The sequence below is a fragment of the Pristis pectinata genome, chromosome 17, assembly GCF_009764475.1.
Source record: "Pristis pectinata isolate sPriPec2 chromosome 17, sPriPec2.1.pri, whole genome shotgun sequence".
Taxonomy (NCBI): domain Eukaryota; kingdom Metazoa; phylum Chordata; class Chondrichthyes; order Rhinopristiformes; family Pristidae; genus Pristis; species Pristis pectinata.
Window position 1 is genome coordinate 10,474,860 of NC_067421.1, and position 235,336 is coordinate 10,710,195.

General features: G+C 41.1%; 3 protein-coding genes and 1 long non-coding RNA gene across 7 annotated transcripts; 2 read left to right on the plus strand and 2 right to left on the minus strand.

Annotated features, from left to right (window-relative positions):
- Nucleotides 1-3,757: 3,757 nt before the first annotated feature.
- cdc45 (CDC45 cell division cycle 45 homolog (S. cerevisiae)) lies at nucleotides 3,758-46,152 on the plus strand. The gene is given in 24 exon segments (XM_052032377.1): nucleotides 3,758-3,897; nucleotides 9,181-9,240; nucleotides 9,752-9,844; nucleotides 11,760-11,897; nucleotides 17,659-17,805; nucleotides 19,506-19,564; nucleotides 21,792-21,840; nucleotides 26,706-26,744; nucleotides 26,746-26,768; nucleotides 26,895-26,945; nucleotides 30,569-30,590; nucleotides 30,592-30,689; nucleotides 31,593-31,615; nucleotides 31,618-31,723; nucleotides 33,114-33,172; nucleotides 33,175-33,211; nucleotides 35,334-35,492; nucleotides 36,786-36,924; nucleotides 39,264-39,347; nucleotides 40,876-40,994; nucleotides 44,651-44,711; nucleotides 44,713-44,728; nucleotides 46,089-46,121; nucleotides 46,124-46,152. Coding segments are annotated over 24 exon segments (1,695 nt in total). The 5' UTR covers nucleotides 3,758-3,846.
- On the minus strand, nucleotides 39,355-54,299 carry LOC127579533 (uncharacterized). Its single transcript, XR_007957694.1, has 4 exons — nucleotides 53,941-54,299; nucleotides 53,568-53,634; nucleotides 41,849-41,957; nucleotides 39,355-39,846 (listed from the first exon to the last, which is right to left on the minus strand). It is a non-coding gene; the product is annotated as an uncharacterized LOC127579533 (long non-coding RNA).
- An 8,450-nt stretch (nucleotides 54,300-62,749) lies between these two features.
- On the minus strand, nucleotides 62,750-93,860 carry cldn5a (claudin 5a). 3 transcript variants are annotated; one of them, XM_052032380.1, is made up of 2 exons: nucleotides 90,244-90,361; nucleotides 62,750-67,064 (listed from the first exon to the last, which is right to left on the minus strand). In XM_052032380.1, the coding sequence occupies exon 2, from the start codon at nucleotides 66,682-66,684 to the stop codon at nucleotides 66,034-66,036; it is 651 nt and encodes a 216-aa protein (XP_051888340.1). In that variant the 5' UTR covers nucleotides 66,685-67,064; nucleotides 90,244-90,361; the 3' UTR covers nucleotides 62,750-66,033. The 3 variants fall into 3 exon arrangements, 1 of the variants encoding a protein (XP_051888340.1); XR_007957693.1 differs by lacking the exons at nucleotides 62,750-67,064; nucleotides 90,244-90,361 and adding exons at nucleotides 81,131-81,495; nucleotides 93,820-93,860; XR_007957692.1 differs by lacking the exon at nucleotides 62,750-67,064 and adding an exon at nucleotides 81,131-81,495 and having other exon boundaries at nucleotides 90,244-90,427.
- A 38-nt stretch (nucleotides 93,861-93,898) lies between these two features.
- On the plus strand, nucleotides 93,899-210,698 carry zgc:63587 (uncharacterized protein LOC393431 homolog). Of its 2 annotated transcripts, XM_052032378.1 has the most exons (14): nucleotides 93,899-94,039; nucleotides 104,262-104,395; nucleotides 107,297-107,345; nucleotides 115,675-115,774; nucleotides 116,655-116,741; nucleotides 118,443-118,566; nucleotides 142,854-142,988; nucleotides 145,115-145,232; nucleotides 163,988-164,089; nucleotides 164,879-165,024; nucleotides 176,839-176,922; nucleotides 189,384-189,441; nucleotides 203,371-203,481; nucleotides 208,273-210,698. In XM_052032378.1, exons 3-13 carry the CDS (start codon nucleotides 107,325-107,327, stop codon nucleotides 203,449-203,451), a joined length of 1,056 nt encoding a protein of 351 aa, XP_051888338.1. In that variant the 5' UTR covers nucleotides 93,899-94,039; nucleotides 104,262-104,395; nucleotides 107,297-107,324; the 3' UTR covers nucleotides 203,452-203,481; nucleotides 208,273-210,698. The 2 variants fall into 2 exon arrangements, with proteins under 2 accessions (XP_051888338.1, XP_051888339.1); XM_052032379.1 differs by lacking the exon at nucleotides 104,262-104,395 and having other exon boundaries at nucleotides 93,941-94,039.
- The last annotated feature ends 24,638 nt before the right edge of the window (nucleotides 210,699-235,336 follow it).

Genomic DNA, 235,336 nt, shown 5'->3' on the forward strand with positions numbered 1-235,336 from the left:
GAACAAAGTCCTAGGGCCAAGCATCTTCAGTTTCTCTCATCAATAACCCTTTCACTAATGAAGTCAAAAGAGGGTATGCCCACTGGAGATTGTACAGTGTTCAGACCTATTTGCATCTCATTCAAACCAGATCTTGCTGCATGCATGCTTGGTCTACTTCATACATTTAAAAGATCTGACCTGAACCTGGCTGACAAGGCAAATAACACATGCAACACATGTTCCAGACTATCTCCAAAAAGAAAGAGTTTTACCACTTCCCTTTTCATTCAATTTTATTACCATTGTCAAATTTCCCACTATCAATATCTTGGCACCACTTGACCAACCACATATGAGCAGGTTGGGGGATGGGTATTTTGGATAAGTGACTCACCTTTTCAAACCCTTTCCACCATGAACCATTACAAACTAGGACGACATAGATTTCATGATCAGCACTGCACTTGCCCATCTTAAAAATTTATTTTCTCCATCTCTGGCATAGCCTAGCTATATTGTGTATCCCTATAAGATCCACTGCAGCAAATTAGCAAGGCTTCTTCGGACAGTTTCTTCAAGTCTGTGATGTCACCCACCTGGAAACATAAGGACATATTGGACCTTTTCTAAATCAGAAACTGTCGTGACTTGGAACTATTTCACCATTACTAAAATTCCCTGGCTAAAATATCTGTAAAGCACTGTAACCATATAGACTCCAGTGATTTAAGAATAACCACCAGTTTCGCAGGGACAGTTAGGGATGGGCAATAAATGCTGCCTTTCTAATGACAGCGAAATCCTGCAAAGGAAATAATGTCATAATTAAAAGGGGAATTGAATATTGGTGGAGAATGTCCAATATTTCTGTGCCATTGACAGTGATTGCTGAAGGTTGCAGTTGTGATTAACCAGAATAATATAAAGTAAAATGAATAAATCTCAAAATCTGATAATCAAAAACATGCTTTTTGGCTGTGGATATATCTTATAAACTAATTGTCTTGGTAGAAAGTGCAATTTTGTTTCTTAACATTGTAAGATATATTTCTCTTCATTTATTTATTAATGTGTTAGGAATTAGACATCACTGCCCAAGCCAGAATTTATTGTCCATACCTAATTGCTCTTGAGAAAGTAATGGTGAGCCTATTTCTTGAAATGCTATCATCCTTCTGGTGAAGATATGCCCCCAGTGCTTTCAGGTAGGGAATTCCAGGATTTACACCCAGCAATGATGAAAAAATGATGGTATATTTGCAAGTCAGGCTGCAAGTCTTCATGGTGGTAGAGTTCATGGGTTTGGGAGGTGCAGCCTGAGTAGCCTAGGCAAGAAATTGCAGTGCATTTTGTTAAAGGGACATGATGCAGCCATGGTGTGCCATTGGGTGGTGTAGGGAATGTTTAGGGCAGTGGTTGAAATACCTATCAAGTGGTCTGCTTTGTCCTGATGCTGTTGAGATTTTTGAATGTTACTGGAGCTCCAATCATCCAGGCAAGTGAAAAGAATGCTATCACCCTCTTCTGGAAGAGCTATCGCGTGTCAGGTTCTGTGTCATGCACCACAGAGTGGTCAGCCTCTGACATTGCTCTATTCTTTATATGGTTTGTCCAGTCGCATTTGTGGTCAGTGGTGACTCTGGACTATCGAAGCTGAGAAACTCTATTGTTGTCTGGCATATTTGTGGCTTGACTGTTACTTGTTGCATATCAGTCCATGCCTGTAAGTTGTGTGTATCTTGCCATATGCAGGACCAGACTGATTCATTTGCAAAAGCATTTGAGCATGCTGTAATCGTCAGCAAACTTAATAAAAGGAAGGTCCTTGATGAAGTACCTCTAGATGGTTGGCATTATGATTTTCCCCTGAGAAACTGCAGCTGTGATATCCTGAAGTTGCAATGCTTGACCTCCAACCATCACAACGATCTTCCCAGTGTGGTATGACTCCAACCATTGGAGTCTTTTTCCCTGGATACCTCAGTTTCACGAGTTGCTCCTTGATGCCATACGAGTAGCATGAGACAAATGCTGCCTTGATTTCAAGGGAAATCACCTCACTTCTGAAGTTCAAAGTCAAAGTCGTTTATTGCCATATGCACATGTACATGTATGCAGAGGTCCAATGAAGCAGCAACATCACAGGCACACAGCATCGTATAAGCAGCATTCACAAGAAAAACATTAATTAAACATAAAATATACAGTTTTTACAAGAAAGAACACAATTCGAACAAAAAAAACCAGTCCATTTTAGTGCAAAGTGATCAAAGTATTGTCCATATTTGGACTATGACAGCGATGAGATCTGGAGCCATGTGGTCATAGCATTGTCCATAACATCTTGCATCATTTTCCTGATGATTGAGGATAAACTGTTTAGGTGGTACTTAGCTGGATTGGATGTGACTTACTTCTTGTGAATAAGACATACTTTGTCAATTTTACAATATTGTCAGGTGGATGACAGTGTTGTTACTATACTAGAACAGCTTGGTTAGAGTTGTGGGTGGTTTTGGGGTGCATCTTTAGATCTAGTACTAAGAATGTATCTGAACCTTTAAGCCCTTGCCAGTTCTTGATGTTATGTGGAGTGAATAATATTAGCCAGAAACTGTTATCTGTGGTGGTGATCTCAGGAGAAAGCCAACATTGATCATCCATTGGCTAAAGATGATTGCTCGTGCTTCAGCCTTTTCTTTAGTAATCACATGCTGGGCTCCACCATTGTGGGGCCTAGCATGTGATGGGATATTTTAGAGCCCCTCCCCCCTCCTGTCAATCATTTAATTGTCCACCACCAGTCAGGGCTAAATATCACACAAGGGCATGCTGTGAACAGTACCAAGTGTACCTAAAATTAGGTGCCAACGTGCTGAGGTTGCAACACAGGATCATATTCATGCTAAACAGCAAACACAGCATGCCATGGACAGAGCTGAGCAATCCCTGCCTGAAACGTGTGGTCTTCCAATGCAAGGAAGTGTCACAATGGAATGTGCCAGTCTGCAACGTGCAGTGGCGCAGGAGTACTTGTTGAGGGGCACACTGAAGCTTGGTGCAGCTGCTGCTCTTTAAGGAAAGACCACTGTATAAGGACTTCCTGCCAGGGGACACTGAGGGATTGGGGCCCTGTGTAACCTCCTCTCAAAGTATCGTTTACAGAATGTTTGGCACAAAACAAAAATGATGACATGTTGACGTATTGTTAATTTTTCTAAATGAATGTTCAGTAAGAATATGCTCGGTACAGTGAATGAAAACCCTGCAATTTGCGGTGTATATTTTATAAATAACGTATATTTGCGGGGGGGGGGGGGGGTAAAATCCCAAAACCAACAGACCAGATCTAAACTTCCGAAGTTTAGCTTCTTAAACTTTGGTCTGATCTGTTGCTCTACAAAATGCTTGCAGGGTGTTGAAAAGATTCTTGTATGCAAGCAAAACAGCTGTCAGGCCCCGATAAAGCTCAAGCTTGCGCAAATGCAATCGCTTCTGCTTCACCGAGAATTGAATGACACTTCCCCTTATTCCCTCGCTCGAGGTTTAAACATTATTTGAGAGTTGGCCAATCAGATTGTTGTCTTTTGGGCATTTCATCCAATAAGAGAATGAATTCTCTGTCCAAATCGGAAGATCAACTCTGTGTGCTTTATGTCCAATCAGAGAATACCCTGTGGACTTTCCGTCCAAATAACCAATCAATTAAGCCGATTGCCTTCACGGACGTCTGCGCTTACATCCAATCAGCTCTTGGTTTAGTGTGTTCTTTTGGCGCCAACTTTGAGTCTGAGGGTTCACGGACGGGGGTTGTTGCTGTGAATTCGGCGGAAAGTACTGGTTAGAAGTTATCGGTTGCGAACTATGTTCGTGTCGGATATACGGAAAGAATTCTATGATGTGCTGTTAAACCAGGTAAGGACCAGGATCTGGGTCCACACGCGGACTGTGGCTGAAATACAGGCCCAACATTTCTTGAAGCCGGCTGTGAAGCTTCTCTGTAGCTTGGAGCTGCTTCTTCGGTGTCTGCACAGCTTCCTAATGATTGGGAGGTGGTGGAGTTTGCTGACTATTTATAACGATGAGTTGTCACCCTTGGAAATGTGTTTTAATATGCTGTAAATAAGTTACACACCGGGGAAATTTATGTGAGCAACTATCGTTATCTTTAGAAGTGGTGATCAAAATGTTTTCAATTAAAAAAAATAACAAATCAAACGTTTGTCTTTAATCTATACTTGCATCTTTGTCATATGCAAATTTCTTTGCACTTCTTTTCTTTAAATTCGTGGCTAGGATATGGATGTCCTGGCAAGATGTTAATTAATGATAATGATTTTGAATGTCCAGGGGAAGTGATGAGGTTTACCTGCTGGATATGATTATTGGATGGATATGTGGTGTGAATATTATGTGTCACCTTTTGGCTTAATCCTGGTAGGTTAATTTGCTATTGTAGATGAATCAAAGGGAAGTTCATGGCATGTAAGAGATGGTAGTAGACATGTTGAATACAGCAGTAAACTTGAGCAAAACAAGTGGGCTCGGTGATTTGCTCTGCATATGGAATTAGTGGGAATGTTGCTGAGACGTGAGCAATATTGGTGATGTCGTGGTTGAGAACACAAGAAAGAAATGGGATGATATAAGAGAAGAAGGTAACAATATTATTGCTTATGGTAGCACTGGAGGCACATGAGACGTTGATGAGTCTACTAGCACATGGACTACAGCTAAATTTATATTTATATATTTGCATTTGAAAGTAATTCATCTGTATAAGTTTATTCCCTATTTTTAAAGGGACGCAATGTAGTGTTGTATAAGAACTGAAGCTACTACTTGTATGACCTTGATACATTGTTAAGCAGACATTGCTGTTTAGTTGAGAACTATTGCCTTCAGTTAAGGTAATTCTGTTGACAGTTCTATTTCTGTTATTTGCTCATGGAAGAGCCTACAGGCATGACAGGTGATGAAGGTGTTCCCAAGTTGTGTTTACAAAGGGAGTTCAAGATGTTGGAACTATTGCTGAAGGAGTGGTATTGTCACATGTACAGAGATATGGTGAAAAGCTTTTGCTTGCGTGCCATCCAACAGATAGTTGCATACACAAGTATTAGTGAGATAGTATGAAAGAGAAAACAATCAACAGAAGGGAGAATATAGTGTTGTTCCAGTTACAGACAAAGTACAGGCGGACAATTAAGGTGCAAGGATCATTACGAGGGTAGACTGAGAGGTCAACAATTCATCTTCATTACTAAGAGGTCCGTTTAAAGAGTCTTATAACAGTGGAATGGAAGCTCTCCTTCAGCATGGTGGAGTGTGTTCTCAAGCATTTGTATCTTCTGCCCGGTGAAAGGGGGGAGAAGAGAGAGTGACTGGGGTGGGAGAGGTCTTTTATTATGTTGGCTCTCTCCTGAGGCAGCAGGAAGTGTAGACAGGGTCAATGGATGGGAGGCTGGTTTTTGTGATAGAATGTGCTGCCGTGCACAATTTGTTGCCATAGGATGCTTTTCTATGCTACATCTGTTTTGGAAAAAAAAAATTGGTGAGGTCATTGAGGGCATGCAGAATTTCCTTAGCCAAGGAGTAGAGGCCTTGGTGTGCTTTTGTTGCTGTAGTGTGATATTTACATCTAGGAACTTGAAGCTCTCAACCATCTCCATTCAGCACCATTAATACAGGTGGGTGTGTCAATGGCCAGCTCTTTTGTTTTGCTGACATTGATGGAAAGGTTATTGTATTGACAACCATGCCACTAGCCTCTTTATCTCCTTTCTGTAGTCCGTCTTATTGTTTGAGATCCAGCCCGCTACAGTGGTCATCATCTGCAAACTTGTAGATGGAGATAGAGTAGAATCTGGCCATACAGTTGTGAGTGTATAGGGAGTAAAGTGAGAGGCTGAGGACGCAGCCTTGCTGGGCACCAGTGTTGAGGATAATCGTGGCAGAGATGTTGCTTATTCTTGCTGAGCTATGGGTTTCCAAGTTAGGATAGCGTTTGACTTGGAGGGAAACTTGCAGTTGACATTTCTCTACCTGTGTTGCTCTTCTGCTACCAGATCTGGATAATAGGAGTTGTGAAGTTCAACAGAGGTTACAAGTTTGAGGCGCTGTCAAAAAAGCCTGGTGAGTGTTATGAAGCTTGCAGTGTGCTGATGGTGTGCTGAGTGCTAAGAGTCGTAGATGATCATGCATACAGTCATTGGCTGGCTTTATTTTGTTTAGTGTTGAGCTTTGAATATTGACGGATAGATGCTCGTTCAGGCATTCTTGATTTGCAAGGTTAGGATAAGGTGATCCTCTTTTTCTTAAAAGGGAAAAAGCTGAGGCATCGCCTCTGTCAGACCATTTAAACATTTTTTAAGCGTAGGTGCCAGTGGCAGAAGGCAAAGTTAGAAGCATTCATGAATGAAATTTAGGATTTTGGAAATGACATCTTTACCTAGAAGGGTGAGAATATGGAAGTTGCAGAGTAGACAGGATATTCATGTCTACAAAACAAACTAGCTTTGTGGAACACCTGCGTTTAGTCCACAAGTGCGAACTGATCTTCCTGTTGCCTGTCACTTTAATTCTTCCCACTCCCACTCTGACCTATTGGTTTGTAGCCTCTTGTACTGCTAGAATGAGGCCCAATGCAACCTGGAGGACCAGCACCTCCCCTTCCGCCAGGGCAGGTTGCAGCCTTCTGGACTTGATATTGAATTCTACAACTTAAAGTAACTTGATTTCTGTCTGTATCAGTTGGCCATCTGTAATATTAGATCAGCTTGTTTGCTTTTTTTCTTTTTCTTTTGCCCTTGGGAGTGGAGGACGTTCTCGGCCTGACTTGCTGGGCATGTCTTCCTGCTCTGCATTTCACAACTCCCACATTATTTTATCTATATTCTTTTGTCTATGTTCTCACTCTCTAACTGCTCCCATTCACTCATCAACTAGATAACCTTGTTTATAGCTTTTTCCTCATGGTCACACAGGTTTTACCTCCTTGGAGACATCTTCCATCCCCGTGCTACTAGCAGCTTAACAAGCTTTTATTATCTGCTTCCCAATTCCGATGAATGGTCTTCGACATGGAATGTTGGTTTTGTTTTTAATTCCCGCAGATGCAGGCTGACCTGCTGAGTATTTCCAGTATTTATTTGTTGTTATTTTAGATTTCCAACATCTGCAAGTTTTTGTTTTATTTTCACAAGGTTGTTGTTAAAACCAATGCCATTCAAGGGAGGAGTTTCCCACCCTAACCTGGTCTGGGCTATATGTTTGTCTCCTGATTCATATCATTGGTAAGGCTAGTGCTTACTCGTGATTGTTTTTGAGAAGGTAGTGGTGAATTACAGGTAATGTTGAATTGATGCCTGTGTTAGGGTGATACTCTCTTATTACTGTTAGTATTAAGTATGGAGCTCCAAGATTTTAACCAGGGGACAGTGAAGGAATGATCAATAATGAGGTGTAAAATAATATCTACCAGAGCCATTTGGGTGAGAAAGTAACTAGGTTGACCAGAATATGCTCCTTGATGTTTTGGACAATATTATGCCAGAGCTATAATTGAGGAGACTTTTTTTTAAACATAGTTTCTCTTGCCTGCAGTTGACTCCAGGAGTCAAAGAAAATGGTGGTGGAGATGGGAACTGTACATGCTGGAAATCTGAAATAAAAACCAACTGCTGGAACCATTCAGCAGTTTAGACAGCTTGTGTGGAAAGCTTATGTGCTTGTGTAGCATTTCAGGTCAGACCCTTGTCTTTCCCAATTCTGACAGAGTCTTGGACCTGCTTTGTGCTTCCAGCAGTTTCTGTTTTTATTTCTGGTAATATTCAGGTAGCTTGCCTTTCTGGAGTAAACATTTAAAAATAAAAAATTTTAATGGAAAGACCTATTAGAGCTGTTGTTCTACAGGAAATAATCAAAATTTATGCCTAATTTTTGATGTTTAAGGCCTTATTTTGTGAACCAAATGTCTTTTAATCAGGTTTGGTACAAGTATTGATGAACTAGGACTTAAAAAGCTTTCAGTTAAGTAACAACTGCTGCAGATTCAGAAATCTGCACTAGTTTGTTACTGTTGAATGCAAGAGCGAAGAATAGCTGGTAGCACATTTGAATTGGCTTTTGGCCTTTCATTTATGGGACCTGGATCAAATTCAATCCAGATGAAAGCCCTTGGAGATCCTTGCATGAATCTGCACCATTTTCATATTGTTTCTGATGGGCAAGGAGCATTGCTGCTAATTTATCATTAGACCATAATGCCTCTTAAATAAGGTGCAGGATAACTAATGTGGGAGGTTTGGAAAAATAATGTGTCGCTGGTGCTGAAGGGAGCGTCTTAAAATGTGGTCTTTTACTCTGTAGCACAGTCATCCTTCATTTTGAAGAGCACAAAAATTCCTTGTATAAACCACAAGGTGGAGTAGGAACATCAAAACATGATTTTTCTGCAGTTCCCTTCAAGGCTCTTCAGCCATTCATTGAAATTCTATTCTATTCTATTCTAATTTCAATCAAGTGTTTTGGCTTCCAGTCCCTTAATGCCTTTAACAGCAAAGATGTATCCATTTCTGATCCTGTTGTGGGAGAGAGCTCATTAATTCTACCACCCTTTGGGTGAAGGGATATTTACTAATTTCTCACTGGACTGTTACAGATCTTAAGATTATGTCCCCTTATCCAAGACTCCCCTGCCAGTAGGGAATCTTTCTCGAAATCTACCCTATCAATTCTTTGAAAACCAAAAAGCTTGATCAAACCTGCGACTCATCAAATACAACCTCAGTCATGTAGAACTTTGCTTGCGTGATATTTTTAAAGCCTCGCTAATACAAGGAGACAGTATAGATACATGTACAAAATCAAACCTGTCTCCAATTTAGATAATGCCTTGTGCTGTTGGGTAGTAGAACTTGTGTCATGGGTTTGAGCCCTAGCTAGCTGTGTGCCATGGATTTAGGTGGGACTTCTGCTAAGATAGGAACAAGAGTCATTGTGTGCCCTGTTATACATATTCAGCAGTGCAATGAAATGAGTGGGATATGGGTGCAATAAAAGAACTTCCAAACTGCAAGTTGTTGTTATTGGATCTGGGTGCCATTTAAATAAATCTGGAATTGTATTATAAGAACAACACAAGCACCTTTTATAAGCTGTAGGGGTTTGCTGAAACTTGTGTTTTTATTTTTTCAGAGGGTATTATTACTTGTTGCCTTGGATGTTGATGCACTTTGTGCCTGCAAAATCCTTCAGGTAAGTGGCATAGAATGTCACATTCATTAATTCCTGGCAGGTTATTAAGATTTTCTTTGTTCCCTCTAGTGGTTTAAATATGGAAGCTGGAGATGCTCACTCAACCAGATGCCAAGCTAGAGGGATTTGTTTTGTCAATCTGAGAGGAGAAATCAAAAGATGTTGTCCATTGGCTTGTCTTATTCTGCTGTTTGCAAGTTTGCTTTCATGTCCCGGACCACTTCCTTCCTATTTTCCTGTGGGTGCCATTTGCTTTGCATTGAGTGTCTGACTTTCTTCACAATAGATCAAGATGTGGTGGTGAATTTGTTGGACACTCAGGTTCAATTCAATTTCATGAATGGTACAAAACAAAATGGGAAATGGCTGTAAAAATATTGTTCCTGAGATGGTAAAGGGAAGCCAAGAAGGGAGCTCACAAAAGAGCAGTTAAGCTCCATGACCACCATTTGGCAAGAAGATCTGACGTCTGGAACGTAATACCTGACAGTGTTTATCTGGTTCCATTCAGTCCCTGTTCCAGTGTGACCACATACAGTATACATTGGTTCCTGTGGCAGGATGGCACGATCTGGAGACTGCATTCCTTGAGCACAAAGAACAGGTATGTGAAGTGCCCACTCAATGTCTCTCGGAGAATGTTAAGAGCTGGTATAGTATTACCTATGTTCAGACCCACGGTTAGTTAAATCTGTATGCAACACAAAGCTACAGTTGATGATTAAATTCCCACTAAATGCAGTAGATGTCCCCAGTATGAATATCATTAAGTCTGAAAACCTCTGAACTTTAGAAAGCAAGGAACTCTTCAAGAAATAAAAATGTTAACAAATCTCACAGATGAATGCTTCTAAAATGTTTTATATGGCTTCATTGTATTTATTTACTTTTGAAACATAATACAAGATTAAAATAACATTTAAAAATTGCATTAGGTACTCAAAAACACAGATCTATAATCTAAATTAATTCATGATCGAAATATATTTGGTCCAAAGTAATTTGAAATGGAGCTTTACTCCTGTATATCCTGTACATTGTTTACAATGTTAAGATTGGAAAGATTGTTAATGCAATGGAGGTGGTCCAACTTCAATACAATGTGGTCATCTGTCCAAAATCATTCTGAGTTTGTGACTGCTCTGTTGTCAATTTGATGTGTGAAAGGTGCACTTTTTTTTCTACACTAGCATTGCAGCCATTTGTAGTTGTATAGTGCTTCAGTGTTGAAAAGCTGAAAAACTCTGATATTTCTGATACTTTAAAGGCACTATATGAGTGTAAGTCAGTGGTGTATTATTGGTGTTTAGCTCAATTAAGCAAGAAAATGGCCAGTTGTGATTTGCAATGAGTTAGGCTTTGGTAAGTTGAAATTTGTGGTGAAAGAGATGCTGGCTGTGGGTCTATTTGGAATAGATAAATCTGAAAATGAGGAAATTGCCACCTTCAAAAATTGAAGTTTTTGGTCCTTGTGACAGGATATGATGTCAGTGGTTCAGCTTGCAGTCAAATAGTTCACATCCTTGCATTCTACCTGCTTCAAGCTGACTATAGCTGCATGGACAAAAATTTGTTGGGGTGATTTGCCTCCAAACTTTAAATTAAGATCTGCTTACTAATAAAGCCTGCTGAACTAGTTTGTCAGTTAATGCAGAACACAGGATCCAGTGTCATTCATAGCACAGAATCCCCCATTATTCCTGTCCTTGCCCAGGTCTTGAGAGCTCTTCTCTTGGTCTTGAGAACCTTTCTGCCTTATTTCATCTTTCCCTAAATTGATTTCAATGACAGCCTCGTGTTTTACTCATTGCAAGTCCATTCATGTTAGGAGTGGGCTCTTCATTTCCAGCCAGAGTGGGCTCTTCATTTCCTGCTCTTGCCTTTCCACTATTGGTGACAATATTTTCTTTCATTACCTTTTGTAATCTACTTTCCAATTCTCTCTGCCTTGTTTTTTCCACTTTGATTATTAAAAAGGAGTCTTAAAAACAAAATTTTCAACTGTAATTCTAACATTACTTACCTTTGGTATATGTTATCTTATGTAGCCATCATTCCTTCATGTGAAGAGTATAAAATAGATATGAGATAACTATATTTGAGCAACAATGACTTGCAGCACCTTTTAATGTGGAAGTACTTCATTTCACAGGACTTAATCAGATTATGACTAATGTAGGATAAAAGGCGATACTAGGACTTGTACATAAACTCTTGCTCGATGAGGTGGGTTCTGGGGGATATTTTTAAAGGAGGAGAGAGGCAAAGATATTTAATGGAAGAAATTTCAACGAGACCCAGAAGGCTGAAAGTATGACCTTCATTGGTAGAATGAAGGATACAAGGGGTGCACGTGAATCTGGAGTTGGAGGAATTTAAGAGCTCTCAGAGCAATTGGCAGGTTCATTAATTAGTCCTCCGTTAAAATAAATTTCTTTTGCAGGTAGGTGAGAGCTGGCAAAGTGAATAATCTGTGCAGTAGTTTATTTTGCTACTGACTGTATCTTTCCTATTTGCAGTTTAAGTATCATGTTCTAATCAATTGTGGTGCTAACCTGGACCTACTGGAGGCGTTGCAACCTGATGAGGACACTGTTTTCTATATCTGTGATACCCACAGACCTATTGATGTCATCAATGTTTATAATGATACACAGGTATGTTTGCCAGACATTGATGAAAGTTTGCTAAGCTTGTTATAACTGATATTTCTATATGTGAACTTTCGATATATTTTTATTTCCTGTACAATCATTCATGTACAACTTCCTTGGTCAATGAGCGTGCCTTCCAAAATAAAACTTATTATTTTGGGAAGTGGAATATTTTCCCATTGTTTACACTTGGCATGTTAGAATTTGTAGTGACGAATAGTTTGAACCAGACGTGGAGCTTTTCTCTGTTTCGCCTAGAAGTGTATTTTAACTCCAGTCATGGAAGGATGCCCCAACCATGTGGATGTTGTGTGATTTACACACTGACCTCTATTCACCTTTTGCAGTGAGACTACCAATAATTCTTTCCACCTACACGGTATAGGACTTTTACTTTGTGTTCTGGGAAAACATCAGGTGTGGGATACCACTTAATATGTCAGAAAAATGTCCAAACACCAGTAATCAATTCTTTTTATCCTTTTGTTCTTTTATGGCAAGCAAATGTAGCAACAAAAAAGAACAGGTAATTAGGCATCATTCGCTTAATTAGTTCAGCACAACATTGTGGGCTGAAGAGCCTGTTCCTGTGCTGTACTATTCTATGTTTTAAGTGTGGTGAGCAAATAAGGGGTCGGGCTTCAAATTGGAATTGAAAATTCAGCAAAATTTGAGCTATGGTTGTATGGTGTACCCATTCAATTTTATCTTGTAGTTATAATACTGCATCAATCCAAGAGTTGGATTAGCCGACTCATAATTGCCCTTTAAAGTGTGTATCACCTGAATGTGATTTACCTTGGGTACACATAATCTGTGTTTGTCTTCCATAGAGTACCAAAGAAATCTAAGAAATTCATCCATTATAGACACTGAGCACTCTGTGATTCCAAAGAATTGACCTTAACGGGGAACTTTCTGAGACTAGGTTATGCTAAATGGGTGCCAGCTTTGGTCACTTGGCACACAATATACCAAGTTCAGATCTGATTCTTTGTTGGTTTCCATTTATGTAAGAACCCAGATTGCTTTCAGTTAGTGCCCCCTAAACTCAGATATCCTGGGTCAGTCTTGTTAAAGCAACAACTAGGCTATCCTACAATCTGTTGAAGGAGAGACCAAAAGTGGGGTGTATCTTTGTATAGAAATTCTCTGAAGCAGCTTGGCTCTCAAAATCCAGCACTCCGGTATGGTGTGGTAATATAATTGGGAAAGTAGGTCTAAATACCAGTTAGTGGCCTGTTGCAGCTGTGACTCCATATTACCCTCAGCACAAGTGAATGTGTGCGTTTTGAGCAAGTGGTGCTTCATTTCCTTGTCACTGCGTAGTGATAGTTATATCTATAATGCTCTGCACTTGCTGGTCTGTGTGTGTGCAAGTGAATATCTAAGTTCTGGCTCTTCATTGGGCTAATCCACAGCACTGCTGTAAGTGTTTCTAGTATGTATGTAGAGATGGTGTCCAGGAAAGCACAGCTGGAGAAGAAGAGTACCTCCTGTTTCACACACATGGACAAAGAGGCAAGGGCGAGACATTGTAATCTGTTCTAGGACTGGGAAGCACTTTGAGGAAATTGGCATCTTTCCAACCACTAATGACCTGGCATGTGCCCTGTAGCCAGCCAACCCAGACTAGTGCTTTCCTTTGAATACAAGGATGTGCTATTCTCGTTGAAAAGTTTGTAAATGATATGAAACTCATGGTGGGCTGAAGGGCCTGTTTTGTGCTGTATGGTTCTATGGTTGTGCTGTATGGTTCTAAATACAGCAGTTCAATTAATTGTGAGAAGAATAGTTACAAATGTCAAAAGAATATAAATTTAAAGATAAAAATTAATGCAGTGAAGGATGAGATGATGCATTTTGGTAGGAGAAGTGAGATGCGACTTAAACTGAGTTGAAATGTGCTAAATCTTTAACCCACTGGATAGATGTTAGGTGGAACATTATGTCCAGTTCTGGAACCACAAGTTTGGAATGACGTCAAAGCCCTGGAGAGTAAGTGGGTGGGCCTCACTACAATGGTGCAAAGGACTAGAATTATCGTTTACCTGAGACTAGGGAAGCTCAGATTGTTCCCCTTACAGTATAAATGATTGGAGGAAATTTTATGAAGGGTTTTGCTAGAGAGCATGGAGAAGCTGTTTCCATTATAGGCAGGTCAGCAATAGGACCAAAAGGGAATAATGAGAAGCTTTGTTACGCAGTGGTTTGTACACTGTCAAGTAAGGTGGCAGAAGCAGGTTCAGCACTCATTTCCAGAAGGTTAACTACCTGAAAGAAAATTATGCACGGCTATGGAGTACAACTAGGGGAATTAGATTTGCTTGGTATCTTCCTCTTGAAGAGTTGGCATGGTAATATGGACCCAATGGCCTGTGTATACCAATCTTGATTCTACATCAGAGATCTCATCCATTCCTTGATGATAAAGCAATGGAAAATACCACAATCTAATGCCAAACCTTGTTTTCTCTTCCCAGCCACCCTCCGCCCAACATAGTTTTCCCCTATTGCAATACTGAAAAAGAAAGTAACAGATACTATTGGGATTCTCTGGTTTCTGAATAACTTAATCACCTTTTTGTAATTAGTAGCTACTTACATTTAACTAAACAAATGGATATCTTTGTTCAAAGATAACTTGCCTCTTAAGTGAAAGAAACTTGCAATGTTAATGGTCCCTGTGGACCCTGTTCTCCCATTTCTACCTACTGTATCATTGGAATCGAGTCATAGAATAATACAGCATGGAAACAGGCCCTTTGATCCAACTCATCCATGGTGCCCACCAAGCTAGTCCCATTTGCCAGAGTTTGGTCCATATCCCTCTAAACCCCTCCTATCCAGGCACTTATCCAAATGTCTTTTGAATGTCGTTATTACACCTGCCTCAACCACTTTCCCTGGCAGCTCATTCCATAGATGCACCATGCCTTTTAAATCTTCCACCTCTCACCTTAAACCTATGCCCTTTAGTTTTTAGTTCCTCTTCCCTGCGGGGGGGAAAGACTGTGTTCAGCTTTATCTATAGCCCTCAATATTTCATACACCTCTAAAAGCACACCCCTCAATCTTCCCTAGCCTGCCCAACCTCTCCCTGTATCTCAGGCCCTTGAATCCGGGCATTATCCTCGTAAATCTTCTCTGCACTCTTTCCAGTTTAATTATGTCTTTCCTGAAACAGAGTGACCAAAACTGTGCACAATACTCTAGGTGCAGTCTCACCAATGTCTTGTACAACTGCAACATAATGTCCCAACTCCCATACTCAATACCCTGACTGATGAAGGTGGCGTTTGGCATGCTGGCCTTCACCATATCTACACTACCTGTGATGCTGCTTTCAGTGAACTATGCATTTCTACTCCTCAATTCCTCTTTCCCATAACACTCCCCAGGACCTGATCATTCATTGTATGAGTCCTATCCCGGTTTCACTTTTCCAAATGCAACATTTCACACTTATCTGAATTGAAAGACATTTGCCAATCCTTGGCCCGCTTACCTAGCTGATCAAGATCCCCTGTAATTTTTAACAACCTTCTTCACTGTCTACAATAGCATCTATTTTGGTGTCATCTGCAAATGTACTAACCTGGCCTTGTACATCCATATCGCTTTTGTAAATAATGAACAGCAAAGGTCCCAGCAACAAGCAAGTGGCACACCACAAGTTCCAGGCCTCCAGTCTGAGAAACAACCTTCAACCATCATTCTGTTTCCTACTTCGAACCAATTGTGAATCCAATTACTGTCTCTCCCTGAATCCCATGTGATCTAACCTTCCAGACTAGCCTGCCATGTAGGACCTTGTCAAAGGCCTTGCTAAAGTCCATGTAGATGACATCCACTGCCCTACCCTCATCTATCCCCTTGGTTACCTCTTCAAAAAAAACTTAAGAGATTTGTTAAACTCTTTATTTCCCATGCACAAAGCAGTGCTGACTACCCCTAATTAGACCTTGCCTGGCCAACTGTTGATAGATCCTGTCCCTCAGAATCTCCTCCAGTAACTTGCCAACTACTGATGTCAGGTTCCTGGCCTGTAGTTCCCTGGCCTGTCTTTGCTGCTCTTCTTAAATAGTGGTACAACATTAGCCACCATCCAGTCTTCTGGAACTTCACTTGTGGCTGAAGGTGAAGCAAGTATCTCAGCAAGGGCCTCCGCAACTTCTTCCTTAGCTTCCAACGAGGTCTGAGAATGCACTCGGTCAGGCCCCAGGGATTTATTTACCTTAATGCGCATTAAGGCCGCCAGTACCTCCTCCCTGGTAATTCGTATGCGGTCCAAGACATCATCATTCGTTTCCTTCATTTCTTTAGCATCCATTATTTTCTCCACAGTGAAAACTGATGAGAAATATTCATTAAAAATCTTGCCCATCTCCTGTGGTTCCACACATAGATGGCCATGCTGACCTTTAAGGCAACCTATTCTCTCCTCAGCCACCTTTTTACTCTTAATATACCTATAGAATCTCTTGGGATTTTCCTTAACCCTTCCAGACCCATCTCATACCCTCTTTTTGCCCTCCCGACTTCCCTCTTAAGTGTGCTCCTACACTTCTAGTCATTGAGGGATTCATTTGTTCCTGATTGCCTAAACCCAATGTATGCCTCCTTTTTTCCTTTTCAATATCTCTCATCTTCCAGGTTCCTTAAAATTGCCAGCCTTGCTCTTCACCCTAGCAGGAACGTGCTGCCCCTGGACTTTTAAAAGCCTCCCACTTGCCAGATGTCCCTTTACCAGCAAACAGTCTCACCCAATTGGCCTCTGCAAGATTCCACCTAATGCCTCCAAGATTGGCCCTGCCCCAGTTTAGGACCTTAACCTGTGGACCAGTCCTATCTTTCTCCATAACTATTTTAAAACTAATAGAATTATGATCAATGGACCCAAAGTACTCCCCAACTGACCCTTCAGTCACTTGGCCTATCTTGTTCCCTCAGAGGAGGTCCAGTGTTGCACCGTCTCTAGTAGGGTCCTCTATATATTGATTAAGGAAACTTTCTTGGACACATTTAACAAATTCTGCCCTATCTAAGTCCTTGCACTATAGGTGGCACAGTCAACATTAGGGAAGTTTAAAATCTCCCACTAATACAACCCTATTATTCTTACAACCATCTGCAATCTCTACACGTCTGCTCCTCGAATTCTCGCTGACTACTGGTGGGCCTAAAAGGCATTCCCGTCAAAGTGACCATCCCCTTCTTGTTTCTAAGTTCTACCATATGGCCTTACTGAATGATCCCCAGAAGTATCCCTTCTAAGTACTGTTATTTCCTCCCACATCAAGAAGGCAACTCCCCCTCCTCTCTTACCTGTACCTCTATGCCTGTAGTATCTGTATCCTGGAACGTTGAGCTGCCGGTCTTGCCCTTCTATCAGTCATGTTTCTGTTATGGCAATAATATCCCAGTCCCCAGAATATTGAACTGGCTCTTTAAAAACTTGCATTTAAAAGGAGGACAAAAGCAAACATTGATCTTGTTAGGATTTTTCCTCTCTCAGATCTTGAGACTCCAACAATGGGTTTCTGTGTATATTCATCCTGATTCTATATTAAAGATCCCATCCATTCGTTGATAATAAAACAGTGGAAAATCCTACAAGCTAATGCCAAGGTTTCCTGAAAATAGTCTAGATATCGGCACTGGGTAACTACAAGACTTTTTAGAACATGTCTTAGAAATGTATATTTGCCTGACTTCAGAATTTTTAAAGCAGTTGGTGTGGTTAATATGTCCTGTCTTTTAGATTAAACTACTGATTAAACAGGATGACGATCTTGGTGTTCCTGCATATGATGATCTCTTCAGGGATGAAGAAGATGAGGATTCAGAGAATTCTGGAAATGAGAGTGAAGGGTCAGAACCCACAGGAAAGCGCAGGCGCTTGGATGAGGTGAGTGGTTGACCAGAATTGTGAACACGATGCAAAGATTGTGTTGAATGTATTCCTCCAAGTCCTCCGTGGGTTTCCTCCAGGTGCTCTGGTTTCCTCCCACATTCCAAAGACGTACGGGTTAGGAAGTTGTGGGCATGCTATGTCGGCACTGGAAGCGTGGTGACACTTGCGGGCTGCCACCAGAACACTCTGCGCAAAAGGTGCATTTCACTGTGTTTCAATGTACATGTGACTTTAAAGATATCTTATCTTACTCCTGAAGAAGGCAAGGGAGGTGAATGGGTTGGGTGACTTTGTGGTTGGGCAATTGTTGGGGCAATGAGCACCAGGGATGGGGGCTCGTGTCCTGAAACTTGACCAGTTAGCTATTGGGTGTAGAGCTGGGTCCTGGGACTTTAGCTCGTGTGTGGGTGGGGCTCAGGACCAGCTTTAGATCCCTGTTTGGCAATTTGCCAGCTTGACTTTACCCTGTATCCTTTGCCCCTCCCCCACCTCAACTGTTGGTCAGCAGATCGGGATGTTGGGGTCTGGGACTCAGATGGTTGTAGCATTGGGAGTGAGACCAGGGTGTGGTTGGTGGTGGTGCAGTGTTGGGGTGAGAGAGGAGGCAAATGACGCAGGGTAAACCCTGGTTGTTGATCTGCCTCGCAGAGGTCTTAACTCTAACGTTCACCTACGATGCTTTTGAGTACCGTTGTATGGGGAATGATGTTAATTCATTTGTTCCTGATGTGCAAATTGCCAAGAGTGACTGATGTCTGGAAATGCCTGGTCAGATTTCCAGAAAGTCGTGAAATAACCAGAAATTGAGTTTACTTCGGACACTAATAGTTTTCTGCTCCTGTCCATTGGCATAATTCTGAAAAGAATTCATAGAGTTGAATTTCTGGACAATAATATCCAAAGTTTGTTTATTTTTGAAATATGATCTTATCACTTTCCACATAGTTTGTGGGGAGAAGCACTTCACAATCTGGAACTGAATCATGTAGACCCATGGAATTCCAGACTTGGTTTATTGCCAGTTAACCAATCTGGTGGGTAAGTTTGTATTAGAGCAGTCTTATAGCATCACTTGGTGAGAGAGAAAGTAAATGAGCAAATGTTTTTGCCATTTGATGCTTTTTAATGACCATTGATAGAAACCACATGCCTGTGACTATTTGTGACAATCGTTTTGGCTCTCTTCTGATACCATTAACAGTTCAGTAGCTTCTTGACCCTTGCTATTGGGTCTGACCTACAAGGAATGATAATATGAGTGAGTTTCTGAATACTCAGTGCCTAACCAGAGTTATTGCACCTAGACAGTACTTTGAGGAGAAAGGAACATTTGAAAAAATGAACAACTGAAGTTGAAACTTTGTTTCACTTGCAGTTGTGTATGAAGATATTAGTTAGGGAAAAGTCCTGCTTCACAATTTCATTGTGTCCTGCACACAGTAGCATGAAGACCCTTGTTTTCATTCTACTTTGATTTTTTTTATTTGATAAACTTATGAGTCAAAGGGAGTTGAGCCTTTCTGGCTGATTTCATCTTATTTTTATTGCATCCATGCCCAGTGGAAAAGGTTACTATGGAGTGCAATACCAATTTCCATCAGTGTGGGTAATGGTTCATCATGTGCTCCAATTTATGTTTGAGTGGATTTTTTAATGGGTTTGTTATTACAATTTTTTAAAAAAATGTGTTCCAGGTAACCATGGAGAGGAGAATAGACCAACGACGTCAGCGACGGGAATGGGAGGACCGCAGGTACTGGTTACTGTAATTCACTTTCATAAATGTCAAACTTTGTTCTGTTCTAGCCATAAATTGTACATTTTAATAAAAGAATGATACATTCTGTTCAGTATAAGAAATATGTGCGTTAAGCACAGGACAGCTTGTTCTTTGTCTCTTCATGAATCAAGAGTGTTTGACACTTTTTATGCTTCACCTTTCATCCTGCACATACCACATCCCTCACCACCACCACAAACCTTCTCCCTCCACCACCAGCCGCCCCCCCCAATACCTGAAGTTGAGGTGCTTTCCAACCCAAGGTGAAAGCTGAGGACAATTGAGTCTGTTACTGCCACCCACGATCAGCGGTGACAGAGTCACAGACACAGCCATCCAGCACAGAAACAGTCCCTTTGGTTCACCACGTCCATGCCAACTGTTAAGTACCCATCTGTACTGTGTGGGGAAAGCTTCCTACTGTCTATGCCTGTCATAATTTTCTATATGTCTTTCAGGACCCCCATGCCAGCCTATCTAGTCTCTCCTTGTAACTGGAACAGTCCATCCTGCTAAATTTCCTCTGATTATGTATTCTTAACTGGAATTAGTGCTTTCTTTTGTTTTTAGCCCTTCAGTTTTATATTTGACTCAGCTTCATCTTCATGATGGTGAGTGCTGGTGTTGGTCATCATTATATTGCCTGATGTTGCATAGAGACGCAATCCTTTACACCACCAATGTGCTGAGGGTATCTATAATTCTCATCTCTTCTTTGGCAGCGTCTTCAGATGAACTTTTGCACAAGACTTATCAAATATTTTATTAAGTTCTCTGCACTTCGGTAAATAATACACATTTTAAAAATAGGACCTCCATATTTCAAACTAAAGTTAGTTGATGGAGACATGTGACCTGGTCTTTGCCCAAGCAGGTTTGGGATTATAGTTTTACTTTATGGCAATTCCCCCTTTTCCTCAACATCTATTCATTTTCCTGGTTGAAGCTACTGCTTGCCTTTAATAATGCAACAGACATTTATCTAGTGCCTTAAATATAAAACGTCCCAAAGTACCTAACAGTGCGGTATTAATTTAAAAAAAAACGCTTGGCGTAATGCAAAGGAGATGGCAAAACGAGAGAATGTCTACATCCACTTTCCTTGCATTGTCCAATTCACCTTAACTGACCTGAACTCGCTTCAACTGCTGAAATCCTCATCCATGCCTTTGATACATGTAGATTGACTATTCCAATGCACTCCTGATTGGCCTCCAGACTCTTAACTTTACATAAATGTGCTGATCTAAATGTTTGGTCAAAGATGTACATTGTAAGTAGAGTCTTAAAGGGGAGAGGCAACTGAAATGGTGGCCATCAGTATTGCAACAGAGGCCAGCACTGGAGGATCACAGAGACCTAAATGGCTTTCTGGGCTGGAAGATCTTCAAGATGGGAAGGGATAAGACTATGTGTAGGGATTTGCATGAGGATTTTAAAATCGGACTGTTACCTGACCAGGAGCTGGTGTAGTTCAGCCAGCTTGGGTGCGATGGGTAAGTGAGACTTGGAGTAAACTAAAGGCTAAGGGTGGCAGAATTGTGGAAGAATGTTTATGTAACTTGGAAAACGTAACCTAATCAGAAGTGCATTGGAATAGTCAATCTATGTGTATCATAGGCATGGATAACAGTTTTAGCAACCGAGTTGGTCAGGGTGAGCATCAGGTGATGCTATATTATGCAGGAGGAAGGGGACACTCTTGATGATGGAGTGGTTGTGGTCAGAGGCTCACATAGGGGTGTGAAAATGCAGATGCTTGCCAAGAGTGGAAGTGATACCTAACAAACTGAGCTCGTTACAGGAAGCAAACCTAAGGACCTCAGTCTTTGAATACTTAGTTGGGAGAGGACATGTTTTAGGATTGTGATAGGTCTGTCTGGGCAGCTACCCTCGGATGCTGCATGCATTTTGCAAACTAAGTGGCCAATAAAGTTTTATTTTTTCAGATTAGGGCAAGAGGAAATTGTGCCATGGGTAAATGGTTTTTCAACAAAGTTTCAAATTTTTGAAATATTTACTGTTGTGAATTGAAATCATAATTGGTGGGGACTGATTGGCACGGATATAAGAACAGATGCAATGGTGTACTGAACATGTGGTGTATGGAATGGCAAAGTTAAGTATTGAATATGCTGTTCTGGCTGGAATGAATGTTGGGTTGTAGCAGAGTACTGACCATCTATCTGTTCTTTTACAGGCGAGAGATTTTATTTGAATATGAGCAATATGAATACCATGGGACTTCAGTACGTATTTATAATCATTGAAAAAATAATGGTGCAGTTCATCTATATTTTTTTTGAAAAATATGATTTCTGTGAAAATGTATGCCATTTTGTGTCATTCTAGATTATTCAGTGCCTTCTAAGGGTGATGGAAATGGCATCAATCAATGCCCTCAGAAGGGAATTGGATATGCACTTGATAAAGTGCTTTACTGGATTGTGAGGAACAAGCTGGAGAATAGGACTGATGAAATTCCTCTTCTAGGACCCAGAATAGACCTGATGATCTAAAAGCTGCCTTGTGCCATGAAAATTCTCTGATTCTAGTTAATAGCGAACACTTATTTCGACAGAAAAGAATCCTTGTATCTGTCTTGCATTCTCATTGGGGGGGGGGAGGTGGTTGTTGTTGGATGTATAAGGTTTAAGTATTGAGCTAATAATCCAGAGGCACTGACAATTAATTTGGAGACATGGGTCAAATCTCATTATGATATTCAATTGTCACTAATGTATTTGCCTAATCTGGCTTGTGTATAATTCCAGACCCACATGTGATGTAGTTGTTATACTAACTCCACCAGCCTTAAAGTAACAGTTATATTTAACAGGTAATTTAACCAAAATACTTGCATCACATTATTTCCCCTTGAAAAGAAGAAGGAAAACAGTCCTATGAATATATTTACACTAAGAACTTGTACGCATTAGTAAGTTCACACCTATCAATCACAAACTTGTAAATAAAGTTGCATTCAAGAACTTGGATGCATAAATACATATAATAACATTAAGACAATGTGGATTTTGTAATCTTCTGAGAGCTTCTCATTGCATCTCCTTGCCCTGCATCTCAACTTCCTCTGATTCTACAGAGATCAGTCCCCTGGGATCTTCCATTTCTGACCACTGTCAAGTTCATAATCTACTGGTGGACACACTTATTCCTTTTGGTCCTTTCTGGAGAAACATGCACTGAATGCATGCCATACCTTCTTTCAGGAGTGTAGAATTCATTTGTACTTTTCTCACCAGATCTTCCTGTTCCTCTTCATGGTGTCAACTTGGAACCTTTTTATGAATTTTCATATCTGCTTCCCTTTTAGAGATCTCCTCTTTGATTTGTTTTTATCAAAACACCTCAAAATCAGTTCTACCATACCTGAGTTATTGTAAATGGAGAAAACACTACCAGTCAATATATCGATCTCTGTTTCTGTGAAGTGCTGTATCCTTTAATGTACACCCCAGTGCAGTTGCCATCGTGCTATGCATTCTCCTAACTTGTTCAACTCCATTTTAAAGTTTCATGATCAGCAGCACTTCAGTGGAAGTCAGACATTCTGAAGTAAGCAATTCTGAATGCTCTGATACACGTGCTTTTATTTATAGGTTGACGCTGATCCTGCCTTAAGTGTGCTGTATGACCAGAGTAAGCTTGATTGTGTACCTTGGACCACTCTAAATATTCTCAGCTTCTTTTAGCACATTGTGGCTGCTACATACATCATCTACAAAATTTACTGCAGCATTTTGTCAAAGCAAATTTGGCACTGGCCAAATCTGCAGTTTGTGCCACCTAGAAACACAAGAACAGCAGGCTGGTGGAGGTGTAACCATCTGCAGATTCTCCATTAGTTTGTACCATTCCTGATGTGGAAATTCCTCATTTGGTAGATTTAATTCCTGGAACTTCCTACCTGACAACACACTGGAAATGCCCTAACGCAGCCATTCAAAAAGGGGGGCTCACTTCATCTTTCCAATATATTTCTGTATGATGGTCATAAACTTTGGCTTGCTAGCAATGTGGTGGTCCTTTTTAAAATTTTTTTTAAAAATATGGAAACATTTCCTTCAGCATTTTCACTAATATCTTTATTCTCGTTCACTTTTCAGTTGATCATGGCAAAATTCTATTCTGTGTTATTAGAATTTTGGCAACAATCTTGCTTGCTTAGAGGGAATCAGATTTGTTTCCCTTCAGTGTTAGCAGAAGAATGTGCAGTCCACATCTTGCCAATTGTGGGACATAGCACTTTGATGTTGACCATCTATATGGGCATACTCTGAGAAGCAGAATCTTCTTCCATGGAGAAAATTATGACATACTTGTGTCATAATCCTGCCCTTTCCATCTGAAGCTGATATTTTGGGATCATTGGTGATCAAAATACTTTGGCCACTTAAGTATTTTAAATGTATTTAAAGGGTGTGCTGGTTGTTGGAAAGTTGAATATTCATCTTTATCCTTGCAAAATGACCTTGAGAAAATAGTGGTTCTTGAATTGTTGTATTCCATGTGGTATAGGCTCTACATGGTGCATTTGATCCTTTGTCCTCTGAGTGACATCTTTATTTGGAGATACAGATAAATTCTTGACCTGCAAATTTTAAATCATGTTATGCTTCGGAAATGCCTTTGTTTCCAAAGATAGGAGGACAAGCATATCTATACTTTTGTATCCATTTTCCATTCATGCCTCAGTTCTTGTCACAGTTTGTTCAGTCACTACAAGGAGTCCTTATCTGACTCTGTCATGCTAACCCAAGCGCAGGAATAAATTGTGCTTTACCCTTCACTGCTGACCTACAGCACGGACCATGAGTGAGCATCCATTGAGGGGGTACATTCTTTACAGCCAGACTTTCTGGAGAGTTGATCTTCAAATACTTGATGGGCATGGCTAACTATCCCTTGTACTTCGCTTTTCACGGCTACAAAACTGTCGACGTTTACTCAAGGTGTCTGGAAAAACTATTTCTTGAGGGAATAAAGAGCTGTTTTGATGAGGCTTGTATGTTATTCTTGATGTGCACTGCCCTTGACGTCTGAACAACCGGAGTGGTGGTCCACAGTAATTTCTCCGAATTGATGGCACACCAGTTAATTTTGAAATATCAACAAAGTAAATTATGAACTAGTGAATGCAGCTGACTCATTTCCAGTCTTGGCTTTCAAATAAATGTGATTCTTTAAACTAATTTTTCAAAGATTGTATAGAAAACTATACTGTAATCAAATTGGCTTATGGTCATTATTTCCTGTGCAATCTGACAATGAAGACTTAGTTTCCAGTCCATTGCAGACAGGAAACCATTTCCCTCTAAGCAAAACAATACATCCCTTGATCCTAGCACACTCAAATGGATTGTTTGCCTCAAGTTACTTTTTCTCATTACTTTGAGGCCCATTTGCTCTGAGGCATACACTTCTAATTCTCTGAAACATACCATTTAAAACACTTTCACTGTACCTTGTCTTCCCTTCTCCATGTTGTGGATCCTGAATGATCAACCTCATTTAGCTGCACTAATGTCTTCCAATATTAGTTTAATTGCAAACATAGTTTTCTAAGCCTTTGATCAAAATTGTGGGGTTCTCCATTGACATTCTAGCACAATGGTTTTCGTGTTCTTGCATCATCTCAAACTGATTTCAAAGTCTGTGAATAGTTTCTGAAGTGCAGTCATTGTTGCTACATAGACAATGGTAACAGGCAGTTTTGCACACAGCAACGTCACAAAGAGCAGTAGGATTGTGGTTAACAATTGAACACCAGCAGGGCACCTGGGAAGCTCTTGACATGACTTTCATGCCTCATCTGAAAGGTGATACCTCTGACAATACTGCTGTCCTACAGAATACCAAAATGTTGCCTTGAATTAAGTACTGAGTCTGGAATGGGGCCCACAACACACATGCTGAGCTTCATGGAAGAGTATAATTATTCAACCAGCCGATGTTCTTGATCATGCTGCATTGCTGGAAGTAGCAACCTTTTGAAAGTGATGTTAAACCAAGGTCTCATCTCTGTTCATTTGAGTACAAATATGCCCGTAATCTATTTGGAAAAGAACAGTGAGTCTGAGCATTGCTATCAACACCAATTAATGGCAAAATGACCACCATATGTTCCTACATAACTGTCACTCTACCTTAATAAAATTCTGCAAAGCTCATTTGTGATGCTTCAGGTAACAGGTGCTGAATAAATACAAGGTGGCCACTCTTTGTAATAGCATTGGGGCATGTTGCCAATTTTTTATCATTACTGTAGTGTTTTGGGTTTGATTGGTCCAGCAACTGTGACATCATCAAATGCACTGAGTAGCTACAAAAGTCATTATTTATCTGTGTTAATAGACTTTGCTTTCAATTGCTTTTATGTCTCTGACATTCAGTAAGAGCTTTGACAGAGGTCAAGATCTGCTCTCAGCTTTGTCTTGTATCAAATTCTGTTGTGTTAAATCCCGTTGTGCACTTCAGGCCAGGCATCTGCACATTACCCTGGCTGAGTTGCTGTTTGGGACCTCACCACTGGACTACAGTGTGGATGGCCAGCAAGTTAGGCCTTCCACATCCAGCCAACACAAGTGAGGGAACTATGGGTGGCAATGTATCTAAGACGGTCTGGTCAAACATGATCCAGAGCATTATATCTGGAAAGCTCTGTTACCTCCTTCATTGAAAATGTTAATCCTTTGTTGTATTTCACAGCAAAAATGGGTGTAATTTTTTTATTGGTGAGGAGTTCATGTTAAATCCTTGATTCTATGTTGATTGCACGTGAAGAGTGGCAGTACGTCCTGTGCAGGATTAGGGAATCAATGACTTCTGTTTCTGCATTTAACTGCATGTGTTGCCGACCGTTTTAACAGATAACGTCAGCAAGCAGTGACTTCCATGGTTAATATAACTGCAACTTCCAGGCCTTTGAATTTAAATTCCAAAACCAGTTGGGAAAATGATAACATGGGGATTTGATTGAAAAGCTTTATGAAACAAGTATATTGGGAAAAAGTTATAATACTGAACAGTGCATAGGTCCTCTAATCTAAATGACCAGAGCTAATCAATTAATAACCCTGTTGTTTATCTGCAGTCTGCCATGGTAATATTTGAGCTGGCCTGGATCATGTCGAAAGGACTCAAATGATATGTTGTGGTAAGTGATTCCTACATTGTAATAGAAAACTATCAGTCTTTATTTCCTGGTTTCTTGATTATTCATTTTTACGAAACATGCAATTTATCTTCCTTCTTGCAGTATATTTTGCCTACGTCTTTTCAGGTGGGCTGTTGTTGGTTTGACTGACCAATGGGTTCATGACAAAATCACACAGTAAGTGTTCTGAATGCTTCCGCGTTTTGTTTTGTGCTCAGGGTCAACAGGAAGGACTCCAGATGAAGCGTGTTCTTAATTAGATGCAAGGTATCACTCTCCAGCAATTTGTCTTGACTCAAAGCTGAGAAGAGAACATAAAATCCAGAAGTTTCCATTTCATCAATTTTAAACTAGTCTTGTGGCCTCAGTTGCATAACTAGTTGGCGTTGTTCCATTCTTAAGCAGGGTCCTTTCATCCATCAACTGTATGTCAGATCTAAAACAATTTACTGATACTTCTTCCCCTAACACTGTGATCCCATTCCTTTGATCAGTTTGGACTCATTAATATTTTCTATTTGGTCTTTGCAACAAATAAGGTATATTTAATTTAACTGAATTTAATGTTACAAACACTTGAGCCTGCTGCACAAAGGAAGTCTGACTAATGGTGTGTCTGTTTTGGGCTGATTGTATATTCTAACAGAAACACTTGGATTTTGGTTGGTTAGACTCAGCACTTTACCAAATGATTTTGTTTAGTAATACCACACGTTCTGTATTCTTGTTCAATGATTACCACGTGGTGTGTTATGTGTTTTTTTTTTCTGACTTCGTTGGTTGAATTGACGTGGAAATATAAATGCTCAGATCGGGTTTGGATTGGCTGTGGTCGGTTCAGATTATAATTTCATATCTGAGCAGCCTCTAATTTTCACAATAGTTCTGTAGTAATAATTACGGCAAATCCTTGCATTCAAGTATTTAACTGGGTAATTAATGTTGGCAGTCAAGAGTGCCATTATATTAACAGCTATTCCACAAGAAGATTAAGCACAGAAATCAAACGGTTATTGACAAGGTCCCTAAATCAGCAAAAATCTGTATGTGTAAATATATTTTTGAACTTTTAAAGGTTCACAATCTTGTAATTCTCACCATTTCATCCATAATTTTGTAACCTCGTGATCTGGCATATCCCTCGCTCTATGATTGCAGCTAAACCAGGGGATCACCTTGGTTCAATCAGGAGTGCAGGTAGCCTGCTGGAAACAGCATCATGCATACCTAAAGATGAGGCACTAACCCTGTGAAGCTGCAGTGCAGGACTATATTGTGCTAAAGTATGAAAACAGCATGCAGTAAACAGCTAACAATCTTGCAATCAGTGGATCGGAACAGAACTACCACACCTAGCTGTGAATGTGATGCGCAATTAAACAGCCCAAGGGAGGGGGAGGCTCCAAGAACAATGGTCGGGCCTAGTATGTGAGTGCATTTGCAAGCACGTTCAACCAAAACTGCAGAGTGGATGGTCAACCTCTGCTTCCTCCTTGAGGTCCTCACCATCCCAGAAGTGAGTGTTAAGCCAACTGGATTCTCTCTGCATGATATTAAAATCAGTTAAGAATACTGGATGCTGCAAAGGCTATGCAAATGGACAACATCCCTGCTGTGGTACTATAATCCAGAGCAAAAAAAACAGTGCTGGAGGAACTCAGCAGGTCAGGCAGCATTTATGGAGGGAAAAGGGGCAGTCATTGGACTGTCCATTTCCCTCCATAGATGTGGCCTGACCCACTGGGTTCCTCCAGCACTTTGTGTCTTGCTCCAGATTCCAGCATCTGTAGTCTCTTGTGTATAAAGTAATGCACAACCAGCTGTGCACCTAGCCAAGCTGTTCCAGTACAGTTCCAACACTGGCATCAAGCTGGCAATTTTCTACATTGTGAAGGCATTTCCTGTTCATAAAAAGCAGGACAATCCAATTTGGCTAATTACTGCTCAATCTGTCTACTCTCAATAATCAGCTAAATGAGCAAAGCTGTTACTGACAAGCACCGTTAAGCGTCACCTGCTCGCTCCAATAACCTATTCCTTAATGCTCACTTTGGGCATTTCCAGGACCATTCCAGACCTCATCTTAGCCTTTGTCAAAACTTAACTGAGCAGCATAAATTCTAGAGATGAGGGGAGATGAGGGGCAGCATTTGGCCAAATGAGGTATCAAGAAACCTGGTAAAAACTGAGTTAATGGGCATTAAGGGGAAAGTGCTACCATAGTTGGATTGGTAGCTTGCACAAAGAAAGCTGGTCATAGTTGTCGGAGGTCAATCATTCAGCTCGAGACACTTCTGCAGGAGTTCCTCAAGGATGCTAGTATCCCAGTTCACTGTGCAATATTCAATTCTATTCATTTATCTTTCAGTACACAAAGCAGTTCATACTGACATACAAGACCTTGCACCACAAAAATGCCATTTCCAAAAGGGGAGAGTCTAAGTATTTACTCTTTAAAGTCATTGCATTGCCATCACTGAATCTCCACCTATCAATAAGCTGGGGGTTACCATTGACCAGTCGATGCTTTGCAGATAGTGGAAAGGCTTTAGCGTGTATCCTACCGAATATTGAAAGGCCCGGATACAGTGGACGTGGAGAGTGTTCTATATTGTTTATAGTGTCACTATTGTTTCCAATAGTGGGAGAGTCCAGGACTAAACGGCACAGCCTCAGAATAAAAAGGTGTCCTTTAGAACTGAGATGAGGAGGAATCTCTTTAGCCAGAGGGTGGTGATTCTGTGGAGTTCATTGCCACAGACTGCTGTGGAGGCCAAGTCATAGGGTGTATTTAAAGCAGAGGTTGATATCTTCTTGACTAGGAAGAGCGTCAAAGGTTATAGGGAGAAAGGCAGGAGAATGGGGTTGAGAGGGAAAAATAAATCGGGCGTGATTGAATGGCAGAGCAGACTCGAATGGCCTACTTCTGCTCCTATGTCTTATGGTTGAGGTGAGTCATTGTGCTATGATACTCAGCCTCTGACCTGCTTGTAGCCAGAGTATTTATTATAGATCAAAGTCAAAGAGTCAAAGTCGAGTTTATTGTCTTATGCACAAGTACATGTATACATATAGTCGTAGAGCAAGGAAATTAGCCCTTTGGCTCAAGAGACCTCGCTGCCAGTCTACACTAATCCCATTTTATTCTCCCAAAATTCCTATCAGCCCCTCTAGATTCAACTGTTCACTTGCACACTAGGGGAAATTTAAAGGTCAATTAACTTAGCCAAGAGTTTCATTGAATTTTTTTTGTTTTGTTTAACTGCTTCAGTTTTAATACATTTTAAATACTTTGGGCACTTCTAGGAAAATCAAAGCCAGTTACATTTATCAAAAAAACCTCTTGTGCTTCGATGCAAGACGGCTCTGCCCTTTGCTTTTCTCTTGTCAGCGGTTGTTGGGCCAAACTGAAATGGGAGCTCAGCAGTCAGCTACCCAAGGTCTACTCACAACAGACTCTCTTCTCCTTAACCGTGATTATTGGGTACACATGTCCGTTTGATTGGCCTTCTGCATCCAGTCCAGAGGAATGCAGGCAGACTGGCAGCATAGATGATAGGCTGGATCCAGGACAATTTGGCCCATGTGGAGCTTAATATTCCCATTTTATTGCTAAAATCCTTCTGTTACTTCATCCCCTGCTGATCACTAATTCCGTACAGCTTTAAAGGCTTTCAAGAACTCTGCATTCTTTTGATTGTCGTCTTGCCCACTCCTTCAATGGAATTCACTCCCCCCCTCCCCCCCCAGTTTTGTTGATCACAGATGAAACTTAATTATATTTGTTATTTGTTCTGCAGTATGAAGTATGTGTCAGATGTTGGGCATTGTGCAACGACACGTCTCGAGGCACAACCATCGTAATGAAGATGAGGAGAACACTCTTTCTATTGATTGCATGAGAATCTCTTTTGACTTTGAGTATCCTTTAATCAAAGAATACAATAAAAGCAATTGGGCACAGATGACCAAGTGAATGTTAGTTCTGAAGCTGTAGATGAAATGTGTGTATTTCTAATCCAGCAGTTGTACTTTATTAAAATACCTATGCTCTGAATAACTAAGCTGAATGTTCATATCTGGAATTAATTCATGTTCAGTACAATTGAAATATAAATGATTTTGCTGAGCTTACAAATAGTAGCTCAACAGTTCTGACCTAGTGGTTATCTTAAGTCATGGCTGTGAAGGTTGACGGTATTTTTAAGCAAGTGAAAAGAAACATTATCTCTGTGTAGGTTAACTCTGAATTGACAGATTTCATTAGAAGTCTTCTTGATCACAGAAATTTAGGAGGGGCCAATTTGTAGGTTACCTTTCTCCCCTAGTCCGGATGGTGCCACAGAAGGTGCATTACAGCAAAAGGAGAATAAAATGCCCAAATGAGCGGAGAAAACAATAGCTCTATGTCTTATTCAGTGAAATGGAAGAAGAGGCTCTTTCAGTGTGGCTTCTTGCTTGTTGGCAATCATATTATAAATATCTAAATGAGAGATACTCCAGGTAGACCAGAAATGATCCAAGCTGTCACCAGTTAGTAGGCCCTTTACTGATCAATGGCTCCATTGTGAGCTTGGTGCTTGAAGATGGGGTAAGTTTGACTGACAATCATCAGGAAGACTGCTGACTTTGGATTTGCATTACAGAGTTTTGCAGTGATACTGCAGTAATAGCAAAAATGTATATTTTGTCTCCTTTACATGTTGGTTTGTACATTCTGTGTATTTCCACTTAGAATGAGTTTAGTATTTATCTCATTAGGTGCTGATTTTTTTTGTGTGAAATATGAACGCTTTTGTTTCTTTAACTGCAAGCCTTGTTCAGTCTACGCCTTGCTCTATACCACCACGGTCATTGTATGAGAGCATGTGTAACTCCAGCTATACCTATGCCAATCTCAAGCTGTGGTCCATACAGGGTTTGAAGAGACTTCAGGAATTCCTAGCAGAAATGGGGTATGTGAACCTTTCAAGTTCCACCTTCTACTAATGCAACGCATAATTTTCAAATGAACTACTGTTAAGTTTTGAAATACAATAAAACTTTGATAATCTGGCACCCTTGGAACTTTAATGTCAGACTAGCAGATTTTCTGGACTATTGATGTTACTCTAATAATACACATGAACACTCCAACTTCACTTGTTTTTATATGGTGAATTTAAAGGGAATGGGCAACATACTATCACTCAGGACCTGGCTGAGCTGCGAAACCCACCCATGTTCCTGACCTTCAATGTTCCGGACCTGGCCTTGGCCAAGCTCTGGCCCCACACCCTCTTACACTCTGGACCACTGGCCAGATGATGCTGAACCATTGCAATTTCTGAATAATCAGAGACCAGATGATCTAATTTTTGCTATGCAGGTTACAGAAATCTTACGGAAATCTGACTTTGAGCAAATTCTTCTGCCATAAATTTTTGGGGGAGAAGATTTTTCAAGATAATATTTTGTGGTATTCATTAACAACCAGATACAGTATATATTCCATTAGTTTAATTAGGAGTAGTGTTAGGGAGAACGTTTGATGAAATGAGAGAATTTTATAGCAAGTGTATGCAGAAACAATAGAATACGGGTGGCTATAGAAAATGATGTTTCTGACTTAAGGAAAATTTGGCTTACAGCTCTAAGGAACAAAACCCTTGTGTCACCTCGGACTGCCTGTGCTTGGGTGCAGACATATATTTAGCTGAGAGAGAGATCCTATAATGCAAATTGTAATAAAATGTGTCCAGAGTAATGTAAAAAAAATTCTTACTTAAAATCCTGAGTACTTTTCTGGTTTGACTGCTTAGGATATTTAATTTCTAGAACATTGTTTCTGAACTTCAGGGTTTTCACGGTGCTTTGTGTTATCAGTCTTATTAGCGAACTCCACCTTTGTTCTCCTCTTCCATCTCCAAGGAATAGCCAGCTTTATTTGTGAACTTTGGTGGTGTGCAAGGTTAAATCCTCTGGAATCCTATTTGAGCTCAACATTTGGACAATCGCCCTTTCTCCCTCGCCAGGATTCTGACTCTGTTGAAAGATCATTGAAGTGTTACCTTTGTTTCATTCTCTGCAGAAGCTGCCTGATCTGCAGAGTATTTCCAACATTTTCTGTTTTTACTTGTAATTTAGAGATCACGAGCAGGAATCCTGCTTATTTTTCCCCTCTGCTAACCTGGGTGATAGAAAGCCTAATATGTGTGAATCACACACTGCCTAGTTGATGTTACTCTATGGGACACTCAACAATGGGACACTGATGCCATGTAACCTTTGGATCTTGTGCCCCTTATGTAATTGATGGTGTTAGATCTTACAAAATAAATCCAACTGTTTTCCTGTTTGTTGCAGACTCCCGCTGAACCAAGTCAGGCAGAAGTTTAACTCCATGGACATCTCACTGAAGGATAATTACGAGAAATGATTGAGGAGTCTGCTAATAAATTTGGGTAAAAATCCAAAATCTCAAATTGCAGTCATATGGACGCCACAGTAACTCAAAACTGCTGAATTGTTCATGGGGCTTGTTCCATGTGTGAGTGAGGGAAGAGAATTATAGAATGCACATCCTTCGAAGTATATCTGACTCACTTTCAGAATGAAATGAGGGAAAAGGTAGAGCTGAAAGTTTTAGTAACAGTATTGGTGAGGAAGAGGGACTTCTGAAGTTTTACTGAACTACATGCATGATCAGAAGCAGAACCCCTCCATCATAATACCAGCTGAAGCATTAGTATGGTTCTTGAATTGCTTTTTCAAAAACCTCTTGTTTGGTCTTGTAGTCAGATTTGTTTTTATTTTTGGATTGTCCAATACTAATGTTATCTTTCAAATTCAATTCTTTTGGGTATGCATATAACAGGCAAAGCCTGCACTTGTTGACCTTAAGATGATGAAAGAGAGAATCTTCCTTGAGTCCCTGCATTGAGTTCATTGTCTGGTGAGGGTACTCCACAATGCTGAGGATTTCTAGGACTTACTTACTTGCAGACTATTTATGTACTGATCCAGTTGGCTTTCTGTTAATGTTGTGTGCTGTCCCTCTGCCCCCACCATCCCAGGAAGATGGTAATATTGTCTAACAACAAGGGTAGGTGATTAGGCTCTTACTGGGGAGGTCATCACTTGGTGCTTGTGGTGCAGGTGTTGTATGTCCAAATGATCTTGCTGCTTTGTTTTTGGAGTTGCGAATAGAATTGAATATTACGCAGTGATCGGCATAAGGAAAGTCATTGATGAGGCAGCTGAAGATATACACGCAGCCCTGAGGAACTCCTGCATCAGTGAAGCAATTGGTTTCTAAAAGTCACAACCATCTTTCCTTAGGCTAGTATTACTCTGGGCAATGAACATTTTTCCAAATATTCCTTTTTTTTTCCCTCTTCCATTTACTTCAGTTTTAACAGGGGCTCATTGGTACTGCTCCAGTGAGGACTGGAGGAAGTGGTTATAGATTAATTTACAGTACTTGATTCCGCTTTTAAAAGTGTGCACTGAAGTACCACAATGGACTTGAGTGTGTGTTCTAAACTGATAAGTACACTACCAAGGAGAGTTTTACATTCTGTCCTTGGGATGAAATGTAAATGAGAGATCTGCTTGGATAGATGTGTGTATGTATGTAGATATAAATTTTAAAAATTCCATGGCAAGATTAGAGAAAAGACAAAGTCCTGGCATTTTGCTCAACATTGCTCTTTAAATCATCTCCAGAAATAAAATAGATTATGCATTAAATAGCACAGTGGTGCGGCTAGGAGAGCCACTGCCTCAGAGTGCCGTAGGACCTGGGTTCATTCAGGACCTCGGGTGTTGTCTGTGTGGAGTTTGCATGTTTCTCCCTGTGATGCATGAATTTCTGGGTGTTCTGGTTTCCCCCACATCCCAAAGATGTATAGGTCAGTAAATTAATTGCCCAGTGTAAAATTGTCCCTTGTGTATGTGAGTGGTAGAGGGTGGGGTGGAGTGGGGGGGGGGGGGCATGAAATAAAGAAAAGATTAATGTAGGGTCAGTGTGAGCGGATGGTTAATGGTTGGCGCAGGACTTGTGAGCTGGAGCGCCTGCTTCCGTGTTGTATGACTCATTTGTTTATTGTCGTGAGATATTAGGTCATGCAAATTGGCCGTCATGTTTGTTGCATTATTGTCAGAAAAAATTACTCAGTAGACTATGAAGTGCTTTTGAATGTCCTGTGAATGAGTTATAATTCCATACATGCAAATTAGTTTGAGGATTGCTGTGGAATTATTAAGTATTGTTTGTATCCATCTATCCATGGGAGCTCAATTATAGAACATTTTATGCTGGATAAAAACTGATTCCCTCCTCATCTTCCCTTTTACAGAAACCTGTAGTGGAATTATAAACTGATTTCCTTCCCCCAACAATCACCTCTGCTCATGTTTCTTCCACCTCCCTCCTCCAGCACCCACCTTTCCAATTTGACTTCACCAACAGGGAGCATGTAGTAATTGGTAGCAAAGTCAGAATACAACATCTTTTTAGTGGCAGCGTTTACCCTGGTAGCAGTTAGTAATTACTGCTCTAAGAATTATTCTGTTTATTTTCAGAATGAAGGACATCCGAGTACAGACGTTCAGTGTGCACTTTGGGTTTAAAAACAAGTTTCTCGCCAGTGACGTTGTTTATTCAGTGGCTTCTCTGCTTGAGAACATTGAGATAGATGATGGAAACAAAAACTTTATTGAAGCTTTGGACAGTCTTTCCAGGTATTGCTTGCTTTTAAGCACTGCTTCGGGGATCTGAGCTATACTATACTGTGGGGTTTTCCATTTGCCATGGAGTGGTTTAACTAGAAAATATTAAAACGATGCAAAAATAAATTAAGCTTCTCTGCTGGTCTTTCTATTAAGTGTCATTGCTTGTTAGCAATGTGCAAAGTAGATTATGTTCCTGTACCACCTTAACATTGGAAGAAATCTGCTGATAGAGAGCAAATGTCACTAAGGTTACCCACTAAGTTTTCCCTTGCATTCAAATTATTGCGGTTAGTTCTTCTTCCAGTCTGTTTTATTCCCTTCATTTCAACTTTGATTTACTTGTGGCATTTCCTTGTGTTTGAATTATTTTTCTGTCTTGCAATAGAACTGAGGAAGGTGTGAGCTGCTTGATATTATGGTTTGGAATTGATCATGTAACTACCCTGTAATATCTAGAGTAGTTTGAGTTCACCAGTGGAGGAAATGTATTTAACAAACAAACCCTTTGTTTTTTTGCTGTAGAGGTATTTATTGTAGGCACTGACAGCAAATAACATGTAGAAAGAAATGTGCTGTACATTCCAATAATTAGGTTTCTGATTTCCATTGGAAAAGCTGAGTATGTGCAAAAATTGACAGCCCAATCTATTGAGTAGCTAAGCTCCTTCCCTCTGACCTCAGCCACTAAGCTATATAAACTTCCTGGAAGCTGCTTGCATGTTGCACATTCATGCCAGTAAGCAATAGATAATGATTTGCTCAAGCTACAGAAGTATTGTTTTCGGTAATAATTTCACCATTTCTACGACAAATCCTTTTAAGATAATTGAAACACAATTCAGCAGTTACGTCAGCTCTTGTTCTCGAAGGTCACTTTGTTGTTCCCCTTGAGTTCCCTTCAGATGAGCAGTTGCACCTTGTTGTTTCATTAATGGGTGCTATGATTTTGTTTGGCTCAACATCTCCAGTAGAGTGAAAAATGTAGCAGTGAATTGATTTTTTGTCTTGTAGTGCCATATTTTATCCACTAGATACTGTCCATGTACCTGTTCTTTTCCCTAAAAGCTGATGCAACATCCTTAACAGACCTGATCAGACTGCAGGGTAATTTTGCATGCTCATTTCTTGTACTTTCAAATAAAGTTAACAATTGCTATGAGTTCAGGATCCCAACTGTCTTCCTTACGAGTGCTTCTTGTTATCAGAATGCATAAAATATGTGCATGTGTTACTTAATAATGAAGGCGCTGACTGTGTGTTCTCTCTGCCTTTGCTGACTGTGTGTTCTCTGCTTTTCTGCAGAAGTAATCTAGATAAACTACATCGCGGTCTGGAACTGGCCAAGCAACAGCTCCGAGCAATTCACCAAACAGTTGCCAGCTGTATTTGTACCAATCTTATCATCTCACATGGGCCCTTTCTTTATTGTTATTTGCAAGAGGTGAGGATTGACCAAGGAAGAGTACTATAAGCCTTTTCGGGAATCAGAACAATATTAGAGGAACAAAGACTTCCTGGAATAAAAACAATAAAACTGGGGAGGTTATATCAATTATGCATGGGGACACAGTCCCACTATAAATACAGGCTCTGGAGAAGGGCAGTTCTACTTTACAAGAAACACTAATTTTTCCACATACACATTATTAATGTTTCAGTGGCACTTCCTGTGAAATGAGCACTCTCAAACAGACCAGGAAGTAAATGAGACTAACATTTTCATGAAGGCAACACTAGCAAGACATGGGGTGTTAGCCACCAAATTATTTGCTCTAAGTGGTTGTCTGACCATCTTTGTATTTTTCTTTCCTAATTTTTCTCTAATTTTCTGCATTTTCAATCTCAATACCCATTCCTTTCCGTCTCAACTTGGCTCTCAAACGCTCTGTTCCAATTTCGTGTGCGTCAGTGATTTCAGAGGTTTGTGACGTACACATCTGTTTGACTTCCATGGGCAGATCACAGAATGGTTCCTTAATTCAAATGCTTATTTTTGAAAAATAATGTAAGTAAGCCATTATCCCTTATCTTATTGAACGATAGAGCAGGCCCGAGTAGCTGCCTCCTCCTAATTTGTATGATTTGTATAAGGTAAAAATTGTTCAGGGTGCTAACATCTCCCATCAAATCTTGTGCACCAGTCCAAGCTTCCTTGGACATTAAAACTAAAATATTCAGCTGAAAAGGTGCAAACCAATGCATCTCTGAAATATGTACAACTAAAATCGCACTTCTTAAAAAGAAACAATTATTCATCTTGTTGAAAAATCAAGGTCCCCATCCTCAATCACAGAGTCATCCAGTACATGAACACTAGACAATTGAAGTGTTTGAAATTGCCTTCAGCTAATAGTGCTGATTATTCAATTGTACCTTATAAAGCTATCTCCTAGCAACCTCAGCATCCTGCATGTGTGTCTGCCAGCTTATGGTGAGTAGCTGAATACAGAGATCAAAGCAAAAGCCGGGGTCCTGACGCCACCCAGCTGCCGTGCTGAACTCTGCTGTGCCAAAGACTGTCCCTTCTCTAACAAATCTGTTCCAGGGCAGCTCCAATGCAAGTTTCATCCTATAATGTGTCAAAAACAGAAAATGCTGGAAACATTCAGCAGGTCAGGCTGCATAGGAGCCAATGTTGGAGACACTTTGTCAAAACTGAAGCTGTAGGGAGGACGAGGTGGGGTGGGGCATGGTGGATGCCCCTAATAGGGCAAAACCAGGGTAAACTGGGGTAACAATAAGCTGTAAACAAGGTGATTTGGTCAGTGAGTGAATGGGAGAGAACATAGACAAAAGAATGTGTTCGGCAAAGTGAGCATGTGTGTTTTGTTCCCCCAGTGTAGGGGAGAAGTACTATATCAGAAGTGCAAGTGAATGGCTGCTTCACCTGGAAAGACTGTTTAGGTCCCTGGATGCCATCAGTAATATTAGTTCAGCTTATTATTTTCCCACCTACCTTTTTTTTCCTCTCCTGGGGTGGAGGATATTCCTGGCCTGAGCTGACCAACAGGCTGGTCATCTTACTCTGCATCTCGCAACTCCCATCAATGTTCCCACTCTCTCCCTGCTCCCATTCACTCACTGACCAGATAACTTTGTTACAGCTTATCCCCATGGTCACCCCTGGTTTTGCCTGATCAGAGACATTTCACCCCCCACCTTGCCTGCAGCTTTACAAAATCTTCTTCTGTCTCCTTTTCAGTTCTGACGAAGGGTCTCCGACCTGAAACATTGACTCTATTCCTCTTCCCACAGATGCGGCCTGACCCGCTGAGTATTCCCAACATTTTCTGTTTTTGTTTTAGATTGCTAGTATCTGCAAACTTTTAGTTTTCACTATAATGTAGTACATTGTCCGTGTAAGCCTATGCATATAAAGGAATAGACTTAAGTCTACATTTAAAATTGCAACTAGATATGGGTAATAAACACATCTATTGCAAATGAGGAATATACTTTTCTTTTTCAGTTACAAGTGCAAGACAGAAGCAGTCATCAGGCCTCCTCAATAGAAACTAATCTAATTCACTAAAGATAAAATGCAAACACAATAGGAGAAGCTATAAACCACTCAACAGATCAGGCACCATCTGTGAGATGAACAAGTAAACTGTTTTTCAAATATTCAGAACTTCAGGAACTAACATCTTAAAATTGACACCTGTTTTAAATTCCAGCACTTTCTAGCAATGGTAACCTAGATGTTGGTTTGTGCAGTATATGTAATCCAGTACTTCTGTTGCTGTTTAGAGTGATTTGTGTATATAACTTTGTCTCTAGGGAACTCCAGATGTCAAGATCTATTCAAAACCCATTTGTATGAAACTTTTGTGCAAGCATCTGCTCAAGTGCTTTGTCCGCTCGGTATGTATGCTTCCAAGGTCATAGGATAATTTCACTGGATTCTGGGTCTTCTCTTGGTGCCAACATGATGTTTCTCTGAATTAATTTAGTCTCATTTATAATAGCTACTTTAATCCATCTTATTTATTAAAACAAGTGGTATCTCAACCATGCAGACCTGATTAGATTTGCAGTGTGTGTAAATAGTTGACTTCAGACAGATAGCTGCAGGGATACATTAATTGATCGCTGTGCCAATGAGCTTGGGCGAGGAATAGCAATCGGAGCCTATGATTCCTATTGCTGTCAAGTAAGCGTACTTAAAATTGCTATGTGGCTGTTTTGGATTGGATTTCATTGTGGTGTGCAACATCCAGTACTTGGGTACTTGCATGGTGTAACGGCTACTTGGGATAACATATTTGATACGTGAATCTGTGCACAGCTATGCAGAATATTAACTGGAGGACAATGTGTTGATAGTTGTCTTGAGATTCAAATTTATGCACTCCTTAAATATCTGGAACAAATATATACAAGAGATAAGATATCTTTATTAGTCACATGTACATCAAAACACACAGTGAAATGTCTTTGTGTAGAGTGTTCTGGGGGCAGCCCTCAAGTGTCGCCACGCTTCCGGCGCCAACATAGCATGCCCACAACTTCCTAACCCGTACGTCTTTGGAATGTGGGAGGAAACCAGAGCACCCGGAGGAAACCTGCACAGACACTGGGAGAACGTACAAACTCCTTACAGACAGCGGCCTGGATCGAACCTGGGTTGCTGGCGCTGTTATAGTGTTACGCTGACCGCTACACTACCATGCCTGCGGTTTCATTTGTCTGCAAGTATGTAAGGATGCAGCCCAATTTAGAATTTGTATCATAAAATTCACCAAGTGTGTCATATGTTAACTTTCTCATTCCACAGATGCTGCCTCAACTCCTGGGAGTTTATAGCATTTTTTTTCTGTTTTCATTTTGTATTTCCAGTATCTGCAGTCCTTTTGATTTCATAAAATTGTTGAAATTCTTATGCTGTTGGATCTCTTTTTTTTTCTCCCCCCACCACATTTTCTCTTTTTTTTCTCATTTTTCTCCTAAATTAAGTTAGCCTAGAAACAGCATTTGGCATTAGGTCACTATGCTGTACTCCGCAGGTGATTTGGTTCAGGTTTAGAAGTGTGCATGTGGGAAGAAATTGTTAGCACAAGAAATTTACGTATTACAACACAAAGCTGAGGTTAGCTGACTCAACCAAGACCAGTAAGTAATGTCTGAACCTTCATGTATGTACAATTTCATAACACTGTTACAGAATATCGAAACAAATGATTTAAACCTGTAAAAGCATGTCATGTTAAAAAGTAATTTTACAAAAATGTTACACCTCATTCAATTAATAATTCGGAGGTAAAATAAAAATATGTCTGCTCAAAGATTCACCAGACATTACTTGAGCTCAGTGTTGTGTTTGGTGTCAAATTAGAATATTTAATAAGAGATGTGCTCCCCATCTTCAAGCTCCATCTGTTCTATCTTTTAGACCAAGAACAAACGGTGCAAGGTGCTCCCACTGGTCATGGCAGCACCAATGGACCTGGAGAAGGGAACGGTGATAGTGATTGGAATCCCACCAGAAACTGAAAGCTCGGATAAAAAGAAGTATGTAACCAAGTGCCATTTTATGATTGTTTAAAAGAAAGATAATGTGCTTTCCCCCAGTGATGAGTGCAGCAACTGTGAGATGTTGAATCACGCTGACCAAGGAAGAGTGATCATTTGCTGTGCTGAGTTTGCTGGCTTCAGATGTAACATATAGCATAAATATAAGATTTGAATAACCGTAAGAGCATATGGGTTTCTCACAGGTACTACGGTCTCCTCCCATATCCCACAGGTGTGCAGGCTTGGTAGAATTAATTGGCCAGGATTGCTCTGTGAGGTGGCATTGACTCAATGGGCCTCCTGTGTCATTAGAAATATGAATCGAGAATTGGTTATCAGTCAGACAGAGTAGAAATAAGCAAATCCTTCTCGGGCTGGCAGGCTGTGACTTATTCAGTGGGGATCAGTGCTTGGGCCCCAGCTTTCACAATCGATATGAGTGATTGGGCTGAGGGGACGAAATGTCATATCTGCAAGTTTTGTTGGCCATACAAAACCAAGTGACTTTGGAAGTAGGGGGAAGGATGTAATTGTGCTTTCAAGGGGATATGGATGAGTGGAGTGAATGGGTGACAACGTGGCAAATGGGATGAAATGTGGGATGGAAAAAGTAGTGAGGTGATCCATGTTGGTGCACGTAAAAAAAGCAGAATATTTGTTAAATGGTGAGAATTCGGGTATTGTTGATATTCAATGGGACCTAGTTATCCTTATTAGTAAGTTGCTGAAGCCCAACATTAAGGGGGTAAATGATATGTTAGCCTTAATTATGAGAGGATTTGAATACAGGGGTAAGGATGTCTTGTATAAGGCTTTGGTGAGGTCACACCTGGAGTAGTTGGTCTTCTTACCTTATGAAGGATGTACTTGCCGTAAAGGAAACGAAGCAACGATTCCTTGGTTCCAGGACTGGCGGGTTTGCCATGTGAGGAGAGATTGAGCAGACTGGGGCTGCATTGTCTAGAGTTTAGAAAAATGAAAAGAGATCTCCTCAAAACATACAAAATTCTTAAAGAATATGTCGTATTAGATGCAGGGAAAGTATCTTCCCTGACTGAGTCTAGAACCAGGGAGCACAGAATTACGTTTACAAAAAGTGCTGCAGATGCTAGAAATCTGGAATAAAATGAGAATGCTGGGGAAAAGGAATGGAACTCGTGAGTAGCTCATTCACAGCTGGGACAGGAACCTGGCCGTCTCCTGTGCTGTACTATTCTACAACAGCTTTCTAACAAAATTGCGGACGTTGCAACTATGCGCAGCGTCCTTCATTTCAAGTCTAACCGTGTACCAGCCTAGCAGTAACCAATGAGAGAATCATGATAGAACTTGTTTTAACTGACTCACATACAGAAAATAAGCACTGAGGGAATGCAGGAGATAAACGGTTGGTGATTAGGTGCACAAAACAGTTCAGCGTGTTGATTTGCTTGATTCAGCAACATGGGAAATGTCACCTTGGGATTTGGAGTTTCCCCACTGTGTTATTGTTGGCATGTGGTGCGTTTTGCCAGGAAGTCGACGTGTAATGATCATCACTTATTACCATCCGTTAAAGTTCTGGCCCATTATGGTGCTTGTGGTGAAGGAGCTCCCATATTGGTGTTGGGTAAACAGCTGGGGCATTTTGATTCGGGGGCCACAGAAGATGGGTCATGTATTTCCAAGGTGAGCAATTTTGAAGCTAACGTTCATGTGTTGCAGAACCGGTTGCATTTGTGCTCATTGGCACATCCAGGAGCTCACCGAGGAGTGAGCAGTATCAGATTTGGGGTCCAGCTTTTCCTTCAGTAATACCAAGAGTCATCAGTGGATCCAATACAGTTGAAATATGATGGACGCAGCAAACTGGCTCAGTTGGAGATGGTGTAGAGCAGGTGTTCCCAGGACTGAACAGTTTGTGGCTTTGAGGAAAGATTGGATGAACTAGTTTGTTTCCTTTGGAGCAGAAGAGGCTAAGAGGAGGCTTAAAAGAGTACATAAGAACAACCTTTTTCCTCCCCTCAGCAGATGGTGAACTATCAGAGGGCAGAGATTTAAAGTAATTGGTAGAAGAATTGGAGAAGAGATAGGGGAAAAGCTTTCACCAAGAGGATGGTAGATGTCTAGAACTTTGTCTGAAAGGGTGGTATAGAGATAAAAGCCCTCTTTGCATTTAGACAGTACTTGATGTATGCTTTGGAGGTGCCACCTGCAGGGCTGTGAATCCAATGCTGTAGGGTGGGATTTGGTTGTGTAGTTCATGTATATATCCAGCACAGATGCAATGTACTGAGTGGAGGTCCCCGCATTTTCTTGACCTGCTATGATTTTTATTCCAGATCTTTTGGCAGTGATCTTGTTATTTGTACATTCAGAGAGTGATTGATTTGCCTGTTAGACAGCTTTGAACTTGTACTTGGAGTGCTTTGTACTATGAGTAATATCTAGCAGTCGCTCCCTCTACCATTGAAATGAAACTGCTTGCCCGTGCTGTCTGCACTTTGCTCATGGAGAAGGAGCTGAGTGCCCCTGTCCTTGAACAGAGAGCCTCCATGACATTGTGAAGGTGGTGGTAAGCTGCAAACTGTCTTCACAATGTCATCTTTTATCACTACCTGGAATGATCTGGCGGCTACAAATAGCAGGGTCACTGACTTAACCTACATTGACAGAACAGCCTTCGTGTGTGGTTGGAACTCTGCTTGTTGAGGGTGGTAGATCTTAGTGACTTGTATCTGGATACACAACTCCTTATAATGTATGGAGTAGGAGACAAGGCTTGCCACAGACTCTTGAAGGACTGTTTCCTGCTACAAGATTATCTTCCCCTCCTTTTTCTTCCTCAAAGTCTACCTCGCATGCTGTGGGATCACTGGGGCAACTATTAAAACAACAATGTTGTTCTGAAAAAACAAAAGCCTTCACCTCAGAAATGAGAGTAAAGCTCAGCAGTCACGGCCAGTGCCAAAGTTCAGCGTAGTTGCATATAACAAGCTCTTTATTTTAGTTCCCAGGAAATCTGTAAAATATTATGTTTTCTTTTAAACTATATCTTGCAGGTCTAATTTTCTATGTATAGTGCCTATAATATGCGTTAGGTGCATAAATGTGACCCAGGAAGGAAGTGGGATGGGGGTGTGGTGTCAAAGGAACCTTGGAAAGATTGACGCATCATTGCACACCTTTGTATACTTGAAGCATGCATGGTTTGTTTTACAAGCAGTGTATAGCATGATATAATGTTGTAATCGCAATTTGTGATCAAATTACACCCACATGGGGACCCATAATATAGAAACAGTGTCCACTCGATCAAATTCTGAGCCTGTGTCTCTGGTGCACCTTAGGCTTGCAGCCCCAGGATTGAAACATCGTTGAATGAGCTTTGTGGCATTTAATCACGGTACTTGATTTTTTTGAACACTGAATGCTGATAAAATGGAAAAGTAGAAAGTACTCAGTTTTAACTTTCACCATGAACAGCAAAACATTTGCACAATAAAACGAATTTAAGTGTGATTAAACCTGCAGTGTAACCCAGTCAGGTTGCCATTTGTCAACTGATTGCAGTTCTAAGCCAGTACTATGCTTTGGACTCTGAAGCAGAGTGTAAAATGGCTGTAATGCTGGTGCTGGAGATTCAATAAATAATTGTCACTCTCTTTTTCCAGTTTCTTTGGCAAAGCATTTGAAAAGGCAGCAGAAAGTACCAGCTCAAGGACTCTGCATGATCAATTTTGATAGCTCTAGTAAGTGACACTTCCGATCATCGTACTGCCATAAAGTCAAGTTTAGTAATAATGGCGTCAGTTTCTTTGGCAGCTTGAGGAAGTATCTTCTTCATTTCCTTGCATAATTGTAATTGATTGCAGGAGTATCCCTTTTTCAAGTGTTTGGGGAATATGTGTCAAAGATTTTGTGCCTCACTTCAAACAGGATTGTTTTCAGGACTTCCTTTAATAGAGTAGAGGGAAATCATTCTATACTTGAAGGTTACAGGATGGCATTTGTGTGCTAACAAGAAAAAACATGTTGAAGTAATTTTAGAAAGGCCAGATTTGAATATGAATGATATATATATATAGCAAGCTCTAGGTTTTGGCAGACTCTGTTAGATTAGGAATTTACTCTCCTGTCATATTAGAGGATCAAAAAAATCATGGTCTGATACAGTATTTCTGAAATTGTTTCGAGTGGGAAATCTCTACCACCATACCATGTGAAGAAGGTGTTTGGCACGTCGGCCTTCATCAGTCAGGGCACTGAGTATAGAGTAGGGACATTATGTTGCAGTTGTACAAGACATTGGTGAGACCATTATAGGAACGACGTCATTAAACTGGAAAGAGTGCGGAAAGATTTACAAGAATGCTGCAGGATTCGAGGGCCTGAGTTATAGGGGGAGGTTGGCGGGCTAGGACTTTATTCCTTGGAACCTTGGAGATTGAGGGTGACGTCATATAAGTGTATAAAATCATGAGGAGTGTAGATAGAGTGAATGCACATAGTCTTTCTCCCAGGGAGGAGGAACTAAAAACTAAAGGGCATAAGATTTAAGGTGGGAAGTGAAAGATTTAAAAAGGACTTGAGGGGCAGCAACTTCAAGCAGAGGGTGGTGTGTGAATGGAACGAGCTGCCAGAGAAGGTAGTTTAGGCAGGTACAATAACAACATTTCATAAGATAGTTGGACAAGTACAGGTATATGAGGAGTTTAGGGGGATGTGCGCCAAGTGCAGGCAAATAGGGGTTAACTTGATAAGCACCATGGTCCACGTGGACGAGTTGGACTAAAGGGGCTGTTTCCTGATACTATAATTTGTTCAGTAACATCTTGCAGCAAAAACTATGCAATTCTGGTACTGTGAACAAATTCTTCTACTCTCACTATTAAAACTTGTATTTCTCAACCATGCGTATGGATTATGTCCCATTCCAGACTGAATGGAACACAGATACAAATGTACTTCAATCAGTTGGTACTTGGTCAGACCAACACAATCAAATGCTTGTTATGTGAATATCGTCTGAAGTTAGCTTAGGATTATCACCAGCGTTAAATGGAGACCCTAGTGACAACTTTCCCACTAATTAGTAGTCCTTTCTTACAGTAATAGAACTGAAAACTGAGGATCGCAGCAAATTCTGGATGCACTTATCTCTTTACTGTCATAAAGGTGAGTACAACTTTACCTGACACATGAGCACTAGAGGTGTCTGGTGTAACAGGACTGCGTCTATTCAGAAAAGCATTACAAGTATAATTGTTTTTACAAATCACTGTTTCAATAGGTTTCTATATTTGGAACACTACAGGGGAAAATGGAAAAAGTAATGAGTAAAGATGGCCAAATGTACTGTAACAAGACGTTATAGTGATTGGGGTGGGATCAAAACGTAAACATTACTTAAGTATAAGCGGATGCTCCTGATTTGGTAACATGCAAGTAGCTAGGTAACTACGAAAGGCACATGAACCTGAACTGACAAATTGTGCTTCATACTTTTATTGCAGTTTATTGCAGTCTATTGTGGGTATTTATGTAAAGAAGACTATTTTCAAGCACATACATGTTGTCACTGGCTGTACGGTCCTGTTTATCCTATTACCATCTACTCAATTATCCATGGGTATTTTCTTGAATCTATTGTGATTGTTGTATTTTGATTGATATACAGCAGTTGTTCAAAAAGTTGTCGATGACTAAGTTTATTGTTCTCTTGTGCAGAAGTATTTTTTTTAAATTAACACTAAGATGAGATATCTAGAGGCTCAATCTTCGAATTTTACAAGGCTGAAATCGGACTTTTTCTTGCTGCCCAGTCAGATATAAACTTGAGTGTACTTGACTTCCTCTGTCTGGGGAGGTTCAACTAATTTCTTGTTTCTCGTTCCTTAGGACCATGCCTAGTGATGTTTTTGACTCCGAGGATTGGAGGTTCTCTTGTATTTAGTCTTGTGATGTGAAAAGAATATAAATTGTCTGACTGTCCTGGTGTCATGTTGTTTTACTGTCCCTTTTATATACATTGTAAATTATGTAATATTGTAGGTGTGCTGTTTTCCAGATTTTACTTTTGTAAATTTTAAATAAAATGAGTACCAATTTTATGTATTAGAATTGTTTTATGACTTCATCCCGTATATTTCTTATTTTTGGGAATATTTGCACAGTGCTATTGTTAACAAGCATGAAGAATCCTCTGTTTTGGCTGCTACTGGGACTGCAGCACTTTTTTTCCCTGTTTTTTTTCCCCCTAATTGGCAAAACCGGCATTAGATTAAAACAAATTGCCAACAAATGTGGGAGTTCAGAACAACTCGTAGTTTCTTGTATACGTGCTGATCATTTTCTTTTTTCTGTTCCGTCCCAACAGTTTAACTGTTGATTATTTTCACTACGGTTCCAAGAATACAGTAATATGGCCTTGTGACAGTGTGATAAAAGCTCACAAAATTTCTGGTTTAAAGAACCAGAACAAAGCTGTAATTCGTCTCGCATCATCATTGGTGAATACAACAAGAATTTTGAAACAGCATTGGTAACTGCCTGAAAGGCCTACTCCTGTTCCTATGACAGCAAACAACACACATTCTTCTCACAGCAAGACGCTCCACAAAAAGGGCATCTTCAACTATTTTTGGTCCCCCACACCTGTTGCCGTCTACACAACTTGTTGGGGAAATCTGATCTCTCATTAGTGGAAATAATTTCTTTTGGGGGGAAAAAAAAACTTCTGGCATTGCCTGAACACTGTTTGATTCATCTGCCCAGATTTTCTGCTCCTCTGCTTAAAAGGTGAGTCTGTAAGAAATCATTGCTTGCCAAATACAGAAGCAGAAAATCCCAGCACCTAGCTTTCTCTATTAGTCTTTGGAAACTAATTTGTGTTTCTTGATCTTTTGTGTGTTTTTATTTCTCTTTTTAAACAAAGTTCATGCACTTGGTCAATGGAATTGTTTCCTTTTTCATTTGCTCAGGCACGATTATTCTGCTTTTCCTACTACCTACTGGTAAATATGATCAGTAGAATGATCTTCCCCTAAATTTCTATGGCGATTTATTTTTGGATCACTAGCTTCCTATCAAGAAGGAAATTCCTCGTGGTACCATAGAACCAGAGAACAGTACAGCACAATACAGGCCCTTCGGCCCACAATGTTGTGCCGGCCTTTAAACCTCACCTAAGACTATCTAACCCCTTCCTCCCACATATCCCTCTATTTTAAATTCCTCCATATATTTATCTAGCAATCTCTTGAATTTGATCAATGTACCTGCCACCACCACCACCCCAGGCAGCTCATTCCATGCCCCAACCACTCTCTGGGTAAAAAACCTTCCTCTGATATCTCCCTTGAATTTCCCACCCATTACTCCATGCCCCCTTGTGTTGAGCATTGGTGCCCTGGGAAAGAGGCACTGGCTGTCCATCTATTCCTCTCAATATCATGTCTCTTCTCATCCTCCTCCTCTCCAAAGAGTAAAGCCCCAGCTCCCTTAGTCTCTCCTCATAGCTCATCATGCCTTTTTGAAATTGATCACCATTGCACTAGGTCCCAATTTGAAAATTTTCAGATGAGGTCCGTTGGCACTAAGGATGCAAATGAGGCTATTGCACCCAGAAACTGGCATTGCTCACCAGTTTCCTCGCGCAAGACTCTACTTAATGCCTTCGGTGCTTGACTTCGGGATAGAATGGTCTTCTAAGCTTGCACTTCCTTTAAAGTACACCGGAAATAATTAAAATCTGTTGAGTGAAAGGCAGGGGCAGGTTCTAAAAATACATTTTTGAGCAGTCAGCATTTGTCTTCCTTTCTCCCAGCTGTCTTCCTAGGATCCAATCCAATATGAAAGGTTCAGTGAAAATAAATCTAATAGCATTTAACAGTGTACACAGGGGGACATTTAAGTAATGACCAGAGGACAGATTTAACAAAGTCGTGGTGTTACTGGTGAAGAATGATTTTTTTTTTAAGCACACTGCATATTAATCAAGGAACTTTAAAAAGACAGTCAGATCTCCAGCTTAAAAATTAAAATATTAAGAGTAGTACAAGGACTAATTGAATAGCTATTTTAGACAGCCGACGCAAGTAAAATAAGACAAACGTTATATGTGCAATGCTGTATGTTTGTATGAAACTTGTGTTAAATTTAACTTTTTCTTGAATACTTTTGCACATGCATCTAGTTCAGGCACAGTAGTGTAGCGGTTAGCGTAACGTTTTACAGCGCCAGCGACCCGGGTTCAATTCTGGCCACTGTCTGTAAGGAGTTTGTACATTCTCCCGGTGTCTGCGTGGGTTTCCTCCGGGTGCTCCCATTTCCTCCCACATTCCAAAGATGTACGGGTTAGGAAGTTGTGGGCATGTTGGCGCTGGAAGCGTGGCGACACTTGTGGGCTGCCCCCAGAACGCTCTACACAAAAGATGCATTTCACTGTGTGTTTTGATGTACATGTGACTAATAAAGATATCTTATGTAACCAATTGCCTCTAGTAGATGTGAAGATTCCCAGGAATGGCTATTTTGTTCACTGAGATCCAATGAATGGCTTCTGTAACAGGCATGTCTATGGACTTGATTTTCTATTTGTGCTAAAGAAAGGTATCTTAGTCACTGGCAGCACCTTCAGGTTGCCTGTTTTAGAACCAGCATTTTTCCGTTTAATATGTTCTATTCATTTACAAAAATGTGTGACATAGAGAATTTGACTCAAGATTGAAATAGACACAAGTATATTGTTATTAATTGGAAGATGGGCCCTCAATCAGTTGGAAGACTAACAAATCCTAAAGTGCATGAGGCAGAGGTTCTAAGATTTTGGTAGATACAGGTTAACAACTGATGATGCACCAGTTGATATGATAAACCAATAGAAAATTAAGTGTAAACTATAAATTTGTACTGGTATCATCAGGATCTGGTAAAATATCATTGTTACTAGTTCAGTCATTGCCTTAAATCACTTGCACTTCTGCACCAAAGCAAAGACTCCATGTAACCTTTTTGTCCTCCATCTAACTTGCTGCCAGAAGTGATCTGTGGTGAAATCCACTATCAAAGACTAGATTTTTAAGAATGCGCAGGTAATAGAATAAGAAGTGGTCGACTAAAGAATGTAAATTCCTGGTGATTTGATTTAATTTCTATTGAAGAGTGTTGGAATGCCACGTCCTTCAGTTTCTATACATTTGGAGATTCTTCTTAAATTTTGGTTAAATTTGTGCTTTTATTATTTTACCAAAATCTGGTACTTCCAGTTCATTGTAATTATTGGAGATGTATTGACTTTCAGTCTCCATAGATTGTAACTAAATTGAAACGGGTGATAATATTTGTAGACCAGTTCAGGCTTTATTTTAAAGAATTCTTTGGTAAAAATCATGTTTGTTTTATGTCATCAGCCGCACCTTGTATTTTTCAATCTCTTTCCCTCACACTTTTACTCTTCTGGCCTTTCATCACCACCAGCACACTACTGACCAGCAAATCCTTCAACAAATGGGATTGGTCACTAAGTCCACATGAGCAATCTTAAAAATTTATTGCTGATTTTTGTCAGTGGGCAGAAAAAAATATTTTTCCAGGTATGTTTCTATATATTTTTATTATTGTTTAAAACCTTGAAAATTTCAAGCCCAATATTTTTATCAGATGATCTAGTGTGTGCCTGAACTGTAACAATGAGATTCTTATTGTAACAGATCTATAAAGATGTTTGAAAATTTCTTTTTTTTTTGCAATGCTCAGATTTTTAAAGTCTAAAACAGCAAAATGTCCCTCTTTCCCCCCCCCCCCCCTTCTCAAATCACCCAATTCACCTATTTATTCAGAAGGGAAGCAGCCATCCTTGATAGATGGTGCAATTTACATGTGCCAACATTTTCTTAAGGACTTCAAAGAAATGGGAGGATATTTAACAACATCAAGCAACATCAGGTTATGCAGCTGTTTCCTGATATCCGGCAGTAGAGTAAACGAATGTAATTCTATGCTTTACAGTTCACGTTCAGTGTGAAATGAATGTTGAGAAAAGCTGAATAGCATTTCTGCAGCTCATGCGCAGTCTCCACTGACCTGCAGACCCAAAAGAAACAGAGGAAACTAAACCCTTACAGCAGCCAACTCCTGATTGCAGTGCTTGTCCCAAATTGGTGTGCGTAAGGAAAGTTAGTAGATCAAATCAGTGACACTTTATTTCAGCAAGTAGAATGAAGTTCAAAGCAGCAAAACTAAGCCACCCATGGGACATGTTTGGCACAGCTTTGTGGGCCGAAGGGCCTGAATTGTGCTGTAGGTTTTCTATGTCTATGTCCTTTCTGGTTCATCTGTCACTTCAATACTCAACTACTGCCCCCCCCCCCCCCCCCCCCAAGCTGCAGCATCCTAGGTTTGATCCAGACCTCTGGTGCTGCCTGTGTGGAGTTTGCATATTCTCCATGAGACCACATAGGTTTCCTCTGGGTGCTCAATCACTGCTCCAGGACTGCAAGAAACTGCAGAAAATTGTGGGCACAGCCCAGTGTGTCACAAAAACCAGCCTCCCCTCCATGGACTCTTTACCTCTCACTGCCTTGGTGAAGCAGCCAGCATAATCATAGACCCCACCCATCTTGGCTCATTCTTTTTCTCTTCTCCCATCAGGCAGAAGGTACAGGAGCCTGAGGGCACGTACCACCAGGCTCAAGGACAGCTTCTACCCCACTGTGATAAGACTATTGAACAGTTCCCTTGCACGATGAAATGGACTCTTGACCTCACAATCTACCTTGTGACCTTGCACCTTATTGTCTACCTGGAATGCACTTCCTCTGTAGCTGTGGCACTTTGTACCGTTATTGTTTTTACCTGTACTACCTCAATGCACTCTGTACTAACTCAATGTAACTGCACTGTGTAATGAATTGACCTGTACGATCGGTATGCAAGACAAGTTTGTCACTGAACCTCGGTACAAGTGACAATAATAATCCAATACCAAAGACATGTAGGTTGGTGGGTTAATTGGACACTGCAAATTACTCCCATTGTGTTAGTGAGTGGTAGAATCTTGGGGGGTGGGTGGAGTTAATGGGAATGTGAGGAGAATATTCTGGTCAGCATTGATAGTGAGCTGAAGGGCCTGTTTTCATGCTGAATCTCTACAACTACATGAAGTTCCCGTGCAATAACTTTAAAATCCTCATCTGTAGCTTTACCTTCCCACGCTTTGCATCTGGTTTGAAACTACCCCTGCCTTTATGTGCCTACTCTCTCTTTACCCTATTCTCTGGATTACCCTGTTTAAACCTCCTGCTTCTCCACTTTTCAGATAGATAGACTCTTGGTCACCTTTACGAATTCAACCCATCAATTTGCCCACTATGATTTGACCTATGCCATTGATGTTCTCACTGAACAACCACTCTGTAAATTCCTGTTGTGGAAATAAAAACCAATAATGTCAGGCCACACCTGTGGAAAGAGAAAGCTGAGGTTTCAGGTCAGAGACCCTTTGTCAAAATCCCTGCTGTTATTTATTCTTTTGAAACTTGTTGGTTCCTCAAGATCAATTCCTTCGACTACCCCTTTACTAGTTTCCCAAGGTGTGTTTAAAGTGCTTGGGGAATCATAATACATTAAAGCTGCTCTGTAAATGGGTGTGTGGGAAAAGTAGAGAGGTTTCAAGAGTATCAAAATCTCTTTAAAATCCCCCAGGCTGGTGCATTGTGTATTGGAATGAATATCCTCAAGTTCAATGAATTATAAAATGTTCAAAGTATGAAGTTTGTAGTTGAGATAGGTAACAGCGTGGAGGCTGATTTCTAAAATGAATCAGTAGCCAAAGTAAACGTGAGGTAATGGCATCTGGCAGTGATGTGCTGCAGGTTAATAGAAACACGGTGTAACCTGACAATAGGGGACTTCAGATGGAGACGCTTGATTTTATCGGGGGAGAAAAAGTAAAGGATTGGGGAGGTGAACTAGCAGTGGCATTAAACAAATTGGACACCAATTTATCATAGACTCAGTTCAGGATTTCTGCTTTCTTATAGTTAAAGAATGAGTATAACTACCAGATTAGATCAATGTCTGTTAACCATTCTAACATGATCTGTTCATCTGAAACCTGGGGTGGCTGCAAGAGGCTTTATGTAATTGCATTGCAACTGTCTATCGTTTGGCACCTTAGACGTTCGATGAAGTGTGTGAGTCGAACAAGTGTAGTGTGTTTAACCTTTAATTGTTGTGGCGGTCCACAGACCTTGAGAATATAAATTAATTAATGGATATTTCTGATCCATTTTACTGAGACACTACTAGTATACGGCCCAAATACAAAGGACAAGTTCCTGTAGCTCCCTGATGGCTTCAAATGTGCTGAGTCCTACACATCAAGTAGACCTCTCATTTGAACCCTGTCGTGCGCTGAGAGTGATGGGAACTTCGTAGATATCACATTGTTACCTCTATAGATTGGGAAAAACGGAGCCAAGAATCTGACTAGTGTGCCAGAAATGTCCAGTGATCCCTGTCAGTAAGGACACGGGTGCATTCTCACCGAGGATGCAGTCAACCTTGGTTGAATGTTTGTCTACTTACACTCCCATTCCAAGCTTACACACGAAGAATGAGTTCTTGAGAGCATTCCCGAGAAACTGCACTTTCACTGCGAATAGTGGCCATCAGCAGAAGAAGGGGGAAGGGAGGAAAGAAGAGGGAAAATTAATGATTGAAAACTTCAGCAACCTGCTGTAAATCCCCATGAAAACTATTAATGAAATCTGCCTCTTCACAGTTGATGGCTTGGAAAACATACTGTTTCAAGCAAAATGCAGGCATAAGCTCCAGTTTCAGTTCAGGTCTTTGAGAGCAGATACTTGAAAAAGACACAACCTGGAAAGCAATACCATGAATCTTAATGCAGGTAAAACAAATGATAACTTGTCAACAGAATAACTTTCTGTTCTCTGACCTGGTATAATGATACTTGTGCAGCCACAGGCTGATGTGAAGGAATTTCTTTGTGCCTCTGACTTACAATTTCCTTTACCGATAAACTTTACTTTCTGTCCAGTAACTCCTGTTTCCTGTAAGTCCCCCGCTTAGCTTCATTTTCCACTCTTTGAATCCTTGGAATTCCCCTCTTATTCATTAAAACGCTTGCAGCAAGTCAGCAGAAAAGAAAGAAATCAAATGAATTCGACAGTGGGCTGGAATTCAACACACCGGGGGAGGATTGAAGTACTCTGGCCTGGAAAAGATTCCTTCCATCAGAAAGGTTTTTGCTGGGTCCTAAAGACTTCCTCGTATGGAAAGAGTCTGCAAAGTACGTGGCGCTCCTCTGTATTGGCACCCAGATAATAAAACGCATGCTGTTAGTATTGAGAACTTTGGTTGTGTGAACTATTTGCAGAGTAACCAAGCCTTGATGTTTTCCTACTGTCCAGCAAAAGCTCCATTCTTTTGTTCTTGTTGGAGATAGATAATTTTTTGAAAGGTTTGGGAACTGAGGATTATGGGGGACTGGCACAGAAGAGAAATTGAGGTCAGCATAAGTCAGTCATGATCGTACTGAAAGGAGGGGAAGCTTGAAGGGCCGAGAGGCCTACTCCTATTTTCTTGTGTTCTTGTGAATTTGTGCTTGCAAAACTGTCCCATGTATTGGAGGACCCACAAATTGTAGCTTCCTGCCCTTATCTGGATCTGGAAAGTTTCATCGCCCTGCTCTCGCGTGGTCCATTTCAGACCTTTCCCTTCCCTCACTGGACTTCTCCATCTCCACTTCACGCATTAGGCTTGTATCCCGGTGCATGCACTTCCTCAGCTCCCCTGACCACACTCTTGCTATGGAGAATCCATTCCATTCTCACCTCCTCTGTTCCAGCTCTAGACCAGGATAGACGACTCTTTGTCCTCACCTTCAACTTCACCAGCCACCACTGGATACGTGTCCTGTTTAAGCATTGAGAAGGGACATTGCCCTCCAGCATGTAGTGGCGATGGGAGAGTGAACCAGCGCTAGCCATTCCTTGCAACACTTCCCCATCCAACTGCAGTAAATGCAATACCTGCCTTCTGTCGTCCTCTCGTCTTACCCAAGTACCTTCTCCAGGTGAACCAGCGATTAGCTTGAATCATTTCCCATATTGTTCACTGCGATCGCTACAGGCTGATAGAATGCAGTGGGTTCCTGCAGTGCTCTGGGCAAATGCATTGCTTCTCATTGGTGTATCTCAATTCTTGAAATTAACTGTAGATGCCAAATGGGATTGGGATTGATCAGAATAGCAGACTGAAGGTGATGGCGGGCTACCCGAGACACAAAGGAAGTAGAGGGGCGGCCGAGAGAATCTGCTATAGCGTGTTGTAATTTGGATTGTTCGGGAGGTCAGGCAAAGAACATGACTCTTGGGCCAAACGCTCGGTTCTTTTAACCTGAGTGATGAAACGCTTTATCATCACACCACAAAGCCTTATGGATTTCAACCGGACCGAGAGATGCATTTATACCGCGAAATGGCTGTGTGTCAATTGATTAAAAACTGGTGAGAGTGCCACGGGGATGTAGAATTCCTCGGATTCTTTTCCGATTATACATGTGACGGACATGCCAGAGCAGAACCAGGGTTTTGTCCACAGTTTGTAAATGCTTTCTGTGTTACCGTTTATTTTTTTTACCCTTTTAAGCTTATACTTTTAAAGATTACATTTTAACTTTAATCTGGACGTCTAGTGGATATTTGCTATTCTTTTAGCTCTCTAACGTACACTTAATACGAGATAATACATAGAACTCCGCAAATGTGACCCATTTGTGACAAACGCAGAGCCAAATTCACCTCATCGCTGCCTCCCCTCAACACCCGGCCCAATGTAGTTAATTCCCCTCCAACAAGTCATTCACTTTTAATGAAATGTCTGCAAAGGTCAATCAACGGCGCCAAAGCAACCGCTTTTTCTGTTTAACCCTCTTCACGAGTTGATTTATAATAAAGAATTTGTATAGGTAGAAGAAGTAGTTCATAAATGTAATTATTGAAGTCGAAGACGGGGAGTCAGTTTGGAGTCTCTTCTGGTGTTCCTGCACTGAAGTCAGGACCTTCACGCACAGCCGAGAAAGACGACGTTCCCTTTTCATTTCAATGTCTCCAATAAACACTGTCAATCTACACTTGTTTGTTGGGAGTGGGAGTTGACCCACGTTGATCGGCGATAGCAAGTGCGCTGGGAGTGTGGTGTGAGCGCACAGCGCTGATGGGTGTGAATTCAGGACCCGTCACCCCACGTTGCTTCGCACTCCGGCTCACAGGCGGCGTGGCATCACCTGGGGCAACGGGTTTTGGTACTGGACACAAGAACACGCAACGAGGCAATGATAGCATCGCCATTAGAATATGGTTGAGGATACATCCGCCCATCGCTATTTTCAAGTTCCCTCCCCCCAACTTGTTTACAATCCAGTGGTCTGTTGGCCTTTGAGTGCCAGGTGTCTTTTTTAAAAACAAAACTCACCAAGCAAAGTCCTTGGATTCCCCTTCAGATGGAGTTTTCCTTAAAAGATAGTTGTTGGGTCCTGACTCTATGTATTGTCTGGTTACAGTGTGATAGAGAGAGAATAAAAAGAGTATTCATTCGTGGCCAGAACCAGTGGTGCATTTATCGTCAAATCACTCCCAGCAAATCTATAATCTGACTTTTCACCCGTTTGCGTTCTTCGTTGAGTTTTTGACGGGGACCCTGCACCTTTATACGTCGTCCCTCGTATTTCCCATTCCCTTGCCATAAAGGTCTCCACTCCATCACTGACATGGGAAACGGCCATTTATCACTGGCTTAACTACAGGAAAACACTCGGAAACTTCAGGGGCTTTGTCTGGACGGGCTGGGAGAGAGCGCTAAAGACCGTGCGTTAACGCGCACGGTCTGAGAACAGAGCATGGGATAGAACATAGAACAATTACAGCACAATTCAGGCCCTTCGGCCCACAAGGCTGTGCCGAACATGTCCCTACCCTAGAAATTACTAGGCTTTTTTAATGGGAAAGGGAGCAAGACAGAAATCCTGAATTGGATGGAGATTTGCTTTCGCTTTTTGCTCTTTTTGTGTGGGTGGGTGTCATTGTTGACTCTTTGCCTTCAGCACCGTCTTGTTGCCTTTCACGTGTTTGGCCCTTTCCGTTCCTGTTTTAACGTCTCTTTCTGGGCATCTCTCTTCCACCCCTATCTCCCTCCCTCCCATATCTATCTCCCTCCCTGTCCAGTCTCAGACAAACCGAGTTCCCTTTGTTCTAGTGAAGCCGCTTTAAACCTTTCAATGGGCCTCCACAAAGCCACGGGGCTGTGAACTGTTGCTGGCATCTCTCGTCGTTTTCACTGACCTTCTGTTTTTCTCTTCCCTCTTAATCTTTTCTAATTCAAAAATAAAATCGAAAAGGTTCACCGAACTGGTTGCTAACTAATGCCCCACTCCCGACTCCAGAAACGATTTCCCTGTTACCAGCAGCAACTGACATTTGGAGAATCTTTTATATAAAAAAATAACGAGCGCTCGGTATCCGAGCAACCAGGAAAGTATCTACTGTTGTCATGGCGTTTCTCTCTCTTTTGTTTGAAATGAAGGGTTCTTTATGAAATTGAAGGCTGAAAAGCTTTCAGGAATTGCAGGTTGCCTTCGCAACAAATCTGGACTAAACCTGAGAGAGCAGAACCGCCCTCCACCCCCCCCTCCACCCCCCCCCCCCCCCCCCCAACCCCAACCCCCATCTTTCCCTCCGGAGGCAACCCTCTTTTCCGAAGCCACTTCTTCCTCACCAACCTTCACCAGGGCGACTCTCCCCTCCCCGCGACCACTCTCGCCTCCCCTCACTAATTTGAAGTCTCTTCTGTTTCTCTGAAGCGTTCAGGCTGACCCCAGCTGGTTAAAGTAACAGTTTATTTTGGGAAGAAAAGCAAAGATCGTGGTATGCAAGCAAGTAGCTAAGCAGTAACTAACAAAGCGGAACAAGCTATTCTATTACCCAGTGTGATTTAGGTAGGAGTCATAGCTAAGAAAGTCTTGGTTGTTCCTTCTATGACCGTGTTCTTCACCCAGTGACCTACACTAACAAAAGCCTGTATTTATTGTATTTTATATATCCTAAAATCAGTATTCCATTTATGGTACCACAGACTAGTCTGGCTGTGAACTGTCCTTTAGAACCACTCTCCCATCCCAACCTTATCGTTGGTTATCCTCCACAAGCTCCGTTTCTCTATTTCTGAAGAGCTATTGTCTTCAAGGTCTAGTTGTAAATATTCTAGTTTCCACGTCATTTTCTCATTGGTTCTGTAGAAGTAAAACAATAGCTCAGCACAACAATACTATTCTTCGATCTAGCAAATTAAAATAGACCGAAAGCTAATGTAGGGAGTTGTATGTTAATTGTTCCCATCCTGAGAGTGACGAGCAGCTTGTACAATTCTTCCACATCACATTGATTGGTTTACACAGTCAGGCGTTTCGTTACACGCCTCAGCCAACACAGCGAGGTGATCAAGACCCATAAAACCACAATCTGGATGATTAGGGAGCCTGAGGCGCACTGGTATCATGGATGCTCGGGAGCATTTTGTACTCTTCCCCCACTAAAAGTGGCCTCTGAATGCAGATGACTCCTACTTAACGTCAGCAACGCATCATTTTATTTACATATACGTCTTTCAGCATTGGGGTTTTTAAACTTCGGAAATAGTCCAAGAAAATGGTTTACTGGTTCTCACTTTTAAACTTCAACACCCTTGAGTAAGGCTCTCCCGTCAGTAGCATCACGTGTACATGTCTCAACCCCTTTGTTCCTCCAATGTGAGGCCTTGAAAGTTTCTCCTGCGGATTATTCTTGCCATTAATTATCACTGGCCCAGCACCAATGTCCCAACAACTCAGCCCAAATTCTTTGTAACAAATTGATGGTATTAGTAAATGTTACCTAGGTCATCTGTGTTATTCATTGTTACGTATCCATGGCTTTATCTAATCCTTTTGAATTGATAGCTATTTACTGATTACCACCAAAGAAATGTTTGCCTTTTTTTGCCTGAATTCACCAATCATCTCCTCTCACTTAATTTTAAACATGAGGATCGTTACTGTAAACATATTGTTATCATTAATCCTTGAAACATAGATTAAAGTTCCCAAATTAGTCCAAGTTATACAGTAAACACAGTTTGTTTATTTTACTTAACTGGAGACTGTTTGTGTTTCGAAATGATCCCAATTACAGAGGCCAATACTGATCGTGTTACAGAATGCGACAATGATGTACATTACTTTTTTATATATATATAAACTGGACCCTTAAAAATGACCATCCCTCTGTATCTTTATGACAAACGTTCCCATTTGTAAGTGTTTGAAACAGTAACTCGCATCAATGTCTCTCGTCATTCGATGTCCACATTCGATAGTTTTACAGAAGTTTGCAGTTACTTTTGACAGGGACTCCCCAACCCAACATCACATGAAACACTTTGGTTTGTAATATAATGAACGATCCTGATTGAGTAACGGCTGAACCGTTACCTCCATATCAACCCCATGTTGTGAGATTCGATATCTGGTAATATCAGATAAGATGTTGATTTCTTTAGTGACACAACCTGACTTGATTCCAGTCTGCACTGAGGTTGGGTCTATGGCAGACTCGTCAGTTAGAATTGTGGTTTACATGCTACAATGAATAGAATGAAGACAAATTACTGAGGGAGGTCAAATTTGAGAATGATTTGCCACGATCTCTCTCAGTCGATGGATTCAAACGCCTTCATAAGTCCAAGAAAAGAGGTATAGAGGTTGATGTTGCTCTCTGCATTTCTGCTCGTTATCCCATGGTGAAAATCATGTGCTTTGTGCCTCTGAAAAATCCATATTGATTTGGGGAGCAGCTCTTCAGCCACTGGGAGGAGACAGATGAGGAGAATCGTAGTGTTGACTTCCCCTGAGGCAAAAAGCATGGGGACCCCTCTTAATCAGATTTGTCCGTCTTGAAGATGGACATCATTCCAGCCTCCCCACGGTCCCCCATGAAGTCCTCCTCTTCCCTGGTGTGGGAGATGAGGCTGTGAGTTTACATCAGTGGTCCTTCTATCCTAAGTTTTAAACCTTCAGAAATCTGAAATTAAAACAAAGAATGTTGAAGCCAGTCGGGCACCTTTCAAGGGGGTTCAACCTGAAGTGTAAACTCTTTCCACACATATTGCCTGACCTGCTGAGTACATTCAGCACTTTCTCTTTTATTGATGGGTAAGAGGGAGCTGCTCCACTAATACAGGCTTCATTTGAATTGGGCTGGGAGCAGTGTTCCAACCAATTGAATAATCAATACTGTAGATAAGGTTTGAAACTAACTAATTAGGAGATGGTGGTGTTCTGCTGAGGAAAATTTAGAAAGGACAGGGCGATAGTGCAAGGTAACGAGTATGTGTCAGGAAGAGAGAAGGTAATTGACACCTTCGGTTAGCGGCTGAGCAGGGACGAGTAGCAAGAATTGAAGGTTCCTTATTTGAATCCATATGGTAAATGAACTAGAAATGTTTTTTTTCCACAAGGGTCTTCGATCTGAGACGCTGTTTCTCTTTCCAAAGACGTTGCCTGAGCTGCTGAATGTTTGCAGCATTTTTTGTCCAAAACTGGGTAATGAAGAAAGTTTGTAGATGATTCTTGTAATTGACGGGCTTTTATGGAAGAGTGATCATAATATGATAGTTTGTACAAATACTGTTAGAGGTTTAGATCAATTTGAAACCTATGTTTTATATCTGTGAAAATAAACTACTGAGGCATGAGGTGCCATAGAATCAGAGAGAGAAGCGGCACAGAAACGTGTTCCAAAATTCCACGGGGCTGGGTGGCGGCGCGGCTGCTCAGTGCGGAGATGCTGAGTTTAGGGCGACATAGACTCATGGAGCTACACAGCGCAAAAACAGGCCCTTTGGTCCAACTCATCCATGCCGACCAAGTTGCCTACCTAAACTCTTCTCATTGGCACATATCCCTCTAACCCCTCCCTTTCCAAATACCTATCCAAGTGTCGTTTAAGCATTGTAATTGTACCCGCCTCTACTACCTCCTTCCCTATACCCACCACCGCCGTGTGGAAAAAAGTTGCCCCTCAGGTCTCCTTTAAATCGTTCCCCTCCCACCTTAAATCTTGGCCAGTACGATGGTGAGTGAAACCATTACTGAGGACTGGTAGCACCCGCTCTCTGTTGAAAATTTGCCTGCAGTCTCACTCATGACTTCTTGTTGGATTATTGAAGCTGCTGTCTGCTCCTCTCTGTGTTTGTCTGCCCAGCTCTCTCTATAATTGGAGCCTTGATGTTAGATTTGTTTGCCTTGGAGAGGACACTAAAATCTGTATTTATGCTGCTGTGTATTGGGAAGATTTTATGGCGACGGTGTTACGTCTCCGATGCTTTGGTATACGTATACAGGAGATCCGATTTCACTACCTCCCCACAGACCACAAGCCTGGTATCGGGTTTGAGGTCTAGATCTTGAAAAACCTTTTTTCCTCGGGTTAAAGCTGTACCGGACCACGGGAAGCGGTGATAAATTTCATCATCCATGTCTGCCTTTTCTGTGAGGTGGCTCCCTAGAAATGGACTGCATTCCATGTTTTCCGGGGTCTTTTTCTAGACCTTTATTGTCAAATTTGGGGTTGCAGTGTTGTGTGTGGCCTGGGAGGGTGGTGCTTTGTGAATGTTTAATGCAAAACCCGACTCTCTCATAAGTTTTAGTGAAAGGATCAGTGGTGACATAAGAACTCAGCCTCTTAATCTGCGTGTGCCTTCCCAAAATTCTGGAGAAGCAAATACAAAATGAATGAACTACAACCCCCCGTGCCCTTAAATCTAATTCCACTGAATACCATTCACTCGCCACTTCTGCGCTCTCTAAACCACGTAGACTGAAATTTAGATTTATCATCCCCGTTTCCAACCCCCTGCCTGGCTCTCTCTAATTCCTGCAACCGCCTGGACCATCTGCTCCTGGTCTGACCTCTTGCTCATCCCCGAACATTGGCGAGCCAGCCTGTGTTCTAAATTCTGGAGTCCCCTCCCTAAGTCTCTCTGCGCTTTCAGTCTAGCTTCTTTCACCAAACTTTGGCCTTCCGCTCCGTTGTCCAGCTCCAGCGGCGTGCGGAGGAATTTAAATGTGATGGACCACGTGAAGAACAACGCGCGAATCCAACCCACACCCCTCCCAACTCTCCCCGCTGGCCCTTGAATAGTTTCCTGGGGCTTCTGTGAACATACTGTCCTCATTTGGTCAGGACTGCGTTACAAACCTCTCGGGTGTAGCTGGAACCTACAATCATCCTGTCCGCGAGCCAAACATTTCAGTAAGTGCGGACCGAGCACTAATCTCAATGCATGGATTTGAAAATGGAGATTGCCCAGCCTGATAAAGCAAATCAACGCTGGATTTTGTAGATGAGGCGGGGAACTTTGGTCATTTTATGTGGTACAGGAAGGGAAAATCTGTCGTCCTCCATAAAAAACAAGTGTAGAAGTTATTTGCAAGTTGAACACTTAATGAACAGAAATTATTGACGTCGGACAAATAAATTAACAGAGCACAAGCCTCCCGTTGGCAGAGTAATAACCAAGCTAATCATAGTGGAGTCAGAAAATGCAGCAACCCCCTCTCTCGAAGTGCCTATTTTAAAATCGCTTCACATCTCAACCAAGGTCAGAAGTGACGGCTGGATTAATTGAGCTCAGCAAATTAACCAGGGAGGTTAAGAAATTGTTCTTTTTAATATAGATAAATGTGAGATGATACACAGTAGCATCGAAAACATCGAACCTGCATACAATGTTTCCATTAGCAGAGATGCAGAGCAATGTAGTTATTGACCATTCGCTACAAGTATCCAGTCATGCTTCTTCTCATTGGGGTTAGTTAAGCACTGCGATGCATCTCACGCGTGCAAGTTCTTTTAATTAAATGCATAAACAGTCACACCGTTCTGTACAATGTTGGAACCCTATCTTCAAAGCGACATATGTAGGACCTGGATGAAGGACATTCTTTGGTTGGGGGTGACGGGATGGGAAGGGTGTTTATAGCCCGCTTCCGATTCTCATTACGAAAATGTAGAAGCACAAGTACTTATCGAAAGTGTTGCCCAGTGGACACTCACTGTTATAACTTCTCCCCGTTTGGAAAAGACACCGTTGGGTGTTGGTACATGGATCCTCGAACAGCTCCATCTTTTAAATGGAGGGTCATACTCGCACACAAAATGGCAGCCCAGTCTTGAAACACGCACTGGAACAGGCTTCACTCTCCTGGCCGGGACTGTGTGGCTGAAACAATCTCCAGGAGCTTTGCTCGATTGTTCTTGCGGATAGCGGGCGATTTTCCTATTTAATTCTTGATTTGCCCCACTGTCGCGTATTGCATCTTCCTCGGGAAATTAAATGAAATGGAAAAAAAACACAGTACGCTTGATGGAAGGGAATTGGCCAACAAGGATAGATAATGCAAGAACATAACACAATTTAGGGTTATTTAACAGACCACGTTGAGAGCAGTTAACGGTTTAATTTAAATAATGTCCTGGGGTATATTGTTGGGATTGGAGACAGGTATTTCCGCCAAGCTGGGGCACGTAGCGTTCGGAGATCGTGAGACTGGTAATGGATGGTTTTAGGGATCTGGTACAGAAGAGGAGCTAAGGTATGGGGCAGATCAGCAGTGATCATATTGAATGGCGGGGTAGACTTGAGGGGTCGAGTGGCCTACTAAAGCTCCTATTTTCTTGTGTTCTGCACTTTGGAAGGTGGATCGGAGCAGAATACTGGGGCAACTTATGTGATATGGAAACCACGCTGCTGCTTCTGATATGGGCGATTCTAACCGCGGGAGGTAAATGTGCCGATCGTTGCGACTGTCCGCCCTGACTGATTTCAACTGAGATTAGTGGGCAGCTAATCTGATTCCCCTGGTTTTACTTTATTGCCCAAAGTTACGGCTACCGAGTGTGAATTAGAATCGTCCCTGTGTGTAACATTGCTTCCCTCTCATTTGGAAAAGCAAGGCTGGAGTTAGCACGTTGCCAAGGCTTTGTGCGTTGAGGGGTTGGGTTTCTGAGGGGGCGTTCAGCCAGGGCATGTGACGCGAGGCTTTGAGCGCCGAAGGACTCAGACTGGAGGGGGCCCAACAAAGAATGGCTGGTTTCCTGGCTACCAGCAGCATCTCCGGTAACCAGGGCGACAAGACGTCCTCTTACCAGCAATCCCGCGCAAGCCTTCCCCCACCCCATCCTGAAATTCACGTGACCGTCCGCATTGTGCATTTATTACATTCACATTCAAAGAGAAAATGCGAAATGCTGGGGTGGGGGGGGGGCGGTGTGAGCCGAGTCATGAGAACGGTTTGTTGGGGAGAGTTCTCACCACCAACTCACAGAAGGAATTCAAATGCTTCGCCGCCACTGCAGGGAGGGGTATCAGGAGTCAGCATTATCTGAACCAATCGGTGGGCCCTTCGGCAAATCAATGTTAAAAAAACGGTTTCTGCCTAGATCATTAACACTGATTCCATTATCAATATTCACCTCAGTCAGACCTCACCCTACGACCAATATACTGTCCCACAATGATACAATATTGTCTCCATTCTCACTGTCCAGACGCGATCCCTAACCTGAAAACAGAAAATGCTGCAAAAATTCAGCAACTCAGACAGCATCTGTGAGAAGAGAAGCAGTCAACGTTTCAGGCCTTTTGATTTCCATATTCACAGTCGCTTCCTTGACTGTATCCTGCTCCAGTAACTCTCCCATACTCCCTAAACGCAATATTGTATTCTGAATCGTCTATCTGCGCCTTCCAACTAATGTGGCGCGCATTAGTACCGCCTGCATTAATAAGGCCTGCATTAATACTGTCTGCATTAATACTGTCTTGGTAATTGCTTTCGCCACTAATACTCGCAATATCGCCGCCCTGCCCCACGCACTCTCAGGCGTCAATATCCATCGTTAATCTCACTATGTCCGGAGAGAGTTGCCCACTCCAGACACCGGGTTTCTAATGGGCCGAGAGGTGTCCGCCTTGATGAACCGTTGTTCGCACTGGGAGGGAGTGAAACGGCGCTCTGAAAAGGGAGTCCGCTGTTTTGTTCGACGTGAGACAAGCAACAGGTCGAAGCGACCAGCGCCTTTTTAGGAAGAGTGGGATCTCAGATCAGTCTGACGGGTTAGTGAACGATTCGCCGCGGACTCAAATCGCCACGAAGAGCTTTAACTGAACGAATGTGACAACAAACAGCCACAACAAAGTAGATCGTGAATCCACTCTCTGCCGGGATCCAAATTCTCATTCATAAAGCCAACTGCACCTAACGCACTAAATTTAGTCTCATTAAACTACGAACACGAGGGCAGAGCCGAGGAATAGTTAGGCACCATTAACTTCTGCGATAATCTACATTTATGATCAATGAAACAATCTGAAAAGTGATTTGGGCTAAAACAGTGAGTAAGCGCTGGGTTACTTCTGGCTGGTAACACGGAGTAAAAGAACTGCTCTGCTCCATCAACATTTCTAATGAATCAAGATTTCTAATTAATGCTACAAGGCTCAGTCTAAACTGACCACCTAACAATGCCTGGCGGAGCAGCTACAGAGAAAGCCTGGACGTGAGACCGAGAGAGGGGAGAGCTCCCCCCCCCCCCCCTTCCCCGCACTTTCACTAAGACACCTACGCTCACAGAAATGTCCATTGCAAATACAATCGATCAGTGTCCGAATGATTGTTCAGAAGTTCCTTTAGAATCGCTCGTGAAGTCACCTTCGGGGCGCGCATCCAGTTGTCGACCAGTTAACTCAAAGCTGTCAAACTGCTTTAGATACACAATGAACACTCCTGTTTTCGTTTACAATATAAATCCATTAAATAAAAAAAGGACTGCTTTGAATAAGCAGAATAGAAAGCTGGCGGGAGGTCAGGTTCCACGATTTCATTTTCCCCTGTGTCCAATTCTGGCCTCTTCGGATTGCCGGGGAGACCTGTTCACACGTAATTCCTCTTGTCGTAGTCCCCGTTGGCCGAAGCTCTCCTCGGGGCCGTGTACTTGACAGCGAAGGAAGACTGGTCTTGCTTCGGAGGGCAGGAGCAGCAGAGCAGGGAGCCCCCGATGAAGAGCAGCGCGCTGGCCGTCCAGCCTACGTACAGCGCCGCCCCCATCTCTCGCTTCTTCGAGACGGGAACCATGGGGTCGTAGAAGTCGCGGACGATGGTGTTTGCCATCCAGCACACGGGGATGAGGGCGAGCAAACCAGCCAGGATGAAGATGGCACCTCCGCTGATGACGATCCGGGCTTTGGTGCTCACCCCCTCGGTACAGTTGGTGCACTGAGCTCCCAGGATGGTAACCAGAAGCCCAATGAGTCCCATGATGGAGGCGATGACAGTCAGCGCCCGGGCTGCCTGTTTGTCCTGTCCCAGCGCCAGAAGGGAGTTGTAGACTTTGCATTGCATTTGCCCGGTGCTCTGCACCACGCAGTTCATCCACAGTCCTTCCCAGACCGTCTGAGCCACCACGATATTACTCTCGATGAAAGCCGATACTTTCCACATGGGCAGCCCGCAAGCTAGCATCACACCCACCCAACCTAGGACACACAGCCCCAACCCCACGATCTCCAGACCCGCCGACGGCATCCCGAAGGAGTTCGGTTTCGATTTCGGGCGAGGTTGATCAGCGAGAACGTCGGTCGGTAGCTCCGGTGCTCTGCTCGGTAACGTTGGGCATGGCTTTCTGCTCTCTCTCTCTCAGCCCGTTGGGTTCAAATTGAGAAACGGAGGCAACAGGCGAGCGGACAATAAAAGCCAGTGGCGGGCCGGCTGTCCAATCGCGGCGAACCCAGGCCGAAGCTGATTGCACTCAACCTATCCAAGGGAGAGCCAATGGGAAAGGAGCCATTCGGTCCTCACATCAAACAGTCTGGATGGAGAGGGGTGTGCGACTCCTGATAGGGGGATGCACTGTTCCCACTGACTCAACCCGAGCGTGCTGTTCAAAGCGTCGACTTCTGTCCGCGCTAAAGGAAGCAGAGAAGAGTTCAGAATATTTCCCTCTCACCTGCCGCCCATGCACTTAGAATTAAAGGACTGCTAACTTATTTCGACAAAAATAACTCAAAGTGTGTGTGGGGGTGGGGGGGGGGGGGGTGAGAGAGAGAGTTTCCCAGCTAGTTACATGCTCATACTGGACAATGAAGTGATCTAACGGGAATATACCTCCATGGAGAGGTGCAGTTGGAACAAAAGTGAAACTATTTTCGCGTGTATGTTCCAATTCTAGCATGCTGTCTAATATGCCACAATCTGGAGAGGCTGGAGAGCGGGCGCCAGCGTTCAGTAAACCGCAGGAGAGGGACAGCGCTGGGGAACAATTACATTTATACCATGCGCCAGCGGTGGAAAGGAACCCCGTGGCTCTTTACAGATGTGTGATCGGGCACAAATGGAGCCACGAAGGGTTATTCGGGGAGGGGTGGTTAACGGTTTGCAGATTGGGTTGTTAAGGGTCTGGGGGGGGGGGGGGGGGGTGGGGACGAGGGGAAGCCACGCTCTCTGCGCGGCCGAGTGCTCCCGGCGTTTTCTCCGCCTTCAAGATGTCATGTATTCGAGTGATTGGGGATCGGCGATAGAGGTGAACGGAGGACGGGGATCTGATGATAGTGTCACAGATGTACAGGCAAGGGCGGGGCTTGTTGCTCGGAAAATGGTTACATCTGAGGATAAGAAAAATGAGGAAGCAGAGGTGAATTAAAGGACAATTAATGGCGAGGATGCAGTCACAGAGACAGGTACAAGGTAAACAGGCGAGGCTTGCATTTAAATAGCGCCTTTCACAACCTCCCAGAATGTTTTACACTGTCGGCACAGGAAGCTCCCACAATGCGATAACAACCAGAGACACGGGAGACTGCAGGTGCTGGAATCTGGAGCAACACACAGAAACCGGGGGAAATCGGTGGATCCGAACCCTCGGCTGTCCTAATCCCTCCATAGATGCTGCCCAACCCACTGAGTTCCTCCGGCCTTTTGTGCGGTGATAACCAATCTGTTTTACTGATGCCGACTGTGGGATAAGTTTTCGCCTGAACCCAGGGAATGACCCTCCTGTGTTTTTTTCACTCTCTCAGTTGAATCCGGCGGCATTTTATTCCCTCCTAAGGAGCGGACTCGATTTAACATCTCATCCAAAAGACGGTGCAGCAATCCTTTCGTAATGCAGTAGAAAATAAGCCCAGACCTTTTAGACTTATCTTTCACGACTCACACTTACTGAAAGGGGTTGGGCAGCGAGAACTCGTACGAAGTCCCAGGGTTGAGGGGAAACGTGCAGCATTTTGGACGGGAGTTAATGACAATCATATAAACACACGGGGCGGCGGAGTTTGGGTTGGAAATGTAACCAGGAGAACTGTGCTAACAATGGAAATTCTACCCATTTCAAAAGTGTTGTCTACATATTGATTGAAAATCCCACATCTGACGTGAGGTTACCCCTGTGCGCTGTCTTCAGCACTGGGGATAAACGGGGCGCTTAAATTACTGTGTGCCCTATTTTAAAGCAGTTACCATCGCTGAGGGATAAACTAAAGCCACAGGAGTAACCCACGTGGGCGATGAGCAGTATCATAAGCTCCTATCTTTACGGCTGCGGCTACCAATGGTTAAAATTTGGAGTCGGGACCCGTCCCACAGTCTGATCTCCGAGAGTCTCCGCGACCCTCTCTCGTCTCCGTCAGTTTCAATTTGCAAAGGGCTCAATTGCATTTATTAGACGGACAGAGAGAAAAATGCAAGGAAGCAAACGATCCCCTGTTCCGGAGAACGAGGCCCAGAACAGAAGCTGGAAAGGAATCTAAACTTCCGGTGCAATAGCATTTGAAGTGAAGGAAATCCAAGGCCAGCGGACTGAGTTCAGCAAGCAGAACAGAAACACACAGGAAACGTACGCCGAGAGCGCAGGGAATATCCCCTCTTTGTCTGCCTCTTGGCTGCAGGCATCTCGTTGTGTTTCCGTGGTCACCTGCAATGAAGCCGAGCAGGAGGTAGAATGGATCCAGACTCCTGTCAACAGAACCGCGCCCCCCCCCCCCCCCCGAGTTTAACTGTCATCTTTCTATCTACGCGAGAAAGGGAGAATGATGTTATTCTGCCACGCTCCAGAGGTTTAGACGCCCACTGCAAGTGTGGGCGAGGACAAACCTCAGCCAGCGCTGCAGCGTGAAACTCAGCACGGACACACCAACTTGGAAGAGAAGGCCACTCGGCCCTTCCGCCTTTGCTGGTTTGATTGTAACCTGAAAACCACTAGTCACAGCGCTCCAGTCAGAATAACACCCCTCCACCACTACCCTCTGTCCTCTATGGCCAAGCTAATTTTGAATTCAATGTACCAAATTTCCATGGATCAGCTTACCATGAAGGACCTTGTTGAAAGTTGTACTAAAGTCCGTGTATACAACACCCGCCTCACCCCCGTGACCTTCCACTCCCCCTGGGTATCAAATATCCATCTGCCTCTGCCTTAAAAATATCCAAAGACTCCCCTTGCACCGCTCTTTGAGGACGAGAGTTCCAAAGACTCGTCACCTTCTGCGAGAGAAAAAAAAATCATTTCATCTCAGTCTTAATAAGGCCGGCCTTTTCTTTTCAAAAATCAATGAACCCTAGTTCTAAACCATAGAACTGTACAGCACAGGAACAGGCCCTTCCGGCCACGGCGTCTGTGCCGACCACGATGCCTGTTTAAATAATCCCGTTTGCCCGCATGTGGTCTGTATCCCTCCCATCCCTGTTTGTCCATGTGCCTGTCTCAATGCCTCTTAAATGTTGCTATTGTATCTGCTTCCACTACTTCCCCTGGCAGCATGTTCCAGGCACCTACCACTCTCTGTGTAAAAAAAAATGCTTGGGAAATCTCCTTTAAACTTCTCCCCTTGCACCTTAGAGCTATGTCGTCTTGTATTTGACACTTCCTCTCTGGGCAAAAGACTATGACCATTAACCCTGTTTATGCCTCTTATCATTTTATACACCTCTATCAGGTTGTACCTCAGCCTTCAACGCTCCAGAGAAAACAATTCAAGTTTGTCTAACCTTCCCTTATATCTGATATTCCCTAATCCAGGCAACATCCCGGTGAACGTCTTCTGCACTCTCTCCAAAGCCTCCACATCCTTCCTGTAATGGGGTGACTAGAACTGCACACAATACTCCAAATGTGGCCTGACCAAAGTTTTATACAGCTGCAACATGACATCCTGATTTTTATACTCAACATCCCAACTGATGAAGGCAAGTATGCCGTATGCCTTCTTTACCACCTTATCTGCTCGTGTTGCTGCTTTCAGGAAGCTATAGACTTGGACCCCAACGTCCCTCTGTACATCAATGCTCCAAATGGTCTTGCCATGCACTGTGTATTTTCTCCTTACATTTGATCTGCCAAAGTGCAACTCCTCAGACTTGTCCATATTAAACTCTGAAAGCAATCTCTCTGCCCACATTTCCAACTAGTCTATATCCTGCTGAATCCTTTGATGACCTTCTTCACTATCCACAACTCCACTGCTCTGCAAACTTACCAATCAGCCCACCTACATTTTCATCCACATTATTTACATACATCACAGCCTACGGAGGTCCCATCTGTGTTGAACACCATTAGTCAGAGCCCTCCAGTCAGAATAACACCGCTCCACTACTACCCTCTGTCTTCTATGGCCAAGCTAATTTTAAGTTCAGTCTATCAAATTTCCATGGATCAGCTTACCATGAAGAACCTTGTTGAAAGCGTCACCAAAGTCCATGTATACAACACCCACTGCCCACCCTCATCAATCATCTTTGTCACCTCCTCAAAAAACTCAATCGAGACATGACATCCCCTGCACGAAGCCATGCTAACTATTCCTATTAAGTCTATGCTTTTCCAGATGCAAGTAGATCCTATCCCTAAGCATCTTTTCCAGTAATTTCCCCTCCAGTGGGGTAAGGCTCATTGGCCTATAATTTCCTGGTTTGTTTCTACTGCCCCTTTTAAACAGAGCAACAATGCTGTCTATCCTCCATTTCTCTGGGACCTTGCCTGTGGCTAAAGAGGACACAAAGATCTCTGTCAAGGCCTCAGCAATCTCCTCTCTTGCCTCTCTCAATAACCTGGAAGAGATCCCATCAATCTCTGTGGACTTATCCACTTAAATGCTCTCAAGAAACCAAACACCTCCTCCTCCTTGATGTCATCATGTCCTAGAATATCAGTGTACCCCTGACCTTGCTATCCTCCATGTACTTTTCCTTGGGTGAACACCGATGTGAAGTATTTGTTCAGTACCTCACCCATTTCCTCCTTTGTCTTTACGTGGTCCTACCCTCTTGCTAGTGACCCTCTTATTTTTAATGTATGTATAAAATGCCTGGGGATTTAATCCTGCTCACCAAGGACACTTCATGGCCCCTTTTAGCCCTCCTGATTCCCTGTTTCTTCACTTCTGCTTTTATATTCCTCAAGGGCATTGTCCTATTTCTGCTTCCTAAACCTTACATATGCTTCCATTTACTTTTTAACCAAATTTGCAACATCTCTCATCATCCAAGGTTCCCGAACCTTGCCATCCTTGTCTTTCTTCCTCACAGGTACATGTTGGCCCTGAATTCTGACCAGCTGGCCTTTATATGACTCCCACATGTCAGATGTGGACTTACCCAATAACAGCTGCTCCCAATCTACTTTCCTCAGTTCCTGCCTAATACTGTTGTACTTAACCTTTCTCCAATGGTGCACTTTGCCCTGAGGTCCAGTCATATCCATATCCATAACTATCTGAACATTTATGGAGTTATGATCGCCATTCCCAAAATTCTCTCCCACTGAAACTCCAGTCACATGGCCAGGGTCACTAACCAAAACAAGATCTAGTATGGCCCCTTCCCTGGTTGGATTATCTACATACTGTACCAAGAAACCCTCCTGGATGCACCTTACAAATTCTGCCCCATCTAAGCCTCTGCCACTGAGGGAGACCCAGTCAACATTGGGGAAATTAAAAGTGACTCACTACAACTACCCTGTTGCTTTAGATCCTCCCACAGGAGGAAAGATTGTCTCCACACGCACCCTGTCAAGACACTTAAGGATTTTATCCTGCGTGGTGTTTACAGCATCAGCTGAATTCTTAATTCTCATCTTGCCATTCAAATTTCCCCATTGCTTTATGTCTCCCCTCTTTTTTCTGCACCCTCAGGAACTCTGTTCCTTCAGCTCTTTTCCCTTGAGCTAACTCCGTCCTCACCCTAAGCATTGGAATTCCCTTAGGAAAACTCTGCCTCACTTCACTGCTTTAAGAGGTTGTTTTAATTCTTTCTCTGTTGAAACATTTCTTTCTGTGGCAAAACATTTGTTCACCTGCGCTATCAGCCTCTTGTGAATTTGTGCCGTTTACATTCTTGTCAAGACCTTGGGAAGCTAAGTCAGCCATGTTGACATAACATGGCTGTTCACTGTGTGCATTTGTCCTCTCCAAATGTTGGAACCTTTTATGATATCAGAACACAGCACTAAATTCTACACTATTGCTTAATTTTATTGATGCTGTGATCATGAGGAAATAAAATGAAGGTACAGTAATTAGGGATGCAGGAAATAAACCCAGAAATTGCTGGAAATGCTCAGCAGGACAGGCAGCATCCTTGGAAAGAGAAACAGAAGATTCTTTGTCAGAACCGAGAAAACAAGTTAGTTTTAAGTTGCAAAGAGTGGGGGTGGGGGAGGGACGGATAGGACAAAGTGATTGTCTCAGATAGGGCAAGGCCACGGTGATGCTGATGTTTATGGAGCCATCTGGTTGATAGACTGATGAGGGCAGTTAGAGAGAGAGAGAAAACCAACAAAGAGACTTGTAAAAGCCAGTTAGGAGTTTTCCAGAGACCTGAACCCAACATGAGAACGCTGGTCAGTTCTAATACAAGGAGAAAAAACAAATCTGAAATGGGCGACTGTAAATAGCCCCCTAAGTAGAATTGGGTGGTGCAGGGGAGGGGTAGGGGAGTTGATGATGATGTGAGAGGAAAAATGGGATTAGTGTAGATGGGTGCTTGATGGCTGGTATGGGCATGGTGGACTGAAGGGCCTCTGTCCATGATGTATGATGCTATTACTCTCAGTGACTCATTGGTGAATTCAGTTTTGCCCAAATGAAGCAATGTACCCAGATGGAAGATGACATGCTGTCTCTCAACCTTGTTGGGTCTCATTGGAGACATGCAGGAGGCCACAGAGAGATGGATCAGAGTGGGAGTGGGATGGAGAATTGAAGTAATATTAACTCAGTCTCTCTGCGGACACTGCCTGAGGTGCCGGGGATTTCCAGCATTCTCCATTCTGTTTCAGGTCTTCAGCTGAGCCAGAGACCATGAGAGGATTATAAAACAACCAGTGACCAAGGGAGGTGAGTCCACAGCATGATGAGATATGGTGTAAGATAGAAAATACACAGCAGAGATTTGGAAGGTCACAAGTTACTGAAGGAGACTGGGAAGGAGTGTGTTCAACTGTCAGATTGAGAGGTAAGAAAAGACACCTGGTTGGTGGTTTCAGCAGCAGATTAGGTGACACTGAGCAGAATTGGGGATGTGATGGAGTTGGTCTTGGTGATGGCAGAGATACATAGACCAAAGATCATCTTGATGTCCAATATAACACCAAGGTTCTGAACTGGCTGGTTCACTCTCAGACTGTTGGCAGGGAGAGGAATGGAGTTGATGGCTTGGGAGCAATTCACAGTGACAATGACTTTGGTCATTTTATATTTAGTTGGATGGGACTGGTCCAGGATGAGAATGGAGAGGGAAATCATTCAAGGCGGCAGATAAAACTACTTGCTCCTAGATGCTTGGGTGAATAAGCCGTCAATGTCTGGGAGCTTGGCCTCTAAGCTTCATCTAAGAGTTGGAAATAAAAGAGAGACAAACGTTCTTCATTTTAAGTCATATAGTTTTATAAGAACTGAGGAAGATCAGAACTTATTCCTAATTTATATGCAAGTATTTGATACAGACTTCCATGAAAAGCAATTAGTCTCACTCCAGATAGAGAGTTGGATGGTTATTTAGTTAAGGATAAGCATAGATACAGGTGGCTAAACAACAATTTGGTGAGGACGTAAGGAGAGAAAATTGGAAGAAATTTTTTTAGAAAAAGAAATTAAACAAATGCATGGCCAGGCACAGCAGGATACGGCCCTAATGTGGGCAAATGGAGTTAGTGTAGCTGGGAGAGAAGGTCGGCATGGATATGGTGGGCTGAAGGGCCTATTGTTGCTCTGTACCACTCAATGTCTCAAATCTGCTAAATATACTTTGTATGGGATGTTCATCTTGTAAAAGAGTGAATATTTTAAAGTTCATGATGGAATTGTGGTAAGATCAGTCCCAGGACTGTTATGGGATATTGAACAGATTCTGATGTCCAATGCCTAAAAACCCCAGTCATAGTTCATTCATTTAAATAAGGAAACTATTATTGGGACAGTTGGTACAGTCTGAACAAAAACTAGGCTGCTAATAAAACTTTAGAATTGTGACTTCAAGTCCATAACTAAAAATATAATTTTCTGGTGATACACAGTTGCAATAAAAACACACTTCATGAACTGGTCTTCAGAAGTGATTCACATTACTAATCCTGCCCTCCCTACGATAAGGGTGTGCACTACCATCATTGCCCGAAATCTCCTTTTCTCACTGATTATTTGCTCAGTTTGATTTAGACTTTCTTTGTAGTAACATTTCTCATTTTTGGTATATACTAATAAACGGCCACTGTATTCTATTTACAACTCCAACATCCTTCCAATAGCGACATGCCCAGAAGAATGTGTGGAACTCTAGATAGGATGAATTGAATGTCTTGTGCAAATTCAACATCACGTCCTTGCTTTACTAATTAACAGGATCAAATTTAGATATTCATGATCTTTACTAATTGTACTCCCATCATTACCGACGCATGTATCTGCATTCCTCAATCTCTCTTTCATAGTCCCTTTTTTCTCAGAATGTACTACTTCACATTCCACCACATTCCCTTTATCTCCACACTCTGATTTCGTCAAAAGGTTCAATTAAATTAGTCAAGCTTGATTTGCCCTTTACAAATCTATGCTGACTCTCCCTAATTAACCCATGTCTTTCTAAGTGTTTGCTAATTTCATCATGTAAAACATACTCTGGAAATTTACCCACAAAGGGTGACATTCACTTGTCTACAATTTTCTGGCTCCTCTATTTAAACTGAAAAATTACTTGACACCATATTTTAATGTAACATTTCATCCATTACAACCTGTATCTTTCAAGAAATCAGTACTAGTTGGCTACTTTATTGTTAATGAAGACTCTGTATCTCTGGTCTCAAGCCTTTCTCTGTTGGATTCAGCACCAGTTTAGTGGCAACCAGTGTTCCCACAGTCATAGACTGGGGAATAATCAGATTTGGAAAGCAGGAAATGAGTAATACAAACACAGCAGCTCCACAGACCACTGAAAAATACACTGATATCTCTTAACTATGAAGTCAAGGAAGATATAAGTCTTGACGTCCATTGGAGGCATTTATATTGTGACTTTCTAAACCTCTGGATATCATGTTGTCGAGATTCATACAGACATACACCTCAGAAACACCCCTTTAGCCCACAGAGTCCACGCTGACCATCATGCAACCACTTACACTAATCCCATTTTACTCTGCCCACATTCCGTCAACTCCCCTAGATTCTACCACTCACCCACACCAGGAGCAATTTACAGCAGCCCATTAACCCGTCAGCTCACGTGTCTTTGGGATGTGGGAGGAAACCAGAGAAGTATGGATAGCGTAGACTGCAGGAAAATTTTCTCCGTATCAGAGGTAGATAAAGTAGAGGACACAGATATAGGGTAAAGGAAAAAAGAGTTAGAGGGGATCTGAGGGGACATTCTTTAGTCTGAGAGTGGTGAGTACTTGGAATGAACTGCCTGAGTGGTGGAAGCTGGGTCCCTGACAACATTTAAGAAGTGTCTGGATGAGCACTTGAATCACCTAGGCATGGAGGGCTATGGAGCAAGTGCTGGGACATGGGATTAATGTGGTAGGGTGCCCACTGGTTGGTATGGACAAATTGGGCTGAATGGCCTGCTTCCGTGCTGTACAATTTTATAACTCAATGAAACCTGGGGGAAACCTGCACAGTGACAAGGAGAATGTGCAAACTCCACACAGACAAGACCAGAGGTCAGGATTGAACACCGATCGCTTGAGTTGTTTGGCAGCGGCTCTTCTGGCTATGTCCCTGATTGTCTTCTGGCTCAAAAGGCATAACAGCTTCCTGCTCCTGTCTGTTAATTAGTGATGTATAGGATCAAATAATGAACCAGTTGGAAAACGACAATCATCCATAAACGGCAATCATTGTCATTGCAAGAAGGGTCATAAACAAGTGCAAAATTTAAAGTGCTGCCAAGATAAATGATGCACTATTCTGCCTGTAGAATACTTATCCCAGAAAATGCTTCATTACAGCTTGAAATGGCAAATTCTGTCACCCTAATGCTGATATTAGAATCCCCAAAAGCACTGTGATCTTCAATTGTGAGGTTCCCAATACAGCATCATCAGGATTCCTGTGCTACCATGCACTATGTGTGTCTCAGCAACACTAGTCCGTTGATTTTTTGCATGATCTTGCAGCTGCCAGTGCTTAGCCAAGCAGCTGCAACCTCAGCAACTAGCCCTTAAGGAGACATACCACAATATAAGTAGTATGCTTCTAATTGGCTGGGAGTGCTGATGCATAAGAAAGTAGAAGCTGCAATGATGGGAGAGGCACTGGAGAGGCTTCCTGGGATTCAAAAGGACCTTTATAGTCTGTGGAAGAATAAAATATGCAAGAGAAATATTATTTGTGCAAGGGACTCATGGTGATCCTCCAGGACAATGGCTAGGCATTCCTGATAGGATATTGCCCACTTCTGCTGGCTGAAGGAAAAGTGGATGGAGTTTCCAAGAAAAACATAAATTAAACATAAATTATACACAATTTTTACAAGAAAGAACACAATTAGGACAAAAACACCCCAAAGTCCATTGCAGTGCAAAGTGGTCATAGTGTTGCTATACTGAGGTAGGGATTAGGGTTGTGCAGGTTGGATCAAGAACTAAATGGTCAAAGGGAAGTAGCTGTTAAAGACATAGAGTTATACAGCACGGAAACAGGCCCTTCGGCCCAACTGGTCCATGGCAACAAAGATGCCCATCCAAGCTAGTCCCATTTGCCAGCAATTGGCCTGTAACCTTCTAAACCTTTCCTATCCGTGTACCTGTTCTTGAACCTGGTGGTGTGGGACTTCAGGCTTCTGAATCTCCTGCCTGATGGTAGCTATGAGAAGACGGCATGGCCCGGATGGTGAGGATCTTTGATGATGGATGTTGCCTTCTTGGGGCAGTGCCTCATGTAGATACTACCAATGGTGGGGAGGGATTTGCCTGTGATGTATTGGGCTGAGTCCACTATTCTCTGCAGCTTCTTGTGTTCCTGCGCATTCGAATTGCCGTACCAGACCATGATGCAACCAGTCGGGATACTTTCAACAGTACATCTGTAGAGGTTTGTTGGAGTGTTTAGTCACTGCCGAACCTCCTTAACCTTTTAAGAATCTAAAGATGCTGGCAAACCTTTCTCGTGATCGCATCTATGTACTGGGCTCAGGGCAGGTCATCCGATATGTTAATGCTCAGAAATGTAAAGCTGCTGACCCTTTGAACCTCAGGATGTACCAGAGTGCTTTACAGTAATAAAGTGCTTTTGCGGAGTAACTGTTACTTTGAGGTGGGAATCATGTCTGCCAGTTTGCATATATCTAAAACGTACAATGATCATTGTATGTACAATGATCACTTCCCTCTTAGTGATGTTGATTGAGCTGTGGATGTTGTGCAGGGCATCAGGAGAACTCCCCTTTGAGCAGTGCCGCAATGCAGACAGGGGCACTGTTTAACAGTTCATTCAGAACACAGAACCAGTGATGCAGCACTCCCTCAGAATGGCACTTAGTTACGTGACATACTCGGATCACTTCCATTGAAACAGAGAAAGCTAAAAGGAGATTATGAAGGATTGTGCTAAAATGAATAAGGAATGACTATTGTCTGTCATTGGGAAATCAAAGATGAAGGTTCATTAATTTAGCATGGTTACCAAGAGTTGCCAGAGTATGAGATGTCCTGGGCCCCCCTGTACTGTTCTCTGCTGTTACTGGCAGATTTGTGATAGATCAGAGCAGCAATCTCACGGGCTCTCATGATTCCACCATACAGATCAAGTTAGAACAGTGCTGTGTGCACAGTTGGATAATCCCAGCTGCAGCAGCATTGGATATGATCAAGCTACACTGGAGAGTGGGGAATCACTCAGGGCTGTTGCTTTTAATTCTAGTCCAGTGACCCTGTGCATGGAGGTCGGGTGCTGACAGGATCAGGCACAGCTTTGATGTCCCCCCTACTGTTGCCGTCAGGGCCTTGTCATTATCTTACAGAGCTGTCTTTATGATAAGTTCAAGTGAAAATCAGCCTGCTAAAGACCATGAAGGCAAATGAAGACTTGGCGAAGTGCAGCACTGTAGCTGTGTATAGATCCATAGTTCCAGTGTGGGTCAGCAGCTTGAGGGTAGGAAAGACATGGAAATAACTGAACAATTATATTCAGTTTATATTTTCAGTATCACCTTGCATCTGCAATATCACCTGGATCCAAATTTCAGTGTGATAGACACCAAAACTTGATATGATTCCTGTCTCTTTGGAAGCAGAGAACTTTATTAAGTATCACCATTCAAGACTACAGGATGCCCTAAGGCAAGGCACAACCATTCAAGTGGCTTTAAAGTGTAGTCAGAATCATGGAAACATAAGAGCACAGAAATGGGCCCTTTTGGCTCACCTTGTCCATGCCGACTGTGATGCCTGTCTATGGTAATCCCTTTAGTCTACATTAGTCCTGTATCCCTCTATGCCTTTCCTATCCAAGTACCTGCCCAAATGTCTTTAAATATTGTAATTGTGTCTGTCTCCACCACCTCCTCTGGCAGTTCATTTCAGATATTCACCACCCTCTGTGTGAAATACTTACCCCTCGTTGTTATGATGCAGGGAACATGATGCATATATTATAACTGTGCAAGATGCGTAGTGTTCAAAGGCTGAATGGATTGATTTAATCAGAACTCAGATTCATTTTGTGATATTTTATTCTGAGAGCATTTATCCTTTGAAATGAATGATTCCATAGACTGCAAATAGTTAGCTTCAATGATTAGCTCTCATGTTTTTATACCATATTAAGAGAACGTTCTTGTAGGCTGTTCCTCTTCAACTGAAAATACAACTCTGTCAGATCAAAAGATCTATAGTCTTTGGTGGTTAGAAGCCTGAGGGGTGATCTTATTGAAACTTATAAGATCTTTAGATGGCATGTCAGGATGTTTCCACCAATGGGAGAATCTCAAACATGGGAACACAGTTACGTGTCATTTAAAACTGAGGTGTGTGGGAACATTCTCACAGGGGATGGCAAATCTCTGGAATTCCCTCCCCAGAGAGTTGTGGAAGTGAGATTTCTCAAGGTATTTAAAGAGAAAATAAATTCATTTATGAAAGATCAGGGAATTGAGGGCTATGGAGAACTGGCACAGAAGAAGTATTGAGGCCTGAGGAAGATCAACCATGATCATATTGAATAGCTTGAAGGGCCGAGTGGCCTGTCCTGCTGCTATTTTCTTATGTGCTGATGTTATTATGTCAGGAGCTTGCTGTGTGAATATGGTAACACTGAATATTGTGGGGAGCAGTGAATCCAAAAGACACAAAATCACAACAAAATATCAATGTTCAAATTAAGGCCATCAGCCGACGAAATTCACATTGGAAGAGAAGGTCGAACTGCGACAGGACAGTGACAGACTGAGGAAAGTTACACAGAATTGAGAAGGGAGACTCCATTCTGAGGAAAGGAGGTTAAATGGGTGAAAAGGAAATGCTCAGAACTGAGGGAGGAGTGTAAACTGAAAAGGATATTCACAGTGAAGCCAAAACTGAGGGAAAACAAAAGCAGGGGGTGTGGAAAATCAGGGGAGGGGAAAGGAGAAACTACAAGAAAGCAGAATTGGGGAGTGTGAGTTTTGATTGAGAGACACTGTGAATCTGGGGTCGAGGTGGAGGGAGCAGATTTAGAGATCAGATCAGAGACCATTGGTTCAGACAGACTGCAAAGCAAAGGGGCTATTAAAATAAAGAAGCAAATATAACATTGGGGTAGAAGGCATGGAGAGAGCAATTTAGAACAAATTTAAAAAATCAGGTTGAGAAGGGTGCAGAACTGTAAGGTTAAAATTCTGTCTGGCACAAGCAAATTGGGGGCCAAGTCTTATCATGGGTAGACATCCATGATAAAATCTACCATCATCTTCAATGCACGAGGAAGAGGGTGTTTGGAGAACAAGACTTTAGATCTGGCACAAATCACGTGGTCTACCAGGCTGCAGTGTTCCCTGCTTTCCTATATGCTTCTAAGGCATGGACTACCTATAGCAGGCATCTCAAGGTGCTAGAAAGATATCACCACTGGTGCAAACCAATAATAATGTCCTCTCCCACGCCAACATCCCCAGGACTGAGGTCCCAATTACACTGTCAGTCCCACTGGGCAGGTCGTGTTGTTCACATGTCTGATGCCAGAACTTTCAAATCAGGCAGACAGAGGAAAATATTCAAGGATATGCTCAAAGTCTGAAAAAACTGCAATGTTTCACTGACTACTGGGAATCCCTAAGCTATGACCACTTAAAGTGGAGAAGGAGCATTTGGAAGGTAGTAATCAGAATCAAATTTATTATCACTGACATATGATGTGAAATTTATTGTTTTGCAGGAGCAGTACAGTGCAAAGACATAAAATTACGATAAATTAAATAAATAAATAAATAAATAAATAAATAGTGCAAAAAAATGGAATAATGAGGTAGTGTTCATGGGTTCATGGACTGTTCAGAAAGCTGATGGTGGAGGGGAAGATGCTGTTCCTAAATCACTGACTGTGGGTCTTCAGGCTCCTGCACCTCCTCCCCGATGGTAGTAATGAGAAGAGGGCATGTCCCGGATGGTGAGGGTCCTTAGTGATGGACGCCGCCTTCTTGAGGTGCCGCCTCTTGAAGATGTCCTCGATGGTGGGGAGGGTTGTGCCGGTGATGGAGCTAGCTGAGTCTACAACCCTCTGCAGCCTCTTGCGATCCTGTGCACTGGAGGCTCCATACCAGGCTGTGATGCAACCAGTCAGAATGCTCTCCACCGTACATCTGTAGAAATTTGCTAGAGTCTTTATTGACATATCAAATCTCCTCAAACTCCTAACGAAGTAGGACCTTGAGTCAGGAGCACACAGAAGCTTAGTGTTAGTGGCAGAAGGAGTAAACACTTCATAAACCACCTGCCTGCCTGTCCCACCAGGTATCAACTGCCCCCTCTGTTGTTCTACATTGGCCGCATCAGCCACCTCAGAATCTACAAAACTAAGTCATCCTCCATCCTGAGGGACTGCGTCAGAAGATAATTGAAAAGAACCAGACACCCAGGAAGTATAGTTCATGGACAGGCGCTGAAAAAATTTAAAATATCGGTTAACAAGGCACAAGGAAGGAGCCCTGTCCGTAGTCACATGGGTAAAGTACAGAAAGAAAAAACATTAAACATGGGAAAGAAAGACTGAAACTAGAATTGAAGAAGGGATTGTTCATTGGATAAGTGTTTCCTTCTATGCAGAGTTCCAAGTCATTCTGAATCTTGATTTTCTACTTCCCTTTCTAGTTTCAATCATGTTTCTGCGTGTGGGTAATTACTGAGGAAGCTCCCTGCTGTCTGGCACTAGGAAAGTCATTGCAAGAGTCCATCTCAGGTGCCTCCTTCAAGTGACTGAAGAACATCTTCCAAAGTCACCATGTGGATTGTACCCATCAGGAGGCACTGCTCCCATTGCCACACACAGTACAGGGAGCACCAGTAACAACCATACAGGACCATTACTGGCCTCTCAACTCTCAAAAGCCTTTAACTCTTGCCAACTAGGAGTGACTATGGAGGACCCTTCTCAAATTTGGTTGTCACAAAATTTAGTTACTATGCTGTCTGCTCTAGATGACACACAAGCCAAGATCTTCACCAATAGATCCACCACAGACACAACTCCAGAACTGATGGGAGGAGATGTAAAGATAAGTCATTGCACCAACCCTCTTCTCAACCTTCTTCGCACCTGTACTTCACCTCACTTCCAAGAAGAAGCTTCCCATTGGAGAGAATTCATGGGATGTATTGTTCAATCTCTCTCACTTCCACTGCAGAATCAAGATCACTTGAACATTGTCTCTACACCTTCCCCTCTTTTCTTTATCCTGGCTATCTCCCCTCTACTCTTTCAGTCCAGATGAAGGGTCTCAACCTGAAACATCGACTGTCCATTTCCCTCCATAGATGCTGGCTGACCTGCTGAGTTCCTCCAGCATCCAGCATGTGCAGTCTCTTGTGCCTCCATTGTATTATAGTACACAGGCAAATCTTGTTCATATTCAAAGCTCTAAACCACTGTTGATTCCTTCAGTGAAACATTTAGGAGGATAGGTGGGAAACTAAGAAGATATTCTCCTTGACTAGCCTGGTCCCATGGAGCAACAGTGTTGCTTGGCAATCATGATCTATCACAAGATCCTGGTCAACTTGGGTCATTTATCATAACTTGGGAACTACCTGTCTGTGAGGGCAGGCATAGAAGATGGAATCCACCACCACCACTAATGCGGCAGCATAACCTTTGCCTAAATGTAAGAAAGAGTGTTTAACTATCATGACCTCGAATCTGACACCTAAGTTGTGGTCTACTGAGCTGTAGTGATCCCAGCTCTTCTGTATTTATCAGAGACATGGACTCCTATCAGCAGGCAACACAAAGTACTGGAGTAGCACTAGAATTGGAATTGGTTTATTATTGTCACATGTAAAATAAGATATCTTTATTAGTCACATGTACATCGAAACACACAGTGAAATGCATCTTTTGCAAAGAGTGTTCTGGGGACAGCCCGCTAGTGTTGCCACACTTCTGGTGCCAACATAGCATGCCCGCAACTTCCTAACCCGTACATCTTTGGAAGGTGGGAGGAAACCCGAGCACCTGGAGGAAACCCATGCAGACACAGGGAGAACGTACAAACTCCTTACAGCCAGCAGCAGGAATTGAACCCAGGTCACTGGCGCTGTAAAAGTGTTATGCTAACCACTACACTGCCATGCCAGTGAAAAATTCATCTTTTATTCTGTTCATACGGATCAGTTCATTACACAGTGCATTGAGGTAGTACAAGGTAAAACAATACAGAATGCAGAATAAAGTGTCACAGCTACAGAGAAAGTGCAGCACAGGTAGACAGTAAGGTGCAAGGTCTTAACAAGCTAGACTGTCCCACCAATGCTGTCTACACAAAATCCTCCTAATCTATTAGCAGGATAAAACTATATCAGGCACCTCTCTCAGGTTAACATCCCAACAGTGAGGAAGTAATCATTCTCGTCCACCTTTGATGGACGGGGCACATATGCCTGACACCAGACTCCCAAAGCAGGTACACTGCTCTGCACTGTCACAGCAAGTGTTTTCCAAAAGGACAGAGAAAATATTTAAAGGAGGTCTCCTTGAAACATCCTCACTGGGAATCCTGAGCTCAGGACGTCTTAACCTGGTGAAGAAGCATCTGGAAAGACTCCAGGCACCCTGAGTCTCCCACAGGGAACACAGACAGCAGAAGGAATGTGCAATAATCAATCAGCCCTCAGCCATCTATCACCCTGTTGAGCTCCAAATGTTCCACCTGCAACAGAGTCTGTGGATCCCACATAGGACCCCTTAGTCACACAGAACCCAGGGAACTGTCCTGGAAGAAAATCACCCTCAGGTCCAAGGGGCTGACTAAGGAGGTTCAGGGTTTCTGCTCCTGACTGTTTGAAGTAGTTTCAAAGGCTGTGCTGTATTCTTTTTCCATGATTGGCTTTAAATCAGCTGGACTTTTAAAAGGTTTTTGTCTTGGTGACAGCAGTGTAGCCACTACACCAAGTGGTACTTGCAATGAATTTTAAAAAGCAAACAAGCTGGCTTCCTTGTTGATGTCATTGCCAGAATACAGAATAGACTGTGTGAGAAGGAAACTTGATATGCAAGCAGGTCTCTTTTATTGTGTTAATGTAAGTGAACTATCAGCCCAGGGAAAGTCGATAGATTCATGAAGAGGAAATTTACCTATTGAATTTTGGAAGATATCGGGAAGTTAAATACAGGAAATAGTCAGAGTCTTCCTCCACTTGAAATGTGTGGAGGTTTTACCCTGGTGCATTTTCTTTTGGGAGATTCGAAGGGAGATGTGCTGAGAGATAGGAAGAACCTACCAGTAAAGTTGCTTTGTGAATTGGGAAACATGTCAGGCTTGAATCATGGAGTCATACAGCACAGAAACAGGCCCTTCGGCCCACCCCGTTCATGCCGACCATCAAGTACCCGTCTATACTAATCCCATTCACCAGCACCTGAGTGCTTGTCCAGACACTTCTCAACATTGGGCGAGTCTCTGCCTCCACCACCCAGTAAGGCAGAGCATTCCAGATTCCAACCCCCCTCTTGGTGAAAATCCTCCTTAAACTCTTACCCCTTACTCTAAGCCCTTGCCGTCTGAATTTAGACACCTCTGCTATGGGGAAAAACTTCCCACTATCTCTCCTATCATTGGAGATTCCACAGTTCAGGCGCACAGCATGTCCGACATTAAAAACTGTAACTTAAAATGGCTGACCAACATTGCCATCTTGGAAATGTGAAGGGCAAGAAAAGGCAACATAAAAGATTCTTCAATTTAAAAGCCAAGCTATTCAGATTAAATGTAAACATACTCTGTGATTTGTTCCGATAAATATTTGATATTAGAAATTTTAAATAAAGCATTATTTTAAATTTATTACGTCCACATAATTGTTTGAAAAGTTTATTAGGCTGCTTTTGAAATCAGAAAATTTGATTTTAACCTTCAAAAAGATGCCTGATAGAGTTATAAAATAAAATTAAGAAAAATCTGGAAACACCTAGTGGGTCAGGCAGCATCTGTGGAGAGAGGTACGGGGTGAATGTTTCAGGTTGAAGACCCTTATTCTGATAAATTTATATTGAAATAAGAAATTCCCATGGGTAGTGGAAAAACCAAAAGACAATCACTTCATGATATTTCAATTTTGGCACAAAATAGTGATCTTTTTCATTATTTTATGTTCTAGGAGCTGGCAAAAATAATTACCAGCATATAAATACACATTTATTGTTTGGGGAGGTCAGGGCAGGTAACCTGAGATGCAGCAGCTGAGGCTCCTCCTTGAACTGGTGTACTGTTTTCTACAACTGTGTGGCCTGTTAAACTGCTTCAGAAGAGATTGGCTGACAGCCATATCAAGGGCAGTAGGTTCTCTTCCCCAAAGGCATGTGTGAAAAAATCGGGTACTATAACACTGATAGATTCACTTCATTTCAGAATTTTCATTTTAAGTCAACTTCAGATTCTCAAACTGCCATCTAGAGGATTAGGTCTCTGGATTTCTAGTTCAATTACATTACCATTATGCAACTTTGCTGCTGCAATTTGGGATCAGTTGCAACTTTGGATCACTTTAGACCCTTCATGGTCTGTATTTTCAACACTGATTTTTGTCTTATTTCTTCATTTATAGAATGTGCATGTTGCTGACAATGCCAGGATTTATTGTCTCTCCATAATTTCTCCTCAGTAAAGAAAGCAGTTAAGAGCCAAACATATTAGAGGATCTGGAGTCACATGTAGGCCAGAACGTGTAAGGATAACAAACTTCATTCCTTGATGGACATGGTAGGGGTATCAAAAATAGTAGGGCATAATTTGAAGGTAAGAGGCAGGAGGGGATTTTAAGGGTCGCTTTCTTAACACAGAGAGCAGTTGATATCTGGAATGTGCTGCCAGAGGAGGTGGTGGAATCAGATACAATTACTACATTTAAGAGGAGTTTAGACAGACACTCAAGTCGGCAAGGAATAGAAGGATATGGTCCTAATGTGGGCAAGTAGCATTCGTGTACATGGGCAAAAAGGTTGGCATGAACATGGTGGGCTGAAGGGCCCGTTTCTGTGCTATACGACTCTATGACTCCATGACTCAATGACATTAGTGAACTAATTGGTTTCATGGTTCCTGTTACAGAGACTAGCTTTAAAAAAAATCCAAAGTTAAGAACATAAGAAATAGGAGCAGGAGGAGGCCATCTGGCCCGTCGAGCCTGCTCCGCCATTCAATAAGATCATGGCTGATCTGGCCATGGACTCCAACCCACTGACCTGCCTTTCCCCCATAACCCTTAATTCCCCTACTATGCAAAAATCTATCTGTGTCTTAAATATATTTAATGAGGTAGCCCCTACTGCTTCCCTGGGCAAAGAATTCCATAGATTCACAACTCTCTGGGAAAAGCAATTTCTCATCTCCATCCTAAATCTATTCCCTTGAACCTTGAGGCTGTGTCCCCTGGTTCTATTCTTACCTACCAGTGGAAACAACCTTCCTGCCTCTATCTTATCCATCCCCCTCATAACTTAATATGTTTCTACAAGATCCCCACTCATTCTTCTGAATTCCAGTGAGTATAGTCCCTGGTGACTCAATTTCTCCTTATAGGTCAACCCTCGCATCTCCGGAATCAACCTGGTGAACCTCCTCTGCACTGCCTCCAAAGCCAGTACATCCTTCCTCAAGTACAGAGACCAGAACAGCACGCAGTACTCCAGGTGCGGCCTCACTAGGACACTGTACAGTTTCAGCATAACCTCCCCGCTCTTAAATTCAATCCAACATTCCATTTGCCTTCTTGATAACCTGTTGCACCTGCAAACCAACCTTTTGCGATCCAGGCACAGACACTCCCAAGTCCCTCTGCACAACAGCATGCTGCAATCTTTCACCATTTAAATAATAATCTGATCTTCTATTTTTCCTTCCAAAGTGGATGACCTCGCATTTACCAAATTGTATTCCATCTGCCAGACCCTTGCTACTCACTTAATCTATCTATTTCTCGCTGCAGACTCTCCACATCCTCTGCACAATTTGCTTTTCCACTCAATTTAGTGTCATCAGCAAACTTTATATGCTACACTCAGTTCCCTCTTCCAAATCATTAATGTATATCATGAACAGTTACGGGCCCAGTACAGACCCCTGCGGCACCCTGCTCACCACTGATTTACTTGATTACTTGAATTTAAATTCATGTCTTTGATCAATAGCCTGGTAACTTAACGGCTAAACTTTGGATTTATAAAATGATACATTGAGAATGCCTTGTTTTATTCTTTGCCTATTTTTCGATGATTCAGTAATTCAAGTTAACATTAAAGAAACGTGTTTGGAAATTAAACAGAAGATAATGGTTAATAAACTTAATCCTGATCAAGAAGCAATAGTACGGTGTGGTAAGATCTTAATTCTTTGAATTATATCACAATATTGACAGAACTTACATAAATCAGGGACATCTTCTTATTACTTTCTTTTGCAAAGGCATGGGTGAAAAGTGAAGGTCAGTGCAAAAAGGGAGGTGCCTTTGCTGCTTCAGCAAATTCATAAAGTGTATGGGTGGTCTCAGCTTTGTTTCTCTGTTTGCGTTAAGTTAGCTAACCCAGGCAAAGATATGCTGGGTGGGGGGGAAGATAGAACTGGGCTCAGCATCCTTGGGTTATGAAGGATAAATCAGGCAGAATTAAAGGTCTAACGATTCTGCAGGAGTTAACTAGATTTTCTGTTTCAAGCTTAGCAGAAATCCTGGAGGAAATCTTCTGTTAAGCTGTATCTCGAGAAGATTCCATTGAACACCAAACAAAATTACAGCAACAGTTTGGGAGAACTCCTGCAGAATTTCAAGGCCATGGAATCACTATCTCACAACCATTATCAGAAATTCCTGTTGGAATGCTGATGAGAGCTAGTTTGATTTTATTTACATAATTTCCAGGTCACATAGTCTGGCATTCACTGAATAATGGTCACTTTAAGAATATGTGGAAGACAACTGTGTCTGTGGACCATATCTCAATGAGGGCTCTGCTCATTTGGAAATGGGTGAGAGAAAGGCATAGAAGGCTATGAACCATAGAACAATACAGCACAATACAGGCCCTTCGGCCCACCATGTTGTGCCAACCTTTAAACCATGCCTAAGACTATCTAACCCCTTCCTCCCACATATCCCTCTATCTTAAATTCCTCCATATGCTTATCTAACAATCTCTTCAACTTGACCAACGTATCAGCCTCCACCACTACCCCAGGCAGCGCATTCCATGCACCAACCACTCTCTGGGTAAAAAACCTCCCTTTGATATCTCCCTTGAACTTCCCACCCATTACCTTAAAGCCATGCCCTCTTGTATTGAGCATTGGTGCCCTGGGAAAGAGGCCCTGGCTGTCCACTCTATCTATTCCTCTTAATATTTTGTATACCTCTATCATGTCTCCCCTATGGACGAACTATGGTTAAATACAGATAACTGCAATGGTTGTCATGGACATGTTGGGGCATAGAGCCTATTTCTGACTTGGTAGAGACAAGTAAATACAAATCACAACAGAATTATTATAGAGATCCAATGTGCTTTCAAATCTTCAGTCCCTTCATAAAAATCCACTGTTGTCTCCTGCAGCAACCACCCATCTTTATCTTCTGTTCCTCTCTAGTCCTAAACAGGTTGTCTCTGTCCAATGCATGCCAAACTTCCCTGCAACTTTCTGTCTGTGCCTCCCCAATAGGATTTCCATACTGGCACAAGACTGAAATGGCCCTAATCTAAGATGCAAGTGACATCCCCTATGACTATAAATGTGGTGAACTATCCTTTCTTATGCTTCATGAATTTGGCATCACTACTCCTGCTGAAACTTTTACCTATACCTTTTTCCATTTTATCTGGCTGGGTTCCTCCTTCCATCCTCCACAAGTCTGAGCTCCTCCAAAACAATGTTGTTTCCTAACTAGCAGCAAGTCCTGCTTAGCCTTCTGCCCTGGACTTGTTGATTTATATTGGCCCACTTCACCAGTGGCTCAGATGTGAGATTCTTATTCAAATGCTGAAATCTCTCCATGTCCTTCTCTTCTACTTCCTGCATCCCTATTAGCTTCCCATTACTTTCTGCCAATCCTGATCTTCCTTTGTTAGTTGTTGATGACTGTCTAGGTCCTAAGCTCTGGAATTCCCTCTCCAACTTCTTTTTTGCCTCTCTTTAATTCATTGCTTATTAAATAACTAGTGCTCCTTAAAACCTACTTCTTTAACCATGCATTTGGTCACGTCAAGTGTGGTGTTAGAAAAGCTTACCAGAACTTTTACTATGTGATAGGTGCAAGTTATTGTTGATAAGGTAAAGTACAAAGCAATTAGAAGGTAATTTCAAGTTTGGGTTTTGAAAAATTTGTAAATTGCAAGTATAAAGGAGCAGTGAGGACGTGAAGAATTTAACTGTTCTTGGGAAAGAGTGAGTCAAATATGGTGTGATATGTCTTGTTCTAATATAATGAGATGCTAAATGTCCCAGATTCCATTGGACATTTCAGTTTCATCATTGAGAAATACCATTATCTTCCTTCTCTGCAATGATGAAATTCTGTTATTCATGCTCTTGTCCTTGTTCGAAATTTTTGGTGGTGAAAAGGCTTCACAAGTAGGTTCAGATTCCAAAATGTCTCTTAGTAGCTTTAATGCAGTGGAAACAAGGATGAACAGGAGATGGTAGGGAGGGTTTGAAGCCCTCCAGTTTGGAGGGATGAGGTCATGAAGTCAGTGGTTCAGTGCCACTGGAAACTATAAGGTTTGAAATCGTAATAGTAAGGAGTGGGCAAAATGCACAGTGGCTGTTCAAGTTGTAGTTTGAAAACAAGTTGCTCATTACTTTGTTTCCTTTTCTTAATCTCCTTTTCAGCTTGTTATTTTTCAGATTCTTCTTATCACTATTTCTTAACATTATTATTTTGCTTCCTGACCAAACCATGAAGTCTCAGTTGCTACTTACTTTCATTTGATTGTTTTCTTGATCCTTGTTTTGCTCCTTGCTCAGTCTGGCTTATGGAAAAGTTCTTCTGTTTTCTCTTCCCTCTTTTGTACCTTGTTGATCTTACACTCTCCACTCGGGGACTGAGTTCTGTACTGCTTGCTACTCACCAAAAAAAAAGAGATGCAGTGCACATTTTCTAAAACAAAAGATGGATTCTCATCATACAACGTGCAGAACTTCACTTGTGCTGGTGTACAGTTTCCCAACTGCTGGAAGTCTGCCAGGATCTACTTTAAATGCTAATCTCCATGCACAAGGCTAGGCAGGAAATATTGGCAGACTTGCGGGAAGGGAGAGAAGGTTCATAACAGCCAAGATGGATCCTTTCCCAATCAATCATATTTCAGGGTGATCAAGAGAAACATAGACTGATGTGCATTTTCCACTTAAGCATTGTTTCCAAGGCCATAACTATTGCCCAAAACACCACCAGATATTGGTTAATAATGATCCTATTTGACTTTAATTTGATATCAATCAAAAGTAAGGCTGAAATTAAAAACAGAAAATGCTGGAAACACTCAGCAGATTAGACAGCATCTGTGGAAGGAAGGAGAAGAAGTTAATGTTTCAGGTCAGAGACATTTCGTCAAAAGTGAGTAAAAGAGAAAACAAGTTAGCTTTAAGTTACAGAGAGGGTAGAGGGAGGGATGGATAGGACAAAGAGAATATCTCTGATAGGCTAAGGCTAGGGTTGCCGTGGTGATAAGCTGTTGATGAAGCCAAAAGAGTTGGATGCGCTTTATGATGAAAGGTCAATCACCTGAAGCCTTGCGCTGGATATCCAAATGGATGCCAACCGGTTTGCAGCCGCAATGTGCAATCTTTGGTAAGCCCCCTTCCAACTTCCAACAGAGCTCAGTGGGTCGGGCTTCTGGTGGACTCTGCACCACTCAAGAGTCATCGGAAGTGCTGGGGAACTGGGGGAGTTGCTGGTTGGACAAATAACCAGACCCCATACAAATTCATGGTGCATAATGCTCAGTCCTCCCAGGTGCTTGTCAAGAAAGTCCTTGGAGATGTTTACCAGTTGTGTCATTTTTTGGCATGGGGAGGAAACTCATATCCAAACACAAATGTAGTCACCATGTCTAAGACAGAAAGGATGAGAGAAAGGATGTATTTAAAAATATATACAAATTACTTTGCGGTCTGCTTTAGCCATTTTAAAATACATCAATATCCTTCCTACCATAAGATCAAAGATCTGTATTCCTTTCTGGCCCATGTCCCAGACTAAGAAAGAGACCCCCAATCCTTTCCAGGGTCTCACGCAGTCAAAGGTCTCTCACTGATCAATGATTTTGTGCATCAAGAAGTCTCAGTAAAGCATAGGTCCCTGACAGGGGAGGCTACTGGCTGAAGATCAGTCCAGCAGCTTAAGCTGCCAATGGTGTGGCAAGGAATTCTTTTCACTGGCTGGCCAACCTCAAGGTGGACCAATTTCTGTAGGAATTTGGCAATCTGGCCAAATTCCAACAGAGGAATAAAAGACGACCAGCTGCCAGATCAAATACTCATCACGTCAGGCAGCACCTGTGGTAAGAAACAGAACTTCTATGTCTCATGCTACTGACCTGCTGATCACTTCCAGCATTTCCGTGCAGGGAGGATGTTTCCTCTGGCTGAGGAGTCTTTAACAGAGATTGCAGTCTTGAAATAAGGAGTAGGACCATTAGGATTGAGATGGGAAATGTCTATGAGTAGGGTAGTGAATATTTGGAATTCCCTACCCTGGAGGGCTGTGAAGGTTCAGTCATTGATTTCAGTCAAGGCAGCTTTCTGGATATTGAGGGAATCAAGGAATATGGGGATAATGCAGGAAAATTGTGCAGATTGTGTAGAAGATTAGCCTTGATCTTGATGAATGGGGGAACAGGATTGAAGGGCCAAATGGCCTACTCTACTTCTATTTCTTAGGACCTGTTTTATTTCAGACTTCCAGTTTCTTTGTGCTTTCACATCAGTCATGTTGCAGTGATATTTGGTATTGCATCTCCAAGCTCCTCAGCTGTATTGCAGAGAAATTCCATTGTTCCAACAATCTCTACATGCTTCCAAAATATTGTAAATTCTTCTGATCAACTATAAACAATCTTACAAAAATTAAGCATTATGTGGGCAGGTATGGTAGTGTAGCAGTTAGTGTAACACTATTACAGCGCCAGCGACCCAGGTTCAATTCCAGCTGCTGGCTGTAAGGAGTTTGTACATTCTCCCTGTGTCTGCGTGGGTTTCCTCCAGGTGCTCTGGTTTCCTCCCACATTCCAAAGACATACATGTTAGGAAGTTGTGGGCATGCTGTGTTGGCACCGGAAGCGTGGCGACACTTGTGGGTTGCCCCCAGAACACTCTACGCAAAAGATGCATTTCACTGTGTATTTTGATATACATGTGACTAATAAAGATATCTTATCTGTATGCAAAATTATGAAGGGGATAGATAGGTTAGATAGTAAGAATCTTTTTCCCTTAGTGGGGGTGTCTAAAACAAGAGGACATAGGTATAAGTTGAGAGATAGGAGGTTTAGAGGGGATCTAAGGGGAAATTTATTAGTATTACAGAGTGTACTAGTAGCTGGAACAAACTGCCTAAGGAGGTGGTGGAGGCAGATCCTAGGCAAACCCAAGGTCTGTTTCTGTGGTGTGCGATGCTATGATTCTATTACACTTTGAAGTTACGACATTTCCTTTTGAATCACAACCCTGTTTCACTTTAAATTTATTCTTTATTCCCCCTGCATGGCACAATAACTTAGTTTTAGTGATAAGACATTTTGGTTACTTGAATAATATGACTGGAATGTCATCGGCCCCTATGTATCTCCAACAGTACAGATTATAAAACTGCCGACTCTCGTTAAATGTAATCCTGTGGGTTTCATCACATGACCTTTCACCTCTCTTGTCCACTGCCCCACCCAGTCAATACATGACCATCGAAAGAGCTCCAAAATGAGTAATGTACTCTGAATCTTTAAATTAAAACAGTATTTTGAATGTATTTTCATGGTGTGGCAAAGCTGAATTTTCAGGAAATTCAACTGTGCTTTAAGACGACAGTATATTCCAATCTTATTAAAAGTGAAGTTTATAGTTAAGGCGTATCTGTTACATGTCCTTCTTTTCCACAAGTTTTTCTGATTACTCTTTGCAGTAGTGAGAAATAATCAAATTGTATAAATGACTTGAATGAGAACGCAGGTGGTGTGATTAGTAAGGTTGCAAACGATATAAAAGTTGGTTGAGTCGTATATAACGAAGAAGGTTGTTTGAAGATACTGCGGGACATGGATCAGCTGGAAGGTTGGTCAGAGCACTGGCAGATGCCCCTTCTCTCCCTGATCACCCCTGGACAACTGACACAAGGGAACCAGCCCCCACCTGTAACACTGGTCCCTTGAGCAGGACAGGGACAACTCCAGGTCTCATTCCTTCAGCAGCAACCTTGTTGTACTTAAGGAAGCAGCCAGGGGAGAGTCATTCAGCTCAGATACAGAAGTAATAATATAACCAATCTAAATAAAAGTTAACCTGTAACGTGGAAAGACCACCCCTCCAATCGCGCGGGTTGCCGGGATTCTGGATGGATCCCGCGGTGGGGGTTGTCGGGATAGTGGAGGAGCTCTGGGCGCGCTGCCTGATGGGATACTGGTAGAGTGTCACCAGGCGGGCGGTAATGATTGAGTCGTGTAAGGCCTGAGGGAGCGGTTTACACAGAGGCAGAGAGTTGGAGACACAAGGTAGCTTTTGGGTAAGTAGTATGGAGTAGCGGCCCCAGGACAGTGGCAGCGGTTAGAAGCGGGGTTACCGGGTATCAGGGTATCCGGGACTCGGGCAGCCGAAGACTGGGATAAAAACCAATCCGCCTGAGAGAGGAATGTGGGAGGGATTGGAGGGGCGAGGGATGGGAGGGGGGAAGGGGTGGGGTTGGAGAGAGGGATTGGAAGTGAATGAGAGGGGAGAAAACAGTTTGATGGAGAGAAAGGCTTAAAACGAGGAAAGGACCAAAAAGAAACTGGTCTGGAAAGAAGGAAATTCCAATGAACATCTATTATCACCTCCCTCCTACAATCATCTCCAAAGTACTACTATCTGGTCCAAATTGGACCATTTCTATCAATTTCTCGTATTCTGCGAGGTCCGTGTGGTGTCCTTTTATGGTATTACTTGCATATGCAAAACAGCCAGGTCACCACAACTGTTGGGCTACTGGCTGATTGTTGGACATAAATTCCTGGAGCTTAGAGTGCAGCTAAACATCAGCAGATATAATTAACTGGTCTGGTTCTAAGCACTTCACCTTTAGTACTGATTCTAACATTCCTCCACTGTTAGTTCTGATTAAAGCCAACTCTGAATGATCAAAATGTCTTTGAATGTGAAAAGAGCTTCCTACCATTTAACAAGTCCATCAAAACAAAGCAAATTCTATTCATACGACACTTTTTACATGCCTAGGTGACCCAAATACATTTTTTACAGAGTGTAGCACTTGTAAGTGGAAAACTTGTGTACTCTCACCTCCAGGCACTCAAATGTTCATGCCCTCTACCTCACTTAAGAATGACCTTCATCCACACCTTTTTCACTTTAGGGAATAGTTTCTCCCTTGAAACCTGTCACCGCTTGCCAAGTGAAGAGTCCAGTTAACGTTCTGCAATCTAAACCCTGACTAATGCTCAGATTGCACATGACTGTGTGGACCTCCACTGCTTCTCAATTTTCACCACTTTAATTTCTGAATCATCATGCTTTGTTTTAAATACATTTGAGGCTTCCTCCATACTATTTCTTCCATTGTCCATTTCTGCATTCAACTATGTATTCATTTACTTTTGGTTAATTGTGCAGTTCCCATCCAAAGAAGAGTAAGACCTGGAGCTAATCCACCACTGACTTTTGGGACTTTCTCCTTAAACTTCAAACACTTTATCTCATCGATCCTCAAAAGATGAGTGCTTAAACTCTGCCAATTTCTATAGCATTGGTCAGACTCTCTGGTATTCACTATTGTTCAATAAACTGACTTGAGAGGTTTTGTGAAATGAAATATTTTGTTTAAATGTCAGTTGATATACCTAGAGATACAGAAGTATGGAGAAAAGGATGTGTAGATTCTTAAAATCCCAGTGTAATATAGTAGTGGGGTATATTTCCCTACTCTTCAGGAAATTAAACCATATGCCACTAAAGTGCTTTTAGATGTAATCAATCAAATATCATTTTTGCCAAGTTTTATTGGGAAAAGAATAAAATATTTTATCATCTGCAGACTTCACTGGACAAGTATTGTTAAAATTTAAATGTTTCACAATAGTTCAGACATGACTGGCCATAATTTGCTTAATGATTTTTATTTTTTTTCATACTGTAGTTTGAAATAAACTTTTACAAACACATTCTGAGAACCAAGAGGGGTAAACCACAGAATTTTTTTTTTGGTGTACCAGATATTTGTTGCTCTTGTGATAGGTCATATGTTTAGGCCTATAATTGTACATTTAATCCTCCTTCTTTGGTGGATGGCATGATGTGGTGTGGAAGCTAGCTGCTTCCTGATCAAGATAAAGAACCGAAAAGGAATGCTGTCTTATGGAAGATATGTAATCAGTGTAGAACAGTAACCAAGTTTGTGTCCTTCTCTTTTGTTTAAAAAAAGTGTTCTTTGTGTGTGACTTAATTTTATTTAGATTGCATGATCGATTTCAAACCAATGTTTGGAGAGAAAATAGCTGGATGTAATAGTATTGAGTAGATTATAGCATCCTTTGCATCCTATTTGATCACAACTGGGTTTTATTCGTTGTCATTTCCTTGAAATTTTGTTGTAGTTTTATCTTGACTATTGCTCTTGTCCTGTTCTGTGACTGTCTCTCCAGTACCCTGCCTCAGATGATTCCAGATGGAGTATACTCCTCCACGGTGAATGTCATAATTTAATGGGAAATGAGCTCTCATGAGATAATAGTTCATTGAAGAATTCTTCGTTTATCTTTCCCATGGTCCATCCAGTACACTGGAATGGCTATAACATCCAACTTCCATCCTGGCATCAAACCTGATGGCAAGTGTACACTCACTAGGTAGTGATTAGTAGAAGGATCCTGAGTCAATGGCATTGGAGCTAATATTAACATCGTCTAGTGCATCATTATTTGTACAGAGGAGTGTGCTGCTCTTATATTTATTAGATCACTCCCTGATCTTATCCCATTTGAGTTCAGTGAATCCAGATTTGTACAATAAATATTTAAATGATTAGTGGGTCATTTTGAATTATGTATGTACTTTTTTTTTCTTTAAACTTATCTTTGTGTTCTGTATTCACTTGCATGCTGTATAAAGACTGATAGTTTAGGGCTGTCCAAGTTTGTGGATTTGGTGTGTGTTGCTGGAATTTGTTGGAGCAGGAATTTCTGATGTCTTCTATGCACATTACTTTGATAGAGGCATTCCAGATAAGGCAAGTGGTTCACAAATACCAGACTTGTTAAACTCTGGTGTGAGGCTTAAAGCTGGAAATAAAGAATAGAAAACCCATTAGGAAACATTTTTATATTTAGACTAGAATCACTATATGTGGACCTGATAATAGGACTTTCAGATTGAAAGGTTTACTGTATATAAAGCATTTTCAAATCCAGGCTTAGCGTACAAGGAATGGTGAGTACATGGTGAATGAAATGCAGCATCAGAACAAGATCCTCATGAAGTATCTGTTCTATTTTAATTGTAAGGTTGGGGAGTACTCTTGTCTGAGAATATAACTCCTCTGTTCTCACTCCCATGTTTCTTCTTTATAAGGTATTGTCCATCTTGATGCCTTACTCCTTCCCTGTCCTTTGTGCATGCTCTGATATGCCGCAAGTTAAATCCAGTCTCTCTGATTTTTCATTGCTGCTCCATTTTTTCACACAAACATAATCTGTGTCCCACAGCAGAGCTGAGGACATGATCTTTCATTCATTTGTGCAGAACGTTTGAAGTACTGAACTTTTATTTTTGACAGATCAAAGCTACTTTTGTTGAATTGTTGTAACTGCTGCCCCTTTGTTAATTCAGTTTTAAAGGCGTCCTGCTAAATAGTGCATAGATGTATCCATTCCATGCATTATTTAACCATTAAAGAGACAAAATGTCATAAGGATAGCACAACATTTAGAAAGAACAGCTTTTAGAAAGAACAGTTGTGCTAGAAAATCCTCCTGCTGCAAAAAGAAGTAACATTGAAAGTAACTAGTTTTACCTTTGTGGAGGTTACTTGAAAGATCCATAGCATTGATTGAAATTAAGGTATGTTTAAAATAGTGTGGGTTAATTAGAGACTGTAGGCAAGAATTCATAACGTGCAAGTCATGTCCAACTAAACCAGATTTATTTCTTATGCATTGGCTATGCACTGACATCACTACTTGTGATTATACTGTGACATATGATTCACACAAGCCCAACAAAGAGTCAAGCTGAGCCCACTTTTGATTTAAGTCAGTTGTTAATGGATTCAAGCTTTGTTTCAGAATCAAACCTTTTCTCTATTTAGTTATGGAGTGTGGATGTTGCTGATAAACCAGAATTTATAGCGCATTCCTATTTGCCCTGGAGGAGGTTGTGGTGAGTAGCTTTATGGCACAGCTGCTTGTGGTTGAGATACTCCTATGATGCTATTGGGTAGACAGTTCCATGAATTAGACCAAGTGATGATGAAAGAATACTGATATATTTCCAAATCAGGATGGGCTGTAGCTTGGAGGGGAGCTGACTGGAGATGGTGTTCCCATGCACCTTCTGCCTTGTTTACCTTTTGTGGATTTGGTAGGTGTTGTCAGATTATCCTTGGAGAGAAACTGCAGTGTATTTTGCAGATGGTGCACACTGCAGTCATGGTGTGCTGCTGTTTGAGAGAGGGAATGTTTAAAAAGGAAGTTGAGGAGTCTGTTGTTGTTCCTCTTGAATGTTGTTGGAATTGCAGTCATTGAAGCTGTGGAGAGTATTGCATTCCCCTCCTGACATGTGGCTTGGAAATTCTGAAAATACTTTGGCAAGTTGGGGGTGAGTCACTTGCCAAACAATACTCAGCCTCTAGTCTTATTGTGGCATTGAGGTCTTGGTAAAGTCTCTCTTGTTGGGAATGACATTGGCTGGTGCTTGTGTGGCATGAACATTACTTGCCACTGATCAATTCCTGTCTGAATTTTGTTTACATGGAAACAGACCCTTTTGCCGAACTCCTCCATGCCAACCAAGATGCTTACCTGAGCTAGCACCAATTTGCCTGTGTTTGGCCCAAATCCTTCTAAACCTTTCCTATCTATGTACCTGTCTAAATATCTTTTGAAAGTTGTAATTGTATCTGCCTCGACCACTTCCTCTGTTAGCTCATTCCATATACCCACCACTCTCTATGTGTAAAACTTACCCCCCCCCCCCCCCCCCCCCCCCGCCAGGTTCCCTTTAAATCTTTTCCCTCTAACCTTAAACATCTGCTCTCAAGTTTTAGACTTCCCTACCCTGGGGAAAAAAAAACTGTGACCTTTCACCTTATCTATGCTCCTCATGATTTTGCATACCTCTATAAGGTCACCCTTCAGCCTCCTTTGCTCCGGGGAAAACTTTAACTCAAGTTTTCCAGTCCCTGCAACATCTTTGTGGATATTTCCTGCACTCTCTCTGGCTTAGTCACATCCTTCCTATAGCATGGCAACCAGAACTGCACGCAACCCTCCAAGTGTGGTCTCACCAACATCTAGTACAGCTGTATCATGAAGACCCAATTCTTGTACTCATTGCCCCAACTGATGAAGGCAAGCGTGCCATATGCCTTCATCACCATCCTATCTGTGTCATCACTTTCAGGAAAATGTGTACTTTAGCTCTCTCTCTCTCTCATTTCTACAACACTACCCAGGGCTCTACGATTCACTGGTTACGTCCTGCCCTGGTTTAACTTCACAAAATGCATCATTTCACACTTGTCTGAGTGAAATTCCATCTGTCATGCCTTTGCCCATTTTCCCAGCTGCTCTAGATCCTGTTGTAACCTTAGACAGCCTTCTTTACTGTCCCCCATATCACCAGTTTTGATGTTATCCTCAGACTTATTAATCATGCCACTTACATTCTCATTCAAATCTTTGAGTGGCAATCCGCAGGGGACCCAGCACCCTGCAGCAAACCACTGGTCACAGGCCTCCAATCTGATAAACAACCCCCCACCACCACTACCCTCTGACTCCTACCACCAAGCTAATTTTGTATTCAATTGTCTAGATCCAATGTGATCTAACCTTTTGGACAGGTTACCTTGTGGGGCCTTGTCAAATACCTTGCTAAAGTCCATGTGGACAATGTCTACTGCCCTGCCCTCATCAACATTTTACTCATCTCTTCAAAAAAACTTAAATCAAATTCATGAGATGAATTTTCCCACATGCAAAGCCATGCTGTCTATCCCTAATTAGTCCTTGGATTTGAATATTTTGCAATAGTCAGCAAACACAATTCCCTGCTACGATGACGGAGGTTATTGATGAAGCAGTAGAAGGTGGTTGGGCCCGTGATATTGCCCTGAGGAACTTCTGCAGTGATTGACTTCCAACCCAGAGGAAACCCATGCAGACATGGGGAGAACTTATAAACTCCTTGCAGGCAGCGGCTGGAATTGAACCCGGGTCGCTGGCGCTATAATAGCATTACGCTACCCACTACACTACCGTGCCTGCTTATTTATTCTATGTATGTCCCAAATGTGTGTTTTCCCATTGATGCTCACTAATTTCAATTTTACTAGGGCTCTTGATGCCACCCTTGGTTAAATTCAAGGATAGTCACTTTCACCTCGCCTCCAGAATTCAGCCCTTTTGTAATTGGGTCTGGAGTTAAGTGAGAAGTTATTGGTAAATGCTTGTTGGTTGTACTATTGACAACACCTTTTATCATTTGCTGCTGTTTGAGAATAGACTGATAATCACCTGGACTGGATCTGTCTTATGTTTGTGGACAAAATATCGGCAATTTTCCACAATGTTTAGCAGTATTAACATTATAATCAGTATTACGCACTAAAGCAGCTTGGTTAGAAGCACTGATGTTACTGGAGCACACATTTTCAGTGCAACAGTGGTGACTGTGTCTTGTCCTATAGCCTTTACTGCATCCATTGCTGTCAGGTGTTTCTGAATATAGTGTGGAACGAATCAAATTACCTGAAGACTGATTTTCGTGATGTGGAAGGACCATAGGAGGAAGTGAGGTGGATCATCCAATTGCCGCTTCTTGTGAAGGTGATTGCAAAAGTAATAGCCTCCACTTTAGCAATCTCAGTTCCACCGTCGCTGAGGATGTGGTTGCTCTCAGCTGCTTCTCCTGTTTCTGTTTTCTTGTATTTTATTGTCCACAATTGGATATGGCAGAACTGAAGAACTTTCATCTCATCCACTAGTTGTGTGATTGAATCACCTCTGTCTGTCGCATGCTGCTTTTGTTGTTCAGCATATGTTGTTTCCTTTTTCCCCCTTTGCCAAATTGGAACTTTGTTTTAGATATGACTTATGCTACTTCCAACGTGCCTTTTGTACATTCCATGTTGCATGACAATAACTTGTGGAGGACAATTCTGATGCTGCTGAAGGACTACGGCCCCTCTGACTGCCCTATTTGAGTTGTTGGAGCTTTTCCAAATCTGTCCTTTTTAGCACAAAGGTAGCACCATACGACACAATAGAGGCAGTCCTCAAAGTGAAGGTAGGACTTGGTCGCCATTAAGACTGTGGTCACTCTTACCACTACTATCATAGACAAACTCATCCATAGCAGGTAGATAGGTTAGATATGTGAGGTAGGTTTATTATTCATGTTGGTTCATTCTCTAATTGCTGTAGATCAAGTTTGGCAGGTATGATGGTGGAGCCTGAGACGGCGGTGATGGACGTTCGGGTACAGTAGTATAATCGATAGGTTACTGGACTACCAGCCAGAGCTCTTGACCATTGATCAAAATATATGAATTTTATAATGAAGCTGGGGAACCTAAATTCAATTAAAGAAATAAAAGAACAGTATTTTTAGATTTATCATGGTCCTGTTAATAGCAAACATGAAATGACTGGATTTTTATAAAAACCTATCGAGTTCGCTGATGTCCTCTCAGAGGGGAAATCTGCCATTGTTACCTGTTGTGCTCTAATGTGAGTCCAGATACACCAATATGGTTGATTAATGTTTGCTCAACTAATTGGCAAACCTGAAGGAGCAATAAAAATGCTAGCACTGTCAATCATGTCCAAGTTTTGTGAACAAATAGATAAAAGTAACTGCAGAGTACAGTCCATGTCCTTCCTGCTTTAAGTCTTGTTCAATGTGATGCACTGCTGATTTGTTAGCTGAGGAAGGATAGTAAATGATAATGTGCAGGTGGTTTTCTTGTCTATATTTAACCTAATATCATATAACCACAAGTGGTGTGGACTCGCAGGATCATTCCTTCTTGCTTGTATACCACTGTGCTGCCAGCTGTGGTAGGCCTGGCCCACTGGTGGAAAGGATATACTTTGTGTTTGTAGTGGAACAGTCATGATTGTATGCAGTGATTCAAGTAGTTCTGTGTCTACCTGGTATTTGACGATCTGGGGTCAGCTCTCCCAATTTAGGCAAAAGTTCCCAAATGTAGTGTACAGATCTGGTTTCCCTACTTGAGGACAAATGTATGAAGACTCACCATAGAGTGCATAAAATGAGGCTTCATCAGATTGATCCCTAGGAAAGGGGGGGGGGGAAGAAGGGGGTTGCCCTTTGAGAGTGGGCCTGGACTCTGTAAGTTTAGAAATGAGAGGTGAACTCTTTGAAATGTACTGCAATTTTTATGGGGCTTGATAATGTAGATGGGGATTGTTCCTTGACTCTGGTACTGGAAATGGTACTGGAAACAGAGATCATGGTCCCAAGATTGCGGTTGGCCTTTCAGGACAGTAAAAAGAAAAACTTCTTCACTCAGAGAGTAGTGAACCATTGAAACTTCCAAAAAAGGTGCTGTGGAAACTCAGATGCTGGTATTTTCAAGACAGATATGAGTAGATTTTTGGATATTAAGGGAATTGAGCTAAATGGGATTTGTGCAGGAAAGTGGGTTGAAGTGAAAGACCAAATGTGATCTTATTGAATGGCAGAATGGGTATGAAGGGCTGAATATCCGACTCCTATTTCTCGTGTTCTTATTTATGTTACGTTTGTAAGACAGATTTTGTGAGGGAGATTGAGGTGGGATCAACTTTGCCATATCAGGATCTATTGACTTGGTTGTGGTGGAATTTGAAATTTTGTTTCCAGTCAAGGCCTCTGAGTGATTCAACTGACCGCTCAGTGTGTCATACCATCTGTTGGAAAAGGTATTAAGCCCTTGTTCTATATTACCAAACTAAGCGATCCAAGGAACTATTTGAATGAGAATATGTGAATTTGATCAGTGTCCTGACCAACACTTATCCACAGTTGGTTATTGTGGCATGGAATGCTTTGTCACCAATTCCTGTTATCTGGTCATTAGCACCCTGCTGTTTGAAAGTATCGCAGTGCTCAAATTGGAGGATTTATTTCTCTGTTAGCATAGCAAAGATGCTTCCGAAATACTTTATTCACTTTGAATCATTTTTGAGTGATGAGGTTGTATAAGGTGTACATTTTTCTTTACTTGCCAGATGTAGTTCCGTTACAGGGTTCTGATATTTTTCCAAGTGATGGTGGATTGCCTAGAATGATGATGAAGTTCTGAAGAATACTAAATTAACTGGTATTTTTTTACCGGAACAGCAAATGTAAATTGACAAGGGTAACAATGACTTTCACATTTCTAAAAGATTTTATGAGAATAAATAATACAATCCTGTTTACAGTAAGTGGTGAATTAGTAACTGGGCAAAACTCAGTAATCAATTGAATAAAGTGGGTGTGTCAGAGGAAATGCTTTCACAGTTGGTTATTGTGGCATGGAATGCTTTGCCGCAAGCAACACTGGGCTGAGATTTAAAATTCATTCATGAGGTAATTGATTAAATATTTGAAAAGGTAGAACATTGAAGAACATGATGGAAAGGCAGGGAAATGGCATTACAATAGTGAACCAATTTGATTGAGGTGCAGCGTAGGTAGGCTGTAAGCCCTTTATGTGCTGTATTCTGTCCTTGAAGCTTGCAGTTCTTTCTAGGCTAACACTGGAAGTCAGTAAATTGCATCAGCTCATTTAGTGGTGTCATCCATGGATTCTTATTTTTTTTGGACATTGTTCTTATTGGCACCAGTATAGTTCATGGTGCCACTGGCTGCAGCCAGCAAAATGATTTGCCCCATTTCATTTTTAAAAATACCGGGGCATGGGAATTTTACATAATTTACAGCATATCTTAATACTTTGTAATTGATGCTGTGCCTCTTTGCTCTTTGAGTCTGAAATCTAGAATCTTGTGTAGTGCAATCATGTCACCCGGAGGAAGTGCATCTTTTTATCTTTCAGTGGAGGAAAGCAATCTTTGGTCCTTGGTAAATTGTTATTTTCCAAGACCATTCTGGCATTAAGATTGCAACATATTTGGACATGAATGCAAATTAAGTATCAAAGTACTCTGGACAGGTTGACCTTGTTGACTTAACAGTTGGTCTATAGTTGAAGGACCTGTTGCTCAGGCTACTAAATTTTCATGAAATGTTTCATATGTGAAAGATTAATTAAGAGACAGAACTTCTCCTTGGCAGGTGGGCCAAAGCAGGACTTGTCAAATTGATGATCTGTGTGATAGCTGAATTAACTATTGAGTGGATGTATAAAGTGTGGTCAGTTTGATAACTCCCAGTTTGTGCTACTGCTGAAGGTGAATTTCTCCCTGTATATCTGGTTACAATATTACCAGAATAGGAATATTACTTAGAGGGTTTTGTATTTGGTGGGGGTTAGGCTGGCTGATTATTCTGTTTTCTTTCTATTCCAGTGTCACTGATGTAAGCTGTGTCATTGGTGAACTGAGTAACAGAATTGGACCTAGGAGATCTGAACTTGGTTAACCACTGCAGAATCTTGTTGAACCAGCTGGGAGCCTTGAAGTGAGCATCAAATATACCAGAGGTAAAACCTTGTAAACATTGGACAGAAAATCATAATTAATAGCTGATATATTAAAAAATATTTCATCAACAAACACTTTCTGGTAATTTCCTGGTTATGAATTCTTTTGGCTACAGGTATGATTGTAATAGACTTTGTAAAGCCTGTTGTACTGTAATTATTTTGTCTTTGTCTTTCTCCTTCCCTCATCAGTGACCCCCATGGAGTTGCTGCAACCTGAGTCACTGCTAGAATGGTGTAGGTATCATGACATGTCTGCAGAGGCAGGTTTCAATTCTTAATATGGATGTAGGAATTTGTAATGGAAATTTAAGTGGGCATGGCTCTAAATGGAGCCTGAACCACCTTTCCTTTGTCCTCTAACCTCACTTCACCTTATAACTGCCATGACTACACATGGAGAAAATCTTCATCAATAACAACTACTAGTGCTGCTTCTAGTATTTCAATTTATATGCTTCTTCACAGGAGCATTTATCAAACAGTATTTCATGCCAAGTCATTGGGGCAGATGCCCAAAAGCTTAGCCAAAAAGAGAGGTTTAAGAGAGAAGAAAGAGGTAGAAGATAGGGAATGAAAATTAAAACAAAAACTTCCAGACTCTGGAAATCTAAAACAAAATCAAAAAATGCTAAAAAAAACACTCAGCAGGTCGGTCAGCAGCTGTGGAAGGAGAAACAGCATTAATGTTTCAGAAGGGTCTCTGACCTGAAACATTAGCTCTCTTTTTCTACAGATACTGCCTGATCTGCTGTGTTTACAGCATTTTTGTTTTTTCTTTGTTATAAGAAAGGCAGAGAGACATTCCAGTTTATTTTTATAGCCATGGTAGCTGAAGGCAAGTCACTCTAGTTAAAAGGTGTTGAATTTGGAGGTGGAAGTGTGTCAAACTGAAGGAAGGCTGCCTGAGTAATTGTGCTTTACCTCCTTTCAGCTGTGAAGGTGGTAAAGTGCCACCAATTAAAGTTCTGCTACAGAAATTTCTCCTTTGAAACCTCTATAACCAAGGGTCTTTACACAAAAATAATTTGTCAATTAAATGTGGTTATGCTGTGGAAAATAAAAGTAGTTTAAGGGATAATTTCTCTGTGAAATGATAAACCAACTGAGTCTGATAAGTGGATTTACCTTAATTAGATTGGAAATTGAACTGGGTTGGTACTGTTGTGCTATCTGTATGTATATTTGGTCTCAAAAATAACTGTATATAGATCATGGAATCTCAGCCAGAAGTTGCTGTTTTCTGTGCAGCTACCCTGTAATCTCATCCAGACTGCTTTTCTTAGGCTCTGAGCTGTTACCAGTATTTCTTTGAGATAAGTCTCATTAGTCTGGTGAGAAACTCAGGATCCAGATATTGTGGAGTTTTATCTATTGCACTGATTATGTGAGTGAGCCAATGGGATTTCAAATGAACTGAGCAGCTGTGTCAGGAATGAAGAAACCTTTAAGTGTTTGGAGCATGGAAATTCTGGGATGTTTGTGTCATTGAGTCAGGATGGAAATGGCTTTGTGTAGGTCAATAATTTTGAAAACTTCAGAATCCTATGTGCACTTTATAGCCCAAATGTGCCATGGATGCTTTCTGGTGCAGCCAATTGCTCAGTGTTAAGAACATAATTGGAAGCTTTCTGTTGCACCAGAAGACATAATCCATTAATATCAAGATGAATTGATTAATTTCAGTTTATATTAAGTTCATGTTAATTTCCCTTGTAATTCAGCTAAAAGTGGAAGGAAGCACCACGCTATTATCTTCACTAAAATGCCAAATGATCTGGAAAGGATAAATTGTCAAGCATTGGATGGTGATGAGACAGTGTAGAATACAAATGCCTTATGAACAAAAGGTGTAGGAGCAAGGACATACCCAAAGTAAAGAAGGGAGTATGGTGAAGAAAAAGACAAGGTGACTGACTTGTTACTGTACAAAGGTGCACGTGATGTAAACTGAAACAACTTTAAAGGTATCTCATGCTGAGCTAATCAGTATTGAGTGTAAGGAACAGATAAAGAAAACCCCAGGCTGCAGTTACTGTAGATCCCTGAAAGATTAATGAAAAGAGATTGCAGACCATTATGAAAATGGTAGGAAAAGCTTTTCCAGTCATGTAAAGAATTTTCAGACTATTTCAGGCCATTGAAGAATAGAACCTCATCATTGCATACTGATTTGCTGAATTCCTTGAATGTGAAGGCTGATTTTTTTACTTCATAGGAATGCACATCACCATACATAACTCAGGAATTTAGTGAACACCCAGGTTGGGTCAGAGAAAAATTTATTAGATTTTTGTTTTTCCTCATTATATTTTTGATCTTCACGCTTCCCTGAGAATATCACACGGTTTCTGATATGGTGAAAGTGAATATGTAGTGTTACGTAAGGTACTGCATTTGTGTGGTCAGACTGAATTAACCAGGGTGTTTTATTGTCAGGAATTGTTCATGTGTTTGAAGACATACTGGTTAAATACATCAACTACCAACATGTCGTCCAAAAACATATGTGCAATGGGTATTTAGTGAATGTAGTTAAGTCAAAAAACCAGATATGAACTCTGCTGGTAAATCTGTAGAGGAAAAAGTGGTTTTCTTATGACCTATTCTGGTACAGCCATGATATAACTTCTAGCTTTTGCACCCGTGTTAAGTGTTTGTTCTTGCTCTTGGAATGCATATTAATATTTTTGAGGTAAGTTTACTTTTCCAAAATTAGCATGTGATGACAATGTGGTTCTATTCATGACTCTAATCGGTTTTGGCTTTGGAGTGCATCTGCAACAGCATCTGGTGAATGGAATGGCTTTCAGCACCATTTCTTCAATTGTTTGTTCCATGCTGATAGTGTTGAGGTTCCTGATCTGTCTTGTTAATTGCATGTATGTATTTTTCCTTTAGGTTGTGAACTGAGAAGTTAAACACAAGCATGTCAACAGAAAAGGCAAAGGTGAGAATTTAATTGGGTAGCTATATGATTGCATTAGCTGGTCTGACAACTGAAATGGTTTAATAATGGCTTCTTCACTTACAAAATTAAATGCTTTTATTTATTTCAAGTATCTTTTGCTATAAACATTCCTGAAAGATACTGCTGTATAATGGCCATTGGTTTATACTGTGTGCTGTTGTGAGATTTTTGTAGAAGTGTGTGTGTGTGTGTTGCAACATCTGAGCTTTATTATATTCATTGATGTTAGCTTGTTTGAAGGGCGACACAGGTGGAACATTTTACAAAAATATAGTCCACGCTCTAACAATTGCATATAAACATGAGAAAGGATGTGTACATTTTCCCCTGGCTGAGGAGTCTACACTTTGGAGAGTGGGTTGGGGGCAGGGGAGTCAGCCATTTGGAACAGAAATGTGGAGAAAGTTTAAAACTAAGATTGATAGATTTCTGAATATTAGAGTTATCTGGGAATAATCCAAGAACGTGGTGCTGAGGTAGAAAGTCAGCCATGATCTTGTTGAATGATGGAACAGGCTGAATGATCTACTCTTATTCTTATGTATTGCTTCATATTGCTGTTAATAATCTCTTAGAGGCTCAATTATTGAACATTTGGTTTGAGGATATGGGAATATGTGTACCACTTCTGAGTTAATGGGAAAGTAACTAAAATTTAAAGCTACTAATTCAACAGCAATTAATTTGGCTGGGTGTGATGAATATTGAACTTTCAATTTCAGATCCATACAAGTCTTTTACAATTGACTGACTTTCCAGTCGACTGGTAGTAATAAATGATGCAAATAGCTTCAATCAACCATGTATGCTGGTTATAAATGAAAATTCTTTACTAGGGAAGGCCTTATTATAACTTTTAAGTTTTCATTGAGCTATCTGGAATTGATTTAATATTTGCCACTATTTATCACGTAGTACTAGAGGAGACCAGTTCATTAAGTGCAGTGATTGCTCAAACTTGGATCTAGTTTTCCTGTATATATGCAATTCTCTTTGCAATTTCTGTTTTCTCTGATAGATATTCTTTGCTATCTGTGCCCCACCTGAACAAAAACCTAACCTAGGAAATGTGAACAATACAAAAGACTGCAAAACAGTGATGAACCCAAGTTTGCCGAACTACTAAAGTAAAATATGCAAATAGAACAGAGAGGGATAAAGTGTGCCAAAACCAAAGCTTGTAACAGTACTTGGAGGAAGAGATGGGGGTGGTGGGGAGGCATGATTCGGAATACTCAGGTATTCTAGTGAGTGCACATGTGAGCTTGTTATAAACTGTCCACATGTCAGCACTAACTGTCAATGCCATTTCTGGAATCTGTTTGGGCTGAGCTGCCATCTTGTCCTCTATCAATTAGGATCATAGTGTTACATACATAGAGTTCAGTTTCAAATTTGAAAAGGAGAAGCTGATAGCAGGTGTATCTATATTTCGGTGGAGCGAAGGAAATTACAGTGGCATGAGAGAGGAACTGGCCCAAATTGATTGGAAAAGTAAGCTAGTTGGAGGGACGGCAGAACAGAAATGGATAGAATTTTTACAAGAAATAAGGAAAGTGCAGGATAGATATATTCCAAGAAAAAAGAAGGTTTTGAATGGAAAATGTGGATAACGAGACAGGTTAAGGCTAAAATTAGAGCAAAAGGAAGGGCATACAATGAAGTGAAAATTAGTGGGAAAACAGAAGACTGGGAAACTTTTAAAAACCTACAGAAAGAAACTAAGAAGGTCATTAGGAAAGAAAAGATGAATTATGAAAGGAAGTTGGCAGATAATATACAAAACAATACTAAGAGTTTTTTTAAATATATGAAGAGTAAAAGAGAGACACGGGTTGATATAGGACCAATTGAAAATGGTGCGGGAGAGATTATAATGGATGATAAAGAGATGGCAGAGGAACTAAATGAGTATTTTGCATCGGTCTTCGCTGTGGAAGACATCAGCAATATACTGGATAGTCAGGGGTCTCGGGGATAGAACTGAGTTCAGTTAAGATTACTAGAGAGAAGGCGCTAAGGAAGCTAAATGGACTAAAAGGCAGTTAAGTCTCCCAGACCAGATGAGGTGCATCCCCGGGTTCTGAAGGAGGTGGCTTTAGAGATTGCGGAGGCATTGGTGATAATTTTCCAGGAATCAATAGACTCCAGCGTGGTTCCAGAGGACTAGAGGGTCGCAAATGTAGTTCCGCTGTATAAGGAAGGTGGGAGGCAGCATAAAGGAAATTACAGACCTTTTAGTCTGACATCGGTGGTGGGAAAGATAGTGGAATTGATCCTCAAGGATGAGGTTATGGAATACCGAGAGGTGCAAGGCAAGATAGGTCCAAGCTGGCATGGTTTCGTGAAGGGAATATCCTGCCTGACCAACCTATTGGAGTTTTTTGAGGAAATCTCAGGTAGGGTGGATAAGGGAGAGGCTGTGGATGTTGTGTATTTAGACTTTCAAAAGGCCTTCGACAAGGTGCAGCACAAGAGGCTTATTAATAAGATGAAAGCTCATGGAATTACAGGTAGGATATTAGAATGGGTGGAGCATTGGCTGGTAGGCAGAAAGCAAAGGGTGGGAATAAAAGGATCCTATTCTGGTTGGCTACCGGTTACTAGTGGTGTGCCGCAGGGGGTCAGTGTTGGGGCCGCTTCTTTTTACCCTGTACGTTAATGGTTCGGATGATGGAGTAAATGGTTTGTGGCTAAGTTTGCAGACGACACCAAGATAGGTGGAGGAGTAGAGAGTATTGAAGAAACAGGAAGGTTACAGAGAGACCTAGATAGTTTAGGAGAATGGTCAAAGAAATGGCAGATGAGATTCAATGTTGAGAAATGTGCCGTTGTACACTTTGGAAAAAGAAATAAACGTGCAGCTTATTATCTAGATGGGGAGAAAATTCAAAGTACAGAAGTACAAAGGGACTTGGGGGTATGTGCAGGATACCCTATAGGTTAACCACTAGGTCGGATTGGTGGTAAAGAAGGCGAATGCTATGTTGGCATTCATTTCGAGAGGTATAGTGTATAAAAGTAGGGGAGTATTGATGAGGCTCTATGGAGCACTGGTGAGGCCTCATTTGGAATACTGTGTTTAGTTTTGGGCCGAATGGCCTACTTCTGCTCCTTTGTCTTGTGATACACAACATTTTTTGAAATTGCTCACAGTCGTCTATGGATTTAATGTTCTTGTACCTATTCTTTGCTGCAAACTCAAACTCAAGCAAAAACTTCTAGATAACCTCCAGCATTGGAGATTGCATTGCTGCTCATCTGATTACTTGAATCACAGAATGGCCTTCATAGATTAGCTTGCACTACATTCAGTGAGCTGCAGTGTGGGCAATTATACCCTTAAACCTTTCTGAGGTTTGTCCTTTTTCTCGTAACTTTTTTTTAATGTAGAAGATGCCTACTGGTTACCTGAATTGTTCAGGGATGAATAAACAAACCTTTTAGTTTTAAACAGAGTCTTGGTATCCATCCATTCTTTAGTTTGCATTCCCAAGAGATCTCTTAGATATGTTTATTTTTTACATTATGTAGTAGCAACTTTTGTTCCATATATTGTGCATGTGAGCATTACAATGAGGCATGCCTTTTCATTCTGTGGAGTGTTGATAGAAATTCTTTTTCTGAACAACAATGTGCTATTACTGAATCCTGGGAACAGAACTGTTTGCCATCCTTCACAGTTCCATTTTCCATCCTTTGATGAATTTTGCTTTGATATTGTTCCTTTTCATTTTGTCCATAGGGGTTGGTTTTGTTAATACGTTTAATATATGGTACTTTTCATTATGAAGCATCCATAAACACATTAGCTGCACCCTCTTGTCCATCTCATCAAAAAAAAATTCAGTCAAGTTAATCAGATAGGATTTGATCTTAACAAATCCATACTGCTTCTTTATTAGATTGTGCTGGTTCAAGTGTTTTATCAATTTTTTTCCCCAGTTAGTTTCCCAATCACCAACATTGATTAATATATAATTGCTAGGTTTATTCTTCTCCCTTTTTTTGTACAAAGTATGTATCGTTTGCAATCTTTAAGTTGTGCGGTGTCATACTCAGACTTGTGCCTTAACAATTCTATGTCCATAAACAAGTTCTGAATCATTTTCAAACTGGCTATGATAAAAGTGAAAGGTTATGTTAATCCCTTTTTAATTTTAAAAAAAAGCAAACCAGAAAATACCAGTGTACTACCTCTCAACCAATAACACATAACACACTAATGTTTCATACGATTTGGCCAATAATCTCCATATAAAGTTTATTAAGAGGATTTAAAGGAGCAAAATTAAAACATTAATGCTTCAATGCAAATGTCCTTTAAAGCAACAATGAAATCTTTAGTGGCTCTTCAAATCCATTTCATATCTTGGATTAGATGTTTTCAAAGAAGCTATCATATACACACACATATACATCAGCCCAGTGACATTTCTCAGTATAATGAGCCAGGGAACATAAAGTATTAGCATTGTTTAATATATTTTCTTCCTATTGATCAAGACTGGTACAAAAGAAAGGTAGCCAACAATGGCGAACACTTAAGCAAAAGACCAAGTTCAGCACAGTTATCCTGATAACAGAAGAGTACTTCATATACTTTTCAAACAAAAACACAATGGAACTTGCTTTACTGATGGGGCACTTGCAAATGCCTTGGGTGGTAGTATAACTGATTAAGTGTTGTTAAGTATTAATTGCTCTACCTCCTGACAACAGGAGAAGTCTTTCTAAAGTTTTTGTTTTACCCTGGCTCATTATACTGAGCTGCAGAGACGATAACTTCCCCTGGGGTAATGCTGGGAATCCATCTTGGGGGAAAGAGAGAATTTGGGACTGGAGTCATGGAGTTGTACAGCATAAAACAGGCCCTTCAGCCCACCTCTATGACCACTATCATGCTCATCTATACTAATCCTACTTGCCTGGATTAATTCTATATCCTTCTATGCTTTGATTATTCAAGTACCTGTCTAGTTAAAAAAAACATTTGAAAACACAATTTAATAATGCTTAATATAGTGATTGGTAAATTTGTACAACAGTAAAACTTTGCTAATCTGCTGTCTGATTGTTCTGAAATACCGGTGGTTTGGCATCAGGTCCCCATTTCTTGTGTTCTCTTTAAACACACAGTGTTCTGTTTCCCACGCTCTAAACTCAATGGGTTTTCTGAAAATATTATTATACTACTGTGTAACATCTAGAAGTGTGTTGGGGTGTTAATAGTTGTAATAACCAATAGTCTGGAAAATCTGCTTGTCTGGAATCACCAAAGCCCTGAAGGTGCTGGGTTATCAGAATTTCACTGTATATGTGACTGGGCATATGGTGAACGGGAAACCAGCTTGACCAAACCAGATGGATTTCTTCAAGAATTTGTGGCACTCTCTCCATAATAAGCTGAAGTTGTTGAAGTAGAGAAATGTGTCATGTTAATGATAGCAGTGTTTACATGGTGCAGTTTCATGGTAAACTATTATAAACTTAGAGGCAGTGCATGTTTACTATAGCTTTACAGTGGCTTGAGCAGAGGAATTTGGGTCATGCCCTAAACTGATAACCATCTCCTGTGTCCAGAAGGAATTACTCAGGAGTTGTGGGGATAGGGTTTGGAGCATTGGGGAGGGTGTCGTCCCGAAATTAATTTTCCCCTTCTGTCCGCTGTAAGTAACATAGTGCCACAAGGTCGATTCGAACAAATACCTTTATTAGCAGTGCTCCGCTAGGAGAATTCTCTTCAGCACTCACTAAGAGTCGCTTTCCGAGTTCTCCCTGCACAACGGGCAGACAGACATTTATACAGGAATTGTCACACACATCCCATGCATATGGCGCCGTGAGTTTCGGTCAAGCTATAGAGATCCCCAGACAGCTGTCACACCTCTTGTCTTAGTATAATTGAGTTATAATCAAGGCATTAAAAGGCAGGTATCACCCTTCATTATTTAGACCAAGCCTCCACCTCGATGTTAATTACACCCAGTATCGCCACAGTCTGACACAACGGAATGGTCCGTTACCCGAAACAAAGGCAGTTAACATACTTAACATTACAACTTAACTAGTGGGTCAGCAGCTTGCTAGTGCTTGCTAGAGAAATATAAATGCATATATATATTTTTTGTTTACCAGTTATAGGTATGGTTGCAATTCTTAACCCTTCACTTCCTCAAGGGGAGTGTGCAGTGAATTTCTGATACTCGGTGGACTACCTTTCTTCATGTGCAGCACTTCTGTAGTTTGCCTTCACTGCATAGATTTGGTTTATCTTTATATCTGTAACTTAGTAAATGGTTACATGGAGATCTTTACTTCAGTGACTGTTCTGCCCCTGTCTCTTTCTTATTACCTGCCCTGGCTGAGTTGACGGATGTGCCTCCCTACCTAACAGTGTATTTGTGTTATTTTAATCTAGGTGTGAGATTTATGATTTGACAAATGATACTGTTTAGTTCCGCGTTGCAGGGTTAACTATTCAGATTGCCGTGCATCAGTATAGCTTATTATAAATCAATGGTCAATTTGTTATAAATGGGTTTCATTTTGTCAGGCATTGCATTGTGGATTTTGCTAAGGCATCTTCTGTAAGTGTGATTATGGAGCTGCTTGCATATTTTGCCTTCTTGTGGAGGGAAGTGGAGGTGGGGGTTGCCAGTACAGCACAGCTGAAAATTAGTCACTTTATCTTTGCCAAAGAAGTTGCACAACCTATTCTAACATTTTCTTCATTGTTTTTTCAATATCTCTGATTATCATCTATGGAAAATTTGAATAAATAAAAATTCTCAGTCCTCCCGTATCACTAATTTTCTTAAAGGCATCCAGCATTGTTGGAGGCTTTTCTAAGCCTCATCTGCACATACTCTATTACAGTTGTATTGAGATAAACATAATGTTCTCATAGTCACAAGATTTCTTGTGGTCTTGGTAACTGCTAGGTGCAAGGTCATAGAGCAATGGGGGAGAGTGTGGGGTGGGGGATGAAGTCACTTTTCATAAATCTCTTCCTCTGCACTCTGTGAAAATTGTCTTTCAGTATTTAAGGCCCCCAATGTATTTTTACAAAGCTGTGTTCAGACCCAATTGAGAAAGAGGTAAAGCTTGCAGCAGAATCATAATTTTCTCCTGTCTGATTTATTTCCTAAAATTGTAAATGATGAGTATCATGACACGTACACAACACACAAAAAGGAAACTTTTTTTTTGTTGTAGAAAAATAAACCAGGAATCACTTTGTTGTTACGACTTGTCACTTTTTGTTCTATGGCTAATTGGTTGGTGTTTAACATTCTCTGTAGTCCCCAATAATGAAATTCTCAAAGGAGTCCAAACAATAGCCATCAGTGTTTTGAGGGAAAAAACCATTTTCAACAGGTTTAATTTATAGATGAAAGAAAATTAATCAAAGTTGTTCATGGAATCGGTTATTAATTTGCATATAATAGGACTGTTATTCTTGGTGGGGTGATTTCCTTTGTTAATTGACAAGAGGTCTATACTAAAAACTGAACCATTTGAGGTAAATAATTAGTCTTTATTTTTATAGGTTAAACATGTAAAAGATTGGTAATGGTGGTGCACAGCATTTTAAAGTGTGTTTTAAGGCCATACCCATAACAGCTTTAAAACAAGTTTATGTTCCAAACTGTTGGACATGTTATGACAAAGTTTGCTGGATCTCTGAAGAAATGATAGCTTGATATCTACTTTGAGAAGGACTTCACAGTTGCCAAAATTCACTACTGTAACAGCCTGTAATGCAGAAATACAGGACCCCAATAGGACCATAGTGATGACAGCTGAATTATTGCAATTTCTTTGTCCCTACCACAAATTGACATTGAATAAGTGCTGTCATTTGATATTCCTCTGTCTGTGGAGCCTAATGGGATTATGAAGTTATATTTACTAGACAAAAAGTGTAATGGGGAAAAATATTTCATTTCAAATGCCATCAGTGAAAATCTTTTGCACTGTTCTGTGTAGTTGATGGTATCCAATATGATGAGTGGAGTGTAAACTGGCTCCTTCTGCAGCACAGTCAAGTTGCTATGGCATGGTGGAACAGTAGGAAGGCATAATACATCTTAAAAGCAGTGATAGGAAATCTAGTTTGGGAAGGGAGAGTGAATGTGTTTGTGGCTTGTAGGTGGCTGACTGCATGTGATGTGTGTGTGAGAGTGACAAAGTTATGGAGGATGTGGGAAAGGAGAATTGCTTGTGCTGCAGTCCATCTTTCCCAAATTTCCTTCCCGTTTTCTTCAATAATTGCATAGACTGGAATCCTTTTCTCTCTCAACAGTTTCCAGATGTTGCTGGATATGTAGGATTTGCAAACCTGCCCAACCAGGTCCACAGGAAGTCTGTGAAGAAAGGATTTGAATTCACGTTGATGGTAGTTGGTAGGTTGTGCTGCCCATTTAGGCTATGAATAGATACAAACTGTTATAAAGCCTGTTAAGTAAATTTCATCCTGTGATATTCAGTTGAACAAGTTTCAAGATAGACATTGAAAATTAAATTTATTAATGATTACTTATTAGGAGAGGAGACTTGTTCTTTGATTTTTCACGTTTTTTTGCATCTGAAGTGCTGGCAGTTCTTAATCCTCTTACTGAAAAAACCTGTATTTGTGTTGTCCTGAATGGATGTAGTCTACAGCAAATGAAACCAATTTTAATTGATTACATATCTATAGTTTTCTCCAGATGCTATAATTGGTTACAATTTTTCTGAATGAATTTTATTCATAAATTCCTGACTCAATTACATTCAGTCATTGGTTGCAATATAATTACAGTTATTTTTATTAGGAGTGAATTAATTTGTGAACTGTCTTGATTATGTCATACTCTTGCATATTAAAAATTGTTTTTGCATCTCAAAGCAGCTTTTATATAAGACTGAATGAGTGATCTTTCTAGTAGCTGTTAGGCTGCTCTGCTCCAAGTGTCTGTTGTTTATTTGCTCATAACTTGGTTTGAGTACAAACTGAAAATGGCTGAGTGTAATTTGACAAATTTTTCAAAATATCATCAGAGTCATCAGAGTGATATCATTATTCCTGGCAGTGTTGTACACTCAGTAAAACATATCTATCAGGATAACATTTCCTGTCAATTGAAGTTTAAAAATAACAACATTGAATCATGGATATTGGTTCCTCCTAATTTGTTGGTTATTTTTTTGTCTGTTTGTTCGCTTTCAGTTTGTAAGTAATTCCCCTTGCCATGCATTTGATCACTCTTATGATTTCATTTTGCTCCATTCCTCCTTCCCCAGGTGAGTCTGGCCTTGGAAAGTCTACATTGATCAACAGCCTGTTCCTGACTGACCTCTACCCTGAACGCTACGTACCTGGGGCTGCAGGTGAATGAATTATTGGAGGATTTCTAACATTTAAATTATCCGTAACATAGACATGGCATCACATTTGCAATGAATGTTACACTGTTTACCACAACGGAGCAGTACTTAATTGCTGACCTGGTAAATTAACTAGTCTAAACTGGAGTAAAAGTTAAGATGGTTTAATTGGCCCTCTGGAGTAGCAAAGGAAGAAACAGCTGTGGGTTTTGTTCCTGATAAACACATTCCAAAATCCATCATATGATATTTATGTATTGATAAATACTTAGTGTGGGTCATAAGTTACACCCTCCTTGGCTGAGTGATCAATGCACTCCCAATAGTTTTTGAGTGACATTGGAGGTCTTTGAGCCCTAATGAAATTGCACCCAGTAACAGTTAACTGCTTCAGGGAAAGAAAAAGTGGAGAAGTGGACAGTGAGAGGAAAAAAAATTAAAACCTGCAGCTGCAGTACATTTGAAGCTGGTGTTTTATAGTTTTTCTGAAAATGTCTTTCTTTGTTTGGGTTTCAAGGTCAAGGCTCATGAGCTGTCCGTCATGCTGAAATCCTTTTGCTGAGTGCAATGTAATAGCTATAGTACTGGTTATCAAAACTACATGTGTTTGGAGTTAATGTGTTTTTTTCCAAAATATCATTGTTTTTCTCAGATAATTTGATAATACCCCACAGCAGAGGCGTAGCAAGGTGCTGTCAAGTTTAACCAAACATTTATGTTGGACTCCTTTTTTGCCTCTCTTTTAAATTCTACTTCCCCCCTCCAAAAAGTAATACAAATCTCTAATAGGTAGTAAATCATTAGAGTTAGATGAAAATAAAACGTGACCATCCATAGAAAAATGGTTTCTCTGTACGCAAATTGATGTACAATCCTGCCTTCGTTCTGATGAGTTGTGGCCCTAAGCTGGTCTTGTAGCTTCTTTCAAGGTTGCCCATTTGCAGGCCCTTAAACAGTCACATAAATTTTTTTCAGGTTGAAAATTTTCACATTTTGGGAGCTTTGTACTGGAAGGGACATGTCTTCAGATACGGCCAATGGTAAATACAGCTGTTGCAAGAGATTATATGGCCTCTCTCATTCATCTCACATGAAGTTAACCGCAGGGTTGATACTTTTCAGAAGAGAAGCTACTAATCTTGTTCAACCAATTCTTTTGTTGCACAGTAAACTGTGAGAGTTTGTCTGCAGTAGATAGATTTGTGGAGTTTGACCTAGTTCAGTATGACAAGCCATACTTTTGGGCAAATTGTAAGAGAATGTAATCAAATCAAGACTGTGGATTTTGTTAATACTTCTGATTGAACTAGGGCTTGAAGCCTGCTGCTAGTGACAAAAATGTATTCCTCTAGAATATGAACAGCAGGGAAAAAAACAGTCCTCAAGAATTGATAAATAGGGTCAGAAATGCTGTTGGCCACAAATAAAAGAGTGCGATTAAAAATCTGGAAATTTTGTTGTAGGAATTGTATGGTAGATCCCAGGAATATGACTAACACAGTGTACACTTACTGATATTGTATGTAACTTTTGAACCTTAAATTTCATTGTATAAAATTATGAACTAAGTTTCAAACCAATCCTGAAAGAACCATTGGCTACTTTCAAGGCTGTGTAATAATATCATTGTTCTTTTCTTGAGTTAAGTTGGAAGACATTGTAAACACATTGGTAAGCTTAATGTGTTACCTATTATTTTCACAGAAAAGATAGAGAGAACTGTACAGATTGAAGCCTCAACGGTGGAAATTGAGGAGCGAGGAGTCAAACTACGCCTAACAGTTGTGGACACCCCAGGATATGGCGATGCTATTAACAGTCAGGATTGGTAGGTTCCAAATTTTTCATGTAATGCTGTGTTAGTGAACAATTTAGTTGCAGTTCCTCAAATTTGGATGCTTCACTCTGTTGATTTTAATTAGTGCAGGGTTGGTGCCAGCTGCTGTGTACAGGAATTGCATTGTGGTATTCTAAACCAACGCCTACATTGTGGCTTAATTAAATTGTGTTGTGAATTAATTAGATAAGGGCGCTGTTATTTCTGTTTGAATGTACTTTTTTTGTTTGTTTTGAAACTATGGGCATCATGAGAGTTTGATGTGGAACCGCTTAAAATTTGATGTTTACTTTGCTAATAAAATGTTACTGGAGCTTGATTTAAAATCAATGTTAAGTTGATGTAAAATAAGCAAGACAGTGGGGAAGTAATGTTACAATTTTATTTTGTAACACTTTATGTTAGAAATTTCTAAAACTAGGATAGTGGTAATCACCACAGAGGTAAAATGTAAGGAAATTGGTATCAGTCCAGAGAAATGTACTTTTCATCTTTTGTGCAGCTTCCTTTAGGAAAATGAACCATGAGCAACGCTAAGTGTTGTTGCAATCCAATTGCTTGCAATCAGTGCATTTGTTATTAAGGAGTTGTCTGTCAGTGTTTAGCCTGTTTTTCTTACAGTAGGTTCAGCCTTGATTTTCTGCTTTTAGTGTGCTAATTGATATCTGTATGGTTGCTAAGGTAATCCTATGCTCATTACAGAAATGTTAAAGAGGAGAAGGGCATTTTAAAATCTCCCTGTTCTAATTTTGATCCCTTGTGTAATTTTTCAATCTTCTTTCAAAAAGAAAATCATGTTTGTTACTGTTTCATTATTCTCCCCCCCACCATTCCATCGTGTAATCGAAGGGAATGATTTTGTGAATCTTTGATTGCATCTTTTGTCTACTGAATTGTAGGAATCCTGCATCTGGAAATCCCGTTTGCAACCTTAAATGGGCACTGTCATTCGAGAACTGGGATATTGGCCAGTTTTGTAGGTGGAGATTTGCTCAAATGAAAAGTTTGACTGTCAGACATAACTGGGTGGGGGTGGGGGGGCGTGGAAGATGACTTGAGCATATTGGTATAAGTGCCAACACCGAGTATTTTTGGATCTTTTATTTGCTTATGGCTGGAATGGCTCTGTAACTGGGTGCTGATATGTAAAACATCAAATGCATATTTCTGCATTTTGTGCAAACAGAGCAAGCTTATAATTGGCTTCTGCAGCCCGGTGCAGAAACCAATTACTTGCCCTTGCACTTTTAGTCCTCGCAGGATGTCTCACTAAGCTTGCAGTGTCCACTGAGTATTGATGTGACCGCAGTATCATTCACACTGTCACCCTACAGTATTAAGCGCCTTTGTCCCTTGTCATGCTGATGGTTATCCTGGCTTAGCGAGAGTTTTGGCCCCTGTCAGTCACATAGCCATCTGGCTGTATGGAGGAATTTGAGTCTCTGATGGTCGTATAGCCATAGCCCCACTCTCCTGAGTGCCTGGACAAACCATTTCCCACATCAGTCATACATTGCTGTACAGAGTGAATCAACACTCCAATCAGTTATACTGTCAATCCTGTTGCATAATGTCCATTACTTCCAGTTAAGCACCTTGGCCACTTGTCAGTCACGCTGTCAAATGTAACACCCTGAAAAATTATCCAAATATTTCAACAATTCAGCTGTACAAAGAAATGGTTTCAGGTATTTCAACAGTGAATTCAGTTTAATATAATTTAAATCGTCCCTTAATGGATTTTCATTGCAGGCAAGTCATATTTCCAGCAATGTGCCTACGTTATTATCTCCTCAGCTGGGCTTCCAGTTCTCATTGTATTACCAGCCAGGCTTCTAAATCCTAGTTTACTCCCAATTTCCAGTGCGCTCCCCGGGCGGGGTCAGCAAGTTCTAAGAGGGTGATCGACAAACAAGAAACATCTCTGCCTCCTCACTCTAGGAGAGAACCAACCTCCAGCAGCCGGAGATCAGAGGAGTCGAGAGGGAAAGAAAAAGGCAAGGGGCAAAGAGGGCAGAGGGAGCTGAGAAAGATGAGGTGTGACTGAGCGGGGTAGTTTGTAGAAGGGGGAGGCATAGTGATAGAAAGACTGAGGGAAGGGTAGGTCGATTGATAAGGTGAGGGCAAAGTTGTGTGATTGTGTTTGAGTGGGGTGTGTGCAGCAGAGCCTCACCTCCAATCATTTCAGACCTCCTTGCCATGGGGACCAGGACTTTGTGGAAGCTGGTGTGCAGTGACCACTCCATGATGCAAGAATTCATGCACAGGCATCTTGCAGTTCTGAGAACAGGAGTGGAAGCAAGTCATCCTCAATCCTGAGGGATTGCCTGGGAGGAAGACAATTAGCTTAATTTGTACTAATCTAGTTTTGAGTTATACCCTGATCTTCTTTTCATTGAATTGAAATATTCATTTATGTGGCTTGTAGCTTTCCGTTGATTCAAACAAACTAAATGATCTGACTTGTGCCACCAATTTTCTGTGTAATGCAATCAAAAACTTTGTGGTGGTTTGTTATGCTGGGTCTTCCCCATCTGGATTCTTGCTTGCCCTTGTTAAACTGTTAACTTGACAGCTACTCTGCTGACCTATTTCTTAAAATCGTTCTGGACCAATGAAACTCCAACACACTTTCAACAATTATTCCAGTGTAAAAAAATTTTAGGAAGTGCTTATGCAAATATGCTTTTGTGATTTTCAGTAAAACGTGCACCTTTTCTTGTACCCTCGCTGTTATTGTAACTCTCCCCACCATTGTCATTAGCTATCTTAAATTGCCTGGACTATTTTCTTGGTGCAGGAACTTTGAATGGGGCAAAAGTTGTGCAGGTATTGTGGTATTGACAGGATTTATGATCTTCATCTGGAAGGCCAATAAAGTGGCCATTAGTTTCCTGCACAATAATACAACAGCAGTATACAGCATATGCTGGACATCCAAAATCAGGAAATGTTGGAATTATTCAACAGGTGAGGCAGAAGCAAAGTTGCTGTTTCTGGTCAGTGATCTTTCTTCATTTCTGACGAAAGGTCTTCATCCTCAAATGCTAACTCTCTCTCCATAGTTAATATTCAGCTCTTAAAAATTGTGGTGTCTCTTCATTTACTGATACCAAAACATTTTCTGTAAATTTTTGTTTCGAAGTAATTGGCTAGTGAGAATTTGTACAAATAGCTAAAAAGTAATCAACTACTTTCCCTTCATCTTTAATTGCACATTTGCATGCTCAAAAACTTGATTTCTTTCAAGTTTATGTTTCTACTCGGCAGGAGCTGGATAAGAAGCTGTAGGTACAGAACTCGTCTTCTGACAAGACAAATTATAGTTGTCTTGACTCCACGTTCAATTCAACAATTTTGGATTATCAGCATTTCCTGCGTATTTATTTCAGACTTCCAGCATTTGTTGTATTATCCTTTGGTAATTTCAGATAATGATTCTGCTTTTCCCATTCATCTCTCCTTCCTTAATTACTACTATGGCATGTTCTTTCAGCTTGCACTATCGTCCCATTTTATCATTTAATCTCTTCTGCCTTATGTCCTTTCACCTTCCCTTCAGTTTTTCTTTTTTTTTCGCTGCATGTTAAAACTTGTTTATCTCTAACTGTTCCTAGTTCTGATGAAAGGTTATCGACCTGAAACATAAATACTTTTTCTGTCTCCACAGATGCTGTCTGACCTGTGGAGGTCAGAATTTTCTGTTTTATATCAGATATCCAGATATGCAGCAGCTGGAGTGTTTTCCTTTGGAATGAAAATTAATTACTAACTTAAATATATTACAAATGCAAGTCCTTTATTTATCATTACCTAGGATGTCTTGGGTGCTGTACATTCCATAGATAAATGTAGTTAGCAATTTTTACATGGCAAGGATTTGTGAATAGTAAATGAGGTAACTCCCCAGTTTTGGTGGTATTGATAGAGGATAACATGTTGGCCAGGGTACTTGATCAGGGATTTAGGACCTTGGCTTGGTGTATCATCTCCAATATCTTAAACTCCCTTAAGATTGCAATCAAGTGTCAGTTTGGATTATGTGGTTTAAAATAAATGTACAGTGTTGCACTTTGGTTACAAATTTGATTGAAAGAACACAGAATTGGGGGAGAAAGGATCTAAAAGTAATGATAGTTTTGTCAGTTTCATTGCTGAGCAATATTGTCGATCAATTGAAAAGGCAAATTAATGCTGGCATCGTGTCAGAGAATACAGTACATGTCTCCAGCAGCAATGCAGAAACTTTGGGATGCAGCAGTCAGCCCACTATTGAAGTTTGGTTCCACTCTGCACATTGCAAAAGGGAGTTGAAAGTGGAGGATAAAGTAACAAGACTAGTTCAATTTAAAGTAGGGAAATGGCCAGGAAAGCTGATCAAATCTCCTCCACCTTGCAATTTAGCTGGAGCCCATTTTGGGGGACAAGGTATGTAAGCTTTCAGCACTCTTATGAAATAATCATTGTAACTCGTGGTGTGAACTCTGAAAAATTGTTCCACTAATTCAAACAATTCCAGTTCAGATTTTAGAAACAGCATGGGTTTAATTGCTGAACATCTGTACAAACAGTATTTTAATTGGCCATAGAATAATGAATGTGGTGTCCTTGCATGTGCAAAATAATAACTGCTGAATGTGAATTACAACCTTGTTTTCGTTCCTTTGTGATTAAAGATACAGAGTGCAATGTGTGTTCAGAACAGTTGCTCCCATTCAGTGAAATATGATGGGTATTTAATATGTTCAATGTAACTGTAAAAGATGGTGTGTGGTAGAGTTATGGATATTGGTCTTTTAAGCTTGAACTTCTCTGGGGAGAGCATTCTGAGCTGGGAACACCTGCACGAAATAGTGGTTACAGAACTGCCATTATTCAGTTATTATGGGAGCCTTTTGAGGTGATGAACTAAAGTATTATGCAAGTATATTCCTTTTTTTCCCCTTGCATAACTTGATACCAGTTCACTATTATTGTCAGTTATTCACAGGATCTGGACATTGTTGGCAAGGCCAACACTTATTACCCATCTTTCTTTTATTTCTTGATAAGATGGCGATGAATTCTTTCTTAAAACCTGCAATCTCTGTGGTATAGGAAGAAGAAAGTCCAAAGGACTTTGGATCCAGGCAAGGTGAAAGAATGGTGCCATATTTCCAAATCGGGATGGTGTGTGCTATTATATGTTAGCAATTTCCTGTTTGGAACTTTGGCAAGTGGCTGCTGTGCATCTTTAATATGGTATACTCTAGCCTTGGCAAGGTAATGAAGACCTAACTAAGGTGGTGTTTGGAATGCTAAATAAATTGAGTGCGAAGAAGGAAAGGGAGATTCTCCTGTTGGACGTGATCATTGCCTGGCACTTTCAACTTGTGAATGGATGGCTTCATCATTTGAAAGGTTGTGATTGGAACTGTCACTGGGTCAAAATCCTGGAACTCCCTCCCTAATAGCATTGTGGGTATACCCACATCTCAGAGAACTCCTGCACACAAATTCTTCAGACAAAGAAACAGTCCAATCCTTTATACAGCAAGATGGCTAGTAACATTCATATGCACAGTGTTAAGTGTTTACCATTTCCAACAAGAGAATCTAACTGCCTTGCCTTTGACATTCAATTGCATTACCAATGCCGAACCCCTAAACTGGGCCAAGTACATAATTATGGCGAGGAGAGATGATTTGCCACTCAGTGGCCATGGTCATCTTGCTTTGCATTATGCATGACTTAGCCAGTGGAGAGTTTTCCCTTTGATCAGCTTCAGTTTTGTGGAGATTCCTGAATGTGACACACTGTTAAATGTTGGCGGGGGTGGCACTTGCCTCTGGATTTTCACTAAACTGAATCAAAGCTATGAATGAGGCTTGGCGATAAATGGTCTTGGTAGGGCTGAAACTGAGTGTCATGGAACAGTTTATTTGGTAAATAAGTGCCTTAAGATAGCACTGTCCATGACACCTTTCATCATTTTGCTGATGACTGAGAGTAAACTGATGGTGTGGTCAGTGGCTGGAATGGATTTGTGCTGCCTTTTCTGGGCAGGTCTACCAGGGCAGTTGTCCACTTTGTTGTGCCCATGTCAATATTGTAACTGTACTGTAACAGCTTGGTTAGGGGTTGTATTGTGGAGGTCATGGCTGTCAAGTGACAGTACTGCCCCCTACCTGTCGAAAGGTACATCAGTGTCAATCAAGGTTTGGCTCCACCCCCACCCATTAGTGCACACCTAGGTATTGGACCTTTGTCCTTGACCTCAAGCCATTGGTCTGTTTGAACTACCTGGGCTGGACCCCCCCAGCCCTCCAGCACTATAAAGAGTGCCACACGTGCGTGGTTCTGCCTCTTTGACTGCTCCGAGGAATCATGGACCAACACTGCAGAGACCGCTGGTAAGGTGTGCACTTCCATAGGGTTAATAGCATCCCAGTTAGAATTCCCAGTTAGCGTAGAGCCGTGCCTGCACTGAATTGAGGGGTGGCAGGTATCTTATTGACTGTTCCTTGAGTGTATGTACTTTGTTAGGGGTGTGTGTGTGTGTGTGTGTGTGTGTGTATTTTACTCGTTGCGATTTCCCCATGCTTGCCATAAACTGTGTGTGTGTGTTATCCCCATTATCATTTTCCCTGGTTTGTCTTTGAGAATAGACAAATTGTCTTCATCGCCAGACTGTGTTTAGGGTCCTTTACTTTCGAGACCTCTGACTTGTTTCCTTTTCACTCATAACAGGGGTGTGGCACGCTCTGGAGCACACGTGTTCAGCAGTAAACTGTGATGTTGTTGGATCTCAAATCTTTGCTGAATCTAGTTTAGTCAGTTATTTTTTGATGTTATATGCAGTGAACCAAATCAGGTAAAGGGTGGCTTTTATGAAAGTGGAGATCCTTGCAGGAGACGGAAATGTATCATCTTTCAATGTTCCTGGCAAACATTTTTTGCAAACAGTTCAACTTTGTTTCCCCATTCGTCCACTGAGCTCCTGATAGAAAAGTTCAGTTGGTTGTTTAATTATCCACCAGCATTTGTGAATAGATGTGGCAGTTCTGTAGAGTTTTTTGATTCAATTTGTTATTTGTGAGATTGCTTAACTCAGACTCTAGCATGTTGGTTTCTTTGTTTAGCATGCTTTTTGTCCTGTTTTGTAACTTCATTATGCTAACAACTTATTTTAACGTATGCTGGGTGCTTTTCCAGACCTGCCCTTTACTCTTACCAGGGTCAGTCGCTGGCTGACAGTCATGGTGGAGTGAGGGGCCCTGACATTTGTGGAAGAATCAATTAATGCTGCTGTTGATGGCCCAAAGTTTCTAATGCACATGCAGTTTTGAGGTGTTACAGCTGTTTTATTTAACATGGTTGTGTCAGATCCGGTTATTTTTGAATCAGCAGGTTCTCTCAGGAGTCCAGGAATGAGTTGAAAACGACTTGGTGCTTCACAAAGTTTTATTGGAAAGTTTATAACAAAGAAACAGTCACAGAGCACATGGCACTGGCTTTACTACTGGGAGATGAGCTGAGACAAAAGGAACTAAAGATGAGCTAAGGGGCGGGGGGGGGGGGCGTGGGTGGAAGAGTGAGAGAGATAAGCAAGAGAGAGATTAACAAAAAACACTTTTTGTACCTGAGATAAGAGATACTCCTTAGCAAACAATAGTCAGTCAGGAAACCTGTTAGATACCTGTGGCCAAACCAACCAATGGGAAAACACCTGATGGACGAACCAGTAAGCTAGGAACAGGCCATTCCTTGTGCAGCCACTTGAGGTGTATTAAACACTATGCATGTTTAAAAAAAACTACTTCAAACAGTTGAATCCAACAGTTGTAATGTCACACACAATGAAGAGATTTTGGTTGAACACCAAACATTGTCTGTAAAGACCATGAGATGGTAACATATACCAATACAAGTGCACCCATCAATATTTTATGGAAAAAGTATGTTAGTTTTCTGCCATTTTGGTTCTATTTGTATGTCTTGTAGATGGATATAACTTCAAGAATATATCCTGTCCACTTACTGCTGGAGCACTCTTGGTGATGGACATTGAAGTCTTCTACACAGACATATTATGTGTCTTTGGTGCTATCAGTACTTTTCTGAGTAGTGTTCAGAATGGAAGAGCAATTGATTCATCAGATGAGAGTCTCGGCTAGGTGGTTCCAGCTGGAGGATACCAGGCCCTCTTTGATCCATTGCCTGGGGGCTGCAGAGGATCTGTTTTTAATGTTGGATAATTGTTCCTGGTAGTATACTACTTGTCCTGACACCTTGAGTGGGATCGGACCCAACCAGGGATGGTGATGAAAGACCTTTGGCCGTTGGCTGAAAGATATGATGCTTCAGTCAATGCTGGGTGGCCCTTTCAAAGTTATTCCTGTTATACTTTATCACAAAAGTTTTTTGACCTTCAGGGCCAGTTTGCCATGTTGCTGTGAACCAGGAGTCACAGAGCCCCAAATGAATAAGGATTGTTAGTGAAGCAAATGAAATGTAATAACTTTTTCATGCTTGCATCTCATTTTAAAATGATTTAATGCTGAATTTAAATTCCTTGGTGGTCAGACTTTGATTTATCTTCAGGTCTTTGGATTAGCAGTCCATAATCATCATGTTGCCATACCCTTGTTAAAACTCTGTAGATCGAATTGATTACAACAGCAAAAGTGGGTAAGTATATATTCAGGCAGCACTTCCTCATGGTGTCTTTAATACAATCAATATCATCAGGTGCATTCCTCCACATTACCAATAGGATTTCTACCAATTTAGTGATTTATGTGAAACTCAAATCCCATAGCACTACTTACATTTGAATAGAATGTTTTAATTATTAATGCTCCTCAGTTGGGTTATTCAACCAATAACAAATCAACAGGTCATCTATTTACTTGTGTGTAGGCTTTAATCATGCTTAAATTGCTGCCTTTGTGTTAATGCTATACAATTCATTGTACTTGAATCATTTGGGATGTTTGAGACAAGTGGACAATAATATGAATTTGTGTTTTCTTTTTAGTAAGGAATTTCTCTGTTTAACATTCTTCAATTTAATTCACATTTATCTTTTGTGAAAGTGCATTGAGTTTAAGTATAAGTCAGGCTGCTAACAGACTACCAAGCTACAATGATTTGGAATCTGCTATTCTGATGTATTGTCTTTTTAAGTTGGCTTTAAACATGAGAAATTTAACTTGACAGAAGGTTCTGCCACTGTTGAAATGAAAATTGGTGTTCTGGCCATGGAATTAATGAATCGTTCTGAGTATGGGTATAGAGGAGTAATGTTTAGACTTCCATTCATGGGAATTGTTTGTGACTACTTGATAAAGAGGACTTGGAAGATTCCATGCCAGTTAAAGTACAGGTAACCCCCATGTTGTGGAAGGGTTGCATTCCTAGAAAACCATCTGTATCATGTGAACCCCTCTTTCCCATTGAATCTCATGTTATAAGTGGTGATATATTCCTACAGAAACTTGTAGATTTTATTCTATGGTGTTAAATTCATCTCACAAGCATTTTAAGTCTGTAAAACATCCAGCTGATGAAAATTCCGTAAAATCCAAATGGAGCTCTTTATGGGTTGGAGATTTTTTTTTGTCCAAGTGTTACCATGAGGCTTAACTGAGACTTTTCAGGAACATTTACCCCAATACATGGACTGGCATCATTTACTTGCATCAAGTGGAGGGTGTCTGTTTGGACCTCAGACTAGGGCAGTAGCAAATCTGGTTGCCAACTCAATTTGCCAGTCACTGAGTACTGGACATGGAAAAGGGTAGTTCAGAATTTAATTCTTTAGCTTGCTATTGGGCTAGTTCAGGAGAATAATATGCCAATGATGTTGCTATGGAAATGGTAGTGGGTGGTGGCTGGGGAAGTTGAACTTCCCCATGTGAACATAGGTAAACTATGTTTAATTTATTCACCTATTACATATAAAATTTCCCAAATTTGATTGAGGTCAATTGCAAACCAAACCACCCTGTGGTATTTGGGATGAATACATGTAGAAGCATTTGGGGTTATGGAATCCAATGAGTAAGGACTAGAATCTGGAAGTGTGAGGTTTTGCACTTTGGGTGGTCAAATGTAACAGGAAAGTGTACAGTAAGTGGCAGGGCCCTTAGGAGCATTGATGCAGAGGGGGATCTTGGATGCAAGTCCATAGCTCCATGAAAGTGGCAATGCAAGTGGATAGGTTGCTTAAGAAGGCGTAAGGGATAAATACCTTCATCAGTCAAGGTGTTGAGTGTAAAACTCAGGAAGTCATGTTGCAGCTATATAAAACTTCGGTTAGGCCACATTTGGAGAATTGTGTACCATTCTGGTTGCCCCATTACAGGAAGGATTGGAGGATTTGGAGAGGTTGCAGAAGAGGTTTACCAGGATGTTGCCTGGATTAGAGAGTATTAGCTATAAGGAGAGGTTGGACAAACTTGGATTGTTTTCTCTGGAGTGTCAGAGGCTGAGGGGTGACCTGATTGAAGTGTATAAAATCATGAGAGGCGTAGATAGGGTATTTCCCTAAGGTGGAACTGTCAAATACCAGAGGGCATAGCTTTAAGATGAGAGGTGGAAAGTTTAAAGGAGATTTACGAGGCAGGTTTCTTTACACAGAGACTGGTAGGTGCCTGGAACATGCTGCCAGGGGAAGTGGAGGAAGCAGATACGATAACAACGTTTAAGAGGCATTTAGACAGGCACATGAATAGGCAGGGAATGGATGGATATAGACAATGTGCAGGCAGATTGGATTAGTTTAATTTGGCAGCGTGGTTGGTACAGACATTGTGGGCCTGAAGGGCCTGTTCCTGTACTGTAATGTTCTGTGTAATTGTTGTGACTCCTGGTCACATGGGTAGGTATTGAGCAGTGGAGGGTCACATTGTGACTGCTTAATAAGAGAGATTGAGACAAAGAATTTAGTGCATATTAGGGAATTGTAGGGATTATTTGCAGCTGAATTATTGTCCAGCTAAAACTAAAGCAAATAGCCACTTTCAAATGATAGTTCATTTGAAATGATAGTAGGCACAGTAGTGTAGCGGTTAGCATGACGCTATTACAGCGCCAGTGACCCGGGTTCAATTCTGGCCGCTGTCTGTAAGGAGTTTGTACGTTCTCCCCGTGTCTGCGTGGGTTTCCTCCGGGTACTCCGGTTTCCTCCCACATTCCAAAGACGTACGGGTTAGGAAGTTGTGGGTATGCTATTGTTGGCGCCGGGAGCGTGGTGACACTGCGGGCTGCCCCAGAACATTCTACGCAAAGATGCATTTCACTGTGTGTTTTGATGTACATGCGACCAATAAAGATATCTTAATCTGATCATTTATATCCCTTTACCCACTCAACATTTTGTGAGTGTTGTCTTTAAGTTTGATCTTTTTGCTATAGTTCTTCCTTTACTGGTTATCATACCCTACACGTGTTTTATTTTCTCAAACGATTAATTTCCTGATCTTTAACTCTGTTTTCCAGATTTCCATTAAAACTTAAAGGATCAAAGTCCAGGGAAGTGACCTATTCTGCTTTGTGTTCCTCCATATTCACATTAAATAAAACACTGATTTGCAAGAAATAAGTTTTTAAAATTTGCTTTTCCACAGAGACCAGTAAATTGGATCTTAATCCAGAGCAGCTGCAGTGACTTTGCTTCTTCACCCCCAGTTCATGAGGGAGGTTTCATCTAGGATCATCTGAAGCGTCAATCTGGAGCTGCCTATGCTGGAATTCTCCTAGCACTGAAGATGCACAGCTAATAATGTGTTTTGGGATTGGGCGTGTTTGAATTGGCTCCCAGTATGTTTTAAAAATGTGACCTCACTCCCACAAAAATGATCAAAGCTGCCTCAGGATGCAGGTGGCTCCTCCCCTTCATGTTTTTAGTGGCACTGGTCCAGTGCAACACAAAGTGGTGGGTCAATGTTAGCTCTGCAGATTTTATTTTTATTTTGAAATGGATTGTCCCTCTGCTGCACTCTTTCCTTAAAACACTGATTCTTGTTGAGATTTGGTTGCATAAATGCTGGAGATTCTCCAGTACATTCCTGAAGTGGCCAGAATTCATGGGTGAACTTTGGCAATACATGTGGTCTGGTTGATAAATGGGAAGAGCTTTACAATTGAACTTAAACTGTATTGCAAAATGCGCATTTTCATGTATGGGTCATGGAACGGTAAGATGGTCTGATGTCATCCATATGTATTTCAGGATGCTTTAAAAAGTTGAAAATGTATGAACATAGGAATTACAGCAGGAGTATACCACCTCATCACTTGAATCAGCTGTACCATTTAGTAGGATCATGGCTGCTCTGGTTGTAATTTGAACTCCAAATTCCCTTCTGTCTTCAGTAACCTTTCTTTTCAAGAAGCTATTCACCTCTGCCTTAAAAAAAATTCAATGCTTACCTGGCCTTCCAGGAGGAATCCCAACGACTTGCAACCCTCTATGATTTACAAAAACAGAATTGTCTTATCATTCTTTTAAATAAGTGACCCTCATTTTTAAATTGTGACCTCCGTTCATAGATTTTCCCACAAGGGGAAATGTCCTCTCCACATCCATCCTCCCAAGATCTTGTATGTTTGATTCATCTCCTTTCACTTTTCTAAACTCCAATAGATAAAAATGGAGCCTGTCCAACAATACCCAATAAGAAAGCCTGCCCATTTCAGATATTGATCTAACAAATCTTCTCTGAACTGCTTCCCGGCATCAACATCCTTCCAGAAATAAGGAAGCAAGACTGTAAAAAGTATTCCAGAGTGATCTCATCAATGCCCTGTATTTATACCTTAACCAAAGTGCACTTTTGCTGCTTGAAAATCTAGAAACTGGAGATGCAAGAAATCTGAAATAAAAACAGAAAATGCTGGAAAAACTCAGCAGGTCAGGCAGCATCTGTGGAAAGAAAAATGTTTCATGTCTGGGATCTTTCATCAGAACTAAGAAAAACTAGTTAATCTAGGTAGCAGTGAAGATAGGGTCACATATTTTTGCTGCCCTTTGTGGGTTGTGTAGTGTATTTATATGTGACTGGATTAAAATGTGACAACTGTTGCTGCATGATCATCTGGTGCATCAAGAGGATACCAAGCTGAAGTAAGGCAAGTTGTAGAGGTATGGTTATATTCAGAGAGCTTTGAAGATTGAGAAGTGATCTATTTAAATGATTGGAATTTAGAAGATGAACATTTTTAATGGAAGTGTAACAAGTGATAGAGAGAAGGTACTTAAGTGCGCTAGAAGTAGAAATCAATCATGATCTAATTTTTTTAATGTAGATTAATACAAATATTGTTCCTTTGCCTGAATTTTGATTTGTACCATTATTGTACAGTGAGGAACTAAATGTACTGTTTGAATTGTGTGAGATATATTTTGTTTCCCTTTTTTCCCTGTTTGTGAAGATCATATCTTGATTTTTGTTTTAAGATGTGAACTGGCATGAGACAATCATCTCATGTCAAATGCACCAGTGAAAATCTAGTGAACTATGATGAATGATTGAGATATGTCAAGCTTGCATATTGTTACAGTTGAATGTCATTCTGATCTCATTGGAGAAATGAGAAGATAGAAATGAATCCAAATCCTGTCATTAGGGGTTTGGCCATATAAACCCCATGTGCTTTAGAAATTACTAAGTGTTTGTTAGTTCAAGTGCAGTATGGCAAAATAGTGAGCATGTTTTCTGGTAGGTTTTGGGGGAATGAATTTGAGTCATGATTGACGATTTGGAAAAGTTACATTTTATAAGTGAAATAGATTTGATGTTCTCTGGCCTGCTGATGAGTAATCACCCATATAATATATAAGAAGGGAATTCTTTTATAAAGGGAATTCTTTTATTTTTAGGTGAAAACTCTGATATCTAACTTTGATTCTAGGTTCAAGCCTCAGGGCTTGAGCAACTAATTTAGGCTGATATTTTGGTGTAATTCTATAAGAATGCTGCATGTAAGAGGCGACTTTTGAGGTGTAATTTTTAAACCGTAGCTGCATTTTGGATGAATGCAAAGAATATCATGACAGTGTTCAAAATTACAGGAGAATTGGTCGTGTATCTTGGCCAACATGTGTCACTCTAACAGTCAAGATATTTCTATGTAGTTCCAGTCTCCAGAAACAAAGAGGATGTGGATGTGCCAGAGAAGATAAAAGATTTACAAGGATGATATTGCAGCTTGCAGTCCTATAAGCCTTTTCCTTAAATCCAATGCAATCCTTAAATTCTTTTGTTATCACGGTGGGATATTTCTCCTGCAGCATGTTTGCCTTTTTGTATTCATTGCAAATTATGAAATATTTCTTCAAAAGTCATTTACTACTTGTCCCCTTTTAATTTATTTTCCCAATCTACTTTTAACCAACTTGCTCTATTGTATATTGGCTAAGGTAGTTTAGGGAAAAATAAAAGGTATGAGTACTGGATGATATTTAAAGAAACAGTACTTAATTATCAGTGAATATAGAAAGACAAATGTACCACAGGAGAAATGATCCGTCCATGATGGTGAAGAAACTAAGGATATATTGGGTTAAAAGAAAAAAAACTTACAAAATTACAAGGACTAGCAGTAAGGCTGAGGATTGGGAGAAGCTTAGAAATCAGCAAAGGATGACTAAAAAATGATATGAAAAAGAGAGAGAACAATACTGTTAGATGGAAATTAAAAACAATGTAAGATCTTGTATAAATATATAATGAAGAGAGTAGCCCAAGTAAATGTTGGTCACTTAAAAGTTGTGACAGGAGAATTAGCAATGGGGAATAAAAAAAAACTGGCAGAGGTGTTAAATAGTATTTTGTATAGTAAACTACACTAGAAACATTCCAATTATAGTAGGTAACCAAGGAGCAAAGGATTGAGGATTAAGACAATTAATGACAACTGTGGAAAAAATACTAGGCTAGCTGGGACATTTCCTCTGGACCTGAAAGCCCATGTCCTCAGGTTCTGAAGTAAATGATTGCAGGAATAGCAGATATATCAGTTGTCATCTTGCAAAATTTCCTTGAGTCTGGAAAGATTTTAGCAAATTGAAAAACAGCAAATGTAACACATTCATTAAAGAAAGGAGGAAAAGGAGGGAGCTACAAGCTAATTAACCTAGCATCAGTTGATGGCAGAAAGGTGGAATCCATTATTAAAAAAGTGATAAGGGTACTTAAAACATAACGTAGTTAGGCAGAATGACATAACTTTATGAAAGGAAACTTTTAATTAACACATTTATAGTCATCTTTGAGGGCTTTACTAGCAAAGCAGATAAAGGGCAACCAATAGATATAGTCTATTTTGGATTTCAAAAAAGCATTTAAGGTACTCCATAAAAGGTTACTGCACAAGGTAGAGCACATGGGGTTAAAGGAAGAGTATTAGCATGGATAGAGGATTGTTTTGCAGACAGGAAACAAGGGAGGGATAAATGGGTCATGCTCAAGTTGGCAAACTAATCATTGGAGTGCTTTAGATCAATACTGTCTTGGCTGCTTACAGTCTATATTAGTGATTTGTATGAAAGGATAGAGTGTGACGTATCCAGGTTTTCTAACAAAGATAGATGGAAAAGTATGGTTGTGAGGAGGTTACATAGTCTGCAAAGGGATACAGATTGATTAAATGAGTGTGCAAAAAGGTCGTAGGTGGGAAATGGAAGTGATCTACAGCAGAAAGAGAAGAAAAACATTATTTAAATGATCTGAGCCTATCAGATTTTGGTGTTTGGAGAAACTTTGGTGTCTTTGTGCAAGAAAAAGTAAGTTAGAATGCAGATACAATAAATAATTACAAAGGTAAATGAAATGTTTGTCCTTTAGGGATGGAGAAGAAGAGTAGCGAGGCCTTGCTTACCAATGTACAAGGTTTTTATGAGACCACTCAGAATACTGCATTTATTTAAGGAAGGATGTATTTAGCTTTTGGGGTAGTACAGTGAAGGATCGCTTGTTTAATTCTAGGGATTAGGAAAGATTGAGAGAAATTGGTTTATGCTGCCTGGTGTTTAGAGGAAGGAAACGTGATCTCAATGAACCATAAGATTTGGGAGAGGGTTTGACAGTGGATTTTATTTTGTTTCCACACCAGGGGAAACATTCTCACTCTCTCAGAGGGTTGTGAATGTTTGGGATTCTTCACCATAGAGAGCTGTGGATGTTGATTATTCAAGGCTGAGCTGAATAGATTTTGGATTGCAGTGTTATGTGGATTGCACAGGAAAATGGTGTTAAGGCTAAAGATAAGATCAGCCATGATACTACTGGCAGACCAGGGGGCATATGACTTGCTCCTATTTCTAATGTATGTTCTTATCAGCAAAGACTGAGCTGTCTGGGGTTCTTTCTTGACCTGGACTAGAGAAACTGAGTGATCTAATAATAGTGTACTGTACAAAATTATGAAGTGATTTTTGCTTGGACACAGGAAGTTTGAGGAATACAGAGCCAAGGTTTGTAAATATAAGTCACTAACAAGTACAGCAGGGAGTTCAAGAGAAACTTTATTCTGCACAGCATGGTTAGAATAGGGATTTTGTTCCCATGTTTAGAGCTAGAGACAATTTCTATATTTGCATTCAAGGGTAAGCTAGATAAGAAGAAAGTGGAAGGTTTAGACGACATGCAGTGAGTGAAGGTTTATGCCTGACCAGTAGCACTGAATGGCTTGTTCCTGCCCTGTAAAATCTCTGCAGTTGGTCTTTTTTTCCTCTTTCTCTTTGTTTGGGGACTACTCTGTGGACAAATTAGTTGCTATACTTGCCTACATAACAATCGTGAATAGTAATTAATCAAACTGCTTGCCTTAATGTTGAAGTTGTCTGTTAGTATCTGCGGTTAGAAAATTTCAATGACACAGATATTCACATTATATAGAAACAGTGAATAGGATTTTCTGCAAATGCTACTGTATTAAAATCGCATAAATGTATCACAGACATGTGAAGCAGAAATCAGTTATTAGAACATTGTTGTCACCATGTTCTGACAATGAGGAGAATGTGGCTCCATAGGGAGCCACCCACCATTGTAATTCTGCTGCACTGTTTTCTGTTGAAGCTTCCTTTCATTGGCAGAATGCAGACACGTTTTGGCCAGCTACAGGATTTTTTTAAACGGATATGAAACTCAAAAAATGTTTACATTGTGAGTGCCCTGTTATTTGTGGTGATATTTTGTTTTACAGAGTCTGAGTAACTGTCATCTCTGGAGTAGTGAAGATTTTTCAGTGCATATTGTTTCAGGAAAATCCAAAATAATTGCTCATTTGGAGCTATGAAAATCACTGAACTACTTGTGAAAAATTAGCGTTGAAATTTCCATATAATTTAGTTTTATCTAGTAAAAGGCAGAAATACTTTTTGCAAATTTACTTATAAGTATTTAGATTTTGACATGGTCTCTTACAGTCACAGGAACAAATTGTTACCAGGTGCAGCCATGAGACAATCTTGATTGTGAGTGAAATAATACAGATTTGTATGCAGTAACTTGAGTACTTGTAACAGGGAACATGCATCATGCTTTGGAATCCATCTTGCCTGTCTGTCTTCTATGTGTTGTCTTAATGAGAGGAATTGTGAATCAACCTCCATTGCATAGTGTTGGGAGTGAGGGGCTGATCCTTCACATTTTATCATCCTGTATCCTGGGATATTTTGGCAAGCTCTGTAACTATTTGCTGTGCTATTTTCTAATATCCAGGCCATATAGACATTTTTTCTTCGACCCAATTGAATTTTGCCATGTGTTTCCTCCTATGGGAGCAGTTAGCTCAGCAGGTTGAGTAAGGCATTACAATGGCCTTTCTTCCTTTCATTTGTGCTGCCCTGTTGAAGTTTGCATCAATGGGTGTGTGTCATTTCATTTGGTATATACAGCACAAGACTGAGACATGATGAAGTCATTGTAGCTTTATCATTCACTCCATATGTTGGACTTTATCACGCATACTTGCAGTGTGAATGTTCAGTTGGTATTCATGAGATTGGAATGTTCTTTTTGTCTCATGTTGCTGAGTTGTATTTTCCCTTAATTCACCAAAGGGAAATGAAATTGGAAAGGGAGTATTTGCCATGAGAATGTTGGGTGGCTGTTCTTACATAGGGGGATTCTTAATTGGTTTTCCATCATCATGAAATGCAACAGCAGAGAAGGATTGAGGCCATATAGAATTTGGTAATCATTTTGGACCACTGCTCTTTCTCCATTGCTGTGCAATTTTCGTTTCATTCAAGTTTTTATTCAAGATTATATGAATTAAAAGTTGTGGGCTCCCAAGCTCCAATAGCTGGTTATTGGAAGGCTTGGGAGCCCAGAACCTGAAACCTAAAGACAAAAAACTGGCTCAAGGTGGAGTGTAGAAAGTAAGGCCAGGAGAAGGATCTGATATAAATTGAGGTGCTGTGTGGTGAAGCCGTAACTCATCTAGTGCATTCTGAACAGTAAAGTCAGCTTGCTGATGAAAAGAGCTAAGTAATCTCACAAGCAATGGATCTTATCAAAGCAGTGTTGATAGGAGATGGCTCCATGATCTTTTCCATCAACAAAGGCAGAGTTGAGAAATCAAAAGCAGAATATACTGGAAATACCCAGGAGGTCAGCACATGAGTACAAAAGACAGAGCTGAAACGTTGTCAGCCAGAGATGCTAAGTAGATGCTCCGGTTTGCTAGTCTTCAACTTGATCCATTCATTCCATGTGATATCAAAAAATAGCCAAATATAGTAGATGTAGTGACCATCATGGTACCGTGACATACCAGTTGCAGAGTTGAAAACCAGTCGAGAAGAGCTATGCAGCAGAATTTACTGCACCACAGGCCACATGGATCTAGCATTGCAACAACAACATTGGTGTTCAGGCCAGTGTGGAAGATTGCTGTGATATACCCTACCCGCAAAAACAAACAAGCGAATCCAATGTGGTTACTTACTGCCATTTCCATTCTTAATCATCAGCAAAATGATGGAAGGTGTCATTGTCAGTGCTATTTAGGGGCACTTAACATTTCACTAACTTGCTTGCCGATCCTTTTGTGATCTTCCAGTACCACTTGACTCCAAGCTTCATCACAGCCTCAATCTAAACGCTGAACGTAAAGAGGTAAATTCCAGAGATGATGTACATCTTCCTGGCTGCAACATCAAGGTGTTTTTCCGAGGTATTTTACCATACTGTCGCATCACAAGGCCCTAGGTGAGTATCCTGAGCCCAACGACCGTGAGCTGCTGTAATGGCCAGTCTTCCATCAGGAGGTCAAAAGGAAGGATATTTGCTGCTGATTATACAGTGTTCCATTCTGTTCATCAAGTAATGAAACAGTCAGTATGTGAATATGGCAAAATCTGGACAATATTCTGCTAAGGACTAGCAAGTGTTAAGTAATATAAAGTTAAACATATGGCAGACAATGACTTGCCAATGGATTCTAACTATTTCATCTTGATTGTCAGTGATATGAACTTCACTCCCCCATCATTAACATCCTGGTGGGGTATCACTGACTGAAAACATAGCTGGAATAGTTGCACAAGTCAGAAGACCAGGATAGTGGCTCGTCCCCTTGTTCCCTGAAATCTTTTCCTCACCTACAAAGCATTAATCAGAATTTTATGAATTACTCTACACAAGTCTGGAGGAGTGCAGCTTCAACAGTCCTCGAGAAGCTAAACACTTTAGAGTACAATGCAGTAAACTTAATTGGCATCATATGCATCACTCTAAATATTTAGTCCCTTTAACATCAGTGCCCTTACCCCTGCAGTGTGTACCATATGCACTGCAGCAACTCTTCATGGCTTCTTTGACAGCACATCCACACCCATGACCTCTTCCTAAAGGAACCAAGCGCTGCAAGCATGTGGGAATGCCATTATCTCCTAGTCACGCACCATTTTGACCCATAGTACAAAGTTCCTTCATCTTTGCCCTGTCAAAATCTTGAAGCTTTCTACTTGACAGTGGAGTCAGAAATTCTTTACCAGAGGACTACAGTGGTTGGTTGACAATTATCTTCACAGAGTGTGGGCAAAAATGCTAGTTTTGCCAGTGATGCCCATATTCTAGTGAATGATTAAAAGGAAAATGAGTTGTTGCAGGCATTGTAGCAGGATTTACAGAAGCCAGAAGTTGCAAAGGGATCAGGAAGAAGACAGGATGTGCATGCATGATGTCTTCTATTCTGCTTTCTGCAGTCCTGCAGGATGTCACTGAACTACAAGTTGTAAGGCCACTGGAAAAAGTCAACTGGATGCACCACCACTTCTCAAGATGCTGACTTTTGGGAACAATTCCAAGGGTGCCAACAACTTTCTCATAGCTCATCTAAGCAGCCATTATTCTTGTGTGAAATTGAATGTTATCAGCAAAGTTCTTTATTCATGGGGATGTTACAGCTGAGCCTAATTTGGTGTCGGTGCTTAAGGGTTTTTAAGGTTTTGTAACGGAGTGAGTAAGTTCGTGTCCTGCATGTTCCTAACATACCTGACTGAAGGTCTAATTGTAATATACCAGCTGCGGCCTCGGTTGAGACCAACTAGTTCTGCTCAAGATTTGTATCTGCGTTGTTCATTGAATTGGCAACTGATGGGAAACTGAACCATTCTGTTTGTGGCAAGATCATAATTCATTGTTAGTGCAGGGTCAATTTGAAATCCATTGTGGGCCGGCTTTAACATAATACTGGCAGGAAGGAGGTGACAGGTCAAATTATGTTATTGCATTGTGAATGAACACAAATTTTCATTGCCATAGTGCGAAGGCTATTGTGTATAGGACAATAGGTAGCTGGCAATTATATTGTACTGTTTCATTTGTTCAATTCTCATGACTTTTAAAAACAATCTGGAGACACAAGAGACTGCAGATGCTGGAATCTGGAGCAACAAACAAGGTACTGGAGGAACTTGGTGGGTCAGGCAGCATCTGTGGAGGGAAATGGAAAGATGAAAAGGGTCTTGACCTGAAATGTAACTGACCATTTCCCTCTATAGATGCTGCCTGACCCGCTGAGTTCCTTTAGCATCTTGGTAGTTGCTTTGAAAACAATCTGTTTGAATTTATGAAACCAGAATTTTGCGTTATTCTCTTAAGGGCTAATTTTTCAGACTTCCAGAGATCAGTTAAGAAGAGTCACTAATTTCAAGTTCTCAAAGTATTTTACTTTAATGGTGACTCGTACTTTTAATCGTTAATGAGCAAATATGATGAATCACCAGCAATAAAAGGCCATTACCTGTTAGTGCACCTGTAATTTCAATTCTGTGTTTGAGTTTGAGCAGTCCTTTTGAATCGAATAATTTGTTTCCATTCCATTTCTGTGAGTTCTGAGGTAAAATGGTAAATTGGTTTATTATTTTCACATGTACTGAGGTACATTGAAAAACTTGTCTTGCATACCATTCATACAGATTAATTCATTACAACAGTATATTGAAGTAGTGCAAGGTAAAACGATAATAGAGTGCAGAACAAAGTGTTACAGTTACAGAGTGCAATGCAAAAAGACAGTAAGGTGCTTTCTTGGCTGTGGTGTCAATGTGGTTGGACCAGCGCAGGCTGTTGGTGATGTTCACTCCTAGGAACTTGAAGCTCGCAACCCTCTCGACCTCAGCACTGTTGATGCAGACAGGAGCATGTGCACTGCCCCCCTTCCTGAAGTCAATAACCAGCTCTTTTGTTTTGCTGACATTGAGACAAAGGTTGTTGTCATGACACCATGTCATTAGGTTTTCTGTCTCCTTCCTGTACTCCAACATTGTTATTTGAGGTACAGCCCACTCTGGTGGTATCATCTGCATACTTGCAGGTGGAGTTAGAGCAGAATCTGGCCATGCAGTTGTGAGTGTCTAGGGAGTAGAGTCAGGGGCTGAGGACGTAGCCTTGTGGGGCACCAGTGTTGAGGATAATTAACTAATGAATCTTATACAGTATCCTTGAACTCTGCCATAGATGGGGCAAGTGAGGCTTGGTGGGTCAGGTGGGTTGATGGAATGTTGTGCACTCCTGTTTGCACATGTACTCCCATCCGTAAGCTTCTCTGCCAGTTCTTCGCCATGAATCAGTGAGGATGTTACATTTTCTAAGGTGACTTTGAGAACTGGAAGCATTTTTTATGTCCTCTTGGGAACTGCTTACCATGTTGGAAGTCGAAGTTGTGTGCTTGTTTGTGGAATCCAGTGACAGGCATGCAGGCAATTGGAAGTGATTGCATGTGATCAGAGTCTGCTGCTGGGAATGTTAGCCACAGGAGAGGACCCTAATTATTTGTTTGCCTGTTATGCCAATGAATTGAGTGTTCTGCAGAGGCACTGGTGATAATACTTCAGTGCTTAGATGCGTCTACTGTAGGTTGATCATGTCTCCAAAACATACAGGAGGGTGCACTCAATGCTAAATGTTGGGCTTGAGATCTTGGTCTTCAAACACTTTTTTTTCCTTTAGGTTGCTGAAGGCAATGTTGGTACATTGGGGGAGGTGGTGAGTTTTCTCATTGATGTTGAACAGGGTCACGTCTGGATGATAATTGTTAGAGCACAGTGTTGTGCAATGGGATCTTTGTCTTTCTGTTGTTTAATCTGAGACTCGTCTTCTTGCAAATCTTGAATGATTGAAATACGGTTTGGAGCTTGGCATCTGCGTGCACATATGCAAGCATCAACTGTGTTCTGTAACTCTGGCTAAGGTTAGAGTGATTTTGGTTCTGGAATGGAGGTGACAGAGGTTGGACAGTTTTCACTCAGAGACTAACTCCACTCAGAGATGAGGTATGTTATAGTAGAAAAGAGTATTGAGAAGATGGTGTTATAACACATCCTTGCTGGACCCCAGTGGAATTGAGTATGTGGTGGATTTGTTGGTAAGGATCATGGCATGCATGTCATTGTGGAGTACTTCCCCACCTTCTTCATAAACTTTCTCAGTAGATAGTGTTGAAGGCTTTTATGAAATCAAAAATGGCCATAACAGTGGTCGATGCTGCTCCCTATATTTTTCATGGATTTGTTGTATGGTGGATATAATTTCCATTGTGGCTCTGGCTGGGCAAAATCTGAATTGCAGCTCTATGGAGCTCTTTAGCCACTGAGGAGGATTCTTGTAGTGACTTTTCCTATAGCAGATGGCAAGGAGACTTGTAAATACCACAAACGGACTTGCTTCTTGAAGGCATTATTGCATTGCGATTATTGCTGTTATATCAGCCAGCAGGTTAAAGACGGGGCATAATTTGCAATAAATATGGTTTGCTTGCTTTGAAATAATACAGTTATCTAGTTACCATTCCGTTTAAGCAATGCATTTCAGATTTCAATCTGCAATGTCTATTTGAAGGATGCCACAAAACAACAAATTTGACAACATATAAATTGGTGATAATAAACCTGATTCTGACTTGTGAACTACAACAGCCAAGCCTATACCTGATGCTGCAGCAAGGTGTCACAATAAAAATATGTGAATTTCTTCAAATGTGATGAGAGAAGAATGGTATTTGTGGTAAAAATGAATCTGTCATTTTATGGCTATGTGGACTCCAAATGTGTTTGCAGGTGACCCTCTCACTCTGAGAAAAGAGTCTGTTTTGCAATTTTTCCATCACGTGAAGCTGCGTTTTCTGCGCACGCATCAAGAAAGGCGTGTTGAAAAAATGTTTTTGCTTTTACTTTTCATGAGTGAATTTTTATTCCGTACTGCAGATTTTTTTGGTAATGGTTTGTGAATTCCATAAGGGCACATTTCTGCCACTCGAACTGCCATGATGCGAGGGTCACATAGTGTGATTGGAGAATTAATCATTCACTTTGGGAGGTGTGGTGTCACTACATACAGTTGTTGTTATTTATAGATCATTGCCTGTGATCTGTCTAGTTCTTAAAAGTAAATGCATTTTGCAATATCGGTAATTAATTTGCTCTGAAGTACCCTTCGGACATCTTGCCAAAGTGCAAGACTCTTTTTCTTACAACATGTTTAGCTTGGTAAAATTCGTCTGGAAAATGTGGTGAACCATATTGGCAAGATCAAAAGGAGTATGCAATCACTTAATTAATCCTTCAGTAATATCTGGAAGATTACTTCCAAGACCTCCTTTGCATTGTAATAAAATTGATGGTGAAATGTCTGGTTCAATTTTACAGACACTCTCACAAATAATCTTCAGTGGGGAGTTAGCACATCTAGTACTCAGGTACCAAGGACTGAATTTTATAGTAGTATGACGATTAGCACCATCATTCTTGTACCTCATACTGTGTTTCTCTTTACAGCTTCAGACCTATCATTCAATACATTGACAATCAGTTTGAACGATATCTTCATGATGAGAGTGGCTTGAACAGACGCCATATCATAGACAATCGAGTACATTGCTGTTTCTACTTCATCTCTCCTTTTGGCCATGGGTAAGGAAAGATCCTGATTCTACAGAGATTTGGATCTTAAAATGTTTGTCTCTATTCCTACCTTAGTCTTTGCTGCAATGAAGCTTAGTTATGGAAGGATGCATGGTGATTATCAACTATAAGCGAGGAAGCTGATTTGTGTTTTGACCATTTAACCATAGGATATAAGAAAAAGTAGTCACTGAGTAAAGTGTGTTGCCACTCTTTGAAGCATGAGTAAAAACCAGTTGTATGAGTAGATGATTGAGGTAGGGGTCCCTTGGGGCCATAGTTTGTGCCATGAAAAACATCCATTTGTTCCATTAGGATCAATGCGGTTTTCGGCAACACCTGCAGCCTAATTCTACTGTCCTAACTTCCTGTACCCTTTTTTTTGTTTTAACCACTCATCTTAACTTCCTCTCATATTCCTCAAGAACTCAAAGACCTCTTTTTCCAAAACAAAACCTGTCAACTTTCTGCTGTCATCGTTTTCGATAGCTGAGATCGTTGTTTGGCCGTCTTTTTACCCAATGAAAACTGCTGCTTTCTGTTGGAAGAATTTGGTTCAGTTCATAGTCATACAGCGCTGAAACAGACCCTTCGGCCCAGCGTATCTATGCTGACCATCAATTACCCATCTGCAGTAACCCCATCTAACTAGCAATTGGTCTGTAGTCTTCTATCCCTAGGCAATAACGTGCTTGTTTAGGTACTTAAATGTTGTGAGGGAATCCACTTCCACCACCCACTCAGCTAGTGCGTTCCAAAATCAAAACACTCCTAAGGAGTTGTTCTTAATCCTTCAACCAGCAAATTTTTCTGGAACCATGTTCATTGTTGCAGAAAACAGAACCTATTTCTATGACTGTTGTACTCCATCACTTCCCTTTGATCAGAATGGTCTGCATTACCCAGTTGCTGTGCTCGGATTGCCAGAGTTTGTGTTTACTTCCCTACAGGCAGCAGATCCCTGGCAGAGATTATTTATGATCTTGAACTTGGATCCTTAATGTAATAACTAGTGTAGATAAAATAGAACACAGTATAAATTCAGGAGAATTGATTAAGGGATGAAATTACATATAGATAGTAGAAACTTCCAGAGAAACTAGCTGATTTAGGTATGTTAGCAGTTAAGCTGGCTTGAAATCTGTTGAGAAGGTTTGGAGTTTAAGATTTCTTGCATACACTGCCTTGTTGTCTTGCACTTTAATTTGACAATTAATCTGTAAAAAGGCTTGTCCATGTTACTCATCCTTTTGATCTTGGTGGAGCTGTCTGTTGTTGGCACAGTGTTTGGTATGTTTGGAGAGCCAAATCAGTGCAAGTTGAACTTCTGAACCTTTGCATGGGAGTTCAAGTATGCAGTATTGGGACTATTTTTTCTGTTCTTTACTTCTAATTTTGCTACTTTGTGTTTTTTCTTCACTATTTATGGATGCAATCAACAGTTTTTATTTTGTAAGAAAAAATCTTGTTTTTATCTGAATGCTGCTGATGTTATTGCTAATTTAATAAATCTATCTTGTAGTTTCCTCCTCTTCCACTCCCCACCACCCCCCCCCCAGCAGTTTTTGTACCTTCCTGGGTCATTGCTTCATAGATCACTGGCCCTTTGTTAAGGAGCCTTGTCCAAGAATTTGGGTGATTCACTCGGTCTTGGGGCAGATGAGAGCCAATTTGAATCGTGCTTGAATAAATGAACATATTGTAGCCATTAATGGGAGAGAGTGATGGGGTAAAAAAACTTGTCCAAATTGCATTTTTTTCCTTCTCTCTTGGTATAGATCATGACTCTAATTGGAACATTTTGTGGAACATCATTCAGTGCAGCACCTTGTGGTGAATTTTCGCCTCCACTGCAGTGCTGGTCTGTTTATTTTTAGATGTGTTTTATTTTAATGTGGCCTTGGTTCTCAGTACTGGAAATACTGTATTCTATAACTTTTGTAATTATGCAAGTTATCCTGGGAGCAAGACTCAGATTCTGCAGCAAGCCATAGCCAAGATTATGAAAGTAAGGCAGTACCTATGATTAAAAGATCCAAATGACAGGACTTTATTTCTGTAAGTTTTAAAATCTTTGGAGGGAATGGCAAGTTCTGCTTTTAATGTTGTATGTAACTATTTGCCATTTTGTACAGCCTGAAGCCTCTGGATGTGGAATTTATGAAGGCCATTCACAGCAAAGTAAACATTGTACCTGTGATTGCTAAGGCAGACACACTAACACTGAAGGAACGGGAACGACTGAAGCGAAGAGTAAGTAGTTATTGCTTCTGATCTTTACCAAGTTCAATGAGGGGGAAGATATGAAATCAATTAAAGTCTCAGATTTATTTACCATCTTCTGTTTTATCCATTTGTCTGCAATAAATTTCAATTATTTGCTGTTTTTATTGGAATCTGGCTGTAATTATATAAAAAGGTTTTGTGTTTTTAGAAATATTTTAGAAATTTAAATTTTTTTATATTGTATTTGATTACAATTTTCCGTGGAGTTAGGAGCCCCAAATCTCTGATTAATGATGTTCTTCCCAGTAATTTATGAGTGTTGGATTCCCTTGCACTGCCCTCACATGCAGAGCTACTTTGTATAGCCTGAGTCTTATTGATGTGAAGTTCATGATGACAATTCGTAGCCATATTATCCTGTAGACAGAAGAAACAGGAAATGCTGAAATCTGGAGCATCTGTGGAGGGAAGTAGACAGTCAACATTTTGGGTGGAGACCTTCATCTGGACAAAGATAGATGAGAGATAGCCAGTACAAAGAAATGAGAGGAAAGGGTAGAGCAAGAGATGGCAAGTGATAGGTGAATCCAGATGAGTAGGGGTGATAGGCAGAGTGGAAACAGTGACAGAAGTACAGACGACAAAGGACTGCAGATGGTGGAATCTGATAGGAAAGGTGGGGCATGGAATCAGATAAGGGAGGTGGGGTGGGCATATGGGAACAGTAGGGAGAGGGAACCCAGTGGGGGGAGTGTGTGGGTGATGGGCAGCTGGAGTAGGTGGAAGAGGGGAAGGAAACAGGGTGATGGGGGGGGGGGGGCTGGGGTGGGTGTGAGAGGAACTGGATAACTCGGGAGGAGAAAGAAAAGGGACGGGGGGAACAGTTTACCCGAAATTGGAGAATTCAGTGTTCATGCAGTCAGGTTGTAGACAAGCCAGGTGGAATATAAGGTGCTACTCCTCTAGTTAGTGTTTAACCTCCCCCTGGTCATATTATCTTGTGACCGCTAAGGTGGAAATACTGATCTTGAAGTAATGGGAGCAACTGAGGCAGAGCAAATTATTGTTGCTTTTGGTCTTTGTCAAGTCATAGTGGAGTAATGACAAATGCACAAGATCACAAAGTTCCTGCACAGTACCTTGTAGCCATTTCCAGGCTGTGCTACTGTTAAACTGGTGCTTAAATCCAGGATTAATTTACAGTACAGAGCTGCTTGGGTGGGTTCTTTCTAATTTGCTTGCCATTACTTGGACTTCGAGGTTGGAATGGGTTAACAAGTAAGAACACATTTGGTGGAGGCATTTGTTCTGCTAGAATTCTTTGTTTCAGCAGGCCTTGCAACTTGGTAGGTGGGCCACTTTGTGCATAAATTGTAGCTGTCTGTTGTAATAGGCACAAGGAAACATAAAAGTTTTTATCAGTAAACTAAGTTATTGCAGGAATTGTGGACCAAGCCATTTAAATGTCTCATTTATTGTTCTTGTGAACACAGAAATCAACACAAGTTATTACTGTAGAAAATCACAAGCTAGTGAAAAATGGCATTTATAACATGGCTTTAGGGGGGAAAAATAAAAGCTGGTATCCAGTATTGTTTCCTTGAAGGCTGATTTTGATTTTCTTTGCAAACTGCTCTTTTGAATCCTCCGAAATGTGAATCTATTTTTTGCTTGGGTCAAACCATGCAGCCAATTAAAGTTCTTCGGAAGAATTTTACCAAATGAGTTATTCTGCACCTGAACAGAAAAGTAAATAAAGAATCTTGTACTGAAAAGTAATCGATAATTGACAAAATTGTATCAAAAAAATTACATGCATAGCAGGAGAACATTCAACCCATTGTGTCATGCTGAGTAAGTATGAGGCACTCAATAACTTTCTCCACTTTTGGCATGTAACCTGGGTACACAAAATACTGGATTCTGAAATGGATTAACCTAGAATATGTTGCACTGAAGATAAATGATATTTGTTAACCACCAAGGTTAAAGCCTAACCTCAAGGCTTAAAAGGGGGAAAAAAATTTCTATTCTCAATTACAGAATGGTTACAGCAGGAAAGGAGGCCATTCATCCCTTTGGGAAAGCTTTCCTATTTTCATGAACTTAATTGCACTTCCCAACCTTTCTGCCAAAAGTATTACTGGAAAGAGCACAATTTTTCTTGGTTAAGGAAGAGAGAAAAAAATTACTTGCTCTCAGTCTTAAATTTGATCAGCAAAACCGACACCTGGCTCCCTTTCAAAAAGGGATTTTGAGACAAAATTTGGAGTTGTATGAAGTCTGTCACATCTACAGGGTATCCATGTTATTGAGTGCAACTTGTTAGCTGTGAAGTATTAACCAGTGTTAACCAATTTTCTGGAACAAAATTTCAGATAATGACATGCATAAACACTATTTAAAAAATAACTGCTGATATCCTGGGGATATCTTCTGATTGGAAAATTGGAAAGATTTCCTACTCTTTCGTATTCCAGGCAGATAGGGGCTCCTGATAATATCTCTCTTCCAAAAAACACATTACACAACACATTTGTCTCATTACTGTACTAAACTGTCAACATGGATTACAGGCTTGGCCTGTTGTGGACCTTAACTTCTGACTTGGAGTAAGAATGCTGTTAAAAGAACCTTTGGGTTTTAATGAGTAGTATTTATGTTCTAAATGTGGTAGGCATTCCCCACCTCCAGCAAGAAAAAGCCAAATAACTTCACCTAACTTTCAGTAGCACCAATATTGCTGAGTCCCCTATCATTCCTGAGGTCACCACTGATTAGTATCTTAACTGACCAGCAACTTTGGCTCTAAGAAATGAGCAGAGACTGGGTATCTTGTAATGAGTAACGCTTGCCCCTTCAAGATTCTTCATAATTGACATGGGAGTAGTTGCAACATAAAAGCTTAGCTCTTTGCAATCTTTTTGATCAGTGCCACTCCATTGAAATCAATATTCCCTCTCTTACCACTAGCAATGCTTATCTACAGGATAAATTACAAATTTACAGTTGAAATAATCTTATGTAAATTGTTCTCCCCGGCGCTGCTGGCTCTGCTGAGGGGGGTTATAGCAATAAGATGAAACTCCTTCCAGATCGGATGTAAGTTTGGGCAGAAGTTACCATATCTGAGGCAGGGTTCTAGAATTCCTTGCCCTGCACTCACCATCAACAAAGAGCTGCAGTGTTTAAAAAGGCCCATTGACTTCAAAAAGTAAGCTTAAGATATATAATAAGCATCAATTTGTCAATACTGCTTACATCCTAAGAATATATCAATTTTCCCACAGATGCTGTGGGAGTAATGTTTTTGTAGGCTACAGCTAAGTGCAATTGGGTTTTTCAAATTGATATTGGTGTGAACGTAGTGGGTTTGTCGGAAGGGGTTGCTTTATTTACCTAAAGGCTTTACATAGTTATAAGCTCTTAGATGGGGGTGGGGTAGGGGAGGGTAGAAAAGGGGGATGCAGTGGGAAACCTTAGACTGATACCATAACGAGGTTATTTGGTACAACTGTTCCAAATGTGGCTGTTGACTATAAATAGCTTGTTAATTTTGATCAACGTTGTGAATAGCATGACCAAAACTTGAAGACAATTTCTGAGCAGGCTCTTTTATCATTTGCCTTCCTGACAAACTTTCTGAAAGAGATCTCCCATGCTCCAGTCATCCCAACCCTCTATACCTGAGCTTCCCAATCTGTTTCTGTTATCAGTAAGGCTATACTCTGACTAATTTATGTTAAACTGTTACTGAGTTCATCAACTGTTTCTATTGATCCATTATTGGTGGTTGTGTATCCTATAGGTTTGGGTATAAATTCCTAATTCCTTCTCTAATCCTCTCTCTTTTTCCAAGCTCTTTAAAAGTTATCTCTTTGACCAAGCTTTTGATCACCTGACTTTTTGTGATGTGATGGCAGGTGATCGAAAGCTTGGTCAAAGAGGTAAGTTTTCTGTGAAAAGGGTTCTGACAATTGCTTTGGGACCTTCTATTAAGTTAATGGCACAAAAAGACTTTATTTCACTCTCTTCCTCATGTCCTCAGTTTCAAAATTAACAATCTCTTCTGAGCTCTGACTCTGGAGTTCTTTACCCCATCAGTCTACCAACAATCTTTACCATTAGGAAATCTCTGAGTTTACATAATCCAGTTTTCCTTAATTACCAAGTCGTCTAAATCTGTTAAATTTTGATCTTGTCCCTGTTGCAGGCGTGTGTGAAAGGAGCATTACTAAAATTTTATAATACTGTCAGAAAGTGGTAACTGAAATGCTTTATGTGGTGATGGAGACTTGGAACCTTGTGTTAAATAAACATAAAACAATGTACATTTTCAATTGAGTTGTCAACATTTTTTACAGCTCTTCTGCAAGGAAAGCTTGAGCTGGAAACCAATACTTGAGCAATTTGTTTCTCATGAGAAAGTTAATTGTAAGAAGCCCACCCTCTGGAAGAAATAGGGCTGAGTCAAACAGACTGTTTCGGAAAGAGAATGACAGGCTCTCTTGTATTATAAATGCACATTTCCACAGGAAAGCTGAAGGCAGATAGGGTGTAATAAATATTTCAGTGGTGCTAGCTGGGGCTTTCCCTTCATTGTTTACTTGGTGTTATCTGAAGAATCACTACTCAGCAGTGATTCAATGACTTTTCTTGGGCAGAGTTTATCAGATGCCTGCTGAACTGGGATAATGTAGTCTGAATGCTACAACTACTCAATACTTGGTGGGTGATATTTTAAGGAAGAAAAACATCTTAATTAGCACATTCCCCTTTGCTGTGTAATACTGGTGACCATGCAGTTATGGAAAAGGGGGATCTATACTGGAACAGGCTGACTTCATTTATTGTTAGGGACTTAATTATTTGAGCAATGATTTGGCCAACTTTAAGTGGAGTATTGCAAACGGGGGAAGTTAATTTTGGGGTAGAAAGTGGGAGTATTCAGCTAGTTACAATGTGGCTTCTATTACAGACTTCAACCATGTTGGCTTATCTTTCGCCACTGAACAGGAAAGTTGCATTTATGCTCAACTGAAGTGAACTAAACAAGTGTAATAGTATTGAGTCTGTTATTAGTAGCACATTGGAATGAGATTGCAATCTTGAATGCAGGATTTTATTCCCCGAGATTCTCGTATGGAATTTGTTTCATTTTGGCTGGCACTGCTGATATGAATAATAACTGATGAATTTATTATGTTTATTACTTGCCATTACTGTCTAGATTTGGATACACTTCATGAGCTAAGTATTTTGCACATGCAGTTGCAACAATATTTATGCTTTTTAGCTTTAAACATGTTAAGACTATGGTCAAACCTAGGGCATTCTTTTACCTCTTAATGATCCTTGTGGGAAGGGTTACTCCATTCATTTATAGTTTTCAGCTATTTTATTATCACTCTCTTAAATACATGGGCTCGTGTTTGATAAGTTAATGCTTCAAATCCTTTGTCATTGACTACTGGGCAGTATTGTTCTCCTTGTATTTTATGCTCCCAAATGCATTGCTGCAGAGTTCAGAACATACATAATTTTTAGCTTCTATTTGTTTTTATGGAAATGTAGAAGCATGGTTTCAAGATGTGATTTGGGACAACCATCACCAGCAGTGCTCACAGAAGTACTCTCTTGTACCTTCAAGATGAATGCTGCTGAAGTAATTAACATTGAACATTTCAGAGCTATGTTCTTGTGCTGAGCATGTTTCTACTAAACAGGACCCGTGTTCGATGTAGTCAGAATATTTTTTGGGCACTGAATCTATTTTGACTGATCTTAAAACCGGAACTACTTTAGTCTCAGAGATTAATTGTGTTCACAACCATCTTACTTTAAGAAATATTGTACTAACCTTCTGGCTTGATAAATTAAGGAAATGCCTAACCAAGGCTAGCAATTTCATAACTCTAGCTGCACGGTAGCGTAGCGGTTAGCGTGACGCTATTACAGCGCCACAGATCGGGGTTTGATTCCCGTCGCTGTCTGTAAGGAGTTTGTACGTTCTCCCCTGTCTGCATGGGTTTCCTCCGGGTGCTCCGTTTTCCTTGCAAAGACGTACGGGTAGGTTAATTTGGGTTTAAAATGGGTGGCGTGGACTCGTTGGGCCGGAAGGGCCTGTTACCACGCTGTAAATAAAATTTAAAAAAAATTTAAATTTACCTATTGGTACCAGTGTGACAGAGGTAATTGAATATAATAGATACACCACTCATGCAACATTCAGCATTATTTCTGCAATGATGATCTGCTACACATTCAATGTGCGTCCATAAGGTAATGATCTTTTCTCACCAATGTTAATGACATTTTTTTTTGAGGAAGTGATATTCCCCTTGTTCCCCAGCAATATACTTTGTCCTTACTTCAAAAAAGCGTTTGATAAAAGCCCTAGTATGAAAAGTTGTAGTAAACTTCAGAGTAGTAAAGGGTCCGGTTAAAATTTGGGATAGATTTAGGTCATAGTAGGGGTGATATTGAATGTAGTATCCATGATATTGGTGCTAGAAGGTGACCAGTTGCAGGAGAGCCTACTTGTAGTCAAAACACATTGAAAACGTGGACTTTATTACTTTCAAATGACTTGTATTTGCATACTTGATCACAATTTGTCACATTTGTAGTTGATGCCCAAATGGTTGAGGCAATTTATTCTTTAAAACAAAAAACTTGCTTCAGAACTGCAAAATGAATTGGACAGTTTCATAAAGAAGAACTTGGAACAAACATGGGTAATACTCTATGAATGGGTTTTGCAGTGCTCAGTGAAATACAATAGGCAGATGGCAGGTAACATGTCCAAGGTGCTACAAAGGAGCATTCAACAGATCAAGTGGAGTCTTGCACAGGAAACTGCCCAAAGTATACAGTGCTTTGGACTTGATATTGAGTTCATTAATTTTGGATGATCAGCAACTCCAGCTTTTGAATTTCACATTTTCACAATTCAGTTTTGTAGTTTTGGATGATTATTCTGCCTCTCCTACGTATGACTCTCAGAGCTCCCTGTTGTTATTCATTTATCTCTTTACCAACCTCTTAAACACCATACTGTCACCTTTTTGATATTTAACTTCCCATCTCCTATCCAATCTCAGGCCTTCCCTTGTTTTCTCCCCCATTCTCCCCCTCTCCATCTTTCCCTGCTTAGCTTTCCCCATTTCTGGCGAAAGCTCATTAACCTGAAATGTAAAGTCTTTCAACAGACTCTGACTTGCTCAGTTTTCCAGGACCTTGTTTTTTTTAAATTATCTTTTCAGATCCTTTCCTTTAGGGTTTTCAGTATGGTCTTCTCTCATGTAGCCCACATGGCAATCACCTATCGCATAAGGAGCATGAGCCAAATAAACTCCTGTTTGCAGCTATTTGTGTTTTGTCAGAAGGTATAATCATAAACCAAGCAATTTGTTGTTTTGTGCTAGGTGGTATCTATTCCAGCATGTTGTACAGGATAGGATTACATATTTATTTTCTGTGAATTTGAAATTCATTATTGTGCTTAATTCTTTTCATTTAGCAAGTTTAGTCCTCCCTTCAATCAGAAGAGTTCAATCAAAGAAAATGGTACAATTGCAATAATAGTTAGAGCTGAACTTAAACTGGACAAAACAGAAAAATATGAGCATGTGGCCGAACGCAACGCACTACTGAAGAAACACAGGGAGGCAGAGGGTGCTGAACTCAAGACTCTTTACTCCAAGAAGAGAAAAACACGTGCAACTCTCTACCCATGAGCAACTGCGACCCGCGGGGCGAACGTGACGTCCGACTGTTCCCGGAAGGTCCGCCCCGAATGGGTAGTTCAAAACTTGCTACTGCATGTCCGCCCGTGGCTCCTGATGGCGGTTCGAGTCCCGCATGTGCGGGCCGCCACGCCCCCCCCACCCCACCAAGAAACATCCATTGGGGGAGTGGAGCTCCCAGTCCACGTGGCTTGCTTGGGTGGCCAGCCACACCGGCGCGCGGTGCGGGTACCCTTACTGGTTTCTCAATGTCCAAGTGTGCCAGTTTGAGGCGGTCCACCGTAAAAGTCTCTTCCCGGCCACCCACCTCCATGACACATGTAGATCCGTTGTGCCGGATCACCTTGAAGGGTCCTTCATACAGCCGCTGGAGAGGTGACTTGTGCATGCCCCCGCAAATAAAAACATACTCACAGCCTCGGAGGTCTTTAGGGGTGAAGGATGGTGTGGGACCATGTCTGGTGGTTGGGTTACCTTGCCTACCATGGTAAAGATATACCTGGCGCCCTGGGAGACAGGCAGGGTGCCGATGATGTCCACGTGGATGTGTTGGAACCTCCCGTGCATCGGCTGGAACTGCTGGAGGGGAGCCTTCATGTGCTGCTGGACCTTGGCGGTCAGGGAGTGTACGCAGGTCCTGGCCCAGTGTCCGGCCTGTTTGCGCAAACCATGCCAGATGAATCTGTCCGCTACTAGCCTGACGGACACCCGGATGGACGGGTGGCCCAGGTCATGCAGCATGTCAAGCACCCGGCGCCTCCATGCTGCTGGTACCATGGGTCGGGGTCTGCCGGTAGACACGTCGCACAGGAGCCGAATCGCTGCCGGGCCGATGGGGACGCCCTCCAACCGGAGTCCCGAAACGGCGGTGCGGTGCCGGGATCTCGGTGTCCGACTGTTGTGCTTCCGCCAGTGCTGCGTAGTCTATTCCTGAAGACGATGTGCCTGCTGAGTGGAGGCAGGGGCGAAACAGTGTGTCGGCGACGATGTTGTTCTTCCTTGCGATGTGGCGGACGTCTGTGGTGAACTCTGAAATAAAAGACAGGTGCCTCTGCTGCTGAGCCGGCCATGGGTCCGATACCTTGGCCAGTGCGAAGGTGAGGGGCTTGTGGTCCGTATACCCGGTGAGCTCCCTTCCCTCGAGGAAATACTGGAAATGCCAGACAGCCTGCAACTCTCTGTCGAAAGTGCTGTACTTCACCTCTGGTGGCCGTAGGTGCCGGCTGAAGAAAGTGAGTGGTCGCCACTGGCCCTCGACGAGCTGCTCCAGGACTCCGCCGACCGCCGTGTTGGAAGCGTCGACTGTGAGTGATGTGGGTACATCGACTCTCAGGTGTACTAGGAGGGTCACCTTTGCCAGCGCCTCCTTGGTCTGCTCGAAGGCCTCCGTGGACTCCGCGTCCCATGCCACCTCTTTGGCCTTGCTGGCTGAACAAGGGTCTCATGATGCATGCCGCCGCCGGCATGAACCAGTGATAAAAGTTGACTATCCCTATGAACTCCTGCACACCCTTGACCGTGCTGGGCTTGGGGAACTGGCAGATGGCCTAGACATTGTCTGGTAGGGGCACTGCGCCATGTCGGTTGACTCTGTGGCCCAAGAAGTCGATCTCCGTCAGCCCGAACTGGCACTTCGCCGTGTTGATTGCCAGTCCATAGTCGCTCAGGCATTGGCAGAGCTGGCGCAAATGTGCCACGTGTTCTTGGTGTGAACTGCTGGCCACCAGGATATAGTCCAAGTAAATGAAAATGAAATCCAGGCCGCATCCCAACGAGTCCATGAGCCTTTGGAAAGTTTGGGCAGCATTCTTGAGACCAGAAAGGCATCCTCAGGAATTCGAACAAGCCGAAAGGGGTGATGAGGGCTGTCTTGGGCACGTCATCGGGGTGCACTGGGATCTGATGGTATCTCCTGACCAGGTTGATTTTCGAGAAGATGGTCGCTCTGTGCAGGTTCGCCGTGAAGTCCTGGATGTGGGGCACCAGGTATCGGTCGGCGGTTGTGCGTCGTTGAGCCTTTTGTAGTCTCCGCAGGGCCTCCACCCTCCTGCGGACTCGGGCACCATGTGCAGCGGGGATGCCCAGGGGCTGTCCGAGCGGCATACGATTCCCATCTCTTCCATCTTACGGAACTCCTCCTCGGCGAGGTGGAGCTTGTCGGGTGGGAGCCTGTGAGCTCGGGTGTGCAGCAGTGGTCCTTGCGTGGGGATGTGGTGCTGCACGCCGTGCTTGGGGTCGGCCGTGGAGAACTGCAGGGTGACTATGGAGGGGAATTCCGCCAACACCCTGGCGAATTCGTTACCCGAGAGCGTCACAGAATCCAGGTGGAGGGCCAGTAGCTGGGCTTCTCCGAGCTGAAAAGTCTGGAACGTCTCAGCATGGACCAAACACACAAGGACCAAACACTGGCCTTTTAGGTCGACCAGGAGGCAGTTGTGACACCACTGCCAATGTGAAAGTCCAAGTGAAACGGCTGGACCCGAAACACAGTGGGATAGTTTGTGAGCCGTACGTCCGAATACTGGTACCATTTGCAGCGGTGAGCTCGGGGCCTGGGACCGCGTTACGAGTGTCCATGTTCGAGGGGAGAAGTACACTGACTTCGGCTCCGGTGTCTACCAGGAAACGCCACCCGGAGTGTTGGTCCCAGTGGTACGGGAGGCTGTCTCGGTGGCCAGCTGTTGTAGCCATTAGTGACGGCTGGCCCCGGCGTTTTCCGGAAAAGCACATGGTGGACAGCAGAAGCGCATGTCTGAACCCCATCTTTGGTGATAGAAACACCATTGTTCCGAACTTTCATCCTTTTCCCCCCATGGGTCTCGACGGCTTCGGTTGCGGGGCCTGGGCTTTGGGCCGCACGGTCGTGGCTAGGCAGATGGAGGCTGCTCCACATTGTTTACTCTGCTAAAGGACGTCTGCTTTAGCCGCAACCCTGCGTGGGTTGCTGAAATCCTCACTCGCGAGGAGGAGGCGAATGTCCTCTGGCATTTGCTCGAGGATCAACTGCTCAGATAAAAGGCACGGCTCATGGCCGACCGTGAGCACCAGCATATCGTTCATGAGCTTGGATGGCGTGCGGTCGCCCAGACTGTCCATGTGTAGGAGCTTTGCGGCTCGTTCGTGGCGGGAGAGTCCAAAGGTACGGATCAGGAGTGCCTTAATCTTAGCGTACCTGTCCTCCGTTGGTGGCTGCTGAAGGAAGTTGATGATCCGGCCCGCCGTGTCCTGGTCGAGCGCGCTGACCACGTAGTAGTACCGCGTGGCATTGGCTGTAATTTCTCTGATACTGAACCAAACGTGGGGCTGAGTGGCCCAGAGAGTCGGGAGCTTCAGAGAGACTGCACTGTGTGAGTTGCTCGAACTCATGTCTGGTCGCTGAGTTGCCAGTTCCAGATGCTGTCTAGAACGTCGGGATCACCAATGTGGCCGAACGCAACGTGCTACTGAAGAAACACACGGAGGCAGAGGGTGCTGAACTCAAGACTCTACTCCAAGAAGAGAAAAACACGCGCAACTCTCTACCAATGAGCAACTGCAACCTGCGGGGTGGACGTGACGTCTGGCTGTTCCCGGAAGGTCCGCCCCGAATGGGTAGTTCGAAATGCACTACCGCGTGTCCGCCTGCGGCTCTCGATGGCGGTTCGAGTCCCGCATGTGCGGTCCGCCACAAACAAAAGATAAATTTGAGAGTAAGAGAAATTGGAAAAGGCAAACTTAGGGTTGATGTGAGAAAGTAATTCACAACAGGTGATTGATATAGACTCCCAGGTTCCATATCCTTGGAGCCTTTCTTTGAAAAAAGTAGATGTTGTAGTAGGGCAACCACTGGGTTTTCCCTGAATGGTTGAAGTAAGGTGAACCAAGTGGCTCTCCTTGTCATGAATCAAAGCCATGCCCATGAGCACCCAATAACACCACTATAAATTAAATCATTGCATTAAGTTACATACTGAACTACAGTGGCAGTTTGAATATTCCTTTAGCAGTGATTTTCTTTAACTGTTTGAATTGCACTGTTGCTTATGGCATTTAAATCAGGAAAAAAACTTTTACTTAAGGGTAGAAACCTCCATGTGTTACAGTAGTGGACCTTAAAGTACTCTTGTGTAAGAGAGGCTGTGTGTTCTGTTGTTTTCCTGTAATTTATGTTACAACTGTTCCACTGTGTCTATTGGCGCAGATTGGATTTCTTTTATTCCTATGCTTTAAAGCTGCTTTTGAGAAGAAGCTGGATGCCAAATTTTGCCCACAGATGCACGTATTTAAAATGGGGTCGGGGGGGAGGTGGTGGTGGTGGGAAATGAAAATGATACTGGTGCCAGTTCCTGTCTGCGCTGCCACCTTGTCCATACTCCTAGGAATAAGAGATTTAAATGTAAAAGTATTCAAGAATAATTTGTTTTCAGTCAAGAGGAAGAAATAGGAGGATAGATGGCTGACTGGAAAGTTGTAATTCAGTAGGAATCTATCAACCTAACAGTTTGTATTGATGCTTATTAAATTTATTGGCTTTCTGCTCATTGAGGCTGAGTTTCTGATCCTTACTGTTCTGAAGATGATTCTGGAGTAGAGATTTTCAAACATTGTCATAAGAGTGTTTGGTTTTACAATGAATAGGAGTACTTTGACATTTAAAATGAAGGACAGGACACTGCATTTTTATTTGGTAAAATTGGTCAGTACTGAACTTTGAAAGATGAAAAGAAGCAGTTTACTCTGTAAACTGAAGCTCATTTGTCAAAATTAACTGCTACAAATCTAAATGTTTCAAGGCCATGAGGTGGAATGGCAACAGTCTCTACATAGTGTCTATACAGAGCAATGTAGCAGGGAGTACTGAACCTAAGGAAAACAGAAAAAAGGTTGGTTTCACTCCAATTAGTAACAATGAATAAAGGGACATCTGGTCTTGCTAGGGTTGGGTGCCCTGGTTGTCCCTCGGTGGTGTCTTCAACAGGCATGTTAATTGTAAAATTAGGTGATTAGCAGAACTTGCAGTGTAGCTCGTGTGAGCTGTGCAGGAGCGTCATCTGCAACAAAGCAGGAGTCCGGTGTCCCAGTGCGTGCCTCACAGCATGTGTAAATTATGTAGTGTGGAAGATTAGCAAGATCCATAATTCGTAGAGGGAAAGATAAAGGGCAACAGGGAGCTCTGCAGCAGATTTATAATTCAAACACATCACTCTGAAGAGGAGAACATGTATTTATTGATAACTTGTGCCTTAATACAACCACTGATAACCTCCTGCTGCTTATGGTCTTTGACTTCATTTAATTTAGATTTGGGCTAGGAATTTGAATTTGCCAGTTGACTTCTAATAGATTTCACAGGCTGTCTCCTGTCTGAGTAGCTATGGTGTCCATCAGAACATTCATGTGCGTTCTATTAAGAGTTGAAAAGTTGACCATGTTACATGCTGTCGGATCATGGAGGTAAGCGGAAATGGGCATTTCTAGCAACTCATTGACTATAAGCTAGGTTTGTATGTACTGGCACTGTGTTCACATGCTGTATAAAAGGGAGTAGACCAAACTGACCCAGTCCATTTCCTGGCCGTTCTCTTCCCAGCACACCAGCACTCTGTTAGCAACAGCAACAATGTCACTAAGGTATGCGATCTATTCGACTGAGCAGGACAAGTACAAAATAAATTCATATTATTTCTGCAGGCTGAACTAACCTGATTTAACTTTTGAGTCAATTCATAGTGAGTGAGTTTTACCTTTCCTGTTAATGCTGAGATTTCAATGATGTGTTTAAGATTTTTGTAAGATGTACCAGATTCTTGAAGCTAGTAGAAAATTACTGCTTCTCCTGGACCAGTTTCGATCATAGAGTAGCATTTTCTTTAAATTTGAACGTTACCTTGCATTTTTTGTTTACTGCTATGACACCCCTAATAGTCTTCCCTGTATCGCTGAATGGGGAAATTGTGCTTGGCTGCAAGAAGGATGCAGTGTCATTTTTTTTTATTAACACATGGGTTTACTGATTAAAGTTGAGTGGGTGATTGGGAATCATTTGCCCACTGGGGATGGATTTTAATTGACTGATGGCGTTTAATTGACTGATGGAGTATAAATTACACTAGTTTAGACTTAAATGGCTTGTTTGTGCTGTGCATTGAATATTGTTTTATGCCCTTCCTCGATTGCGTTCTAAATTTCCAACCTGTCTCCATGAGTTAAATCGTATTGGCTCTTTAGAGGGAAGTTTAAGTTCAGATATGTTGGAACAGTACAGTGCAATTGGAGTAAAAATGAAATAAAATCAGAAAATGCTGAAGATGCCCAGCAAGTTAGGCAGCAGCTGTGAAAAGACGAGCAGAGTTACTACTTCAGGTCGAAGACCCTTTCTTAGAACTGAGAAAAAGAGAAAACAGGTTCATTTAAAGTTGTAAGGGTCACAGAGGAACAAATAGGATGAAAAAAATATCTCTGAAAGGGCAAGTCCTGGGTTGCCATGGTAACAAAGTGTTGCTAGGTTAATGAGAATATAAATGAAGGAACATATAAAAGCTGTAAAATGCAGGTCAGAGCTGACAAATGCCGAGCAGATCAGGCAATGTCAGTGAATGGAAAAATTGAGTTAATATTTTAAAAGACAGTTGGGCAGGTACATGGATTGGAAAGGTTTAGAAGGTTACTGGCCAAACACTGGTAAATGGGACTAACTTGGATGGGGCATCTTGGTTGGCATGGACCAGTTGGGTGGAAGGGCGTGTTTCTGTGCTGTATCACTCTGACTCTATTACAGATGGATAGCATACAGTAGAATCAACCATTCCTCATACAGATAAAGAAAGCAAATTACCTGAAACTTTTGAATTCCTTGTTAGTCTGGGTGGTAGCAAAGTGCCCAGACAAAAGAGGATGTGCTGTTCCTCCAGGTTGTGTTGGGCCTAATTGGAACAGTGCAGAAAATCAGACAGAGGTTGGAGTGGGATGGAGTATTACAGTGATAGGCAACTGGAAGCTCAGGTGCTTTTTAAAGTGGTCAGTCCTGCTGAAGGGTCTTGACCTGAAACGTTGACTGTTTATTTCCCTACATAAATGCTGCCTGACCTGCTGAGGTCCTCCCAGCTTTTTGTGTGTGGTGGTCAACCAAATTCTGTTTGATTTCTCCCATGTAGAGGAGACCACATTGTGCTCAACAAACAGAAGAAGTGCAAGTGAATCACTGCTCCATTTGAAAGGACTGTTTGGGTCCCTGGATGGTGGGAAGGGGAATAAGTAAAAGGGCAAGTGATGCCGCTCATGTGGTCACATGGGAAAGTGTCGTGGGAAGGAGAGTGGTTGGTGGAGTTGGAAGGGAGAACTACTGAGTCATGAAGAGAATGGACCCTCCAGAATGTTGCAAGGGCAGAAGAAATCTCATTTAAGGTGGCAAAAATTGCGAAGGATGATCTGTAGAATGTGGAGGCTGGTAGGGTGGAAAATGAGAGCCAGCAGAAATCTATCCATCTCATCTACTTCCCCATCTTCTAATATTAACTCAGTATTTTGCTCCCCATTGACGTTGCCTGATTTGCTGGGCATTTCCTACGTCCGTGACCTGCGTTCCATGGGTTTTACATATTCCTTTGTTTTCTCATACCGTAACTGTCCTCACTAACCTATCAACCAGCTGGCTTCATCAATAGCTAATGGCAACTCCAGTGTTGCCCATCCTTACCACAGCTTAAAAGTACAACCGACCCCTGCATTATGGAGGTTACGTTCCTAGAAAATGGTCTGTATCGTGGTTTTCTGTAACACAAAGCCGAGTTGTCTGTGCGTGCATCAAGAAATATAATTTGAAAGAAATAAATATTGTGTTTGTTTACTTGCATTATTCCACATAAATTCTATAAAAGCAAATTTTATTCTGTATCTCATGTAAGGGCGAATTTCCATAATCTGAATGGCTGTAATGTGGGGTTGAAGTTGTAATGAAGGGTCTTGGACCTAAAATATCAACTCTGTATCACTTTCCACAGAAGCTGCCTAAGCTCCTAAGATTCTAGCATTTTCTGTTTTTATTTCAGATTCTCAGCATCTGCAGTATTTTTTTTAATTTACAAAATAAAATGAATTTTGATATGCATGGCCATATGCCCACAATCATTGTGGAATGTTGACAGCTTTTCATGAGCTATCTTTAAAAAAAACTGTTTAAATGTGCTGCCTCACTACCCTAGTTGCAAAATACTCCATTAAACTAAAATGGAGGCCTTAATTTTGAGAATTGGTCCAAAACAAAAATTAAAGCTTCCATTTTAGCTTAATGGAGTAATCCCCTCTGTTCAGCTTTTCCACTTTCTGTTGATGAGTGTGCGCATGTGTTAGAACTGCACCCATATCTCTTCAGATGTTCCATCTTCTGTCTGTACTTTTCTGCTCAGATTATGACCACAGGAGACCCCCACTTTATGGACAATGGAAATTGGCCCTTATAGAATTCATAAATCACTACTCAAAAATTTGAGATATGGAATAAAATTTGCTCTCATTGTATTTATCTAGAAAAATAGTAAATACAAAACTTATTTTTTTTCAATTCATGTTTCTTGTCACATGAGCAGATGATGCAGCATTGCTTTATGGAAAACTGTGATACAGACTTTTTTAGGAATGCAACCACTCCCACCCCCTGCACATAACATGAGTGTCATCTGTATATCTTGTTTATGTATATCAGTTTAGCTTGATAGTAGTACTGTCATCTCTGAGTCAGAAGGTAATGGTTGCAACCTCTATGTCAGAATTTAATCTAGGCAAATATTCTGTTGTAATTTTAATCAAGTATGTGGTCACATGTCCGTCTCGTGACTGAGATGTTTAATTAAGGTTCTAGGTTGCGGCTCTTACGGTTCAGGTGGACATCAAAGAGTTTTTCAACAAGAGTTTATCCTGTGCCAAATTACCAAAAAAGATTAACTGGATAATCCCTTCACTGTTTGTGGGATCTTGCTGCCTATTGCTAGGCTGCTGGGTATGTTGTAACCACATCAAACAAATCGGCTGCTTTTGTCTATCTGTAGGATATATGAGTTTCCACATAAGGGGGATGTGCAAGTATCATTCGTTTTTGGTATTGTGTTACCAGAAATACCAGTATTCCTTTGGTTTATTGGAAATGTTACATCAACGTTTTAAAAGTTTATTATTGTCAGCGTGAAATTTTCCGCAGCTCACTATTTGTTTATATATTTAAAACTCAAACTATGGTGGCCTAGCATCTGCTATTGAGTCAGCTGTAGAGCAACTCTAGCCTGCAGAAATGTAGTTAGCCCATCTAGGTGCACTGCAGAATTGAGTAACTCCATGCTGAAGGCTTTCTGAACTGATTATAAATTAAAATGTTTACATTCTATTTTGTTTTTTGGTGACTAGAGTAAGAAGCACATTTAAAAAATGTTTCTTTTTTGGATTTTTTTTTAGCTTTTCTTTATATTTTCCATCTGCATACACCATGCTTGTTCCTGGGATAAGGAGATTATCTGCTTTGACACCTTACCTAAGGTGTTCTCCAGTCGGCCACTTCAAAGTGTTGATGTGCTGATTATGGTAATACAGGCCAAAACTAGATAGCTCATCTACAAGTTATAGACAACAAGGAATGATAAATGTTTAACTACGCAAGTCACTGGTTAGATCTCGTGGCCCCCATCTGATCATTGAACCATGTAGTTGAAGGATGGGGTAAAGTTGGACTCAAGCCCAGAGGTTTAACTTTCCTGAATGTGTGTGCTTCCTGAATCCCCCACAGCACTTTAACTCATCGGGTGCTTTTGTTAGTTGGCAAATACACCAAAAAAAAATCAATCTGATTGACAAGATATGCTGCCAATTGGACTGAGAAACCTGCAGTGTTTGTTTTTTAGTTGAGTTGAGAGCAAATGTGTCGAGCAGAGGGTTGCAAAGGATCATGGTAGATGGCAAGTGTGGGAAGAGTCAGGAAATCTGACGGAGGGAGGCTGAGAGTGTGTTGGAAAGTTCAGGACACGTTGAAGGGAATACAGAGATAGGCTTGTTGGCTATGGAGACAGTGTTTTGCTCTTAGTGCACAAGCTTCAAAGGCATTTATAATTTCAGCCTTTCTCTTGGTTCCTTTTACCTGGCAAGTTTCCCAAGGGCAGAAGAACTCGGCCAAGATGTTGTCAAAAATAAGTAATTGTATTAAAGTGAAATCACACTTCTGTTAAGTTATTTAAATCACCATCCGGCATTTTGGCATTGGTCACCCGCTCCTCATGCTGCCTCCGTTAAATTGGAAGTGGATGCCACCAGAAAGGTTTTGAGTTTTTTTAACTTGATGGCTTTTCATTTTACCCTTTATGGGGTTAAAAATCATCTGTTCACTCTCCTTGTGTGCCTGTGATGCTGCTGCAAGTAAGTTTTTCATTGCACTTGTGCATATGACAATAAACTTGATTTTGACTTTGCCATATTTTAAGAAAGTAATAGAAGTGGGTTTGATATGCGATCAGAGGGGTTTCAGTTTGGTGCAGAAATTTGAGAAACTGTCTCCTCAAGGCAGAGAATATAAAAGCGATGTGCAACTGAAGAGCAGTTGTTTTCACTGGGAGGAAGGCAGGTAACCAGAGGAGAGATTTGAAGCAAAAGGCAAAATAACCAGGCTGGTGGGTGGGGTTTTCAGAATCTTCACATGCAGCATGTTTTCTGTCAATTATCTTAAATACATATCTTGAAAGGCTGGGAGAAATGATGATAGTAATTATCAAAAGAAAGTTGATGCCTACTTGAAAGGGGAGACAAAACGCTCAGACCCATGTGGAATGAGCTGGAAGTGAGGTCTAATTGTACACCATTTTTAAGAATGGGCCAAATGGCTTCATTCTGTTGCATATTGTTCTCTGATTTGTGTTATCTTGCTACCCTACTTAGTGCCTGTCCTTTCCAGCTCAATAACAAATAATTCTATAGTTCAATTGCATTCTTTATTCTTTAACCAAAAAATATAAAATCCCCACAAAGTTTGCAATCTTGCATCCTGCTCTATAGGATCCCTAATTGTGGCTTTTTCCTTAGATACTGGATGAGATCACTGAGCATGGTATCAGAATCTACCAACTGCCAGATGCTGACTCTGATGAGGATGAGGAGTTTAAGGAGCAAACCATGATTCTGAAGGTGAGACATTAATGGGTTACAACTGATAACATCATGCTAAAATGAGCAGGTTCCAGTAAAGTGGCTATGAAATGCAGATAATTAAGTGGATAGAGGGGACTTCAACTAGATGTGGAGAATGCAATGCTTCAATAAAATTAAATGACTCACTTACGCATGGGTTAAAGATGAGACGTAGATTCCATGTGTTTGATTCTAAGGGGAAATTAGTCTTAATTGACTCTCAGAGTTATTTACATCTGCACAATGACCTTTGAAATTTGAAATTGACCTTTTGAAACTGTGCCCCAAACTGAACACAGTATACAAATTGGCCTATTCAGAGCTTTATTTTACAGGTGCATGAAGCTCTGAATAGGCCAATTTGTATACTGTGTTCAGTTTGGGGCACAGTTTCTAGGGAATGAAGTTTTGCCTTTGAATGTATACCAGATGATCAGCTTAATACAATCAAATTGTATGGCAAGTTTGCATCGACTAGGCATATATTCCAACAGGAATGTTTAAGATGGTTAAAGGAGTTGATAAAGGTAGAACAAATTTTCCCTGGCCAGGGAATCCAGAGCTGGAGGTAAGGTGTTATCACAAGACACTTTGATGCACCAAGGGTGATGGGAATCCACAGCTATTACTGATCAGAACTGAAGTTGTTCGGGTTTTGCTGGACAAAAGTAAAAGGGGGTTGTGGAGCAAAGGCTGGTTGGTGGAATTAAGATACAGGAACAAATCTGGCAGTTGAACTTTTCCCATTCTTGTGTCAATCAGATCCACATTTCCTTTTGCTCCTAGGCCAGTGTTCCCTTTGCTGTGATTGGCTCCAACCAACTGATTGAGGTGAAAGGCAAAAAAATCAGAGGTCGCCTCTACCCATGGGGCGTGGTCGAGGTGGAGAACCCAGAGCATAATGACTTTCTCAAACTACGCACAATGCTGGTGTAAGTATCCTTTGATGCAGCAAAGCACCGTAAGTGACATAAGACACTGTGCAAAACCAGTACTGTTAACAGAGCTTCCTTAAATTTGTACATATCAGCCACATTTGTATACCTAATTGAACATAAGATTCTGCTAGAGCAGGAAGGCCTTGCTGCACTGAAGCCTTGCTGTGTAGTCTTATGGGATCCTGGTTACTGCACTGTGATCATCTATGGACAGGACTCCAGAAGGTGCCTGTGAGTGATTCATTGGATTGTCTGTTGCAATTCAATGGACAAGACAACACCTGCATCCTGTTCCAGAATGAATGTTTATGATTAATTCGCAAAAACATCTTCTTGTTCACCTTAAATTATTTTAATGCAGTTGTATAATGGAGAGAGAAAGGAACAACATAAAGAACGTAATGATTCAGATATCTTGGCAATAAATTTCACTCCACTGGCTGCTGAATTCTCTGTGGTTCTTGTTTCAGTCTAATCACAGAATTAAGCCAAGCCCATTTCATTGGTTGCTATAAACCCAATGTGCCGCACTCAAAACTGTATGTATATGTTCAGAAATTTAATTAAACTGCCCCTGGAAAATCCTGAACTCTAACTCTGATTGTAATTGTGCAATTAAATGTAACTTGAGTGAGTTCTCCTGCTTACTTTTAAAGGTTAACTTGGTTTACATGGAAAAGCTCGACATGTTTTGTTAGGTTTGATTGGAATTTATACCTTGCACATCTTGTCCTTGCTTAGAAGGGATTGACTATATTGCTAAAGCTTTGGAATTTGGTAAGAGTAGAATTTTTCATCTTCAAAATCAACCCTTCCACTACCTCTGTGTAATTCAAATGTGTCTTGCACAAGCTGTGTTTGCTACCAATTAAGTTTAGGGGTGACTCAGAGCTGTCATGTTCTCACCAAACTTCCCATCTCAACTATCCCTCCAATCTCCATATTGATTGTTCTAGTGCTTGCCTGGGTGATCTTGCACCCTGCACACTCCTTGCACACTTCAGTTTAACCACATCTCTGCCATCTATATCCTAACATATTCCAAGTCCCACTTGCCCATTGTTTTGTCCTTGAAGACATACATTGGCTACTAGCCCCCATTGCATCAGTAGTAATATTCTCATCCATTTTACCTTCTACCCATCTTCCTCAGTCCCCTCCAGAGGCACTGTGGCACCACTTGCGAGCTGCTGCCCTACATCTCTAGCGACCCGAGTTCAGTCCTGACCCCTGGTGCTGCCTGTGTTCTACCTGTGAATGTGTGGGTTTCCTCCGGCTGTTCTGATTTCCTCCCACATCCCAAAGATATGTGGGTCGGTAGGCTAATTAACTCAGTGTAAATTACCTCTGCTGTGTAGGTGAGGTGGGGAGTGGGAGTGGGGGTGGAAGTTGATGGGAATGTGGGAGAATAAAAGATAGGATTAATTTAGGATGCTGCTGGTCAGCTTGGTCTTGAGCTGAAGGGGACTCTTTCTGGTGCTGAGCGACTCCATCTGTTCCTCTGGTTCTGGCCTCTTCTAAATCATGTCCTTATATTGGTGGGCTGCATGCTCAATAATTCTCTCCTCACAGCACCTCCCTCACTCTCTTTTAAAGCTCATCTCTTTGACCAAGATTTGTTCACTCTTTAATAACTCTTCATTATCAAGAGGTGTCTCTTTTCATCTCATGACTCTCAAGTGACAATAAAGATGTTAAGTATTTTTCATTACAGCTGGTTGTCATTCCTACTTTTCTACTTTAACACTGGTTGCTGTTTATTAGTTGGTGGTGGGGGGTTGGGTAACTTATCTGAACAATTATTGCCTCTCCTATATGTAGTGCCAAACAGCTAGTGATTCTGTGTTCTACGAAGTGAAGGATTTATCTATGTACTTCCAAATCAAGAGGTGGCAACTTCTGTAGAAGGATCACTGTCTCGACCCAACCATTTCACTATAGGGAAGGAGGGATTTTCAAATTGACACGCTAAGCATATTTTTAAAAAAGTTCAAACAAAAAGGCGTTAGGAATTGAGAGAGAAATTGTGCAATGGAGGCAAAAGGCATGAGTGGCTTCTTAGGTCACTTAAGAGGGGCAGTTTAGTTACATCTCATGAATCATGTCATTAAATGTCTTTCCATAATTGCTGTCCTTTTTGTTATCTGAATAATGTTCTATATCCAGTTAGTTTAGTTAAAGGCTTGTTTTGTAAGGTTCTCTTGACTACTTGCATTCATCACTTCAGTCTCTGTGCCAAATCTTTTCAAGTACCTCTCTCCCACTTGTTTTCTCACATCTTTAGATGTTACTGACTTGCACACATTAGGTTATCGATCCTGAGCCAATTTTTTTTTGTCCTTCTCGATGTTTGTTAAATAATTCAATATGTTTAAAAAGATAGATGACGTTCTCATTTATTGTCTCACTCTCATGTTCTATTTTACATGCACGTGATCAAATCACAATACTGCTCAGGTTAAAGGTTTCCAGCAAAAAGTCCTTTGCATCAATTCCAAACCTTTGCATGAAATTCTTCCTCAATGCTTCTTTTCATATAATTTCCTTTGCTGAAACTATATACTTTGCATCTTCCTGCCATATTTTAAAACTGCTGTATCTAGCCAAATTCTGAATGTAGCTCTTGTTTTCTTTCTAACATGACTGTTAGCAATATTTTGCTTTTGAGATTAATGATGTATTGGCCTCATTCTGTCCCCTTAATTTTGGATTTTGCAAAATCTCAACACTGAATTCCTGAACTATACAGGAGTTAAACCTGTATCAGTATCCCATTCCTTTTATGGCTGACAATTTAATTGCCAAATCTGGCATGACCACTTCCAAGCACCATCTGATTGTTCTCTGCAAATCTCCTCGCTGCTCCAGAAACATCCAAATGCAAAGAAAATCCTGACTACTTTTTTCACTACCAATGATATTCTCAAGTGTACACACAAGAGACTGCAGATACTGGAATCTGGAGCAACAAACGATCTGCTGGAAGAACTCAGCGGGTCAAGCAGCATCTCATCAGGTTGAGCGATGCTGCTCAACCCGCTTAGTTCTTCCAGCAAATTGTTTCTATATCCTTAACTGTATCTGCCCTGCCTTCTTTGTCTTTACATCTGAGGAGCACATGAACTTAGTACTAAGACATCAACAAACTGTTCAGCTGCCACATCAGTGTTGTGGGCCAGCAAACCAAACTTCAGTAACCACCTGTGCCCTAGTTCTGAAATTGTGCTATTCCCTGGTCTTGAGCATCCTTCATGCTAATCTTATCCATGAGATCTAACTCTGTTCTCTAAACTGTTTCCACCAACCTTGTGGCAATCCAACTTCCCATCTTGGCAAATATGCTAGTCTTCACTGTAAGCTGTTCCCTCCTCTGATCTGCAGTTGATTCTTCCAATTTTGTGATCATCACCTTAAACAATCTACCCATGATCCATCCTCCTTGCATCAGCATGAGAAGCCTATGGGCTGCTTCACTGGGGAAGAGATAGAGGTTTGAGGGGTGAGGCAAGGAAAAGAAAGCCAAGCATGAGGTGGGAAGGAGACTGAGGCAGCTGACAGCTAGAGTTGAGTGGTGTGCAGGCAAGGATTATAGAGAACAGTAAAGGCATTGGCAGAAGGTCCATAGAATGATATAGCATTACTGAAAAAGATAATTGGTTCCTCTGTTATCCTCAGCCACTAAGTATTTGTCCAATTCATTTTTTGAATGTAGTTATTGAATCTGCTTTTCTCTCCCATTTAGGCAGTATATTCTAGATCATCTCAGATTTTCTTCATGTTGCCTCTGGTTCTTTTGCCATTTACATTATATTTGCGTCCTTTGGTTTCAGGACTGCCAGTGGACAAAATTTCTCCTTATTTCATCCATCAAAATCTTTAATGATTTTGAACATATATCAAACTTCCCTTAAGCATCTCTGCTCTGCAAAGAGCAATTCCATTTCTTAACCTCTCCATTACACCGAAGCTCATACCCTTCCAGTAAATCTCCTCTTTCTCCTTGCCTAGAATTAGGCACAATACTCTTGTATTTTGTGTTTATAATGAAGTTTTTGTATCCTATGGATTCTGCCCTTGGGTATTCTCTTGTTAATCCTGGTTTCCATGCCTCCTCCTTGTGTTCAAGGAACTGCTTAAGACCTTTGTCTTTGATCAAACTGTTGGTTATTTCTCCCCAATATTTCTTACAATGCATGGGAGTCGATTATGGTCTGAGTATTCTCAAAGTTAAAAGCATATCATGAATGCAAGTTTCTTTTCTTTGTGTTTGCCCCAGTCTTTCTGTGAGAAGATAAGTTCCACCCTGCATCTTTAAAAATAGGATAACATATAAATATTCAGCAATTGGTTGCTTTGCAATTAGAAAATTGTATATAGTTATGTTTTGGGAAGGATATTAGGGACACGGAAGGGGTATGGTCAGTAAGGTGATAGCAGAGATAAGATCATCAACACAAGAAATAGGGGAAGAAAAAAGAGTTTTTGGCTACAAAAATATGCTCAGGCATGGAAGAGTCTGCCTGAAGTGATAGGAGAAGAGTAAATGTGGATCTCTATTGCTTAGTGGGGCCTGTTGCATACCACGTGTTGAAATTGTGACCTTAATGGCATTTGGAAAGGTAATCTTGCTGGGTAAGATACCCTGGAGCTGAGTGACATCAGTCCCTGGTACAACCCAATTGGGCCAAGTGGGTGGGCCAGAACAAGCTCCAACCACAGAATATTTCTGGAAAAAATTTTGACCAGCAACAAAACTGCCACACCACCAATTTTACATCCTATCAAAGGTGCTGAGGCTTTTCTTTTAAGCTTGTGGATGTCCCATTTAATTTTATTTTAATTTTTAAAGAAATTATTCAAAAGTACTTAAAACACTTTGAATAATATAACAAACATTTTTTTTAAAAATTGCCTTATTTTTATCTTCTTGCAGCTGTAAAATTTCCATTTAAATGAAAAGCCTTGCTGGTATTGCAGTTACGTTTTGTGCACTAAAAGCTCCAGATACAAAATTGAACCAGCTACAAGTCAGTAGCACAATGTTACATTTAAGCTTCAGTTGTTCACATTTAAGTTGTACTGTTAATGTGGAACGTTGACAAGTCAAAGCTAAACTATGACCTTCATGAACAATGAGAAAAATGGGGAAGATCACATCAGATAGGATGGCCTCAGTTAAGTAACCATCCATGCTAAGCCTGGCCAGCAGAACTATATTTGGCAACTAAAAAGGACTTACGCCATACAGAATTGGCAGACTGTTTCAGGCAAATCTACAATTATTTATCCTGTACTTACACGTTAAAAAAATGTTGATTTCAGCCAAGGATGAAACTTCAAACAGTTTGTGTCCCTAGTTCAGATCTTAAAGTAGGATTATCTTAGTTATTAAATGCTAATGACAACACTTAATAATTAAACTTGGTTGCTGAGTGTGATTTCATATTTAAGAAATGTTATTATTTAACTTCAATGGTTTTGCCATTCAGGGCTATAGTATGCAAAATCACTGAAACACAAATGCACCCACAAAAATGGATGGAACTATAAATGCTTAAACACTGGAAAATTACCACGTAGTGTATTTCAAGGTTGTTCCACATGTTGCAGATGAATGGCATATGCCTTATTCTTAGATTGTGGGATAAACTGACGCTCATTGTAACCTTGTGCACAATAGTCATTTTCTATCATGTGCAAAAGAAACTAAGTATCAGGTTATTGTTATGGTATTACTGTATAAATGCAGAAAAACTAGAATGTTGCAGCTACAACTTTATTGGGAATTGTGGTCTTATTATATATGGTATAATTGTATTGCTCTCTGGAGTTTTCTGATTACAACAATGGCAACTAACTATTCCAATGAATAACAGAATCATCAGACTGTCAGGTCCTTATTTCCTCTATGACTCCAATGAAAATATATACACAGAAACAAGCCCTTTGACCCACCAAGTCTGCACTGTCAGCCTCCCATTTGCATCAATCCTACATTAATCCCACTTTTTTTTATTCTCTCCACATTTTCATCAACTCCGAAATTCTACCACTCACCTTCAGACTTGGGGCTATTTACAGTGGCCAGTTAACCTACTGATATGTGTGTCTTTGGCATGTGGGAGGAAACCAGCGTACTCTAAGCAAATCCAAGTGGTCACAGAGAGAATGTGGCAAACTCGACACAGCTAGTGACAGGATTGAATCCCAGGTCTCTGGTGCTGTGAGGCAGTGGCTTTCCTAGCTGCGCTATTGTGCCAATCACTAACATGCCAGGTCAGCAGTTGCGCAAGGTAATTGATCACTTGTCTCCTTTGCACAGATATAGGAAAACACCTGATCCTGGATGCCATCCAGTGCCCTTGCTGTAAATGTGTGTGTGGATGTCACATGAATATAATATTGGGTTTGGATATGATGCCACCCATGGTAAAATAGCTTGGGTAAGGCTTTCTGTCAAAACAGAAGAATACAACCAATAGGTATGGAATAGGAACCAGCAAGGAGAGATGCAACGAGACAATGGACAAGGAAAATGAAAGCATGGTTTCCTACTTCCTTTACCATTGTTGGTAAAGAAATGTGTATTGGAACTTAATTTAAAGTATGAAAAATCTGGCTGGCATTTTGTATTACAGATCAATCTTGTTGTAGGTTTTCCACTTGGGGTGATTTTTGTGCTTTCAAATGCATGACAATTGGTGAACTAATATGCTCTGTTTCTAGTAGATGTAACTGGACTAGTGTTTGTTTCACTATTAGGGCTCACTTGCTTAGTGGGTGTCAGTTTCAGGGATGAACTGCACAGACATTTGGAGCCAATCACATCTACGTGTTTTTCTTCGAAGTATTTTCTTCCCAGTGGACAACAAGGCATGCATGGATAATTTGTCAGTTGCCTCAATAGGGGGAGGCTGGCGCAAGATCAGTGGCTGCCTTTGAATCCATGTTGACGTGCTTAGCTTCAGCAATCCTATTTTACTCTTTTGGGAGAAGTTTGGTGATCTTCTGTAGGACTCCTACATCCAATTAGAAACATTAAACCAACACCTGCCTTCTTTAATTAAAATGAATTCGTGTTCATCAGCAGGCTTGTGAAATTGCCACAAGGGTCAGTTTTCCTTCTCCAGGTTTTCAGTGAATTAATGGAATAGCAGGCCCCCCTAGTGGCCAAGAGGATTACAGTAAATCAGTCATGACTGCAAAACAATAGCGAGGTTAGTGGTGCACAATTTATTTCCATGAAGGACCAGATTAACTATCTGAAACACTTCGAAGGGCTACTTGTATAAGCACACTAGTTTTGAATGTCCTAAGTGATATTTGCAATTTTCATTCTGATCATGCTTCTCATGGTATTTAGTGGTTTTTGCTGTTTCCTTGCAGCAATGCTGAGAAATCTGACCACTGAACTTGCACTACACTGCCTTTTCCACTAGTGGGAGAGTTTTGAACAAGGGGATACAGGTACAAGTTCAGGGGGTGGTCACTTAAAACTGAGGTGTGTAGGAATTTCTTCTTACAGAGGAAGCCTTTACCCCAGAGGGTTGCAGAGGCCATATCACTGAAGGTACTCAAAGAGGAGTTAGACAAATTTTTGAAAAATTGTGGAACTGGCTAAGGGAAGACCAAGGGAAACTGGCACAGAAATGGAGATAAGACCTGGGGCAATCAGCCATGAGGTGGCACAGTGAGTGATACTACTGTTGCACAGCTCCAGCAACCCAGGTTCAATCTCAACCTCCAGTGTCTATTGGTAGGTTAGTTGACCACTGTAAATTGCCCACTGTGTTGGTGAGTGGTAGAAACTGGGAGGAGTTGATAGTAATGCAAGCAAAATAAAATGGGATTAGTGTAAATGGTTGGGACAGACTCTTGATAGGCTGAATGGCCTGTTTCTTTGAGGGGGGGGGGGTGGGGGGTGGTGATGTTGACTCTCTCTGACTCCATGTTGAATGGTGGGGCAGGCTACAGGAGCCAGGTGGTCTACACCTGCTAGTATTTTCTTGTGAACTTGCACCAGGTCTAACTTGGCACAGTTTTAGTGATTCATTCGATTCAGTGGAAACTCAATGGTTTGAGGAAAATTGAGAAGTTTCAGTTGATCTGTTTATTTTCAAATTAATTGAGTTAATTTAAATATTTAATTTTTTAGACAATTATTTTGGATCTTAGTTGTTGACATTTTTAATATTTTGTATTTTTGTTATGTTTGCAATTTTTTATGTCAGTGACATTCAGAGTCCTCCTGCAGCCAGTAACCTGGGAGCATTGCTTAGCCAGCTGTCAAAGCCATGCATGGCCTTGCTGATCAGGAGCTAGCTTTGGGAATCAAGTTGCCATTGCAAAGGATGGCCAGTCTGAGAACCAATAAATAATTGGCTTAAAGGCTCTTTATGAGTTTGGAGTTGTGGCAGAATGTAACCTGTAATCTGCATCTCTAGTCATTGTTTCGTGGTAGTACCTTCATGCTAAAGAGGATAGATTCAGAACAAATCTGGCAGCTCAGAACTGGACATCCATGAAGTGCTGTGGATCATCATTAGCAGCAGGAATGTGCACCATAATTTGTAACCTAATGGCTCGGTATATCCCTTACTCAGCCATTACCGTCAAACCAGGAGGATCAACCTTTGTCCAGTGAGGAGTGCGGAAGGGCATACTGGAAGCAGCTCCAGGCACACCTAAATATAAGGTGCCAGCCTGGCAAAGCTCCAGTGCAGCAGTACGTGCGCACCAAATGGTTACAAGACCATGCCTTTGATTGAGTTAAGCAATACATAATCAATGGATCAGAGCAAAGCTCTTCAGTTCTGCAGCACGTCATCATGAGTGGTGCTTACAGGGTTTTTGAAAATGTGCAGAGAATGAAGAAATATGGATATCGTGGAGGCAGAAGGAATTAGTTTGGTTCGGAGTTTAATCACTAGTTTATGTAGTTCGGCACAACATTACGGGGAGAAGGTGGGAGAATGGAGTTTAGAAAAATCAACCATGATTGAATGGCGGAGCAGACTCGATGGGCCAAGTGGCCTAATTAACATAGAACAATACACCATAGGAACAGGCCCTTTGGCCCATGATATCTGTGCCGAACATGATGCCAAACTAAAGTAAATCTCTTCTGCCTACATGTGATCCATATCCCTCCATCCCCTGCATATTTATGTGTCTATCTGAAAGCCTCTTAAACGCCACTATCGAATCTGCTTCCTCCACTCTGCTCCTGTCTCCTATCTCTTATGATCGTGTTCCTGTGTTGTACAGTTCTATGAATTCCAGAGCTGGCTGTGCCTCTAGCCAGGCTATTCTAGTACATCTACCTGAAAATTTGAAAAATTACTCAAGTGTGTCCTGTCCACAAAAAGTAGGACAAATCCAATCCATGTGATTACTACTTGATCAGTTTAGTCTCAATCATTAGCTCGCCACTCACCTGGACGAGCCAACTTTGCTCACAGACAATATGCTGGGCTATGATTGACATGCATTGGAATAATAAGACCAAAAAAGAGATCATCCACACACTACTTTTACCAATTGATCTCACTAAGCAGCTCCCTTTTAATTGTTGACCATTGCATCTGGGCACTCATCACTGAGATCTCACTTTAATGATATGTGAAAAGTTGAAGCTAGTTGAAGTTTGGACTGTGGCTGTGGTCAGTAAAACAAATCGGAAGGCACAGGGTAATATCTTGGAGAACTGCCTCGGGTAGCTGGCACACCTAATAAATGAAAAATCATTGACCTGAAACACCAACTTTTTTTTCCACCATGTCTGACTTGCTGAGTGGTTCAGGCATTTCCTGTTTCATTTAGATTATTAGCATATTGTAGTATTTTGGCTTTGAGTGAATGGTACACACCTAGCTTTAATTGATTCAGTGACGTTGGAGCAAGGAGGAGCTGGTGCGGAGAATTGAAATAAGATTAGAGTTGTGGGCCTCGATGGGGAAATAAGTGAGCAGAATGGTGGGGTGGGGGGAGCAGCAGAGAGGTAGGCAACACAACTGAGACTAGCGCACTCATGAGGAGACATCTGCTGCTTTGATAGTTTGCTGTTTTATTGTCACTAATTTTAAACAGGTAATTGTGTAGTACATGTCATAATTAAGTATCTTCAAAATAAGTTTTTGAACACAGAGCCATGAAAAATTGATTGATTGTGCCAATGCTCCTTTTTGTTAGAGCTAGGCAAATCTGATTCCACTGCTACTGCCTACTATGACATTATCTTCAAATAAATGTCTATTTAGAAGGTATAAAGGTCTAAACTTCGGCTTTCTCCCATATTCTAACAAATTCCTACCTGTTTCCTCCTAATCATGATGTTCAATTAATAATCCTATGATACTATTCCATAACCTCGCTAAAATTACTCTTGCCCTTTTCTGCCATCCATTAAATGGTTCTGTTATATTACAAGAGTAGAAACATCTTGCTCCAATTACATAGGCCCTGGTGAGACCAGGTCTGGATACTGTGAACCAGTCTGATCTCCCTAGCTAAGGAGTGCAGCAAAGTTCACCATATTGATGCCTGTGATAGCAGGTTTGTCCTAGAAGGTGGGATTGTGCAGACCAGGCTGATACTCTTTAATTTAGAATAGCAGGTGATCTCTTTGAAATGTATGAGATCCTTAGATGGCTTGACAGAGTAGATGCTGGAATGATCTTTCTCCAGATTGGGTGTCTACAACCAGGGGTCACTGTCTTAAAATAAGGGGTTGGCCATTCAGGACAAGTAAAAAGAAATTTATTTCCACAGAGCTTAGTGAATCTGTGGAATTCTGTACCCAGAGGACTGTGGAGGCTTCAAGTCACTGGTATATTCTTAGGTTGATAGAGTTTTGAATATCAAGGGAATCATGGCATGTGGGATTGGTGCAGGAGAATGGCAGAGGTAAATGATCAACCAAAGTCGTATTGAATAGTGTAGCAAGCATAAGGAGCTAATTGACCTCCACCTGCTTCTGTTCTGAAATCAAGTAGACTGGAAGAACTGCAAATAACAACAGTTTTTCTTTCAAAGTTAGTGAATCTATTGCACACTCTTTAAGTTTATCATTGAGCTTCCCACTACAGCTGTGGGTTAACCATAGCTTTGAACAAATTTATCGATCTCCCATGCGTTGTAAGCTCCATCTGCAACACCACAGTCCTTAAGTGTGTGAAAAGGTAGATGAGTAAAAGCCTAGATCCAACCAGAACAAAGAACCAAATGTAAACAAAATTAATGTTTTTCTGAAATACTAGGAATGCTCGTGGTGCAGTAGTTTTTACCATACTGCCTCAGAAGATCCTAGTTTGTGCCCAACTTCCACTGATTTGTTTGCTTTCCTTCCATGCGACAGTACAACTGGCCTTGGGCAACCTATCAAAAAGCCAAAAACTGTAGATGCTTGAGATCTGAAATAAAACACAAAATGCTAGAAATCATCAGCTTTTCCAATGTAAGGTCATCCACCTGAAATGTTGACTTGATTTATCTACCCACAGATGCTGCTTGACTTGCTTTTCTGTTTTTATCATTGCACCTAAACTGGAGAAGAGAAGAATTGGTCAGAATTATTTTTGATTGCTATCCGTTCACTCCTGGAAAGAGTGAAAGGATGGGCGTTGTTGATATCTCTATAGCTGAGTGATCTGCTTATGATTTGCAGGTTGACTTCCTGAAGAGGGACACCACATTCAGCTCTCCACCGGATGCCCACACTTGTAGGAAGGATTGTTGAAAATGGCTTAGAAGCAGGAAAAGACGCTGGGTTGACTTAAATTTCATATTTAAATCCTTATTGTTTTCCAGCACACACATGCAGGATCTGCAGGAAGTCACCCAGGATCTACACTACGAGAATTTCCGTTCGGAGCGGCTAAAGCGTGTTGGCAGGTTGGTTGCTGTATTTCTCTCTGCCGTGCTAATTTGCTTTTGGGTTCTGTCGGAAAAGTTCTACTAAATGTTCACCTTTTGATCATCTGGTGTGAATTTAAAATTGTTCTTAATGTGTTAGCAATTTAAATTCAAAGATCGTGGAATCCTTATGGTTTATTAGGCTGCTTGAAAGGAAATATGCCGAGTCATTGAAATTGCAGCTTTTATCCCAATCTGTGTTGAATTAATTAATCTCAACTAGAACAATGGATTGTTCGGCATTGGCTTGTGCAGCTTTTGGCATAAGTAACAAAACAGAACTTGTTTCCTTGTCTTGACCAGAGTTTAAATTCCCCTAATGTGTATGCTGTAAATAATAATAAAAAAATGACCTCTTGGGTGAGGCAGTGGAGAGCAGCTGTTGGAATTTCTTGCAACATGTGGCTTCATGATTCAAAAAGGAATGGCTAAAACTGTTTTTGGTATCTGAAGAGCAAAGATCTGGGTGGAAAAAAATTAAGGACACCTCCACATGTAGCCTTTTTGTTTCTTAATGATGAGAAACCTGAATTTATGGAAGAGCAAAGGTCTTTCGGTTCCAACTTACATAAGTCACTAAAGACTAGAGAACCAGTCAAAAAGTGATCAAAAAAGGCTACTGGCATATTCTTTTTCTCAAGAGAGCTGCAATGCAGAGAGGAGGCACTGACACCCAAGGTACACAGGGTCTTGGTTAGACTTTGAATTCCCTGTGATCTAATTGAAAGGATAAAATGAATAGATAGGATAGAGACAGAGAGATTATATCCTCTGCGAGGTAAGGGTGGACAGGGATGGGCTATGTTATCCAAGAGCCTCCCACCATTCATTGTTAGGGTCCCAAGTTAATAGTGTGAAATGCCCAGAAGAATCACTGTATAGATCATGGCAAGTAGGTTGAGGTTGTGGTAGGAGGAGATGGTAAATTTATGAGGCTATTCTGGAAAGCTCAGAAGATTAAATAAGACACTGGGTTGACTTATTATATAATTGTATATAATAATTATATAATTGAAGCAGTGATTCATACAGTACTTTTTGGTTTTTGTGGAACTCACCTACTTATTATAGAAGCTTTAACAAGAACTCTTAAATCTACCTCATTATGGCCCTTGCACTTTATTTGTTTACCTGCACTACACTTTCTCTGTTATTGTTTTCCTTCTGTACTGCCTCGATGTACTTGTGTATGGAATGATCTGTCTGAATGGCGTGCAAACAAAAGCTTTTCACTGTATCTCAGTACATGTGTCAATAATAAACTTGATTGCCAATTATGTAATTTTCAATTGGGTATTTGCCACATTTGCCACTTCTCCAACTTCAAACGTTATTTTGAAGTTAGAAAAAATGTTGTTTTGCTTCTGAATGCATACGTACATTGAGAATGCCTTTGTAAATGCAGGAAAACCTTAAAGTCACTTTCTATTAAGGTTGAAGAAGTCAGATTTGATTGAAGAAAGTCCAGAAGAAATGTGTTTGCAATTTATAGTTGCACAGACTGCTGTTAGTATTGATTACATTTTATAACGATCAAGAGATTTTTATTTAAGTGTTATTGTGCAGAAGGCACTTACATCATTAATGTGCAAAAATGGTATTTGTACAGTACATATCTTGCAGTTTCTTTATCATGATTTTCATGTGCACAGCCTAGAAGTATTGGCAGTGAAATAAATTATTGATCACAGTGTTTCAAGTATTGCAGTACATATTAAAGTTTATAATTCATTAGTGTATATGCAACTGTGTGAGTTCTAGTGTATCACTATTAAAACAAAATACTGCACCTGATGTGTGAAATAAAAGCAGAAAATGCTAGTATGCACACAGGAAGTTAGGCTGCATCTTTGGAGAAAGAAACAGCGGTAACATTCAGCTGATTGACCCTCTATTAGAAATCTTCTGATAGAAGGTCTTCAATTTGATGCTTTCTCCATAAGTATTCCCTCATCTGATTCTGAGCATTGTTCTGTTCTTAATGCATATTATCATTAGATCAATACTATGTAAGCTATATTGGGTTTGCAGCAGTTTAGCTTTTGAAAGATACACACCAGCGATATTTATTCCATAAATGTGTTGTTATTTAAATGTTCTGAATGTTAACTGTATGGAATCTTTAAATATTACTACATAGAAATAAGCTGCTCAGTTCATTGATCAGAGAGTTAAATGCGTGGCTCAAGGATTGGTACGGAAGAAGTGGGTTTGAATTTGTGGGACACTGGCACCAGTATTGGGGAAGGAAGGAGCTGTTTTGTTGGGACAGGCTCCACCTGAACCATGCTGGGACCAGGGTCCAAGCGAATCGCATAACCAGGGCTGTAGATAGGGCTTTAAAGTAAATAGTAGTGGGGGGGGGGGGGGTTCAACAGGGGCAAGAGTGGACATCGGACCACTGGAAAATGACACTGGGGAGGTAGTAATGGGGAACAAAGAAATGGCGGATGAACTGAATAAGTATTTTGTGTCAGCCTTCGCTGTGGGAGACACCAACAACATGCCAGAAATTTGAGAGAGTCAGGGCAGAAGTGAGTGTAGTCACTATTACTAAGGAGAAGGTGCTTGGTAAACTGAAAGGTCTGAAGGTGGATAAGTCACCTGGACAGGATGGACTACACCCCAGGGTTCTGAAAGAGGTAGCGTTGAAGAGAATGGAGGCACTAGTAGTGATCTTTCAAGAATCACTAGATTCAGGAATGGTTCCGGAGGACTGGAAAATCGCAAATGTCACTCCACCCTCTAAGAAGGGAGGGAGGCAAAAGACAAGAAATTATGGGCTAGTTAGCCTGACTTCAGTGGTTGGTAAGATTTTAGAGTCAATGACTAAGGATGAGGTTTCGGGGTACTTGGAAGCACATGATAAAATAGGCCAAAGTCAGCATGGTTTCCTTAAGGGGAGATCTTGCCTGACAAATCTGTTGGAATTTTTTGAGGCAGGATAGACAGTGGATGTTGTTTACTGGGATTTTCAGAAGGCCTTTGACAAGGTACTGCACCTGAGGCTGCTAAACAAGCTAGGAGCCCATGGTATTACAGGAAAGGTACTAGCATGTATAGAAGATTGGCTGACTGGCAGTAGGCAGGGTGGGAATAAAGGGGGCCTTTTCTGGTTGGCTGCTGGTGACTTGTCGGGTTCCTTAGGGGTCAGTGTTGGGTCCACTACTTTGCATGTTATATGATAATGATCTGGATGATAGAGTTGATGGCTATGTGGCCAAGTTTGTGGATGATACAAAGATAGGTGGAGGGGCAGGTGGTGTTGAGGAAGCAGGGAGTCTGCAGAAGGACTTGGACAGGTTGGGAAAATGGGCAAAGAAGTGGCAGATGGAATACAGCATAGGAAAATGTATGGTCATGCACTTTGGTTGAAGGAATAAAGGCACAAGCTATTTTCTAAATGGGGAGAGAATTCAGAAATCGGAGGTGCAAAGGGCCTTGGGAGTCCTAGTGCAGGATTCCCTAAAGGTAACCTGCAGGTTGAGTCGGTAGTAAGGAAGGCAAATGCAATGTTAGCATTCATTTCAAGAGGACAAGAATATAAAAGCAAGGATGTAATACTGAGGCTTTATAAGGCATTGTTCAGACCATATTTGGAGTATTGTGAGCAGTTATAGGCTCCATATCTAAGGAAGGGTGTGCTGGCATTGGAGAGGGTACAGAGGAGGTTTATGAGAATGATCCCAGGTATGGAAGGGTTAACGTATGAGGAGTGTTTGCTGGCCTTGGGCCTATGCTCACTGGAGTTTAGAAAGAATGAGGGGGGATCTCATTGAAACCTACTAAATATTGAAAAGCCTGGATAGAGTGGATGTGGAGAGGATGTTTCCAATAGTGGGAGAGTCTAGGACCAGAGGGCACAGCCTCAGAATAGAAGAATTAGAACAGAGATGAGGAGGAATTCCTTTAGCCAGAGGGTGGTGAATCTGGAATTCATTGCCACAGGCAGCTGTGGAGGCTAAGTGATTCAGTATATTTGAAGCGGAGGTTGATGTGTTCGTGATTAGTAAGGGTGTAAAAGGCTACAGGGAGAAGGCAGGAGAATGGGGTTGAGAGGGAAAAATAAATCAGCCATGATAGAATGGCAGAGCAGACTTGATGGGCTGAATGGCCTAATTCTGCTTCGATGTCTTATGGCCTCAGGTTGTATCGATGTGGCTTAATATACTTAGTTTTCCCCTTGGAGTACATCCAGCTTCCATTCCTCCTTTCCCCATTTTTATTTGTTGTATTTCTCAGCATTTTCTATTAATATTGACAACACTTTTTGTATTAAAAATGCTTTCTAATTAAGTGCATTTTCAATCTCTCTTGTTCTGAAGCTAATTATATTGGGGTCATTCTTTTTCAACTGTTACTCACTGGTCACCTGATTCCTTCATTTCAGAATCAGAGAGGGCCAATTATTGCTGCCTTGAATCCATCAATTGTAACAGTATGCTAGCAGGACTCATTGCTATTTCTAAGACCTCAGTCGCTTAGAACGTCCTCTTGAACTGAACCTGATTAAACTTTTGTTAGACCCCTTGGTCAGACTCATAAATATGACTAGAGGTAGCAGCTTACTGATCTTGAAAATGATGCCTGCAGCAATGACGCAGTGCAGACAATTGTGAGTAATTCACACAAGATGGCTCTTATCTTATTCCAGATCTTTGAGCAAATATCAGAAAAAGATGGTGCCCCTATATTACAATGCAGTTTATTTAGAACATTTTGCAACAGCAAGTAATTGTGCAGTAAAACATTGATGGGAAGACCAACTCACTAGTCGTATTGAAAGATTAAAAGCAAGTGAGGACAAATTATCCACCCAAGGAGGGAATGTGTTGAGTCACATTTTGGCTTTGGTGAAGTGTTGTGTAAGAAGCTCTTCGGTAGCTGTGCAGCTGTCAGCGTCTGCCCTAAACCTCACTATTGTTCCACTTAGCAAGCTGAAATAATCTGAACATCCTTCGGGGCACATTGCAACATATGATTTATGGCGATGAATTGCTTCAAATAGACTAAGCCAAGTTTAAAAACATTGAGACTAAAAAGTGTTTTGGATAGATTTCCAAGAATGCTCAGAATTACTTGGAGTATGGAGAAATCACTAATTGTTGCACTTGATCTCTCATTCCAATCCTTTCAAGTAAAATTGACCAACTGTTGCAGTTATAACATCTATTAACCATTCAATATTTCTGCAATCTTTCAATTCACCATGAAACTTCTGCATAGCCACATCAAAACTCCATCATTGATGCCCTGGTCCTTTTTTAAAATTATTTTCCTTTTGCCAAACTCCTCCCTAAACCAGGATCATCCTAGAATGCAGTGATAACTCCTGGCTGCTGTTTTGTTGTGCAAACTGTCCTCTTAACCCTCCTGTTTCCTCCACCCTTATTTTCAGCAGTGAGTGAGAGGAGCTTCCTGTAAGTCAGTCAATTTTACATCTTTGTTAGCTTTGCCTCAACCATAAGCTTTCATTTTCTGCAATGACCTTTGCTGCAATTTATCAAATATCTTTGGAAAATCTAAGTATAGTACATCCATTGGTTCCATTTAAAGAATTCCATTGAATTGGTTTTATTTGATTTCCTTTCACAAAAGCATGTTTACTTTATCTGTTGCCCATTCACCCCTCAATTCTTTGCTGCTGAGCCACATTTATAGCTACTAAGTAACACCTTAATTTTAAACTTATCAAATTCGTCCTGCCTCTCCATCTCTGTAATTCAGATGTTGTTTGTGAATAGCATTGTGCTCTTTGATATGTTACAGAAAACTCTGAGTTTAATTTTGTTAACTATTATTGGAGTCAGTCCCGATTTTTATATGCAGGCTATCCTGGGTTATGAATGTTCATAAGTTGATTTTTGTCCATAAGTCAGAAAATACACAAAATCACTCAATATGGTAACCATACCTCCACAGTATTGTAATGGCATCAAAAGTACATAAGACTGAGACGAAAGAACAATTATTAAAAGTGGCGGTGGGGGGGGGAGAGAGGAAACTAGTTCTGCCATTCATGGAACAGTACAGCACAGGAACTGGCTCTTCGGCCCACAATGTTATGCCAAACAAATTAAACTAGTGATTAAATGCCTAATGAAACTAATGCTGTGCTCTTTGTTACATTGAGATGCTGCTTTGACAAGACTATTCTTTGGTAACAAATAATGAAAAGCATAGGGCAGCATGCATCCTTTCTGGCATTCAGACAGCTGTATAATTGATATCCATGTTCAGCATATATGAAAGTAATTCAACCAGCACATCCTGTTAACCCTAGGCATGCTTTCACATGTTAACTCTCTTAAAAATTAAGTACTGATTTTTGAACTGGAAAAATATCAGAATCACAGGACATCAGTTAATTAATAGAAACAGATCTTCCAAATATAAGGCAGTTGTTACACCTGTAACTGCCAGCACTTACCATTTGCTCAGATGGTTGACAGTCCTGTTTGTCTGTGAGCTCACATAGAGTTCAACATGTTAGAATGACCCTACTGCCTTTGCACCCTTCCTGACCTCCACCAGCATATGTTTCTGACTGTACCGATCTGAGGACAGGCAGGTAGGTAAGTGCCTTGATCTCCCCATTGGTTATTTCTGCTGGAGATTAGCTACTGGGCATCTGTGTAACTTAATTCATCACCCATGTAATATTAAGATCTACCCAGTCTGTTGGCAAACAACATTTTCAGGGATCTCTGCTTAAACATGTATATCCTTAATGTAGAACTATCGTAAGAAGTTTTGTAATTTACCAATTTTGTTTACAAGTAACGTCCTTGCTATAGAGAGAGGGCAGCTTTGCCGTACAAGAAGAAATGTAGACTAGGCCTGTGTTATCTGGAGTTTAGAATGGGAGGGAATCTCATTACGTGGAACTACGATGTTGTGGCCATTAGAGTCTTGGCTGTCACAAGGGCAGGATTGGCTGCTGGATGTTCCGGGGTTTAGATGTTTCAAAAGGGACAGGGATGGAGGTAAAAGAGGTGGGGGAATGGCTTTGCTAATCAGGGATAGTATCACAGCTGCAGAAAGGGAGGACGTCCTGGAGGGATCGCCTACCGAGTCAGTGTGGGTGGAAGTCAGAATTAGGAAGGGAGCAATCACTGTATTGGGACTATTCTATAGACCCCCCCCCCCAATAGCGACAGAGACACTGAGGAACAGATCAGGAGGCAGATTTTGGAGAGGTGCAAAAATAACAGGGTTGTTGTCATGGGTGATTTCAACTTCTGTAATATTGATTGGCACCTCCTTGGTGCAAAAGGTTTGGATGGGGCGGAATTTGTTAGATGTGTCCAGGAAGAAATCCTGACACAATATGTAGACAGGCCGACTAGAGGAGAGGCCATTCTGGATCTGGTACTAGGCAATGAACCAGGTCAGGTGTCAGATCTCTCGGTGGGTGAGCATTTCGGAGACAGTGATCACAACTCCCTGATCTTTACCCTTGCCTTGGAGAGGGATAGGAGCAGATGGTATGGGAAAGTTTTAATTGGGGGAGGGGGAATTATGGTGCTATTAGGCAGGAACTTGGGAGTGTAAATTGGGAGCAGATGTACCGGGGAAATGTGCAATGGAAATGTGGAGGTTGTTTAGAGATCACTTGCAGGGGGTTCTGGATAGGTTTGTCCCATTGAGGCAAGAAAAGGATGGCATGGTGAAGGAACCATGGTTGACAAGAGATGTGGAATATCTAGTGAAGAGGAAGAAAGAAGCTTACTTAAGGTTCAGGAAGCAAGGATCAGACAGGGCTCCATCCAGAGAGTTGCAAGGTAGCCAGGAAGGAGCTTGAGAATGGACTTAGAGCTAGAAGGGAGCATGAGAAGGCCTTGGCGAGTAGGAGTAAAGAAAACCCCAAGGCATTCTACTCGTGTGTGAAGGTAGGACTGATTAGGGATAGAGGAGGAAACGTGCCTGGAGTCAGAGGAGATACGGGGAGGTCCTGAATGAATACTTTGCTTCAGTATTCACCTGTGAGAGAGACCTCGATGTTTGTGAAGGCAGCATAAAACAGGCTGATAAGCTAGAACATGTCGATGTTAAGGAGGATGTGCTGGAACTTTTGAAAAACATTAGGATAGATAAATCACTGTGACCAGATGGGATACATCCCAGGATACTACGGGAAGTGAGGGAAGAGATTTCTGAGTCCTTGGCGATGATCTTTGTGTCTTCACTGGCCACAGAAGTCATATCAGATTATCGCAGGGTGGCAAATGTTATTCCTTTGTTCAAAAAAGGGAGTAGGGATAACCCTGGGAATTGTAGACCAGTGAGTCTTACTTCAGTGGTGGGCAAATTATTGGAAAAGATTCTTAGGGATAGGATTTATGAGCATTTGGAGAAGCATAGTCTGATTAGGGATAGTCAGCGTGGCTTTGTGAGGGGCAGGTCATACCTCACAAGCCTGATTGAATTCTTTGAGGATGTGATAAACTACATTGAGGGTAAAGCAGTGGATGTGGTGTACATGGACTTCAGTAAGGCGTTTGATAAGGTTCCCCATGATAGGCTCATTCAGAAGGTTAGGAGGCATGGGATCCGGGAAACCTGGCTGTGTGGATTCGGAATTGGCTTGCCCATAGAAGGCAGAAGGTGGTTGTAGATCGAGTGTATTCTGCCCAGAGGTCGATAACAGTGGTGTTCCATAGGGATTTATTCTGGGACCCCTGCTCTTTGTGGTTTTTATAAATGACTTGGATGAGGAAGTGGAAGGGTGGGTTACTAAGTTTGCAGATGATACAAAGGTTGGTGGCGTTGTGGATAGTGTAGAAGGTTGTCGAGCGTTACAACGGGACATTGATAGGATGCAAAGCTGGGCTGAGAAGTGGCAGATGGAGTTCAACCTGAAAAAGTGTGAAATGATTCACTTTGGAAGGTCGAATTTGAAGGCAGAAATACAGGGTTAATGGCAGGCTTCTTAGCAGTGTGGAGGAACAGAGGGATCTTGGGGTCCAAGCTCATAGATCCCTCAAAGTTGCCGTGCAAGTTGATAGGGTTTTAAGAAGGCGTATGGCGTATTGGCTTTCATTAGTCGGGGGGATTGAGTTCAAGAGCCGTGAGGTAATGTTGCAGGTCTATAAAACCCTGGTTAGACCACACTTAGAATATTGTGTTCAGTTCTGGTCGCCTCACTATAGGAAGGATATGGAAGCTTTAGAAAGGGTGCAGAGGAGATTTACCAGGATGCTACCTGGATTGGTGAGCATGTCTTATGAGGATAGGTTGAGCGAGCTAAGGCTTTTCTCTTTGGAATGAAGGAGGATGAGAGGTGACCTGATAGAGGTGTACAAGATGATAAGAGGCATAGATGGAGTGGACAGCCAGAGACTTTTTCTCAGGGCGGAAATGGCTAAACCAAGGGGGCATAATTTTAAGGGAAGTTATTGGAGGGAAGTACAGGGGGGGGATATCGGAGGTAAGTTTTTTTTACACAGTGGTGGCTGCGTGGAACGCACTGCCAGGGTTGCTGGTAGAGGCAGATACATTAGGGATATTTGAGAGACTCTTAGATGGGTACATGGATGATAGGAAAATGGAGGGGTATGCAGGAGGGAATGGTTAGATTGATTTTAGAGTAGGTACGATATCTTGGGCCGAAGGGCCTATACTGTGCTGTAATGTTCTATGTTCTAAAACTCATAATTCTTATGAAGCTTGACAGGCTGGATGCAGGGAGAAGATTTCCCCTAGTTAAAGGTCTGGAACCAGGGGTCACAGTATCAGAATAAGAGGCAGTGTATATAAGATAAGATTTCTTTATTAGTCACATGCACATCAAAACACACAGTGAAATGCCTCTTTTACATAGAGTGTTCTGGGGGCAGCCCGCAAGTGTCACCACGCTTCTGGCGCCAACATAGCATGCCCACAACTTCCTAACCTGTACGTCTTTGGAATGTGGGAGGAAACCGGAGCATCCGGAGGAAACCCACGCAGACACAGGGAGAAGGTAGAAACTCCTTACAAACAGCAGCCGGAATTGAACCCAAGTCGCTGGCGCTGTAATAGCATTAGGCTAAATGCTACACTACCATGAGATGAGGACAAATTTCTTCTTTGAGGTGGTGAACCTTTGGAGTTCTCTATCCCAGAAGGCTTTGGAGTTTCGGTCATTATCTCCATTCAAAATGGAGATTAATAAATTTCTGGATATTAAGGGAATAAGGGATACGAGGATAGTGGTGGAAAGTGGCACAGAGGTAGAGGATCAGCCATGATTTTGATGAAGAGTTGCTCCTATACACATCTTATGTTCCTATACTCTCTTACTAATTGAATCTTCTTGATTTGAAGAAGAACTGCTCCCTGTTTGCAGGTGTGAAGGTATTTTTTTTACTTGTGAATTATCCCTGCAGGTAACATTGCATTCAATAACCTGTCTATTAGTTAGAATATAGCATTAGTTGTTTGTCTTTACAGTATGCTAACTGTGACAGGTGTCTTCATATCAAAAAAGGCATATTCAGCTTCTTTTGGGTTTAAGTTATGGTTTATTGGCGCCATCTTTTAAGTAACAGAATTTGATTACAGTTGTTACCATTTATCCCACATTGTGACAACATTCTGTAGTGCTGCTGGCTAATGAATTCTCATATGGCAGCCTTGATAGCTGTTGGGTCTAGGGACAGGGACTCATCAAGTATCGAAGCTATCCAGAGGTGGATAGCCATTTGCAGTTGGAGGGGTCCTCCATTGCACAGTCTGAGGTGGGTGACTGGCAGCTGAGGTGATGTGCTGGTCATTGGAAGATCAGGTTAATAATATTTTTAAGATTTAATCTCCCTTCTGTCAAAATAATAATGTATCTATTGGTGTAGTTACTTTTTTCCCCTTTATACTGTTCAATGGCTTAAACCTGACAAATAGGGAAAGATCTTGCATTGAGTTTGTGAGCTGGAGAGGTAAAACTGGCAGCTGGATGGATTTTGAAGTTGCAAAGGAGCTTGCGTCTGACCTATGGATCATGTGTTTAGAATTGACTATTCTCATGAAAAATTGTGAGCACAACATGTATGCTTTGATGTTGAAATAAAGTCCAACTATCCAGTATATGAATGCTTGGAGATGTGTTGTAGAGAGGGAGACCAGAGATTCCTGGGGCATTCAGGTTTTAGGGCAACAATGAGCTCTGTCATTGGGGCATGAACCTGAACAGTAACTTCACAACAGTGTTCGTTTGACGGTGATGTGGAGAGTGGAAGGGTTTAACTGAATGAAGCAGAGAGGCTTGAAAAACAGAAGTTGAATAAGCAGCATGGGAATGAATTTCAGACTGGGTGCACAGGAAATATGGAGAGAATTATACAGGACGATGTGGTGAAAGAGAAGGATTGTGGATGTGCAGTTCAAATGAGGAAAATAATGCAAATCTAAACTAAAATGTATTGTAAATTGATGCACAAGAGGTAGAAACAAGAAGCTGCAGATGCTGGAATCTTGAGTAAGAGTCGTGAGTGAAGATCTGAACAGAATAGAAAATAATAAATGGTAGTGCCTGAACCGTCACTGCAACTGAACCAAGGTTTGGAGTTAACTATTGCTTGATGTAGACCCTTTGAGCGTGGGTGCGGAAAAAATGAGAAGTAATCATTATTACGGGCCTAAGGGTTAAGCTGGTAATGAGCTGTGCAATAGCAAAGGTTTGATTATATTGTATGGAACGTACTCTAATTCACCAAGCAGTAGAAGGCAGAATGAGCATGAAACATTCACACACATTTAAAGAGCATTTATTACTTGGAGGAATATAATTGTCGAATATTTTCATTACATGCAAGACTAGATTGAGATGAGGAAAACATGCCAAAAATAGTTGGTCATATTTTGCAAATGTTTTGCTGTTCTAATGAGGAAAGATGTTGTGCTTTGAGTAGTTGCAGGTATTTACGCAAAAAAATTGAAAGAATGGAAATAGGGCAAAAGTAACCACTAGGTAATCAGATTCACTTCAAAAATAGAAAAGGAAGCAAACAATGTCAAGAAGGTATGATAGATGAAAATTAGCAGAGCAAGAAATATAAAGTATAATTTTTCTCCCAGCACATTGGAGGATTGAAAAGATGGTTGATCAGAATATAAGTTCACAAATCATTCTTGGAAAAACTCCTGGATGTAGTATTTATGTTCCAACAATACACTGCAGTACAATTGGGTGACTAAGTTTGGTCTGGGATTAGCCTTTTCTGTCATTGTATTTGCCATTTGTGATTCAGTTAAGCAATATATGATCGTACTGGCAAGGTGATGGTTGCAATTACACTTCTGTAACCTTATATACAGATAATTTCAAGGTACTAAAGTACTACAAAATTTACATATTTTCATGTGGAGAAATTTGGCACAGGGATTTACTGCCTGAGCTCTCATTGGCAGATGATGTAATTTGAGTTGTCCAAGTTACTATCTTTATCTCTTTGTACTGACAGGAATGTGGAAGATGAAACAGTTGACAAGGACAAAATGCTGTTGCAGAAGGAAGCTGAGGTGAGTGTATCAATTTCTAAGGAGAAATTGCAGAAATCAATAAGTAGTAGAAGAAACTTGTATAATTTGAGTTCTTAGTAGATTATTGACTTTTTACACAGGAGTTGTGTGCCTTCTGCTTTTGAATAATCAACTAAATAACAAATCAAACTCTTCTGAATAATTCAGTTCTAAATAATTCAGTTCATTATTTACAGCTGCCTTCCTGCTCTTTGTTTTTAATGATAATTTATCTTCTACCAGGAGATGCACTTTACTGAATAATCTAACCAAATATCAGTAGTCAAGGGCATACAGAAAGTTGTTTTGTACGGAGGTAGGAATGGAATCTGGAACATGGCAATACTGCACCAAGCATTTGACCTCCATTTGGTCAATTCTATCTTGTACTGAATGATGCTATTTACATTTCTGTTTTCAGTAAGGTTAAAATTTGGGGCAGGTAGGGCAAGTGTGCTAGTGGAGGGGCCGCATGGTGTTACACTATATCCACCATCAGCATACAACAACTAGAAAAGCTGCTGCACTAGGTAAGAATTATTTGCCCCCGTTCTGGTTAAAAGTGGCAATGTTTTGCTGCTTAAGATACATTGGAAAGTCTGGCTCCTTATATAAAACAGATTATTCTACATGCCAATAATATAGTTTGTATGTAAATCTACAGGATAAAATTTGCAGACATGTAGAAGATGTTTACTCTTTTACTCTTTCTTGATATTTCTTCCTTGCTTGCAACAGTCTTTTTGTGTTCATTGCTTGCAACAGCACCAAAGTATTGTGTTCATTTTCAAAAGAAAGGTTTTCCTTGTGCAGCTGTGGGCAGACTTTTTCGATGTGCTGGCTGTACTGCAATATAGACAGAAATGGAGCAGCAGGTCACATCAAAGACTAGAGAGAATGATAAGAAAAAGAAAAATCACTTTTAGTGATTTTTGACCAGTAGTGTTGGGCTGCACTGTCAAGAGGCAACAAACTAAGAGATGTCATTTGTATTTACTCTGTCCATGCTGCACCCCCATTTGGAAATACCTGGAAGTGATATGGCACTGCTTCTGCATCATCTCTTTCTCTTCATTGCAGTGTGCATTACATTATGGTCTTTTGTCACGTTCTGTGGCTTTAGTAAGTTATCTAGATACTGATAAGGATGGAGACAATAGGGAAGGAAGAAGCTGGAGGGTGTAAATTAGGCTGGAGGTACAGATCAGTGGATCGAATTGAATAGGCTAACCCTGAAGAGTTGAATGATTTGGTTTCCATCTGTCTATAAAATCTCTTCACCAGAATCTGTGTTTTCTTTGACATTTGTTGATGAATCATCACATGGAATGTGATTGTAGTATTATTTGGCCTCTAGCACTGCCTCATCACCACTTCCCTTGACCTTTCCACTATCTTCGTTCTGTCTGGGAGAAAAGATGTGGAGAGCAGCATAACTTAAATGATGCTATTTTGAAGTGATGAATGAGAACTAGGGATGATTGTTTACAAATTATTGAAGGTGTTAGGAGAAGCTAAGAAACAAGGTGGGATAGATAATTTTTTGTGAATAGGGGTTCTGAATAAAAAAATCTTCAACATACAAATTTCTGATTATTACTCGATTACTGTGTACAGTTCTGGAGAGTCCAATTGAGAATGAATGTTAAGGTGCTAGAGAGAGCACAGATGATGTACTGAATGATATCATAGATCAGAGAGTTCAGTTATGCTGGATGATTAGAGAAACTGTGGCTGTTATCTTCAGGAGAGAAGATTGAGAGTGACTCAGGAGTGTTGCTCAATTAATATCGATGGAATTGCACAATGTACACCGCAGAAACAGGCCATTCAGCTTGGATCAATTCATCCTGGTCTGGTGCTCTGCTTGAAGTGACTCCCATTCTTCTATAATCTTCTATTCCTTTCTCCTCTACAGATTAAATGCATCTAATACTATTCCCTTGATGATTGGATTATGTTGATGGTACCTTCCTCATATGGAAACCTACTGGGTCTACTCTATAACTTTGAGGGCTTGTAGATCATCTTCCAACCTTCTCAATTCATATTGTCAGCTATTTTATCCTTGAAGGAATAACTGATCCTTTTCCACAGCATCCTTGAAAGTTTTGATACAGCATGTAAACCATTTCTTCTGCTAAGGGAGTAACTGGAAGTTATATATTTAAAATAACTGGGGGAAAAGGTTGGAGACAAAATTAAGGAAATTGATTCATATGGAGGGCTGTTATGATCTGGAACACATCATCAGATTCTATAAGAACTTTCAGAAGTCGTATACTGAAAGTGAGCAACTTGCAGGGTTTTGGGCTGGCAGATATAGGCATAGATCATATAACTCAGAAACATGGCCTTTGGCTCATTGAGTCCCTGTCGACCAACAAACCCCCATATTCCCACCACCTCTTCCCAGATTCTACCAGTCACTTGCATACTAAGGACAATTTACAGTGGCTAATTAACCTTTCAACCTGCATGTCTTTGGGATGTGGGAGGAAACCCACGTGGTCACAGGGAGAATGTGTAAACCTTCACACAGACGGCACCGGAGTCGTTGATGCTGTGAGGCAGCGGGTGAATGGCAGACTTTTGTGATGTGAGATTCTGTGCTTCTATTCTAGAGATGCCTGCAGAATGTGTTTGTGATGGAACTCCTGCAAAGTCCTGTGGTTATTATTTGGAGAAAAAGATATGTCTTTTGTATATGTTAAGCATATTTATCAGACTAGTCAAGCCCTGCAATCTAAAATGTATTCTAAATAATCCAGCCTTTTGAAGCCTTTTTTTTTTGTCCTTGGCTCAGAACTGAGACTTTGAGTGCCAATCCACCTTTTATATCTGTGTCCAGTGCTGGTCTCCACATGCAGATCCCTTTCCAACCACAAAAATGTCTCACTTTGAGAAGAAGGCATCAATCAAAATCAAACTTATGATTGAAAACATTCTTTTTGATATGTTTATAGGACGAATGCTCCAAGCATTAGTTTTCCCCAGGGCTGTCTAATTGAACTAGCTACAGTATCTTAAATGTAACTTGCACTCTAGAATTGCCAGTACTTCCTTGCTCTGCACAGACATGAGACTCCATTTACTGATACTGTGCGCTGAACAAGTATGCTCTGTAACAACAGTTTAAACTGTGCCAACATCATTTCCTTCCTTCCTTGCTTGTGCTATAAAGCAGATGCTGCTCAGAAGAAAATTATAAAGTGGAAGACTTCCAACTAGCCACCCAAGTGTAAGGTACATTGGGTAACCCGTCCATTAACAAAACTTAATACATTCACATTCTAATTTGTCCTAAAGTTGCAGTCCACATCAATGTGATTAAATAGTTCAAGTTATGCTGGTTGCAGTCATTTTCTCTGCCAGCACATTTGACAGGATAGTTCACTGAAGAAACCCAGGATCGGCTAAAGAAAGGAAGCTGGTATTTATTTATATGAAATTCATCTGATTTCCTCACTAGCTACCCAACAAGTGGTGATAAAGGCACACTTCACAATAACTGTTCGGTTTAACTCAAAGACCCTTACTATGTAAAATGATTAAAGATGGTTTGGCAAGAGTACATCAGTTTTTCATAAATTGAGTTACATTATGGTGAATGAGAAAGGATATCCTGTCGTTATGGCCATGCCAGTATCCACTCCGATCTTTGAAAGGGTACTTAGCCTTATTAAAAAATATTGTAATAAAATGACAATTTTAAATGATTGATTCCCAGAATCTATTTTCTTTCAGTTGTCAAACGCTGTTTATGCTGTACGTGAAATCAGGGCCCAGGTCAAATGTGTAATCGTGAGAGTATTTGAATTTAGCTTCATGCGAGCAAGGAATTTCATTGTACCCCAGTTTATGTGACAATAAACTAATCTGAATCCAAATTGAAGGCCAGTAAATTCGAGACATACCACTTTTTGTATCTAGCATCATTCAAAATCCCCAAGGACTACCAAAGAATTATTCTGGTCAATTAAACAGTATGTGAATACATACTTTAACATATTAATAACATTGCTCCATGCAGCATCCAGCACCAGGATATTTAAACTACAAACTCAACAGACCCTACAGTGCCATTTCGATTTGGTGTATGGGTCTTCACATTGTCCAAATAAGATGGCAATTCATTTAAAATTGAGAGCAATTTTTTTTTGCTGTATGCAATAGGCTTAGGATGGTAAGGAGACAGTTAACTCGAAAGTGAAATGCACCAATGCAACGGCAGTCTCCTGCTCCTTGAAGACATCAGCTGTTTCGACATTTACAATTAGGTTAATATAAGTACTCCTTAGAGCCCCACAGGCACGCACACAGACAAACATATACACACATTACACGCAATTGCCTTGCAGCTAAAGTCTAACTATCACGTGGCAACAAGCCAAGTCATGCAAGCAGCAAGTAAATCTCAGGGCAGAGAGCACAGTAATTAGATTAAAATAGATTCACTCCAGCCGCAGCGATCTGGCTAGATGGCAGTGAGCAGATCAACTGATGGGTGCTTTGCTTCGTTGATAGGCAGAACTGATGAACTGAGTGATCATACTTTTCTGATTAAATGATATCTGTCTAATCCATTTGCAACATGTTGGAATGGAGAAAATCTTAAAAAACAGTCACTAGAACTATAAGAAATTCATGCAGAGGAACTCTCCATTCATTCTCCTAATGTAGAGTATTAGTTATGCCTCTCGGCTAGAGCCACCAAAATATAATTGATGAAAATTATCCTGTGGGAGAAAATGACAGCTTAGGGGAGCTGCAGTGAAAATCTCTCATTTGCCCTTCCTGAGCAACATCACAAACTGAGCCAAAGCACATCCATGTACAATCTATCTGGAAAGAGATGTTATTCCCTGGACAAGTTTACATAAAAATAATGCAGGTTCAGGATTTTGACTCTTTCAGGATTAGGTTTTCAACAAATAACAGCACAGGTTAACATTTTCACTAATGAGTTATTCAATTATTAATGAAATCAACTCTTCCTACTTGAGATAATTTATAAACTTTGTTTCCTTCCTGTACAAAGCTATTTAGCGAAAGTCCTATTTTAATTGTATGAATAAATATTTCAAGTACTTACTCATTAGCTGAATCTTACTTGTTTCAGAAATACTTTTGAACAAGAAAAAACTTGCCTTCTGTGAGATGGCTGCCATTTCCCAGCATTTCTGAAGGCTGCAGTAAAGAAATGTGATCTGCAGCTCCATCTTTTACTGCTTATTGGACTTCATGATGTTAGTGGAAGGTTTAATATTTTGCATTCAGTTGAGAACATTGCTTATTTTGCCACTAACTTATTTACTGGCTCAACCCATTGACATCAGTCCAGCGCAGCAGTGTTGTTTACCCATGTTGCAATTACCAGAGAGAACCAAAACCTTTGGAGCATTTAAGTTTTGAATGTGCTATTTCCTGTGCTATTTATATATGGGGCATTATAATTGCAGCATCTTTCTCTTTAGTATTGATAGTTCCCGGTCATTATTTTGATTTCCATGCAGAACATCTCTGGGAGAAGAATGACTTGTGTGACCAGTGCAAATAAAGATGCTGAAATGGGGAATTTACCTTTGAGGTTCTCTCAGGTGCTCTGAGAGATGGAATTCTTGCCAACACCCATATTGGAGGCAATACTGATAATTGCTGAGCTGTAACTGACTTTTTTTTAATATAAATCATTATGAGTTATAACTTGATTATTTATGCATTTGAAGAGTTCATCTTTAAATTCACTGACATTAGGAAAAACATTCTGCAGTTATTTGAGTTGAATTGACTCATTTGAACTATTTCACTCACTCACTCACTCCAGACTTGGGAGCAATAGCATTCAACATCATTTCCTTTTATAATTTAATATAGAACTGCAGCTTTTGCCCTGCAACCATTTACATTTCATTGCGCAAAACATTTCTGTAGGCTGTTTGCCCTTTGAAATTGATTGTCTCTTACACACAAAGTTTTAAAATGTCTTACAGTTGGAGTTGACTTCCTTTGACTGCATGCACATTTGGAAATGCGCACAACACTCCACATGCATCTGTCCACCCTGGAATTTGGGAACGACAGCACCCTTTATGTAGGATGTATTTTTGTTTTGATTTGTAGAAAGTCTAAATTTTTTATAAACGTTTCCATTGACAGAGCTGCTCTGTGAGGCTCAATGTGCCACGCCATTTCCTTTAGCAAGCAGTAGAGCAGATGTAAGAGGGCTGTAAAGTAAGGGATTCCCTTAGAGAGCATTACCTCTTTAGGAAATTATTTGGGGCCATGTTCAACATTAAAAATAATGCCAAATATATAGGTGTAAGTTGTTATATGTAAATAAGCAAGACTTACACTTATTCAGTGTTTTTCCACTACCTCTTTACAACCAAAGTCATTTTGTACAGTATAATTTCTTACAAGTAGCAGTTAAATAAGTGTCCAAGTGTCATTTTTAAATAGATTTTGAGAGAAGGTGAATATTGCAGGGCACTGGGAACTTGCTCTGTCCCCTTCTGCTCTTCAGATAGCTTGTATCGTGGGATTTTTACATCCAGTAGAAGGGACAGATGGGTTCTGATCTTGCTTGAAGCATAGCGCCTCTGTTGCAGCAGTCCCATAGAATATCAACCTAGATCTCATGCCTAAATCTCTGGAGTGAGACTTGTATCTACAACCGTAGTTTAGTTAGTTGACAAGGCTCCTGCCAAATAAATTGAGGATAAAGTGGAAAGTTCAGTTGTTGGAGATCTTTTTAAAAACAGATAAAAACTGATTATGTCCAGACTGATATCAACATATCTGTTTTGGTTATGACTGACTGTAATACTGATATTCTTTGTATATGAAGTAGGACACCATAAAACATTTGCAGTGGAGAAAGAAAACAATGCATATGTAACTATTGAAGAGCTGAGGGTGTTTATTAATATATAAAGAGCTAATGGAAATGTTTTCTCTTTGATTCCTTTCTTCTCCTTCCCTACTCCCTAAACAACCGTTAGGGAGTAGTTCTGCTTCAGCTGTGACCAGTTGTGGGTCTGGCAATAGTTTGGTGTTCTTGTAAGCCTGGCCTGCTCATCTAAGGCCATTCAGAGTAATTCCACTACTTCAGAAGCTTCATGTGAGAAAAGTGTTTTTAAATATTTTTTTGGATGTTTTTATAATGCATTGCAGCATGAAAATTGATGTGGCACCTGAGTGCACTGAAATATTGAAGTGCAGAACATGAAATGAATGGTTTAATTATTAACAAGATCGAATCCAGGCATTTGCCTCCTGTCTCTTGCACATGTTCCCCTTATAAAACCAGGTTTGTTTTTACTGAGGGGGTCCTATTGGCTTTGATGTGGTTTTCTTACAAACACATTGAATTTCACCTGTTTAAAACATTACCAGTTGATGAAAACCTTTGAATTCATGCATTTGAAGTGAAGCCAAGAAACCAGTAATGTTTGCAGAAGATAGCAATTCTTGAGAGCTGCTGCATTTATGCTTGGTTGCCCACAGCCACTTGAAGACTCTTGCACCTGAGAGGTCCTTTGTGTTGTTTGTAATTTAGTAATTGGATTGGTAGTTGCTGGAGGCCAACATTGTATTATCTATCCCTTTTGTGTTTCATGCCAGCTGTGTCCTTACAAATTGTAAAACAATGACCTGATTGCCTCTGAACAAACTATCAGGGCTACATCCATCACAACAGGAAGGAGTGAAGGGATGTGGCATGCCCTCTTTGTTGGTAAGAATGTCCAGCAGAAGAAGATAAAATAGGCTTATGAAATTCAGTACTGTAAATGTGTTGTCTTCCTGCATGCAATAAGGGTAATTGTACTTTTGTTAAAGACATAGTCTTACATTTTCAGTGTTCAAATATTCATGCTTTTACTCTTTATGCTCTTCTTTGGAATTTTTCTACAGAGAAACATGTTAATGCTTAGCACATTTGGATTTGTTCTGTGAAGATTAGTGACTGTCAGACTATGTCCCAAACTGAATTTTCTATGTCATGTGCCTCTCCGATGCCTAAGCAGGGCTGATTCTATAATTTGGACATTGACTGAATGTACATGTTCATTGCTAAAACTTACCCATGTGTCGCCATTTTGAGCAGTGACCTAACCAATGCTTTTCATACAGCAGTCCCCATCGCTTCACATGCTTCAACTCATCCAGAATCCCCTTCCTCTTCAAATCCCATTGTGCTGACCTACCCTTGTCAGCTACCCTTGCATGTGATTCCATTTCATCTTGAATTCTTCTCTGTACTTCCTGCAGCCTGTTTGAAGAATCATCTCCAGGCATTAATCCTAACCCAGTTATCTTTCCTTAATTTCGCTACTACTATTCCAATAATCCTCAGTTTCTTTCATTTAGTTAGCTCCTTCTGAATGGGTTCCATTCACATCATTGCAAATGAATGATTCTTGTTGACTAATATGAAATGGAGTACACAGATGATCATCAGGAAAAACATTACTGACTGGTCTGGGGTGCTGAGAGGTCGCAGGCAGACACAAAGTGGAATGAGCTAAACATGCTGAATTGTTGCTCTGTAGCTTTACAGTTGGTAGGAATTTCTAGCAAAGGCTCGTTTTCACAAAAAATCTATTTGAAGAGAGTGCCTGTACCTCGAAGACCTGTAGAGGCAGGTAGATCAGACAAGAAGGTGGCCACTGGTGCTCTTCCATATTGTAGCAGGCAGCAGTAAAATCAGGCATACATTGCCTCAAGGGCATTGGTGAGATTGTACGTATAACTGTGGTGGTGGCACGGTCATTAAATTACCGTAATATAGAAGTCTAGACTAACATTCCAGAGAGCCAAGTTCAAGTCACAGCACAGCAGACGTGGAATTTAAATTCAGTTAATAATTTTAAAAGAATTAGTAATGATGACCACAAAACAACTAGATTGTTGTAAAAGCCTATCTGGCCTTTTGGTGACACCATCTATGTGATTGACCCTTAAATAGCCTCTGGAATGGCCTAGCAAACTCATTCAGTTCAAAGAAGTTACGGATGGACAATAAATACTGGTTAAATACTTGTTAGTGATTCCCAGATCCCAGAAAATGAATAAAAAATTTTTTAGTTGTTCATTTGTAAGGATCAACAAGGTACATGCATTGTTTCAATAACACTAGTGAGTTTGAAGCAATTCCCATCACATATTAATAATTAAAACTTGCACCTAGCGCTGCTAAAATCAATGTTTAATGTAGCTTGAGTCCAAATAAAGACTTTTCCACATTGAAATTGACATAGGTACCTTGGACTGTTCATCTTGCTGAAGGGTAGCATGCATTTGCACAATTGCTTAATAGTTCAGATTGCAATTTTTCTTCCCCAGGAAATGGAGGAGGGTTACTTAGGTATATACTGTAAGCATCAAAATCCTGGTCTGTACTGTACTGACAGGCCTTTCTGTTGGGCCAGAAAACAGGAAGAAAGAAGTGCTCATTTCCATTTCCTTGTCCTGTAGAAGGAGGCCCATCAACTCTATGCTGGCTCACATTAGATTTCCCTGTGATTACTCTCCCCACATTCCCATCAAACCCCCTAGATTCTACTCCTCACCTATACACCAGGGGCAATCTATAGTGGCCAATTAATCTGCCAACCAGCTTGTCTTTGGGATGTGGAAGAGAACAGGAAGACTTGGGGGAAAGATTCATGCTGTCACAGGGAGAGCAAGCAAAGTCCACGCAGACAGTACCGGAGGTCAGGATTGAACCCAGGTTGCTGGACTGTGAGGTAGGAGCTCATCGAGTTTCAGCACTGTGCTGCCACTGCTAAAGGTCTCTTGTTCTCTAATGGTGACGGCAGTGTTTCCTCGTCTACATTTAAGCATTATAACTATTATCTGGGCAGTAGGCAACTGCATCATTTGATCTCCTGGAGCACTGGTAGGCTTTTACTAACTATAGATGGTGTCTGTATGTCTGGAAATTGTCTTGTTAACTGCTATAGTGTTTTGGATAGGTTTCTGCCACATGTGCAATGCAGGTGTATACTTCTGCTTCACTGAACAGCTACAACCTTTCCTTATTCCAGCAGCCACAAAGTACTGACATTCAAATATGACTGGGGAGAAAATTCTTCAAAATTAAAATTATGTTTCTTGTTAGGTGCGGCATGGCCCTTTCTCTGTTACACACCTGCATTGAAGTTGTTTTAATTGCATTGAGGATGCCAAAGCAGTGCCTGTGTCAGTGAAGACTCTCACTTTGCAATTGATCATTTGCAAGTAATATTCTTATTTTGAGATACTTTGTTCCTGCGTTGTGAAATGGCACGACGCTAAGGCATTTGCTGGTAGAAGATTGTAGTAAATCATGTGTCCTGGAGCACAGTATGCTGGAAGATGACAGTGGTCTGTACTGACTGTACTGTTAACTTGAGAAAGATGATCTCCAACTATGTTCACTTCTACCTTTGAGCTGTTGCAGGACTTTCAACCTTCGACAGTGAGGGAACAGTGATGTGCGTCCAAGTTGGGCTTGCTGAGACTGCAGTTGCACATCTCATGTTGGCACTTTTATGTTTCCTTTACAGAATACTCTGAAGTTGTGAAAATGAACAGGAATAGTTCAGTATCTGGGCTATTCAAATTCAGTACAAAGTGCAGATTAGTGCCTTGATATTCATTTGTTTACGTGTAGCTTGCATCCTGTTTTATATTTCAAATCTGTTATTTTGAAATAGAAAGTACATTGCACTGAGTGTTGTTCTTCCACTCAGTTTGACTCCCATTTTGGTAACTTCAAAAATTTCTGCATTTTCACCACCTCCCCTCTTTTGATTTACATTAGCATCCCCTTTTGTTACTTAATTGCTTCAGTCTTCTACTCCTAGAACTGATTTTCCTCTTCTCTCTCTTCTTCCCTTCCTCTGCATCTCAAAACCTACATTTCTCAGTTTTGATGAAAAGTCATTGATCGGTTGGACACTGCACAGATGCTGCCTGAGTATTTCGAGCATTTTCTGTTTGTATTTCAGATTCCAGAAATTGCAGTACTTTGCTCTTTGAATCCATTTGGGTAAACACCATGAAAGATTCTTGGTTTTGCAATTCCTTTGTAAATTTAGTTAGATGCATGGGAGCCCGATTCTTAATTGATGTAGCTCCATGGTCCAAGATTGTACTGAACTTTTCTGTGTTTTGGCAGTCTCACTTGGACAGGTAATGATACAGGATATACTATATATGGTATATTATCAGGTAATGATATATCAATTTTAGCCCAGGTGTACCTGATTTCAGAGCAAACTTTCTGCCAAATTGTTTTAAAACTGTGTAGAATCAATGCTGTCTGTGATCTTCTTTAAATTATATTTGGGATAGAGTACAAAGGTAAAGACCTCAACCAGTTAGAGAGTTTAGCCAAGTGGTCAGAATGGAGTATTCTGTATAACCATAACCAGCCTAGTATAGATTGGGGGTTTAAATTCTGTGTCGGTTCTGTGTCCTCCCAAACCAGTGACTATGCAAGCTGTGAAGGCACAAATAATTGATCATAGCATCCGTTAGTTTAAAAGAAAATAGTACTCATTTGAGGGATCAAACCACATTCTATGAGTGAGACAGTTCTTTCAAAACCAGTAATTCAAACAGAATTAGTGGCCTGAAAAGTTCTTAGGCTGAAGGTCGAAGAAATTTAAGTAACAAATATTGAGTTACTAAAGTTTTTTTTAAGCTAGGTGGTGAGAGCTTAATAGCTGCAAGTGGCTGATGAACGTTAATATGTTGGGATATAAGTTACTGGACTAACATCAATAGACTAGACCATTTTTCGATTGGTTGAATCTCATCATGGCAGCTGGGCAATTTAAATACACGTGATTAAATAAATGTGGAATTAACATTCTGCATCTCTATTAGTAACCATGAAGCTACCGGATTGCCATTTGAAAACACCTCATTCACTAGTGTCTTTTGGATGAGGAATTCTGCCGTGTAGGTGCCTCCAGACCCACTAATATAGTTGACTCTTAACTGTCATCATAGTGCAGAGGCAATTGAGAATGAACACTACATCCTGGCATTGCCAGTGACATCCACATCCTGTGAATGAATAACTTTAAAAAAAAAACTTAATTTACCAAATACCTTAATTATAGGCTGCTAATAGTACTTGGATTTCACCTTTTCTCTGTCCAGTCATTCAAGGGGATCGTTTACAGCAGCAAAACATTGAACCTTAAGGAACAAACCTTACTGAGGAAATGTTTCCCTTGCACAAGCTTTGCTGCTTCAGGTTTGACTTTTATTTTCCAGTAACATTGAAGTCGCATGTGGTGCCTGCCCTTGTCTGGCGACTACCTGTGTGTGGAAGCTCGTCATTTTGTGGCTATGTTGTAATTTTGTCAGTCATTCTGCCTTGCTTTTTATTTCATCATTCTGTTCCCATCTAATCTATCATTATATATGCAGAAAATGAATCTAATCTCATAGCAGGCCTGATAAACCCTTCTGCTTTGTTCTGCTCCATGCAATGTGCAAAACAAAGCTTTCCCTCAGAATTCGCAATTTTTCACTCCTCACTTGTTATATAGGCTTGCCTGCTGAGGATAGAATTAAATATTCCCAGTCAGTGGTCTGGAATTTTAATTTCATTGTGAGTGTTCAGCAGCTCTGCAGAAATGGATGGGTGTGGGGGAGGGAAAATGGGAAAGTGGCTCAAGTGATTAGTAGTGCTTGCCACTGGATGGCACAGTGCTGTCAGAGTGTGGATGCTCAGGGAAGCTGGAGAATGACCAGTGCAGAGCACATCCTCCACCAGATCCGGTTACGTATGCATAGTAACCACCAACTCCAGTAAGTGGAGATTGATGAGCACCTGTCCATCAAAAAAATCAGTGAATAGTGCAATGCTCAGGACTGCATTCACTCAAAGTTCATTTTTATCAGTGTAACATAATGACTAAGATCATATCTACATGCATATTAAGAGAACCTTAATATAGCCTCTGCTGTACCTCTGCATGGTGTTCCAGGTTCACTCAATCCATCAGGGCTATACAGATTTAATTGGCAATGTTTGGGATTTGAGATGAATTATTTTTAAGTAGTGCCATGCATTCATAACTGTTTAGAATCTCCAGTACCTTTAATAATGCATGAAATATTTCAATTTGCGTTCCAGAATAAACAATCACGTAACAAATGATCTCACTGTCAAAGAAATGTCATTTAGCATAAGAAACTAAATATCATGTTTTAGATAAAGTGTCACATAAAGTGTTTGAGAGGTGCCTGAATTGGGCTTGAAAATAGTGTTAAGAGTGTATAAACCTTCACTGTTTAAATGCTCTGGGTTTGAAGCCAGTACTGGCATTGATCTACAAAGCTTTGCTAGAGACGCAAGTTGCTTATCAAAATCCATGTACTGGGCAGAACGTGTTGATGCCTTTAAAAGCACTGAGTATGAAATAGGATGAAAAGCACTGTTCTTTTGGTAATAAAAGGATCTTTGAAACAGCACAATCCCATATTCTCCATCCCTCCCTCCCCCAGTCTGAGCATAATATTATCATTATAACATGGCCTTTTAGAGCCAATAATTTTATTATAAAGGGTATGCACCTCAAGTGGAGTGTAAATTATAATCTGTAAAAGTCGGGAGATGCAATTTTGTTCCTGCTGAGAGCCTTGTTTTGAGGGTCTTTTTTTATATAAATCAGAAATGCTGTTTATAACCTAACTATGAAAAGCACTTTTTTGTCTCATTATTAATCAAAACTCCTTGGTTAATGATGTACAATATGTATGTGTACAAAGAGTATAACACTGCCTCATATCTTGTTGCTTTTTTAAATGAGTGTTGTGGATTGATGTTGTGCAGAAATGACATTGCTCCCTTTGTGCAAGTGTTTGCAGTGAGCTGTGCAGTAAAGTCATGCTGTAAATGAACAATTATTTTCTCCTCAGTTGCGTCGAATGCAAGAAATGATCGCCCAGATGCAGGCACAGATGCGAATGAAGCCTGCAGATAATGGAGATGGACATTGAGTGATGAGCCAGTTTTACTTTTATTTACAGGTAAGAGTCTTTGGTGATCTCAACCTGTCCCCAATCTCCCTCTGTTTATGGGCTATTGGAAACTGGATGTCAGAGTTAAATGAATGGAATCACACCTGAGAACTATTAGTTGCCTGAATCTCACTCCTGAGTATCCACACAGTTTCTCCCTTGAACCCAAAGAGTCCGAGTTATTGCAGCCCAAGAGCAAACCATCCAGCCCAGTGAGTCAATGATGGTGCTCTGTCAATCAATCCAGTCAGTCTTCTGCAGATTTACTTCCTCAAGTACTGTCCAGTTTCCTTTTGAAATCATTGTCACCACCCTCATGTCAGTGTTTCCTGGTTAGTGCCACTTGTTCCATTTGATTAAGAAAAAAGTTCTTCCTCATGTTCATCCTTAAGTTCTTGGCCAGAATGTTAAATCTATATTTCCTAGTCCTTGTACCATCAGCTGATAGGAACAGCTTTTGTTTTGTCTACCTTCTCTAATCCTTTCAATCTCCCTTCACACTTCTTTGCCCCAAGGAAACCAACCTCAAATTTACCAACCTAACTTTGTAGCCAGGGTCTATCATCCCTGGACCCATTCTGGTAAATTTTATGTACAGAATCATTATATATGAAAACTCTTGTAAAAGTCTGTTTCTGTAAGAACTTTCAGGGTTTCTTGATATAAATGCAGACAACTAGGAATTCCAAAGTGCTTGTCATTGTTTCTCACTAACTTTGGACAGTAGATGGCAAAATGCCAAACCATCTCTCCCAAGAGAAAGGTGAAAATTGGCATCTTTAAATATGGACTCAGTTTCTCCCTGGAGGAGGACAAGATAGAAAGCTAGAGCTGACTTGTGACGGTCCTTGCAGGAAAGACCTTCTTCATTTTATGACCACATTGTGAAAATGGCTTTTTAACAGCAAAGGGTTAATGTGGGAGCTTTCTTGACTAGTTCAAAAAGCACAGCTAGTTCTCTGCTGTCGAACATTCGGTCCTGTTGGCTGAATGAAGTCCGGCTGCAAAACAAAATCAAAGAAGCAACAGCTGGAAGATGGCTGCGATTTTTTTTTAATAAATGTTTAGGATTGTACAGTTCTACCGCAGAGTTTCTAATTTGGGATAGGAATGTATGTGAAAATATGAAACTTAGGAGAAAATAGGGAAACTGTCGTCTGTATTTTAAACAATGCCCCAAAGAATCCTCCCACTGCTTCTGTTTAATTGCTTCCACCTCGGCATGTTTCTCAAGCTGTCCAATCAAGCTGTTGTGCAGTACTGTGGAATTCGAACTGTGAGGCTGGCCAGAGGTCAAATGGACCCCAAGATACGCCTGATTTTTTTTTGTTTCTCCCCCCCCCCCCACCCTCCCTTCATCTTTCTATACAAGGTGAGGGAGGTATATTTACATTTTGGAATGCTTCAAGTTCCAAGTTCTTGAGAGTTGTATCTCTGAACTTCCTGTTGGTGTGGGTGGTTTGAGTTATTTTGTCTGAGGATGATTGTAAGTTTGAGTGACAGGGCTGGCTGACGGTGGAAGTCCAGAATCTTCACAGAGCTAATTCTGAGCTATTTTCCTTCACACTAAAGCTGCAGCATTGTTTTCCACAGTATCAGTCACTAAGTTGAAATTTCAGTAATGTTGGTCTTTTTTGGAGGTAATAGGGGTAACTTGATGTTGTTGACATGATGCCAGTCAGTCCTTTTGCCAATGCTTGCTCATTGAAACCATGATCCACATTTGTCTCTCTTGCCTGTTCTTAACCCATTGCCCAACAAATAGTTAATTTTAGTGTATGTTCCTAACTGAATTTTGAAAGTTATTTTTGCATCTGGTTTCATCACCCTTTCAGGTAGTGCAATCTGTTTCACTGTAACCCCCTGCATAATTCTTCATCTTCCCTCTTCTGTATCTGCCAAGAATGAAGGAGCATGTATAAAATTTTAATCCATTCTTCTTGCACTTTAAACCATCAGCCCTGGAGTATGGATCCGACAACCAACTAACCTAACAAGCTCCCTGAATAGAGGAGTCCAGTATTAGCTGAAAGGAAAGTTTCATTCCTTAGTTTCTGCTGAATTGGCAGATCACGTTTGGGGTTGCGGAGAAGTTTACAGGAACAAAAGGAGACCACGTACTCTCTCAAGTCAGTTTGCTGAGATCCTGGCTCATCTGTGAGCTTACTCTAAATGGGCCATGCACCCATATTCTTTAAGGTCTTCAGCTAACAAAAATCTATCATATTTGTATTTAAAATTAGCAACTCACCTAACACCAAAAAATGAATAAGTTCCAAACTCCTACCAACTTTTTAATGTAGATATTCCCCTCCCCCCCCCCCCCCCCCCCCCCGGTGCCATTCCTGAAAAGTCTATCTTTAATCTTTAGAAAATGGCCCCTTATCCTGGACTTGCAGACTGATGAAATAGGTTCTATTCACCCCCATCACTTCACTTCAATGTCTTGGAAATCTTGATTTAAAAAAAACACTCCTTTATCTTCTAACTTCTAAAGAATACATTCTAGTTTTATAACCTTGTTTCATAACTTAACCCTTGAAATCTAGAGACTGCAGATGCTGGAATCTGGAGCAAACCGCATAAGTCAGGCAGCACTTATGGAGGGAAATGGACGGTCGATAGTTTGGGTTGAGACCTTCGTCACCACCCCTACTGCCCCCGAGGCTTCCCCTGGCCCCCACCAACTCATTTTAACCATGGACATCCGATCCCTGTACACTTCTATTCCCCATCAGGAAGGCCTTGGGGCTCTTCGTTTCTTTCTGGAGTCCAGATGATGGGTCTCGACCTGAAATGTCAACAGCCCATTTCCCTCCATAGATGCTGCCTAACCCACTGAGTTTCTCCAGCATTTTGTGTGTTGCTTGAAATCGAGATAATGTTTTGATATATCTGTTCTACTATCCCTTCAAGGCCATTATATCCATTCTAAGATGTGGTACTCAGATCTATATGGAGAACATCAGATGTGGTCAGATTCTCTGCATAGTTATAGCATAAGTTCTACCCATTTGTTCTTCAGTCCTCACAATATAAATGTCTTTTGTCTTTGCTTTCTGTATCCACCCCTGTCATTTTAGAGTCTTTTGGGTCATTCTCTATTTAAAGCTTTTCAGAATTTAGAAGATACTATGTTCTTTTTAAATCTTAAGTGGATCACCTAGCATTTGCCTGCATTGTAATCTATTTGTCATAATCTGTTATGGTCTCTTTGCGATTTCATGCATCCTTCTACACTACAGCAAAGCAATCGACTGTAGTGTTTCCAGCAGAATATAGTAAATAAGGATAAGTTTTTCTATGGCGCAGCCACAAAACATTTAGCTACTGCAATGTATTGTGCCCGGAAGTAGAATACATTCCTGCTCCATTATAGATGTAAAACCATGTGACATTAATAGCGAATAAGGCTTCAGTTAATTAGTGAACATTCAGTTGTCCCCCCAAGGCACTTTTTTGAATGTGATCCTAAGGAAATTGGGTGTTCAGCCTTTAGTTTAGGTTGGTCAAACTCTAAGAATATTGGTAAAACATTTGGGTGGGGGAGAAAAAACACAAGACCTTATTTAAGGAGTGTATGGAGTGTTTCAAAAGGCAACCACTAGATTACAATCAACCTTGATGTTCCCTCGGTTGAATAGTTTCATTGTAACTGACTCTTGAAAAGAACAGGTGACACATGTAGAATTGCATGATCACTTAAGGAGAGAAATAGCAATGATGTTGTTTTAAAAACATAGAATTGTTGTATAGAAATATGAATTGGAACAAGATGCATCATGGACACATTGGACAAGACATTATGAACACCATGCAGAGGCGTTCCTGTTCAGATATTATCCAACCTGTTGAAGATCTTGCATTGTCTGAATCAAAGAATGAGGCAGCACTGGAGGCCGTTTGGCCCATTATATCTTTACTGGCACTTCAAAAGTTATCCGATTCATCTCACACCCCTGATTATTATGCATTTTTCCTGTATTTGTCCCCTCAATTTTTATCACATTCCTATTTTAAAGTTACTGCTGAATTTGCTTCCACCTCCCTTTTGTGCTGTGCTTCAGATTGCAAAAAATGTCCTTGTGTTGTGCCAAGTTCCCTTGGCTCTCACCTTAAATCTGGCCTGTCTGAGTAATGACCCTTCTGCCTCTGGATGCAGTCTCTCCTTGCTTGCTATCATCGAAATCTTTCATTATTTTGAACACCTCTATATATTCCCCTCGTGGCCTTCTCTGCTGTATGAAGAATGATCCCAGCTTATCTGGCCTCTCCATACAACTGAGGCCCACCACCCACGATACAGGTTTTGTATATCCCCTCTGCATCCTTTGTAAGTGATCTTGTTGTCCTTTCCAATGCATGGTGCCAGAAATATGTGCACAAGTTCTAGAACTGTTTATGGATACTTGCATCTGAAGCATATTGAAGTGTCATAAGCTTTTGCAATTCTTGTCCTTCTGGATAGGCCTGCTGAAATCAAATGTTTGTTTAGCAAAATTCTGATGTCGTAATATGATAATTAGTGACGTCACATTATCTGTAAGGGTTCAGATAATGGAAAAAAAAGACTTCCAAGTATTTGTATTAACTCTGCTATAAAATATGATTAAAAAATATACTATGGATGACTTGAGTATAAAATATGTCTTAGCTGTAGTGTATTAATTATACTGGCCCTGAGAGGAGCACTTGTAATCTGTTTCCAGGATTATTTAATGTTTTGCCAATTGTGGGATAAATTCAAAGCACAATGAAAAGGCAGATGTCAGTTCGTAACACCATTCTATTTTTCTCCAGGGCTGGAATGTGCTGTGTCCCGTGGTTGCAAACACTCTTTATCTCTCAGATGCAATACTGACTCTATGAGCTTACGGTGAAACAGAAGAGGAAACAGTCTTTACAAATCTTGCATGGAATTTTGGTATCACTTTACTGTAATCACAGATATTTTCTATCTTACCTGTTTGTACTGATATTACTTGATTACAATGGGAATCTTTATACCGTTGTTATATAGTTTATAAACCTTCATGTATTATGGCTGCACACTCTTGAGCTTTCACAGGCATGTAATCCCTTTCCTCCAAGTGGCAGATTTTGGTGCCTAACACAGTCCCTGTCAACATCAAAGATACGATCATTAATGAGGAGAAGGGACAGCTATCAGTGTTGCCCAGTGGAATCCCTAAAACAATCTCTTGTCATTCCATTGAAAACAAAGTTGGTACATGAAGCCCTTCTTTAATTTGCCATCCATGCAAAAGTATGCTGCTGACAGAGTTCCAACATGTTAAGTGAATCAAACACTATGATTGTTATTCAATCCTGTGAATTGGCACGGTTACTTTGTGTCACATGGCATTCCTGCTGACAAGCTCCTTGATAAGTGAGCACAGTTAATGGTGAAAATTACCTTCCCTGTCACATTTTAAACCTTGATGAAGAGCCAGAGTAAACTAATAGTTACCCGTTTGCTTGGCAGTCTGCAGCAATGCAGCTAAAATGCTTACTCATTAATCTGTGGCAGACTCCGATAATCCTTGAGGTTTTCAAAAATAAGTAACTTGAGTTTCATGTCAGCAAGTGTATAACCATACAAGATCCCTTTGGTTGAAACTTGAACGCTAAATCTAAACCTTGTAATTCAGTGTTTTGAGAAAGGGAGTCTCAGACATGCCAGAGGTTCTCTTAAACACGGTGCAATGTAGCATCTTGAAGGATAGCTGTGCTGATAATTAACATTTTTATGTTTATCATATGTGTATTCTTGGTCATGTACTTCCACATTTTTGGTATCTTTAGCAGATTTGTCTTGAATTCATGAGAAGCACTATATAAATACAGGTTCTTCATAGTTCAATTGATGACAATTTTGCACATTATTCAGGAGCTTGTTTCAAGTTCAACTCTGGGACTGAGTGCACCATCTATTGCTGATGATCAGCGCTTGACTGAAGGTATACTACATTTTTGGAGTTACTGTTATTTGGATTGGATTTCGATAGCTCAGGTGGACGTTCTCCTTCTCTTTACCCTTTCTAAGGACCAGATGTTCACCTGCTGTTCCAGTTAAAGTTAAGTAACACTAACAACAACAGATGATCTGTTAGTTTACCTTGCTCCAGTTAGCAATACCATGCAATATTGAAAGGACTTGCCATTTTGTTTGCCTAATGCCAGTATAATTAATTGTATGGGAAACCCGGAGGTATTTGCAAGTTTTATATATTGCCTTTTAGCCTGTATGCTAAGCTGGGCCACTGATAATTCCTTATTAGAATTGGTACAGATCATTCCAAGCAGATGTTTTTTTGCAAATCACATACTGCAAATCTAGCATAATTCATCAGCTTTAATACTGACCTTTTTTAATCTATAAAACTGTATGAATTGTTAATAAAGGCTGTGTTAAATGAGGCAGCTGGGAGCAGTTTAAGTTTGATTAATTGCATAAACAAAGATCCCAGATTTTTAAAAAAAAGTAATGCATAAATAAATCACAAATTTACTGCACTTTCAGAGAAACTGTAATATTCCAATTATAACTCCAATCTTTCCACTTTGATCTTAGTTAGTATTTGAACGGTTAGGCAAGCATTTGTTTGCAGCAGTGTAGCAACAACATGCAGTTTATTTAAATGGCTGACTTTAATGATGTGACCTGATCAGGGGCTAAGCAGGCGCCTGTAGATGGGGAACCTGCTTTCCTATGTATCACAGTTTTGAAAATGGAGACATTTCAAAAGTACTAAATGACTGATTTGATTTTCAAGGACCAGCTGACTGAATGGCATTGCTGCCACAGCTGTCTCCCATTTTCCGAAAACTTACCACCTGAGTATGATCAAAATACTTCACAGCACCAATGATCCTGGGAGTGTATGTGGTCGCTGTTTTTGTTATGCATAGTATCGCTGTCTTGTGTATAACTTGTGCATGTTATTGATGAAGTTGCATTTCATTACACCAGAAGGAAGATCCCTGATGCTTGGATCAGTGTTTCTCATATTGTTTGCAAAGCTAGCCGCTTGTGTTGACCAAATTGCCTTAAGATTGACTTCAGATTTTTGTGGAAAGTGGGTTTTTTTTTGGTTAAATGCCAACAATCTGCCACTCGGAGCTTTAGTTAGTTATTCCAGACATAATCATAAAATGCTTTTATCTTTGTACACTGCATTTGTTTTTTGTATCAAGTAGTCAGCAATAAACTGTACAGGAATAAATTAACTGACTGCTCATTTTAATATATTTAACCTGATTTTCCTACAAGGCATTCATTAACCAAAAGAATGTGGCAGTACCAGTCACAGCTACTACATAACCATGCAATAGTTTCTAGTTAGTAGAAAGGACAAAAATAAAATGAGAATGAAATATCAATAAATTTGATGTGCTGTACATGTATGTGAAAGTGTGGTTCGTAAGGTTGGTGGGAATATGTAGTAACAGAAACCTTGGGTCAAAAAAGGGCCAGAACTGGGCATTGAATATACTTGGAAACACGTTCAGGAAGAAAGTAAGGTTAAAGAGAATATTAGTGCTGAAGAGAAAGGTTGTCACAGACTGGTCAAAGATAAAATCTGTTTGGCAACAGCTATAAAACAATAGAGGGAACATCACACCACCAGATGTATTCTGTAGATCACCAACAAGCGAGAGAGATGTAGGGAATTTTCAAAGAAATGCAAAAGCTACAGCGGAGTTGCAAAGTGGGACTTTAATTATCCAATGTAAAACTGGGATAATAATTGTTATGGACGGAGAGGTGAAGAATTTCTAAAACCTGTCCAGGATAATTTTCTAGAGCAGTATGTTTCTGGGAGGAGGCATTGCTGAATCTGGGAAATGAGGTAGGTTAAATGCACCAAATTTTGGTAGGAGAACATGAGGAGATGGTGATTGTAACATAAGATTTAAGTTAACGTTAGAAAAAGAGACAGAGTAATCCAAAGTAAAAATAATTAATTAGGCGAAGGTCAATATCAATGGGATGAGAGTAGATTTGGCCCAAGTAAAACAAAACCAAAAATTGACAGGCAGAACTGTAACAGAACAATAAGGAAGAGATAATTCAGGTACAGTTGAGCACATTCCATTCAGGGGCAAAGGAAAAATAAACATCCAGAGCTCCCCGATAGTTGAAAGAGGTACTGGGGAGGATAAAAGGGGGAACAAAAAAAAGATTATGTATGATAAATATTGGGTTGGAAATACTAGCGAGAACCAGGCTGATGACAATAAAATCAGCAGTGAAAATGAGAGACGAGGCGTGTGTGTGAAAAAATCAGCTGTCGATATAAATGGGATTCCAAAAGTGTTCCTATCAGGGATAAAAATGGGAACTTTCATGTGGACGCTGAGGACGTTATCAAGATATTAAATGAGTAATTCCATCTGCCTTCACTAGGGAGGAGGGTTGATCCAAAGTAATAGTGAAGTAGGAGGTAGTTGAAATGCCGGATGGCACAGTGGCGCAGCTAGTTGAGTCACTGCCTTGCAGTGATGGAGACCCAGGTTCAATCCTGACCTTGGGCGTAATCAGCATGGTGTTTGTACGTTCTCCCTTTGACAATGTGGATTTTCTCCGGGTGCTCCAATTTCCTCCCACGTCCTAAAGACGTACGGTTTGGTAGGTGAATCGCCTTTGCCCCTAGTATACAGGTGAGGAGATCTTGGTGGGGGGGTGTTGGTGAGCTGGGATGAATGACAACGTGAGAAGAATAAAAAATAAAAATATAAATAGGTGATTAATGGTCAGCATGGACTCTATGGGCAAAAGGGCCTGTTTCCCTGTTGTATCTGTGTGACTATAGATAAATTAATCAATCTGAGGGAAGGTATTAGGAAAGTTTGAGCATAAAGTGCATAAGTCACCAGGAACGGATGAAATGTACCCCAGGATTCTGAAGGAAGAATTGGAAATCGCAGGGGCGTGGACCATGATCGTCCAAGGCTCCATGGATACAGGGGTGGTGCCAAAAGACTTGAAAGTCATGAATGTTACTCCATTAGGGCTACATTTTTTTTAGAAATATGTTAATGGCCAAGAGACAGAAGAGACTGCAGATGCTGGAATCTGGCGCAAAATGGGCATTGATATTGGTATTGGTTTATTATTGTCACTTGTACTGAGGTACAGTGAAAAACTTGTCTTGCATATCAATCGTACAGGTCAATTCATTACACAGTGCAGTTACATTCAGTTAGTACAGAGTCCATTGATGTAGTACAGGTAAAAACAATAATAGTACAGAGTAAAGTGTCACAGCTACAGAGAAAGTGCAGTGCAATAAGGTGCAAGGTCACAACAAGGTAGATCGTGAAGTCATAGTCCATCTCATTGTATAAGGGAACCATTCAATAGTCTTATCACAGTGGGGTAGAAGCTGTCCTTAAGTCTGGTGGTACGTGCCCTCAGGCTCCTGTATCTCCTACCTGATGGAAGAGGAGAGAAGAGAGAATGTTCCGGGTGGGTGGGGTCTTTGATGATGCTGGCTGCTTCACCAAGACAACGAGAGGTAAAGACAGAGTCCAAGGAGGGGAGGCTGGTGTCTGTGATGAGCTGGGCTGTGTCCACAACTCTCTGCAGCGCCTTGCGGTCCTGGGCAGTCGACATCTTGCGTCAAGACCCTTCAGCTGGACTGTCTAGACGATGAGTCTCGGCCTGGAACGGCGACTGTCCATTTCCTTTCACAGATGCGGCCTGACCCGCTGAGTTCCTCTGGCAAGTTAGTTAATGGCCACAATTTCTAAATTTGCAGATGACACAAAACTCGACAGTGTTGCGAATCGCGAAGAGGAAAGTGATGAATTGCAGCAAGGTGGTGGAGTGCACAGATGCAGGGCAGATGAAGCGTAATGAGGCGAAATGTGAGGTGATGCATTTTGATGGGAAGAATGAGGTCAGCCAATATAGAATAAAAGATACTGTTCTAAAAGGGGTTTGTCAGTATGTGTGCAGAAGTCATTGAAAGTGGCAGGGCAGGTTAAGAAACCAGCGAATAAGGCATGCTCAACTCTAGATTTCAGTAGAAGCGTAGAGTTTAAAAGCAAGGAAGTCATAAAATCATTCAGCACAGAAATAGGTGCTTCAGCCCACTGAACCCACACTGACCATTTGCACATCTCATCTTTTCCCCACATTCCCATTAACTCCCCTCAGATTCTACCAGTCACCTACATACTAGGGGCAATGCACAGTGGTCAATTGATCCAGCAACCTGCAAGTCTTTGGGATGTGAGAGGAAAGCAGAGGACCCGGTGGATATTCATGCCATCATTGGGAAAACGTGTAAGCTCTGTACAGACAGCCTCCAAGGTCAGAACTGAGCTCAGAGCTGTGAAGTAGCAGCTCTACTTGCAGCACTACTGTGTCACCCTCTGAACCTTTATGAAGCAACTGGAGTGTTGGTTCATTTCCCGTTGCCACATTACAGGAAAGATATGACTGCATCGGGGTGGGGAGGGGGGGGGTCCAGAAAAGATTTACAAGAAAAATTCATTGGATCAGGGACCACAATTACAAGTTTAGATTAGAGAGCCTGCGACTGTTCTCTTTGAAGAGGGGCTGAGGGGAGATTTGATAGAAGTGGATAAGATGAAAAGGTGTGAGGACAGAGTGGATAGTGGGAGGTGTTCCATCTGGTGCAGGGGTTGAGGACTGGAAGTCACAGTTGTGAAATAAAGGGGATGAGAATTAAGAGTGACGTGAGGAAAAGCTTTTGCGTAGTGTGGCTGGAAACACAAATGCACTGTCTGCTGATGTGATGGAGCTAGTTCCATTGTGGCCTTCAACAGGGAACCAGATAAATACATAGTGGAGAAAAATTTGCAGGTCTACAGAGAAAGATCCAGTGGGTGGAACTAGAGAGTTGCTCTGGTGGAGAGCTTGCACAGACCTGATGGGTTGAATGGCCTCCTGCAATTAACCATTTTGTTTTTCCTCTGTTTTTGTGTAGCAGGGCACTAGGAAACTTGCGGCTATCATAATGTCTAGCATGTTAAGGTAACTTGCTATGGGAAAACATGGTGCAAGGACCTCGATTTTCATAGGTGATAAATGAACTGCTGTGAAGAATGTTTTATGTCCAATTACAAGGTACTTGCTCATACATGAGGATTTGTTGCCAGAAGTAGTCATTAAGAAGTGTTGATACTAACTGTGTGAGATGTCTGGGTTACAATGTGACATGGTTTTATATAATGGTTTGAAGTATGGCCCTTTGTCTGCAGACTCTGCCCATGTTGTTACTCTGTGATTTATTAAAGGAAGTTGTGTTGATATTTCCTCAATGGTCTTTGTGAGGTTAGCCAAAGTGAAGCTGAGGAAATAGCTTTCACTTCGTCCTCAGAAACAGTAAGTTGGCTGTGCAGTGGATGTGTAAACAATCATCTAGTGACAAGAGAATTTTAAACCATCAAAGAATTTCAATGCTGGTACTGTGGCATAACAGTTTAAGGAAGAGGAATATTTTGTCTGGTTTTATGGGTGTAATAATTTTATTTTTCTGTGTATTTCTAAATGGCTGCTTAATTCTGAGTATTTTGCCTCTGATTATTTTATTCAGCAATGAAAGTCTGATCTTAGATGCTTAAACGAGCCAAAATGGTACAGGGAAGCTGCAGTGCATTTACTGGTTGTGTGCCCAGTGGGAGGGAGGAAAAGAAAGATTGGAGGGCAAGTTGCTCTAAGCATCTGTTATGCACCTGATGAAGCCAAAGAGGGATTAAGAGGATCCTGGGCACAACGAGATTACAATGGCACTCCCTTGCCTAATAAAAACCAAAACAGTATATTGATAAGAGCAATTATAACTATAAAATAAAACAAACACACTTACACAAATATAAAGTATATAAAAAAATTATAAAAAGGCAGTGTGCAAATGAACCATGATAATAATAATAATGATAATCAGCAGCATTTCAATACATTAAATAACACCATGATGAGTCCAGCCGGTAAAGGGGGGAAGACATAGTATGTGTGTGTATGTATGTATAGGAGGTGTCAGTCCATGTTCAACAATTTAACAGCTCTGGGGAAAAAAGCTGTGTTTCAGTCTTGCAGTGTGTGCATGTATTGTTCTGTATCGCCTACCAGAGGGGAGTAGTTCAAAAAGCTAGTGAGCAGGGTGAGCTGGTTCTCGAATGATGTTTAAAGCCCTGCTCTGACATCGAGTCTGATAGATGTCCTCCATCGCTGGTAACTGAGTCCCAATGATGTTTAAAGTGGAATTCCTCAAAATGTCAGAATAAAATGCATTCTATTTTCCATGGTATAATGTTTTTCTATTGTTAAGGAGTGCTTCTACTGGTACTAATTCTTCTGATGTGGGTCCTTGCCTTGAACTGCTGCAATCCATCAATACTACATGATTTTGACTCATTGATCATGAAGGAATGGTAGTATATTTTCAGTATAATATGTGAGATGTGAATATCTATTCGACCAGCTGGTGAAGATCATGGGTTTAGAAAGCTGTCTTGTAGATGTTTTGTGTTGCTGTCATGTACCCTGTAAATAGTACATATAACGGGTTAAGCTATATAAGGCACTACTAGCGGACGAAGCAGGTTTTAAGATGGGTTGCCAATCAAGTGCCAACTTCATCCTGGATTCAAACAACTGGCTCCATCATAAGTGCAAAAAATCTTCTATCCCACTCCTGATGTGTTCTGTGGGTGGTGGAGAGGCTTTGGGGAATCTGGATTAGTCACTCGATACGGAACACCAAGTTTATAAGATGTTCTAATATTTACATCTCTGGTCAGGTCAGTGGTGATGCTGAGGATGTGGGATTCAATGATGGTAATTCTTTGGCAAGGTGGTTAGAGTTTGAGAAGAACCGCAGGAGATTCTTGACATTCACAGTTGGAATGTTTCGCAGAGCCTTGTGCAAACTTCTGTTTAATTTGTTTTTTCCATAAGTAAGATAAATATAATGGGAGTCATTGCTATGCATACAACACTGCAACTGAGCCATAATACTTGCTGTCGTTTGGTTTGAAAGTGGGGATCATGAATATTTAGGTTGGGTAGGTGCTTGAAGGGACCTGGGATTTGGAAACACAATGGGTAATGCACGATTGGAGATTCAATATCAGCATGGACCAGTGGGATTGAAAGATCACAATTGCTATTTCCCTTTGGTTGCCCTTTCCACAAACAGCCTGCATTTTGGTCTCGGTTACAGTTTATTCTTAAATGAACTAAGCTCAGATTTACATAACATTGAGACTTCAAAGACAATCGTAGTTAAAACTGGCACTATAGCTGTAGAAATCTGTTTTACATGGCAAAATACTTCTATCATTATTAACTGGAAGCACCTCCTTATCATAAAGTATCACAAGTTTCATAAGCTATACAAAATAAATAATAAATTTTGGTTGAGTTGCAAAATTGGAGATAAAATACCTTAAAAGTGCTAAGTTTTGGAATGAAACCCCAATGACTGACAATCTGCAATATTCGCACTTCTCATTTTAGTCTAATTTTACTAACGCTGAGGAGTATGAATTTTAATTACAAAAAAAAGAAAGCAGTTAGTTTTGATTTGCTGTGATAGTGTACTTTGGTTTTGTTGAAAATATTCCATTGAGGGATGTGTTAATTGGCTGGAGGCTCTGGATGGATCAGATGAAATAGGATGACCTGTGAGTTGAAGCTTAACATTAAGACATGTCTGGGAGTGTTATTTCAAATTCTCTGAAACAAAACAAAGTCCACTCTCGTGCATTTCAGTGCCAATAAACTAATGAAATCAACAATCAAGGGCTGACTCTCAGTGTACTTAATCATTATTTAGTGCTGCTCATGGAATTAATAATTTTATCTTAATTGCATCATTCCTGAACAAGTAGATTTATCTTGCACAAAAAAGCATTCTTAAAATGCATTTCACTTTACTGTAAGGCATCAACTTTCGTGCACTTAGAAGGTAGGTGAGGAATTTTTGTTACTTTACTTTAAAGGAAAATTTGATTGTTATTGGTTGTCACATCTGGCTTTCCAATAGCTTACTCACTAATAAAAAGCCTCTGGCAAATGTCCTGATTATCAGGAGAAATCCAGTCTGTGACATTGCATACTTCTGTTACCAAGGGAATTGCTATTGCCTCTCTGAAGTGCCTTTTTGTGAAGGAAGGCGTAGCTGAAGCCAATTTTTGCTCTAAATCCTTCGTGAAATCTGTGCCATAACCTTCTAATTATGTTCATCAGCCAAAGTTCTGTGGGAAGTTTTATTTTTACCTAACATATCTAGAGAACTGCTCACATCAATCACTTCCTACTCAGAATGTAGTGCATACCAGTGCAGTAACCCTCCTGGTGGTAACCAAATGGGATTTTCTCCAAAAGATGTTACGTAATTGAAATGGCTTAATTCTGAAGAATCAACAGAGATGATTGAACTTCTGAAATTCGAGGGGGAACTGAAAACCTTTTTCTCTGTCCTCCTAGTACTTTTCTCCTTTTCTCTCTTGGAGTGCTCATTTTATTATCTCACCCAAGTAGCTGTTCTTCCCGAGACACCAGGCTGGCTGATTTGATCACCCTCCTGTGCCCCAGAGACTGCATTATTTTTTATTTATTTACAGCGTGGTAACAGGCCCTTCCGGCCCAACGAGTCTGCGCCACCCATTTTTTAAACCCAAATTAACCTACCCGTACGTCTTTGCAATGTGGGAGGAAACCGGAGCACCCGGAGGAAACCCACGCAGACATGGGAGAACGTACAAACTCCTTACAGACAGCGACGGGAATTGAACCCTGATTGCTGGCGCTGTAATAGCATCGTGCTAACCGCTATGCTACCGTGCCGCCCTGGGCAAATCAGCTAACTTGGCACAGACCCTAGGTTTGCCTTTTGTTTGTCTGGCCCAGTTTCACCCTGGGAAGTGTGCTTTCTGTCTGCTGGCTACAGAGGTGGAAGGAGGACTTTTATTGCTGACTCTCTCAATCTATAGCTTAAAAAATATCTGCTTCTCAAATTCCACGGGAATTCTCCCCAGCTCCTTGCTCCACCCTACTGGAAGAGCATCAGCACCCCAGGGAACTTGCACTTTTAGCTGTTTGCACCGTGTTCTGAGCTTTCAGTCTCCTCTCTCACAGGAAGAGACTGAAAAAGCACAGACAACATTTCAGGGGCTGTCATGCTTAAAAACAGAATGGACTTGTTACATGTTCCCAATCTAATTCACCAGAGTAGCCGACAGAGGTGCATTGGCATGTGTGATGTGATATCAGAGAAATAACACGCCAGCCTTTGAGCAATTGATTTACAGTCAACAAAACCACTTGGAGTGTGTTGGCACACTTTCTGAAGCAGCGTATAACTGGTATCAGAGGGCATGTGTGAAATCTCTCCGGGGGTGGGGGGGGGTTGTGGGTGGGTGGGGAGCAATTTCTTTCTACGGTAGGAAGAGTGGAAAATTGTCAAACAAAAAAGGACTTGGGTCACGATGACATTGGCATTACTAAATAGCCAAAAGACTCTAAAGAAAAGACAGAGACTTGAATAATAACAGAAAAGGTGCTATTTCCTAAGTTACTGGGCTTTTCTTTTTACTGTTATCTGACGTTCTGCCAGCAATGTCTGATTATTTTGATAAATTTTTCATCTGTAAACAGGTTTAAAATACTGAGAAGTTGCAGTGCTTTCAAAGCTTTTGCATCCATTTGAGATTTTGGAAATTTTACACAAGACTTAAATTGCAGTCCAAGTGCTGGATTGTGGGGGTAGTTGGGTGCGGTATTGATCAAATAGCATTGAATCATATTGAGAAAAGAGGCAAAAATATGCTTACTTGATCACTGGTACTGCTTTTCAGCTGGTTTAATGAGCTCATTTATAAGATGAACTTCACAAGAAAACAGGAGCAGGAGTAGGCCATTTGGCCCCTCAAGCCTGTCCCACCATTCAATACGATCATGGCTGCTCTATCCCAGTCCTCAACTCCTCTTCAGTGCCAGTTCCCAATAGTTCTTAATAACTTGATCTTTCAAAAAATTATCTACTTCCACCTTAAATACTTTGAATGGCCTAACCACCTCAGCTCTCTGACGTAAAGAATTCCAAAGATTCGCCTATGCACCTCTGTTTTAAATGACCATCCCCTTTTCTTGTAACCCTTGGATTCTCTTTCATAACCCACCAACAACGGAAAACAGGCAATACTTTGTTCGGTTTCTGGTGCAATAAGATGATCGCCATTGTGTTAGCAGTGCAATACAGTGTGCTTTTCCTCGTTTATGGGAAGTGTGCATAGATTTCTTAACAGCGCTGTGATGGAAATCACCGATTTCATCACTGAGTTGGACAACTTTCTTGTTTTATTTGGAAATATCAAGCAGCAATTGAACACCCAGAACCAAAAGAAATATTTGTAGCCTCTAACATGCAAGTTATCACACTAGTGGAACCCTCGAGTCATGGAGAGATACAGCATGAAAACAAGTCTGTCTTGCCCACTGAGTTCACACTGACCATCAAACACCCAGTTTACACTAATCTTGTACACTTTACTCTCCTACATTCCCTATCAACTCCCCGCCCCACCCCTCAGATTCTACCAACCACCTACATACTAGGATCAATTTACAATGGCCAATTAAACTCCCAACCCACGCACCTTTGGATGCGTGTGATTTGACCTGTCCTGGTCAAATCATGTAGATGCCACGGCCAAGAAAGCTCACCAGCGCCTCTACTTCCTCAGGACGCTAAAGATTTTTAGTTTGTCCCCTTTGACTCTCACCAACTTTTACAGATGCACCATAGAAAGCATCCTATCTGGATGTATCACGGCTTGGTACGGCAACTGCTCTGCCCAGGACTGCAAGAAACTGCATTACGGACACCATTCTCCCCTCCTTGGACTCTTGGCTTTACCTCTCGCTGTCTTGGTGAAGCAACCAGCATAATCAAAGACCCCACCCACCTGGGACATTCTCTCTTCTCTCCTCTTCCATCAGGTAGAAGATACAGGAGCCTGAGGGCACGTACCACCAGACTTAAGGACAGCTTCTATCCCACTGTGATAAGACTATTGAACAGTTCCCTTATACAATGAGATGGACTATGACCTCACGATCTACCTTGTGACCTTGCACCTTATTGCACTGCACTTTCTCTGTAGCTGTGACACTTTACCCTGTACTGTTATTGTTTTTTACCTGTACTACATCAATGGACTCTGTACTAACTGAATGTAACTGCACTGTGTAATGAATTGACCTGTACAATCAGTTTGTAAGAAAGCTTTTCACTGTACCTCGGTACAACTGACAATAATAAACCAATACCAATACCAATGTGGGAGGAAACCAGAGCACCCAGGGGAAAGCTACGCAGTCACAGGGAGAATGTGCAAACTCCATACAGACAGCACCGGAGGTCAGGATTGAACCTGAGGTGCTGAAGATCTGAGACAGCAGCTCTACCCGTTGTGCCACTGCGAGGTGTACCTAGCCTGGTAGGTACAAGGTTGGAGCAGCAGTACCAGGAATGGCACATGTTCACAATAATTGACATTTGCTGAGTGAATTCAGCTATGTTCATCAGCAGGAAGGTAAAGGAAGTCTGAGGAAAGTTGACAAAAACAAATGATAGAAAAAGAGATTCCTTTCCCAATGTCTACAAAAAACTTGCATCTTTATTGTGAATTTTCACCCTCAGGCAGTCAACCAATCTTCTGAGATCTTATAGCTAACGCAGTGAAGTGTGTCAGTACATTTGTGCATTGTAAAATCCACACACAATGATTATGACTAGTTCAGATGCTTAACTGATGTTGCTTGACATCATGCAGTCCTCAAGACACTCTCTTATATGCTACATTGGATGTCACCAACAAAACTTATTGTTCTCTAGGGCTAGATTGTGTCCATAAAATTGATTATAAAATTACGGGACCGACTCTTGCTGATTGCTATTTAACACAACCTCTCTGACCAAGGATTTCCCTTTGTTCACCTCACCTGACTCCTCCTGACCACGGAGTCATAGAGAGATACAGCATGGGAACAGGCCCTCTGACCATCAATCTCCCATTTACACTAACCCTAATTAATCACATTTTTTATTCTCCCCACATTCTCTTCTGCTCTGATCCCCGCATCCCAGATTCTACCACTAGGGGCAATTTACAGTGGCCAGTTAATCTACAAAGCTTCTCGTAGTTGGGATGTGAGATGGAAACAGAGCACCCTGAGGAAACCCACAAGGTCACAGGGAAAATGTGCAAACTCCACACAGACAGCACTTGAGGTCAAGATTGAACCTGGGTCTCTGGATGACTAGTTGTTCCATTGTGCCGCCCATCTTTCTATCCATGGCCGTATTAGATTATATGGTACGTTATTAGATGCTTTGATAATCTTTTTAAAAAGCAATGCATTTGTGTTGTATGTGTTGTAGGGTCAATAAAGAAATGGCAGGTTAAATGAATTTTTATCCATTTTCAGAGCAAAGGAAAAGCAAAATTCTCTTGGTAGATGGAAAGTTAAAAATAAGCCGAGGTATAGAATGTAGTAGTATAAAAATAAGGAATAGAATAAACATATAAAGTCAGTAAAACTTCCTGGGTTTTATAATATATGGCTCTATTTATAACGGCTTGGATCCAATTTGCTTTGTTAATGTGCTGTTAACCTTCATAAAGTTTTGAATAAGTATTCTAAGCCCCTCTCCTTGCACCCCTTTTGAAATCCTACCATTTAGCGTTGATCAACATTCTCTCTGTTAAAGGTTATCACCTCACTTTTCTGTATTGAATTTCATTTAGCAAGTGTCCACCATCCATGCCCGCTTGATTTACCACCATCATAGAATCATCCAGCATGGAAACAGGCCCATCAGCCCACCAAGTCCCTGCTGGCCACCAAACACCCACTTACACTAATCTTACACCATCGCCATTTTATTCTCCACATATTTCCAACAACTCTTCCTGGATCTGCCACCCAACTGCACTAGAGGCAACTTACAATGGCCAGTTAACCTACCTACCTGCACATCTTTGGGATGTGGGAGGAAATCAAATCACCCTGAAGAAACCCAGGCACTCACAAGGAGAATGCGGAAACTCCACACAGACGGCACCTAGGGTCAGGATTGAACCCAGGTCTCTGGAGCTATGAGGCAGTAGTATTAAACCTGGGCCACTACACTATGTCTTCCTCCCTCTTGATAAGAGAGGATAAGATATCTTTATTAGTCACATGTACATCGAAACACACAGTGAAATGCATCTTTTGCGTAAAGTGTTCTGGGGGCAGCCCGCAAATGTCGCTACGCTTCTGGCGCATGCCCACAACTTCCTAACCCGTACATCTTTGGAATGTGGGAGGAAACCGGAGCATCCAGAGACACAGGGAGAACGTACAAACTCCTTACAGACAGTGGCTAGAATTGAACCCGGGTCACTGGCGCTGTAAAGCGTTACACTAACCGCTACACTACCGTGCCTTTATGAAGCTTCCAAGTTTTGCGTCATCTGCAAATTTTGAAAATATATGTCTTATCCTTCCCCGCCCCTTACTAATCATCCAAGTAGGGAACCTTTGGGAACATAGCTATATACCTCCCTCCAGCTCAAACCACTGCCTTTCACTACAATTCTGTATTTTCTACCCTTTATCTATTATTTGTATCCAGGAGGGTTTGCCCCTTTTTTTATCTCATGGCTTCATTTTTGCTAACGAGCCTGATGAGTGTGCTGCTTTATTGAAGTCCCAATGAAAATCCTCTTACACAACAGTATGGCCTCATCCACTAGGTTATTTCATCAAAAAGCCGAATCGTTAGTCAAATACAATTTGTCTTTGACACATCCATGCTTTCTGCCTTTTGTTGGTTTCTGCTCTCCAATAGCTGGCTAAGTTTCTTGAAATGCTGTTCAACATCTTCAAAAGAAAGTATCAAACTGGCACAGCTTGTAGAGCCCCTGCCTCACAGCGACCCGGGTTCAATCTGGACCTCCCGTGCTGTCTGTGTGGAGTTTGCACGTTCTCCCTGTGAGTGCCTGGGTTTCCTCTGGGTGTGCTCTGGTGTCCTCCCAAATCCCAAAGGTGTGCAGGTTGGTGGGTTAATTGGCTGCTGTAAGTTGCTGGTAGTGTGTAGGTGAGTGGGGGTAGTTGGTGAGAATGTGGGGAGAATCAATGTAGGATTGGCAGAACAGGATGGTTGATGCTCTGCATAGACTTAGTGGGCTGAAGGGCCTGTCTCCATACTGTATTTCTCTATCACCAACAGTGGAAGTGCATGAAATTGGAGATTCAGGTCACATGGTAGTTAGGAGAAGAGAGACAGATTGGAGACAGAAGTTGTCTGGTTGGTGCAAAGTGACAAGTAGGGATTTGTAATTGGCCGCAACTTTTAACCATACGTGTAAGTGACCTGGATAAAGGAATACCACTGTAGATTCTAACAGAGTTCACAGTAAGTAGGCCAGTAATTTGCAAAGACAGAAGCAAAAGGAATATCGAATGGGAAAACCGTGGCAGATTGAATCCATTCTGGAGAACATGAGGTCATGCACTTCAGTTTAAAAAAAACATCCAGAATTTTTCTAATTGCTGAGAAACTCAGTTGCAGAAGACCTAAGGGATTTGAGTTTCTGTGTAAATAAATCACTAAAAATTAGTGCACAGCTTAGAAAAAGATAATCAAAAGGACTAGGGGAATGTTGAAAGGCAAAATGTATTTAGGCACACACCTCGGCAAAGATATTGGCTGTTAGGAAGATAAAGCTCTGATTTGTCAGGGCATAATATTTCAGAGGTGTAAATCTTCAGAAAGAGTATGTCCAGAGGTGAGTCTCCTGCTTGCTGAAGTTGTGATTACCAATGCTTGAGTGATTCAAATTGGAGATCCATAAAAAGTCAGTTTTTGAACAATGCAGAGGTTTGGGGAAGGGGAGGAGTTTAGAGAAATGGAGATAAAAGTCTTGGAGGGATTTGAAAACCAGAGTGAGAATTATCAAATTTCAGATGTTGCTTAGTTGATCATTCAATGTAGTTAATGCAGCACTGACTGTGAACAGGAGGTGAGGTAGTACACAGCAGCAGAAACCTAGATGGCAATATTATAGAGGTGTGGGCAGTGGGGAAGTGCATGGGATTAATCAAGAATAGAGTGAACAAAGGAATGAATGAGCTGGGAGAAAGAGGTGAGGCAGTAATGGAATCAGATGATGTTAGTGGTTAAAGGTTACGATCACCTCAGTATCAGTTTTAAAGCATAAACAAAATCTTTATACCAAGGATATCTGGAATTCAACATCTTTCAATTGAACCAGAACATCAGCAAAGGATATCAGCAGAAAATCTTCATGGGCCATTCCTACTGTCTGCGGGCTCATTTTCTATTCTGTGTAGTCACTTGCTAGTCTTCCATTATAGACAGACTCTTAAAAGCAAAATTAACTGACACTTTCTAGACCACAGTTCTTGGAGTCGAAGTCTATTTATAACAGCAACTTGTCTGGTCTCAAACCAAGAGAAGGGAATAAATTTTCACCTTGACGCACAGGTATAAAACAGGGGTTGCCATTGTTTATAGAGACTGACGGACTTTCACTTCTGGTGCTAAAGAACTCCTGAATGACGAGTTGAAAATTTAACCCCATGTCTTAAAGATGCCCTCTAAATCCCAGAACCCACCTGTACCAGACGAGGGGACGACCAACTTTCAGGAGGTGAAATGAAAGAGATGGGAGGCACAATTTATAAAGGGAAGGAGTAATACATGGAAGAGTGTTGTACAGCAGACAGTATTATACCGGAAATGGAGTAATATACAGACTGCAGAAAAATGTTAATGTTTCTCCAGAGATGTGGCGGGAAGAAGCATTTCTCAGCCTCTCCACCCAGAATATCTAATCGCTGTCTCCTTGTTGTCTCTTAACTCTATCCCAGTCATCTCCCTACATCAACACTGTGTCTTAAAATAAAGCAAGAAGTTATTGCCCAGTCCCAAAAAGGCAGAGCTTAGCCACAGAAAGCCAGCAATTTGCATTTTACACAGTCCGTTTTTATAATTATTATTTACAAGCACTCTTGCTTTGCTGTGAAATTCTCCAGACCTGTGCCTAGGGCTAGTGCCAAAAAAAGCATTCTTCTAAAAGAACGTAAGAAATAGAAGCAGGAGTAGGCCATTCAGCCCCTTGTGCCCGTTCCTCCATTTATTAAAATCATGGCTGATCCTACACCTCAGCCCTGCTTTCCTGCACTAGCTCTTGATTCCTTCAATATCTTTAAAAAAATCTATTGATTCTATCATGAATATACTCAACCACTGAGTCACCAAAGATTCACTACTCTCTGGGTGAAGAAATTTCTTTTCATCTCTATCCTGAGTGGCTAACCCTTTTCATGATATCCCAACCAGGAAAATATCCCTGCATCTACCCTGTCAAGCTCTGTAGGCACCTTGAGATCACCTTTCATTCTTCTAAACTCAGACCATCAGCCCAGTCTGTTCAATCTCGCCTCATGTGCCATATCTAGGAATCAACCTGGTGAACATTTGATTCACTCCCTCCATTGCAAGCATATCTTCCCTTTGATAGGGAGTCCAGACCTGTAAACAGTATTCCAGGGCCCCATATAATTGTAATTCAGTTCTCTCGCAATAGCTGCACCTTTATTGTACATTATCCATTCTGGGTGCTAAGTGATATGCAGTAAAACTCTGATAATGCAGCACCCTTGAGTCTTTGGCAGTACAGACTGCAGAATTTTCAGACCATTAGATGCTGCTACTATTAATACCCAAAAACAATTTTTTTAATGTATTACACAATGGTAGAATAAATTTTCCAGCTAACCTGGTGAGTTTAAAGGGAATGGGAAATATAGAAGCACTCGGAACCTGGCTCTGACTGTAAACCGACACATATTCCTGACTCCCAATATTCCCAACCCCAGCCCCAGCTGCATTCTGGATCCCCGGCTCCAGCTGCACACCCCACTTGCACTCCGGACCTATGGCTCACATTCCAGACCAATGAGTTAGCCAGATGCTGGTCAATCTGGATTTCCGAACAATCAGATGCCAAATTATCAGAGTTTTACTGCAATTGGTTGGCAGAAGGTTTGGAGACTTCTGCTTCCTCTGCAGGTTGATTTGGAAATTCTTAACCAAATTCATAGAATACGATGTGAGTAATGAAAATAGAATCATAGTAGTGTAGTTATCCTGACAGTGTACCTGGCCGGTTACTGAAAATCTGTGCCAACCAACCGGCTGGAGTGTTCAAGGACATCTTCAACCTCTCACTGCTGCAGTCGGAGGTTCCCACCTGCTTCAAAAGGGTATCGATCATACCAGTGCCCAAGAAGAGCAAGGTGAGCTGCCTCGACGACTATCGCCCAGTAGCACTCACATCCACTGCGATTAAGTGCTTCGAGAGGTTGGTCATGGCTAGAATTAACTCCTGCCTGAGCAAGGATCTGGACCAGCTGCAATTTGCCTACCGTCACAACAGGTCTACAGCACGTGCAATCTCACTGGCTCTTGACTCGGCTTTGGAGCACCTGGACAACAACAATACATACATCAGGCTGCTGTTAATCGATTACAGCTTGGCATTCAACACCATCATCCCCTCAGTACTCATCAACAAGCTTCAAAACCTGGGCCTCTGTACCTCCCTTTGAAACTGGATCCTTGACTTCCTCATCAGGAGATCACAGTCAGTGTGAATCAGTAATAACGTCTCCTCCTCACTGACAATCAACACAGGTGCACCTCAAGGATGCATGCATAGCCCACTGCTCTACTATCTCTACACTCATGACTGTGTGGCTAGGCACAGCTCAAACGCCATCTATAAATTTGAAGGATGACACCACTGTTGTTGGCAGAATCTCAGACGGTGACGAGGAGGCGTACAGGAGTGAGATAGATCGGCTGGTTGAATGGTGTTGCAACAACAACCTCGCATTCAACATCAGCAAGACCAAGGAATTGATTGTGGACTTCAGGAAGGGGGAAGTCTGGAGAACACACACCAGTCCTCATTGAGGGATCAGTGGTGGAAAGGGTGAGCAGCTTCAAGTTCCTGGGCATGAACATCTCGGGGGATCTATTCTGGGCCCAACACATTGATACAATCATGAAGATGGCATGCCAGCAGCTCTACTTCATTAGGAGTTTGAGGAGATTTGGTATGACACCAAAGACCTACAGATTCCAACAATCCCAACAAAGACCTACAGACCCACCAATTTCTACAGATGTACAGTGGAGAGCATTCTGACTGGTTGCATCACAGCCTGGTATGGAGCCTCCAATGTGCAGGATCGAAAGAGGCTGCAGAGGGTTGTAGACTCAGCCAGCTCCATCACGGGCACAACCCTCCCCACTATCGTGGACATTTTCAAGAGGCGGTGCCTCAAGAAGGCAGCATCCATCATTAAGGGCCCTGACCATCTGGGACATGCCCTCTTCACGTTACTACCATCGGGGAGGAGGTACAGGAGCCTGAAGACCCACACTCAATGTTTCAGGAACAATTTCTTCCCCTCCACCATCAGATTTCCGAACGGTCCCCGAACCCATGAACTCTACCTCGTTATTCCGCTTTTGAACAATCTTACTTATTTATTTTGTTATTTATAGTAAGTTTTATGTCTTGTACTGCACTGCTGCCGCAAAACAACACATTTCACGACGTATGTCAGTGATAATAAACCTGATTCTTCTGAGGCATGTTTTTAGATTAGAAAAGAATAAACTCAACCTTGAATCTGACTGAAACATGAAGACAGCTTGATGTGTGTCCAATTTTGCTAATGTTAGCAACTCACTCCCAATAATTCATTCTTACAAAAGAACAAGCATTCCACCGATAACGTTTCATTGAGTGTATCTCATAACTCTTATTGCACCCTCCCTGTTAATAACTATCATTAGTCTTATGCATAGAGCAAGGCCTCTTGTATTTAATATACTCTCATTATCATTCCTTAAGAGGATATTTTCTGTACTCATGCCTGTAAGAACAGCAACATGGATCATTCGAGGACTCCCACTCCGCATCCTATAAATTAAAAAAAGATATCTCAATATAATAGTAAATATTACAAGTTGTAACACTTTTCCTCAGAGTTCCCCATTGTTAGCAGATGAAGCACAAGTGTTTGCCCCCCCCCCCCCCCACCCCCCATTCTCAGTTTATTCCATTTGGAAATAATTGTTCCCTTGCATTGAAGCCAGGAAGTAGAATGGTTGCCAGAGATCAGAGCACTGGGTCCAAAGGGTGGAGGAACCAAGCACACAGTAAAGCATTGGCTTAAGGGGTGGAGCAGCTGGACAGGAAATTCAGCACAGGGCCAGAGACATTTGAAGAAAACATTTCAATGAATTTCAGTGCCTCATGAGTCAGACTGCTGATTCAACAGGCAGCAGGAATCCCTGAAGCTGATATTACAAGTTAATGCTGAACAGATTTGAACAGGTAGATGGATACAACTCTTCAGATTGACTTGGGGGATTCAGAAGTGTTTAAATGGCTGGAAGGGTAACTCAAGGAGTAAGAACACAAATCCAGGACAAGTATAATCTTTATAGGACAAAGACTACTAACTCCTTCAGTAAGCTTCCTGGTTTGTGAATTTCACTAAAAACCTTCTTGAAACAACAAGTGATCACGTGGTTCAAACAGATCGGCCCAATTTGTTAGCAATTATTTGGAGGTAATGTTTTGTACCTATAAGTCAACTAATAAATGTAGATTTTTATAAATTGGAGTGTAAATTTTGCTTAACAACAACTTAGCATACATCCTCAGGATGAAGTTTAAAGAACAGGAGCAGCCATATATTCCTATCATACTGATTTGATTCCGGTATAATGGAGTTTTCATTATGCCTATGGTGCTGTGTTAGGTCTGAGGAGGGACTTTATGATTAGTTCATTAATTTATGTAGAATCTGAATGAGTATCAGGTGAACTGGTTAATTTTTGGATAGAAGTTGGGCTTGAGGAAAAGAGGTTTATCCAGGAAAATGGAGCTGAGGTAGAAGTTGAGATGTGGACTTACTAGAACAGGTTTGAGGTGCAAATGGCTGACTCCTGCTTCTGTTTCTTATGAATCTTCTGGACTGTGGTGCACAAGGGGATGTTGCTTTTGATCTTAGTAGTAAGCAGCTGTTTCAGCTCACCGGGTTAAGATGGAATTCACCACTTGCAGAAAGAAAAATGGAGTCTCTTCTGTTTCATGTAATGTGAACAATGCCGTCCCTTTTCCTGGCTAAGTCTGGCAGCATTCGGTATAACAGAGCCCATGACCTCCATTATTCAGGATCAAAATCGGTGTTCTTGTCCATCCAGTGTAATGTGGCCAACACTGTTCTGTGCAAAACAGGCACATCTTGCCTTATTTTGTGTAACATGGGTTTCTAGAGGTGACAGTATTAAAAACAGGTTTGTATAATTTTGTCATAAGAATACTGATCAGAAAAAGGACAAAATTACACTTAATAATTAAGGTATTTTCCCATGGGGAAATGATCAATAGAACACTAACAATAAATATTCAGGAGGTCATGAAACTCACTTTCATTCCATGGAAAATATAATTTGCTTCAGAGAGACTGAGGCTGAATTGTGTGAAATGGGTGACTGTTGTGGAGGTAAAATGTCCTTACTAAATAAAAAGCACCACAGGCATGCATTTGATTCCTGTTTTGTGACGAGCTGAACTTAAAAGCTGCTTGAAAACATTAAGGAATGTGAGATTATTGTTTGGCTTGGCATGTTGCCTTGGTACTAATATAGCAGGGTTTCAGAACCCAGTCCAGGAAATGTGCTTGCTTCAAATACAGACATACAAGAAAAAAATACTTGTTCTCACTTAGACAAAGTCTGAGATTCATTCTTATCCTCCTCCCAAAACTAAAAGAAAAGAACCCAGCCTTTTCAGCCAGATGACTTTATGTGTAAGTGCTCCACTGGTGTGCCGCCATCTTTTAAACAGGACGTTAAACCAAAGCCCTGTTTGGCACTTCAGGTAAACTTGGCCATACCCAACGAAGACCAGCACAATTTTCCTCGGTGTCTTGGCCAATATTTATCCCTTAACCAACATGTAAAAATATATTTGTGTTTGAGACCTTGCTATGTGTAAATTGGCTGCCATATTGCCTACATTTCAACAATGACTCTATTCAAAAGTATCTCAAATGCCCTAAAGTGCCTTGGGAAGTCATTAAATATGCTACAGAAATGCAAGTCAATCTTTCTTTTTTTTTTGGAACCAATCAGATTTAGAACTTCCTAAGTGTCTCTAAATCAATGAATGAAGAGAAGGACTCAGCAATAGTATGAAAAATACTATTTTAAAATTAAAACAGAATTTGGGATTCAGACAGTGGTATAACTATTCCGGAGACGGGCATACAAAACAGATCTGGGAGATTCTCCAATAGTAAGGGAATGCATCACACTAAATCAAGGTCCCATCTGTTTACTCAGTTGGATGTAAAGGTTCTCATGGTCCTATTTTGAAGAGGAGTGGGGGTGTTCACACTGGTATCCTGGCTGATATTAGTTCCAAACATTATTAACAGATTAGCTGCCCATGATCATATTACTGTCTGTGAGAGCTTGCAGATTGCCCATCAATTTCACAACAATGGCAACATTTCAAAGTATTTCATTGGTTGGGGAGGGAAAGTGATCACAGTAAAACCAATTCAGTATTAGGTAGTTGGGAGGTTTTGAACCTCATCTCCATTCCATGGTTGTAGGCTTTATAAAGAGCTTTGTCACATGGAGATTTTGAAAGGCACCATTTAACACAAGTGTTTCTTTTGAACCGAATTTACATCAAGAATGTCAAATAAGTAATGTGTTAAGTTAAATGCCTTGAAAAAATAACCAGCATGAGTGAAGAAGGGTAGGTTAGGGTTTTTTCATCAAAGAAGTCTTTCATAAGCAATAAAATACAGATACAATAGTGACGTTTAAGAGGCTGTTACACATATGAATATGCAGGGAATAGAGGGATATGGATCATGTACAGGCAGAAGAGAATTAATTTAATTCAGCATTGTGCTCGGCGCAGACTTTGTGGGCTGAAGGGCCCGTTCCTGTGCTGTACTGTTTTATGTTAAAATACAGAGCAGAAGATAGTTGAGTGAATTAGAGGCTTAATTGCAACTTATGAGGAATAATATGCTGGCCATTACAAAGAACAAAATATAAGAAAAATTAGAAACAGAAGTAGACCATTTTGCTGCTTGAACTGCTCAATTATTTAATATTATGGATAATCTTCAACTTTAACTACAGTTTCCCACGATGACCTCACAATACTCGATTCCCATAACATGGAAAACACTGTATATCTCTCTCTTGGATCTTCAGTCCCATGTGATGAAGAATTCCAAAGATTCAGGGTACTTTGAAATGAGCGGTGCTTTGATGGAAAAAGTCCCAATGAAAGTGAAATGAAAGGACATTTAGAATTACAAAGAGTAGACTGGATCCAGGGCCCAGGGTTGGTTTAAGGAGTAGCAAGGAGGGCAGAAGAGGTAAGGATGAGCTGCAAAGAAAAAAGAATGTGAGAAAAATGTGTGTGGATTATCAGGATGAACAGTTTTCAGGATAAGTAAGAGAAAAAGAATGAAAATTAATGTGGAGCGTGTAAAAACCATTGGGGTAATATTGAAAAGTAAGATAAGGAAATTCCAAGGATAACTGCATTCTCTCAGTTTTCAGACTACATAAGAAGAACGTAAGAAATAGGAGCAGGCATTGGCCATCTGGATCTTCGACCCTGGTCCGCCATTCATCAGGATCATGACTGACCTTCCACCTCAGCACCATTTTCCAGCACTATCAGCGTATCCATCTGTGTTTTGAATGAACCCAATGACTGAGTGCCCCAAGCCCCCTAGGGTAGAGACTTCTCTGGGCAGAGAACATTTTCCTCATCTCAGTCTTAAACAGGCTACCCCTTATTCTCAAACTATGCCCCTGACAGAGGAGTTAAGGTCCAGAAAGCAATGTTCCCCCTTTAACAATTTCGTAAATTTTTAATGAAATTTCTTCTCATTCTTCTAAACTTTCGAGCAAACAGCACAGTCTACTCAATGTTTCTCCATTTGGCATCTCTGAACCAGTCCAGTGAATTCTGGCTACGTTCCCTCTATGGCAAGTACATTGTTTCTTAGAAAAGGAAACCTAAACTGCACTCAATACTCCAGGCACAGTTTCACCAAGGCCCTATACGATCATAATAAGACCTCCTTAATCAAATCCTCTTCTCATGAAAGCTAACATTCCGTTCACCCTCCTAATTGCCTCCTGCACCTACATGTTGGTACTCAGTGACTTGTGTACAAGCATACCCAAGTCACTTTGAACATCAATGCTCACCAATCTCTCAGCATTTAAAAAAGACACTGCTTCTCTGATAAGTTTGCTGAAGTCAATGACCTTTTTCCAGATACTATTCCATCTACCATATTCTGCCCGCTCATTCAGCTTGTCCATATCCCACTGAAGTTTTTTTTAACAGCCTCCTCCATACACATAGTCCGACTTGGTCTTGTGTCATCTGTAAACCTAGCATTTCTTATAGTAACCTGACATTCCAGGGAAATCTAATTTGAACCAAGGATGAGAACGCTCAGAGGGAAACATGAGGAGGAAGACAGTATTAGACACAGGACCGGCACTAATCTGTGGAATTAAATCAGAAAATATTGAAAATACACAGCAGTTCAGGTGTCACTTGTGGAGTCAGAAGGAGTATTTCATTTTTACCACCAAGGATATTAAAGTAAAAAGACGTACGGGTAGGGTTAATATGGGGTTAAAATGGGTGCACGGACTCGTTGGGCCGGAAGGGCCTGTTACCACGCTGTAAATAAAGTTTAAATTAAAAAAAAATTTAAATGAGGAAATGATAGGTATTTAACCACAGTCTTGTTGGAATAATCCCTCTGTATTGGAGGACTGCAGAGGCAATTGCATTATTTAAGAATAGTGAAGAGAACTGGAGATCCAAAGAGATGAGTTAGTAGAATATAGTAATCACATCTCAAAAATCATCAGCAAGGCTAATAGAGTCAGAGACTACTACAGAACAGAAACAGGCCTTTTGGCCCATCTAGTCCATGCCAACCTGATCTTCTGCCTAGTCCCATCTACTTGCACCCGGATAATATCGCTCCAAACCCCTCCCATCCATGTAACTATCCAAACTTCTCTTAAATGTTACAATTGAACATGCATCCACCACTTCCACTGGCAGCTCGTTCCACACTCACACCACCCTCTGAGTGAAGAAGCTCCCCCTCATATTCCCCTGATCCCTGCAACACACCTCCAGGCCTCCAGTCCAAAAGACAACCATTTACTACCACTCTCTGGCTTCTCCCGCTAAGCCAATGTTCAATCCAATTAGCTACTTCATCCTGAAAGTCAAGCGACTTAACCTTCTGGACCAGCCTCCCGTGTGGGACTTTGTCAAGGGCCATGCTAAAGTCCATGTAGACAACGTCCAGCACCTTTCCCTCATCAACCTTCTTGGTAACCTCCTTGAAAAACTCTATAAGATTGGTTAGACATGACCTACCACGCACAAAGCCATGCTGACTATCCCTAATCAGGCCCTGTCTATCCAAATACATATATCCTGTCCCTCAGAATGCTTTCCAATAATTTACCCAGGACTGATGTCAGGTTCACTGGCCTATAATTTTCTGGCTTATTCTTAGAGCCTTTCTTGAACAACGGAACAACATTAGCTATCCTCCAGTCCTCTGACACCTCACCCGTGGCTAAGGGTATTTTAAATATCTCTTCCAGGGCCCCTGCAATTTCTGCACTAGCCTCCTACAAGGTTTGAGGGGGCACCTTGTTAGGCCCTGGGGATTTATCCACTTTAATTCACTTCAAGACAGCCAGCACCTTCTCGTCCATAATCCGGATACAGTCCATGACTTCACTACTCTTCTGCCTCAGTTCTATAGTCTCCATGTCTTGTCTCCAGAGTAAATACGGATGCAAAAAAATCATTTAAGTTCTGCTCCATCTCTTTCAGCTCCATGCATAGATGACCACACTGATCTTCAAGAGGATCAATTTTGTCCTTTACTACCGTTTTGCTCTTAATATAGCTATAGAAACCCTTAGGATTCTCTTTCACCCTATCTGCCAGAGCAACCTCGTGTCCTCTTTTTGTCCTCCTGATTTCTCTCAGTGTTCTCTTGCATTTCTTATACTCCTCAAGTGTTAAATTTTAAAAATGAAATGTTAAATTTTATAATCAGAAATACAGAATACACAGGAGAGGAAGTTTAGCTACAGCTGTACAAAGCTCTGTTTAGATCACACCTGGAATAATGTATGCATATCTGTGAATCTTGCCTTAGAACACTGGTATTGGTATTCGTTTATTATTGTCACTTGTACCAAGGTACAGTGAAAAACTTGTCTTGCAAACCGATCGTACAGGTCAATTCATTACACAGTGCAGTTACATTGAGTTAGTACAGAGTGCATTGAGGTAGTACAGGTAAAAACAATAACAGTACAGAGTAAAGTGTCACAGATACAGAGAAAGTGCAGTGCAATAAGGTGCAAGGTCATAACAAGGTAGATCGTGAGGTCATAGTCCATCTCATTGTATAAGGGAACCGTTCAATAGTCTTATCACAGTGGGGTAGAAGCTGTCCTTAAGTCTGGTGGTACATGCCCTCAGGCTCCTGTATCTTCTACCCGATGGAAGAAGAGAGAAGAGAGAATGTTCCAGGTGGGTGGTGTCTTTGATTATGCTGGCTGCTTCACCAAGGCAGCAAGAGGTAAAGACAGAGTCCAAGGAGGGGAGGCTGGTGTCC

Bases quoted from the DNA above. Each gene is read 5' to 3' on its own strand.
- zgc:63587 (XM_052032378.1), top strand. From the start codon at position 107,325: ATGTCAACAGAAAAGGCAAAG. The intron at 145,233-163,987 runs GTAAGTAGTTAT...CTTTTTCCTTAG, and splicing joins GGGAACGACTGAAGCGAAGA to ATACTGGATGAGATCACTGA. The intron at 176,923-189,383 runs GTTGGTTGCTGT...TTGTACTGACAG, and splicing joins CGGCTAAAGCGTGTTGGCAG to GAATGTGGAAGATGAAACAG.
- cldn5a (XM_052032380.1), bottom strand. From the start codon at position 66,684: ATGCCGTCGGCGGGTCTGGAGATCGTGGGGTTGGGGCTGTGTGTCCTA.